Consider the following 288,358-nt stretch of genomic DNA (forward strand, 5'->3'; position numbering starts at 1 on the left):
ACATGTGAGTTAGATCTATGGGGCAGGAGATGGTGTGGGGCAGATTTGGGTCAGATGTATGGGTCAGGAGCTGCTGTGTTGCTGATGAGGGTCAGATCTATGGGGCATGGGCTGCTGTGGTTCAGATCTACGGGACTGGAGCTGCAGTGGAGCACATGTGGGTCAGATCTATGGGGTAGAAGCTGTTGTGGGGCTGATGGTGGTTAAATCTATAAGACAGGAGCTGCTGTGGGGCTGACTTGGGTCAGATCTATGGGGCAGGAGTTGCTTTGGGGCTGATGGTTGTTAGATCTATATGGCAGGAGCTGCTGTGGGGCACATGTGGGTCAGACCTATGGGGCAGCAGCTGCAGAGGGGATGATGTAGGTCAGATCTATGGGGCAGGAGTTGCTGTGGGGAATATGAGGGACATATCTATGGTGCAAAATCTGCTGTTGGACTGATGTGAGTCAGATCTATGAGTTTGGAGCTGCTGTGGGGCACATGTGGGTCAGATCTATGGGGCAGGAGATGCTGTGGGGCTGATTTGGGTCAGATCTATGTGGCAGGAGATGCTGTGGGTCAGATCTATGGGGCAGGAGCTGCTGTGGGGAACATGTGGGTCAGGTCTATGGGGCAGGAGCTGCTGTGGGCACATGTGGGTCAGATCTATGAGGCAGGAGTTGCTGTTGGGCAGATGTGGGGCGTAACTATGGGGTAAAATCTGCTGTGGGGCTGATGTGGGTAAGATCTATGAGACAGGAGCTGCTGTGGTTCAGATCTATGGGGCAGGAGCAGCTCTGGGGCACATGTGGGTCAGATCTATGTGTTAGGAGCTGCTGTGGGGCACATGTGGGTCAGATCTATGGGGCAGGAGCTGCTGTCGAGATGATGTGGGTCAGATCTTTGGGTAGGAGCTGCTGTGGGGCAGATCTGGGTAAGATGTATGGGGCAGGAGCTGCTGTGGGTCAGATGTGGGTCAGATCTATGGGGCAGGAGCTGCTGTGGGGCAGATGTGGGTCAGATCTATGGGGCAGGAGCTGCTGTCGAGATGAAGTGGGTCAGATTTATGGGGCAAAGGCTGCTGTGTGGCAGATGTGTGTCAGATCTATGGGGCAGGAGCTTCTGTGGGTCAGATGTGGGTCAGATCTATAGGTCAGGAGCTGCTGTGGCTGATGTGGGCCAGTTCTATTGGGCAGGAGGTGTTGTGAGTCAGATGTATGAGGCAGGAGCTGCTGTGGGGCAGATGGGGGTCAGATCTATGGTGCAGGAGATGCTGTGGGGCTGATGTGGGTCAGATCTATGAAGCAGGAGCTGCTGTGGGGCTGATGTTGGTCAGATCCTTGGGGCAGCATCTGCTGTTTAGCAGATCTGGGTAAGATCTATGTCGCAGGAGCTGCTGTGGGGCAGACGTGGCACATATCTATGGGGCAAAATCTGCTGTGGGGCTGATGTGGGTCAGATCTATGGGGCAGGATCTCCTGTGGGGCTGATGTGGGTCAAATCAATGGGGCAGAGCTACTCTGGGGCACATGTGGGTCAGATCTATGGAGCAGGAGCTGCTGTGGGGCAGATTTGAATCAGATCTATAGGGCAGGAGCTGCTGTGGGTCAGATCTATGGGCAGGAGGTGCTGTGGGGCACATGTGAGTTAGATCTATGGGGCAGGAGATGGTGTGGGGCAGATTTGGGTCAGATGTATGGGTCAGGAGCTGCTGTGTTGCTGATGAGGGTCAGATCTATGGGGCATGGGCTGCTGTGGTTCAGATCTACGGGACTGGAGCTGCAGTGGAGCACATGTGGGTCAGATCTATGGGGTAGAAGCTGTTGTGGGGCTGATGGGGGTTAGATCTATAAGACAGGAGCTGCTGTGGGGCTGACTTGGGTCAGATCTATGGGGCAGGAGCTGCTTTGGGGCTGATGTTGGTTAGATCTATATGGCAGGAGCTGCTGTGGGGCACATGTGGGTCAGACCTATGGGGCAGGAGCTGCAGAGGGGATGATGTAGGTCAGATCTATGGGGCAGGAGTTGCTGTGGGGAATATGAGGGACATATCTATGGTGCAAAATCTGCTGTTGGACTGATGTGAGTCAGATCTATGAGTTTGGAGCTGCTGTGGAGCACATGTGGGTCAGATCTATGGGGCAGGAGATGCTGTGGGGCTGATTTGGGTCAGATCTATGTGGCAGGAGATGCTGTGGGTCAGATCTATGGGGCAGGAGCTGCTGTGGCTGATGTGGGCCAGTTCTATGGGGCAGGAGATGCTGTGAGTCAGATGTATGAGGCAGGAGATGCTGTGGAGCAGATGTGGGTCAGATCTATGGGGCAGGAGCAGCTGTGAGGCACATGTGGGTCAGATCTATGGTTTAGGTGCTGCTTTGGGGAAAATGTGGGTAAGATCTATGTGGCAGGAGATGCTCTGGGTCTGATGTGGGTCAGATCTATGGGGCAGGAGATGCTGTGAGTCAGATCTATGAGGCAGGAGCTGCTGTGGGGCTGATGTGTGTCAGGTCTATGGGGCAGGACCTGCCGTGTGGCTGATGCGGGTCAGATCTATGGGCAGGAGCTGCAGTGGAGATGATGTAGGTCAGATCTGTGGTGTAGGAGCAGCAGTGGGGCAGATGTGTGTCAGATCTTTGGGGAGGATCTGCTGTGGGTCTGATGTGGGTCAGATCTATGGGGCAGGAGCTGTTGTGGCGCAGATGTGGGTCAGATCTATGTTGCAGGAGCTGATGTGGGGCAGATGTGGGTTAGATCTATGGGCAGGAGCTGCTGTGCTGCACATGTTGGTAGGGTCTATGGGGCAGGAGCTGCTGTGGGGCAGATGTGGGTCAGATCTATGGGGCAGGAGCTGCTGTGGGGCAGATGTGGGTCAGATCTATAGGTCAGGAGCTGCTGTGGCTGATGTGGGCCAGTTCTATGGGGCAGGAGCTGCTGTGGGGCAGATGTGGGTCAGATCTATGGGGCAGGAGATGCTGTGGAGCAGATGTGGGTCAGATCTATGGGGCAGGAGATGCTGTGGGGCAGATGTGGGTTAGATCTATGAGAAAGGAGCTGCTGTGGTTCAGATCTATGGGGCAGGAGCAGCTCTGGGGCACATGTGGGTCAGATCTATGTGTTAGGAGCTGCTGTGGGGCACATGTGGGTCAGATCTATGGGGCAGGAGCTGCTGTGGGGCAGATGGGGGTCAGATCTATGGGGCAGGAGATGCTGTGGAGCAGATGTGGGTCAGATCTATGGGGCAGGAGTTGCTGTGGGGCAGATGTGGGTTAGATCTATGAGACAGGAGCTGCTGTGGTTCAGATCTATGGGGCAGGAGCAGCTCTGGGGCACATGTGGGTCAGATCTATGTGTTAGGAGCTGCTGTGGGGCACATGTGGGTCAGATCTATGGGGCAGGAGCTGCTGTGGGGCAGATGTGGGTTAGATCTACGAGACAGGAGCTGCTGTGGTTCAGATCTATGGGCAGGAGCTGCTGTGGTGCACATGTGGGTCGGATATATGGGGCAGGAGATGCTGTGGGGCAGATGTGGGTCGGATCTATGGGGCAGGAGCTGCTGTGGGGCTGATGTGGGTCAGATCTATGGGGTAGGAGCTGCTGTGGGGCTGATGTGGGTCAGATCTATGGGGCAGGAGATGCTGTGGGGCAAATGTGGGTCAGATCTATTGGGGCAAAGGCTGCTGTGTGGCAGATGTGGGTCAGATCTATGGGGCAGTAGCTGCTGTGGGTCAGTTGTGGGTCAGATCTATGGGGCAGGAGATGCTGTGGAGCAGATGTGGGTCAGATGTATGAGGCAGGAGCTGCTGTGGGGCAGATGTGGGTGAGATCTATGGGGCAGGAGCTGCTGTGGGGCTGATGTTGGTCAGATCTTTGGGGCAGGAGCTGCTGTGGAGCAGATCTGGGTAAGATCTATGTCGCAGGAGCAGCTGTGGGGCAGACGCGGCACATATCTATGGGGCAAAATCTGCTGTGGGGCTGATGTGGGTCAGATCTATAGGTCAGGAGCTGCTGTGGCTGATGTGGGCCAGTTCTATGGGGCAGGAGATGCTGTGAGTCAGATGTATGAGGCAGGAGCTGCTGTGGGGCTGATGTGGGCCAGTTCTATGGGGCAGGAGATGCTGTGAGTCAGATGTATGAGGCAGGAGCTGCTGTGGGGCAGATGTGGGTCAGATCTATGGGGCAGGAGCTGCTGTGGGGCACATGTGGGTTAGATCTATGGGCAGGAGCTGCTGTGCTGCACATGTTGGTAGGGTCAATGGGGCAGGATCTGCTGTGGGGCAGATGTGGGTCAGATCTATGGGGCAGGAGCTGCTGTGGGTCTGATGTTGGTTAGATCTATGGGGTAGGAGCTGCTGTGGGGCTGATGTGGGTCAGATCTATGCGCAGGAGCTGCTGTGGGGAAGTTTTGGGTCTGATCTATGGGGCAGGAACTGCTGTGGTTCAGATCTATGGGGCAGGAGCAGCTGTGAGGCACATGTGGGTCAGATCTATGTGTTATGAGCTCCTGTGGGGCACATGTGGGTCAGATCTATGGGGCAGGAGCTGCTGTGGCTGATGTGGGCCAGTTCAATGGGGCAGGAGATGCTGTGAGTCAGATGTATGAGGCAGGAGCTGCTGTGGGGCAGGTGGGGTCAGATCTATGGGGCAGGAGATGCTGTGGAGCAGATGTGGGACAGATCTATGGGGCAGGAGCTGCTGTGGGGCAGATGTGGGTCAGATCTATGGGGCAGGAGATGCTGTGGAGCAGATGTGGGTCAGATCTATGGGGCAGGAGATGCTGTGGGGCAGATGTGGGTTAGATCTATGAGAAAGGAGCTGCTGTGGTTCAGATCTATGGGGCAGGAGCAGCTCTGGGGCACATGTGGGTCAGATCTATGTGTTAGGAGCTGCTGTGGGGCACATGTGGGTCAGATCTATGGGGCAGGAGCTGCTGTGGGGCAGATGGGGGTCAGATCTATGGGGCAGGAGATGCTGTGGAGCAGATGTGGGTCAGATCTATGGGGCAGGAGCTGCTGTGGGGCAGATGTGGGTTAGATCTATGAGACAGGAGCTGCTGTGGTTCAGATCTATGGGGCAGGAGCAGCTCTGGGGCACATGTGGGTCAGATCTATGTGTTAGGAGCTGCTGTGGGGCACATGTGGGTCAGATCTATGGGGCAGGAGCTGCTGTGGGGCAGATGTGGGTTAGATCTACGAGACAGGAGCTGCTGTGGTTCAGATCTATGGGCAGGAGCTGCTGTGGTGCACATGTGGGTCGGATATATGGGGCAGGAGATGCTGTGGGGCAGATGTGGGTCGGATCTATGGGGCAGGAGCTGCTGTGGGGCTGATGTGGGTCAGATCTATGGGGTAGGATCTGCTGTGGGGCTGATGTGGGTCAGATCTATGGGGCAGGAGATGCTGTGGGGCAAATGTGGGTCAGATCTATTGGGGCAAAGGCTGCTGTGTGGCAGATGTGGGTCAGATCTATGGGGCAGTAGCTGCTGTGGGTCAGTTGTGGGTCAGATCTATGGGGCAGGAGATGCTGTGGAGCAGATGTGGGTCAGATGTATGAGGCAGGAGCTGCTGTGGGGCAGATGTGGGTGAGATCTATGGGGCAGGAGCTGCTGTGGGGCTGATGTTGGTCAGATCTTTGGGGCAGGAGCTGCTGTGGAGCAGATCTGGGTAAGATCTATGTCGCAGGAGCAGCTGTGGGGCAGACGCGGCACATATCTATGGGGCAAAATCTGCTGTGGGGCTGATGTGGGTCAGATCTATAGGTCAGGAGCTGCTGTGGCTGATGTGGGCCAGTTCTATGGGGCAGGAGATGCTGTGAGTCAGATGTATGAGGCAGGAGCTGCTGTGGGGCTGATGTGGGCCAGTTCTATGGGGCAGGAGATGCTGTGAGTCAGATGTATGAGGCAGGAGCTGCTGTGGGGCAGATGTGGGTCAGATCTATGGGGCAGGAGCTGCTGTGGGGCACATGTGGGTCAGATCTATGGGGCAGGAGCGGCTGTGGGGCAGATGTGGGTTAGATCTATGGGCAGGAGCTGCTGTGCTGCACATGTTGGTAGGGTCTATGGAGCAGTAGCTGCTTTGGGGCAGATGTCGGTCAGATCTATGGGGCAGGAGCTGCTGTGGGGCAGACGTGGCACATATCTATGGGGCAAAATCTGCTGTGGGGCTGATGTGGGTCAGATCTATAGGTCAGGAGCTGCTGTGGCTGATGTGGGCCAGTTCTATGGGGCAGGAGATGCTGTGAGTCTGATGTATGAGGCAGGAGCTGCTGTGGGGCAGATGGGGGTCAGATCTATGGGGCAGGAGATGCTGTGGAGCAGATGTGGGTCAGATCTATGGGGCAGGAGCTGCTGTGGGGCAGATGTGGGTTAGATCTATGAGACAGGAGCTGCTGTGGTTCAGATCTATGGGGCAGGAGCAGCTCTGGGGCACATGTGGGTCAGATCTATTTGTTAGGAGCTGCTGTGGGGCACATGTGGGTCAGACCTTTGGGTAGGAGCTGCTGTGGGGCAGATCTGGGTAAGACGTATGGGGCAGGAGCTGCAGTGGGTCAGATGTTGGTCAGATCTATGGGGCAGGAGCTGCTGTGGGGCAGATGTGGGTTAGATCTATGGGCAGGAGCTGCTGTGCTGCACATGTTGGTAGGGTCTATGGGGCAGGAGCTGCTGTGGGGCAGATGTGGGTCAGATCTATGGGGCAGGAGCTGCTGTGGGGCAGATGTGGGTCAGATCTATAGGTCAGGAGCTGCTGTGGCTGATGTGGGCCAGTTCTATGGGGCAGGAGATGCTGTGGGGCAGATGTGGGTCAGATCTATGGGGCAGGAGCTGCTGTGGGGCTGATGTTGGTCAGATCTATGGGGCAAAATCTGCTGTGGGGCTGATATGGGTGAGATCTATGGGGCAGGATCTCCTGTGGGGCTGATGTGGGTCAGATCTATGGGGCAAAAGCTGCTGTGGGGCTGATGTGGGTCAGATCTATAGGTCAGAAGCTGCTGTGGCTGATGTGGGCCAGTTCTATGGGGCAGGAGATGCTGTGAGTCAGATGTATGAGGCAGGAGCTGCTGTGGGGCTGATGTGGGCCAGTTCTATGGGGCAGGAGATGCTGTGAGTCAGATGTATGAGGCAGGAGCTGCTGTGGGGCAGATGTGGGTCAGATCTATGGGGCAGGAGCTGCTGTGGGGCACATGTGGGTTAGATCTATGGGCAGGAGCTGCTGTGCTGCACATGTTGGTAGGGTCAATGGGGCAGGATCTGCTGTGGGGCAGATGTGGGTCAGATCTATGGGGCAGGAGCTGCTGTGGGTCTGATGTTGGTTAGATCTATGGGGTAGGAGCTGCTGTGGGGCTGATGTGGGTCAGATCTATGCGCAGGAGCTGCTGTGGGGAAGTTTTGGGTCTGATCTATGGGGCAGGAACTGCTGTGGTTCAGATCTATGGGGCAGGAGCAGCTGTGAGGCACATGTGGGTCAGATCTATGTGTTATGAGCTCCTGTGGGGCACATGTGGGTCAGATCTATGGGGCAGGAGCTGCTGTGGCTGATGTGGGCCAGTTCAATGGGGCAGGAGATGCTGTGAGTCAGATGTATGAGGCAGGAGCTGCTGTGGGGCAGGTGGGGTCAGATCTATGGGGCAGGAGATGCTGTGGAGCAGATGTGGGTCAGATCTATGGGGCAGGAGCTGCTGTGGGGCAGATGTGGGTCAGATCTATGGGGCAGGAGATGCTGTGGAGCAGATGTGGGTTAGATCTATGAGAAAGGAGCTGCTGTGGTTCAGATCTATGGGGCAGGAGCAGCTCTGGGGCACATGTGGGTCAGATCTATGTGTTAGGAGCTGCTGTGGGGCACATGTGGGTCAGATCTATGGGGCAGGAGCTGCTGTGGGGCAGATGGGGGTCAGATCTATGGGGCAGGAGATGCTGTGGAGCAGATGTGGGTCAGATCTATGGGGCAGGAGTTGCTGTGGGGCAGATGTGGGTTAGATCTATGAGACAGGAGCTGCTGTGGTTCAGATCTATGGGGCAGGAGCAGCTCTGGGGCACATGTGGGTCAGATCTATGTGTTAGGAGCTGCTGTGGGGCACATGTGGGTCAGATCTATGGGGCAGGAGCTGCTGTGGGGCAGATGTGGGTTAGATCTACGAGACAGGAGCTGCTGTGGTTCAGATCTATGGGCAGGAGCTGCTGTGGTGCACATGTGGGTCGGATATATGGGGCAGGAGATGCTGTGGGGCAGATGTGGGTCGGATCTATGGGGCAGGAGCTGCTGTGGGGCTGATGTGGGTCAGATCTATGGGGTAGGAGCTGCTGTGGGGCTGATGTGGGTCAGATCTATGGGGCAGGAGATGCTGTGGGGCAAATGTGGGTCAGATCTATTGGGGCAAAGGCTGCTGTGTGGCAGATGTGGGTCAGATCTATGGGGCAGTAGCTGCTGTGGGTCAGTTGTGGGTCAGATCTATGGGGCAGGAGATGCTGTGGAGCAGATGTGGGTCAGATGTATGAGGCAGGAGCTGCTGTGGGGCAGATGTGGGTGAGATCTATGGGGCAGGAGCTGCTGTGGGGCTGATGTTGGTCAGATCTTTGGGGCAGGAGCTGCTGTGGAGCAGATCTGGGTAAGATCTATGTCGCAGGAGCAGCTGTGGGGCAGACGCGGCACATATCTATGGGGCAAAATCTGCTGTGGGGCTGATGTGGGTCAGATCTATAGGTCAGGAGCTGCTGTGGCTGATGTGGGCCAGTTCTATGGGGCAGGAGATGCTGTGAGTCAGATGTATGAGGCAGGAGCTGCTGTGGGGCTGATGTGGGCCAGTTCTATGGGGCAGGAGATGCTGTGAGTCAGATGTATGAGGCAGGAGCTGCTGTGGGGCAGATGTGGGTCAGATCTATGGGGCAGGAGCTGCTGTGGGGCACATGTGGGTTAGATCTATGGGCAGGAGCTGCTGTGCTGCACATGTTGGTAGGGTCAATGGGGCAGGATCTGCTGTGGGGCAGATGTGGGTCAGATCTATGGGGCAGGAGCTGCTGTGGGTCTGATGTTGGTTAGATCTTTGGGGTAGGAGCTGCTGTGGGGCTGATGTGGGTCAGATCTATGCGCAGGAGCTGCTGTGGGGAAGTTTTGGGTCTGATCTATGGGGCAGGAACTGCTGTGGTTCAGATCTATGGGGCAGGAGCAGCTGTGAGGCACATGTGGGTCAGATCTATGTGTTATGAGCTCCTGTGGGGCACATGTGGGTCAGATCTATAGGGCAGGAGATGCTGTGGAGCAGATGTGGGTCAGATCTATGGGGCAGGAGCTGCTGTGGGGCAGATGTGGGTCAGATCTATGGGGCAGGAGATTCTGTGGAGCAGATGTGGGTCAGATCTATGGGGCAGGAGATGCTGTGGGGCAGATGTGGGTTAGATCTATGAGAAAGGAGCTGCTGTGGTTCAGATCTATGGGGCAGGAGCAGCTCTGGGGCACATGTGGGTCAGATCTATGTGTTAGGAGCTGCTGTGGGGCACATGTGGGTCAGATCTATGGGGCAGGAGCTGCTGTGGGGCAGATGGGGGTCAGATCTATGGGGCAGGAGATGCTGTGGAGCAGATGTGGGTCAGATCTATGGGGCAGGAGTTGCTGTGGGGCAGATGTGGGTTAGATCTATGAGACAGGAGCTGCTGTGGTTCAGATCTATGGGGCAGGAGCAGCTCTGGGGCACATGTGGGTCAGATCTATGTGTTAGGAGCTGCTGTGGGGCACATGTGGGTCAGATCTATGGGGCAGGAGCTGCTGTGGGGCAGATGTGGGTTAGATCTACGAGACAGGAGCTGCTGTGGTTCAGATCTATGGGCAGGAGCTGCTGTGGTGCACATGTGGGTCGGATATATGGGGCAGGAGATGCTGTGGGGCAGATGTGGGTCGGATCTATGGGGCAGGAGCTGCTGTGGGGCTGATGTGGGTCAGATCTATGGGGTAGGAGCTGCTGTGGGGCTGATGTGGGTCAGATCTATGGGGCAGGAGATGCTGTGGGGCAAATGTGGGTCAGATCTATTGGGGCAAAGGCTGCTGTGTGGCAGATGTGGGTCAGATCTATGGGGCAGTAGCTGCTGTGGGTCAGTTGTGGGTCAGATCTATGGGGCAGGAGATGCTGTGGAGCAGATGTGGGTCAGATGTATGAGGCAGGAGCTGCTGTGGGGCAGATGTGGGTGAGATCTATGGGGCAGGAGCTGCTGTGGGGCTGATGTTGGTCAGATCTTTGGGGCAGGAGCTGCTGTGGAGCAGATCTGGGTAAGATCTATGTCGCAGGAGCAGCTGTGGGGCAGACGCGGCACATATCTATGGGGCAAAATCTGCTGTGGGGCTGATGTGGGTCAGATCTATAGGTCAGGAGCTGCTGTGGCTGATGTGGGCCAGTTCTATGGGGCAGGAGATGCTGTGAGTCAGATGTATGAGGCAGGAGCTGCTGTGGGGCTGATGTGGGCCAGTTCTATGGGGCAGGAGATGCTGTGAGTCAGATGTATGAGGCAGGAGCTGCTGTGGGGCAGATGTGGGTCAGATCTATGGGGCAGGAGCTGCTGTGGGGCACATGTGGGTTAGATCTATGGGCAGGAGCTGCTGTGCTGCACATGTTGGTAGGGTCAATGGGGCAGGATCTGCTGTGGGGCAGATGTGGGTCAGATCTATGGGGCAGGAGCTGCTGTGGGTCTGATGTTGGTTAGATCTATGGGGTAGGAGCTGCTGTGGGGCTGATGTGGGTCAGATCTATGCGCAGGAGCTGCTGTGGGGAAGTTTTGGGTCTGATCTATGGGGCAGGAACTGCTGTGGTTCAGATCTATGGGGCAGGAGCAGCTGTGAGGCACATGTGGGTCAGATCTATGTGTTATGAGCTCCTGTGGGGCACATGTGGGTCAGATCTATGGGGCAGGAGCTGCTGTGGCTGATGTGGGCCAGTTCAATGGGGCAGGAGATGCTGTGAGTCAGATGTATGAGGCAGGAGCTGCTGTGGGGCAGGTGGGGTCAGATCTATGGGGCAGGAGATGCTGTGGAGCAGATGTGGGTCAGATCTATGGGGCAGGAGCTGCTGTGGGGCAGATGTGGGTCAGATCTATGGGGCAGGAGATGCTGTGGAGCAGATGTGGGTCAGATCTATGGGGCAGGAGATGCTGTGGGGCAGATGTGGGTTAGATCTATGAGAAAGGAGCTGCTGTGGTTCAGATCTATGGGGCAGGAGCAGCTCTGGGGCACATGTGGGTCAGATCTATGTGTTAGGAGCTGCTGTGGGGCACATGTGGGTCAGATCTATGGGGCAGGAGCTGCTGTGGGGCAGATGGGGGTCAGATCTATGGGGCAGGAGATGCTGTGGAGCAGATGTGGGTCAGATCTATGGGGCAGGAGCTGCTGTGGGGCAGATGTGGGTTAGATCTATGAGACAGGAGCTGCTGTGGTTCAGATCTATGGGGCAGGAGCAGCTCTGGGGCACATGTGGGTCAGATCTATGTGTTAGGAGCTGCTGTGGGGCACATGTGGGTCAGATCTATGGGGCAGGAGCTGCTGTGGGGCAGATGTGGGTTAGATCTACGAGACAGGAGCTGCTGTGGTTCAGATCTATGGGCAGGAGCTGCTGTGGTGCACATGTGGGTCGGATATATGGGGCAGGAGATGCTGTGGGGCAGATGTGGGTCGGATCTATGGGGCTGGAGCTGCTGTGGGGCTGATGTGGGTCAGATCTATGGGGTAGGAGCTGCTGTGGGGCTGATGTGGGTCAGATCTATGGGGCAGGAGATGCTGTGGGGCAAATGTGGGTCAGATCTATTGGGGCAAAGGCTGCTGTGTGGCAGATGTGGGTCAGATCTATGGGGCAGTAGCTGCTGTGGGTCAGTTGTGGGTCAGATCTATGGGGCAGGAGATGCTGTGGAGCAGATGTGGGTCAGATGTATGAGGCAGGAGCTGCTGTGGGGCAGATGTGGGTGAGATCTATGGGGCAGGAGCTGCTGTGGGGCTGATGTTGGTCAGATCTTTGGGGCAGGAGCTGCTGTGGAGCAGATCTGGGTAAGATCTATGTCGCAGGAGCAGCTGTGGGGCAGACGCGGCACATATCTATGGGGCAAAATCTGCTGTGGGGCTGATGTGGGTCAGATCTATAGGTCAGGAGCTGCTGTGGCTGATGTGGGCCAGTTCTATGGGGCAGGAGATGCTGTGAGTCAGATGTATGAGGCAGGAGCTGCTGTGGGGCAGGTGGGGTCAGATCTATGGGCAGGAGATGCTGTGGAGCAGATGTGGGTCAGATCTATGGGGCAGGAGCTGCTGTGGGGCAGATGTGGGTTAGATTTATGAGACTGGAGCTGCTGTGGTTCAGATCTATGGGGCAGGAGCAGCTCTGGGGCACATGTGGGACAGATCTATGTGTTAGGAGCTGCTGTGGGGCACATGTGGGTCAGATCTATGGGGCAGGAGCTGCTGTTGAGATGATGTGGGTCAGATCTTTGGGTAGGAGCTGCTGTGGGGCAGATCTTGGTAAGATGTATTGGGAAGGAGCTGCTGTGGGGCAGATGTGGGTCAGATCTATGGGGCAAAGGCTTCTGTGTGGCAGATGTGGTTCAGATCTATGGGGCAGGAGATGCTGTGGAGAAGGTGTGGGTCAGATCTATAGGTCAGGAGCTGCTGTGGCTGATGTATGATGATGTGTCAGATATGAGGCAGGAGCTGCTGTGGGGCAGATGGGGGTCAGATCTATGGGGCAGGAGATGCTGTGGGGCAGATGTGGGTCAGATCTATGGGCAGGAGCTGCTGTGCTGCACATGTTGGTAGGGTCTATGGGGCAGTAGCTGCTTTGGGGCAGATGTGGGTCAGATCTATGGGGCAGGAGCTGCTGTGGGGCAGACGTGGCACATATCTATGGGGCAAAATCTGCTGTGGGGCTGATGTGGGTCAGATCTATAGGTCAGGAGCTGCTGTGGCTGATGTGGGCCAGTTCTATGGGGCAGGAGATGCTGTGAGTCAGATGTATGAGGCAGGAGCTGCTGTGGGGCAGATGGGGGTCAGATCTATGGGGCAGGAGCTGCTGTGGGGCTGATGTGGGTCAGATCTATGGGGCAGGAGATGCTGTGGGGCAAATGTGGGTTAGATCTATGAGAAAGGAGCTGCTGTGGTTCAGATCTATGGGGCAGGAGCAGCTCTGGGGCACATGTGGGTCAGATCTATGTGTTAGGAGCTGCTGTGGGGCACATGTGGGTCAGATCTATGGGGCAGGAGATGCTGTGGAGCAGATGTGGGTCAGATCTATGGGGCAGGAGCTGCTGTGGGGCAGATGTGGGTCAGATCTATGGGGCAGGAGATGCTGTGGAGCAGATGTGGGTCAGATCTATGGGGCAGGAGATGCTGTGGGGCAGATGTGGGTTAGATCTATGAGAAAGGAGCTGCTGTGGTTCAGATCTATGGGGCAGGAGCAGCTCTGGGGCACATGTGGGTCAGATCTATGTGTTAGGAGCTGCTGTGGGGCACATGTGGGTCAGATCTATGGGGCAGGAGCTGCTGTGGGGCAGATGGGGGTCAGATCTATGGGGCAGGAGATGCTGTGGAGCAGATGTGGGTCAGATCTATGGGGCAGGAGCTGCTGTGGGGCAGATGTGGGTTAGATCTATGAGACAGGAGCTGCTGTGGTTCAGATCTATGGGGCAGGAGCAGCTCTGGGGCACATGTGGGTCAGATCTATGTGTTAGGAGCTGCTGTGGGGCACATGTGGGTCAGATCTATGGGGCAGGAGCTGCTGTGGGGCAGATGTGGGTTAGATCTACGAGACAGGAGCTGCTGTGGTTCAGATCTATGGGCAGGAGCTGCTGTGGTGCACATGTGGGTCGGATATATGGGGCAGGAGATGCTGTGGGGCAGATGTGGGTCGGATCTATGGGGCTGGAGCTGCTGTGGGGCTGATGTGGGTCAGATCTATGGGGTAGGAGCTGCTGTGGGGCTGATGTGGGTCAGATCTATGGGGCAGGAGATGCTGTGGGGCAAATGTGGGTCAGATCTATTGGGGCAAAGGCTGCTGTGTGGCAGATGTGGGTCAGATCTATGGGGCAGTAGCTGCTGTGGGTCAGTTGTGGGTCAGATCTATGGGGCAGGAGATGCTGTGGAGCAGATGTGGGTCAGATGTATGAGGCAGGAGCTGCTGTGGGGCAGATGTGGGTGAGATCTATGGGGCAGGAGCTGCTGTGGGGCTGATGTTGGTCAGATCTTTGGGGCAGGAGCTGCTGTGGAGCAGATCTGGGTAAGATCTATGTCGCAGGAGCAGCTGTGGGGCAGACGCGGCACATATCTATGGGGCAAAATCTGCTGTGGGGCTGATGTGGGTCAGATCTATAGGTCAGGAGCTGCTGTGGCTGATGTGGGCCAGTTCTATGGGGCAGGAGATGCTGTGAGTCAGATGTATGAGGCAGGAGCTGCTGTGGGGCAGGTGGGGTCAGATCTATGGGCAGGAGATGCTGTGGAGCAGATGTGGGTCAGATCTATGGGGCAGGAGCTGCTGTGGGGCAGATGTGGGTTAGATCTATGAGACTGGAGCTGCTGTGGTTCAGATCTATGGGGCAGGAGCAGCTCTGGGGCACATGTGGGACAGATCTATGTGTTAGGAGCTGCTGTGGGGCACATGTGGGTCAGATCTATGGGGCAGGAGCTGCTGTTGAGATGATGTGGGTCAGATCTTTGGGTAGGAGCTGCTGTGGGGCAGATCTTGGTAAGATGTATTGGGAAGGAGCTGCTGTGGGGCAGATGTGGGTCAGATCTATGGGGCAAAGGCTTCTGTGTGGCAGATGTGGTTCAGATCTATGGGGCAGGAGATGCTGTGGAGAAGGTGTGGGTCAGATCTATAGGTCAGGAGCTGCTGTGGCTGATGTATGATGATGTGTCAGATATGAGGCAGGAGCTGCTGTGGGGCAGATGGGGGTCAGATCTATGGGGCAGGAGCTGCTGTGGGTCTGATGTTGGTTAGATCTATGGGGTAGGAGCTGCTGTGGGGCTGATGTGGGTCAGATCTATGCGCAGGAGCTGCTGTGGGGAAGTTTTGGGTCTGATCTATGGGGCAGGAACTGCTGTGGTTCAGATCTATGGGGCAGGAGCAGCTGTGAGGCACATGTGGGTCAGATCTATGTGTTATGAGCTCCTGTGGGGCACATGTGGGTCAGATCTATGGGGCAGGAGATGCTGTGGAGCAGATGTGGGTCAGATCTATGGGGCAGGAGCTGCTGTGGGGCAGATGTGGGTCAGATCTATGGGGCAGGAGATTCTGTGGAGCAGATGTGGGTCAGATCTATGGGGCAGGAGATGCTGTGGGGCAGATGTGGGTTAGATCTATGAGAAAGGAGCTGCTGTGGTTCAGATCTATGGGGCAGGAGCAGCTCTGGGGCACATGTGGGTCAGATCTATGTGTTAGGAGCTGCTGTGGGGCACATGTGGGTCAGATCTATGGGGCAGGAGCTGCTGTGGGGCAGATGGGGGTCAGATCTATGGGGCAGGAGATGCTGTGGAGCAGATGTGGGTCAGATCTATGGGGCAGGAGTTGCTGTGGGGCAGATGTGGGTTAGATCTATGAGACAGGAGCTGCTGTGGTTCAGATCTATGGGGCAGGAGCAGCTCTGGGGCACATGTGGGTCAGATCTATGTGTTAGGAGCTGCTGTGGGGCACATGTGGGTCAGATCTATGGGGCAGGAGCTGCTGTGGGGCAGATGTGGGTTAGATCTACGAGACAGGAGCTGCTGTGGTTCAGATCTATGGGCAGGAGCTGCTGTGGTGCACATGTGGGTCGGATATATGGGGCAGGAGATGCTGTGGGGCAGATGTGGGTCGGATCTATGGGGCAGGAGCTGCTGTGGGGCTGATGGGGGTCAGATCTATGGGGCAGGAGCTGCTGTGGGGCTGATGTGGGTCAGATCTATGGGGCAGGAGATGCTGTGGGGCAAATGTGGGTCAGATCTATTGGGGCAAAGGCTGCTGTGTGGCAGATGTGGGTCAGATCTATGGGGCAGTAGCTGCTGTGGGTAAGTTGTGGGTCAGATCTATGGGGCAGGAGATGCTGTGGAGCAGATGTGGGTCAGATGTATGAGGCAGGAGCTGCTGTGGGGCAGATGTGGGTGAGATCTATGGGGCAGGAGCTGCTGTGGGGCTGATGTTGGTCAGATCTTTGGGGCAGGAGCTGCTGTGGAGCAGATCTGGGTAAGATCTATGTCGCAGGAGCAGCTGTGGGGCAGACGCGGCACATATCTATGGGGCAAAATCTGCTGTGGGGCTGATGTGGGTCAGATCTATAGGTCAGGAGCTGCTGTGGCTGATGTGGGCCAGTTCTATGGGGCAGGAGATGCTGTGAGTCAGATGTATGAGGCAGGAGCTGCTGTGGGGCTGATGTGGGCCAGTTCTATGGGGCAGGAGATGCTGTGAGTCAGATGTATGAGGCAGGAGCTGCTGTGGGGCAGATGTGGGTCAGATCTATGGGGCAGGAGCTGCTGTGGGGCACATGTGGGTTAGATCTATGGGCAGGAGCTGCTGTGCTGCACATGTTGGTAGGGTCAATGGGGCAGGATCTGCTGTGGGGCAGATGTGGGTCAGATCTATGGGGCAGGAGCTGCTGTGGGTCTGATGTTGGTTAGATCTATGGGGTAGGAGCTGCTGTGGGGCTGATGTGGGTCAGATCTATGCGCAGGAGCTGCTGTGGGGAAGTTTTGGGTCTGATCTATGGTGCAGGAACTGCTGTGGTTCAGATCTATGGGGCAGGAGCAGCTGTGAGGCACATGTGGGTCAGATCTATGTGTTATGAGCTCCTGTGGGGCACATGTGGGTCAGATCTATGGGGCAGGAGCTGCTGTGGCTGATGTGGGCCAGTTCAATGGGGCAGGAGATGCTGTGAGTCAGATGTATGAGGCAGGAGCTGCTGTGGGGCAGGTGGGGTCAGATCTATGGGGCAGGAGATGCTGTGGAGCAGATGTGGGTCAGATCTATGGGGCAGGAGCTGCTGTGGGGCAGATGTGGGTCAGATCTATGGGGCAGGAGATGCTGTGGAGCAGATGTGGGTCAGATCTATGGGGCAGGAGATGCTGTGGGGCAGATGTGGGTTAGATCTATGAGAAAGGAGCTGCTGTGGTTCAGATCTATGAGGCAGGAGCAGCTCTGGGGCACATGTGGGTCAGATCTATGTGTTAGGAGCTGCTGTGGGGCACATGTGGGTCAGATCTATGGAGCAGGAGCTGCTGTGGGGCAGATGTGGGTTAGATCTACGAGACAGGAGCTGCTGTGGTTCAGATCTATGGGCAGGAGCTGCTGTGGTGCACATGTGGGTCGGATATATGGGGCAGGAGATGCTGTGGGGCAGATGTGGGTCGGATCTATGGGGCAGGATCTCCTGTGGGGCTAATGTGGGTCAGATCTATGGGGTAGGAGCTGCTGTGGGGCTGATGTGGGTCAGATCTATGGGGCAGGAGATGCTGTGGGGCAAATGTGGGTCAGATCTATTGGGGCAAAGGCTGCTGTGTGGCAGATGTGGGTCAGATCTATGGGGCAGTAGCTGCTGTGGGTCAGTTGTGGGTCAGATCTATGGGGCAGGAGATGCTGTGGAGCAGATGTGGGTCAGATGTATGAGGCAGGAGCTGCTGTGGGGCAGATGTGGGTGAGATCTATGGGGCAGGAGCTGCTGTGGGGCTGATGTTGGTCAGATCTTTGGGGCAGGAGCTGCTGTGGAGCAGATCTGGGTAAGATCTATGTCGCAGGAGCAGCTGTGGGGCAGACGCGGCACATATCTATGGGGCAAAATCTGCTGTGGGGCTGATGTGGGTCAGATCTATAGGTCAGGAGCTGCTGTGGCTGATGTGGGCCAGTTCTATGGGGCAGGAGATGCTGTGAGTCAGATGTATGAGGCAGGAGCTGCTGTGGGGCAGGTGGGGTCAGATCTATGGGCAGGAGATGCTGTGGAGCAGATGTGGGTCAGATCTATGGGGCAGGAGCTGCTGTGGGGCAGATGTGGGTTAGATCTATGAGACTGGAGCTGCTGTGGTTCAGATCTATGGGGCAGGAGCAGCTCTGGGGCACATGTGGGACAGATCTATGTGTTAGGAGCTGCTGTGGGGCACATGTGGGTCAGATCTATGGGGCAGGAGCTGCTGTTGAGATGATGTGGGTCAGATCTTTGGGTAGGAGCTGCTGTGGGGCAGATCTTGGTAAGATGTATTGGGAAGGAGCTGCTGTGGGGCAGATGTGGGTCAGATCTATGGGGCAAAGGCTTCTGTGTGGCAGATGTGGTTCAGATCTATGGGGCAGGAGATGCTGTGGAGAAGGTGTGGGTCAGATCTATAGGTCAGGAGCTGCTGTGGCTGATGTATGATGATGTGTCAGATATGAGGCAGGAGCTGCTGTGGGGCAGATGGGGGTCAGATCTATGGGGCAGGAGATGCTGTGGGGCAGATGTGGGTCAGATCTATGGGCAGGAGCTGCTGTGCTGCACATGTTGGTAGGGTCTATGGGGCAGTAGCTGCTTTGGGGCAGATGTGGGTCAGATCTATGGGGCAGGAGCTGCTGTGGGGCAGACGTGGCACATATCTATGGGGCAAAATCTGCTGTGGGGCTGATGTGGGTCAGATCTATAGGTCAGGAGCTGCTGTGGCTGATGTGGGCCAGTTCTATGGGGCAGGAGATGCTGTGAGTCAGATGTATGAGGCAGGAGCTGCTGTGGGGCAGATGGGGGTCAGATCTATGGGGCAGGAGCTGCTGTGGAGCAGATGTGGGTCAGATCTATAGGTCAGGAGCTGCTGTGGCTGATGTGGGCCAGTTCTATGGGGCAGGAGATGCTGTGAGTCAGATGTATGAGGTAGGAGCTGCTGTGGGGCAGATGGGGGTCAGATCTATGGGGCAGGAGCTGCTGTGGGGCAGATGTGGGTTAGATCTATGAGACAGGAGCTGCTGTGGTTCAGATCTATGGGGCAGGAGCAGCTCTGGGGCACATGTGGGTCAGATCTATGTGTTAGGAGCTGCTGTGGGGCACATGTGGGTCAGATCTATGGGGCAGTAGATGCTGTGGGGCAGATGTGGGTCAGATCTATGGGGCAGGAGCTGCTGTGGGGCAGATGTGGGTCAGATCTATGGGGCAGGAGCTGCTGTGGGTCAGATGTGGGTCATATCTATGGGGCAGAAGATGCTGTGGGGCAGATGTGGGTCAGATCTATGGGGCAGGAGATGCTGTGGGGCAGATGTGGGTCAGATCTATGGGGCAAAGGCTGCTGTGTGGCAGATGTGGGTCAGATCTATGGGGCAGGAGCTGCTGTGGCTGATGTGGGCCAGTTCTATGGGGCAGGAGATGCTGTGAGTCAGGTGTATGAGGCAGGAGTTTCTGTGGAGCAGATGTGGGTCAGATCTATGGGGCAGGAGCAGCTGTGAGGCACATGTGGGTCAGATCTATGGTTTAGGTGCTGCTTTGGGGAAAATGTGGGTAAGATCTATGTGGCAGGAGATGCTCTGGGTCTGATGTGGGTCAGATCTATGGGGCAGGAGATGCTGTGAGTCAGATCAATGAGGCAGGAGCTGCTGTGGGGTTGATGTGTGTCAGGTCTATGGGGCAGGACCTGCCGTGTGGCTGATGCGGGTCAGATCTATGGGCAGGAGCTGCAGTGGAGATGATGCAGGTCACATCTGTGGTGTAGGAGCAGCAGTGGGGCAGATGTGTGTCAGATCTTTGGGGAGGAGCTGCTGTGGGTCTGATGTGGGTCAGATCTATGGGGCAGGAGTTTTTGTGGCGCAGATGTGGGTCAGATCTATGTTGCAGGAGCTGATGTGGGGCAGATGTAGGGCATATCTATGGGGAGGAGCTGCTGTGGTGCAGATGTGGGTCACATCTATGGGGCGGGAGATGCTGTGTGGCTGCTGTGGGTCAAATCTATGGGGCAGGAGCTGCTGTTGGGCAGATGTGGGACATAACTATGGGGCAAAATCTGCTGTGGGGCTGATGTGGGTAAGATCTATGAGACAGGAGCTGCTGTGGTTCAGATCTATGGGGCAGGAGCAGCTCTGGGGCATATGTGGATCAGATCTATGTGTTAGGAGCTGCTGTGGGGCACATGTGGGTCAGATCTATGGGGCAGGAGCTGCTGTTGAGATGATGTGGGTCTGATCTTTGGGTAGGAGCTGCTGTGGAGCAGATCTGGGTAAGATCTATGTCGCAGGAGCTGCTGTGGGGCAGACGCGACACATATCTATGGGGCAAAATCTGCTGTGGGGCTGATGTGGGTCAGATCTATAGGTCAGGAGCTGCTGTGGCTGATGTGGGCCAGTTCTATGGGGCAGGAGATGCTGTGAGTCAGATGTATGAGGCAGGAGCTGCTGTGGGGCAGATGGGGGTCAGATCTATGGGGCAGGAGATGCTGTGGAGCCGATGTGGGTCAGATCTATGGGGCAGGAGATGTTGTGGGGCAGATGTGGGTTAGATCTATGAGACAGGAGCTGCTGTGGTTCAGATCTATGGGGCAGGAGCAGCTCTGGGGCACATGTGGGTCAGATCTATGTGTTAGGAGCTGCTGTGGGGCACATGTGGGTCAGATCTATGGGGCAGGAGCTGCTGTGGGGCAGATGGGGGTCAGATCTATGGGGCAGGAGATGCTGTGGAGCAGATGTGGGTCAGATCTATGGGGCAGGAGCTGCTGTGGGGCAGATGTGGGTTAGATCTATGAGACAGGAGCTGCTGTGGTTCAGATCTATGGGGCAGGAGCAGCTCTGGGGCACATGTGGGTCAGATCTATGTGTTAGGAGCTGCTGTGGGGCACATGTGGTTCAGACCTTTGGGTAGGAGCTGCTGTGGGGCAGATCTGGGTAGGATGTATGGGGCAGGAGCTGCAGTGGGTCAGATGTGGGTCAGATCTATGGGGCAGGAGCTGCTGTGGGGCAGATGTGGGTTAGATCTATGGGCAGGAGCTGCTGTGCTGCACATGTTGGTGGGGTCTATGGGGCAGGAGCTGCTGTGGGGCAGATGTTGGTCAGATCTATGGGGCAGGAGCTGCTGTGGGGCAGATGTGGGTCAGATCTATAGGTCAGGAGCTGCTGTGGCTGATGTGGGCCAGTTCTATGGGGCAGGAGATGCTGTGGGGCAGATGTGGGTCAGATCTATGGGGCAGGAGCTGCTATGGGGCTGATGTTGGTCAGATCTATGGGGCAAAATCTGCTGTGGGGTTGATGTGGGTGAGATCTATGGGGCAGGATCTCCTGTGGGGCTGATGTGGGTCAGATCTATGGGGCAAAATCTGCTGTGGGGCTGATGTGGGTCAGATCTATAGGTCAGAAGCTGCTGTGGCTGATGTGGGCCAGTTCTATGGGGCAGGAGATGCTGTGAGTCAGATGTATGAGGCAGGAGCTGCTGTGGGGCTGATGTGGGCCAGTTCTATGGGGCAGGAGATGCTGTGAGTCAGATGTATGAGGCAGGAGCTGCTGTGGGGCAGATGTGGGTCAGATCTATGGGGCAGGAGCTGCTGTGGGGCACATGTGGGTTAGATCTATGGGGTAGGAGCTGCTGTGGGGCTGATGTGGGTCAGATATATGCGCAGGAGCTGCTGTGGGGAAGTTTTGGGTCTGATCTATGGGGCAGGAACTGCTGTGGTTCAGATCTATGGGGCAGGAGCAGCTGTGAGGCACATGTTGGTCAGATCTATGTGTTATGAGCTCCAGTGGGGCACATGTGGGTCAGATCTATGGGGCAGGAGCTGCTGTGGCTGATGTGGGCCAGTTCTATGGGGCAGGAGATGCTGTGAGTCAGATGTATGAGGCAGGAGCTGCTGTGGGGCTGATGTGGGCCAGTTCAATGGGGCAGGAGATGCTGTGAGTCAGATGTATGAGGCAGGAGCTGGTGTGGGGCACATGTGGGTCAGATCTATGGGGCAGGAGCTGCTGTGGGGCTGATGTGGGTCAGATCTATGGGGTAGGAGCTGCTGTGGGGCTGATGTGGGTCAGATCTATGGGGCAGGAGATGCTGTGGGGCAAATGTGGGTCAGATCTATTGGGGCAAAAGCTGCTGTGTGGCAGATGTGGGTCAGATCTATGGGGCAGTAGCTGCTGTGGGTCAGATGTGGGTCAGATCTATGGGGCAGGAGATGCTGTGAAGCAGATGTGGGTCAGATGTATGAGGCAGGAGCTGCTGTGGGGCAGATGTGGGTGAGATCTATGGGGCAGGAGCTGCTGTGGGGCTGATGTTGGTGAGATCTTTGGGGCAGGAGCTGCTGTGGAGCAGATCTGGGTAAGATCTATGTCGCAGGAGCAGCTGTGGGGCAGACGCGGCACATAACTATGGGGCAAAATCTGCTGTGGTGCTGATGTGGGTCAGATCTATAGGTCAGGAGCTGCTGTGGCTTATGTGGGCCAGTTCTATGGGGCAGGAGATGCTGTGAGTCAGATGTATGAGGCAGGAGCTGCTGTGGGGCAGGTGGGGTCAGATCTATGGGCAGGAGATGCTGTGGAGCAGATGTGGGTCAGATCTATGGGGCAGGAGCTGCTGTGGTTCAGATCTATGGGGCAGGAGCAGCTCTGGGGCACATGTGGGTCAGATCTATGTGTTAGGAGCTGCTGTGGGGCACATGTGGGTCAGATCTATGGGGCAGGAGCTGCTGTTGAGATGATGTGGGTCAGATCTTTGGGTACGAGCTGCTGTGGGGCAGATCTTGGTAAGATGTATTGGGAAGGAGCTGCTGTGGGGCAGATGTGGGTCAGATCTATGGGGCAAAGGCTGCTGTGTGGCAGATGTGGTTCAGATCTATGGGGCAGGAGATGCTGTGGAGAAGATGTGGGTCAGATCAATAGGTCAGGAGCTGCTGTGGCTGATGTATGATGATGTGTCAGATATGAGGCAGGAGCTGCTGTGGGGCAGATGGGGGTCAGATCTATGGGGCAGGAGCTGCTGTGGGGCAGATGTGGGTCAGATCTATGGGCAGGAGCTGCTGTGCTGCACATTTTGGTAGGGTCTATGGGGCAGTAGCTGCTTTGGGGCAGATGTGGGTCAGATCTATGGGGCAGGAGCTGCTGTGGGGCAGACGTGGCACATATCTATGGGGCAAAATCTGCTGTGGGGCTGATGTGGGTCAGATCTATAGGTCAGGAGCTGCTGTAGCTGATGTGGGCCAGTTCTATAGGTCAGGAGCTGCTGTGGCTGATGTGGGCCAATTCTATGGGGCAGGAGATGCTGTGACTCAGATGTATGAGGTAGGAGCTGCTGTGGGGCAGATGGGGGTAAGATCTATGGGGCAGGAGATGCTGTGGAGCCGATGTGGGTCAGATCTATGGGGCAGCAGCAGCTTTGGGGCACATGTGGGTCAGATCTATGTGTTAGGAGCTGCTGTGGGGCACATGTGGGTCAGATCTATGGGGCAGGAGATGCTGTGGGGCAGATGTGGGTCAGATCTATGGGGCAGGAGCTGCTGTGGGACAGATGTGGGTCAGATCTATGGGGCAGGAGCTGCTTTTGGGCAGATGTTGGTTAGATCTATGGGCAGGAGCTGCTGTGCCTTCTAGGACTTGTGCTTTCAGCGGGAAAAGAAGTTGAATACAAAAGTACTCCTTTCCGGGCTACAGAGAGAAACCTCCCTCAGCGGAAGAAAGCAGCCGGCTAAAGTCGCTCTTTTTCGTCTACCGTTTTGTCCGCAACCGCTCTTTTCTCTCACAAGCGGCAGTCTCTGGGAACCGTGATTCCAACATCTCCGTTGCATTCGGGAGTGTGTCTTTAGCCGGCTTATTTCTTCAGAGGAAAAAAATTATCCCTGCAGACCAGAAAGGAGCGATGGGGACATCAAGTCGATTTTATTTCGACGGCGTATATCCCAGAGCTACTCAGCTTGCTAGTCAGACATGTAAGAAGGAGATATTCGTTTCTTTCCTCTGTCGACAGATAAACTAAAAGTGAAGTACCGAAAAATAATGAAAGAAACGAAATCTTTCGCCATTTGAAAGGTAACACCTCGAAACAGTTCTAGGACTTGTGCTTTCAGCGGGAAAAGAAGTTGAGCACAAAAGTACTCCTTTCCGGGCTACAGAGAGAAACCCCCCTCAGCGGAAGAAAGCAGCCGGCTAAAGTCGCTCTTTTTCGTCTACCGTTTTGTCCGCAACCGTTATTTTCTCTCACAAGCGGCAGTCGCTGGGAACCGTGATTCCAACATCTCCGTTGCATTCGGGGAGTGCGTCTTTAGCCGGCTTCTTTCTTCAGAGGATAAAGCTTATCCCTGCAGCCCAGAAAGGTGCGATGGGGACATCAAGTCGATTTCTCTCCGACGGCGTATATCCCAGAGCTACTCAGCTAGCTAGTCAGATATGTAAGAACGAGATATTCTTATCTTTGTCGACAGAGAAACTAGAAGTGTAGTACCAAAAATATGAAAGAAACGAAATCTTTCCCCATTTGAAAGGTAACACCTCGAAACAGTTCTAGGACTTGTGCTTTCAGCGAGAAAAGAAGTTGAGCACAAAATTGCTTTTTTCCGGACTACAGAGAGAAACCCCCCTCAGCGGAAGAAAGCAGCCGGCTAATGTCGCTCTTTTTCGTCTACCGTTTTGTCCGCAACCGCTCTTTTCTCTCACAAGCGGCAGTCGCTGGGAACCGTGATTCCAACATCTCCGTTGCATTAGGGGAGTGCGTTTTTAGCCGGCTTATTTCTTCAGAGGAAAAAGTTTATCCCTTCATCCCAGAAAAAAGCGATGGGGACATCAAGTCGATTTCTCTCCGACGTCGTATATCCCAGAGATACTCAGCTAGCTAGTCAGATATGTAAGAAGGAGATATTCGTTTCTTTCCTCTGTCGACAGAGAAACTAAAAGTGAAGTACCGAAAAATAATGAAAGAAACGAAATCTTTCGCCATTTGAAAGGTAACACCTCGAAACAGTTCTAGGACTTGTGCTTTCAGCGAGAAAAGAAGTTGAGCACAAAATTGCTTTTTTCCGGGCTACAGAGAGAAACCCCCCTCAGCGGAAGAAAGCAGCCGGCTAAAGTCGCTCTTTTTCGTATACCGTTTTGTCCGCAACCGCTCTTTTCTCTCACAAGCGGCAGTCGCTGGATACCGTGATTCCAACATCTCCGTTGCATTCGGGAGTGTGTCTTCAGCCGGCTTATTTCTTCAGAGGAAAAAAATTATCTCTGCAGCTCAGAAAGGAGCGATGGGGAAATCAAGTCGATTTCTCTCCGACGGCGTATATCCCAGAGCTACTCAGCTAGCTAGTCAGATATGTAAGAAGGAGATATTCTTATCTTTACTCTGTCGACAGAGAAACTAGAAGTGTAGTACCAAAAATATGAAAGAAACGAAATCTTTCCCCATTTGAAAGGTAACCCCTCGAAACAGTTCTAGGACTTGTGCTCTCAGCGAGAAAAGAAGTTGAATACAAAATTGCTTTTTTCCGGGCTACAGAGAGAAACCCCCCTCAGCGGAAGAAAGCAGCCGGCTAATGTCGCTCTTTTTCGTCTACCGTTTTGTCCGCAACCGCTCTTTTCTCTCACAAGCGGCAGTCGCTGGGAACCGTGATTCCAACATCTCCGTTGCATTAGGGGAGTGCGTTTTTAGCCGGCTTATTTCTTCAGAGGAAAAAGTTTATCCCTTCATCCCAGAAAAAAGCGATGGGGACATCAAGTCGATTTCTCTCCGACGTCGTATATCCCAGAGCTACTCAGCTAGCTAGTCAGATATGTAAGAAGGAGATATTCGTTTCTTTCCTCTGTCGACAGAGAAACTAAAAGTGAAGTACCGAAAAATAATGAAAGAAACGAAATCTTTCGCCATTTGAAAGGTAACCCCTCGAAACAGTTCTAGGACTTGTGCTCTCAGCGAGAAAAGAAGTTGAATACAAGATTTTCTTTTTCCGGGCTAGAGAGAGAAACCCCCCTCAGCGGAAGAAAGCAGCCGGCTAATGTCGCTCTTTTTCGTCTACCGTTTTGTCCGCAACCGCTCTTTTCTCTCACAAGCGGCAGTCGCTGGGAACCGTGATTCCAACATCTCCGTTGCATTCGGGAGTGTGTCTTTAGCCGGCTTATTTCTTCAGAGGAAAAAAATTATCCCTTCATCCCAGAAAAAAGCGATGGGGACATCAAGTCGATTTCAATCCGACGGCGTATATCCCAGAGCTACTCAGCTAGCTAGTCAGATATGTAAGAAGGAGATATTCTTATCTTTACTCTGTCGACAGAGAAACTAGAAGTGTAGTACCAAAAATATGAAAGAAACGAAATCTTTCCCCATTTGAAAGGTAACCCCTCGAAACAGTTCTAGGACTTGTGCTCTCAGCGAGAAAAGAAGTTGAGCACAAGATTGCGTCTTTCCGGGTTACAGAGAGAAACCCCCCTCAGCGGAAGGAAGCAGCCGACTAATGTCGCTCTTTTTCGTCTACCGATTTGTCTGCAACCGCTCTTTTCTCTCACAAGCGGCAGTCGCTGGGAACCGTGATTTCAACATCTCCGTTGCATTCGGGAATGCGTTTTTAGCCGGCTTCTTTCTTCAGAGGAAAAAGTTTATCCCTTCAGCCCAGAAAAAAGCGATGGGGACATCAAGTCGATTTCAATCCGACGGCGTATATCCCAGAGCTACTCAGCTAGCTAGTCAGATATGTAAGAAGGAGATATTCGTTTCTTTCCTCTGTCGACAGATAAACTAAAAGTGAAGTACCGAAAAATAATGAAAGAAACGAAATCTTTCGCCATTTGAAAGGTAACACCTCGAAACAGTTCTAGGACTTGTGCTTTCAGCGAGAAAAGAAGTTGAATACAAGATTTTCTTTTTCCGGGCTAGAGAGAGAAACCCCCCTCAGCGGAAGAAAGCAGCCGGCTAATGTCGCTCTTTTTCGTCTACCGTTTTGTCCGCAACCGCTCTTTTCTCTCACAAGCGGCAGTCGCTGGGAACCGTGATTCCAACATCTCCGTTGCATTCGGGAGTGTGTCTTTAGCCGGCTTATTTCTTCAGAGGAAAAAAATTATCCCTTCATCCCAGAAAAAAGCGATGGGGACATCAAGTCGATTTCAATCCGACGGCGTATATCCCAGAGCTACTCAGCTAGCTAGTCAGATATGTAAGAAGGAGATATTCGTTTCTTTCCTCTGTCGACAGATAAACTAAAAGTGAAGTACCGAAAAATAATGAAAGAAACGAAATCTTTCGCCATTTGAAAGGTAACACCTCGAAACAGTTCTAGGACTTGTGCTTTCAGCGAGAAAAGAAGTTGAATACAAGATTTTCTTTTTCCGGGCTAGAGAGAGAAACCCCCCTCAGCGGAAGAAAGCAGCCGGCTAATGTCGCTCTTTTTCGTCTACCGTTTTGTCCGCAACCGCTCTTTTCTCTCACAAGCGGCAGTCGCTGGATACCGTGATTCCAACATCTCCGTTGCATTCGGGAGTGTGTCTTTAGCCGGCTTCTTTCTTCAGAGGAAAAAGCTTATCCCTGCAGACCAGAAAAAAGCGATGGGGACATCAAGTCGATTTCAATCCGACGGCGTATATCCCAGAGCTACTCAGCTAGCTAGTCAGATATGTAAGAAGGAGATATTCGTTTCTTTCCTCTGTCGACAGATAAACTAAAAGTGAAGTACCGAAAAATAATGAAAGAAACGAAATCTTTCGCCATTTGAAAGGTAACACCTCGAAACAGTTCTAGGACTTGTGCTTTCAGCGAGAAAAGAAGTTGAGCACAAAATTGCTTTTTTCCGGGCTACAGAGAGAAACCCCCCTCAGCGGAAGAAAGCAGCCGGCTAATGTCGCTCTTTTTCGTCTACCGTTTTGTCCGCAACCGCTCTTTTCTCTCACAAGCGGCAGTCGCTGGGAACCGTGATTCCAACATCTCCGTTGCATTAGGGGAGTGCGTTTTTAGCCGGCTTCTTTCTTCAGAGGAAAAAGCTTATCCCTGCAGACCAGAAAGGAGCGATGGGGACATCAAGTCGATTTCAATCCGACGGCGTATATCCCAGAGCTACTCAGCTAGCTAGTCAGATATGTAAGAAGGAGATATTCGTTTCTTTCCTCTGTCGACAGATAAACTAAAAGTGAAGTACCGAAAAATAATGAAAGAAACGAAATCTTTCGCCATTTGAAAGGTAACACCTCGAAACACTTCTAGGACTTGTGCTCTCAGCGAGAAAAGAAGTTGAGCACAAAAGTACTCCTTTCCGGGCTACAGAGAGAAACCTCCCTCAGCGGAAGACAGCAGCCGGCTAAAGTCGCTCTTTTTCGTCTACCCTTTTGTCCGCAACCGCTCTTTTCTCTCACAAGCGGCAGTCGCTGGGAACCGTGATTCCAACATCTCCGTTGCATTCGGGGATTGCGCTTTTAGCCGGCTTCTTTCTTCCGAGGAAAAAGCTTATCCCTGCAGCTCAGAAAGGAGCGATGGGGAAATCAAGTCGATTTCTCTCCGACGGCGTATATTCCAGAGCTACTCAGCTAGCTAGTCAGATATGTAAGAAGGAGATATTCTTATCTTTACTCTGTCGACAGAGAAACTAAAGGTGAAGTACCGAAAAATATGAAAGAAACGAAATCTTTCCCCATTTGAAAGGTAACCCCTCGAAACAGTTCTAGGACTTGTGCTCTCAGCGAGAAAAGAAGTTGAGCACAAAATTGCTTTTTTCCGGGCTACAGAGAGAAACCCCCCTCAGCGGAAGAAAGCAGCCGGCTAATGTCGCTCTTTTTCGTCTACCGTTTTGTCCGCAACCGCTCTTTTCTCTCACAAGCGGCAGTCGCTGGGAACCGTGATTCCAACATCTCCGTTGCATTCGGGAGTGTGTCTTTAGCCGGCTTATTTCTTCAGAGGAAAAAAATTATCCCTTCATCCCAGAAAAAAGCGATGGGGACATCAAGTCGATTTCAATCCGACGGCGTATATCCCAGAGCTACTCAGCTAGCTAGTCAGATATGTAAGAAGGAGATATTCGTTTCTTTCCTCTGTCGACAGATAAACTAAAAGTGAAGTACCGAAAAATAATGAAAGAAACGAAATCTTTCGCCATTTGAAAGGTAACACCTCGAAACAGTTCTAGGACTTGTGCTCTCAGCGAGAAAAGAAGTTGAATACAAGATTTTCTTTTTCCGGGCTAGAGAGAGAAACCCCCCTCAGCGGAAGAAAGCAGCCGGCTAATGTCGCTCTTTTTCGTCTACCGTTTTGTCCGCAACCGCTCTTTTCTCTCACAAGCGGCAGTCGCTGGGAACCGTGATTCCAACATCTCCGTTGCATTAGGGGAGTGCGTTTTTAGCCGGCTTCTTTCTTCAGAGGAAAAAGCTTATCCCTGCAGACCAGAAAGGAGCGATGGGGACATCAAGTCGATTTCAATCCGACGGCGTATATCCCAGAGCTACTCAGCTAGCTAGTCAGATATGTAAGAAGGAGATATTCGTTTCTTTCCTCTGTCGACAGATAAACTAAAAGTGAAGTACCGAAAAATAATGAAAGAAACGAAATCTTTCGCCATTTGAAAGGTAACACCTCGAAACACTTCTAGGACTTGTGCTTTCAGCGGGAAAAGAAGTTGAATACAAGATTTTCTTTTTCCGGGCTAGAGAGAGAAACCCCCCTCAGCGGAAGAAAGCAGCCGGCTAATGTCGCTCTTTTTCGTCTACCGATTTGTCCGCAACCGCTCTTTTCTCTCACAAGCGGCAGTCGCTGGGAACCGTGATTCCAACATCTCCGTTGCATTCGGGAGTGTGTCTTTAGCCGGCTTATTTCTTCAGAGGAAAAAAATTATCCCTTCATCCCAGAAAAAAGCGATGGGGACATCAAGTCGATTTCAATCCGACGGCGTATATCCCAGAGCTACTCAGCTAGCTAGTCAGATATGTAAGAAGGAGATATTCGTTTCTTTCCTCTGTCGACAGATAAACTAAAAGTGAAGTACCGAAAAATAATGAAAGAAACGAAATCTTTCGCCATTTGAAAGGTAACACCTCGAAACAGTTCTAGGACTTGTGCTCTCAGCGAGAAAAGAAGTTGAATACAAGATTTTCTTTTTCCGGGCTAGAGAGAGAAACCCCCCTCAGCGGAAGAAAGCAGCCGGCTAATGTCGCTCTTTTTCGTCTACCGTTTTGTCCGCAACCGCTCTTTTCTCTCACAAGCGGCAGTCGCTGGGAACCGTGATTCCAACATCTCCGTTGCATTAGGGGAGTGCGTTTTTAGCCGGCTTCTTTCTTCAGAGGAAAAAGCTTATCCCTGCAGACCAGAAAGGAGCGATGGGGACATCAAGTCGATTTCAATCCGACGGCGTATATCCCAGAGCTACTCAGCTAGCTAGTCAGATATGTAAGAAGGAGATATTCGTTTCTTTCCTCTGTCGACAGATAAACTAAAAGTGAAGTACCGAAAAATAATGAAAGAAACGAAATCTTTCGCCATTTGAAAGGTAACACCTCGAAACACTTCTAGGACTTGTGCTTTCAGCGGGAAAAGAAGTTGAATACAAGATTTTCTTTTTCCGGGCTAGAGAGAGAAACCCCCCTCAGCGGAAGAAAGCAGCCGGCTAATGTCGCTCTTTTTCGTCTACCGATTTGTTCGCAACCGCTCTTTTCTCTCACAAGCGGCAGTCGCTGGATACCATGATTCCAACATCTCCGTTGCATTCGGGAGTGTGTCTTTAGCCGGCTTATTTCTTCAGAGGAAAAAAATTATCCCTGCAGACCAGAAAGGAGCGATGGGGACATCAAGTCGATTTCAATCCGACGGCGTATATCCCAGAGCTACTCAGCTAGCTAGTCAGATATGTAAGAAGGAGATATTCGTTTCTTTCCTCTGTCGACAGATAAACTAAAAGTGAAGTACCGAAAAATAATGAAAGAAACGAAATCTTTCGCCATTTGAAAGGTAACACCTCGAAACACTTCTAGGACTTGTGCTTTCAGCGGGAAAAGAAGTTGAATACAAGATTTTCTTTTTCCGGGCTAGAGAGAGAAACCCCCCTCAGCGGAAGAAAGCAGCCGGCTAATGTCGCTCTTTTTCGTCTACCGATTTGTCCGCAACCGCTCTTTTCTCTCACAAGCGGCAGTCGCTGGATACCATGATTCCAACATCTCCGTTGCATTCGGGAGTGTGTCTTTAGCCGGCTTATTTCTTCAGAGGAAAAAAATTATCCCTGCAGACCAGAAAGGAGCGATGGGGACATCAAGTCGATTTCAATCCGACGGCGTATATCCCAGAGCTACTCAGCTAGCTAGTCAGATATGTAAGAAGGAGATATTCGTTTCTTTCCTCTGTCGACAGATAAACTAAAAGTGAAGTACCGAAAAATAATGAAAGAAACGAAATCTTTCGCCATTTGAAAGGTAACACCTCGAAACACTTCTAGGACTTGTGCTTTCAGCGGGAAAAGAAGTTGAATACAAGATTTTCTTTTTCCGGGCTAGAGAGAGAAACCCCCCTCAGCGGAAGAAAGCAGCCGGCTAATGTCGCTCTTTTTCGTCTACCGATTTGTCCGCAACCGCTCTTTTCTCTCACAAGCGGCAGTCGCTGGATACCATGATTCCAACATCTCCGTTGCATTCGGGAGTGTGTCTTTAGCCGGCTTATTTCTTCAGAGGAAAAAAATTATCCCTTCATCCCAGAAAAAAGCGATGGGGACATCAAGTCGATTTCAATCCGACGGCGTATATCCCAGAGCTACTCAGCTAGCTAGTCAGATATGTAAGAAGGAGATATTCGTTTCTTTCCTCTGTCGACAGATAAACTAAAAGTGAAGTACCGAAAAATAATGAAAGAAACGAAATCTTTCGCCATTTGAAAGGTAACACCTCGAAACAGTTCTAGGACTTGTGCTCTCAGCGAGAAAAGAAGTTGAATACAAGATTTTCTTTTTCCGGGCTAGAGAGAGAAACCCCCTCAGCGGAAGAAAGCAGCCGGCTAATGTCGCTCTTTTTCGTCTACCGTTTTGTCCGCAACCGCTCTTTTCTCTCACAAGCGGCAGTCGCTGGGAACCGTGATTCCAACATCTCCGTTGCATTAGGGGAGTGCGTTTTTAGCCGGCTTCTTTCTTCAGAGGAAAAAGCTTATCCCTGCAGACCAGAAAGGAGCGATGGGGACATCAAGTCGATTTCAATCCGACGGCGTATATCCCAGAGCTACTCAGCTAGCTAGTCAGATATGTAAGAAGGACATATTCGTTTCTTTCCTCTGTCGACAGATAAACTAAAAGTGAAGTACCGAAAAATAATGAAAGAAACGAAATCTTTCGCCATTTGAAAGGTAACACCTCGAAACACTTCTAGGACTTGTGCTTTCAGCGGGAAAAGAAGTTGAATACAAGATTTTCTTTTTCCGGGCTACAGAGAGAAACCCCCCTCAGCGGAAGAAAGCAGCCGGCTAAAGTCGCTCTTTTTCGTCTACCGTTTTGTCCGCAACCGCTCTTTTCTCTCACAAGCGGCAGTCGCTGGATACCATGATTCCAACATCTCCGTTGCATTCGGGAGTGTGTCTTTAGCCGGCTTATTTCTTCAGAGGAAAAAAATTATCCCTGCAGACCAGAAAGGAGCGATGGGGACATCAAGTCGATTTCAATCCGACGGCGTATATCCCAGAGCTACTCAGCTAGCTAGTCAGATATGTAAGAAGGAGATATTCGTTTCTTTCCTCTGTCGACAGATAAACTAAAAGTGAAGTACCGAAAAATAATGAAAGAAACGAAATCTTTCGCCATTTGAAAGGTAACACCTCGAAACAGTTCTAGGACTTGTGCTTTTAGCGAGAAAAGAAGTTGAGCACAAAAGTACTCCTTTCCGGGCTACAGAGAGAAACCTCCTTCAGCGGAAGAAAGCAGCCGGCTAAAGTCGCTCTTTTTCGTCTACCGTTTTGTCCGCAACCGCTATTTTCTCTCACAAGCGGCAGTCGCTGGGAACCGTGATTCCAACATCTCCGCTGCATTCGGGAGTGCGTTTTTAGCCGGCTTCTTTCTTCAGAGGAAAAAGCTTATCCCTTCATCCCAGAAGAAAGCGATGGGGACATCAAGTCGATTTCTCTCCGACGTCGTATATCCCAGAGCTACTCAGCTAGCTAGTCAGATATGTAAGAAGGAGATTTTCGTTTCTTTCCTCTGTCGACAGAGAAACTAAAAGTGAAGTACCGAAAAATAATGAAAGAAACGAAATCTTTCGCCATTTGAAAGGTAACCCCTCGAAAAAGTACTAGGACTTGTGCTTTCAGCGCGAAAAGAAGTTGAGCACAAAATTGCTTTTTTCCGGGCTACAGTGACAAACCCCCCTCAGCGGAAGAAAGCAGCCGGCTAAAGTCGCTCTTTTTCGTCTACCGTTTTGTCCGCAACCGCTCTTTTCTCTCACAAGCGGCAGTCGCTGGATACCGTGATTCCAACATCTCCGTTGCATTCGGGAGTGTGTCTTTAGCCGGCTTATTTCTTCAGAGGAAAAAAATTATCCCTGCAGACCAGAAAGGAGCGATGGGGACATCAAGTCGATTTCAATCCGACGGCGTATATCCCAGAGCTACTCAGCTAGCTAGTCAGATATGTAAGAAGGATATATTCGTTTCTTTCCTCTGTCGACAGATAAACTAAAAGTGAAGTACCGAAAAATAATGAAAGAAACGAAATCTTTCGCCATTTGAAAGGTAACACCTCGAAACACTTCTAGGACTTGTGCTCTCAGCGAGAAAAGAAGTTGAGCACAAAATTGCTTTTTTCCGGGCTACAGAGAGAAACCTCCCTCAGCGGAAGAAAGCAGCCGGCTAAAGTCGCTCTTTTTCGTCTACCGTTTTGTCCGCAGCCGCTATTTTCTCTCACAAGCGGCAGTCGCTGGGAACCGTGATTCCAACATCTCCGTTGCATTCGGGAGTGCGTTTTAAGCCGGCTTCTTTCTTCAGAGGATAAAGCTTATCCCTGCAGACCAGAAAGGAGCGATGGGGACATCAAGTCGATTTCAATCCGACGGCGTATATCCCAGAGTTACTCAGCTAGCTAGTCAGATATGTAAGAAGGAGATATTCTTATCTTTACTCTGTCGACAGAGAAACTAAAAGTGAAGTACCGAAAAATAATGAAAGAAACGAAATCTTTCGCCATTTGAAAGGTAACACCTCGAAACAGTTCTAGGACTTGTGCTTTTAGCGAGAAAAGAAGTTGAGCACAAAAGTGCTCCTTTCCGGGCTACAGAGAGAAACCTCCTTCAGCGGAAGAAAGCAGCCGGCTAAAGTCGCTCTTTTTCGTCTACCGTTTTGTCCGCAACCGCTATTTTCTCTCACAAGCGGCAGTCGCTGGGAACCGTGATTCCAACATCTCCGTTGCATTCGGGAGTGCGTTTTTAGCCGGCTTCTTTCTTCAGAGGAAAAAGCTTATCCCTTCAGCCCAGAAGAAAGCGATGGGGACATCAAGTCGATTTCTCTCCGACGTCGTATATCCCAGAGCTACTCAGCTAGCTAGTCAGATATGTAAGAAGGAGATTTTCGTTTCTTTCCTCTGTCGACAGAGAAACTAAAAGTGAAGTACCGAAAAATAATGAAAGAAACGAAATCTTTCGCCATTTGAAAGGTAACCCCTCGAAAAAGTACTAGGACTTGTGCTTTCAGCGCGAAAAGAAGTTGAGCACAAAATTGCTTTTTTCCGGGCTACAGAGACAAACCCCCCTCAGCGGAAGAAAGCAGCCGGCTAAAGTCGCTCTTTTTCGTCTACCGTTTTGTCCGCAACCGCTCTTTTCTCTCACAAGCAGTCGCTGGGAACAGTGATTCCAACATCTCCATTGTATTCGGGAATACCTCTTCAGCCTTCTAAAGGACTCCTTATATTTTAGAGACGGGGGCCGGCTGAAGAGGCTCTTAAAAGAAGGGGAGGTGTGTGTCACTGTGTATTATCAGATGGGAAGCCCGCTGCTTTATGCCATTTCTTATCAAATGTACAGACTGAAAGCAAATACAACAGTGGGCATTGTTGCCCCAGAAGTAAATGTTATGGAGGAAATACAGTAATGTAAATCTGATTCATATTAGAATTGGCTAACAAGTTTCCAACATGGATTTATGCATAAAAGCAGTTTTTAAGGTCTTTGAGAGGTTTGTGAGACTTAGGAGTTTCTGCCTTGCCAAATCTGAGCTGAAGCTGTGTGTCTGGGAGAGTGCAGGGACAACAGTTAAGTTGTCTGGTGGCTCATCTAACTTGATCAAGAAAAACCCCACAGCTGAAAGGGAGCCGTTATGGTAGAATTGCTTGGAGAAGGAGAAAGAATGTGATTAGCTGTCATTGCAGGATGTATTGGTGGTAACCATACAGGTTAACAAGAATGGTAACTACAAGGATGATAGTAGAAGTACAGAAGGTATAAGGAAAAAAGGGAAACTCACCAGTGATGACACCAAGACCTGATGAAATCAAGAAAATCTAGGTTAGAGCGGATGAAAACCAAATAAAGCGGGGTTAGATCGGGGGAAAACCAAGAAAAGCGGAGTTAGAGCGGATGAAAACCAAGAAATTCGAAGTTAGAGCAGAGGAAAACCAAGAAAGGCGAAGTTAGAGAGGAGGAAAACCAAGAAAAGCGGGGCTAGAGCAGAGGAAAATCAAGAAAAGCGAAGTTAGAGCGGAGGAAAACCAAGAAAAGCGGGGTTAAAGTGGCGGAAAACCCAGAATAGCGGGGTTAGAGATGTTTTTCTATTGGTAAGAAAATGAATTTTTTGCAAGATTCAAGAGTGATAACTAAGAGAGAACACATTTTTTTTCTGGTGTAAGTCTTGATATTAGTGTGAAATACATCGGAAAATTGTCTGAAATGGATAATTCTTATGTTAATGTCATTATTTTGTAGGGGAAGACAGATATTCTGGAATCAATGAGTCATAATTTGTTACAAAGCAACATTTTAAAGAAAATGTGTCTTCTTTTCGAGATGAAACCCAATAATTTAGGGGCACATAGGGACCACATTGAAACCCATAGATACCCATAGGAAGACATTTGAGCACAGAGATACGCATAAGAGACCCCATAGAAACCCTATAGAGGCACATAGCATCCCATAGGCGGGACATTGGGAAACTCAGAGACACACAGAGACCCATAGGTAGACACTGGGACCCACAGCGGAACAATGGGACACATAGGGACCCCATGGATTACAGTGGGGGACATTGAGACCCATAGAGACACACAGGGACCCCGCTGAGACCCATAAGAGACCCCATAGAGTCCCCAAAGAGGCACATAGCAATCCATACGGGGGACACTGGGACAAATAGGGACACATACTGACTCATAGGGAGACACAGGGAACCATAGGGACAATGGGACAAATAGGGACCCCATGGATTACAAGGGGGACAGTGAGACCCATAGAGACACATAGGGACCTTGCTGAGACCCATTAAAGACCTCATAGAGGCGCATAGGGACAACACTGAAACCCATAGATACCCATAGGAAGACATTTGGACCAAGAGATACCCATAAGATACCCCATAGAGACCCCATAGAGGCAAATAGCAACCCATAGGGGGGACATTGGGAAACATAGGGACACATAGTGACCCATAGGGAGACACTGGGACCCATAGGGAGACATTGGCACACATAGGGACCACATGGATTACAAGGGGGACAGTGAAACACCTAGAGACACATAGGGCCCCCGTTGAGACCCATAAGAGACCCCATAGAGGCACATACGGACGACACTGAAACCCATAGATACACAGAGGGAGAATTTTCGGCCCAGAGATACGCATAAGAGACCCCATAGAGACCCTATAGAGGCACATAGCAACCCATAGCGGGGACATTGGGACACATAGGGACACATAGTGACCCATAGGGATACACTGGGACCTATAGGGAGACACTGGGACCCATAGTGACCCCATGGATTACAAGGGGGACAGTGAAACCCATAGAGACACATAGGGACCCTGTTGAGACCAATTAAAGACCTCATAGAGGCGCATAGGGACCACACTGAAACCCATAGATACCCATAGGAAAATATTTGGGCCCAGAGATACCCATAGGAGACCCTATAGAGACCCCATAGAGGCACATAGCAACCCATAGTGGGGACATTGGGAAACATAGGGACACATAGTGACTCATAGGGAGACACTGGGACCCATGGGCGGACAATGGGACACATAGGGACCCCACGGATTACAGTGGGGGACAGTGAGACCCATGGAGACACATAGGGACCCCGCTGAATGTCATGAGAGCCCATAGAGACACATAGGGACCACACTGAATCCCACAAATCCCCATAGGAAGACATTTGGGCCCAGAGATACCCATAAGAGACCCCATAGAGACCCCATAGAGACACATAGCAACCCACAGGGGGGACACTGGGACCCATAGGGACGCATAGTGATCCATAGGGAGACACTGGGACACATAGGGGGACATTGGGAAACATAGGGACCCCATGGATTACAGTGGGGGACAGTGAGACCCATAGAGACACATAGGGACCCCGCTGTGACCCATAAGAGACCCCATAGAGGCACATAGGGACCACACTGAAACCCATAGATAACCATAGGAAGAAATTTGGGCCCAGAGATACCCATGAGAGACCACATAGAGACACATAGCAACCCACAGGGGGGACATTGGGACACATAGGGACACATAGTGACCCATAGGGAGACACTGGGACCCATAGGGACCCCATGGATTACAGTGGGGGACAGTGAGACCCATAGAGACACATAGGGACCCCGCTGAGACCCATAAGAGACCCCATAGAGGCACATACGGAGACACTGGGACCCATGGGGGGACATAGACATCCATAGGAGGACATTGGGACACATTGGAACCCCATAGAGTGACATAGAGACACATAGGGACACATTTAGAAGGTTTCTATGGGGTCTCTTATGGGCATCTCTGGACCCAAGTGTATTCCTATGGGTATCTATGGGTTTCAATGTGGTCCCTATGTGACTCTATGGGTTTCAATGTGGTCCCTATGTGACTCTATGGGTTCTTTTATGGGTCTCAGCAGAATCCCTCTGTGTCTCTATTGGTCTCACTGTCCCCCAGTGTAATGCATGGTGTCCATATGTGTCCCAGTGTCCCCCTATGGGTCTCAGTGTCTCCCTATGGGTCACTATCTGCCCCTATATGTCCCAATGTCCCACCTATGAGTTTCTTGTGCCTCTCTGTAGTCTTTATTGGGTCTCTTATGGGTATCTCTGGGCCCAAATGTCTTCCTATGGGTATCTATGGGTTTCAGTGCGGTTCCTATGTGTCTGTATGGGTCTCACCGTCCCCCACTGTAATCCATAGGGTCCCTATTTGTCCCAATGTCCACCTATTGGTCCCAATGTCTCCCTATGGGTCACTATATGTCTCTATATGTCCCAATGTCACCCCTGTGGGTTGCTATGTGCCTCTATGGGTTCTCTATGGGGTCTCTTATGGGTATCTCTGGGCCCGAATATCTTCCTATTGGTCTCTATGTGTTTCAAAGTTGTCCTATGTGTCCCTATTGGTCTTAATGGCTCCTAATGTGTTCCTATGAGTTTATATGGGGTCTCTATAGGTCCCAAATGTGTCTCTTTGTGTTCCTATGTGTCTATATGGAGTCTCTATGTGGTTTCTATGGGTCCCAACTTCTCTCAATGTGTCACTATGTGCCTCTATGGGTTCTCCATGGGTTTCTATGGGGTGTCTCTATGGGTCCCAGTGTCACCCTATGTGTCCCAATGTCTCCCTATGGGTGTCTATGTGCGTCTATGGGGTCTCTATGGGGTGTCTATGGGGTGCTATGTGTCTTTATGGGTCCCTATGTGTTTCTATGGGATGCTATGTGTGTCTATGGTGCTCTATGGGGTAGTATGGGGTGCTGTGGACTGGCTATGGGGCACTGTAGGGTGCCTATGGGGCTCTATGGAGTAGTATAGGGTGTCTATGGGGCTCTATGAGATATGTATGGGGTTCAATCGGGCACTGTGTGTCGATGTGGGGCACTATGGGGGTCTATGTGATGTCTGTGGAGCACTATGGGGTGGCTATTGGGTGCCTATTGGGCTCTGTGGTGTTCTGTGGGTAGCTCTTGGGCTCTATGGGGTGCCTATGGAGCTCTATGGGGTTCTATAGGGCGTTCTGAGGTTTCTATGGGGAACGCTATGGTGTATGTTTCTATGGAACGCTATGGTGTGTCTATGTGGCAAAATGAGTTTCTATGTGTGGCTATGGGAGCTCTATGGGGCACAATGGGTTGCCTACGGGGCTGTATGGGATGTCTATGGGGCTCTATGGCGCGGCTATATGTCCTTATGTGGTGTCTATGTGGCACTATGTTGTGCTATGGTGTGCTGTGAGGCACTATGGGGTGCTATGGGGCTCTACGGAGCAGTATAGGGTGTCTATGGGTCCCTATGGGGTGCAATGGGGCGCTGTGGGGCACAAGGGAGTGTCTATGAGGCTCCATGGGCTGCTATGGGGCACTGTGGAGTAGCTATGGGATGATTTGGGGTCTCTTTGGGCCCCTATGGGGCGCTATGGGTCACTATGTGGTGTCTATGGGGCTCTATGGGGTGGCTATGCGGTGCTGTAGGGTGGCTATGGGGTGCTTTGGGGTATCCTTGGGTTCCTATGGGGCACTATGGGTGACTATGGGGTGCTATGGTTTGCTATGGGGCTCTATGCAGAAGAATGGGGTCTCTATGGGGCGCTATGGGGTCCCTATGGGGCTCTATGGGGAGTCTATGGGGTGTCTTTGGGGATCAATGGGTTGTCTGTGGGGCTCTATGGGGTCTGCATGGGGTCTGTATGGGGTTCAGTGGGTTTCTATGGGGCTCTATGGGGTGTCTACAGGCACTATGGGGCGATATGGGGTGTCTATTTGGTTCAATTGGGCTCTATGGTGTGGCTGTAGGGCCTTATGTGGTGTCTATGGGGCACTGTGGGCTGCTATGGGGTGCTGTGGGGAACTATGGGGTGTCTATGGGGCTCTATGGAGCAGTATGCTGTGTCTATGGGTCCCTATGGGGTGCAATGGGGTGCTGTGGGGCACTATGGAGTGTCTATGAGGCTCCATGGGCTGCTATGGGGCACTATGGAGTAGCTATGGGGTGCTATGGGGTCTCTTTGGGCCCCTATGGGTCACTATGGGGTGTCTATGGGGCTCTATGGGGTATCTTTGTGTTCCTATGGGGCGCTATGGGTGACTATGGGGTCGCTATGGGTTTCTTTGAGGCACTATGGGTCTCAATGGGGTCTCTATGGGTCTCAATTTCTCCTTATGGCTCCCAATGACTGTCTATGGGTCTCTATGTGTCCCTATGGGTCCCAGTGTCTCTCTATGGGTCCCAATGTCTTCCTCTGGATCTCTATGGGTCCCTATGGGTCCCAGTGTCTCTCTATGTCCCCCTGTCTAGGTGGTAACTATACAGATGGTAACAAAGATGGAAACAAATGTACAGAGGTTCTAAGCGAGAGAGAAACTCACCAGTGGTGATGCCTTTGCTGAGGAAGCTGGGGCGGTCTTCACTGCAGAGCGATGTCCAAGAGATGCTGCCTCACAGAATCACAGAATTCTCAAGGTTGGAAAAGGGCTGCCAGCTTTTGTAGGAGAATAGCATGGGAGACAGTTGTGAAGGCTTTGCTGAAGTCCAAGTAGAGCACATCAACAGCCTTTCTTTCCTTCATCCATCAGATGGGTCACAGGATCGTAGAAGGAGATCAGATTGGTCAAGCAGGAGCTGCCCTTCACGAACCCATGCTGGCTAGGTCTGATCTCCTGCTCATCCCACACCTGCCGCATCTGTCATCTCCCTCAAGACAATTCGTTCCATTCCCTTCCCTGGCACCGAGGTCAGGCTAACAGGCCTGGAGTTGCCCGGATCCTCCTGACAACCTTGCTTGGAAATGGGAGCCACGTTGGCAAGCCTCCAGTCTTCTGGGACCTCACCCGGTAACAGGGAGCTCGGAAAGATAATGGAAAGCGGCTCGAGTGAGGGTCAGCCCTTAAATGAGGTCTCAGAGGAGGTGGAGTCGAGCTCCAGCCCTCCCGGGAGCACAGCTCCATTACTCTCACCTGTGCTCCCGCAGCTGACCCCACACTTGACTCAGCTGATTAATCAGAGGTTCAGGCTGTGATTACCAATCTCCCACACAGCCCCTGTGCGTCCCAATGTTTCCCTATGGATCTCTGGGTGTCCCTATAGGACTCTATGGGGTTATTATGCCTCTAAATGTCTCTCTATGGGGTCCCTATGTGTCCCAGTGTCCCCACTATGGTTTGCTATGTGCCTCTATGGGGTCTCTATGGGGTCTTTTATGGGTAACTATCGTCCCAAATGTATTCCTAAGGGTATCTATGGGTTTCAATGTGGTCCCTATGTGCCTCTATGGGGTCTCTTATGGGTCTCAACGAAGTCCCTATGTGTCTCTATGGGTCTCACTGTCCACCACTGTAATCCATGTGGTCCCTATGTGTCCCAATATCCCCATATGGGTCCCAGTGTCTCCCTATGGGTCACTATGTGTCCCTATGTGTCCCAATGTCCCCCCTATGGGTTGCTATGTGCCTCAATGGGCTCTCTTATGGATAGCTCTGTGCCCAAATGTCTCCCTGTGGGTATCTATGGGTTACATTAGGTCCCTATGTGCCTCTATGGGGTCTCTTATGGGTCTCAGCGGGTTCCCTATGTGTCTCTATGGGTCTCACTGTCCACCACTGTAATCCATGTGGTCCCTATGTGTCCCAATATCCCCATATGGGTCCCAGTGTCTCCCTATGGGTCACTATGTGTCCCTATGTGTCCCAATGTCCCCCCTATGGGTTGCTATGTGCCTCAATGGGCTCTCTTATGGATAGCTCTGTGCCGAAATGTCTCCCTGTGGGTATCTATGGGTTACATTAGGTCCCTATGTGCCTCTATGGGGTCTCTTATGGGTCTCAGCGGGTTCCCTATGTGTCTCTATGGGTCTCACTGTCCCCCACTGTAATCCATGGGGTCCTTATGTGTCCCATTGTCCCCCTATGGGATCCAGTGTCTCCTCATGGGTCACGGTGTGTCCCTATGTGTCCCTATGTCCCCCCTATGGGTTGCTATGTTCCTCTATGGGGTCTCTTATGGGTCTCAGCAGGGTCCCTATGTGTCTCGATGGATCTGACTGTCCCCCACTTTAATCCATGGGGTCACTATGTGTCCCAATGTCCCCCTATGGGTCCCAGTGTCTCCCTATGTGTACCTATGTGTCCCAATGTCCCCCTATGGGTCACTATGTGTCCCAATGTCCCCCCTATGGGTTGCTATGTGCTTGTATGTGGTTTCTTATGGGTATCTCTCGGCCCAAATATCTTCCTATAGCTATCTATGGGTTTCAATGTGGTCCCTATGTGCCTCTATGGGGTCTCTTATGGGTCTCAGCGGGGTTTCTATGTGTCTCTATGGGTCTGGCTGTCCCCCACTGTAGTCCAAGGGGTCCCTATGTGTCCCAATGTCCCCATATGGGTCCCAGTGTCTCCCTATGGGTCAGAATGTTTCCCTACGTGTCCCAATGCCCCCCCTATGGGTTGCTATGTGCCTCTATGGGGTCTCTGTGGGGTCTCTTATGGATATCTCTGGGCCCAAATGTCTTCCTACAAGTATCTATGAGTTTCAATGTGGTCCCTAGGTGCCTCTATGGGGTCTCTTATGGGTCTCAGCGGGGTCCTTATGTATCTCTATGGGTCTCACTGTCCCCCACTGTAATTCATTGGGTCCCTATGTGTCCCAATGTCCCCCCTATGGGTTGCTATGTGCCCCTATGGGGTCTCTATGGGGTCTCTTATGGTTATCTCTGGGCCCAAATGTCTTCCTTTGGGTATCTATAAGTTTCAAAGTCGTCCTATGTGTCCCTATGGGTCTTAATGGCTCCTAATGTGTCCCTATGAGTCTATATGTGGTCTCACTGTCCCAGTGGGTCTCTATGTGTTCCTATGTGTCTATATGGAGTCTCTATCTGGTTTCTATGGGTCTTGGTGTCCCTCTATGTGTCACTTTGTGCCTCTATGGGGTCTCCATCGGTTTCTATGGGGTCTCTATGTCTCTCTTTGGGTCCCTATTGGTCCCAATAGGTCCCTATGAGTCTCTATGATGTCTCCCTTTGTCCCCATATGGGTCCCAGTGTGACCCACATGTGCCCACAGCAGCTCCTGCCCCATAGACCTGACACACATGTTCCCCACAGCAGCTCCTGCCCCATAGATCTGACCCACAGCATCTCCTGCCCCATAGATCTGACCCACATCTGCCCCACAGCAGCTCCTGCCCCATAGATCTGACCCACATGTGCCCCACAGCAGCTCCTAACACATAGATCTGACCCACATGTGCCCCAGAGCTGCTCCTGACCCATAGATCTGAACCACAGCAGCTCCTCTCTCATAGATCTTACCCACATCAGCCCCACAGCAGATTTTGCCCCATAGTTATGTCCCACATCTGCCCAACAGCAACTCCTGCCCCATAGATCTGACCCACATGCACCCCACAGCAGCTCCTGCCCCATAGGTCTGACCCACATGCGCCTCACAGCAGCTCCTGCCCCATAGATCTAACCACCATCAGCCCCAAAGCAGCTCCTGCCCCATAGATTTGACCCACATCAGCCACACAGCATCTCCCGCCCCATAGATGTGACCCACATCTGCACCACAGCAGCTCCTCCCCATAGATCTAACACCCATCAGCCTCACAGCAGCACCTGCCCCATAGGTATGCCCTACATCTGCCCCACATCAGCTCCTGCAACATAGATCTGACCCACATCTGCAATACAGCAGCTCCTGCTCCATAAATCTGACCAACATCAGGCCCACATTTGTTCCTGCCCCATAGATCTGACCCACAGCAGCCCCTGCCTCATAGATCTGACCCACAAGTGCCCCACAGCAGCTCCAGCCCAATAGACCTGACCCACATCTGCCCCAAAGCATCTCCTGCCCCATAGATCTTTCCTACATCAGCCCCACAGCACCTCCGGCCCAATAGATCTGACCCACATGTGCCCCACAGCAGCTCCTGCCCCATAGATCTGACCCACATCAACCATGTTGATAAACATGAAAACATACAACATGGGTTGTATCAACCATGTAATCCATGGTGTCCCTATGTGTCCCAATGTCACCCTATGGGTCCCAGTGTCTCCCTATGGGTCACTATGTGTCCCTATGTGTCCCAATGTCCCCCCTATGGGTGGCTATGTGCCTCTATGGGTTCTCTATGGGGCTCTATGGGGTGCCTATGGAGCGTTCTGAGGTTTCTATGGGGTGTCTATGGAACGCTATAGTGTGTCTATTTGGTAAATTAGTTTCTATGGGTGGCTATGGGAGCTCTATGGGGCACAATGGGTTGCCTACGGGGCTCTATGGGATGTCTGTGGGGCTCTATGGCGCGGCTATATGTCCTTATGTGGTGTCTATGTGGCACTATGTTGTGCTATGGGGTGCTGTGAGGCACTATGGGGTGCTATGGGGCTCTATGGAGCAGTATAGGGTGTCTATGGGTCTCTATGGGGTGCAATGGGGCGCTGTGGGGCACAAGAGAGTGTCTATGAGGCTCCATGGGCTGCTATGGGGCACTATGGAGTAGCTATGGGGTGCTATGGGGTCTCTTTGGGCCCCTATGGGTCACTATGGGTCACTATGTGGTGTCTATGGGGCTCTATGGGGTGGCTATGCGGTGCTGTAGGGTGGCTATGGGGTGCTTTGGGGTATCCTTGGGTTCCTATGGGGCGCTATGGGTGACTATGGGGTGCTATGGTTTGCTATGGGGCTCTATGCGGAAGAATGGGGTTTCTATGGGGCGCTATGAGGTCCCTATGGGGCTCTATGGGGAGTCTATGGGGTGTCTTTGGGGATCTATGGGTTGTCTGTGGGGCTCTATGGGGTCTGCATGGGGTCTGTATGGGGTTCAGTGAGTTTCTATGGGGCTCTATGGGGTGTCTACAGGCACTATGGGGCGATATGGGGTGTCTATTTGGTTCAATTGGGCTCTATGGTGTGGCTGTAGGGCCTTATGTGGTGTCTATGGGGCACTGTGGGCTGCTATGGGGTGCTGTGGGGAACTATGGGGTGTCTATGGGGCTCTATGGAGCAGTATGCTGTGTCTATGGGTCCCTATGGGGTGCAATGGGGTGCTCTGGGGCACAATGGAGTGTCTATGAGGCTCCATGGGCTGCTATGGGGCACTATGGAGTAGCTATGGGGTGCTATGGGGTCTCTTTGGGCCCTATGGGTCACTATGGGGCTCTATGGGGTATCTTTGTGTTCCTATGGGGCGCTATGGGTGACTATGGGGTCGCTATGGGTTTCTTTGAGGCACTGTGGGTCTCAATGGGGTCTCTATGGGTCTCAATTTCTCCTTATGGCTCCCAATGACTGTCTATGGGTCTCTATGTGTCCCTATGGGTCCCAGTGTCTCTCTATGTGTCCCTATGGGTCCCAGTGTCTCTCTATGGGTCCCAATGTCTTCCTCTGGATCTCTATGGGTCCCTAGGGGTCCCAGTGTCTCTCTATGTCCCCCTGTCTAGGTGGTAACTATACAGATGGTAACTAAGATGGTAACAAATGTACAGAGGTTCTAAGCGAGAGAGAAACTCACCAGTGGTGATGCCTTCGCTGAGGAAGCTGGGGCGGTCTTCACTGCAGAGCGATGTCCAAGAGATGCTGCCTCACAGAATCACAGAATTCTCAAGGTTGGAAAAGGGCTGCCAGCTTTTGTAGGAGAATAGCATGGGAGACAGTTGTGAAGGCTTTGCTGAAGTCCAAGTAGGGCACATCAACAGCCTTTCTTTCTTTCCTTCATCCATCAGATGGGTCACAGGATCGTAGAAGGAGATCAGATTGGTCAAGCAGGAGCTGCCCTTCACGAACCCATGCTGGCTAGGTCTGATCTCCTGCTCATCCCACACCTGCCGCATCTGTCATCTCCCTCAAGACAATTCGTTCCATTCCCTTCCCTGGCACCGAGGTCAGGCTAACAGGCCTGGAGTTGCCCGGATCCTCCTGACAACCTTGCTTGGAAATGGGAGTCACGTTGGCAAGCCTCCAGTCTTCTGGGACCTCACCCGGTAACAGGGAGCTTGGAAAGATAATGGAAAGCGGCTCGAGTGAGGGTCAGCCCTTAAATGAGGTCTCAGAGGAGGTGGAGTCGAGCTCCAGCCCTCCCGGGAGCACAGCTCCATTACTCTCACCTGTGCTCCCGCAGCTGACCCCACACTTGACTCAGCTGATTAATCAGAGGTTCAGGCTGTGATTACCAATCTCCCATACAGCCCCTGTGGGTCCCAATGTTTCCCTATGGATCTCTGGGTGTCCCTATAGGACTCTATGGGGTTATTATGCCTCTAAATGGGTCCCTATATGTCTCTATGTCTCTCTATGGGGTCCCTATGTGTCCCAATGTCCCCACTATGGTTTGCTATGTGCCTCTATGGGGTCTCTATGGGGTCTTTTATGGGTAACTATCGTCCCAAATGTATTCCTAAGGGTATCTATGGGTTTCAATGTGGTCCCTATGTGCCTCTATGGGGTCTCTTATGGGTCTCAACGAAGTCCCTATGTGTCTCTATGGGTCTCACTGTCCACCACTGTAATCCATGTGGTCCCTATGTGTCCCAATATCCCCATATGGGTCCCAGTGTCTCCCTATGGGTCACTATGTGTCCCTATGTGTCCCAATGTCCCCCCTATGGGTTGCTATGTGCCTCAAAGGGCTCTCTTATGGATAGCTCTGTGCCCAAATGTCTCCCTGTGGGTATCTATGGGTTACATTAGGTCCCTATGTGCCTCTATGGGGTCTCTTATGGGTCTCAGCGGGTTCCCTATGTGTCTCTATGGGTCTCACTGTTCCCCACTGTAATCCATGGGGTCCTTATGTGTCCCATTGTCCCCCTATGGGATCCAGTGTCTCCTCATGGGTCACGGTGTGTCCCTATGTGTCCCTATGTCCCCCCTATGGGTTGCTATGTTCCTCTATGGGGTCTCTTATGGGTCTCAGCAGGGTCCCTATGTGTCTCGATGGATCTGACTGTCCCCCACTTTAATCCATGGGGTCACTATGTGTCCCAATGTCCCCCTATGGGTCCCAGTTTCTCCCTATGTGTACCTATGTGTCCCAATGTCCCCCTATGGGTCACTATGTGTCCCAATGTCCCCCCTATGGGTTGCTATGTGCTTGTATGTGGATTCTTATGGGTATCTCTGGGCCCAAATATCTTCCTATAGCTATCTATGGGTTTCAATGTGGTCCCTATGTGCCTCTATGTGGTCTCTTATGGGTCTCAGCGGGGTTTCTATGTGTCTCTATGGGTCTGGCTGTCCCCCACTTTAATCCATGGGGTCACTATGTGTCCCAATGTCCCCCTATGGGTCCCAGTGTCTCCCTATGTGTACCTATGTGTCCCAATGTCCCCCTATGGGTCACTATGTGTCCCAATGTCCCCCCTATGGGTTGCTATGTGCTTGTATGTGGTTTCTTATGGGTATCTCTGGGCCCAAATATCTTCCTATAGCTATCTATGGGTTTCAATGTGGTCCCTATGTGCCTCTATGTGGTCTCTTATGGGTCTCAGCGGGGTTTCTATGTGTCTCTATGGGTCTGGCTGTCCCCCACTGTAGTCCAAGGGGTCCCTATGTGTCCCAATGTCCCCATATGGGTCCCAGTGTCTCCCTATGGGTCAGAATGTTTCCCTACGTGTCCCAATGCCCCCCCTATGGGTTGCTATGTGCCTCTATGGGGTCTCTGTGGGGTCTCTTATGGATATCTCTGGGCCCAAATGTCTTCCTACAAGTATCTATGAGTTTCAATGTGGTCCCTAGGTGCCTCTATGGGGTCTCTTATGGGTCTCAGCGGGGTCCTTATGTATCTCTATGGGTCTCACTGTCCCCCACTGTAATTCATTGGGTCCCTATGTGTCCCAATGTCCCCCCTATGGGTTGCTATGTGCCCCTATGGGGTCTCTATGGGGTCTCTTATGGTTATCTCTGGGCCCAAATGTCTTCCTTTGGGTATCTATAAGTTTCAAAGTCGTCCTATGTGTCCCTATGGGTCTTAATGGCTCCTAATGTGTCCCTATGAGTCTATATGTGGTCTCACTGTCCCAGTGGGTCTCTATGTGTTCCTATGTGTCTATATGGAGTCTCTATCTGGTTTCTATGGGTCTTGGTGTCCCTCTATGTGTCACTTTGTGCCTCTATGGGGTCTCCATCGGTTTCTATGGGGTCTCTATGTCTCTCTTTAAGTCCCTATTGGTCCCAATAGGTCCCTATGAGTCTCTATGATGTCTCCCTTTGTCCCCATATGGGTCCCAGTGTGACCCACATGTGCCCACAGCAGCTCCTGCCCCATAGATCTGACCCAAATCAGCCCCACAGCAGCTCCTGCCCCATAGATCTGACCCACAGCATCTCCTGCCACATAGATCTGACCCAAATCAGCCCCACAGCATCTCCTGCCCCATAGATCTGACCCACATCTGCCCCACAGCAGCTCCAAACTCATAGATCTGACTCACATCAGTCCAACAGCAGATTTTGCACCATAGATATGTCCCTCATATTCCCCACAGCAACTCCTGCCCCATAGATCTGACCTACATCATACCCTCTGCAGCTCCTGCCCCATAGGTCTGACCCACATGTGCCCCACAGCAGCTCCTGCCATATAGATCTAACCACCATCAGCCCCAAAGCAGCTCCTGCCCCATAGATCTGACCCAAGTCAGCCCCACAGCAGCTCCTGCCTTATAGATCTAACCACCATCAGCCCCACAACAGCTTCTACCCCATAGATCTGACCCACATGTGCTCCACTGCAGCTCCAGTCCCGTAGATCTGAACCACAGCAGCCCATGCCCCATAGATCTGACCCTCATCAGCAACACAGCAGCTCCTGACCCATACATCTGACCCAAATCTGCCCCACACCATCTCCTGCCCCATAGATCTAACTCACATGTGCCCTACAGCAGCTCCTGCCCATAGATCTGACCCACAGCAGCTCCTGCCCTATAGATCTGATTCAAATCTGCCCCACAGCAGCTCCTGTTCTATAGATCTGACCCACATGTGCCCCAGAGCAGCTCTGCCCCATTGATTTGACCCACATCAGCCCCACAGGAGATCCTGCCCCATAGATCTGACCCACATCAGCCCCACAGCAGATTTTGCCCCATAGATATGTGCCACGTCTGTCCCACAGCAGCTCCTGCGACATAGATCTTACCCAGATCTGCTCCACAGCAGCTGCTGCCCCAAAGATCTGACCAACATCGCCCCACAGCAGCTCCTGCCCCATAGATCTGACCCACATCTGCCCCACAGCAGCTCCTGCCCCATAGACCCTACCAACATGTGCAGCACAGCAGCTCCTGCCCATAGATCTGACACACATCTGCCCCACAGCAGCTCCTGCCCAATAGATCTGACCCACATCTGCTCCACAGCATCTCCTGCCCCATAGATCTGACCCCCATCTGCCCCACAGCAGCTCCTGCCTCATACATCTGACTCACAGCATCTCTTGCCCCATAGAACTGGCCCACATCAGCCACAGCAGCTCCTGACGTATAGATCTGACCCACATCTGACCCACAGCAGCTCCTGCCCCATAGATCTGACCCACATCTGCCACACAGCAGCCTTTGCCCCATAGATCTGACACACATATGCCCCACAGCATCTCCTGCCCCATAGATCTGACCCACATGTGCCCCACAGCAGCTCCTAACACATAGATCTGACCCACATGTGCCCCAGAGCTGCTCCTGCCCCATAGATCTAAACCACAGCAGCTCCTGTCTCATAGATCTTACCCACATCAGCCCCACAGCAGATTTTGCCCCATAGTTATGCCCCACATCTGCCCAACAGCAACTCCTGCCCCATAGATCTGACCCACATGTGCCCTCAGCAGCTCCTGCCCCATAGACCTGACACACATGTTCCCCACAGCAGCTCCTGCCCCATAGATCTGACCCACAGCATCTCCTGCCACATAGATCTGACCAAAATCAGCCCCACAGCATCTCCTGCCCCATAGATCTGACCCACATGTGCCCCACAGCAGCTCCAAACTCATAGATCTGACTCACATCAGTCCAACAGCAGATTTTGCACCATAGATATGTCCCTCATATTCCCCACAGCAACTCCTGCCCCATAGATCTGACATACATCATCCCCTCTGCAGCTCCTGCCCCATAGGTCTGACCCACATGTGCCCCACAGCAGCTCCTGCCATATAGATCTAACCACCATCAGCCCCAAAGCAGCTCCTGCCCCATAGATCTGACCCAAGTCAGCCCCACAGCAGCTCCTGCCTTATAGATCTAACCACCATCAGCCCCACAACAGCTTCTACCCCATAGATCTGACCCACATGTGCTCCACTGCAGCTCCAGTCCCGTAGATCTGAACCACAGCAGCCCATGCCCCATAGATCTGACCCTCATCAGCAACACAGCAGCTCCTGACCCATAGATCTAACCCAAATCTGCCCCACACCATCTCCTGCCCCATAGATCTAACTCACATGTGCCCCGCAGCAGCTCCTGCCCATAGATCTGACCCACAGCAGCTCCTGCCCTATAGATCTGTTTCAAATCTGCCCCACAGCAGCTCCTGCGACATAGATCGTACCCAGATCTGCTCCACAGCAGCTGCTGCCCCATAGATCTGACCCACATCAGCCCCACAGCAGCTCCTGCCCCATAGATCTGACCCACATCTGCCCCACAGCAGCTCCTGCCCCATAGACCCTACCAACATGTGCAGCACAGCAGCTCCTGCCCATAGATCTAACCCACATCTGCCCAACAGCAGCTCCTGCCCCATAGATCTGACCCACATCTGCCACACAGCAGCCTATGCCCCATAGATCTGACCCACATCTGCCCCACAGCATCTCCTGCCCCATAGATCTGACCCACATCTGCCCCACAGCAGCTCCTGCCCCATAGATCTGACCCACATCTGACCCACAGCAGCTCCTGCCCCATACATCTTACCCAGATCTGCCCCACAGCAGCTCCTACCCAAAGATCTGACCCACATCATCTCGACAGCAGCTCCTGCCCCATAGATCTGACCCACATGTGCCCCACAGCAGCTCCTAACACATAGATCTGACCCACATGTGCCCCAGAGCTGCTCCTGACCCATAGATCTGAACCACAGCAGCTCCTGTCTCATAGATCTTACCCACATCAGCCCCACAGCAGATTTTGCCCCATAGTTATGTCCCACATCTGCCCAACAGCAACTCCTGCCCCATAGATCTGGCCCACATGCGCCCCACAGCAGCTCCTGCCCCATAGGTCTGACCCACATGCGCCTCACAGCAGCTCCTACCCCATAGATCTAACCACCATCAGCCCCAAAGCAGCTCCTGCCCCATAGATTTGACCCACATCAGCCACACAGCATCTCCCGCCCCATAGATGTGACCCACATCTGCACCACAGCAGCTCCTCCCCATAGATCTAACACCCATCAGCCTCACAGCAGCTCCTGCCCCATAGATATGCCCTACATCTGCCCCACATCAGCTCCTGCAACATAGATCTGACCCACATCTGCAACACAGCAGCTCCTGCTCCATAAATCTGACCAACATCAGGCCCACATTTGTTCCTGCCCCATAGATCTGACCCACAGCAGCCCCTGCCTCATAGATCTGACCCACAAGTGCCCCACAGCAGCTCCAGCCCAATAGACCTGACCCACATCTGCCCCAAAGCATCTCCTGCCCCATAGATCTTTCCTACATCAGCCCCACAGCACCTCCGGCCCAATAGATCTGACCCACATGTGCCCCACAGCAGCTCCTGCCCCATAGATCTGACCCACATCAACCATGTTGATAAACATGAAAACATACAACATGGGTTGTATCAACCATGTAATCCATGGTGTCCCTATGTGTCCCAATGTCACTATATGGGTCCCAGTGTCTCCCTATGGGTCACTATGTGGTGTCTATGTGTCCCAATGTCCCCCCTATGGGTTGCTATGTGCCTCTATGGGTTCTCTATGGGGCTCTATGGGGTGCCTATGGAGCTCTATGGGGCGTTCTGAGGTTTCTATGGGGTGTCTATGGAACGCTATGGTGTGTCTATTTGGTAAATTAGTTTCTATGCGTGGCTATGGGAGCTCTATGGGGCACAATGGGTTGCCTACGGGGCTCTATGGGATGTCTGTGGGGCTCTATGGCGCGGCTGTATGTCCTTATGTGGTGTCTATGTGGCACTATGTTGTGCTATGGGGTGCTGTGAGGCACTATGGGGTGCTATGGGGCTCTATGGAGCAGTATAGGGTGTCTATGGGTCTCTATGGGGTGCAATGGGGCGCTGTGGGGCACAAGAGAGTGTCTATGAGGCTCCATGGGCTGCTATGGGGCACTGTGGAGTAGCTATGGGATGATTTGGGGTCTCTTTGTACCCCTATGGGTCACTATGGGTCACTATGTGGTGTCTATGGGGCTCTATGGGGTGGCTATGCGGTGCTGTAGGGTGGCTATGGGGTGCTTTGGGGTATCCTTGTGTTCCTATGGGGCGCTATGGGTGACTATGGGGTGCGATGGTTTGCTATGGGGCTCTATGCGGAAGAATGGGGTTTCTATGGGGCGCTATGAGGTCCCTATGGGGCTCTATGGGGAGTCTATGGGGTGTCTTTGGGGATCTATGGGTTGTCTGTGTGGCTCTATGGGGTCTGCATGGGGTTCAGTGGGTCTCTATGGGGCTCTATGGGGTGTCTACAGGCACTATGGGGCGATATGGGGTGTCTATTTGGTTCAATTGGGCTCTATGGTGTGGCTGTAGGGCCTTATGTGGTGTCTATGGGGCACTGTGGGCTGCTATGGGGTGCTGTGGGGAACTATGGGGTGTCTATGGGGCTCTATGGAGCAGTATGCTGTGTCTATGGGTCCCTATGGGGTGCAATGGGGTGCTCTGGGGCACAATGGAGTGTCTATGAGGCTCCATGGGCTGCTATGGGGCACTATGGAGTAGCTATGGGGTGCTATGGGGTCTCTTTGGGCCCCTATGGGTCACTATGGGGCTCTATGGGGTATCTTTGTGTTCCTATGGGGCGCTATGGGTGACTATGGGGTCGCTATGGGTTTCTTTGAGGCACTATGGGTCTCAATGGGGTCTCTATGGGTCTCAATTTATCCTTATGGCTCCCAATGACTGTCTATGGGTCTCTATGTGTCCCTATGGGTCCCAGTGTCTCTCTATGTGTCCCTATGGGTCCCAGTGTCTCTCTATGGGTCCCAATGTCTTCCTCCGGATCTCTACGGGTCCCTATGGGTCCCAGTGTCTCTCTATGTCCCCCTGTCTAGGTGGTAACTATACAGATGGTAACAAAGATGGTAACAAATGTACAGAGGTTCTAAGCGAGAGAGAAACTCACCAGTGGTGATGCCTTCGCTGAGGAAGCTGGGGCGGTCTTCACTGCAGAGCGATGTCCAAGAGATGCTGCCTCACAGAATCACAGAATTCTCAAGGTTGGAAAAGGGCTGCCAGCTTTTGTAGGAGAATAGCATGGGAGACAGTTGTGAAGGCTTTGCTGAAGTCCAAGTAGAGCACATCAACAGCCTTTCTTACTTTCCTTCATCCATCAGATGGGTCACAGGATCGTAGAAGGAGATCAGATTGGTCAAGCAGGAGCTGCCCTTCACGAACCCATGCTGGCTAGGTCTGATCTCCTGCTCATCCCACACCTGCCGCATCTGTCATCTCCCTCAAGACAATTCGTTCCATTCCCTTCCCTGGCACCGAGGTCAGGCTAACAGGCCTGGAGTTGCCCGGATCCTCCTGACAACCTTGCTTGGAAATGGGAGTCACGTTGGCAAGCCTCCAGTCTTCTGGGACCTCACCCGGTAACAGGGAGCTCGGAAAGATAATGGAAAGCGGCTCGAGTGAGGGTCAGCCCTTAAATGAGGTCTCAGAGGAGGTGGAGTCGAGCTCCAGCCCTCCCGGGAGCACAGCTCCATTACTCTCACCTGTGCTCCCGCAGCTGACCCCACACTTGCCTCAGCTGATTAATCAGAGGTTCAGGCTGTGATTACCAATCTCCCACACAGCCCCTGTGGGTCCCAATGTTTCCCTATGGATCTCTGGGTGTCCCTATAGGACTCTATGGGGTTATTATGCCTCTAAATGTCTCTCTATGGGGTCTCTATGTGTCCCAATGTCCCCACTATGGTTTGCCATGTGCCTCTATGGGGTCTCTATGGGGTCTTTTATGGGTAACTATCATCCCAAATGTATTCCTAAGGGTATCTATGGGTTTCAATGTGGTCCCTATGTGCCTCTATGGGGTCTCTTATGGGTCTCAACGAAGTCCCTATGTGTCTCTATGGGTCTCACTGTCCACCACTGTAATCCATGTGGTCCCTATGTGTCCCAATATCCCCATATGGGTCCCAGTGTCTCCCTATGGGTCACTATGTGTCCCTATGTGTCCCAATGTCCCCCCTATGGGTTGCTATGTGCCTCAATGGGCTCTCTTATGGATAGCTCTGGGCCCAAATGTCTCCCTGTGGGTATCTATGGGTTACATTAGGTCCCTATGTGCCTCTATGGGGTCTCTTATGGGTCTCAGCGGGTTCCCTATGTATCTCTATGGGTCTCACTGTCCCCCACTGTAATCCATGGGGTCCTTATGTGTCCCATTGTCCCCCTATGGGATCCAGTGTCTCCTCATGGGTCACGGTGTGTCCCTATGTGTCCCAATGTCCCCCTATGGGTCCCAGTGTCTCCCTATGTGTACCTATGTGTCCCAATGTCCCCCCATGGGTCACTATGTGTCCCAATGTCCCCCCTATGGGTTGCTATGTGCTTGTATGTGGTTTCTTATGGGTATCTCTGGGCCCAAATATCTTCCTATAGCTATCTATGGGTTTCAATGTGGTCCCTATGTGCCTCTATGGGGTCTCTTATGGGTCTCAGCGGGGTTTCTATGTGTCTCTATGGGTCTGGCTGTCCCCCACTGTAGTCCAAGGGGTCCCTATATGTCCCAATGTCCCCATATGGGTCCCAGTGTCTCCCTATGGGTCAGAATGTTTCCCTACGTGTCCCAATGTCCCCCCTATGGGTTGCTATGTGCCTCTATGGGGTCTCTGTGGGGTCTCTTATGGATATCTCTGGGCCCAAATGTCTTCCTACAAGTATCTATGAGTTTCAATGTGGTCCCTAGGTGCCTCTATGGGGTCTCTTATGGGTCTCAGCGGGGTCCTTATGTATCTCTATGGGTCTCACTGTCCCCCACTGTAATTCATTGGGTCCCTATGTGTCCCAATGTCCCCCTATGGGTCCCAGTGTCTTCCTACGGGTCACAATGTGTACCTATGTGTCCCAATGTCCCCCCTATGGGTTGCTATGTGCCCCTAAGGGGTCTCTATGGGGTCTCTTATGGTTATCTCTGGGTCCAAATGTCTTCCTTTGGGTATCTATAAGTTTCAAAGTCGTCCTATGTGTCCCTATGGGTCTTAATGGCTCCTAATGTGTCCCTATGAGTCTATATGTGGTCTCACTGTCCCAGTGGGTCTCTATGTGTTCCTATGTGTCTATACGGAGTCTCTATCTGGTTTCTATGGGTCTTGGTGTCCCTCTATGTGTCACTTTGTGCCTCTATGGGGTCTCCATGGGTTTCTATGGGGTCTCTATGTCTCTCTTTGGGTCCCTATTGGTCCCAATAGGTCCTTATGAGTCTCTATGATGTCTCCCATTGTCCCCATATGGGTCCCAGTGTGACCCACATGTGCCCACAGCAGCTCCTGCCCCATAGATCTGACCCACAGCATCTCCTGCCACATAGATCTCACCCACATCAGCCCCACAGCAGCTCCTGCCCCATAGATCTGACCCAAATCAGCCCCACAGCATCTCCTGCCCCATAGATCTGACCCACATCTGCCCCACAGCAGCTCCAAACTCATAGATCTGACTCACATCAGTCCAACAGCAGATTTTGCACCATAGATATGTCCCTCATATTCCCCACAGCAACTCCTGCCCCATAGATCTGACCTACATCATCCCCTCTGCAGCTCCTGCCCGATAGGTCTGACCCACATGTGCCCCACAGCAGCTCCTGCCATATAGATCTAACCACCATCAGCCCCACAACAGCTTCTACCCCATAGATCTGACCCACATGTGCTCCACTGCAGCTCCAGTCCCGAAGATCTGAACCACAGCAGCCCATGCCCCATAGATCTGACCCTCATCAGCAACACAGCAGCTCCTGACCCATACATCTGACCCAAATCTGCCCCACACCATCTCCTGCCCCATAGATCTAACTCACATGTGCCCCACAGCAGCTCCTGCCTAGAGATCTGACCCAGAGCAGCTCTGCCCCATTGATTTGACCCACATCAGCCCCACAGGAGATTTTGCCCCATAGATATGTGCCACGTCTGCCCCACAGCAGCTCCTGCGACATAGATCTTACCCAGATATTCTCCACAGCAGCTGCTGCCCCAAAGATCTGACCAACATCAGCCCCACAGCAGCTCCTGCCCCATAGACCCTACCAACATGTGCAGCACAGCAGCTCCTGCCCATAGATCTGACCCACATCTGCCCCACAGCAGCTCCTGCACCATAGATCTGACCCACATCTGCCCCACAGCATCTCCTGCCCCATAGATCTGACCCCCATCTGCCTCACAGCAGCTCCTGCCTCATACATCTGACTCACAGCATCTCCTGCCCCATAGAACTGGCCCACATCAGCCACAGCAGCTCCTGACCTATAGATCTGACCCACATCAGCCCCACAGCAGATTTTGCCCCATAGATCTGACCCACATCTGCCACACAGCAGCTCCTGCGACATAGATCTTACCCAGAACTACTCCACAGCAGCTGCTGCCCCAAAGATCTGACCAACATCAGCCCCACAGCATCTCCTGCCCCATAGATCTGACCCACATCTGACCCACAGCAGCTCCTGCCCCATACATCTTACCCAGATCTGCCCCACAGCAGCTCCTACCCAAAGATCTGACCCACATCATCTCGACAGCAGCTCCTGCCCCATAGGTCTGACCCACATGTGCCCCACAGCAGCTCCTAACACATAGATCTGACCCACATGTTCCCCAGAGCTGCTCCTGCCCCATAGATCTGAACCACAGCAGCTCCTGTCTCATAGATCTTACCCACATCAGCCCCACAGCAGATTTTGCCCCATAGTTATGTCCCACATCTGCCCAACAGCAACTCCTGCCCCATAGATCTGACCCACATGCGCCCCACAGCAGCTCCTGCCCCATAGGTCTGACCCACATGCGCCTCACAGCAGCTCCTGCCCCATAGATCTAACCACCATCAGCCCCAAAGCAGCTCCTGCCCCATAGATTTGACCCACATCAGCCACACAGCATCTCCCACCCCATAGATGTGACCCACATCTGCACCACAGCAGCTCCTCCCCATAGATCTAACACCCATCAGCCTCACAGCAGCTCCTGCCCCATAGATATGCCCTACATCTGCCCCACATCAGCTCCTGCAACATAGATCTGACCCACATCTGCAATACAGCAGCTCCTGCTCCATAAATCTGACCAACATCAGGCCCACATTTGTTCCTGCCCCATAGATCTGACCCACATCAACCATGTTGATAAACATGAAAACATACAACATGGGTTGTATCAACCATGTAATCCATGGTGTCCCTATGTGTCCCAATGTCACCCTATGGGTCCCAGTGTCTCCCTATGGGTCACTATGTGTCCCAATGTCCCCCCTATGGGTTGCTATGTGCCTCTATGGGTTCTCTATGGGGCTCTATGGGGTGCCTATGGAGCTCTATGGGGCGTTCTGAGGTTTCTATGGGGTGTCTATGGAACGCTATAGTGTGTCTATTTGGTAAATTAGTTTCTATGGGTGGCTATGGGAGCTCTATGGGGCACAATGGGTTGCCTACGGGGCTCTATGGGATGTCTGTGGGGCTCTATGGCGCGGCTATATGTCCTTATGTGGTGTCTATGTGGCACTATGTTGTGCTATGGGGTGCTGTGAGGCACTATGGGGTGCTATGGGGCTCTATGGAGCAGTATAGGGTGTCTATGGGTCTCTATGGGGTGCAATGGGGCGCTGTGGGGCACAAGAGAGTGTCTATGAGGCTCCATGGGCTGCTATGGGGCACTATGGAGTAGCTATGGGGTGCTATGGGGTCTCTTTGGGCCCCTATGGGTCACTATGGGTCACTATGTGGTGTCTATGGGGCTCTATGGGGTGGCTATGCGGTGCTGTAGGGTGGCTATGGGGTGCTTTGCGGTATCCTTGGGCTCCTATGGGGCGCTATGGGCGACTATGGGGTGCGATGGTTTGCTATGGGGCTCTATGCGGAAGAATGGGGTTTCTATGGGGCGCTATGAGGTCCCTATGGGGCTCTATGGGGTGTCTACAGGCACTATGGGGCGATATGGGGTGTCTATTTGGTTCAATTGGGCTCTATGGTGTGGCTGTAGGGCCTTATGTGGTGTCTATGGGGCACTGTGGGCTGCTATGGGGTGCTGTGGGGAACTATGGGGTGTCTATGGGGCTCTATGGAGCAGTATGCTGTGTCTATGGGTCCCTATGGGGTGCAATGGGGTGCTGTGGGGCACAATGGAGTGTCTATGAGGCTCCATGGGCTGCTATGGGGCACTATGGAGTAGCTATGGGGTGCTATGGGGTCTCTTTGGGTCCCTATGGGTCACTATGGGGCTCTATGGGGTATCTTTGTGTTCCTATGGGGCGCTATGGGTGACTATGGGGTCGCTATGGGTTTCTTTGAGGCACTATGGGTCTCAATGGGGTCTCTATGGGTCTCAATTTCTCCTTATGGCTCCCAATGACTGTCTATGGGTCTCTATGTGTCCCTATGGGTCCCAGTGTCTCTCTATGTGTCCCTATGGGTCCCAGTGTCTCTCTATGGGTCCCAATGTCTTCCTCTGGATCTCTATGGGTCCCTAGGGGTCCCAGCGTCTCTCTATGTCCCCCTGTCTAGGTGGTAACTATACAGATGGTAACAAAGATGGTAACAAATGTACAGAGGTTCTAAGCGAGAGAGAAACTCACCAGTGGTGATGCCTTCGCTGAGGAAGCTGGGGCGGTCTTCACTGCAGAGCGATGTCCAAGAGATGCTGCCTCACAGAATCACAGAATTCTCAAGGTTGGAAAAGGGCTGCCAGCTTTTGTAGGAGAATAGCATGGGAGACAGTTGTGAAGGCTTTGCTGAAGTCCAAGTAGAGCACATCAACAGCCTTTCTTTCTTTCCTTCATCCATCAGATGGGTCACAGGATCGTAGAAGGAGATCAGATTGGTCAAGCAGGAGCTGCCCTTCACGAACCCATGCTGGCTAGGTCTGATCTCCTGCTCATCCCACACCTGCCGCATCTGTCATCTCCCTCAAGACAATTCGTTCCATTCCCTTCCCTGGCACCGAGGTCAGGCTAACAGGCCTGGAGTTGCCCGGATCCTCCTGACAACCTCGCTTGGAAATGGGAGTCACGTTGGCAAGCCTCCAGTCTTCTGGGACCTCACCCGGTAACAGGGAGCTCGGAAATATAATGGAAAGCGGCTCGAGTGAGGGTCAGCCCTTAAATGAGGTCTCAGAGGAGGTGGAGTCGAGCTCCAGCCCTCCCGGGAGCACAGCTCCATTACTCTCACCTGTGCTCCCGCAGCTGACCCCACACTTGACTCAGCTGATTAATCAGAGGTTCAGGCTGTGATTACCAATCTCCCACACAGCCCCTGTGGGTCCCAATGTTTCCCTATGGATCTCTGGGTGTCCCTATAGGACTCTATGGGGTTATTATGCCTCTAAATGTCTCTCTATGGGGTCTCTATGTGTCCCAATGTCCCCACTATGGTTTGCCATGTGCCTCTATGGGGTCTCTATGGGGTCTTTTATGGGTAACTATCGTCCCAAATGTATTCCTAAGGGTATCTATGGGTTTCAATGTGGTCCCTATGTGCCTCTATGGGGTCTCTTATTGGTCTCAACGAAGTCCCTATGTGTCTCTATGGGTCTCACTGTCCACCACTGTAATCCATGTGGTCCCTATGTGTCCCAATATCCCCATATGGGTCCCAGTGTCTCCCTATGGGTCACTATGTGTCCCTATGTGTCCCAATGTCCCCCCTATGGGTTGCTATGTGCCTCAATGGGCTCTCTTATGGATAGCTCTGGGCCCAAATGTCTCCCTGTGGGTATCTATGGGTTACATTAGGTCCCTATGTGCCTCTATGGGGTCTCTTATGGGTCTCAGCGGGTTCCCTATGTATCTCTATGGGTCTCACTGTCCCCCACTGTAATCCATGGGGTCCTTATGTGTCCCATTGTCCCCCTATGGGATCCAGTGTCTCCTCATGGGTCACGGTGTGTCCCTATGTGTCCCAATGTCCCCCTATGGGTCCCAGTGTCTCCCTATGTGTACCTATGTGTCCCAATGTCCCCCCATGGGTCACTATGTGTCCCAATGTCCCCCCTATGGGTTGCTATGTGCTTGTATGTGGTTTCTTATGGGTATCTCTGGGCCCAAATATCTTCCTATAGCTATCTATGGGTTTCAATGTGGTCCCTATGTGCCTCTATGTGGTCTCTTATGGGTCTCAGCGGGGTTTCTATGTGTCTCTATGGGTCTGGCTGTCCCCCACTGTAGTCCAAGGGGTCCCTATATGTCCCAATGTCCCCATATGGGTCCCAGTGTCTCCCTATGGGTCAGAATGTTTCCCTACGTGTCCCAATGTCCCCCCTATGGGTTGCTATGTGCCTCTATGGGGTCTCTGTGGGGTCTCTTATGGATATCTCTGGGCCCAAATGTCTTCCTACAAGTATCTATGAGTTTCAATGTGGTCCCTAGGTGCCTCTATGGGGTCTCTTATGGGTCTCAGCGGGGTCCTTATGTATCTCTATGGGTCTCACTGTCCCCCACTGTAATTCATTGGGTCCCTATGTGTCCCAATGTCCCCCTATGGGTCCCAGTGTCTTCCTACGGGTCACAATGTGTACCTATGTGTCCCAATGTCCCCCCTATGGGTTGCTATGTGCCCCTAAGGGGTCTCTATGGGGTCTCTTATGGTTATCTCTGGGTCCAAATGTCTTCCTTTGGGTATCTATAAGTTTCAAAGTCGTCCTATGTGTCCCTATGGGTCTTAATGGCTCCTAATGTGTCCCTATGAGTCTATATGTGGTCTCACTGTCCCAGTGGGTCTCTATGTGTTCCTATGTGTCTATACGGAGTCTCTATCTGGTTTCTATGGGTCTTGGTGTCCCTCTATGTGTCACTTTGTGCCTCTATGGGGTCTCCATGGGTTTCTATGGGGTCTCTATGTCTCTCTTTGGGTCCCTATTGGTCCCAATAGGTCCTTATGAGTCTCTATGATGTCTCCCATTGTCCCCATATGGGTCCCAGTGTGACCCACATGTGCCCACAGCAGCTCCTGCCCCATAGATCTGACCCACAGCATCTCCTGCCACATAGATCTCACCCACATCAGCCCCACAGCAGCTCCTGCCCCATAGATCTGACCCAAATCAGCCCCACAGCATCTCCTGCCCCATAGATCTGACCCACATCTGCCCCACAGCAGCTCCAAACTCATAGATCTGACTCACATCAGTCCAACAGCAGATTTTGCACCATAGATATGTCCCTCATATTCCCCACAGCAACTCCTGCCCCATAGATCTGACCTACATCATCCCCTCTGCAGCTCCTGCCCGATAGGTCTGACCCACATGTGCCCCACAGCAGCTCCTGCCATATAGATCTAACCACCATCAGCCCCACAACAGCTTCTACCCCATAGATCTGACCCACATGTGCTCCACTGCAGCTCCAGTCCCGAAGATCTGAACCACAGCAGCCCATGCCCCATAGATCTGACCCTCATCAGCAACACAGCAGCTCCTGACCCATACATCTGACCCAAATCTGCCCCACACCATCTCCTGCCCCATAGATCTAACTCACATGTGCCCCACAGCAGCTCCTGCCTAGAGATCTGACCCAGAGCAGCTCTGCCCCATTGATTTGACCCACATCAGCCCCACAGGAGATTTTGCCCCATAGATATGTGCCACGTCTGCCCCACAGCAGCTCCTGCGACATAGATCTTACCCAGATATTCTCCACAGCAGCTGCTGCCCCAAAGATCTGACCAACATCAGCCCCACAGCAGCTCCTGCCCCATAGACCCTACCAACATGTGCAGCACAGCAGCTCCTGCCCATAGATCTGACCCACATCTGCCCCACAGCAGCTCCTGCACCATAGATCTGACCCACATCTGCCCCACAGCATCTCCTGCCCCATAGATCTGACCCCCATCTGCCTCACAGCAGCTCCTGCCTCATACATCTGACTCACAGCATCTCCTGCCCCATAGAACTGGCCCACATCAGCCACAGCAGCTCCTGACGTATAGATCTGACCCACATCAGCCCCACAGCAGATTTTGCCCCATAGATCTGACCCACATCTGCCACACAGCAGCTCCTGCGACATAGATCTTACCCAGATCTGCTCCACAGCAGCTGCTGCCCCAAAGATCTGACCAACATCAGCCCCACAGCATCTCCTGCCCCATAGATCTGACCCACATCTGACCCACAGCAGCTCCTGCCCCATACATCTTACCCAGATCTGCCCCACAGCAGCTCCTACCCAAAGATCTGACCCACATCATCTCGACAGCAGCTCCTGCCCCATAGGTCTGACCCACATGTGCCCCACAGCAGCTCCTAACACATAGATCTGACCCACATGTTCCCCAGAGCTGCTCCTGCCCCATAGATCTGAACCACAGCAGCTCCTGTCTCATAGATCTTACCCACATCAGCCCCACAGCAGATTTTGCCCCATAGTTATGTCCCACATCTGCCCAACAGCAACTCCTGCCCCATAGATCTGACCCACATGCGCCCCACAGCAGCTCCTGCCCCATAGGTCTGACCCACATGCGCCTCACAGCAGCTCCTGCCCCATAGATCTAACCACCATCAGCCCCAAAGCAGCTCCTGCCCCATAGATTTGACCCACATCAGCCACACAGCATCTCCCACCCCATAGATGTGACCCACATCTGCACCACAGCAGCTCCTCCCCATAGATCTAACACCCATCAGCCTCACAGCAGCTCCTGCCCCATAGATATGCCCTACATCTGCCCCACATCAGCTCCTGCAACATAGATCTGACCCACATCTGCAATACAGCAGCTCCTGCTCCATAAATCTGACCAACATCAGGCCCACATTTGTTCCTGCCCCATAGATCTGACCCACATCAACCATGTTGATAAACATGAAAACATACAACATGGGTTGTATCAACCATGTAATCCATGGTGTCCCTATGTGTCCCAATGTCACCCTATGGGTCCCAGTGTCTCCCTATGGGTCACTATGTGTCCCAATGTCCCCCCTATGGGTTGCTATGTGCCTCTATGGGTTCTCTATGGGGCTCTATGGGGTGCCTATGGAGCTCTATGGGGCGTTCTGAGGTTTCTATGGGGTGTCTATGGAACGCTATAGTGTGTCTATTTGGTAAATTAGTTTCTATGGGTGGCTATGGGAGCTCTATGGGGCACAATGGGTTGCCTACGGGGCTCTATGGGATGTCTGTGGGGCTCTATGGCGCGGCTATATGTCCTTATGTGGTGTCTATGTGGCACTATGTTGTGCTATGGGGTGCTGTGAGGCACTATGGGGTGCTATGGGGCTCTATGGAGCAGTATAGGGTGTCTATGGGTCTCTATGGGGTGCAATGGGGCGCTGTGGGGCACAAGAGAGTGTCTATGAGGCTCCATGGGCTGCTATGGGGCACTATGGAGTAGCTATGGGGTGCTATGGGGTCTCTTTGGGCCCCTATGGGTCACTATGGGTCACTATGTGGTGTCTATGGGGCTCTATGGGGTGGCTATGCGGTGCTGTAGGGTGGCTATGGGGTGCTTTGCGGTATCCTTGGGCTCCTATGGGGCGCTATGGGCGACTATGGGGTGCGATGGTTTGCTATGGGGCTCTATGCGGAAGAATGGGGTTTCTATGGGGCGCTATGAGGTCCCTATGGGGCTCTATGGGGTGTCTACAGGCACTATGGGGCGATATGGGGTGTCTATTTGGTTCAATTGGGCTCTATGGTGTGGCTGTAGGGCCTTATGTGGTGTCTATGGGGCACTGTGGGCTGCTATGGGGTGCTGTGGGGAACTATGGGGTGTCTATGGGGCTCTATGGAGCAGTATGCTGTGTCTATGGGTCCCTATGGGGTGCAATGGGGTGCTGTGGGGCACAATGGAGTGTCTATGAGGCTCCATGGGCTGCTATGGGGCACTATGGAGTAGCTATGGGGTGCTATGGGGTCTCTTTGGGTCCCTATGGGTCACTATGGGGCTCTATGGGGTATCTTTGTGTTCCTATGGGGCGCTATGGGTGACTATGGGGTCGCTATGGGTTTCTTTGAGGCACTATGGGTCTCAATGGGGTCTCTATGGGTCTCAATTTCTCCTTATGGCTCCCAATGACTGTCTATGGGTCTCTATGTGTCCCTATGGGTCCCAGTGTCTCTCTATGTGTCCCTATGGGTCCCAGTGTCTCTCTATGGGTCCCAATGTCTTCCTCTGGATCTCTATGGGTCCCTAGGGGTCCCAGCGTCTCTCTATGTCCCCCTGTCTAGGTGGTAACTATACAGATGGTAACAAAGATGGTAACAAATGTACAGAGGTTCTAAGCGAGAGAGAAACTCACCAGTGGTGATGCCTTCGCTGAGGAAGCTGGGGCGGTCTTCACTGCAGAGCGATGTCCAAGAGATGCTGCCTCACAGAATCACAGAATTCTCAAGGTTGGAAAAGGGCTGCCAGCTTTTGTAGGAGAATAGCATGGGAGACAGTTGTGAAGGCTTTGCTGAAGTCCAAGTAGAGCACATCAACAGCCTTTCTTTCTTTCCTTCATCCATCAGATGGGTCACAGGATCGTAGAAGGAGATCAGATTGGTCAAGCAGGAGCTGCCCTTCACGAACCCATGCTGGCTAGGTCTGATCTCCTGCTCATCCCACACCTGCCGCATCTGTCATCTCCCTCAAGACAATTCGTTCCATTCCCTTCCCTGGCACCGAGGTCAGGCTAACAGGCCTGGAGTTGCCCGGATCCTCCTGACAACCTCGCTTGGAAATGGGAGTCACGTTGGCAAGCCTCCAGTCTTCTGGGACCTCACCCGGTAACAGGGAGCTCGGAAATATAATGGAAAGCGGCTCGAGTGAGGGTCAGCCCTTAAATGAGGTCTCAGAGGAGGTGGAGTCGAGCTCCAGCCCTCCCGGGAGCACAGCTCCATTACTCTCACCTGTGCTCCCGCAGCTGACCCCACACTTGACTCAGCTGATTAATCAGAGGTTCAGGCTGTGATTACCAATCTCCCACACAGCCCCTGTGGGTCCCAATGTTTCCCTATGGATCTCTGGGTGTCCCTATAGGACTCTATGGGGTTATTATGCCTCTAAATGTCTCTCTATGGGGTCTCTATGTGTCCCAATGTCCCCACTATGGTTTGCCATGTGCCTCTATGGGGTCTCTATGGGGTCTTTTATGGGTAACTATCGTCCCAAATGTATTCCTAAGGGTATCTATGGGTTTCAATGTGGTCCCTATGTGCCTCTATGGGGTCTCTTATTGGTCTCAACGAAGTCCCTATGTGTCTCTATGGGTCTCACTGTCCACCACTGTAATCCATGTGGTCCCTATGTGTCCCAATATCCCCATATGGGTCCCAGTGTCTCCCTATGGGTCACTATGTGTCCCTATGTGTCCCAATGTCCCCCCTATGGGTTGCTATGTGCCTCAATGGGCTCTCTTATGGATAGCTCTGGGCCCAAATGTCTCCCTGTGGGTATCTATGGGTTACATTAGGTCCCTATGTGCCTCTATGGGGTCTCTTATGGGTCTCAGCGGGTTCCCTATGTATCTCTATGGGTCTCACTGTCCCCCACTGTAATCCATGGGGTCCTTATGTGTCCCATTGTCCCCCTATGGGATCCAGTGTCTCCTCATGGGTCACGGTGTGTCCCTATGTGTCCCAATGTCCCCCTATGGGTCCCAGTGTCTCCCTATGTGTACCTATGTGTCCCAATGTCCCCCCATGGGTCACTATGTGTCCCAATGTCCCCCCTATGGGTTGCTATGTGCTTGTATGTGGTTTCTTATGGGTATCTCTGGGCCCAAATATCTTCCTATAGCTATCTATGGGTTTCAATGTGGTCCCTATGTGCCTCTATGTGGTCTCTTATGGGTCTCAGCGGGGTTTCTATGTGTCTCTATGGGTCTGGCTGTCCCCCACTGTAGTCCAAGGGGTCCCTATATGTCCCAATGTCCCCATATGGGTCCCAGTGTCTCCCTATGGGTCAGAATGTTTCCCTACGTGTCCCAATGTCCCCCCTATGGGTTGCTATGTGCCTCTATGGGGTCTCTGTGGGGTCTCTTATGGATATCTCTGGGCCCAAATGTCTTCCTACAAGTATCTATGAGTTTCAATGTGGTCCCTAGGTGCCTCTATGGGGTCTCTTATGGGTCTCAGCGGGGTCCTTATGTATCTCTATGGGTCTCACTGTCCCCCACTGTAATTCATTGGGTCCCTATGTGTCCCAATGTCCCCCTATGGGTCCCAGTGTCTTCCTACGGGTCACAATGTGTACCTATGTGTCCCAATGTCCCCCCTATGGGTTGCTATGTGCCCCTAAGGGGTCTCTATGGGGTCTCTTATGGTTATCTCTGGGCCCAAATGTCTTCCTTTGGGTATCTATAAGTTTCAAAGTCGTCCTATGTGTCCCTATGGGTCTTAATGGCTCCTAATGTGTCCCTATGAGTCTATATGTGGTCTCAGTGTACCAGTGGGTCTCTATGTGTTCCTATGTGTCTATACGGAGTCTCTATCTGGTTTCTATGGGTCTTGGTGTCCCTCTATGTGTCACTTTGTGCCTCTATGGGGTCTCCATGGGTTTCTATGGGGTCTCTATGTCTCTCTTTGGGTCCCTATTGGTCCCAATAGGTCCTTATGAGTCTCTATGATGTCTCCCATTGTCCCCATATGGGTCCCAGTGTGACCCACATGTGCCCACAGCAGCTCCTGCCCCATAGATCTGACCCACAGCATCTCCTGCCACATAGATCTCACCCACATCAGCCCCACAGCAGCTCCTGCCCCATAGATCTGACCCAAATCAGCCCCACAGCATCTCCTGCCCCATAGATCTGACCCACATCTGCCCCACAGCAGCTCCAAACTCATAGATCTGACTCACATCAGTCCAACAGCAGATTTTGCACCATAGATATGTCCCTCATATTCCCCACAGCAACTCCTGCCCCATAGATCTGACCTACATCATCCCCTCTGCAGCTCCTGCCCGATAGGTCTGACCCACATGTGCCCCACAGCAGCTCCTGCCATATAGATCTAACCACCATCAGCCCCACAACAGCTTCTACCCCATAGATCTGACCCACATGTGCTCCACTGCAGCTCCAGTCCCGAAGATCTGAACCACAGCAGCCCATGCCCCATAGATCTGACCCTCATCAGCAACACAGCAGCTCCTGACCCATACATCTGACCCAAATCTGCCCCACACCATCTCCTGCCCCATAGATCTAACTCACATGTGCCCCACAGCAGCTCCTGCCTAGAGATCTGACCCAGAGCAGCTCTGCCCCATTGATTTGACCCACATCAGCACCACAGGAGATTTTGCCCCATAGATATGTGCCACGTCTGCCCCACAGCAGCTCCTGCGACATAGATCTTACCCAGATATTCTCCACAGCAGCTGCTGCCCCAAAGATCTGACCAACATCAGCCCCACAGCAGCTCCTGCCCCATAGACCCTACCAACATGTGCAGCACAGCAGCTCCTGCCCATAGATCTGACCCACATCTGCCCCACAGCAGCTCCTGCACCATAGATCTGACCCACATCTGCCCCACAGCATCTCCTGCCCCATAGATCTGACCCCCATCTGCCTCACAGCAGCTCCTGCCTCATACATCTGACTCACAGCATCTCCTGCCCCATAGAACTGGCCCACATCAGCCACAGCAGCTCCTGACCTATAGATCTGACCCACATCAGCCCCACAGCAGATTTTGCCCCATAGATCTGACCCACATCTGCCACACAGCAGCTCCTGCGACATAGATCTTACCCAGATCTGCTCCACAGCAGCTGCTGCCCCAAAGATCTGACCAACATCAGCCCCACAGCATCTCCTGCCCCATAGATCTGACCCACATCTGACCCACAGCAGCTCCTGCCCCATACATCTTACCCAGATCTGCCCCACAGCAGCTCCTACCCAAAGATCTGACCCACATCATCTCGACAGCAGCTCCTGCCCCATAGGTCTGACCCACATGTGCCCCACAGCAGCTCCTAACACATAGATCTGACCCACATGTTCCCCAGAGCTGCTCCTGCCCCATAGATCTGAACCACAGCAGCTCCTGTCTCATAGATCTTACCCACATCAGCCCCACAGCAGATTTTGCCCCATAGTTATGTCCCACATCTGCCCAACAGCAACTCCTGCCCCATAGATCTGACCCACATGCGCCCCACAGCAGCTCCTGCCCCATAGGTCTGACCCACATGCGCCTCACAGCAGCTCCTGCCCCATAGATCTAACCACCATCAGCCCCAAAGCAGCTCCTGCCCCATAGATTTGACCCACATCAGCCACACAGCATCTCCCACCCCATAGATGTGACCCACATCTGCACCACAGCAGCTCCTCCCCATAGATCTAACACCCATCAGCCTCACAGCAGCTCCTGCCCCATAGATATGCCCTACATCTGCCCCACATCAGCTCCTGCAACATAGATCTGACCCACATCTGCAATACAGCAGCTCCTGCTCCATAAATCTGACCAACATCAGGCCCACATTTGTTCCTGCCCCATAGATCTGACCCACATCAACCATGTTGATAAACATGAAAACATACAACATGGGTTGTATCAACCATGTAATCCATGGTGTCCCTATGTGTCCCAATGTCACCCTATGGGTCCCAGTGTCTCCCTATGGGTCACTATGTGTCCCAATGTCCCCCCTATGGGTTGCTATGTGCCTCTATGGGTTCTCTATGGGGCTCTATGGGGTGCCTATGGAGCTCTATGGGGCGTTCTGAGGTTTCTATGGGGTGTCTATGGAACGCTATAGTGTGTCTATTTGGTAAATTAGTTTCTATGGGTGGCTATGGGAGCTCTATGGGGCACAATGGGTTGCCTACGGGGCTCTATGGGATGTCTGTGGGGCTCTATGGCGCGGCTATATGTCCTTATGTGGTGTCTATGTGGCACTATGTTGTGCTATGGGGTGCTGTGAGGCACTATGGGGTGCTATGGGGCTCTATGGAGCAGTATAGGGTGTCTATGGGTCTCTATGGGGTGCAATGGGGCGCTGTGGGGCACAAGAGAGTGTCTATGAGGCTCCATGGGCTGCTATGGGGCACTATGGAGTAGCTATGGGGTGCTATGGGGTCTCTTTGGGCCCCTATGGGTCACTATGGGTCACTATGTGGTGTCTATGGGGCTCTATGGGGTGGCTATGCGGTGCTGTAGGGTGGCTATGGGGTGCTTTGCGGTATCCTTGGGCTCCTATGGGGCGCTATGGGCGACTATGGGGTGCGATGGTTTGCTATGGGGCTCTATGCGGAAGAATGGGGTTTCTATGGGGCGCTATGAGGTCCCTATGGGGCTCTATGGGGTGTCTACAGGCACTATGGGGCGATATGGGGTGTCTATTTGGTTCAATTGGGCTCTATGGTGTGGCTGTAGGGCCTTATGTGGTGTCTATGGGGCACTGTGGGCTGCTATGGGGTGCTGTGGGGAACTATGGGGTGTCTATGGGGCTCTATGGAGCAGTATGCTGTGTCTATGGGTCCCTATGGGGTGCAATGGGGTGCTGTGGGGCACAATGGAGTGTCTATGAGGCTCCATGGGCTGCTATGGGGCACTATGGAGTAGCTATGGGGTGCTATGGGGTCTCTTTGGGTCCCTATGGGTCACTATGGGGCTCTATGGGGTATCTTTGTGTTCCTATGGGGCGCTATGGGTGACTATGGGGTCGCTATGGGTTTCTTTGAGGCACTATGGGTCTCAATGGGGTCTCTATGGGTCTCAATTTCTCCTTATGGCTCCCAATGACTGTCTATGGGTCTCTATGTGTCCCTATGGGTCCCAGTGTCTCTCTATGTGTCCCTATGGGTCCCAGTGTCTCTCTATGGGTCCCAATGTCTTCCTCTGGATCTCTATGGGTCCCTAGGGGTCCCAGCGTCTCTCTATGTCCCCCTGTCTAGGTGGTAACTATACAGATGGTAACAAAGATGGTAACAAATGTACAGAGGTTCTAAGCGAGAGAGAAACTCACCAGTGGTGATGCCTTCGCTGAGGAAGCTGGGGCGGTCTTCACTGCAGAGCGATGTCCAAGAGATGCTGCCTCACAGAATCACAGAATTCTCAAGGTTGGAAAAGGGCTGCCAGCTTTTGTAGGAGAATAGCATGGGAGACAGTTGTGAAGGCTTTGCTGAAGTCCAAGTAGAGCACATCAACAGCCTTTCTTTCTTTCCTTCATCCATCAGATGGGTCACAGGATCGTAGAAGGAGATCAGATTGGTCAAGCAGGAGCTGCCCTTCACGAACCCATGCTGGCTAGGTCTGATCTCCTGCTCATCCCACACCTGCCGCATCTGTCATCTCCCTCAAGACAATTCGTTCCATTCCCTTCCCTGGCACCGAGGTCAGGCTAACAGGCCTGGAGTTGCCCGGATCCTCCTGACAACCTCGCTTGGAAATGGGAGTCACGTTGGCAAGCCTCCAGTCTTCTGGGACCTCACCCGGTAACAGGGAGCTCGGAAATATAATGGAAAGCGGCTCGAGTGAGGGTCAGCCCTTAAATGAGGTCTCAGAGGAGGTGGAGTCGAGCTCCAGCCCTCCCGGGAGCACAGCTCCATTACTCTCACCTGTGCTCCCGCAGCTGACCCCACACTTGACTCAGCTGATTAATCAGAGGTTCAGGCTGTGATTACCAATCTCCCACACAGCCCCTGTGGGTCCCAATGTTTCCCTATGGATCTCTGGGTGTCCCTATAGGACTCTATGGGGTTATTATGCCTCTAAATGTCTCTCTATGGGGTCTCTATGTGTCCCAATGTCCCCACTATGGTTTGCTATGTGCCTCTATGGGGTCTCTATGGGGTCTTTTATGGGTAACTATCGTCCCAAATGTATTCCTAAGGGTATCTATGGGTTTCAATGTGGTCCCTATGTGCCTCTATGGGGTCTCTTATGGGTCTCAACGAAGTCCCTATGTGTCTCTATGGGTCTCACTGTCCACCACTGTAATCCATGTGGTCCCTATGTGTCCCAATATCCCCATATGGGTCCCAGTGTCTCCCTATGGGTCACTATGTGTCCCTATGTGTCTCAATGTCCCCCCTATGGGTTGCTATGTGCCTCAATGGGCTCTCTTATGGATAGCTCTGGGCCCAAATGTCTCCCTGTGGGTATCTATGGGTTACATTAGGTCCCTATGTGCCTCTATGGGGTCTCTTATGGGTCTCAGCGGGTTCCCTATGTGTCTCTATGGGTCTCACTGTCCCCCACTGTAATCCATGGGGTCCTTATGTGTCCCATTGTCCCCCTATGGGATCCAGTGTCTCCTCATGGGTCACGGTGTGTCCCTATGTGTCCCAATGTCCCCCTATGGGTCCCAGTGTCTCCCTATGTGTACCTATGTGTCCCAATGTCCCCCCATGGGTCACTATGTGTCCCAATGTCCCCCCTATGGGTTGCTATGTGCTTGTATGTGGTTTCTTATGGGTATCTCTGGGCCCAAATATCTTCCTATAGCTATCTATGGGTTTCAATGTGGTCCCTATGTGCCTCTATGGGGTCTCTTATGGGTCTCAGCGGGGTTTCTATGTGTCTCTATGGGTCTGGCTGTCCCCCACTGTAGTCCAAGGGGTCCCTATGTGTCCCAATGTCCCCATATGGGTCCTAGTGTCTCCCTATGGGTCAGAATGTTTCCCTACGTGTCCCAATGTCCCCCCTATGGGTTGCTATGTGCCTCTATGGGGTCTCTGTGGGGTCTCTTATGGATATCTCTGGGCCCAAATGTCTTCCTACAAGTATCTATGAGTTTCAATGTGGTCCCTAGGTGCCTCTATGGGGTCTCTTATGGGTCTCAGCGGGGTCCTTATGTATCTCTATGGGTCTCACTGTCCCCCACTGTAATTCATTGGGTCCCTATGTGTCCCAATGTCCCCCTATGGGTCCCAGTGTCTTCCTACGGGTCACAATGTGTACCTATGTGTCCCAATGTCCCCCCTATGGGTTGCTATGTACCCCTATGGGGTCTCTATGGGGTCTCTTATGGTTATCTCTGGGCCCAAATGTCTTCCTTTGGGTATCTATAAGTTTCAAAGTCGTCCTATGTGTCCCTATGGGTCTTAATGGCTCCTAATGTGTCCCTATGAGTCTATATGTGGTCTCACTGTCCCAGTGGGTCTCTATGTGTTCCTATGTGTCTATATGGAGTCTCTATCTGGTTTCTATGGGTCTTGGTGTCCCTCTATGTGACACTTTGTGCCTCTATGGGGTCTCCATGGGTTTCTATGGGGTCTCTATGTCTCTCTTTGGGTCCCTATTGGTCCCAATAGGTCCCTATGAGTCTCTATGATGTCTCCCTTTGTCCCCATATGGGTCCCAGTGTGACCCACATGTGCCCACAGCAGCTCCTGCCCCATAGACCTGACCCACATGTTCCCCACAGCAGCTCCTGCCCCATAGACCTGACCCACATGTTCCCCACAGCAGCTCCTGCCCCATAGACCTGACCCACATGTTCCCCACAGCAGCTCCTGCCCCATAGATCAGCCCCACAGCATCTCCTGCCCCATAGATCTGACCCACATGTGCCCCACAGCAGCTCCAAACTCATAGATCTGACTCACATCAGTCCAACAGCAGATTTTGCACCATAGATATGTCCCTCATATTCCCCACAGCAACTCATGCCCCATAGATCTGACCTACATCATCCCCTCTGCAGCTCCTGCCCCATAGGTCTGACCCACATGTGCCCCACAGCAGCTCCTGCCATATAGATCTAACCACCATCAGCTCCAAAGCAGCTCCTGCCCCATAGATCTGACCCACATCAGCCCCACAGCAGCTCCTGCCCATAGATCTGACCCACATCAGACCCACAGCAGCTCCTACCCCATATATCTGACCCACATCAGCCCCACAGCCGATTTTGCCCCATAGATATGTGCCACGTCTGCCCCACAGTATCTCCTGCGACATAGATCTTACCCACATCTGCTCCACAGCAGCTGCTGCCCCAAAGATCTGACCAACATCAGCCCCACAGCAGCTCCTGCCCCATAGATCTGACCCACATCTGCCCCACAGCAGCTCCTGCCCCATAGACCCTACCAACATGTGCAGCACAGCAGCTCCTGCCCATAGATCTAACCCACATCTGCCCCACAGCAGCTCCTGCCCCATAGATCTGACCCACATCTGCTCCACAGCATCTCCTGCCCCATAGATCTGACCCCCATCTGCCCCATAGCAGCTCCTGCCTCATACATCTGACTCACAGCATCTCCTGCCCCATAGAACTGGCCCACATCAGCCACAGCAGCTCCTGCCCCATAGATCTGACCCACATCAGCCCCACAGCAGATTTTGCCCCATAGATATGTGCCACGTCTGCCCAACAGCAGCTCCAGCGAGATAGATCTTACCCAGATCTGCTCCACAGCAGCTGCTGCCCCAAAGATCTGACCAACATCAGCCTCACAGCAGCTCCTGCCCCATAGATCTGACCCACATCTGCCCCACAGCAGCTCCTGCCCCATAGATCTGACCCACATTAGCCCCACAGCAGCTCCTGCCCCATAGACCCTACCAACATGTGCAGCACAGCAGCTCCTGCCCATAGATTTAACCCACATATGCCCCACAGCTGCTCCTGCCCCATAGATCTGACCCACATCAACCCCACAGAAGCTTCTGACCCACATGTGCCCCACAGCAGCTCCTGCCCCATAGATCTGACCCACATCAACCCCACAGAAGCTCCTGCCTTATAGATCTTAACCACATCTGCACCACAGCAGCTCCTGCCCCGTAGATCTGACCCCCATCAGACCCACAGCAGCTCCTGCCCGAAAGATCTGACACACATCATATGCAAAACAGCTGCTGCCCAATAGATCTGACCCACAGCAGCTACTGCCCCATATATCTGACCCACAAATGCCCCACAGAAGCTCCTGCCCCATAAATCCGACCACATCTGCCCCACAGCAGCTCCTGCCCCATAGATTGGACCCAAATCTGCCCCACTGCTGCTCCTGCCGCAAAGATCTGACCCACATCTGACCCACAGCACCTCCTGCCCCATAGATCTGACCCACATCTGCCACACAGCAGCCTTTGTCCCATAGATCTGACCCACATCTGCCCCACAGCAGCTCCTGCCCCATAGATCTGACCCACATCTGCCCCACAGCAGCTCCTGCCCCTTACATCTTACACAGATCTGTGCCACAGCAGCTCTGACCCAAAGATCTGACCCACATCATCTCGACAGCAGCTCCTGCCCCTTAGATCTGACCCACATGTGCCCCACAGCAGCTTCTAACACATAGATCTGACCCACATGTGCCCCAGAGCTTCTCCTGCCCCATAGATCTGAACCACAGCAGCTCCTGTCTCATAGATCTTACACACATCAGCCCCACAGCAGATTTTGCCCTATAGTTATGTCCCACATCTGCCCAACAGCAGCTCCTGCCCCATAGATTTGACCCACATCAGCCACACAGCATCTCCCGCCCCATAGATGTGACCCACATCGGCACCACAGCAGGTCCTCCCCATAGATATGCCCTACATCTGCCCCACATCAGCTCCTGCCACATAGATCTGACCCACATCTGCGCCACAACAGCTCCTGCCCCATAGATCTGACCCACATCAGACCCACAGCAGATCCTCCCCAAAGATCTGACACACATCTGCCCCACTGCTGCTCCTACACCACAGATCTGACCTACATCATCTCCACTGCAGCTCCTGCCCATAGATCTGACCCGCATCAGCCACACAGCAGGTCCTGCCCCATAGACCTGACACACATCAGCCCCACAGCAGCTCCTGCCTCATAGATCTGACTCACAGCATCTCCTGCCCCATAGATCTGACCCACATCAGACCCAGAGCATCTCCTGCCACATAGATCTGACCCACATTTTCCCCAAAGCAGCACCTAAACAGTAGATCTGACCCACATGTGCCTCACAGCTGATCCTGCCCCATTGATCTGAACCTCAGCAGTTCCTGCCCCATAGATCAGACCCAAATCTTCCCTACATCAGCTCCTGCCCATAGATCTGACCCACATCAGCCCCACAGCAGCTCCTGCCCATAGATCTGACCCACATCAGCCCCTCAGCAGCTCCTACCACATAGATCTGACCCACATCTGCCCCACAGCAGCTCCTGCCCCATAGACCCTACCAACATGTGCAGCACAGCAGCTCCTGCCCATAGATCTAACCCACATCTGCCCCACAGCATCTCCTGCCCCATAGATCTGACCCACATCTGCTCCACAGCATCTCCTGCCCCATAGAACTGACTCACAGCATCTCCTGCCCCATAGAAATAGCCCACATCAGCCACAGCAGCTCCTGACCTATAGATCTGACCCACATCAGCCCCACAGCAGATTTTGCCCCATAGATATGTGCCACATCTGCCCCACAGCAGCTCCTGCGACATAGATCTTACCCAGATCTGCTCCACAGCAGCTGCTGCCCCAAAGATCTGACCAACATCAGCCCCACAGCAGCTCCTGCCCCATAGATCTGACCCACATCTGCCCCACAGCTGATCCTGCCCCATAGATCTGACCCACATCTGCCCCACAGCACCTGCCCCATAGATCTGACCCACATCTGCCCTACAGCAGCTCCTGCCTCATACATCTGACTCACAGCATCTCCTGCCCCATAGGACTGGCCCACATCAGCCACAGCAGCTCCTGCCCCATAGATCTGACCCACATCTGCTCCACAGCATCTCCTGCCCCATAGATCTGACCTCCATCTGCCCCACAGCAGCTCCTGCCTCATACATCTGACTCACAGCATCTCCTGCCCCATAGAACTGGCCCACATCAGACACAGCAGCTCCTGACCTATAGATCTGACCCACATCTGACCCACAGCAGCTCCTGCCCCATAGATCTGACCCACATCTGCCACACAGCAGCTCCTGCCCCATAGATCTGACCCACATCTGCCCCACAGCATCTCCTGCCCCATAGATCTGCCCCACATCTGCCCCACAGCAGCTCCTGCCCCATAGATCTGACCCACATCTGACCCACAGCAGCTCCTGCCCCATACAGCTTACCCAGATCTGCGCCACAGCAGCTCTGACCCAAAGATCTGACCCACATCATCTCGACAGCAGCTCCTGTCCCATAGATCTGACCCACATGTGCCCCACAGCAGCTCCTAACACATAGATCTGACCCACATGTGCCCCAGAGCTGCTCCTGCCCCATAGATCTGAACAACAGCAGCTCCTGTCTCATAGATCTAACCCACATCTTGTCCACAGCAGCTCCTGCCCCATCGATCTGACCCCCATCTGCCCCACAGCAGCTCCTGCCTCATACATCTGACTCACAGCATCTCCTGCCCCATAGAACTGGCCCACATCAGCCACAGCAGCTCCTGACCTATAGATCTGACCCACATCTGCTCCACAGCATCTCCTGCTCCATAGATCTGACCCCCATCGGCCCCACAGCAGCTCCTGCCTCATACATCTGACTCACAGCATCTCCTGCCCCATAGAAATAGCCCACATCAGCCACAGCATCTCCTGACCTATAGATCTGACCCACATCTGACCCACAGCAGCTCCTGCCCCATAGATCTGACCCACATCTGCCACACAGCAGCCTTTGCCCCATAGATCTGACCCACATCTGCCCCACAGCATCTCCTGCCCCATAGATCTGACCCCCATCTGCCCCACAGCAGCTCCTGCCTCATACATCTGACTCACAGCATCTCCTGCCCCATAGAAATAGCCCACATCAGCCACAGCAGCTCCTGACCTATAGATCTGACCCACATCAGCCCCACAGCAGATTTTGCCCCATAGATATGTGCCACGTCTGCCCCACAGCAGCTCCTGCCCCATAGATCTGACCCAAATCTACCCCACAGCAGCTCCTGCTCCATAGATCTGACCCACATGTGCCCCAGAGCAGCTCTGCCCCATTGATTTGACCCACATCAGCCCCACTGCAGCTCCTGCCCTATAGATCTGACCAACATCAGCCCCACAGCAGCTCCTGCCCCATAGATCTGACCCACAGCATCTCCTGCCCCATAGATCTGACCCAAATCAGCCCCACAGCATCTCCTGCACCATAGATCTGACCCACATGTGCCCCACAGCAGCTCCAAACTCATAGATCTGACCCACATCAGTCCAACAGCAGATTTTGCACCATAGATATGTCACTCATCTGCCCCACAGCAACTCCTGCCCCATAGATCTGACCTACATCATCCCCTCTGCAGCTCCTGCCCCATAGGTCTGACCCACATGTGCCCCACAGCAGCTCCTGCCATATAGATCTAACCACCATCAGCCCCAAAGCAGCTCCTGCCCCATAGATCTGACCCACATCAGCCACACAGCAGCTCCTGACTCATAAATCTGACCCACATCAGCCCCACAGCAGCTCCTGCCTTATAGATCTGACCCAAGTCAGCCCCACAGCAGCTTCTACCCCATAGATCTGACCCACATGTGCTCCACTGCAGCTCCAGTCCCGTAGATCTGACCCACAGCAGCCCATGCCCCATAGATCTGACCAACATCAGCCACACAGCAGCTCCTGACCCATACATCTGACCCAAATCTGCCAAACACCATCTCCTGCCCCATAGATCTAACTCACATGTGCCCCACAGCAGCTCCTGCCCATAGATCTGACCCACAGCAGCTCCTGCCCTATAGATCTGATTCAAATCTGCCCCACAGCAGCTCCTGCTCCATAGATCTGACCCACATGTGCCCCAGAGCAGCTCTGCCCCATTGATTTGACCCACATCAGCCCCACTGCAGCTCCTGCCCTATAGATCTGACCCACATCAGCCCCACAGCATCTCCTGCCCCATAGAACTGACCCACAGCAGCCACAGCAGCTCCTGACCTATAGATCTGACCCACATCTGCCCCACAGCAGCCCCTGCCCCATTGATCTGACCGACATCAACCCCACAGAAGCTCCTGCCCCATAGTTCTGAACCACATCTGCCCCACAGCAGATTTTACCCCACAGATCTGACCCACATCAGCCCCACAGCAGCTCCTGCCTTATAGATATGACCCCCATCAGCCCCACAGCAGCTTCTACCCCATAGATCTGACCCACATGTGCCCCAGAGCAGCTCTGCCCCATTGATTTGACCCACATCAGCCCCACTGCAGCTCCTGCCCTATAGATCTGACCCACATCAGCCCCACTGCAGCTCCTGCCCCATAGATCTAACTCACATGTGCCCCACAGCAGCTCCTGCCCCATACATCTGACCCACAGCAGCTCCTGCCCTATAGATCTGAACCACATCTGCCCCACAGCAGATTTTACCCCACAGATCTGACCCACATCAGCCCCCAGGAGATCCTGCCCCATAGATCTGACCCACATCTGCCCCACACCATCTCCTGCCCCATAGATCTAACTCACATGTGCCCCACAGCAGCTCCTGCTCCATAGATCTGACCCACAGCAGCTCCTGCCCTATAGATCTGATTCAAATCTGCCCCACAGCAGCTCCTGCTCCATAGATCTGACCCACATGTGCCCCAGAGCAGCTCTGCCCCATTGATTTGACCCACATCAGCCCCACAGCATCTCCTGCCCCATAGAACTGACCCACAGCAGCCACAGCAGCTCCTTACCTATAGATCTGACCCACATCTGACCCACAGCAGCTCCTGCCCCATAGATCTGACCCACATCTGCTCCACAGCAGCCCCTGCCCCATAGATCTGACCCACATCTGCCCCACAGCAGCTCCTGCCCCATAGAACTGACCCACATCTGCCCCACAGCAGCTCCTGACCCATAGATCTGACCCACATCAACCCCACAGAAGCTCCTGCCCCATAGATCTGAACCACATCTGCCCCACAGCAGATTTTACCCCACAGATCTGACCCACATCAGCCCCACATCAGCTCCTGCCCCATAGATCTGACCCACATCTGCCCCACACCATCTCCTGCCCCATAGATCTAACTCACATGTGCCCCACAGCAGCTCCTGCTCCATAGATCTGACCCACATGTGCCCCAGAGCAGCTCTGCCCCATTGATTTGACCCACATCAGCCCCACTGCAGCTCCTGCCCTATAGATCTGACCCACATCTGCCCCACTGCAGCTCTTGCCCTATAGATCTGACCAACATCAGCCCCACATCAGCTCCTTCCCCATACATCTGACCCAAATCTGCCCCACACCATCTCCTGCCCCATAGATCTAACTCACATGTGCCCCACAGCAGCTCCTGCTCCATAGATCTGACCCACAGCAGCTCCTGCCCTATAGATCTGAACCACATCTGCCCCACAGCAGATTTTACCCCACAGATCTGACCCACATCAGCCCCCAGGAGATCCTGCCCCATAGATCTGACCCACATCTGCACCACACCATCTCCTGCCCCATAGATCTAACTCACATGTGCCCCACAGCAGCTCCTGCTCCATAGATCTGACCCACAGCAGCTCCTGCCCTATAGATCTGAACCACATCTGCCCCACAGCAGCTCCTGCTCCATAGATCTGACCCACATGTGCCCCAGAGCAGCTCTGCCCCATAGATTTGACCCACATCAGTCCCACTGCAGCTCCTGCCCCATAGATCTGACCAACATCAGCCCCACTGCAGCTCCTGCCCCATAGATCTGACCCAACTCTGCCCCACAGCAGCTCTTGCCTCATAGATCTGACCCACGTCAGCCCCACAGCAGCTCCTGCCTTATAGATATGACCCCCATCAGCCCCACAGCAGCTTCTACCCCATAGATCTGACCCACATGTGCTCCACTGCAGCTCCAGTCCCGTAGATCTGACCCACAGCAGCCCATGCCCCAGAGATCTGACCCTCATCAGCCACACAGCAGCTCCTGACCCATACATCTGACCCAAATCTGCCCCACACCATCTCCTGCCCCATAGATCTAACTCACATGTGCCCCACAGCAGCTCCTGCCCATAGATCTGACCCACAGCAGCTCCTGCCCTATAGATCTGATTCAAATCTGCCCCACAGCAGCTCCTGCTCCATAGATCTGACCCACATGTGCCCCAGGGCAGCTCTGCCCCATTGATTTGACCCACATCAGCCCCACAGCAGCCCCTGCCCCATTGATCTGACCGACATCAACACCACAGAAGCTCCTGCCCCATAGTTCTGAACCACATCTGCCCCACAGCAGATTTTACCCCACAGATCTGACCCACATCAGCCCCACAGCAGCTCCTGCCTTATAGATATGACCCCCATCAGCCCCACAGCAGCTTCTACCCCATAGATCTGACCCACATGTGCCCCAGAGCAGCTCTGCCCCATTGATTTGACCCACATCAGCCCCACTGCAGCTCCTGCCCTATAGATCTGACCCACATCAGCCCCACTGCATCTCCTGCCCCATAGATCTGACCAACATCAGCCCCACATCAGCTCCTGCCCCATACATCTGACCCAAATCTGCCTCACACCATCTCCTGCCCCATAGATTTAACTCACATGTGCCTCACAGCAGCTCCTGCTCCATTGATCTGACCCACAGCAGCTCCTGCCCTATAGATCTGATTCAAATCTGCCCCACAGCAGCTCCTGCTCCATAGATCTGACCCACACGTGCCCCAGAGCAGCTCTGCCCCATTGATTTGACCCACATCAGCCCCACAGCATCTCCTGCCCAATAGAACTGACCCACAGCAGCCACAGCAGCTCCTGACCTACAGATATGACCCACATCTGACCAACAGCAGCTCCTGCTCCATAGATCTGACCCACAGCAGCTCCTGCCCTATAGATCTGATTCAAATCTGCCCCACAGCAGCTCCTGCTCCATAGATCTGACCCACATGTGCCCCAGAGCAGCTCTGCCCCATTGATTTGACCAACATCAGCCCCACAGCAACTCCTGCCCCATAGAACTGACCCACAGCAGCCACAGCAGCTCCTGACCTATAGATCTGACCCACATCTGACCCACAGCAGCACCTGCCCCATAGATCTGACCCACATCTGCCCCACAGCAGCTCCTGCCCCATAGATCTGACCTACATTTGCCCCAAAGCAGCTCCTGCCCCATAGAACTGACCCACATCTGCCCCACAGCAGCTCCTGACCCATAGATCTGACCCACATCAGCCCCCAGGAGATCCTGCCCCATAGATCTGACCCACATAAGCCCCACACCATCTCCTGCCCCATAGATCTAACTCACATGTGCCCCACAGCAGCTCCTGCTCCATAGATCTGACCCACATGTGCCCCAGAGCAGCTCTGCCCCATTGATTTGACCCACATCAGCCCCACTGCAGCTCCTGCCCTATAGATCTGACCCACATCAGCCCCACTGCAGCTCCTGCCCTATAGATCTGACCAACATCAGCCCCACATCAGCTCCTGCCCCATACATCTGACCCAAATCTGCCCCACACCATCTCCTGCCCCATAGATCTAACTCACATGTGCCCCACAGCAGCTCCTGCTCCATAGATCTGACCCACAGCAGCTCCTGCCCTATAGATCTGAACCACATCTGCCCCACAGCAGATTTTACCCCACAGATCTGACCCACATCAGCCCCCAGGAGATCCTGCCCCATAGATCTGACCCACATCTGCCCCACACCATCTCCTGCCCCATAGATCTAACTCACATGTGCCCCACAGCAGCTCCTGCTCCATTGATCTGACCCACAGCAGCTCCTGCCCTATAGATCTGATTCAAATCTGCCCCACAGCAGCTCCTGCTCCATAGATCTGACCCACATGTGCCCCAGAGCAGCTCTGCCCCATTGATTTGACCCACATCAGCCCCACAGCATCTCCTGCCCCATAGAACTGACCCACAGCAGCCACAGCAGCTCCTGACCTATAGATCTGACCCACATCTGACCCACAGCAGCTCCTGCCCCATAGATCTGACCCACATCTGCCCCACAGCAGCCCCTGCCCCATAGATCTGACCCACATCTGCCCCACAGCAGCTCCTGCCCCATAGAACTGACCCACATCTGCCCCACAGCAGCTCCTGACCCATAGATCTGACCCACATCAACCCCACAGAAGCTCCTGCCCCATAGATCTGAACCACATCTGCCCCACAGCAGATTTTACCCCACAGATCTGACCCACATCAGCCCCCAGGAGATCCTGCCCCATAGATCTGACCCACATCTGCCCCACACCATCTCCTGCCCCATAGATCTAACTCACTTGTGCCCCACAGCAGCTCCTGCTCCATAGATCTGACCCACATGTGCCCCAGAGCAGCTCTGCCCCATTGATTTGACCCACATCAGCCCCACTGCAGCTCCTGCCCTATAGATCTGACCCACATCTGCCCCACTGCAGCTCTTGCCCTATAGATCTGACCAACATCAGCCCCACATCAGCTCCTTCCCCATACATCTGACCCAAATCTGCCACACACCATCTCCTGCCCCATAGATCTAACTCACATGTGCCCCACAGCAGCTCCTGCTCCATAGATCTGACCCACAGCAGCTCCTGCCCTATAGATCTGAACCACATCTGCCCCACAGCAGATTTTACCCCACAGATCTGACCCACATCAGCCCCCAGGAGATCCTGCCCCATAGATCTGACCCACATCTGCACCACACCATCTCCTGCCCCATAGATCTAACTCACATGTGCCCCACAGCAGCTTCTGCTCCATAGATCTGACCCACAGCAGCTCCTGCCCTATAGATCTGAACCACATCTGCCCCACAGCAGCTCCTGCTCCATAGATCTGACCCACATGTGCCCCAGAGCAGCTCTGCCCCATAGATTTGACCCACATCAGTCCCACTGCAGCTCCTGCCCCATAGATCTGACCAACATCAGCCCCACTGCAGCTCCTGCCCCATAGATCTGACCCAACTCTGCCCCACAGCAGCTCTTGCCTCATAGATCTGACCCACGTCAGCCCCACAGCAGCTCCTGCCTTATAGATATGACCCCCATCAGCCCCACAGCAGCTTCTACCCCATAGATCTGACCCACATGTGCTCCACTGCAGCTCCAGTCCCGTAGATCTGACCCACAGCAGCCCATGCCCCAGAGATCTGACCCTCATCAGCCACACAGCAGCTCCTGACCCATACATCTGACCCAAATCTACCCCACACCATCTCCTGCCCCATAGATCTAACTCACATGTGCCCCACAGCAGCTCCTGCCCATAGATCTGACCCACAGCAGCTCCTGCCCTATAGATCTGATTCAAATCTGCCCCACAGCAGCTCCTGCTCCATAGATCTGACCCACATGTGCCCCAGAGCAGCTCTGCCCCATTGATTTGACCCACATCAGCCCCACTGCAGCTCCTGCCCTATAGATCTGACCCACATCAGCCCCACAGCAGCTCCTGCCCTATAGATCTGACCAACATCAGCCCCACATCAGCTCCTGCCCCATACATCTGACACACATCTGCCCCACAACATCTCCTGCCCCATAGATCTAACTCACATGTGCCCCACAGCAGCTCCTGCTCCATAGATCTGACCCACAGCAGCTCCTGCCCTATAGATCTGATTCAAATCTGCCCCACAGCAGCTCCTGCTCCATAGATCTGACCCACATGTGCCCCAGAGCAGCTCTGCTCCATTGATTTGACCCACATCAGCCCCACAGGAGATCCTGCCCCATAGATCTGACCCACATCTGCCCCACACCATCTCCTGCCCCATAGATCTAACTCACATGTGCCCCACAGCAGCTCCAGCTCAATAGATCTGACCCACAGCAGCTCCTGCCCTATAGATCTGATTCAAATCTGCCCCACAGCAGCTCCTGCTCCATAGATCTGACCCACAGCAGCCACAGCAGCTCCTGACCTATAGATCTGACCCACATCTGACCCACAGCAGCTCCTGCTCCATAGATCTGACCCACAGCAGCTCCTGCCCTAAAGATCTGATTCAAATCTGCCCCACAGCAGCTCCTGCTCCATAGATCTGACCCACATGTGCCCCAGAGCAGCTCTGCCCCATTGATTTGACCCACATCAGCCCCACAGCATCTCCTGCCCCATAGAACTGACCCACAGCAGCCACAGCAGCTCCTAACCTATAGATCTGACCCCCATCAGCCCCACAGCAGCTCCTGCTCCATAGATCTGACCCACATCTGCCCCACACCATCTCCTGCCCCATAGATCTAACTCACATGTGCCCCACAGCAGCTCCTGCTCCATAGATCTGACCCACATGTGCCCCAGAGCAGCTCTGCCCCATTGATTTGACCCACATCAGCCCCACTGCAGCTCCTGCCCTATAGATCTGACCCACATCAGCCCCACTGCAGCTCCTGCCCTATAGATCTGACCAACACCAGCCCCACATCAGCTCCTGCCCCATACATCTGACACACATAAGCCCCACACCATCTCCTGCCCCATAGATCTAACTCACATGTGCCCCACAGCATCTCCTGCTCCATAGATCTGACCCACAGCAGCTCCTGCCCTATAGATCTGATTCAAATCTGCCCCACAGCAGCTCCTGCTCCATAGATCTGACCCACATCAGCCCCACAGAGCAGCTCTGCCCCATTGATTTGACCCACATCAGCCCCACAGCATCTCCTGCCCCATAGAACTGACCCACAGCAGCCACAGCAGCTCCTTACCTATAGATCTGACCCACATCTGACCCACATCATCCCCACAGCAGCTCCTGAACCATAGATCTGACGCACATCTGCACCACAGCAGCTCTTGCCCCATAGAACTGACCCACATCTGCCCCACAGCAGCTCCTGACCCATAGATCTGACCCACATCAGCCCCACAGAAGCTCCTGCCCCATAGATCTGAACCACATCTGCTCCACAGCAGATTTTACCCCACAGATCTGACCCACATCAGCCCCCAGGAGATCCTACCCCATAGATCTGACCCACATCTGCACCACACCATCTCCTGCCCCATAGATCTAACTCACATGTGCCCCATAGCAGCTCCTGCTCCATAGATCTGACCCACAGCAGTTCCTGCCCTATAGATCTGATTCAAATCTGCCCCACAGCAGCTCCTGCTCCATAGATCTGACCCACATGTGCCCCAGAGCAGCTCTGCTCCATTGATTTGACCCACATCAGCCCCACAGGAGATCCTGCCCCATAGATCTGACCCACATCTGCCCCACACCATCTCCTGCCCCATAGATCTAACTCACATGTGCCCCACAGCAGCTCCTGCTCCATAGATCTGACCCACATGTGCCCCAGAGCAGCTCTGCCCCATTGATTTGACCCACATCAGCCCCACTGCAGCTCCTGCCCTATAGATCTGACCCACATCAGCCCCACTGCAGCTCCTGCCCTATAGATCTGACAGACATCAGCCCCACATCAGCTCCTGCCCCATACATCTGAACCAAATCTGCCCCACACCATCTCCTGCCCCATAGATCTAACTCACATGTGCCCCACAGCAGCTCCTGCTCCATAGATCTGACCCACAGCAGCTCCTGCCCTATAGATCTGATTCAAATCTGCCCCACAGCAGCTCCTGCTCCATAGATCTGACCCACATGTGCCCCAGAGCAGCTCTGCCCCATTGATTGGACCCTGATCAGCCCCACTGCAGCTCCTGCCCTATAGATCTGACCCACATCAGCCCCACTGCAGCTCCTGCCCTATAGATCTGACCAACACCAGCCCCACATCAGCTCCTGCCCCATACATCTGACCCAAATCTGCCCCACACCATCTCCTGCCCCATAGATCTAACTCACATGTGCCCCACAGCAGCTCCTGCTCCATAGATCTGACCCACAGCAGCTCCTGCCCTATAGATCTGATTCAAATCTGCCCCACAGCAGCTCCTGCTCCATAGATCTGACCCACATGTGCCCCAGAGCAGCTCTGCCCCATTGATTTGACCCACATCAGCCCCACAGCATCTCCTGCCCCATAGAACTGACCCACAGCAGCCACAGCAGCTCCTGACCTATAGATCTGACCCACATCTGACCCACGGCAGCTCCTGCCCCATAGATCTGACCCACATCTGCCCCACAGCAGCCCCTGCCCCATAGATCTGACCCAGATCTGCCCCACAGCAGCCCCTGCCCCATAGATCTGACCCACATTAGCCCCACAGCAGCTCCTGCCCCATAGAACTGACCCACATCTGCCCCACAGCAGCTCCTGACCCATAGATCTGACCCACATCAGCCCCCAGGAGATCCTGCCCCATAGATCTGACCCACATCTGCCCCACACCATCTCCTGCCCCATAGATCTAACTCACATGTGCCCCACAGCAGCTCCTGCTCCATAGATCTGACCCACATGTGCCCCAGAGCAGCTCTGCCCCATTGATTTGACCCACATCAGCCCCACTGCAGCTCCTGCCCTATAGATCTGACCAACATCAGCCCCACATCAGCTCCTGCCCCATACATCTGACCCCCATAAGCCCCACACCATCTCCTGCCCCATAGATCTAACTCACATGTGCCCCACAGCAGCTCCTGCCCCATACATCTGACCCACAGCAGCTCCTGCCCTATAGATCTGATTCAAATCTGCCCCACAGCAGCTCCTGCTCCATAGATCTGACACACATGTGCCCCAGAGCAGCTCTGCCTTATTGATTTGACCCACATCAGCCCCACAGCATCTCCTGCCCCATAGAACTGACCCACAGCAGCCACAGCAGCTCCTGACCTATAGATCTGACCCACATCTGACCCACATCAGCCCCACAGCAGCTCCTGCCCCATACATCTGTCCCACATCTGCACCACAGCAGCTCTTGCCCCATAGAACTGACCCACATCTGCCCCACAGCAGCTCCTGACCCATAGATCTGACCCACATCAGCCCCACAGAAGCTCCTGCCCCATAGATCTGAACCACATCTGCCCCACAGCACCTCCTGCCTCATAGATCTGACCCACATCAGCCCCCAGGAGATCCTGCCCCATAGATCTGACCCACATCTGCACCACACCATATCCTGCCCCATAGATCTAACTCACATGTGCCCCACAGCAGCTCCTGCTCCATAGATCTGACCCACAGCAGCTCCTGCCCTATAGATCTGATTCAAATCTGCCCCACAGCAGCTCCTGCTCTATTGATCTGACCCACATGTGCCCCAGAGCAGCTCTGCCCCATTGATTTGAACCACATCAGCCCCACAGGAGATCCTGCCCCATAGATCTGACCCACATCAGCCCCACTGCAGCTCCTGCCCTATAGATCTGACCAACATCAGCCCCACATCAGCTCCTGCCCCATACATCTGACCCAAATCTGCCCAACACCATCTCCTGCCTCATAGATCTAACTCACATGTGCCCCACAGCAGCTCCTGCTCCATAGATCTGACCCACAGCAGCTCCTGCCCTATAGATCTGATTCAAATCTGCCCCACAGCAGCTCCTGCTCCATAGATCTGACCCACATGTGCCCCAGAGCTGCTCTGCCCCATTGACTTGACCCACATCAGCCCCACAGCATCTCCTGCCCCATAGAACTGACCCACAGCAGCCACAGCAGCTCCTGACCTATGGATCTGACCCACATCTGCCCCACAGCAGCTCCTGCTCCATAGATCTGACCCACATCTGCCCCACAGCAGCCCCTGCCCCATAGATCTGACCCACATTAGCCCCACAGCAGCTCCTGCCCCATAGAACTGACCCACATCTGCCCCACAGCAGCTCCTGACCCATAGATCTGACCCACATCAGCCCCCAGTAGATCCTGCCCCATACATCTGACCCACATCTGCCCCACACCATCTCCTGCCCCATAGATCTAACTCACATGTGCCCCACAGCAGCTCCTGCTCCATCGATCTGACCCACAGCAGCTCCTGCCCTAGAGATCTGAACCACATCTGCCCCACAGCAGATTTTACCCCACAGATCTGACCCACATCAGCCCCCAGGAGATCCTGCCCCATAGATCTGACCCACATCTGCCCCACACCATCTCCTGCCCCATAGATCTAACTCACATGTGCCCCACAGCAGCTCCTGCTCCATAGATCTGACCCACAGCAGCTCCTGCCCTATAGATCTGACCCACGTCAGCCCCACAGCAGCTCCTGCCTTATAGATCTGACCCACATCAGCCCCACTGCAGCTCCTGCCCTATAGATCTGACCCACATCAGCCCCCAGGAGATCCTGCCCCATAGATCTGACCCACATCTGCCCCACACCATCTCCTGCCCCATAGATCTAACTCACATGTGCCCCACAGCAGCTCCTGCTCCATAGATCTGACCCACATGTGCCCCAGAGCAGCTCTGCCCCATTGATTTGACCCACATCAGCCCCACTGCAGCTCCTGCCCTATAGATCTGACCCACATCAGCCCCACTGCAGCTCCTGCCCTATAGATCTGACCAACATCAGCCCCACATCAGCTCCTGCCCCATACATCTGACCCACATAAGCCCCACACCATCTCCTGCCCCATAGATCTAACTCACATGTGCCCCACAGCAGCTCCTGATCCATAGATCTGACCCACAGCAGCTCCTGCCCTATAGATCTGAACCACATCTGCCCCACAGCAGATTTTACCCCACAGATCTGACACACATCAGCCCCCAGGAGATCCTGCCCCATAGATCTGACCCACATCTGCCCCACACCATCTCCTGCCCCATAGATCTAACTCACATGTGCCCCACAGCACCTCCTGCTCCATAGATTTGACCCACAGCAGCTCCTGCCCTATAGATCTGATTCAAATCTGCCCCACAGCAGCTCCTGCTCCATAAATCTGACCCACATGTGCCCCAGAGCAGCTCTGCCCCATTGATTTGACCCACATCAGCCCCACAGCATCTCCTGCCCCATAGAACTGACCCACAGCAGCCACAGCAGCTCCTTACCTATAGATCTGACCCACATCTGACCCACATCAGCCCCACAGCAGCTCCTGCCCCATAGATCTGACCCACATCTGCACCACAGCAGCTCTTGCCCCATAGAACTGACCCACATCTGCCCCACAGCAGCTCCTGACCCATAGATCTGACCCACATCAGCCCCACAGAAGCTCCTGCCCCATAGATCTGAACCACATCTGCCCCACAGCAGCTCCTGCCTCATAGAACTGACCCACATCAGCCCCCAGGAGATCCTGCCCCATAGATCTGACCCACATCTGCACCACACCATCTCCTGCCCCATAGATCTAACTCACATGTGCCCCACAGCAGCTCCTGCTCCATAGATCTGACCCACAGCAGCTCCTGCCCTATAGATCTGATTCAAATCTGCCCCACAGCAGCTCCTGCTCCATAGATCTGACCCACATGTGCCCCAGAGCAGCTCTGCCCCATTGATTTGACCCACATCAGCCCCACAGCATCTCCTGCCCCATAGAACTGACCCACATCAGCCCCACTGCAGCTCCTGCCCTATAGATCTGACCAACATCAGCCCCACATCAGCTCCTGCCCCATACATCTGACCCAAATCTGCCCCACACCATCTCCTGCCCCATAGATCTAACTCACATGTGCCCCACAGCAGCTCCAGATCCATAGATCGGACCCACAGCAGCTCCTGCCCTATAGATCTGAACCACATCTGCCCCACAGCAGATTTTACCCCACAAATCTGACCCACATCAGCCCCCAGGAGATCCTGCCCCATAGATCTGACCCACATCTGCCCCACACCATCTCCTGCCCCATAGATCTAACTCACATGTGCCCCACAGCAGCTTCTGCTCCATTGACCTGACCCACAGCAGCTCCTGCCCTATAGATATGATTCAAATCTGCCCCACAGCAGCTCCTGCTCCATAGATCTGACCCACATGTGCCCCAGAGCAGCTCTGCCCCATAGATTTGACCCACATCAGCCCCACTGCAGCTCCTGCCCCAGAGATCTGATTCACATCAGCCCCACTGCAGCTCCTGCCCTATTGATCTGACCAACATCAGCCCCACATCAGCTCCTGCCCCATAGATCTGACCCACATCAGCCCCACAGCAGCTCCTGCCCCATAGATCTGACCCAACTCTGACCCACAGCAGCTCTTGCCTCATAGATCTGACCCACGTCAGCCCCACAGCAGCTCCTGCCTTATAGATAGGACCCCCATCAGCCCCACAGCAGCTTCTACCCCATAGATCTGACCCACATGTGCTCCACTGCAGCTCCAGTCCCGTAGATCTGACCCACAGCAGCCCATGCCCCATAGATCTGACCCTCATCAGCCACACAGCAGCTCCTGACCCATACATCTGACCCAAATCTGCCCCACACCATCTCCTGCCCCATAGATCTAACTCACATGTGCCCCACAGCAGCTCCTGCCCATAGATCTGACCCACAGCAGCTCCTGCCCTATAGATCTGATTCAAATCTGCCCCACAGCAGCTCCTGCTCCATAGATCTGACCCACATGTGCCCCAGTGCAGCTCTGCCCCATTGATTTGACCCACATCAGCCCCACTGCAGCTCCTGCCCATAGATCTGACCCACATCAGCCCCACTGCAGCTCCTGCCCTATAGATATGACCCCCATCAGCCCCACAGCAGCTTCTACCCCATAGATCTGACCCACATGTGCTCCACTGCAGCTCCAGTCCCGTAGATCTGACCCACAGCAGCCCATGCCCCAGAGATCTGACCCTCATCAGCCACACAGCAGCTCCTGACCCATACATCTGACCCAAATCTGCCCCACACCATCTCCTGCCCCATAGATCTAAATCACATGTGCCCCACAGCAGCTCCTGCCCATAGATCTGACCCACAGCAGCTCCTGCCCTATAGATCTGATTCAAATCTGCCCCACAGCAGCTCCTGCTCCATAGATCTGACCCACATGTGCCCCAGAGCAGCTCTGCCCCATTGATTTGACCCACATCAGCCCCACTGCAGCTCCTGCCCTATAGATCTGACCCACATCAGCCCCACTGCAGCTCCTGCCCTATAGATCTGACCAACATCAGCCCCACATCAGCTCCTGCCCCATACATCTGACCCAAATCTGCCCCACACCATCTCCTGCCCCATAGATCTAACTCACATGTGCCCCACAGCAGCTCCCGTTCCATAGATCTGACCCACAGCAGCTCCTGCCCTATAGATCTGATTCAAATCTGCCCCACAGCAGCTCCTGCTCCATAGATCTGACCCACATGTGCCCCAGAGCAGCTCTGCCCCATTGATTTGACCCACATCAGCCCAACAGCATCTCCTGCCCCATAAAACTGATCTACAGCATCCACAGCAGCTCCTGACCTATAGATCTGACCCACATCTGACCCACAGCAGCTCCTGCCCCATAGATCTGACCCACATCTGCCCCACAGCAGCCCCTGCCCCATAGATCTGACCCACATTAGCCCCACAGCAGCTCCTGCCCCATAGAACTGACCCACATCTGCCCCACAGCAGCTCCTGACCCATAGATCTGACCCACATCAGCCCCCAGGAGATCCTGCCCCATAGAACTGACCCACATCTGCCCCACACCATCTCCTGCCTCATAGATCTAACTCACATGTGCCCCACAGCAGCTCCTGCTCCTTAGATCTGACCCACATGTGCCCCAGAGCAGCTCTGCCCCATTGATTTGACCCACATCAGCCCCACTGCAGCTCCTGCCCTATAGATCTTACCCACATCAGCCCCACTGCAGCTCTTGCCATATAGATCTGACCAACATCAGCCCCACATCAGCTCCTGCCCCATAGATCTGACCCACATAAGCCCCACACCATCTCCTGCCCCATAGATCTAACTCACATGTGCCCCACAGCAGCTCCTGGTTTATAGATCTGAGCCACATGTGCCCCAGAGCAGCTCTGCCCCATTGATTTTACCCACATCAGCCCCACAGGAGATTATGCCCCAAAGATCTGACCCACATCAGCCCCACTGCAGCTCCTGCGCTATAGATCTGACCAACATCAGCCCCACATCAGCTCCTGCCCCATACATCTGACCCAAATCTGCCCCACACCATCTCCTGCCCCATAGATCTAACTCACATGTGCCCCACAGCAGCTCCTGATCCATAGATCTGACACACAGCAGCTCCTGCCCTATAGATCTGAACCACATCTGCCCCACAGCAGATTTTACCCCACAGATCTGACCCACATCAGCCCCCAGGAGATCCTGCCCCATAGATCTGACCCACATCTGCCCCTCACCATCTCCTGCCCCATAGATCTAACTCACATGTGCCCCACAGCAGCTCCTGCTCCATAGATCTGACCCACAGCAGCTCCTGCCCTAGAGATCTGATTCAAATCTGCCCCACAGCAGCTCCTGCTCCATAGATCTGATCCACATGTGCCCCAGAGCAGCTCTGCCTTATTGATTTGACTCACATCAGCCCCACAGCATCTCCTGCCCTATAGAACTGACCCACAGCAGCCACAGCAGCTCCTTACCTATAGATCTGACCCACATCTGACCCACATCAGCCCCACCAGCAGCTCCTGCCCCATAGATCTGACCCACATCTGCACCACAGCAGCTCTTGCCCCATAGATCTGACCCACATCTGCCCCACAGCAGCTCCTGACCCATAGATCTGACCTACATCAGCCCCACAGAAGCTCGTGCCCCATAGATCTGAACCACATCTGCCCCACAGCAGCTCCTGCCTCATAGATCTGACCCACATTAACCCTCCAGGAGATCCTGCCCCATAGATCTGACCCACATCTGCATTACACCATCTCCTGCCCCATAGATCTAACTCACATGTGCCCCACAGCAGCTCCTGCTCCATAGATCTGACCCACAGCAGCTCCTGCCCTATAGATCTGATTTAAATCTGCCCCACAGCAGCTCCTGCTCCATAGATCTGACCCACATGTGCCCCAGAGCAGCTCTGCCCCATTGATTTGACCCACATCAGCCCCACTGCAGATCCTGCCCTATAGATCTGACCCACATCAGCCCCACTGCAGCTCCTGCCCTATAGATCTGACCAACACCAGCCCCACATCAGCTCCTGCCCCATACATCTGACCCAAATCTGCCCCACACCATCTCCTGCCCCATAGATCTAACTCACATGTGCCCCACAGCAGCTCCTGCTCCATAGATCTGACCCACAGCAGCTCCTGCCCTATAGATCTGATTCAAATCTGCCCCACAGCAGCTCCTGCTCCATAGATCTGACCCACATGTGCCCCAGAGCAGCTCTGCCCCATTGATTTGACCCACATCAGCCCCACATCAGCTCCTGCCCCGTAGATCTGACCCACATCAGCCCCACAGCAGCTCCTGCCCCATAGATCTGACCCAACTCTGCCCCACAGCAGCTCTTGCCTCATAGATCTGACCCACGTCAGCCCCACAGCAGCTCCTGCCTTATAGATATGACCCCCATCAGCCCCACAGCAGCTTCTACCCCATAGATCTGACCCACATGTTCTCCACTGCAGCTCCAGTCCCGTAGATCTGACCCACAGCAGCCCATGCCCCATAGATCTGACCCTCATCAGCCACACAGCAGCTCCTGACCCATACATCTGACCCAAATCTGCCCCACACCATCTCCTGCCCCATAGATCTAACTCACATGTGCCCCAGAGCAGCTCTGCCCCATTGATTTGACCCACATCAGCCCCACTGCAGCTCCTGCCCTATAGATCTGACCCACATCAGCCCCACTGCAGCTCCTGCCCTATAGATCTGACCAACATCAGCCCCACATCAGCTCCTGCCCATACATCTGACCCACATAAGCCCCACACCATCTCCTGCCCCATAGATCTAACTCACATGTGCCCCACAGCAGCTCCTGCTCCATAGATCTGACCCACATGTGCCCCAGAGCAGCTCTGCCCCATTGATTTGACCCACATCAGCCCCACTGCAGCTCCTGCCCTATAGATCTGACCCACATCAGCCCCACTGCAGCTCCTGCCCTATAGATCTGACCAACATCAGCCCCACATCAGCTCCTGCCCCATACATCTGACCCACATAAGCCCCACACCATCTCCTGCCCCATAGATCTGACCCACATCTGCCCCACAGCAGCTCCTGATCCATAGATCTGACCCACAGCAGCTCCTGCCCTATAGATCTGAACCACATCTGCCCCACAGCAGATTTTACCCCACAGATCTGACCCACATCAGCCCCCAGGAGATCCTGCCCCATAGATCTGACCCACATCTGCCCCACACCATCTACTGCCCCATAGATCTAACTCACATGTGCCCCACAGCAGCTCCTGCCCATAGATCTGACCCACAGCAGCTCCTGCCCTATAGATCTGATTCAAATCTGCCCCACAGCATCTCCTGCCCCATAGAATTGACCCACAGCAGCCACAGCAGCTCCTTACCTATAGATCTGACCCACATCTGACCCACATCAGCCCCACAGCAGCTCCTGCCCCATAGATCTGACCCACATCTGCACCACAGCAGCTCTTGCCCCATAGAACTGACCCACATCTGCCCCACAGCAGCTCCTGACCCATAGATCTGACCCACATCAGCCCCACAGAAGCTCGTGCCCCATAAATCTGAACCACATCTGCCCCACAGCAGCTCCTGCCTCATAGATCTGACCCACATTAACCCTCCAGGAGATCCTGCCCCATAGATCTGACCCACATCTGCATTACACCATCTCCTGCCCCATAGATCTAACTCACATGTGCCCCACAGCAGCTCCTGCTCCATAGATCTGACCCACAGCAGCTCCTGCCCTATAGATCTGATTTAAATCTGCCCCACAGCAGCTCCTGCTCCATAGATCTGACCCACATGTGCCCCAGAGCAGCTCTGCCCCATTGATTTGACCCACATCAGCCCCACTGCAGATCCTGCCCTATAGATCTGACCCACATCAGCCCCACTGCAGCTCCTGCCCTATAGATCTGACCAACACCAGCCCCACATCAGCTCCTGCCCCATACATCTGACCCAAATCTGCCCCACACCATCTCCTGCCCCATAGATCTAACTCACATGTGCCCCACAGCAGCTCCTGCTCCATAGATCTGACCCACAGCAGCTCCTGCCCTATAGATCTGATTCAAATCTGCCCCACAGCAGCTCCTGCTCCATAGATCTGACCCACATGTGCCCCAGAGCAGCTCTGCCCCATTGATTTGACCCACATCAGCCCCACATCAGCTCCTGCCCCGTAGATCTGACCCACATCAGCCCCACAGCAGCTCCTGCCCCATAGATCTGACCCAACTCTGCCCCACAGCAGCTCTTGCCTCATAGATCTGACCCACGTCAGCCCCACAGCAGCTCCTGCCTTATAGATATGACCCCCATCAGCCCCACAGCAGCTTCTACCCCATAGATCTGACCCACATGTTCTCCACTGCAGCTCCAGTCCCGTAGATCTGACCCACAGCAGCCCATGCCCCATAGATCTGACCCTCATCAGCCACACAGCAGCTCCTGACCCATACATCTGACCCAAATCTGCCCCACACCATCTCCTGCCCCATAGATCTAACTCACATGTGCCCCAGAGCAGCTCTGCCCCATTGATTTGACCCACATCAGCCCCACTGCAGCTCCTGCCCTATAGATCTGACCCACATCAGCCCCACTGCAGCTCCTGCCCTATAGATCTGACCAACATCAGCCCCACATCAGCTCCTGCCCATACATCTGACCCACATAAGCCCCACACCATCTCCTGCCCCATAGATCTAACTCACATGTGCCCCACAGCAGCTCCTGCTCCATAGATCTGACCCACATGTGCCCCAGAGCAGCTCTGCCCCATTGATTTGACCCACATCAGCCCCACTGCAGCTCCTGCCCTATAGATCTGACCCACATCAGCCCCACTGCAGCTCCTGCCCTATAGATCTGACCAACATCAGCCCCACATCAGCTCCTGCCCCATACATCTGACCCACATAAGCCCCACACCATCTCCTGCCCCATAGATCTGACCCACATCTGCCCCACAGCAGCTCCTGATCCATAGATCTGACCCACAGCAGCTCCTGCCCTATAGATCTGAACCACATCTGCCCCACAGCAGATTTTACCCCACAGATCTGACCCACATCAGCCCCCAGGAGATCCTGCCCCATAGATCTGACCCACATCTGCCCCACACCATCTACTGCCCCATAGATCTAACTCACATGTGCCCCACAGCAGCTCCTGCCCATAGATCTGACCCACAGCAGCTCCTGCCCTATAGATCTGATTCAAATCTGCCCCACAGCATCTCCTGCCCCATAGAATTGACCCACAGCAGCCACAGCAGCTCCTTACCTATAGATCTGACCCACATCTGACCCACATCAGCCCCACAGCAGCTCCTGCCCCATAGATCTGACCCACATCTGCACCACAGCAGCTCTTGCCCCATAGAACTGACCCACATCTGCCCCACAGCAGCTCCTGACCCATAGATCTGACCCACATCAGCCCCACAGAAGCTCGTGCCCCATAAATCTGAACCACATCTGCCCCACAGCAGCTCCTGCCTCATAGATCTGACCCACATTAACCCTCCAGGAGATCCTGCCCCATAGATCTGACCCACATCTGCATTACACCATCTCCTGCCCCATAGATCTAACTCACATGTGCCCCACAGCAGCTCCTGCTCCATAGATCTGACCCACAGGAGCTCCTGCCCTATAGATCTGATTCAAATCTGCCCCACAGCAGCTCCTGCTCCATAGATCTGACCCACATGTGCCCCAGAGCAGCTCTGCCTCATTGATTTGACCCACATCAGCCCCACAGCATCTCCTGCCCATAGAACTGACCCACAGCAGCCACAGCAGCTCCTTACCTATAGATCTGACCCACATCTGACCCACAGCAGCCCCACAGCAGCTCCTGCCCCATAGATCTGACACAAATCTACCCCGCAGCAGTTCCTGGCCCATAGATCTGACCCATATGTGCCCCACAGCAGCTCCAAACTCATAGATCTGACCCACATCAGTCCAACAGCAGATTTTGCACCATAGATATGTCCCTCATCTGCCCCACAGCAACTCCTGCCCCGCTAGATCTGACCTACATCATCCCCTCTGCAGCTCCTGCCATATAGATCTGACCCACATGTGCCCCACAGCAGCTCCTGCTCCATAGATCTGACCCACAGTAGCTCCAGCCCTATAGATCTGAACCACATCTGCCCCACAGCAGATTTTACCCCACAGATCTGACCCACATCAGCCCCCAGGAGATCCGGCCCCATAGATCTGACCCACATCTGCCCCACACCATCTCCTGCCCCATAGATCTAACTCACATGTGCCCCACAGCAGCTCCTGCTCCATAGATCTGACCCACAGCAGCTCTTGCCCTATAGATCTGATTCAAATCTGCCCCACAGCAGCTCCTGCTCCATTGATCTGACCCACATGTGCCCCAGAGCAGCTCCTGCTCCATAGATCTGACCCACATGTGCCCCAGAGCAGCTCTGCCCCATTGATTTGACCCACATCAGCCCCACTGCAGCTCCTGCCCCATAGATCTGACCCACATCAGCCCCACTGCAGCTCCTGCCCTATAGATCTGACAAACATCAGCCCCACATCAGCTCCTGCCCCATACATCTGACCCACGTCAGCCCCACAGCAGCTCCTGCCCCATAGATCTAATTTACATGTGCCCCACAGCAGCTCCTGCCCATAGATCTGACCCACAGCAGCTCCTGCCCTATAGATCTGATTCAAATCTGCCCCACAGCAGCTCCTGCTCCATAGATCTGACCCACATGTGCCCCAGAGCAGCTCTGCCCCATTGATTTGACCCACATCAGCCCCACATCAGCTCCTGCCCCGTAGATCTGACCCACATCAGCCCCACAGCAGCTCCTGCCCCATAGATCTGACCCAACTCTGCCCCACAGCAGCTCTTGCCTCATAGATCTGACCCACGTCAGCCCCACAGCAGCTCCTGCCTTATAGATATGACCCCCATCAGCCCCACAGCAGCTTCTACCCCATAGATCTGACCCACATGTGCTCCACTGCAGCTCCAGTCCCGTAGATCTGACCCACAGCAGCCCATGCCCCATAGATCTGACCCAACTCTGCCCCACTGCAGCTCCTGACCCATACATCTGACCCAAATCTGCCCCACACCATCTCCTGCCCCATAGATCTAACTCACATGTGCCCCACAGCAGCTCTGCCCCATTGATTTGACCCACATCAGCCCCACTGCAGCTCCTGCCCTATAGATCTGACCCACATCAGCCCCACTGCAGCTCCTGCCCTATAGATCTGACCAACATCAGCCCCACATCAGCTCCTGCCCCATACATCTGACCCACATAAGCCCCACACCATCTCCTGCCCCATAGATCTAACTCACATGTGCCCCACAGCAGCTCCTGCTCCATAGATCTGACCCACATGTGCCCCAGAGCAGCTCTGCCCCATAGATTTGACCCACATCAGCCCCACTGCAGCTCCTGCCCTATAGATCTGACCCACATCAGCCCCACTGCAGCTCCTGCCCTATAGATCTGACCAACATCAGCCCCACATCAGCTCCTGCCCCATACATCTGACCCACATAAGCCCCACACCATCTCCTGCCCCATAGATCTGACCCACATCTGCCCCACAGCAGCTCCTGATCCATAGATCTGACCCACAGCAGCTCCTGCCCTATAGATCTGAACCACATCTGCCCCACAGCAGATTTTACCCCACAGATCTGACCCACATCAGCCCCCAGGAGATCCTGCCCCATAGATCTGACCCACATCTGCCCCACACCATCTCCTGCCCCATAGATCTAACTCACATGTGCCCCACAGCAGCTCCTGCCCATAGATCTGACCCACAGCAGCTCCTGCCCTATAGATCTGATTCAAATCTGCCCCACACCATCTCCTGCCCCATAGAACTGACCCACAGCAGCCACAGCAGCTCCTTACCTATAGATCTGACCCACATCTGACCCACAGCAGCTCCTGCCCCATAGATCTGACCTACATCATCCCCTCTGCAGCTCCTGCCATATAGATCTGACCCACGTGTGCCCCACAGCAGCTCCTGCTCCATAGATCTGACCCACAGCAGCTCCTGCCCTATAGATCTGATTCAAATCTGCACCACAGCAGCTCCTGCTCCATAGATCTGACCCACATGTGCCCCAGAGCAGCTCTGCCCCATTGATTTGACCCACATCAGCCCCACTGCAGCTCCTGCCCTATAGATCTGACCCACATCAGCCCCACTGCAGCTCCTGCCCTATAGATCTGACCAACATCAGCCCCACATCAGCTCCTGCCCCATACATCTGACCCACATAAGCCCCACACCATCTCCTGCCCCATTGATCTGACCCACATCTGCCCCACAGCAGCTCCTGATCCATAGATCTGACCCACAGCAGCTCCTGCCCTATAGATCTGAACCACATCTGCCCCACAGCAGATTTTACCCCACAGATCTGACCCACATCAGCCCCCAGGAGATCCTGCCCCATAGATCTGACCCACATCTGCCCCACACCATCTCCTGCCCCATAGATCTAACTCACATGTGCCCCACAGCAGCTCCTGCCCATAGATCTGACCCACAGCAGCTCCTGCCCTATAGATCTGATTCAAATCTGCCCCACAGCAGCTCCTGCTCCATAGATCTGACCCACATGTGCCCCAGGGCAGCTCTGCCCCATTGATTTGACCCACATCAGCCCCACAGCAGCCCCTGCCCCATTGATCTGACCGACATCAACACCACAGAAGCTCCTGCCCCATAGTTCTGAACCACATCTGCCCCACAGCAGATTTTACCCCACAGATCTGACCCACATCAGCCCCACAGCAGCTCCTGCCTTATAGATATGACCCCCATCAGCCCCACAGCAGCTTCTACCCCATAGATCTGACCCACATGTGCTCCACTGCAGCTCCAGTCCCGTAGATCTGACCCACAGCAGCCCATGCCCCAGAGATCTGACCCTCATCAGCCACACAGCAGCTCCTGACCCATACATCTGACCCAAATCTGCCCCACAGCATCTCCTGCCCCATAGAACTGACCCACAGCAGCCACAGCAGCTCCTTACCTATAGATCTGACCCACATCTGACCCACAGCAGCTCCTGCCCCATAGATCTGACCTACATCATCCCCTCTGCAGCTCCTGCCATATAGATCTGACCCACATGTGCCCCACAGCAGCTCCTGCTCCATAGATCTGACCCACATGTGCCCCAGAGCAGCTCTGCCCCATTGATTTGACCCACATCAGCCCCACTGCAGCTCCTGCCCTATAGATCTGACCAACATCAGCCCCACATCAGCTCCTGCCCCATACATCTGACCCAAATCTGCCCCACACCATCTCGTGCCCCATAGATCTAACTCACATGTGCCCCACAGCAGCTCCTGATCCATAGATCTTACCCACAGCAGCTCCTGCCCTATAGATCTGAACCACATCTGCCCCACAGCAGATTTTACCCCACAGATCTGACCCACATCAGCTCCCAGGAGATCCTGCCCCATAGATCTGACCCACATCTGCCCCACACCATCTCTTGCCCCATAGATCTAACTCACATGTGCCCCACAGCAGCTTCTGCTCCATTGATCTGCCCCACAGCAGCTCCTGCTCCATAGATCTGACCCACATGTGCCCCAGAGCAGCTCTGCCCCATAGATTTGACCCACATCAGCCCCACTGCAGCTCCTGCCCCATAGATCTGACCCACATCAGCCCCACTGCAGCTCCTGCCCTATAGATCTGACCAACATCAGCCCCACATCAGCTCCTGCCCCATAGATCTGACCCACATCAGCCCCACAGCAGCTCCTGCCCCATAGATCTGACCCAACTCTGCCCCACAGCAGCTCTTGCCTCATAGATCTGACCCACGTCAGCCCCACAGCAGCTCCTGCCTTATAGATATGACCCCCATCAGCCCCACAGCAGCTTCTAACCCATAGATCTGACCCACATGTGCTCCACTGCAGCTCCAGTCCCGTAGATCTGACCCACAGCAGCCCATGCCCCATAGATCTGACCCTCATCAGCCACACAGCAGCTCCTGACCCATACATCTGACCCAAATCTGCCCCACACCATCTCCTGCCCCATAGATCTAATTCACATGTGCCCCACAGCAATTCCTGCCCATAGATCTGACCCACAGCAGCTCCTGCCCTATAGATCTGATTCAAATCTGCCCCACAGCAGCTCCTGCTCCATAGATCTGACCCACATGTGCCCCAGAGCAGCTCTGCCCCATTGATTTGACCCACATCAGCCTCACATCAGCTCCTGCCCCATAGATCTGACCCACATCAGCCCCACAGCAGCTCCTGCCCCATAGATCTGACCCAACTCTGCCCCACAGCAGCTCTTGCCTCATAGATCTGACCCACGTCAGCCCCACAGCAGCTCCTGCCTTATAGATATGATCCCCATCAGCCCCACAGCAGCTTCTACCCCATAGATCTGACCCACATGTGCTCCACTGCAGCTCCTGTCCCGTAGATCTGACCCACAGCAGCCCATGCCCCATAGATCTGACCCTCATCAGCCACACAGCAGCTCCTGACCCATACATCTGACCCAAATCTGCCCCACACCATCTCCTGCCCCATAGATCTAACTCACATGTGCCCCACAGCAGCTCCTGCTCCATAGATCTGACCCACAGCAGCTCCTGCCCTATAGATCTGATTCAAATCTGCCCCACAGCAGCTCCTGCTCCATAGATCTGACCCACATGTGCCCCAGAGCAGCTCTGCCCCATTGATTTGACCCACATCAGCCCCACAGCATCTCCTGCCCATAGAACTGACCCACAGCAGCCACAGCAGCTCCTTACCTATAGATCTGACCCACATCTGACCCACATCAGCCCCACAGCAGCTCCTGCCCCATAGATCTGACACAAATCTGCCCCGCAGCAGTTCCTGGCCCATAGATCTGACCCATATGTGCCCCACAGCAGCTCCAAACTCATAGATCTGACCCACATCAGTCCAACAGCAGATTTTGCACCATAGATATGTCCCTCATCTGCCCCACAGCAACTCCTGCCCCATAGATCTGACCTACATCATCCCCTCTGCAGCTCCTGCCATATAGATCTGACCCACATGTGCCCCACAGAAGCTCCTGCTCCATAGATCTGACCCACAGCAGCTCCTGCCCTATAGATCTGACTCAAATCTGCCCCACAGCAGCTCCTGCTCCATAGATCTGACCCACATGTGCCCCAGAGCAGCTCTGCCCCATTGATTTGACCCACATCAGCCCCACTGCAGCTCCTGCCCTATAGATCTGACCAACATCAGCCCCACATCAGCTCCTGCCCCATACATCTGACCCAAATCTGCCCCACACCATCTCGTGCCCCATAGATCTAACTCAGATGTGCCCCACAGCAGCTCCTGATCCATAGATCTTACCCACAGCAGCTCCTGCCCTAGAGATCTGAACCACATCTGCCCCACAGCAGATTTTACCCCACAGATCTGACCCACATCAGCCCCCAGGAGATCCTGCCCCATATATCTGACCCACATCTGCCCCACACCATCTCCTGCCCCATAGATCTAACTCACATGTGCCCCACAGCAGCTTCTGCTCCATTGATCTGCCCCACAGCAGCTCCTGCCCTATAGATCTGACCAACATCAGCCCCACATCAGCTCCTGCCCCATAGATCTGACCCACATCAGCCCCACAGCAGCTCCTGCCCCATAGATCTGACCCAACTCTGCCCCACAGCAGCTCTTGCCTCATAGATCTGACCCACGTCAGCCCCACAGCAGCTCCAGCCTTATAGATATGACCCCCATCAGCCCCACAGCAGCTTCTAACTCATAGATCTGACCCACATGTGCTCCACTGCAGCTCCAGTCCCGTAGATCTGACCCACAGCAGCCCATGCCCCATAGATCTGACCCTCATCAGCCACACAGCAGCTCCTGACCCATACATCTGACCCAAATCTGCCCCACACCATCTCCTGCCCCATAGATCTAATTCACATGTGCCCCACAGCAGTTCCTGCCCATAGATCTGACCCACAGCAGCTCCTGCCCTATAGATCTGATTCAAATCTGCCCCACAGCAGCTCCTGCTCCATTGATCTGACCCACATGTGCCCCAGAGCAGCTCTGCCCCATTGATTTGACCCACATCAGCCCCACATCAGCTCCTGCCCCATAGATCTGACCCACATCAGCCCCACAGCAGCTCCTGCCCCATAGATCTGACCCAACTCTGCCCCACAGCAGCTCTTGCCTCATAGATCTGACCCACGTCAGCCCCACAGCAGCTCCTGCCTTATAGATATGATCCCCATCAGCCCCACAGCAGCTTCTACCCCAGAGATCTGACCCACATGTGCTCCACTGCAGCCCCTGTCCCGTAGATCTGACCCACAGCAGCCCATGCCCCATAGATCTGACCCTCATCAGCCCCACATCAGCTCCTGCCCCATACATCCGACCCAAATCTGCCCCACACCATCTCCTGCCCCATAGATCTGACTCACAGCAGCTCCTGCCCTATAGATCTGATTCAAATCTGCCCCACAGCAGCTCCTGCTCCATAGATCTGACTCACAGCAGCTCCTGCCCTATAGATCTGATTCAAATCTGCCCCACAGCAGCTCCTGCTCCATAGATCTGACCCACATGTGCCCCAGAGCAGCTCTGCCCCATTGATTTGACCCACATCAGCCCCACAGCATCTCCTGCCCCATAGAACTGACCCACAGCAGCCACAGCAGCTCCTGACCTATAGATCTGACCCACATCTGACCCACAGCAGCTCCTGCCCCATAGATCTGACCCACATCTGCCCCACAGCAGCCCCTGCCCCATAGATCTGACCCACATCTGCCCCACAGCATCTCCTGCCCTATAGATCTGACCCACATAAGCCCCACTGCAGCTCCTGCCCTATAGATCTGACCAACATCAGCCCCACATCAGCTCCTGCCCCATACATCTGACCCACATAAGCCCCACACCATCTCCTGCCCCATAGATCTAACTCACATGTGCCCCACAGCAGCTCCTGCTCCATAGATCTGACCCACATGTGCCCCAGAGCAGCTCTGCCCCATTGATTTGACCCACATCAGCCCCACTGCAGCTCCTGCCCTATAGATCTGACCAACATCAGCCCCACATCAGCTCCTGCCCCATACATCTGACCCACATAAGCCCCACACCATCTCCTGCCCCATAGATCTGACCCACATCTGCCCCACAGCAGCTCCTGATCCATAGATCTGACCCACAGCAGCTCCTGCCCTATAGATCTGAACCACATCTGCCCCACAACAGATTTTACCCCACAGATCTGACCCACATCAGCCCCCAGGAGATCCTGCCCCATAGATCTGACCCACATCTGCCCCACACCATCTCCTGCCCCATAGATCTAACTCACATGTGCCCCACAGCAGCTCCTGCCCATAGATCTGACCCACAGCAGCTCCTGCCCTATAGATCTGATTCAAATCTGCCCCACAGCATCTCCTGCCCCATAGAACTGACCCACAGCAGCCACAGCAGCTCCTTACCTATAGATCTGACCCACATCTGACCCACATCAGCCCCACAGCAGCTCCTGCCCCATTGATTTGACCCACATCTGCACCACAGCAGCTCTTGCCCCATAGAACTGACCCACATCTGCCCCACAGCAGCTCCTGACCCATAGATCTGACCCACATCAGCCCCACAGAAGCTCCTGCCTCATAGATCTGAACCACATCTGCCCCACAGCAGCTCCTGCCTCATAGATCTGACCCACAATAACCCTCCAGGAGATCCTGCCCCATAGATCTGACCCACATCTGCACCACACCATCTCCTGCCCCATAGATCTAACTCACATGTGCCCCACAGCAGCTCCTGCTCCATAGATCTGACCCACAGCAGCTCCTGCCCTATAGATCTGATTCAAATCTGCCCCACAGCAGCTCCTGCTCCATAGATCTGACCCACATGTGCCCCAGAGCAGCTCTGCCCCATTGATTTGACCCACATCAGCCCCACAGCATCTCCTGCCCCATAGAACTGACCCACAGCAGCCACAGCAGCTCCTGACCTATAGATCTGACCCACATCTGACCCACATCAGCCCCACAGCAGCTCCTGCCCCATAGATCTGACACAAATCTGCCCCGCAGCAGTTCCTGGCCCATAGATCTGACCCACATGTGCCCCACAGCAGCTCCAAACTCATAGATCTGACCCACATCAGTCCAACAGCAGATTTTGCACCATAGATATGTCCCTCATCTGCCCCACAGAAACTCCTGCCCCGCTAGATCTGACCTACATCATCCCCTCTGCAGCTCCTGCCATATAGATCTGACCCACATGTGCCCCACAGCAGCTCCTGCTCCATAGATCTGACCCACAGCAGCTCCTGCCCAATAGATCTGATTCAAATCTGCCCCACAGCAGCTCCTGCTCCATAGATCTGACCCACATGTGCCCCAGAGCAGCTCTGCCCCATTGATTTGACCCACATCAGCCCCACTGCAGCTCCTGCCCTATAGATCTGACCAACATCAGCCCCACATCAGCTCCTGCCCCATACATCTGACCCAAATCTGCCCCACACCATCTCGTGCCCCATAGATCTAACTCACATGTGCCCCACAGCAGCTCCTGATCCATAGATCTTACCCACAGCAGCTCCTGCCCTATAGATCTGAACCACATCTGCCCCACAGCAGATTTTACCCCACAGATCTGACCCAAATCAGCCCCCAGGAGATCCTGCCCCATAGATCTGACCCACATCTGCCCCACACCATCTCCTGCCCCATAGATCTAACGCACATGTGCCCCACAGCAGCTTCTGCTCCATTGATCTGCCCCACAGCAGCTCCTGCTCCATAGATCTGACCCACATGTGCCCCAGAGCAGCTCTGCCCCATAGATTTGACCCACATCAGCCCCACTGCAGCTCCTGCCCCATAGATCTGACCCACATCAGCACCACTGCAGCTCCTGCCCTATAGATCTGACCAACATCAGCCCCACATCAGCTCCTGCCCCATAGATCTGACCCACATCAGCCCCACAGCAGCTCCTGCCCCATAGATCTGACCCAACTCTGCCCCACAGCAGCTCTTGCCTCATAGATCTGACCCACGTCAGCCCCACAGCAGCTCCTGCCTTATAGATATGACCCCCATCAGCCCCACAGCAGCTTCTACCCCATAGATCTGACCCACATGTGCTCCACTGCAGCTCCAGTCCCGTAGATCTGACCCACAGCAGCCCATGCCCCATAGATCTGACCCTCATCAGCCACACAGCAGCTCCTGACCCATACATCTGACCCAAATCTGCCCCACACCATCTCCTGCCCCATAGATCTAACTCACATGTGCCCCACAGCAGCTCCTGCCCATAGATCTGACCCACAGCAGCTCCTGCCCTATAGATCTGATTCAAATCTGCCCCACAGCAGCTCCTGCTCCATAGATCTGACCCACATGTGCCCCAGAGCAGCTCTGCCCCATTGATTTGACCCACATCAGCCCCACATCAGCTCCTGCCCCATAGATCTGACCCACATCAGCCCCACAGCAGCACCTGCCCCATAGATCTGACCCAACTCTGCCCCACAGCTGCTCTTGCCTCATAGATCTGACCTACTTCAGCCCCACAGCAGCTCCTGCCTTATAGATATGATTCAAATCTGCCCCACTGCAGCTCCTGCTCCATAGATCTTACCCACATGTGCCCCAGAGCAGCTCTGCCCCATTGATTTGACCCACATCAGCCCCACTGCAGCTCCTGCCCTATAGATCTGACCCACATCAGCCACACTGCAGCTCCTGCCCTATAGATCTGACCAACACCAGCCCCACATCAGCTCCTGCCCCATAAATCTGACCCAAATCTGCCCCACACCATCTCCTGCCTGATAGATCTAACTCACATGTGCCCCACAGCAGCTCCTGCTCCATAGATCTGACCCACATGTGCCCCAGAGCAGCTCTGCCCCATTGATTTGACCCACATCAGCCCCACAGCATCTCCTGCCCCATAGAACTGACCCACAGCAGCCACAGCAGCTCCTGCCCCATAGATCTGAACCACATCTGCCCCACAGCAGATTTTACCCCACAGATCTGACCCACATCAGCCCCCAGGAGATCCTGCCCCATAGATCTGACCCACATCTGCCCCACACCATCTCCTGCCCCTTAGATCTAAATCACATGTGCCCCACAGCAGCTCCTGCTCCATAGATCTGACCCACATGTGCCCCAGAGCAGCTCTGCCCCATTGATTTGACCCACATCAGCCCCACTGCAGCTCCTGCCCTATATATCTGACCAACATCAGCCCCACATCAGCTCCTGCCCCATACATCTGACCCAAATCTGCCCCACACCATCTCCTGCCCCATAGATCTAACTCACATGTGCCCCACAGCAGCTCCTGCTCCATAGATCTGACCCACAGCAGCTCCTGCCCTATAGATCTGAACCACATCTGCCCGACAGCAGATTTTACCCCACAGATCCGACCCACATCAGCCCCCAGGAGATCCTGCCCCATAGATCTGACCCACATCTGCACCACACCATCTCCTGCCCCATAGATCTAACTCACATGTGCTCCACAGCAGCTTCTGCTCCACTGATCTGACCCACAGCAGCTCCTGCCCTATAGATCTGATTCAAATCTGCCCTACAGCAGCTCCTGCTCCATAGATCTTACCCACATGTGCCCCAGAGCAGCTCTGCCCCATAGATTTGACCCACATCAGCCCCACTGCAGCTCCTGCCCCATAGATCTGACCCACATCAGCCCCACTGCAGCTCCTGCCCTATAGATCTGACCAACATCAGCCCCACATCAGCTCCTGCCGCATAGATCTGACCCACATCAGCCCCACAGCAGCTCCTGCCCCATAGATCTGACCCAACTCTGCCCCACAGCAGCTCTTGCCTCATAGATCTGACCCAGGTCAGCCCCACAGCAGCTCCTGCCTTATAGATATGACCCCCATCAGCCCCACAGCAGCTTCTGCCCCATATATCTGACCCACATGTGCTCCACTGCAGCTCCAGTCCCGTAGATCTGACCCACAGCAGCCCATGCCCCATAGATCTGACCCTCATCAGCCACACAGCAGCTCCTGACCCATACATCTGACCCAAATCTGCCCCAAACCATCTCCTGCCCCATAGATCTAACTCACATGTGCCCCACAGCAGCTCCTGCTCCATAGATCTGACCCACAGCAGCTCCTGCCCTATAGATCTGATTCAAATCTGCCCCACAGCAGCTCCTGCTCCATAGATCTGACCCACATGTGCCCCAGAGCAGCTCTGCCCCATTGATTTGACCCACATCAGCCTCACAGCATCTCCTGCTCCATAGAACTGACCCACAGCAGCCACAGCAGCTCCTGACCTATAGATCTGACCCACATCTGACCCACAGCAGCTCCTGCCCCATAGATCTGACCCACATCTGCCCCACAGCAGCCCCTGCCCCATAGATCTGACCCACATTAGCCCCACAGCAGCTCCTGCCCCATAGAACTGACCCACATCTGCCCCACAGCAGCTCCTGACCCGTAGATCTGACCCACATCAGCCCCCAGGAGATCCTGCCCCATAGATCTGACCCACATCTGCCCCACTGCAGCTCCTGCCCCATAGATCTAACTCACATGTGCCCCACAGCAGCTCCTGCTCCATAGATCTGACCCACATGTGCCCCAGAGCAGCTCTGCCCCATTGATTTGACCCACATCAGCCCCACTGCAGCTCCTGCCCTATAGATCTGACCCACATCAGCCCCACTGCAGCTCCTGCCCTATAGATCTGACCAACATCAGCCCCACATCAGCTCCTGCCCCATACATCTGATACACATAAGCCCCACACCATCTCCTGCCCCATAGATCTAACTCACATGCGCCCCACAGCAGCTCCTGATCCATAGATCTGACCCACAGCAGCTCCTGCCCTATAGATCTGAACCACATCTGCCCCACAGCAGATTTTACCCCACAGATCTGACCCACATCAGCCCCCAGGAGATCCTGTCCCATAGATCTGACCCACATCTGCCCCACACCATCTCCTGCCCCATAGATCTAACTCACATGTGCCCCACAGCAGCTCCTGCTCCATAGATCTGACCCACAGCAGCTCCTGCCCTATAGATCTGATTCAAATCTTCCCCACAGCAGCTCCTGCTCCCTAGATCTGACCCACATGTGCCCCAGAGCAGCTCTGCCCCATTGATTTGACCCACATCAGCCCCACTGCAGCTCCTGCCCTATAGATCTGACCAACATCAGCCCCACATCAGCTCCTGCCCCATACATCTGACCCAAATCTGCCCCACACCATCTCCTGCCCCATAGATCTAACTCACATGTGCCCCACAGCAGCTCCTGATCCATAGATCTGACCCACAGCAGCTCCTGCCCTATAGATCTGAACCACATCTGCCCCACAGCAGATTTTACCCCACAGATCCGACCCACATCAGCCCCCAGGAGATCCTGCCCCATAGATCTGACCCACATCTGCACCACACCATCTCCTGCCCCATAGATCTAACTCACATGTGCCCCACAGCAGCTTCTGCTCCACTGATCTGACCCACAGCAGCTCCTGCCCTATAGATCTGATTCAAATCTGCCCCACAGCAGCTCCTGCTCCATAGATCTGACCCACATGTGCCCCAGAGCAGCTCTGCCCCATAGATTTGACCCACATCAGCCCCACTGCAGCTCCTGCCCCATAGATCTGACCCACATCAGCCCCACTGCAGCTCCTGCCCTATAGATCTGACCAACATCAGCCCCACATCAGCTCCTGCCCCATAGATCTGACCCACATCAGCCCCACAGCAGATCCTGCCCCATAGATCTGACCCAACTCTGCCCCACAGCAGCTCTTGCCTCATAGATCTGACCCACGTCAGCCCCACAGCAGCTCCTGCCTTATAGATATGACCCCCATCAGCCCCACAGCAGCTTCTACCCCATAGATCTGACCCACATGTGCTCCACTGCAGCTCCAGTCCCGTAGATCTGACCCACAGCAGCCCATGCCCCATAGATCTGACCCTCATCAGCCACACAGCAGCTCCTGACCCATACATCTGACCCAAATCTGCCCCACACCATCTCCTGCCCCATAGATCTAACTCACATGTGCCCCACAGCAGCTCCTGCTCCATAGATCTGACCCACAGCAGCTCCTGCCCTATAGATCTGATTCAAATCTGCCCCACAGCAGCTCCTGCTCCATAGATCTGACCCACATGTGCCCCAGAGCAGCTTTGCCCCATTGATTTGACCCACATCAGCCTCACAGCATCTCCTGCTCCATAGAACTGACCCACAGCAGCCACAGCAGCTCCTGACCTATAGATCTGACCCACATCTGACCCACAGCAGCTCCTGCCCCATAGATCTGACCCACATCTGCCCCACAGCAGCCCCTGCCCCATAGATCTGACCCACATTAGCCCCACAGCAGCTCCTGCCCCATAGAACTGACCCACATCTGCCCCACAGCAGCTCCTGACCCATAGATCTGACCCACATCAGCCCCACAGCAGCTCCTGCCCCATAGATCTGACCCAACTCTGCCCCACAGCAGCTCTTGCCTCATAGATCTGACCCACGTCAGCCCCACAGCAGCTCCTGCCTTATAGATATGACCCCCATCAGCCCCACAGCAGCTTCTACCCCATAGATCTGACCCACATGTTCTCCACTGCAGCTCCAGTCCCGTAGATCTGACCCACAGCAGCCCATGCCCCATAGATCTGACCCACATGTGCCCCACACCATCTCCTGCCCCATAGATCTAACTCACATGTGCCCCACAGCAGCTTCTGCTCCATTGATCTGCCCCACAGCAGCTCCTGCTCCATAGATCTGACCCACATGTGCCCCAGAGCAGCTCTGCCCCATAGATTTGACCCACATCAGCCCCACTGCAGCTCCTGCCCCATAGATCTGACCCTCATCAGCCACACAGCAGCTCCTGACCCATACATCTGACCCACATCTGCCCCACACCGTCTCCTGCCCCATAGATCTAATTCACATGTGCCCCACAGCAGCTCCTGCCCATAGATCTGACCCACAGCAGCTCCTGCCCTATAGATCTGATTCAAATCTGCCCCACAGCAGCTCCTGCTCCATAGATCTGACCCACATGTGCCCCAGAGCAGCTCTGCCCCATTGATTTGACCCACATCAGCCCCACATCAGCTCCTGCCCCATAGATCTGACCCACATCAGCCCCACAGCAGCTCCTGCCCCATAGATCTGACCCAACTCTGCCCCACAGCAGCTCTTGCCTCATAGATCTGACCCACGTCAGCCCCACAGCAGCTCCTGCCTTATATATATGATCCCCATCAGCCCCACAGCAGCTTCTACCAGATAGATCTGACCCACATGTGCTCCACTGCAGCTCCTGTCCCGTAGATCTGACCCACAGCAGCCCATGCCCCATAGATCTGACCCTCATCAGCCACACAGCAGCTCCTGACCCATACATCTGACCCAAATCTGCCCCACACCATCTCCTGCCCCATAGATCTAACTCACATGTGCCCCACAGCAGCTCCTGCCCTATAGATCTGATTCAAATCTGCCCCACAGCAGCTCCTGCTCCATAGATCTGACCCACATGTGCCCCAGAGCAGCTCTGCCCCATTGATTTGACCCACATCAGCCCCACAGCATCTCCTGCCCCATAGAACTGACCCACAGCAGCCACAGCAGCTCCTGACCTATAGATCTGACCCACATCTGACCCACAGCAGCTCCTGTCCCATAGATCTGACCCACATCTGCCCCACAGCAGCCCCTGCCCCATAGATCTGACCCACATTAGCCCCACAGCAGCTCCTGCCCCATAGAAGTGACCCACATCTGCCCCACAGCAGCTCCTGACCCATAGATCTGACCCACATCAGCCCCAATGCAGCTCCTGCCCTATAGATCTGACCAACATCAGCCCCACATCAGCTCCTGCCCCATACATCTGACCCACATAAGCCCCACACCATCTCCTGCCCCATAGATCTAACTCACATGTGCCCCACAGCAGCTCCTGCTCCATAGATCTGACCCACATGTGCCCCAGAGCAGCTCCTGCCCTATAGATCTGACCCACATCAGCCCCACTGCAGCTCTTGCCCTATAGATCTGACCAACATCAGCCCCACATCAGCTCCTGCCCCATACATCTGACCCACATAAGCCCCACACCATCTCCTGCCCCATAGATCTAACTCACATGTGCCCCACAGCAGCTCCTGATCCATAGATCTGACCCACAGCAGCTCCTGCCCTATAGATCTGAACCACATCTGCCCGACAGCAGATTTTACTCCACAGATCTGACCCACATCAGCCCCCAGGAGATCCTCCCCATAGATCTGACCCACATCTGCCCCACACCATCTCCTGCCCCATAGATCTAACTCACATGTGCCCCACAGCAGCTCCTGCTCCATAGATCTGACCCACAGCAGCTCCTGCCCTATAGATCTGATTCAAATCTGCCCCACAGCAGCTCCTGCTCCATAGATCTGACCCACATGTGCCCCAGAGCAGCTCTGCCTTATTGATTAGACCCACATCAGCCCCACAGCATCTCCTGCCCAATAGAACTGACCCACAGCAGCCACAGCAGCTCCTGCCCCATAGATCTGACCCACATCTGACCCACATCAGCCCCACAGCAGCTCCTGCCCCATAGATCTAACTCACATGTGCCCCAGAGCAGCTCTGCCCCATTGATTTGACCCACATCAGCCCCACTGCAGCTCCTGCCCTATAGATCTGACCCACATCCGCCCCACTGCAGCTCCTGCCCTATAGATCTGACCAACATCAGCCCCACATCATCTCCTGCCCCATAGATCTGACCCACATCTGCACCCCACCATCTCCTGCCCCATAGATCTAACTCACATGTGCCCCACAGCAGCTCCTGCTCCATAGATCTGACCCACAGCAGCTCCTGCCCTATAGATCTGATTCAAATCTGCCCCACAGCAGCTCCTGCTCCATAGATCTGACCCACATGTGCCCCAGAGCAGCTCTGCCCCATTGATTTGACCCACATCAGCCCCACTGCAGCTCCTGCCCCATAGATCTGACCCACATCAGCCCCACTGCAGCTCCTGCCCTATAGATCTGACCAACACCAGCCCCACATCAGCTCCTGCCCCATACATCTGACCCAAATCTGCCCCACACCATCTCCTGCCCCATAGATCTAACTCACATGTGCCCCACAGCAGCTCCTGCTGCATAGATCTGACTCACAGCAGCTCCTGCCCTATAGATCTGATTCAAATCTGCCCCACAGCAGCTCCTGCTCCATAGATCTGACCCACATGTGCCCCAGAGCAGCTCTGCCCCATTGATTTGACCCACATCAGCCCCACAGCATCTCCTGCCTTATAGAACTGACCCACAGCAGCCACAGCAGCTCCTGACCTATAGATCTGACCCACATCTGACCCACAGCAGCTCCTGCCCCATAGATCTGACCCACATCTGCCCCACACCATCTCCTGCCCCTTAGATCTAACTCACATGTGCCCCACAGCAGCTCCTGCTCCATAGATCTGACCCACATGTGCCCCAGAGCAGCTCTGCCCCATTGATTTGACCCACATCAGCCCCACTGCAGCTCCTGCCCTATATATCTGACCAACATCAGCCCCACATCAGCTCCTGCCCCATACATCTGACCCAAATCTGCCCCACACCATCTCCTGCCCCATAGATCTAACTCACATGTGCCCCACAGCAGCTCCTGCTCCATAGATCTGACCCACAGCAGCTCCTGCCCTATAGATCTGAACCACATCTGCCCGACAGCAGATTTTACCCCACAGATCCGACCCACATCAGCCCCCAGGAGATCCTGCCCCATAGATCTGACCCACATCTGCACCACACCATCTCCTGCCCCATAGATCTAACTCACATGTGCTCCACAGCAGCTTCTGCTCCACTGATCTGACCCACAGCAGCTCCTGCCCTATAGATCTGATTCAAATCTGCCCTACAGCAGCTCCTGCTCCATAGATCTTACCCACATGTGCCCCAGAGCAGCTCTGCCCCATAGATTTGACCCACATCAGCCCCACTGCAGCTCCTGCCCCATAGATCTGACCCACATCAGCCCCACTGCAGCTCCTGCCCTATAGATCTGACCAACATCAGCCCCACATCAGCTCCTGCCGCATAGATCTGACCCACATCAGCCCCACAGCAGCTCCTGCCCCATAGATCTGACCCAACTCTGCCCCACAGCAGCTCTTGCCTCATAGATCTGACCCAGGTCAGCCCCACAGCAGCTCCTGCCTTATAGATATGACCCCCATCAGCCCCACAGCAGCTTCTGCCCCATATATCTGACCCACATGTGCTCCACTGCAGCTCCAGTCCCGTAGATCTGACCCACAGCAGCCCATGCCCCATAGATCTGACCCTCATCAGCCACACAGCAGCTCCTGACCCATACATCTGACCCAAATCTGCCCCAAACCATCTCCTGCCCCATAGATCTAACTCACATGTGCCCCACAGCAGCTCCTGCTCCATAGATCTGACCCACAGCAGCTCCTGCCCTATAGATCTGATTCAAATCTGCCCCACAGCAGCTCCTGCTCCATAGATCTGACCCACATGTGCCCCAGAGCAGCTCTGCCCCATTGATTTGACCCACATCAGCCTCACAGCATCTCCTGCTCCATAGAACTGACCCACAGCAGCCACAGCAGCTCCTGACCTATAGATCTGACCCACATCTGACCCACAGCAGCTCCTGCCCCATAGATCTGACCCACATCTGCCCCACAGCAGCCCCTGCCCCATAGATCTGACCCACATTAGCCCCACAGCAGCTCCTGCCCCATAGAACTGACCCACATCTGCCCCACAGCAGCTCCTGACCCGTAGATCTGACCCACATCAGCCCCCAGGAGATCCTGCCCCATAGATCTGACCCACATCTGCCCCACTGCAGCTCCTGCCCCATAGATCTAACTCACATGTGCCCCACAGCAGCTCCTGCTCCATAGATCTGACCCACATGTGCCCCAGAGCAGCTCTGCCCCATTGATTTGACCCACATCAGCCCCAATGCAGCTCCTGCCCTATAGATCTGACCCACATCAGCCCCACTGCAGCTCCTGCCCTATAGATCTGACCAACATCAGCCCCACATCAGCTCCTGCCCCATACATCTGATACACATAAGCCCCACACCATCTCCTGCCCCATAGATCTAACTCACATGCGCCCCACAGCAGCTCCTGATCCATAGATCTGACCCACAGCAGCTCCTGCCCTATAGATCTGAACCACATCTGCCCCACAGCAGATTTTACCCCACAGATCTGACCCACATCAGCCCCCAGGAGATCCTGTCCCATAGATCTGACCCACATCTGCCCCACACCATCTCCTGCCCCATAGATCTAACTCACATGTGCCCCACAGCAGCTCCTGCTCCATAGATCTGACCCACAGCAGCTCCTGCCCTATAGATCTGATTCAAATCTTCCCCACAGCAGCTCCTGCTCCCTAGATCTGACCCACATGTGCCCCAGAGCAGCTCTGCCCCATTGATTTGACCCACATCAGCCCCACTGCAGCTCCTGCCCTATAGATCTGACCAACATCAGCCCCACATCAGCTCCTGCCCCATACATCTGACCCAAATCTGCCCCACACCATCTCCTGCCCCATAGATCTAACTCACATGTGCCCCACAGCAGCTCCTGATCCATAGATCTGACCCACAGCAGCTCCTGCCCTATAGATCTGAACCACATCTGCCCCACAGCAGATTTTACCCCACAGATCCGACCCACATCAGCCCCCAGGAGATCCTGCCCCATAGATCTGACCCACATCTGCACCACACCATCTCCTGCCCCATAGATCTAACTCACATGTGCCCCACAGCAGCTTCTGCTCCACTGATCTGACCCACAGCAGCTCCTGCCCTATAGATCTGATTCAAATCTGCCCCACAGCAGCTCCTGCTCCATAGATCTGACCCACATGTGCCCCAGAGCAGCTCTGCCCCATAGATTTGACCCACATCAGCCCCACTGCAGCTCCTGCCCCATAGATCTGACCCACATCAGCCCCACTGCAGCTCCTGCCCTATAGATCTGACCAACATCAGCCCCACATCAGCTCCTGCCCCATAGATCTGACCCACATCAGCCCCACAGCAGATCCTGCCCCATAGATCTGACCCAACTCTGCCCCACAGCAGCTCTTGCCTCATAGATCTGACCCACGTCAGCCCCACAGCAGCTCCTGCCTTATAGATATGACCCCCATCAGCCCCACAGCAGCTTCTACCCCATAGATCTGACCCACATGTGCTCCACTGCAGCTCCAGTCCCGTAGATCTGACCCACAGCAGCCCATGCCCCATAGATCTGACCCTCATCAGCCACACAGCAGCTCCTGACCCATACATCTGACCCAAATCTGCCCCACACCATCTCCTGCCCCATAGATCTAACTCACATGTGCCCCACAGCAGCTCCTGCTCCATAGATCTGACCCACAGCAGCTCCTGCCCTATAGATCTGATTCAAATCTGCCCCACAGCAGCTCCTGCTCCATAGATCTGACCCACATGTGCCCCAGAGCAGCTCTGCCCCATTGATTTGACCCACATCAGCCTCACAGCATCTCCTGCTCCATAGAACTGACCCACAGCAGCCACAGCAGCTCCTGACCTATAGATCTGACCCACATCTGACCCACAGCAGCTCCTGCCCCATAGATCTGACCCACATCTGCCCCACAGCAGCCCCTGCCCCATAGATCTGACCCACATTAGCCCCACAGCAGCTCCTGCCCCATAGAACTGACCCACATCTGCCCCACAGCAGCTCCTGACCCATAGATCTGACCCACATCAGCCCCACAGCAGCTCCTGCCCCATAGATCTGACCCAACTCTGCCCCACAGCAGCTCTTGCCTCATAGATCTGACCCACGTCAGCCCCACAGCAGCTCCTGCCTTATAGATATGACCCCCATCAGCCCCACAGCAGCTTCTACCCCATAGATCTGACCCACATGTTCTCCACTGCAGCTCCAGTCCCGTAGATCTGACCCACAGCAGCCCATGCCCCATAGATCTGACCCACATGTGCCCCACACCATCTCCTGCCCCATAGATCTAACTCACATGTGCCCCACAGCAGCTTCTGCTCCATTGATCTGCCCCACAGCAGCTCCTGCTCCATAGATCTGACCCACATGTGCCCCAGAGCAGCTCTGCCCCATAGATTTGACCCACATCAGCCCCACTGCAGCTCCTGCCCCATAGATCTGACCCTCATCAGCCACACAGCAGCTCCTGACCCATACATCTGACCCACATCTGCCCCACACCGTCTCCTGCCCCATAGATCTAATTCACATGTGCCCCACAGCAGCTCCTGCCCATAGATCTGACCCACAGCAGCTCCTGCCCTATAGATCTGATTCAAATCTGCCCCACAGCAGCTCCTGCTCCATAGATCTGACCCACATGTGCCCCAGAGCAGCTCTGCCCCATTGATTTGACCCACATCAGCCCCACATCAGCTCCTGCCCCATAGATCTGACCCACATCAGCCCCACAGCAGCTCCTGCCCCATAGATCTGACCCAACTCTGCCCCACAGCAGCTCTTGCCTCATAGATCTGACCCACGTCAGCCCCACAGCAGCTCCTGCCTTATAGATATGACCCCCATCAGCCCCACAGCAGCTTCTACCCCATAGATCTGACCCACATGTGCTCCACTGCAGCTCCAGTCCCGTAGATCTGACCCACAGCAGCCCATGCCCCATAGATCTGACCCTCATCAGCCACACAGCAGCTCCTGACCCATACATCTGACCCAAATCTGCCCCACACCATCTCCTGCCCCATAGATCTAACTCACATGTGCCCCACAGCAGCTCCTGCCCTATAGATCTGATTCAAATCTGCCCCACAGCAGCTCCTGCTCCATAGATCTGACCCACATGTGCCCCAGAGCAGCTCTGCCCCATTGATTTGACCCACATCAGCCCCACAGCATCTCCTGCCCCATAGAACTGACCCACAGCAGCCACAGCAGCTCCTGACCTATAGATCTGACCCACATCTGACCCACAGCAGCTCCTGTCCCATAGATCTGACCCACATCTGCCCCACAGCAGCCCCTGCCCCATAGATCTGACCCACATTAGCCCCACAGCAGCTCCTGCCCCATAGAACTGACCCACATCTGCCCCACAGCAGCTCCTGACCCATAGATCTGACCCACATCAGCCCCAATGCAGCTCCTGCCCTATAGATCTGACCAACATCAGCCCCACATCAGCTCCTGCCCCATACATCTGACCCACATAAGCCCCACACCATCTCCTGCCCCATAGATCTAACTCACATGTGCCCCACAGCAGCTCCTGCTCCATAGATCTGACCCACATGTGCCCCAGAGCAGCTCCTGCCCTATAGATCTGACCCACATCAGCCCCACTGCAGCTCTTGCCCTATAGATCTGACCAACATCAGCCCCACATCAGCTCCTGCCCCATACATCTGACCCACATAAGCCCCACACCATCTCCTGCCCCATAGATCTAACTCACATGTGCCCCACAGCAGCTCCTGATCCATAGATCTGACCCACAGCAGCTCCTGCCCTATAGATCTGAACCACATCTGCCCGACAGCAGATTTTACTCCACAGATCTGACCCACATCAGCCCCCAGGAGATCCTCCCCATAGATCTGACCCACATCTGCCCCACACCATCTCCTGCCCCATAGATCTAACTCACATGTGCCCCACAGCAGCTCCTGCTCCATAGATCTGACCCACAGCAGCTCCTGCCCTATAGATCTGATTCAAATCTGCCCCACAGCAGCTCCTGCTCCATAGATCTGACCCACATGTGCCCCAGAGCAGCTCTGCCTTATTGATTAGACCCACATCAGCCCCACAGCATCTCCTGCCCAATAGAACTGACCCACAGCAGCCACAGCAGCTCCTGCCCCATAGATCTGACCCACATCTGACCCACATCAGCCCCACAGCAGCTCCTGCCCCATAGATCTAACTCACATGTGCCCCAGAGCAGCTCTGCCCCATTGATTTGACCCACATCAGCCCCACTGCAGCTCCTGCCCTATAGATCTGACCCACATCCGCCCCACTGCAGCTCCTGCCCTATAGATCTGACCAACATCAGCCCCACATCATCTCCTGCCCCATAGATCTGACCCACATCTGCACCCCACCATCTCCTGCCCCATAGATCTAACTCACATGTGCCCCACAGCAGCTCCTGCTCCATAGATCTGACCCACAGCAGCTCCTGCCCTATAGATCTGATTCAAATCTGCCCCACAGCAGCTCCTGCTCCATAGATCTGACCCACATGTGCCCCAGAGCAGCTCTGCCCCATTGATTTGACCCACATCAGCCCCACTGCAGCTCCTGCCCCATAGATCTGACCCACATCAGCCCCACTGCAGCTCCTGCCCTATAGATCTGACCAACACCAGCCCCACATCAGCTCCTGCCCCATACATCTGACCCAAATCTGCCCCACACCATCTCCTGCCCCATAGATCTAACTCACATGTGCCCCACAGCAGCTCCTGCTGCATAGATCTGACTCACAGCAGCTCCTGCCCTATAGATCTGATTCAAATCTGCCCCACAGCAGCTCCTGCTCCATAGATCTGACCCACATGTGACCCAGAGCAGCTCTGCCCCATTGATTTGACCCACATCAGCCCCACAGCATCTCCTGCCCCATAGAACTGACCCACAGCAGCCACAGCAGCTCCTGACCTATAGATCTGACCCACATCTGACCCACAGCAGCTCCTGCCCCATAGATCTGACCCACATCTGCCCCACAGCAGCCCCTGCCCCATAGATCTGACCCACATCTGCCCCACAGCAGCTCCTGCCCTATAGATCTGACCCACATAAGCCCCACTGCAGCTCCTGCCCTATAGATCTGACCAACATCAGCCCCACATCAGCTCCTGCCCCATACATCTGACCCACATAAGCCCCACACCATCTCCTGCCCCATAGATCTAACTCACATGTGCCCCACAGCAGCTCCTGCTCCATAGATCTGACCCACATGTGCCCCAGAGCAGCTCTGCCCCATTGATTTGACCCACATCAGCCCCACTGCAGCTCCTGCCCTATAGATCTGACCAACATCAGCCCCACATCAGCTCCTGCCCCATACATCTGACCCACATAAGCCCCACACCATCTCCTGCCCCATAGATCTGACCCACATCTGCCCCACAGCAGCTCCTGATCCATAGATCTGACCCACAGCAGCTCCTGCCCTATAGATCTGAACCACATCTGCCCCACAGCAGATTTTACCCCACAGATCTGACCCACATCAGCCCCCAGGAGATCCTGCCCCATAGATCTGACCCACATCTGCCCCACACCATCTCCTGCCCCATAGATCTAACTCACATGTGCCCCACAGCAGCTCCTGCCCATAGATCTGACCCACAGCAGCTCCTGCCCTATAGATCTGATTCAAATCTGCCCCACAGCATCTCCTGCCCCATAGAACTGACCCACAGCAGCCACAGCAGCTCCTTACCTATAGATCTGACCCACATCTGACCCACATCAGCCCCACAGCAGCTCCTGCCCCATTGATTTGACCCACATCTGCACCACAGCAGCTCTTGCCCCATAGATCTGACCCACATCTGCCCCACAGCAGCTCCTGACCCATAGATCTGACCCACATCAGCCCCACAGAAGCTCCTGCCTCATAGATCTGAACCACATCTGCCCCACAGCAGCTCCTGCCTCATAGATCTGACCCACATTAACCCTCCAGGAGATCCTGCCCCATAGATCTGACCCACATCTGCACCACACCATCTCCTGCCCCATAGATCTAACTCACATGTGCCCCACAGCAGCTCCTGCTCCATAGATCTGACCCACAGCAGCTCCTGCCCTATAGATCTGATTCAAATCTGCCCCACAGCAGCTCCTGCTCCATAGATCTGACCCACATGTGCCCCAGAGCAGCTCTGCCCCATTGATTTGACCCACATCAGCCCCACAGCATCTCCTGCCCCATAGAACTGACCCACAGCAGCCACAGCAGCTCCTGACCTATAGATCTGACCCACATCTGACCCACATCAGCCCCACAGCAGCTCCTGCCCCATAGATCTGACACAAATCTGCCCCGCAGCAGTTCCTGGCCCATAGATCTGACCCACATGTGCCCCACAGCAGCTCCAAACTCATAGATCTGACCCACATCAGTCCAACAGCAGATTTTGCACCATAGATATGTCCCTCATCTGCCCCACAGAAACTCCTGCCCTGCTAGATCTGACCTACATCATCCCCTCTGCAGCTCCTGCCATATAGATCTGACCCACATGTGCCCCACAGCAGCTCCTGCTCCATAGATCTGACCCACAGCAGCTCCTGCCCTATAGATCTGATTCAAATCTGCCCCACAGCAGCTCCTGCTCCATAGATCTGACCCACATGTGCCCCAGAGCAGCTCTGCCCCATTGATTTGACCCACATCAGCCCCACTGCAGCTCCTGCCCTATAGATCTGACCAACATCAGCCCCACATCAGCTCCTGCCCCATACATCTGACCCAAATCTGCCCCACACCATCTCGTGCCCCATAGATCTAACTCACATGTGCCCCACAGCAGCTCCTGCCCTATAGATCTGAACCACATCTGCCCCACAGCAGATTTTACCCCACAGATCTGACCCAAATCAGCCCCCAGGAGATCCTGCCCCATAGATCTGACCCACATCTGCCCCACACCATCTCCTGCCCCATAGATCTAACGCACATGTGCCCCACAGCAGCTTCTGCTCCATTGATCTGCCCCACAGCAGCTCCTGCTCCATAGATCTGACCCACATGTGCCCCAGAGCAGCTCTGCCCCATAGATTTGACCCACATCAGCCCCACTGCAGCTCCTGCCCCATAGATCTGACCCACATCAGCACCACTGCAGCTCCTGCCCTATAGATCTGACCAACATCAGCCCCACATGAGCTCCTGCCCCATAGATCTGACCCACATCAGCCCCACAGCAGCTCCTGCCCCATAGATCTGACCCAACTCTGCCCCACAGCAGCTCTTGCCTCATAGATCTGACCCACGTCAGCCCCACACCAGCTCCTGCCTTATAGATATGACCCCCATCAGCCCCACAGCAGCTTCTACCCCATAGATCTGACCCACATGTGCTCCACTGCAGCTCCAGTCCCGTAGATCTGACCCACAGCAGCCCATGCCCCATAGATCTGACCCTCATCAGCCACACAGCAGCTCCTGACCCATACATCTGACCCAAATCTGCCCCACACCATCTCCTGCCCCATAGATCTAACTCACATGTGCCCCACAGCAGCTCCTGCCCATAGATCTGACCCACAGCAGCTCCTGCCCTATAGATCTGATTCAAATCTGCCCCACAGCAGCTCCTGCTCCATAGATCTGACCCACATGTGCCCCAGAGCAGCTCTGCCCCATTGATTTGACCCACATCAGCCCCACATCAGCTCCTGCCCCATAGATCTGACCCACATCAGCCCCACAGCAGCACCTGCCCCATAGATCTGACCCACATCAGCCCCACAGCTGCTCTTGCCTCATAGATCTGACCTACTTCAGCCCCACAGCAGCTCCTGCCTTATAGATATGATTCAAATCTGCCCCACAGCAGCTCCTGCTCCATAGATCTTACCCACATGTGCCCCAGAGCAGCTCTGCCCCATTGATTTGACCCACATCAGCCCCACTGCAGCTCCTGCCCTATAGATCTGACCCACATCAGCCCCACTGCAGCTCCTGCCCTATAGATCTGACCAACACCAGCCCCACATCAGCTCCTGCCCCATAAATCTGACCCAAATCTGCCCCACACCATCTCCTGCCTGATAGATCTAACTCACATGTGCCCCACAGCAGCTCCTGCTCCATAGATCTGACCCACATGTGCCCCAGAGCAGCTCTGCCCCATTGATTTGACCCACATCAGCCCCACAGCATCTCCTGCCCCATAGAACTGACCCACAGCAGCCACAGCAGCTCCTGACCTATAGATCTGACCCACATCTGACCCACAGCAGCTCCTTCCCCATAGATCTGACCCACATCTGCCCCACAGCAGCCCCTGCCCCATAGATCTGACCCACATCTGCCCCCCAGCAGCTCCTGCCCCATAGAACTGACCCACATCTGCCCCACAGCAGCTCCTGACCCATAGATCTGACCCACATCAACCCCACACCATCTCCTGCCACATAGATCTAACTCACATGTGCCCCACAGCAGCTCCTGCCCCATAGATCTGAACCACATCTGCCCCACAGCAGATTTTACCCCACAGATCTGACCCACATCAGCCCCCAGGAGATCCTGCCCCATAGATCTGACCCACATCTGCCCCACACCATCTCCTGCCCCATAGATCTAACTCACATGTGCCCCACAGCAGCTCCTGCCCCATAGATCTGAACCACATCTGCCCCACAGCAGATTTTACCCCACTGATCTGACCCACATCAGCCCCCAGGAGATCCTGCCCCATAGATCTGACCCACATCTGCCCCACACCATCTCCTGCCCCATAGATCTAACTCACATGTGCCCCACAGCAGCTCCTGCTCCATAGATCTGACCCACAGCAGCTCCTGCCCTATAGATCTGAACCACATCTGCCCCACAGCAGATTTTACCCCACAGATCTGACCCACATCAGCCCCCAGGAGATCCTGCCCGATAGATCTGACCCACATCTGCCCCACACCATCTCCTGCCCCTTAGATCTAAATCACATGTGCCCCACAGCAGCTCCTGCTCCATAGATCTGACCCACATGTGCCCCAGAGCAGCTCTGCCCCATTGATTTGACCCACATCAGCCCCACTGCAGCTCCTGCCCTATATATCTGACCAACATCAGCCCCACATCAGCTCCTGCCCCATACATCTGACCCAAATCTGCCCCACACCATCTCCTGCCCCATAGATCTAACTCACATGTGCCCCACAGCAGCTCCTGCTCCATAGATCTGACCCACAGCAGCTCCTGCCCTATAGATCTGAACCACATCTGCCCCACAGCAGATTTTACCCCACAGATCCGACCCACATCAGCCCCCAGGAGATCCTGCCCCATAGATCTGACCCACATCTGCACCACACCATCTCCTGCCCCATAGATCTAACTCACATGTGCCCCACAGCAGCTTCTGCTCCACTGATCTGACCCACAGCAGCTCCTGCCCTATAGATCTGATTCAAATCTGCCCTACAGCAGCTCCTGCTCCATAGATCTTACCCACATGTGCCCCAGAGCAGCTCTGCCCCATAGATTTGACCCACATCAGCCCCACTGCAGCTCCTGCCCCATAGATCTGACCCACATCAGCCCCACTGCAGCTCCTGCCCTATAGATTTGACCAACATCAGCCCCACATCAGCTCCTGCCGCATAGATCTGACCCACATCAGCCCCACAGCAGCTCCTGCCCCATAGATCTGACCCAACTCTGCCCCACAGCAGCTCTTGCCTCATAGATCTGACCCAGGTCAGCCCCACAGCAGCTCCTGCCTTATAGATATGACCCCCATCAGCCCCACAGCAGCTTCTGCCCCATATATCTGACCCACATGTGCTCCACTGCAGCTCCAGTCCCGTAGATCTGACCCACAGCAGCCCATGCCCCATAGATCTGACCCTCATCAGCCACACAGCAGCTCCTGACCCATACATCTGACCCAAATCTGCCCCACACCATCTCCTGCCCCATAGATCTAACTCACATGTGCCCCACAGCAGCTCCTGCTCCATAGATCTGACCCACAGCAGCTCCTGCCCTATAGATCTGATTCAAATCTGCCCCACAGCAGCTCCTGCTCCATAGATCTGACCCACATGTGCCCCAGAGCAGCTCTGCCCCATTGATTTGACTCACATCAGCCTCACAGCATCTCCTGCTCCATAGAACTGACCCACAGCAGCCACAGCAGCTCCTGACCTATAGATCTGACCCACATCTGACCCACAGCAGCTCCTGCCCCATAGATCTGACCCACATCTGCCCCACAGCAGCCCCTGCCCCATAGATCTGACCCACATTAGCCCCACAGCAGCTCCTGCCCCATAGAACTGACCCACATCTGCCCCACAGCAGCTCCTGACCCATAGATCTGACCCACATCAGCCTCCAGGAGATCCTGCCCCATAGATCTGACCCACATCTGCCCCACTGCAGCTCCTGCCCCATAGATCTAACTCACATGTGCCCCACAGCAGCTCCTGCTCCATAGATCTGACCCACATGTGCCCCAGAGCAGCTCTGCCCCATTGATTTGACCCACATCAGCCCCAATGCAGCTCCTGCCCTATAGATCTGACCCACATCAGCCCCACTGCAGCTCCTGCCCTATAGATCTGACCAACATCAGCCCCACATCAGCTCCTGCCCCATACATCTGATACACATAAGCCCCACACCATCTCCTGCCCCATAGATCTAACTCACATGTGCCCCACAGCAGCTCCTGATCCATAGATCTGACCCACAGCAGCTCCTGCCCTATAGATCTGAACCACATCTGCCCCACAGCAGATTTTACCCCACAGATCTGACCCACATCAGCCCCCAGGAGACCCTGTCCCATAGATCTGACCCACATCTGCCCCACACCATCTCCTGCCCCATAGATCTAACTCACATGTGCCCCACAGCAGCTCCTGCTCCATAGATCTGACCCACAGCAGCTCCTGCCCTATAGATCTGATTCAAATCTTCCCCACAGCAGCTCCTGCTCCCTAGATCTGACCCACATGTGCCCCAGAGCAGCTCTGCCCCATTGATTTGACCCACATCAGCCCCACTGCAGCTCCTGCCCTATAGATCTGACCAACATCAGCCCCACATCAGCTCCTGCCCCATACATCTGACCCAAATCTGCCCCACACCATCTCCTGCCCCATAGATCTAACTCACATGTGCCCCACAGCAGCTCCTGATCCATAGATCTGACCCACAGCAGCTCCTGCCCTATAGATCTGAACCACATCTGCCCCACAGCAGATTTTACCCCACAGATCCGACCCACATCAGCCCCCAGGAGATCCTGCCCCATAGATCTGACCCACATCTGCACCACACCATCTCCTGCCCCATAGATCTAACTCACATGTGCCCCACAGCAGCTTCTGCTCCACTGATCTGACCCACAGCAGCTCCTGCCCTATAGATCTGATTCAAATCTGCCCCACAGCAGCTCCTGCTCCATAGATCTGACCCACATGTGCCCCAGAGCAGCTCTGCCCCATAGATTTGACCCACATCAGCCCCACTGCAGCTCCTGCCCCATAGATCTGACCCACATCAGCCCCACTGCAGCTCCTGCCCTATAGATCTGACCAACATCAGCCCCACATCAGCTCCTGCCCCATAGATCTGACCCACATCAGCCCCACAGCAGCTCCTGCCCCATAGATCTGACCCAACTCTGCCCCACAGCAGCTCTTGCCTCATAGATCTGACCCACGTCAGCCCCACAGCAGCTCCTGCCTTATAGATATGACCCCCATCAGCCCCACAGCAGCTTCTACCCCATAGATCTGACCCACATGTGCTCCACTGCAGCTCCAGTCCCGTAGATCTGACCCACAGCAGCCCATGCCCCATAGATCTGACCCTCATCAGCCACACAGCAGCTCCTGACCCATACATCTGACCCAAATCTGCCCCACACCATCTCCTGCCCCATAGATCTAACTCACATGTGCCCCACAGCAGCTCCTGCTCCATAGATCTGACCCACAGCAGCTCCTGCCCTATAGATCTGATTCAAATCTGCCCCACAGCAGCTCCTGCTCCATAGATCTGACCCACATGTGCCCCAGAGCAGCTCTGCCCCATTGATTTGACCCACATCAGCCTCACAGCATCTCCTGCTCCATAGAACTGACCCACAGCAGCCACAGCAGCTCCTGACCTATAGATCTGACCCACATCTGACCCACAGCAGCTCCTGCCCCATAGATCTGACCCACATCTGCCCCACAGCAGCCCCTGCCCCATAGATCTGACCCACATTAGCCCCACAGCAGCTCCTGCCCCATAGAACTGACCCACATCTGCCCCACAGCAGCTCCTGACCCATAGATCTGACCCACATCAGCCCCACAGCAGCTCCTGCCCCATAGATCTGACCCAACTCTGCCCCACAGCAGCTCTTGCCTCATAGATCTGACCCACGTCAGCCCCACAGCAGCTACTGCCTTATAGATATGACCCCCATCAGCCCCACAGCAGCTTCTACCCCATAGATCTGACCCACATGTGCTCCACTGCAGCTCCAGTCCCGTAGATCTGACCCACAGCAGCCCATGCCCCACAGATCTGACCCTCATCAGCCACACAGCAGCTCCTGACCCATACATCTGACCCAAATCTGCCCCACACCATCTCCTGCCCCATAGATCTAACTCACATGTGCCCATGAGCAGCTCTGCCCCATTGATTTGACCCACATCAGCCCCACTGCAGCTCCTGCCCTATAGATCTGACCCACATCCGCCCCACTGCAGCTCCTGCCCTATAGATCTGACCAACATCAGCCCCACATCATCTCCTGCCCCATACATCTGACCCAAATCTGCCCCACACCATCACCTGCCCCATAGATCTAACTCACATGTGCCCCACAGCAGCTCCTGCTCCATAGATCTGAACCACAGCAGCTCCTGCCCTATAGATCTGATTCAAATCTGCCCCACAGCAGCTCCTGCTCCATAGATCTGACCCACATGTGCCCCAGAGCAGCTCTGCCCCATTGATTTGACCCACATCAGCCCCACAGCATCTCCTGCCCCATAGAACTGACCCACAGCAGCCACAGCAGCTCCTGACCTATAGATCTGACCCACATCTGACCCACAGCAGCTCCTGCCCCATAGATCTGACCCACATCTACCCCACAGAAGCCCCTGCCCCATAGATCTGACCCACATTAGACCCACAGCAGCTCCTGCCCCATAGAACTGACCCACATCTGCCCCACATCAGCTCCTGCCCCATACATCTGACCCACATAAGCCCCACACCATCTCCTGCCCCATAGATCTAACTCACATGTGCCCCACAGCAGCTCCTGCTCCATAGATCTGACCCACATGTGCCCCAGAGCAGCTCTGCCCCATTGATTTGACCCACATCAGCCCCACTGCAGCTCCTGCCCTATAGATCTGACCAACATCAGCCCCACATCAGCTCCTGCCCCATTGATCTGACCCACATCTGCCCCACACCATCTCCTGCCCCATAGATCTAACTCACATGTGCCCCACAGCAGCTCCTGCTCCATAGATCTGACCCACAGCAGCTCCTGCCCTATAGATCTGATTCAAATCTGCCCCACAGCATCTCCTGCCCCATAGAACTGACCCACAGCAGCCACAGCAGCTCCTGACCTATAGATCTGACCCACATCTGACCCACATCAGCCCCACAGCAGCTCCTGCCCCATACATCTGACCCACATCTGCACCACAGCAGCTCTTGCCCCATAGAACTGACCCACATCTGCCCCACAGCAGCTCCTGACCCATAGATCTGACCCACATCAGCCCCACAGAAGCTCCTGCCCCATAGATCTTAACCACATCTGCACCACACCATCTCCTGCCCCATAGATCTAACTCACATGTGCCCCACAGCAGCTCCTGCTCCATAGATCTGACCCACAGCAGCTCCTGCCCTATAGATCTGATTCAAATCTGCCCCACAGCAGCTCCTGCTCCATAGATCTGACCCACATGTGCCCCAGAGCAGCTCTGCCCCATTGATTTGACCCACATCAGCCCCACTGCAGCTCCTGCCCTATAGATCTGACCCACATCAGCCCCACTGCAGCTCCTGCCCTATAGATCTGACCAACACCAGCCCCACATCAGCTCCTGCCCCATAGATCTGACCCAAATCTGCCCCACACCATCTCCTGCCCCATAGATCTAACTCACATGTGCCCCACAGCAGCTCCTGCTCCATAGATCTGACCCACAGCAGCTCCTGCCCTATAGATCTGATTCAAATCTGCCCCACAGCAGCTCCTGCTCCATAGATCTGACCCACATGTGCCCCAGAGCAGCTCTGCCCCATTGATTTGACCCACATCAGCCCCACAGCATCTCCTGCCCCATAGAACTGACCCACAGCAGCCACAGCAGCTCCTGACCTATACATCTGACCCACATCTGACCCACATCAGCCCCACAGCATCTCCTGCCCCATAGATCTGACACAAATCTGCCCCGCAGCAGTTCCTGGCCCATAGATCTGACCCACATGTGCCCCACAGCAGCTCCAAACTCATAGATCTGACCCACATCAGTAAAACAGCAGATTTTGCACCATAGATATGTCTCTCATCTGCCCCACAGCAACTCCTACCCCGCTAGATCTGACCTAAATCATCCCCTCTGCAGCTCCTGCCATATAGATCTGACCCACATGTGCCCCACAGAAGCTCCTGCTCCATAGATCTGACCCACAGCAGCTCCTGCCCTATAGATCTGAACCACATCTGCCCCACAGCAGATTTTACCCCACAGATCTGACCCACATCAGCCCCCAGAAGATCCTGCCCCATAGATCTGACCCACATCTGCCCCACACCATCTCCTGCCCCATAGATCTAACTCACATGTGCCCCACACAGCAGCTCCTGCTCCATAGATCTGACCCACAGCAGCTCCTGCCCTATAGATCTGATTCAAATCTGCCCCACAGCAGCTCCTGCTCCATAGATCTGACCCACATGTGCCCCAGAGCAGCTCTGCCCCATTGATTTGACCCACATCAGCCCCACTGCAGCTCCTGCCCTATAGATCTGACCAACATCTGCCCCACATTAGCTCCTGCCCCATACATCTGACCCAAATCTGCCCCACACCATCTCCTGCCCCATAGATCTAACTCACATGTGCCCCACAGCAGCTCCTGATCCATAGATCTGACCCACAGCAGCTCCTGCCCTATAGATCTGAACCACATCTGCCCCACAGCAGATTTTACCCCACAGATCTGACCCACATCAGCCCCCAGGAGATCTTGCCCCATAGATCTGACCCACATCTGCACCACACCATCTCCTGCACCATAGATCTAACTCACATGTGCCCCACAGCAGCTTCTGCTCCATTGATCTGACCCACAGCAGCTCCTGCCCTATAGATTTGATTCAAATCTGCCCCACAGCAGCTCCTGCTCCATAGATCTGACCCACATGTGCCCCACAGCAGCTCTGCCCCATAGATTTGACCCACATCAGCCCCACTGCAGCTCCTGCCCCATAGATCTGACCCACATCAGCCCCACTGCAGCTCCTGCCCTATAGATCTGACCAACATCAGCCCCACATGAGCTCCTGCCCCATAGATCTGACCCACATCAGCCCCACAGCAGCTCCTGCCCCATAGATCTGACCCAACTCTGCCCCACAGCAGCTCTTGCCTCATAAATCTGACCCACGTCAGCCCCACAGCAGCTCCTGCCTTATAGATATGACCCCCATCAGCCCCACAGCAGCTTCTACCCCATAGATCTGACACAAATCTGCCCCGCAGCAGTTCCTGGCCCATAGATCTGACCCACATGTGCCCCACAGCAGCTCCAAACTCATAGATCTGACCCACATCAGTAAAACAGCAGATTTTGCACCATAGATATGTCTCTCATCTGCCCCACAGCAACTCCTACCCCGCTAGATCTGACCTAAATCATCCCCTCTGCAGCTCCTGCCATATAGATCTGACCCACATGTGCCCCACAGAAGCTCCTGCTCCATAGATCTGACCCACAGCAGCTCCTGCCCTATAGATCTGAACCACATCTGCCCCACAGCAGATTTTACCCCACAGATCTGACCCACATCAGCCCCCAGAAGATCCTGCCCCATAGATCTGACCCACATCTGCCCCACACCATCTCCTGCCCCATAGATCTAACTCACATGTGCCCCACACAGCAGCTCCTGCTCCATAGATCTGACCCACAGCAGCTCCTGCCCTATAGATCTGATTCAAATCTGCCCCACAGCAGCTCCTGCTCCATAGATCTGACCCACATGTGCCCCAGAGCAGCTCTGCCCCATTGATTTGACCCACATCAGCCCCACTGCAGCTCCTGCCCTATAGATCTGACCAACATCTGCCCCACATTAGCTCCTGCCCCATACATCTGACCCAAATCTGCCCCACACCATCTCCTGCCCCATAGATCTAACTCACATGTGCCCCACAGCAGCTCCTGATCCATAGATCTGACCCACAGCAGCTCCTGCCCTATAGATCTGAACCACATCTGCCCCACAGCAGATTTTACCCCACAGATCTGACCCACATCAGCCCCCAGGAGATCTTGCCCCATAGATCTGACCCACATCTGCACCACACCATCTCCTGCACCATAGATCTAACTCACATGTGCCCCACAGCAGCTTCTGCTCCATTGATCTGACCCACAGCAGCTCCTGCCCTATAGATTTGATTCAAATCTGCCCCACAGCAGCTCCTGCTCCATAGATCTGACCCACATGTGCCCCACAGCAGCTCTGCCCCATAGATTTGACCCACATCAGCCCCACTGCAGCTCCTGCCCCATAGATCTGACCCACATCAGCCCCACTGCAGCTCCTGCCCTATAGATCTGACCAACATCAGCCCCACATGAGCTCCTGCCCCATAGATCTGACCCACATCAGCCCCACAGCAGCTCCTGCCCCATAGATCTGACCCAACTCTGCCCCACAGCAGCTCTTGCCTCATAAATCTGACCCACGTCAGCCCCACAGCAGCTCCTGCCTTATAGATATGACCCCCATCAGCCCCACAGCAGCTTCTACCCCATAGATCTGACCCACATGTGCTCCACTGCAGCTCCAGTCCCGTAGATCTGACCCACAGAAGCCCATGCCCCATAGATCTGACCCTTATCAGCCACACAGCAGCTCCTGACCCATACATCTGACCCAAATCTGCCCCACACCATCTCCTGCCCCATAGATCTAACTCACATGTGCCCCACAGCAGCTCCTGCCCATAGATCTGACCCACAGCATCTCCTGCCCTATAGATCTGATTCAAATCTGCCCCACAGCAGATTTTACCCCACAGATCTGACCCACATGTGCCCCAGAGCAGCTCTGCCTTATTGATTTGACCCACATCAGCCCCACATCAGCTCCTGCCCCATAGATCTGGCCCACATCAGCCCCACAGCAGCTCCTGCCCCATAGATCTGACCCAACTCTGCCCCACAGCAGCTCTTGCCTCATAGATCTGACCCACGTCAGCCCCACAGCAGCTCCTGCCTTATAGATATGACCCCCATCAGCCCCACAGCAGCTTCTACCCCATAGATCTGACCCACATGTGCTCCACTGCAGCTCCAGTCCCGTAGATCTGACCCACAGCAGCCCATGCCCCATAGATCTGACCCTCATCAGCCACACATCAGCTCCTGACCCATACATCTGACCCAAATCTGCCCCACACCATCTCCTGCCCCATAGATCTAACTCACATGTGCCCCACAGCAGCTCCTGCTCCATAGATCTGACCCACAGCAGCTCCTGCCCTATAGATCTGATTCAAATCTGCCCCACAGCAGCTCCTGCTCCATAGATCTGACCCACATGTGCCCCAGAGCAGCTCTGCCCCATTGATTTGACCCACATCAGCCTCACAGCATCTCCTGCTCCATAGAACTGACCCACAGCAGCCACAGCAGCTCCTGACCTATAGATCTGACCCACATCTGACCCACAGCAGCTCCTGCCCCATAGATCTGACCCACATCTGCCCCACAGCAGCCCCTGCCCCATAGATCTGACCCACATTAGCCCCACAGCAGCTCCTGCCCCATAGAACTGACCCACATCTGCCCCACAGCAGCTCCTGACCCATAGATCTGACCCACATCAGCCCCACAGCAGCTCCTGCCCCATAGATCTGACCCAACTCTGCCCCACAGCAGCTCTTGCCTCATAGATCTGACCCACGTCAGCCCCACAGCAGCTACTGCCTTATAGATATGACCCCCATCAGCCCCACAGCAGCTTCTACCCCATAGATCTGACCCACATGTGCTCCACTGCAGCTCCAGTCCCGTAGATCTGACCCACAGCAGCCCATGCCCCACAGATCTGACCCTCATCAGCCACACAGCAGCTCCTGACCCATACATCTGACCCAAATCTGCCCCACACCATCTCCTGCCCCATAGATCTAACTCACATGTGCCCCAGAGCAGCTCTGCCCCATTGATTTGACCCACATCAGCCCCACTGCAGCTCCTGCCCTATAGATCTGACCCACATCCGCCCCACTGCAGCTCCTGCCCTATAGATCTGACCAACATCAGCCCCACATCATCTCCTGCCCCATACATCTGACCCAAATCTGCCCCACACCATCACCTGCCCCATAGATCTAACTCACATGTGCCCCACAGCAGCTCCTGCTCCATAGATCTGATTCACAGCAGCTCCTGCCCTATAGATCTGATTCAAATCTGCCCCACAGCAGCTCCTGCTCCATAGATCTGACCCACATGTGCCCCAGAGCAGCTCTGCCCCATTGATTTGACCCACATCAGCCCCACAGCATCTCCTGCCCCATAGAACTGACCCACAGCAGCCACAGCAGCTCCTGACCTATAGATCTGACCCACATCTGACCCACAGCAGCTCCTGCCCCATAGATCTGACCCACATCTGCCCCACAGAAGCCCCTGCCCCATAGATCTGACCCACATTAGACCCACAGCAGCTCCTGCCCCATAGAACTGACCCACATCTGCCCCACATCAGCTCCTGCCCCATACATCTGACCCACATAAGCCCCACACCATCTCCTGCCCCATAGATCTAACTCACATGTGCCCCACAGCAGCTCCTGCTCCATAGATCTGACCCACATGTGCCCCAGAGCAGCTCTGCCCCATTGATTTGACCCACATCAGCCCCACTGCAGCTCCTGCCCTATAGATCTGACCAACATCAGCCCCACATCAGCTCCTGCCCCATAGATCTGACCCACATCTGCCCCACACCATCTCCTGCCCCATAGATCTAACTCACATGTGCCCCACAGCAGCTCCTGCTCCATAGATCTGACCCACAGCAGCTCCTGCCCTATAGATCTGATTCAAATCTGCCCCACAGCATCTCCTGCCCCATAGAACTGACCCACAGCAGCCACAGCAGCTCCTGACCTATAGATCTGACCCACATCTGACCCACATCAGCCCCACAGCATCTCCTGCCCCATACATCTGACCCACATCTGCACCACAGCAGCTCTTGCCCCATAGAACTGACCCACATCTGCCCCACAGCAGCTCCTGACCCATAGATCTGACCCACATCAGCCCCACAGAAGCTCCTGCCCCATAGATCTTAACCACATCTGCACCACACCATCTCCTGCCCCATAGATCTAACTCACATGTGCCCCACAGCAGCTCCTGCTCCATAGATCTGACCCACAGCAGCTCCTGCCCTATAGATCTGATTCAAATCTGCCCCACAGCAGCTCCTGCTCCATAGATCTGACCCACATGTGCCCCAGAGCAGCTCTGCCCCATTGATTTGACCCACATCAGCCCCACTGCAGCTCCTGCCCTATAGATCTGACCCACATCAGCCCCACTGCAGCTCCTGCCCTATAGATCTGACCAACACCAGCCCCACATCAGCTCCTGCCCCATAGATCTGACCCAAATCTGCCCCACACCATCTCCTGCCCCATAGATCTAACTCACATGTGCCCCACAGCAGCTCCTGCTCCATAGATCTGACCCACAGCAGCTCCTGCCCTATAGATCTGATTCAAATCTGCCCCACAGCAGCTCCTGCTCCATAGATCTGACCCACATGTGCCCCAGAGCAGCTCTGCCCCATTGATTTGACCCACATCAGCCCCACAGCATCTCCTGCCCCATAGAACTGACCCACAGCAGCCACAGCAGCTCCTGACCTATACATCTGACCCACATCTGACCCACATCAGCCCCACAGCATCTCCTGCCCCATAGATCTGACACAAATCTGCCCCGCAGCAGTTCCTGGCCCATAGATCTGACCCACATGTGCCCCACAGCAGCTCCAAACTCATAGATCTGACCCACATCAGTCAAACAGCAGATTTTGCACCATAGATATGTCTCTCATCTGCCCCACAGCAACTCCTACCCCGCTAGATCTGACCTAAATCATCCCCTCTGCAGCTCCTGCCATATAGATCTGACCCACATGTGCCCCACAGAAGCTCCTGCTCCATAGATCTGACCCACAGCAGCTCCTGCCCTATAGATCTGAACCACATCTGCCCCACAGCAGATTTTACCCCACAGATCTGACCCACATCAGTCCCCAGAAGATCCTGCCCCATAGATCTGACCCACATCTGCCCCACACCATCTCCTGCCCCATAGATCTAACTCACATGTGCCCCACACAGCAGCTCCTGCTCCATAGATCTGACCCACAGCAGCTCCTGCCCTATAGATCTGATTAAAATCTGCCCCACAGCAGCTCCTGCTCCATAGATCTGACCCACATGTGCCCCAGAGCAGCTCTGCCCCATTGATTTGACCCACATCAGCCCCACTGCAGCTCCTGCCCTATAGATCTGACCAACATCTGCCCCACATTAGCTCCTGCCCCATACATCTGACCCAAATCTGCCCCACACCATCTCCTGCCCCATAGATCTAACTCACATGTGCCCCACAGCAGCTCCTGATCCATAGATCTGACCCACAGCAGCTCCTGCCCTATAGATCTGAACCACATCTGCCCCACAGCAGATTTTACCCCACAGATCTGACCCACATCAGCCCCCAGGAGATCCTGCCCCATAGATCTGACCCACATCTGCACCACACCATCTCCTGCCCCATAGATCTAACTCACATGTGCCCCACAGCAGCTTCTGCTCCATTGATCTGACCCACAGCAGCTCCTGCCCTATAGATCTGATTCAAATCTGCCCCACAGCAGCTCCTGCTCCATAGATCTGACCCACATGTGCCCCACAGCAGCTCTGCCCCATAGATTTGACCCACATCAGCCCCACTGCAGCTCCTGCCCCATAGATCTGACCCACATCAGCCCCACTGCAGCTCCTGCCCTGTAGATCTGACCAACATCAGCCCCACATGAGCTCCTGCCCCATAGATCTGACCCACATCAGCCCCACAGCAGCTCCTGCCCCATAGATCTGACCCAACTCTGCCCCACAGCAGCTCTTGCCTCATAAATCTGACCCACGTCAGCCCCACAGCAGCTCCTGCCTTATAGATATGACCCCCATCAGCCCCACAGCAGCTTCTACCCCATAGATCTGACCCACATGTGCTCCACTGCAGCTCCAGTCCCGTAGATCTGACCCACAGAAGCCCATGCCCCATAGATCTGACCCTTATCAGCCACACAGCAGCTCCTGACCCATACATCTGACCCAAATCTGCCCCACACCATCTCCTGCCCCATAGATCTAACTCACATGTGCCCCACAGCAGCTCCTGCCCATAGATCTGACCCACAGCATCTCCTGCCCTATAGATCTGATTCAAATCTGCCCCACAGCAGATTTTACCCCACAGATCTGACCCACATGTGCCCCAGAGCAGCTCTGCCTTATTGATTTGACCCACATCAGCCCCACATCAGCTCCTGCCCCATAGATCAGACCCACATCAGCCCCACAGCAGCTCCTGCCCCATAGATCTGACCCACGTCAGCCCCACAGCATTTCCTGCCTTATAGATATGACCCCCATCAGCCCCACAGCAGCTTCTACCCCATAGATCTGACCCACATGTTCTCCACTGCAGCTCCAGTCCCGTAGATCTGACCCACAGCAGCCCATGCCCCATAGATCTGACCCTCATCAGCCACACAGCAGCTCCTGACCCATACATCTGACCCAAATCTGCCCCACACCATCTCCTGCCCCATAGATCTAACTCACATGTGCCCCAGAGCAGCTCTGCCCCATTGATTTGACCCACATCAGCCCCACTGCAGCTCCTGCCCTATAGATCTGACCCACATCAGCCCCACTGCAGCTCCTGCCCTATAGATCTGACCAACATCAGCCCCACATCAGCTCCTGCCCCATACATCTGACCCACATAAGCCCCACACCATCTCCTGCCCCATAGATCTAACTCACATGTGCCCCACAGCAGCTCCTGCTCCATAGATCTGACCCACATGTGCCCCAGAGCAGCTCTGCCCCATAGATTTGACCCACATCAGCCCCACTGCAGCTCCTGCCCTATAGATCTGACCCACATCAGCCCCACTGCAGCTCCTGCCCTATAGATCTGACCAACATCAGCCCCACATCAGCTCCTGCCCCATACATCTGACCCACATAAGCCCCACACCATCTCCTGCCCCATAGATCTGACCCACATCTGCCCCACAGCATCTCCTGCCCCATAGAACTTACCCACAGCAGCCACCGCAGCTCCTTACCTATAGATCTGACCCACATCTGACCCACATCAGCCTCACAGCAGCTCCTGCCCCATAGATCTGACCCACATCTGCACCACAGCAGCTCTTGCCCCATAGAACTGACCAACATCTGCCCCACAGCAGCTCCTGACCCATAGATCTGACCCACATCAGCCACACAGAAGCTCCTGCCCCATAGATCTGATCCACATCTGCCCCACAGCAGCTCCTGCCTCATAGATCTGACCCACATTAACCCTCCAGGAGATCCTGCCCCATAGATCTGACCCACATCTGCACCACACCATCTCCTGCCCCATAGATCTAACTCACATGTGCCCCACAGCAGCTCCTGCTCCATAGATCTGACCCACAGCAGCTCCTGCCCTATAGATCTGATTCAAATCTGCCCCACAGCAGCTCCTGCTCCATAGATCTGACCCACATGTGCCCAAGAGCAGCTCTGCCCCATTGATTTGACCCACATCAGCCCCACAGCATCTCCTGCCCCATAGAACTGACCCACAGCAGCCACAGCAGCTCCTGACCTATAGATCTGACCCACATCTGTCCCACATCAGCCCCACAGCAGCTCCTGCCCCATAGATCCGACACAAATCTGCCCCGCAGCAGTTCCTGGCCCATAGATCTGACCCACATGTGCCCCACAGCAGCTCCAAACTCATAGATCTGACCCACATCAGTCCAACAGCAGATTTTGCACCATAGATATGTCCCTCATCTGCCCCACAGCAACTCCTGCCCCGCTAGATCTGACCTACATCATCCCCTCTGAAGCTCCTGCCATATAGATCTGACCCACATGTGCCCCACAGCAGCTCCTGCTCCATAGATCTGACCCACAGCAGCTCCTGCCCTATAGATCTGAACCACATCTGCCCCACAGCAGATTTTACCCCACAGATCTGACCCACATCAGCCCCCAGGAGATCCTGCCCCATAGATCTGACCCACATCTGCACCACACCATCTCCTGCCCCATAGATCTAACTCACATGTGCCCCACAGCAGCTCCTGCTCCATAGATCTTACCCACAGCAGTTCCTGCCCTATAGATCTGATTCAAATCTGCCCAACAGCAGCTCCTGCTCCATAGATCTGACCCACAAGTGCCGCAGAGCAGCTCTGCCCCATAGATTTGACCCACATCAGTCCCACTGCAGCTCCTGCCCCATAGATCTGACCCACATCAGCCCCACTGCAGCTCCTGCCCTATAGATCTGACCCACATCAGCCCCACAGCAGCTCCTGCCCCATAGATCTGACCCAACTCTGCCCCACAGCAGCTCTTGCCTCATAGATCTGACCCAACTCTGCCCCACAGCAGCTCCTGCCTTATAGATATGAACCCCATCAGCCCCACAGCAGCTTCTACCCCATAGATCTGACCCACATGTGCTCCACTGCAGCTCCAGTCCCGTAGATCTGACCCACAGCAGCCCATGCCCCATAGATCTGACCCTCATCAGCCACACAGCAGCTCCTGACCCATACATCTGACCCAAATCTGCCCCACACCATCTCCTGCCCCATAGATCTAACTCACATGTGCCCCACAGCAGCTCCTGCCCATAGATCTGACCCACAGCAGCTCCTGCCCTATAGATCTGATTCAAATCTGCCCCACAGCAGCTCCTGCTCCATAGATCTGACCCACATGTGCCCCAGAGCAGCTCTGCCCCATTGATTTGACCCACATCAGCCCCACTGCAGCTCCTGCCCTATAGATCTGACCCACATCAGCCCCACTGCAGCTCCTGCCCTATAGATCTGACCAACATCAGCCCCACATCAGCTCCTGCCCCATACATCTGACCCACATAAGCCCCACACCATCTCCTGCCCCATAGATCTAACTCACATGTGCCCCACAGCAGCTCCTGCTCCATAGATCTGACCCACATGTGCCCCAGAGCAGCTCTGCCCCATAGATTTGACCCACATCAGCCCCACTGCAGCTCCTGCCCTATAGATCTGACCCACATCAGCCCCACTGCAGCTCCTGCCCTATAGATCTGACCAACATCAGCCCCACATCAGCTCCTGCCCCATACATCTGACCCACATAAGCCCCACACCATCTCCTGCCCCATAGATCTGACCCACATCTGCCCCACAGCATCTCCTGCCCCATAGAACTTACCCACAGCAGCCACCGCAGCTCCTTACCTATAGATCTGACCCACATCTGACCCACATCAGCCCCACAGCAGCTCCTGCCCCATAGATCTGACCCACATCTGCACCACAGCAGCTCTTGCCCCATAGAACTGACCAACATCTGCCCCACAGCAGCTCCTGACCCATAGATCTGACCCACATCAGCCACACAGAAGCTCCTGCCCCATAGATCTGATCCACATCTGCCCCACAGCAGCTCCTGCCTCATAGATCTGACCCACATTAACCCTCCAGGAGATCCTGCCCCATAGATCTGACCCACATCTGCACCACACCATCTCCTGCCCCATAGATCTAACTCACATGTGCCCCACAGCAGCTCCTGCTCCATAGATCTGACCCACAGCAGCTCCTGCCCTATAGATCTGATTCAAATCTGCCCCACAGCAGCTCCTGCTCCATAGATCTGACCCACATGTGCCCAAGAGCAGCTCTGCCCCATTGATTTGACCCACATCAGCCCCACAGCATCTCCTGCCCCATAGAACTGACCCACAGCAGCCACAGCAGCTCCTGACCTATAGATCTGACCCACATCTGTCCCACATCAGCCCCACAGCAGCTCCTGCCCCATAGATCCGACACAAATCTGCCCCGCAGCAGTTCCTGGCCCATAGATCTGACCCACATGTGCCCCACAGCAGCTCCAAACTCATAGATCTGACCCACATCAGTCCAACAGCAGATTTTGCACCATAGATATGTCCCTCATCTGCCCCACAGCAACTCCTGCCCCGCTAGATCTGACCTACATCATCCCCTCTGAAGCTCCTGCCATATAGATCTGACCCACATGTGCCCCACAGCAGCTCCTGCTCCATAGATCTGACCCACAGCAGTTCCTGCCCTATAGATCTGATTCAAATCTGCCCAACAGCAGCTCCTGCTCCATAGATCTGACCCACAAGTGCCGCAGAGCAGCTCTGCCCCATAGATTTGACCCACATCAGTCCCACTGCAGCTCCTGCCCCATAGATCTGACCCACATCAGCCCCACTGCAGCTCCTGCCCTATAGATCTGACCCACATCAGCCCCACAGCAGCTCCTGCCCCATAGATCTGACCCAACTCTGCCCCACAGCAGCTCTTGCCTCATAGATCTGACCCAACTCTGCCCCACAGCAGCTCCTGCCTTATAGATATGAACCCCATCAGCCCCACAGCAGCTTCTACCCCATAGATCTGACCCACATGTGCTCCACTGCAGCTCCAGTCCCGTAGATCTGACCCACAGCAGCCCATGCCCCATAGATCTGACCCTCATCAGCCACACAGCAGCTCCTGACCCATACATCTGACCCAAATCTGCCCCACACCATCTCCTGCCCCATAGATCTAACTCACATGTGCCCCACAGCAGCTCCTGCCCATAGATCTGACCCACAGCAGCTCCTGCCCTATAGATCTGATTCAAATCTGCCCCACAGCAGCTCCTGCTCCATAGATCTGACCCACATGTGCCCCAGAGCAGCTCTGCTCCATTGATTTGACCCACATCAGCCCCACAGGAGATCCTGCCCCATAGATCTGACCCACATCTGCCCCACACCATCTCCTGCCCCATAGATCTAACTCACATGTGCCCCACAGCAGCTCTTGCTCCATAGATCTGACCCACATGTGCTCCACTGCAGCTCCAGTCCCGTAGATCTGACCCAGAGCAGCCCATGCCCCAGAGATCTGACCCTCATCAGCAACACAGCAGCTCCTGACCCATACATCTGACCCAAATCTGCCCCACACCATCTCCTGCCCCATAGATCTAACTCACATGTGCCCCACAGCAGCTCCTGCCCATAGATCTGACACACAGCAGCTCCTGCCCTATAGATCTGATTCAAATCTGCCCCACAGCAGCTCCTGCTCCATAGATCTGACCCACATGTGCCCCAGAGCAGCTCTGCCCCATTGATTTGACCCACATCAGCCCCACTGCAGCTCCTGCCCTATAGATCTGACCCACATCAGCCCCACTGCAGCTCCTGCCCCATAGAACTGACCCACAGCAGCCACAGCAGCTCCTGACCTATAGATCTGACCCACATCTGACCCACATCAGCCCCACAGCAGCTCCTGCCCCATAGATCTGACACAAATCTGCCCCGCAGCAGTTCCTGGCCCATAGATCTGACCCACATGTGCCCCACAGCAGCTCCAAACCCATAGATCTGACCCACATCAGTACAACAGCAGATTTTGCACCATAGATATGTTCCTCATCTGCCCCACAGCAACTCCTGCCCCATAGATCTGACCAACATCATCCCCTCTGCAGCTCCTGCCATATAGATCTGACCCACATGTGCCCCACAGCAGCTCCTGCTCCATAGATCTGACCCACAGCAGCTCCTGCCCTATAGATCTGAACCACATCTGCCCCACAGCAGATTTTACCCCACAGATCTGACCCACATCAGCCCCCAGGAGATCCTGCCCCATAGATCTGACCCACATCTGCCCCACACCATCTCCTGCCCCATAGATCTAACTCACATGTGCCCCACAGCAGCTTCTGCTCCATTGATCTGACCCACAGCAGCTCCTGCCCTATAGATCTGATTCAAATCTGCCCCACAGCAGCTCCTGCTCCATAGATCTGACCCACAGCAGCTCCTGCCCTATAGATCTGATTCAAATCTGCCCCAGAGCAGCTCTGCCCCATAGATTTGACCCACATCAGCCCCACTGCAGCTCCTGCCCCATAGATCTGACCCACATCAGCCCCACTTCAGCTCCTGCCCTATAGATCTGACCAACATCAGCCCCACATCAGTTCCTGCCCCATACATCTGACCCAAATCTGCCCCACACCAGCTCCTGCCCCATAGATCTAACTCACATGTGCCCCACAGCAGCTCCTGATCCATAGATCTGACCCACAGCAGCTCCTGCCCTATAGATCTGAACCACATCTGCCCCACAGAAGATTTAACCCCACAGATCTGACCCACATTAGCCCCCAGGTGATCCTGCCCCATAGATCTGACCCACATCTGCCCCACACCATCTCCTGCCCCATAGATCTAACTCACATGTGCCCCACAGCAGCTCCTGCCCATAGATCTGCCCCACAGCAGCTCCTGCTCCATAGATCTGACCCACATGTGCCCCAGAGCAGCTCTGCCCCATTGATTTGACCCACATCAGCCCCACATCAGCTCCTGCCCCATAGATCTGAACCACATCTGCCCCACAGCAGCTCCTGCCTCATAGATCTGACCCACATTAACCCTCCAGGAGATCCTGCCCCATAGATCTGACCCACATCTGCACCACACCATCTCCTGCCCCATAGATCTAACTCACATGTGCCCCACAGCAGCTCCTGCTCCATAGATCTGACCCACAGCAGCTCCTGCCCTATAGATCTGATTCAAATCTGCCCCACAGCAGCTCCTGCTCCATAGATCTGACCCACATGTGCCCCAGAGCTGCTCTGCCCCATTGATTTGACCCACATCAGCCCCACTACAGTTCCTGCCCTATAGATCTGACCCACATCAGCCCCACTGCAGCTCCTGCCCTATAGATCTGACCAATACCAGCCCCACATCAGCTCCTGCCCCATACATCTGACCCAAATCTGCCCCACACCATCTCCTGCCCCATAGATCTAACTCACATGTGCCCCACAGCAGCTCCTGCTCCATAGATCTGACCCACAGCAGCTCCTGCCCTATAGATCTGATTCAAATCTGCCCCACAGCAGCTCCTGCTCCATAGATCTGACCCACATGTGCCCCAGAGCAGCTCTGCCCCACTGATTTGACCCACATCAGTCCCACAGCATCTCCTGCCCCATAGAACTGACCCACAGCAGCCACAGAAGCTCCTGACCTATAGATCTGACCCACATGTGACCCACAGCAGCTCCTGCCCCATAGATCTGACCCACATCTGCCCCACAGCAGCCCCTGCCCCATAGATCTGACCCACATTAGCCCCACAGCAGCTCCTGCCCCATAGAACTGACCCACATCTGCCCCACAGCAGCTCCTGACCCATAGATCTGACCCACATCAGCCCCACATCAGCTCCTGCCCCATAAATCTGACCCACATAAGGCCCACACCATCTCCAGCCCCATAGATCTAACTCACATGTGCCCCACAGCAGCTCCTGCTCCATAGATCTGACCCACATGTGCCCCAGAGCTACTCTGCCCCATTGATTTGACCCACATCAGCCCCACATCATCTCCTGCCCCATAGATCTGACCCACATCTGCCCCACACCATCTCCTGCCCCATAGATCTAACTCACATGTGCCCCACAGCAGCTCCTGCTCCATAGATCTGACCCACAGCAGCTCCTGCCCTATAGATCTGATTCAAATCTGCCCCACAGCATCTCCTGCTCCATTGAACTGACCCACAGCAGCCACAGCAGCTCCTTACCTATAGATCTGACCCACATCTGACCCACATCAGCCCCACAGCAGCTCCTGCCCCATAGATCTGACCCACATCTACACCACAGCAGCTCTTGCCCCATAGAACTGACCCACATCTGCCCCACAGCAGCTCCTGACCCATAGATCTGACCCACATCAGCCCCACTGAAGCTCCTGCCCCATAGATCTGAACCAAATCTGCCCCACAGCAGCTCCTGCCTCATAGATCTGACCCACATTAACCCTCTAGGAGATCCTGCCCCATAGATCTGACCCACATCTGCACCACACCATCTCCTGCCCCATAGATCTAACTCACATGTGCCCCACAGCAGCTCCTGCCCCATAGATCTGACCCACAGCAGCTCCTGCCCTATAGATCTGATTCAAATCTGCCCCACAGCAGCTCCTGCTCCATAGATCTGACCCACATGTGCCCCAGAGAAGCACTGCCCCATTGATTTGACACACATCAGCCCCACTGCAGCTCCTGCCCCATAGATCTGACCCACATCAGCCCCACTGCAGCTCCTGCCCTATAGATCTGACCAACACCAGCCCCACATCAGCTCCTGCCCCATACATCTGACCCAAATCTACCCACACCATCTCCTGCCCCATAGATCTAACTCACATGTGCCCCACAGCAGCTCCTGCTCCATTGATCTGACCCACAGCAGCTCCTGCCCTATAGATCTGATTCAAATCTGCCCCACAGCAGCTCCTGCTCCATAGATCTGACCCACATGTGCCCCAGAGCAGCTCTGCCCCATTGATTTGACCCACATCAGCCCCACAGCATCTCCTGCCCCATAGAACTGACCCACAGCAGCCACAGCAGCTCCTGACCTATAGATCTGACCCACATCTGACCCACATGTGCCCCACAGCAGCTCCTGCTCCATAGATCTGACCCACAGCAGCTCCTGCCCTATAGATCTGAACCACATCTGCCCCACAGCAGATTTTACCCCAGAGATCTGACCCACATCAGCCCCCAGGAGATCCTGCCCCATAGATCTGACCCACATCTGCCCTACACCATCTCCTGCCCCATAGATCTAACTCACATGTGCCCCACACAGCAGCTCCTGCTCCATAGATCTGACCCACAGCAGCTCCTGCCCTATAGATCTGATTCAAATCTGCCCCACAGCAGCTCCTGCTCCATAGATCTGACCCACATGTGCCCCAGAGCAGCTCTGCCCCATTGATTTGACCCACATCAGCCCCACTGCAGCTCCTGCCCTATAGATCTGACACACATCTGCCCCACTGCATCTCTTGCCCTATAGATCTGACCCACATCTGACCCACATCAGCTCCTTCCCCATACATCTGACCCAAATCTGCCCCACACCATCTCCTGCCCCATAGATCTAACTCACATGTGCCCCACAGCGGCTCCTGCTCCATAGATCTGACCCACAGCAGCTCCTGCCCTATAGATCTGATTCAAATCTGTCCCACAGCAGCTCCTGCTCCATAGATCTGACCCACATGTGCCCCACAGCAGCTCTGCCCCATAGATTTGACCCACATCAGCCCCACTGCAGCTCCTGCCCCATAGATCTGACCCACATCAGCCCCACTGCAGCTCCTGCCCTATAGATCTGACCAACATCAGCCCCACATCAGCTCCTGCCCCATAGATCTGACCCACATCAGCCCCACAGCAGCTCCTGCCCCATAGATCTGACCCAACTCTGCCCCACAGCAGCTCTTGCCTCATAGATCTGACCCACGTCAGCCCCACAGCAGCTCCTGCCTTATAGATATGACCCCCATAAGCCCCACAGCAACTTCTACCCCATAGATCTGACCCACATGTGCCCCAGAGCAGCTCCTGCCCCATAGATCTAACTCACATGTGCCCCAGAGCAGCTCTGCCCCATTGATTTGACCCACATTAGCCCCACTGCAGCTCCTGCCCTATAGATCTGACCCACATCAGCCCCACTGCAGCTCTTGCCCTATAGATCTGACCAACATCAGACCCACATCAGCTCCTGCCCCATACATCTGACCCACATAAGCCCCACACCATCTCCTGCCCCATAGATCTAACTCACATGTGCCCCACAGCAGCTCCTGATCCATAGATCTGACCCACAGCAGCTCCTGCCCTATAGATATGAACCGCATCTTCCCCACAGCAGATTTTACCCCACAGATCTGACCCACATCAGCCCCCAGGAGATCCTGCCCCATAGATCTGACCCACATCTGCCCCACACCATCTCCTGCCCCATAGATCTAACTCACATGTGCCCCACACAGCAGCTCCTGCTCCATAGATCTGACCCACAGCAGCTCCTGCCCCATAGATCTGACACAAATCTGCCCCGCAGCAGTTCCTGGCCCATAGATCTGACCCACATGTGCCCCACAGCAGCTCCAAACTCATAGATCTGACCCACATCAGTCCAACAGCAGATTTTGCACCATAGATATGTCCCTCATCTGCCCCACAGCAACTCCTGCCCCGCTAGATCTGACCTACATCATCCCCTCTGAAGCTCCTGCCATATAGATCTGACCCACATGTGCCCCACAGCAGCTCCTGCTCCATAGATCTGACCCACAGCAGCTCCTGCCCTATAGATCTGAACCACATCTGCCCCACAGCAGATTTTACCCCACAGATCTGACCCACATCAGCCCCCAGGAGATCCTGCCCCATAGATCTGACCCACATCTGCACCACACCATCTCCTGCCCCATAGATCTAACTCACATGTGCCCCACAGCAGCTTCTGCTCCATAGATCTTACCCACAGCAGTTCCTGCCCTATAGATCTGATTCAAATCTGCCCAACAGCAGCTCCTGCTCCATAGATCTGACCCACAAGTGCCGCAGAGCAGCTCTGCCCCATAGATTTGACCCACATCAGTCCCACTGCAGCTCCTGCCCCATAGATCTGACCCACATCAGCCCCACTGCAGCTCCTGCCCTATAGATCTGACCCACATCAGCCCCACAGCAGCTCCTGCCCCATAGATCTGACCCAACTCTGCCCCACAGCAGCTCTTGCCTCATAGATCTGACCCAACTCTGCCCCACAGCAGCTCCTGCCTTATAGATATGAACCCCATCAGCCCCACAGCAGCTTCTACCCCATAGATCTGACCCACATGTGCTCCACTGCAGCTCCAGTCCCGTAGATCTGACCCACAGCAGCCCATGCCCCATAGATCTGACCCTCATCAGCCACACAGCAGCTCCTGACCCATACATCTGACCCAAATCTGCCCCACACCATCTCCTGCCCCATAGATCTAACTCACATGTGCCCCACAGCAGCTCCTGCCCATAGATCTGACCCACAGCAGCTCCTGCCCTATAGATCTGATTCAAATCTGCCCCACAGCAGCTCCTGCTCCATAGATCTGACCCACATGTGCCCCAGAGCAGCTCTGCCCCATTGATTTGACCCACATCAGCCCCACTGCAGCTCCTGCCCTATAGATCTGACCCACATCAGCCCCACTGCAGCTCCTGCCCTATAGATCTGACCAACATCAGCCCCACATCAGCTCCTGCCCCATACATCTGACCCACATAAGCCCCACACCATCTCCTGCCCCATAGATCTAACTCACATGTGCCCCACAGCAGCTCCTGCTCCATAGATCTGACCCACATGTGCCCCAGAGCAGCTCTGCCCCATAGATTTGACCCACATCAGCCCCACTGCAGCTCCTGCCCTATAGATCTGACCCACATCAGCCCCACTGCAGCTCCTGCCCTATAGATCTGACCAACATCAGCCCCACATCAGCTCCTGCCCCATACATCTGACCCACATAAGCCCCACACCATCTCCTGCCCCATAGATCTGACCCACATCTGCCCCACAGCATCTCCTGCCCCATAGAACTTACCCACAGCAGCCACCGCAGCTCCTTACCTATAGATCTGACCCACATCTGACCCACATCAGCCCCACAGCAGCTCCTGCCCCATAGATCTGACCCACATCTGCACCACAGCAGCTCTTGCCCCATAGAACTGACCAACATCTGCCCCACAGCAGCTCCTGACCCATAGATCTGACCCACATCAGCCACACAGAAGCTCCTGCCCCATAGATCTGATCCACATCTGCCCCACAGCAGCTCCTGCCTCATAGATCTGACCCACATTAACCCTCCAGGAGATCCTGCCCCATAGATCTGACCCACATCTGCATCACACCATCTCCTGCCCCATAGATCTAACTCACATGTGCCCCACAGCAGCTCCTGCTCCATAGATCTGACCCACAGCAGCTCCTGCCCTATAGATCTGATTCAAATCTGCCCCACAGCAGCTCCTGCTCCATAGATCTGACCCACATGTGCCCAAGAGCAGCTCTGCCCCATTGATTTGACCCACATCAGCCCCACAGCATCTCCTGCCCCATAGAACTGACCCACAGCAGCCACAGCAGCTCCTGACCTATAGATCTGACCCACATCTGTCCCACATCAGCCCCACAGCAGCTCCTGCCCCATAGATCCGACACAAATCTGCCCCGCAGCAGTTCCTGGCCCATAGATCTGACCCACATGTGCCCCACAGCAGGTCCAAACTCATAGATCTGACCCACATCAGTCCAACAGCAGATTTTGCACCATAGATATGTCCCTCATCTGCCCCACAGCAACTCCTGCCCCGCTAGATCTGACCTACATCATCCCCTCTGAAGCTCCTGCCATATAGATCTGACCCACATGTGCCCCACAGCAGCTCCTGCTCCATAGATCTGACCCACAGCAGCTCCTGCCCTATAGATCTGAACCACATCTGCCCCACAGCAGATTTTACCCCACAGATCTGACCCACATCAGCCCCCAGGAGATCCTGCCCCATAGATCTGACCCACATCTGCACCACACCATCTCCTGCCCCATAGATCTAACTCACATGTGCCCCACAGCAGCTTCTGCTCCATAGATCTTACCCACAGCAGTTCCTGCCCTATAGATCTGATTCAAATCTGCCCAACAGCAGCTCCTGCTCCATAGATCTGACCCACAAGTGCCGCAGAGCAGCTCTGCCCCATAGATTTGACCCACATCAGTCCCACTGCAGCTCCTGCCCCATAGATCTGACCCACATCAGCCCCACTGCAGCTCCTGCCCTATAGATCTGACCCACATCAGCCCCACAGCAGCTCCTGCCCCATAGATCTGACCCAACTCTGCCCCACAGCAGCTCTTGCCTCATAGATCTGACCCAACTCTGCCCCACAGCAGCTCCTGCCTTATAGATATGAACCCCATCAGCCCCACAGCAGCTTCTACCCCATAGATCTGACCCACATGTGCTCCACTGCAGCTCCAGTCCCGTAGATCTGACCCACAGCAGCCCATGCCCCATAGATCTGACCCTCATCAGCCACACAGCAGCTCCTGACCCATACATCTGACCCAAATCTGCCCCACACCATCTCCTGCCCCATAGATCTAACTCACATGTGCCCCACAGCAGCTCCTGCCCATAGATCTGACCCACAGCAGCTCCTGCCCTATAGATCTGATTCAAATCTGCCCCACAGCAGCTCCTGCTCCATAGATCTGACCCACATGTGCCCCAGAGCAGCTCTGCTCCATTGATTTGACCCACATCAGCCCCACAGGAGATCCTGCCCCATAGATCTGACCCACATCTGCCCCACACCATCTCCTGCCCCATAGATCTAACTCACATGTGCCCCACAGCAGCTCTTGCTCCATAGATCTGACCCACATGTGCTCCACTGCAGCTCCAGTCCCGTAGATCTGACCCAGAGCAGCCCATGCCCCAGAGATCTGACCCTCATCAGCAACACAGCAGCTCCTGACCCATACATCTGACCCAAATCTGCCCCACACCATCTCCTGCCCCATAGATCTAACTCACATGTGCCCCACAGCAGCTCCTGCCCATAGATCTGACACACAGCAGCTCCTGCCCTATAGATCTGATTCAAATCTGCCCCACAGCAGCTCCTGCTCCATAGATCTGACCCACATGTGCCCCAGAGCAGCTCTGCCCCATTGATTTGACCCACATCAGCCCCACTGCAGCTCCTGCCCTATAGATCTGACCCACATCAGCCCCACTGCAGCTCCTGCCCCATAGAACTGACCCACAGCAGCCACAGCAGCTCCTGACCTATAGATCTGACCCACATCTGACCCACATCAGCCCCACAGCAGCTCCTGCCCCATAGATCTGACACAAATCTGCCCCGCAGCAGTTCCTGGCCCATAGATCTGACCCACATGTGCCCCACAGCAGCTCCAAACCCATAGATCTGACCCACATCAGTACAACAGCAGATTTTGCACCATAGATATGTTCCTCATCTGCCCCACAGCAACTCCTGCCCCATAGATCTGACCAACATCATCCCCTCTGCAGCTCCTGCCATATAGATCTGACCCACATGTGCCCCACAGCAGCTCCTGCTCCATAGATCTGACCCACAGCAGCTCCTGCCCTATAGATCTGAACCACATCTGCCCCACAGCAGATTTTACCCCACAGATCTGACCCACATCAGCCCCCAGGAGATCCTGCCCCATAGATCTGACCCACATCTGCCCCACACCATCTCCTGCCCCATAGATCTAACTCACATGTGCCCCACAGCAGCTTCTGCTCCATTGATCTGACCCACAGCAGCTCCTGCCCTATAGATCTGATTCAAATCTGCCCCACAGCAGCTCCTGCTCCATAGATCTGACCCACAGCAGCTCCTGCCCTATAGATCTGATTCAAATCTGCCCCAGAGCAGCTCTGCCCCATAGATTTGACCCACATCAGCCCCACTGCAGCTCCTGCCCCATAGATCTGACCCACATCAGCCCCACTTCAGCTCCTGCCCTATAGATCTGACCAACATCAGCCCCACATCAGTTCCTGCCCCATACATCTGACCCAAATCTGCCCCACACCAGCTCCTGCCCCATAGATCTAACTCACATGTGCCCCACAGCAGCTCCTGATCCATAGATCTGACCCACAGCAGCTCCTGCCCTATAGATCTGAACCACATCTGCCCCACAGCAGATTTAACCCCACAGATCTGACCCACATTAGCCCCCAGGTGATCCTGCCCCATAGATCTGACCCACATCTGCCCCACACCATCTCCTGCCCCATAGATCTAACTCACATGTGCCCCACAGCAGCTCCTGCCCATAGATCTGCCCCACAGCAGCTCCTGCTCCATAGATCTGACCCACATGTGCCCCAGAGCAGCTCTGCCCCATTGATTTGACCCACATCAGCCCCACATCAGCTCCTGCCCCATAGATCTGAACCACATCTGCCCCACAGCAGCTCCTGCCTCATAGATCTGACCCACATTAACCCTCCAGGAGATCCTGCCCCATAGATCTGACCCACATCTGCACCACACCATCTCCTGCCCCATAGATCTAACTCACATGTGCCCCACAGCAGCTCCTGCTCCATAGATCTGACCCACAGCAGCTCCTGCCCTATAGATCTGATTCAAATCTGCCCCACAGCAGCTCCTGCTCCATAGATCTGACCCACATGTGCCCCAGAGCTGCTCTGCCCCATTGATTTGACCCACATCAGCCCCACTGCAGCTCCTGCCCTATAGATCTGACCCACATCAGCCCCACTGCAGCTCCTGCCCTATAGATCTGACCAATACCAGCCCCACATCAGCTCCTGCCCCATACATCTGACCCAAATCTGCCCCACACCATCTCCTGCCCCATAGATCTAACTCACATGTGCCCCACAGCAGCTCCTGCTCCATAGATCTGACCCACAGCAGCTCCTGCCCTATAGATCTGATTCAAATCTGCCCCACAGCAGCTCCTGCTCCATAGATCTGACCCACATGTGCCCCAGAGCAGCTCTGCCCCACTGATTTGACCCACATCAGTCCCACAGCATCTCCTGCCCCATAGAACTGACCCACAGCAGCCACAGAAGCTCCTGACCTATAGATCTGACCCACATGTGACCCACAGCAGCTCCTGCCCCATAGATCTGACCCACATCTGCCCCACAGCAGCCCCTGCCCCATAGATCTGACCCACATTAGCCCCACAGCAGCTCCTGCCCCATAGAACTGACCCACATCTGCCCCACAGCAGCTCCTGACCCATAGATCTGACCCACATCAGCCCCACATCAGCTCCTGCCCCTTAAATCTGACCCACATAAGGCCCACACCATCTCCTGCCCCATAGATCTAACTCACATGTGCCCCACAGCAGCTCCTGCTCCATAGATCTGACCCACATGTGCCCCAGAGCTACTCTGCCCCATTGATTTGACCCACATCAGCCCCACATCATCTCCTGCCCCATAGATCTGACCCACATCTGCCCCACACCATCTCCTGCCCCATAGATCTAACTCACATGTGCCCCACAGCAGCTCCTGCTCCATAGATCTGACCCACAGCAGCTCCTGCCCTATAGATCTGATTCAAATCTGCCCCACAGCATCTCCTGCTCCATTGTACTGACCCACAGCAGCCACAGCAGCTCCTTACCTATAGATCTGACCCACATCTGACCCACATCAGCCCCACAGCAGCTCCTGCCCCATAGATCTGACCCACATCTACACCACAGCAGCTCTTGCCCCATAGAACTGACCCACATCTGCCCCACAGCAGCTCCTGACCCATAGATCTGACCCACATCAGCTCCTGCCCCATAGATCTGAACCAAATCTGCCCCACAGCAGCTCCTGCCTCATAGATCTGACCCACATTAACCCTCTAGGAGATCCTGCCCCATAGATCTGACCCACATCTGCACCACACCATCTCCTGCCCCATAGATCTAACTCACATGTGCCCCACAGCAGCTCCTGCCCCATAGATCTGACCCACAGCAGCTCCTGCCCTATAGATCTGATTCAAATCTGCCCCACAGCAGCTCCTGCTCCATAGATCTGACCCACATGTGCCCCAGAGCAGCACTGCCCCATTGATTTGACACACATCAGCCCCACTGCAGCTCCTGCCCCATAGATCTGACCCACATCAGCCCCACTGCAGCTCCTGCCCTATAGATCTGACCAACACCAGCCCCACATCAGCTCCTGCCCCATACATCTGACCCAAATCTACCCACACCATCTCCTGCCCCATAGATCTAACTCACATGTGCCCCACAGCAGCTCCTGCTCCATTGATCTGACCCACAGCAGCTCCTGCCCTATAGATCTGATTCAAATCTGCCCCACAGCAGCTCCTGCTCCATAGATCTGACCCACATGTGCCCCAGAGCAGCTCTGCCCCATTGATTTGACCCACATCAGCCCCACAGCATCTCCTGCCCCATAGAACTGACCCACAGCAGCCACAGCAGCTCCTGACCTATAGATCTGACCCACATCTGACCCACATGTGCCCCACAGCAGCTCCTGCTCCATAGATCTGACCCACAGCAGCTCCTGCCCTATAGATCTGAACCACATCTGCCCCACAGCAGATTTTACCCCAGAGATCTGACCCACATCAGCCCCCAGGAGATCCTGCCCCATAGATCTGACCCACATCTGCCCTACACCATCTCCTGCCCCATAGATCTAACTCACATGTGCCCCACACAGCAGCTCCTGCTCCATAGATCTGACCCACAGCAGCTCCTGCCCTATAGATCTGATTCAAATCTGCCCCACAGCAGCTCCTGCTCCATAGATCTGACCCACATGTGCCCCAGAGCAGCTCTGCCCCATTGATTTGACCCACATCAGCCCCACTGCAGCTCCTGCCCTATAGATCTGACACACATCTGCCCCACTGCAGCTCTTGCCCTATAGATCTGACCCACATCTGACCCACATCAGCTCCTTCCCCATACATCTGACCCAAATCTGCCCCACACCATCTCCTGCCCCATAGATCTAACTCACATGTGCCCCACAGCGGCTCCTGCTCCATAGATCTGACCCACAGCAGCTCCTGCCCTATAGATCTGATTCAAATCTGCCCCACAGCAGCTCCTGCTCCATAGATCTGACCCACATGTGCCCCACAGCAGCTCTGCCCCATAGATTTGACCCACATCAGCCCCACTGCAGCTCCTGCCCCATAGATCTGACCCACATCAGCCCCACTGCAGCTCCTGCCCTATAGATCTGACCAACATCAGCCCCACATCAGCTCCTGCCCCATAGATCAGACCCACATCAGCCCCACAGCAGCTCCTGCCCCATAGATCTGACCCAACTCTGCCCCACAGCAGCTCTTGCCTCATAGATCTGACCCACGTCAGCCCCACAGCAGCTCCTGCCTTATAGATATGACCCCCATAAGCCCCACAGCAACTTCTACCCCATAGATCTGACCCACATGTGCCCCAGAGCAGCTCCTGCCCCATAGATCTAACTCACATGTGCCCCAGAGCAGCTCTGCCCCATTGATTTGACCCACATTAGCCCCACTGCAGCTCCTGCCCTATAGATCTGACCCACATCAGCCCCACTGCAGCTCTTGCCCTATAGATCTGACCAACATCAGACCCACATCAGCTCCTGCCCCATACATCTGACCCACATAAGCCCCACACCATCTCCTGCCCCATAGATCTAACTCACATGTGCCCCACAGCAGCTCCTGATCCATAGATCTGACCCACAGCAGCTCCTGCCCTATAGATATGAACCGCATCTTCCCCACAGCAGATTTTACCCCACAGATCTGACCCACATCAGCCCCCAGGAGATCCTGCCCCATAGATCTGACCCACATCTGCCCCACACCATCTCCTGCCCCATAGATCTAACTCACATGTGCCCCACACAGCAGCTCCTGCTCCATAGATCTGACCCACAGCAGCTCCTGCCCCATAGATCTGACCCACATCAGCCCCACTGCAGCTCCTGCCCTATAGATCTGACCAACACCAGCCCCACATCAGCTCCTGCCCTATAGATCTGACCCAAATCTGCCCCACACCATCTCCTGCCCCATAGAACTGACCCACTGCAGCCACAGCAGCTCCTGCTCCATTGATCTGACCCACAGCAGCTCCTGCCCTATAGATCTGATTCAAATCTGCCCCACAGCAGCTCCTGCTCCATAGATCTGACCCACATGTGCCCCAGAGCAGCTCTGCCCCATTGATTTGACCCACATCAGCCCCACAGCATCTCCTGCCCCATAGAACTGACCCACAGCAGCCACAGCATCTCCTGCCCCATAGATCTGACCCACATCTGACCCACAGCAGCTCCTGCCCCATAGATCTGACACACATCTGCCCCACAGCAGCCCCTGCCCCATAGATCTGACCCACATTAGCCCCACAGCAGCTCCTGCCCCATAGAACTGACCCTCATCTGCTCCACAGCAGCTCCTGACACATAGATCTGACCCACATCAGCCCCACATCAGCTCCTGCCCCATACATCTGACCCACATAAGCCCCACACCATCTCCTGCCCCATAGATCTAACTCACATGTGCCCCACAGCAGCTCCTGATCCATAGATCTGACCCACTGCAGCTCCTGCCCTATAGATCTGACCCACATCAGCCCCACTGCAGCTCCTGCCCTATAGATCTGACCAACATCAGCCCCACATCAGATCCTGCCCCATACATCTGACCCACATAAGCCCCACATCATCTCCTGCCCCATAGATCTGACCCACATCTGCCCCACAGCTGCTCCTGATCCAGAGATCTGACCCACAGCAGCTCCTGCCCTAAAGATTTGAACCACATCTGCCCCACAGCAGATTTTACCCCACAGATCTGACCCACATCAGCCCCCAGGAGATCCTGCCCCATAGATCTGACCCACATCTGCCCCACACCATCTCCTGCCCCATAGATCTAACTCACATGTGCCCCACAGCAGCTCCTGCCCATAGATCTGACCCACAGCAGCTCCTGCCCTATAGATCTGATTCAAATCTGCCCCACAGCATCTCCTGCCCCATAGAACTTACCCACAGCAGCCACAGCAGCTCCTTACCTATAGATCTGACCCACATCTGACCCACATCAGCCCCACAGCAGCTCCTGCCCCATAGATCTGACCCACATCTGCACCACAGCAGCTCTTGCCCCATAGAACAGACCCACATCTGCCCCACAGCTGCTCCTGACCCATAGATCTGACCCACATCAGCCCCACAGAAGCTCATGCCCCATAGATCTGAACCACATCTGCCCCACAGCAGCTCCTGCCTCAAAGATCTGACCCACATTAACCCTCCAGGAGATCCTGCCCCATAGATCTGACCCACATCTGCACCACACCATCTCCTGCCCCATAGATCTAACTCACATGTGCCCCACAGCAGCTCCTGCTCCATAGATCTGACCCACAGCAGCTCCTGCCCTATAGATCTGATTCAAATCTGCCCCACAGCAGCTCCTGCTCCATAGATCTGACCCACATGTGCCCCAGAGCAGCTCTGCCCCATTGATTTGACCCACATCAGCCCCACAGCATCTCCTGCCCCATAGAACTGACCCACAGCAGCCACAGCAGCTCCTGACCTATAGATCTGACCCTCATCTGACCCACATCAGCCCCACAGCAGCTCCTGCCCCATAGATCTGACACAAATCTGCCCCGCAGCAGTTCCTGGCCCATAGATCTGACCCACATGAGCCCCACAGCAGCTCCAAACTCATAGATCTGACCCACATCAGTCCAACAGCAGATTTTGCACCATAGATATGTCCCTCATCTGCCCCACAGCAACTCCTGCCCCACTAGATCTGACCTACATCATCCCCTCTGCAGCTCCTGCCCCATAGATCTGACCCACATGTGCCCCACAGCAGCTCCTGCTCCACAGATCTGACCCACATCAGCCCCCAGGAGATCCTGCCCCATAGATCTGACCCACATCTGCCCCACACCATCTCCTGCCCCATAGATCTAACTCACATGTGCCCCACAGCAGCTCCTGCTCCATAGATCTGACCCACAGCAGCTCCTGCCCTATAGATCTGATTCAAATCTGCCCCACAGCAGCTCCTGCTCCATAGATCTGACCCACATGTGCCCCAGAGCAGCTCCTGCTCCATAGATCTGACCCACATGTGCCCCAGAGCAGCTCTGCCCCATTGATTTGACCCACATCAGCCCCACTGCAGCTCCTGCCCTATAGATCTGACCAACATCAGCCCCACATCAGCTCCTGCCCCATACATCTGACCCAAATCTGACCCACACCATCTCGTGCCCCATAGATCTAACTCACATGTGCCCCACAGCAGCTCCTGATCCATAGATCTGACCCACAGCAGCTCCTGCCCTATAGATCTGAACCACATCTGCCCCACAGCAGATTTTACCCCACAGATCTGACCCACATCAGCCCCCAGGAGATCCTGCCCCATAGATCTGACCCACATCTGCACCACACCATCTCCTGCCCCATAGATCTAACTCACATGTGCCCCACAGCAGCTTCTGCTCCATTGATCTGACCCACAGCAGCTCCTGCCCTATAGATCTGATTCAAATCTGCCCCACAGCAGCTCCTGCTCCATAGATCTGACCCACATGTGCCCCACAGCAGCTCTGCCCCATAGATTTGACCCACATCAGCCCCACTGCAGCTCCTGCCCCATAGATCTGACCCACATCAGCCCCACTGCAGCTCCTGCCCTATAGATCTGACCAACATCAGCCCCACATGAGCTCCTGCCCCATAGATCTGACCCACATCAGCCCCACAGCAGCTCCTGCCCCATAGATCTGACCCAACTCTGCCCCACAGCAGCTCTTGCCTCATAGATCTGACCCACGTCAGCCCCACAGCAGCTCCTGCCTTATAGATATGACCCCCATCAGCCCCACAGCAGCTTCTACCCCATAGATCTGACCCACATGTGCTCCACTGCAGCTCCAGTCCCGTAGATCTGACCCACAGCAGCCCATGCCCCATAGATCTGACCCTCATCAGCCACACAGCAGATCCTGACCCATACATCTGACCCAAATCTGCCCCACACCATCTCCTGCCCCATAGATCTAACTCACATGTGCCCCACAGCAGCTCCTGCTCCATAGATCTGACCCACAGCAGCTCCTGCCCTATAGATCTGATTTAAATCTGCCCCACAGCAGCTCCTGCTCCATAGATCTGACCCACAGCAGCCACAGCAGCTCCTGACCTATAGATCTGACCCACATGTGCCCCAGAGCAGCTCTGCCCCATTGATTTGACCCACATCAGCCCCACAGCATCTCCTGCCCCATAGAACTGACCCACAGCAGCCACAGCAGCTCCTGACCTATAGATCTGACCCACATCTGACCCACAGCAGCTCCTGCCCCATAGATCTGACCCACATCTGCCCCACAGCAGCCCCTGCCCCATAGATCTGACCCACATTAGCCCCACAGCAGCTCCTGCCCCATAGAACTGACCCACATCTGCCCCACAGCAGCTCCTGACCCATAGATCTGACCCACATCAGCCCCCAGGAGATCCTGCCCCATAGATCTGACCCACATCTGCCCCACACCATTTCCTGCCCCATAGATCTAACTCACATGTGCCCCACAGCAGCTCCTGCTCCATAGATCTGACCCACATGTGCCCCAGAGCAGCTCTGCCCCATTGATTTGACCCACATCAGCCCCACTGCAGCTCCTGCCCTATAGATCTGACCCACATCAGCCCCACTGCAGCTCCTGCCCTATAGATCTGACCAACACCAGCCCCACATCAGCTCCTGCCCCATACATCTGACCCACATAAGCCCCACACCATCTCCTGCCCCATAGATCTAACTCACATGTGCCCCACAGCAGCTCCTGATCCATAGATCTGACCCACAGCAGCTCCTGCCCTATCGATCTGAACCACATCTGCCCCACAGCAGATTTTACCCCACAGATCTGACCCACATCAGCCCCCTGGAGATCCTGCCCCATAGATCTGACTCACATCTGCCCCACACCATCTCCTGCCCCATAGATCTAACTCACATGTGCCCCACACAGCAGCTCCTGCTCCATAGATCTGACCCACAGCAGCTCCTGCCCTATAGATCTGACCCACATCAGCCCCACTGCAGCTCCTGCCCTATAGATCTGACCAACACCAGCCCCACATCAGCTCCTGCCCCATACATCTGACCCACATCTGCCCCACACCATCTCCTGCCCCATAGATCTAACTCACATGTGCCCCACAGCAGCTCCTGCTCCATTGATCTGACCCACTGCAGCTCCTGCCCTATAGATCTGATTCAAATCTGCCCCACAGCAGCTCCTGCTCCATAGATCTGACCCACATGTGCCCCAGAGCAGCTCTGCCCCATTGATTTGACCCACATCAGCCCCACAGCATCTCCTGCCCCATAGAACTGACCCACATCTGCTCCACAGCAGCTCCTGACCCATACATCTGACCCACATAAGCCCCACACCATCTCCTGCCCCATAGATCTAACTCACATGAGCACCACAGCAGCTTTTGCTCTATTGATCTGACCCACATGTGCCCCAGAGCAGCTCTGCCCCATTGATTTGACCCACATCAGCCCCACTGCAGCTCCTGCCCTATAGATCTGACCCACATCAGCCCCACTGCAGCTCCTGCCCTATAGATCTGACCAACATCAGCCCCACAGCAGCTCCTGCCCCATACATCTGACCCACATCTGCCCCACACCATCTCCTGCCCCATAGATCTAACTCACATGTGCCCCACAGCAGCTCCTGCTCCATTGATCTGACCCACAGCAGCTCCTGCCCTATAGATCTGATTCAAATCTGCCCCACAGCAGCTCCTGCTCCATAGATCTGACCCACATGTGCCCCAGAGCAGCTCTGCCCCATAGATTTGACCCACATCAGCCCCACTGCAGCTCCTGCCCCATAGAACTGATCCACATCAGCCCCACTGCAGCTCCTGCCCTATAGATCTGACCAACACCAGCACCACATCAGCTCCTGCCCCATACATCTGACACAAATCTGCACCACACCATCTCCTGCCCCATAGATCTAACTCACATGTGCCCCACAGCAGCTCCTGCTCCATAGATCTTACCCACATGTGCCCCAGAGCAGCTCTGCCCCATAGATTTGACCCACATCAGCCCCACTGCAGCTCCTGCCCCATAGATCTGACCCACATCAGCCCCACTGCAGCTCCTGCCCTATAGATCTGACCAACATCAGCCCCACATCAGCTCCTGCCCCATAGATCTGACCCACATCAGCCCCACTGCAGCTCCTGCCCTATAGATCTGACCAACATAAGCCCCACATCAGCTCCTGCCCTATAGATCTGACCCACGTCAGCCCCACAGCAGCTCCTGCCTTATAGATATGACCCCCATCAGCCCCACAGCAGCTTCTACCCCATAGATCTGACCCACATGTGCTCCACTGCAGCTCCAGTCCCGTAGATCTGACCCACAGCAGCCCATGCCCCATAGATCTGACCCTCATCAGCCACACAGCAGCTCCTGACCCATACATCTGACCCAAATCTGCCCCACACCATCTCCTGCCCCATAGATCTAACTCACATGTGCCCCACAGCAGCTCCTGCCCATAGATCTGACCCACAGCAGCTCCTGCCCTATAGATCTGATTCAAATCTGCCCCACAGCAGCTCCTGCTCCATAGATCTGACCCACATGTGCCCCACAGCAGCTCCTGCCCCATAGATCTGACCCACATCTGCCCCACACCATCTCCTGCCCCATAGATCTAACTCACATGTGCCCCACAGCAGCTCCTGCTCCATAGATCTGACCCACATGTGCCCCAGAGCAGCTCTGCCCCATTGATTTGACCCACATCTGCCCCACTGCAGCTCCTGCCCTATAGATCTGACCCACATCAGCCCCATTGCAGCTCTTGCCCTATAGATCTGACCAACATCAGCCCCACATCAGCTCCTGCCCCATACATCTGACCCACATAAGCCCCACACCATCTCCTGCCCCATAGATCTAACTCACATGTGCCCCACAGCAGCTCCTGATCCATAGATCTGACCCACAGCAGCTCCTGCCCTATAGATCTGAACCACATCTGCCCCACAGCAGATTTTACCCCACAGATCTGACCCACATCAGCCCCCAGGAGATCCTGCCCCATAGATCTGACCCACATCTGCCCCACACCATCTCCTGCCCCATAGATCTAACTCACATGTGCCCCACAGCAGCTCCTGCTCCATTGATCTGACCCACAGCAGCTCCTGCCCTATAGATCTGATTCAAATCTGCCCCACAGCATCTCCTGCTCCATAGATCTGACCTACAAGTGCCCCAGAGCAGCTCTGCCCCATTGATTTGACCCACATCAGCCCCACAGCATCTCCTGCCCCATAGAACTGACCCACATCTGCTCCACAGCAGCTCCCGACCCATGGATCTGACCCACATCAGCCCACATCAGCTCCTGCCCCATACATCTGACCCACATAAGGCCCACACCATCTCCTGCCCCATAGATCTAACTCACATGTGCCCCACAGCAGCTCCTGCTCCATTGATCTGACCCACAGCAGCTCCTGTCCTATAGATCTGATTCAAATCTGCCCCACAGCAGCTCCTGCTCCATAGATCTGACCCACATGTGCCCCAGAGCAGCTCTGCCCCATAGATTTGACCAACATCAGCCCCACTGCAGATCCTGCCCCATAGATCTGACCCACATCAGCCCCACTGCAGCTCCTGCCCTATAGATCTGACCAACACCAGCCCCACATCAGCTCCTGCCCCATACATCTGACCCAAATCTGCCCCACACCATCTCCTGCCCCATAGATCTAACTCACATGTGCCCCACAGCAGCTCCTGCTCCATTGATCTGACCCACAGCAGCTCCTGCCCTATAGATCTGATTCAAATCTGACCCACAGCAGCTCCTGCTCCATAGATCTGACCCACATGTGCCCCAGAGCAGCTCTGCCCCATTGATTTGACCCACATCAGCCCCACTGCAGCTCCTGCCCCATAGAACTGACCGACATCTGCTCCACAGCAGCTCCTGCCCCATAGAACTGACCCACATCAGCCCCACATCAGCTCCTGCCCCATAGATCTGACCCACATCAGCCCCTGCCCCATAGATCTGACCCAACTCTGCCCCACAGCAGCTCTTGCCTCATAGATCTGACCCACGTCAGCCCCACAGCAGCTCCTGCCTTATAGATATGACCCCCATCAGCCCCACAGCAGCTTCTACCCCATAGATCTGACCTACATGTGCTCCACTGCAGCTCCAGTCCCGTAGATCTGACCCACAGCAGCCCATGCCCCATAGATCTGAACCTCATCAGCCACACAGCAGCTCCTGACCCATACATCTGACCCAAATCTGCCCCACACCATCTCCTGCCCCATAGATCTAACTCACATGTGCCCGACAGCAGCTCCTGCTCCATAGATCTGACCCACAGCAGCTCCTGCCCTATAGATCTGATTCAAATCTGCCCCACAGCAGCTCCTGCTCCATAGATCTGACCCACATGTGCCCCAGAGCAGCTCTGCCCCATTGATTTGACCCACATCAGCCCCACAGCATTTCCTGCCCCATAGAACTGACCCACAGCAGCCACAGCAGCTCCTGACCTATAGATCTGACCCACATCTGACCCACAGCAGCTCCTGCCCCATAGATCTGACCCACATCTGCCCCACAGCAGCCCCTGCACCATAGATCTGACCCACATTAGCCCCACAGCAGCTCCTGCCTCATAGATCTGACCCACATCTGCCCCACAGCAGCTCCTGACCCATAGATCTGACCCACATCTGCCCCACACCATCTCCTGCCCCATAGATCTAACTCACATGTGCCCCACAGCAGCTCCTGCTCCATAGATATGACCAACATGTGCCCCAGAGCAGCTCTGCCCCATTGATTTGACCCACATCAGCCCCACTGCAGCTCCTGCCCTATAGATCTGACCCACATCAGCCCCACTGCAGCTCTTGCCCTATAGATCTGACCAACATCAGCCCCACATCAGCTCCTGCCCCATACATCTGACCCACATAAGCCCCACACCATCTCCTGCCCCATAGATCTAACTCACATGTGCCCCACAGCAGCTCCTGATCCATAGATCAGACCCACAGCAGCTCCTGCCCTATAGATCTGAACCACATCTGCCCCACAGCAGATTTTACCCCACAGATCTTACCCACATCAGCCCCCAGGAGATCCTGCCCCATAGATCTGACCCACATCTGCCCCACACCATCTCCTGCCCCATAGATCTAACTCACATGTGCCCCACAGCAGCTCCTGCTCCATAGATCTGACCCACATGTGCCCCAGAGCAGCTCTGCCCCATTGATTTGACCCACATCAGACCCACTGCAGCTCCTGCCCTATAGATCTGACCCACATCAGCCCCACTGCAGCTCCTGCCCTATAGATCTGACCAACATCAGCCCCACATCAGCTCCTGCCCCATACATCTGACCCACATAAGCCCCACACCATCTCCTGCCCCATAGATCTAACTCACATGTGCCCCACACAGCAGCTCCTGCTCCATAGATCTGACCCACAGCAGCTCCTGCCCTATAGATCTGACCCACATCAGCCCCACTGCAGCTCCTGCCCCATAGATCTGACCAACACCAGCCCCTCATCAGCTCCTGCCCCATTCATCTGACCCAAATCTGCCCCACACCATCTCCTGCCCCATAGATCTAACTCACATGTGCCCCACAGCAGCTCCTGCTCCATAGATCTGACCCACATGTGCCCCAGAGCAGCTCTGCCCCATTGATTTGACCCACATCAGCCCCACAGCATCTCCTGCCCCATAGAACTGACCCACAGCAGCCACAGCAGCTCCTGACCTATAGATCTGACCCACATCTGACCCACTGCAGCTCCTGCCCCATAGATCTGACCCACATCTGCTCCACAGCAGCTCCTGACCCATAGATCTGACCCACATCACCCCACATCAGCTCCTGCCCCATACATCTGACCCACATAAGCCCCACACCATCTCCTGCCCCATAGATCTAACTCACATGTGCCCCACACAGCAGCTCCTGCTCCATAGATCTGACCCACAGCAGCTCCTGCCCTATAGATCTGACCCACATCAGCCCCACTGCAGCTCCTGCCCTATAGATCTGACCAACACCAGCCCCACATCAGCTCCTGCCCCATACATCTGACCCAAATCTGCCCCACACCATCTCCTGCCCCATAGATCTAACTCACATGTGCCCCACAGCAGCTCCTGCTCCATTGATCTGACCCACAGCAGCTCCTGCCCTATAGATCTGATTCAAATCTGCCCCACAGCAGCTCCTGCTCCATAGATCTGACCCACATGTGCCCCAGAGCAGCTCTGCCCCATTGATTTGACCCACATCAGCCCCACTGCAGCTCCTGCCCCATAGAACTGACCGACATCTGCTCCACAGCAGCTCCTGCCCCATAGAACTGACCCACATCAGCCCCACATCAGCTCCTGCCCCATAGATCTGACCCACATCAGCCCCACAGCAGCTCCTGCCCCATAGATCTGACCCAACTCTGCCCCACAGCAGCTCTTGCCTCATAGATCTGACCCACGTCAGCCCCACAGCAGCTCCTGCCTTATAGATATGACCCCCATCAGCCCCACAGCAGCTTCTACCCCATAGATCTGACCCACATGTGCTCCACTGCAGCTCCAGTCCCGTAGATCTGACCCACAGCAGCCCATGCCCCATAGATCTGACCCTCATCAGCCACACAGCAGCTCCTGACCCATACATCTGACCCAAATCTGCCCCACACCATCTCCTGCCCCATAGATCTAACTCACATGTGCCCCACAGCAGCTCCTGCCCCATAGATCTGACCCACATGTGCCCCACAGCAGCTCCTGCCCCAGAGATCTGACCCACATCTGCCCCACAGCAGCTCCTGCCCCATAGATCTGACCCACATCAGCCCCACAGCAGCTCCTGCCCCATAGATCTGACCCACATCTGACCCACAGCAGCTCCTGCCCCATACATCTTACCCAGATTTGCCCCACAGCAGCTCCTACCCAAAGATCTGACCCACATCATCTCGACTGCAGCTCCTGCCCCATAGGTCGGACCCACATGCGCCTCACAGCAGCTCCTGCCCCATAGAGCTAACCACCATCAGCCCCAAAGCAGCTCCTGCCCCATAGATTTGACCCACATCAGCCACACAGCATCTCCCGCCCAAAGATGTGACCCACATCTGCACCACAGCAGCTCCTGCCCATAGATCTAACACCCATCAGCCACACAGCAGGTCCTGCCCCATAGATATGCCCTACATCTGCTCCACATCAGCTCCTGCAACATAGATCTGACCCACATCTGAAACACAGGAGCTCCTGCTCCATAAATCTGACCAACATCAGGCCCACATTTGTTCCTGCCCCATATATCTGACCCACAGCAGCCCCTGCCTCATAGATCTGACCCACAAGTGCCCCACAGCAGCTCCAGCCCAATAGACCTGACCCACATCTTCCCCAAAGCATCTCCTGCCCCATAGATCTTTCCTACATCAGCCCCACAGCACCTCCGGCCCAATAGATCTGACCCACATGTGCCCCACAGCAGCTCCTGCCCCAGAGATCTGACCCACATCAACCCCACAGAAGTTCCTGCCCCATAGATCTTAACCACATCTGCACCACAGCAGCTCCTGCCCCATAGATCTGACCCCCATCAGACACACAGCAGCTCCTGCCCGAAAGATCTGACACACATCATATGCAAAACTGCTGCTGCCCAATAGATCTGATCCACAGCAGCACCTGCCCCATATATCTGACCCACAAATGCCCCACAGAAGCTCCTGCCCCCTAGATCAGACCCAAATCTGCCCCACTGCTGCTCCTGCCGCAAAGATCTGAGCCACATCTGCGCCACAACAGCTCCTGCCCCATAGATCTGACCCACATCAGACCCACAGCAGCTCCTGCCTCATAGATCTGACTCACAGCATCTCCTGCCCCATACAACTGGCCCACATCAGACCCAGAGCATCTCCTGCCACATAGATCTGACCCACATTTTCCCCAAAGCAGCACCTAAACCATAGATCTGACCCACATGTGCCTCACAGCTGCTCCTGCCCCATAGATCTGAACCACAGCAGTTCCTGCCCCATAGATCAGACTCAAATCTTCCCTACATCAGCTCCTGCCCATAGATCTGACCCACATCAGCCCCACAGCAGCTCCTACCCCATAGATCTGACCCACATCAGCCCCACAGCAGATTTTGCCCCATAGATATGTGCCACGTCTGCCCCACAGCAGCTCCTGCGACATAGATCTTACCCAGATCTGCTCCACAGCAGCTGCTGCCCCAAAGATCTGACCAACATCAGCCCCACAGCAGCTCCTGCCCCATAGATCTGACCCAAATCTGCCCCACAGCAGCTCCTGCCCCATAGACCCTACCAAGATGTGCAGCACAGCCGCTCCTGCCCATAGATCTAACCCACATCTGCCCCACAGCAGCTTTTGCCCCATAGATCTGACCCACATCTGCTCCACAGCATCTCCTGCCCCATATATCTGACCCACATCTGCCCCACAGCAGCTCCTGCCTCATAGATCTGACTCACAGCATCTCCTGCCCCATACAACTGGCCCACATCAGCCACAGCAGCTCCTGACCTATAGATCTGACCCACATCTGACCCACAGCAGCTCCTGCCCCATAGATCTGACCCACATCTGCCCCACAGCAGCTCCTGCCTCATACATCTGACTCACAGCATCTCCTGCCCCATAGAACAGGCTCACATCAGCCACAGCAGCTCCTGACCTATAGATCTGACCCACATCTGACCCACAGCAGCTCCTACCCAAAGATCTGACCCACATCATCTCGACAGCAGCTCCTGCCCCATAGATCTGACCCACATGTGCCCCACAGCAGCTCCTAACACATAGATCTGACCCACATGTGCCCCAGAGCTGCTCCTGCCCCATAGATCTGACCCACATCTGCTCCACAGCATCTCCTGCCCCATAGATCTGACCCCCATCTGCCCCACAGCAGCTCCTGCCTCATACATCTAACTCACAGCATCTCCTGCCCCATAGAACAGGCCCACATCAGCCACAGCAGCTCCTGACCTATAGATCTGACCCACATCAGTCCCACAGCAGATTTTGCCCCATAGATATGTGCCACGTCTGCCCCACAGCAGCTCCTGCGACATAGATCTTACCCAGATCTGCTCCACAGCAGCTGCTGCCCCAAAGATCTGACCAACATCAGCCCCACAGCAGCTCCTGCCCCATAGATCTGACCCACATCTGCCCCACAGCAGCTCCTGCCCCATAGACCCTACCAACATGTGCAGCACAGCAGCTCCTGCCCATAGATCTGACCCACATCTGCCCCACAGCAGCTCCTGCCCCATAGATCTGACCCACATCTTCTCCACAGCATCACCTGCCCCATAGATCTGACCCCCATCTGCCCCACAGCAGCTCCTGCCTCATACATCTGACTCACAGCATCTCCTGCCCCATAGAACTGGCCCACATCAGCCACAGCAGCTCCTGACCTATAGATCTGACCCACATCTGACCCACAGCATCTCCTGCCCCATAGATCTGACCCACATCTGCCACACAGCAGCCTTTGCCCCATAGATCTTACCCACATCTGCCCCACAGCATCTCCTGCCCCATAGATCTGACCCACATCAGCCCCACAGCAGCTCCTGCCCCATAGATCTGACCCACATCTGACCCACAGCAGCTCCTGCCCCATACATCTTACCCAGATCTGCCCCACAGCAGCTCCTACCCAAAGATCTGACCCACATCATCTCGACAACAGCGTTTGCCCCATAGATCTGACCCACATGTGCCCCACAGCAGCTCCTAACACATAGATCTGACCCACATGTGCCCCAGAGCTGCTCCTGCCCCATAGATCTGAACCACAGCAGCTCCTGTCTCATAGATCTAACCCACACCTACCCCACAGCAGCTCCTGCCCCATAGATCTGACCCACATCTGCTCCACAGCATCTCCTGCCCCATAGATCTGACCCCCATCTGCCCCACAGCAGCTCCTGCCTCATACATCTGACTCACAGCATCTCCTGCCCCATAGAACTGGCCCACATCAGCCACAGCAGCTCCTGACCTATAGATCTGACCCACATCAGCCCCACAGCAGATTTTGCCCCATAGATATGTGCCACGTCTGCCCCACAGCAGCTCCTGCGACATTTTTCTTACCCAGATCTGCTCCACAGCAGCTCCTGCCCCATAGACCCTACCAACATGTGCAGCACAGCAGCTCCTGCCCATAGATCTGACCCACATCTGCCCCACAGCAGCTCCTGCCCCATAGATCTGACCCACATCTGCTCCACAGCATCTCCTGCCCCATAGATCTGACCCCCATCTGCCCCACAGCAGCTCCTGCCTCATACGTCTGACTCACAGCATCTCCTGCCCCATAGAACTGGCCCACATCAGCCACAGCAGCTCCTGACGTATAGATCTGACCCACAGCATCTCCTGCCCCATAGATCTGACCCACATCTGCCCCACAGCAGCTCCTGCCCCATAGATCTGACCCACATCTGACCCACAGCAGCTCCTGCCTCATACATCTTACCCAGATCTGCCCCACAGCAGCCCCAACCCAAAGATCTGACCCACATCATCTCGACAGCAGCTCCTGCCCCATAGATCTGACCCACATGTGCCCCACAGCAGCTCCTATCACATAGATCTGACCCACATGTGCCCCAGAGCTGCTCCTGCCCCATAGATCTGAACCACAGCAGCTCCTGTCTCATAGATCTAACCCACATCTGCTCCACAGCATCTCCTGCCCCATAGATCTGACCCCCATCTGCCCCACAGCAGCACCTGCCGCATACATCTGACTCACAGCATCTCCTGCCCCATAGAACTGGCCCACATCAGCCACAGCAGCTCCTGACATATAGATCTGACCCACATCTGACCCACAGCATCTCCTGCCGCATAGATCTGACCCACATCTGCCCCACAGCAGATTTTGCCCCATAGATATGTGCCACGTCTGCCCCACAGCAGCTCCTGCGACATAGATCTTACCCAGATCTGCTCCACGGCAGCTGCTGCCCCAAAGATCTTACCAACATCAGCCCCACAGCAGCTCCTGCCCCATAGATCTGACCCACATCTGCCCCACAGCATCTCCTGCCCCATAGACCCTACCAACATGTGCAGCACAGCAGCTCCTGCCCATAGATCTGACCCACATCTGCTCCACAGCATCTTCTGCCCCATAGATCTGACCCCCATCTGCCCCACAGCAGCTCCTGCCTCATACATCTGACTCACAGCATCTCCTGCCCCATAGAACTGGCCCACATCAGCCACAGCAGCTCCTGCCCCATAGGTCTGACCCACATCAGACCCACAGCAGCTCCTGCCCCATACATCTTACCCACATCTGCCACACAGTAGCCTTTGCCCCATAGATCTGACCCACATCTGCCCCACAGCATCTCCTGCCCCATAGATCTGACCCACATCTGCCACACAGCAGCTCCTAACACATAGATCTGACCCACATGTGCCCCAGAGCTGCTCCTGCCCCATAGATCTGAACCACAGCAGCTCCTGTCTCATACATCTTACCCACATCAGCTCCACAGCAGATTTTGCCCCATAGTTATGTCCCACATCTGCTCAACAGCAACTCCTGCCCCATAGATTTGACCCACATCAGCCACTCAGCATCTCCCGCCCCATAGATGTGACCCACATCTGCACCACAGCAGCTCCTCCCCATAGATCTAACACCCATCAGCCTCACAGCAGCTCCTGCCCCATAGATATGCCCTACATCTGCCCCACAGCAGCTCCTGCACCATAGATCTGACCCACATCTGCAATACAGCAGCTCCTGCTCCATAAATCTGACCAACATCAGGCCCACATTTGTTCCTACCCCATAGATCTGACCCACAGCAGCCCCTGCCTCATAGATCTGACCCACAAGTGCCCCACAGCAGCTCCAGCCCAATAGACCTGACCCACATCTGCCCCAAAGCATCTCCTGCCCCATAGATCTTTCCTACATCAGCCCCACAGCACCTCCGGCCCAATAGATCTGACCCACATGTGCCCCACAGCAGCTCCTGCCCCATAGATCTGACCCACATCAACCATGTTGATAAACATGAAAACATACAACATGGGTTGTATCAACCATGTAATCCATGGTGTCCCTATGTGTCCCAATGTCACCCTATGGGTCCCAGTGTCTCCCTATGGGTCACTATGTGTCCCTATGTGTCCCAATGTCCCCCCTATGGGTGGCTATGTACCTCTATGGGTTCTCTATGGGGCTCTATGGGATGCCTATGGAGCTCTATGGGGCGTTCTGAGGTTTCTATGGGGTGTCTATGGAACGCTATGGTGTGTCTATTTGGTAAATTAGTTTCTATGCATGGCTATGGGAGCTCTATGGGGCACAATGGGTTGCCTACGGGGCTCTATGGGATGTCTGTGGGGCTCTATGGCGCGGCTATATGTCCTTATGTGGTGTCTATGTGGCACTATGTTGTGCTATGGGGTGCTGTGAGGCACTATGGGGTGCTATGGGGCTCTATGGAGCAGTATAGGGTGTCTATGGGTCTCTATGGGGTGCAATGGGGCGCTGTGGGGCACAAGAGAGTGTCTATGAGGCTCCATGGGCTGCTATGGGGCACTGTGGAGTAGCTATGGGATGATTTGGGGTCTCTTTGTACCCCTATGGGTCACTATGGGTCACTATGTGGTGTCTATGGGGCTCTATGGGGTGGCTATGCGGTGCTGTAGGGTGGCTATGGGGTGCTTTGGGGTATCCTTGGGTTCCTATGGGGCGCTATGGGTGACTATGGGGTGCTATGGTTTGCTATGGGGCTCTATGCGGAAGAATGGGGTCTCTATGGGGCGCTATGAGGTCCCTATGGGGCTCTATGGGGAGTCTATGGGGATCTATGGGTTGTCTGTGGGGCTCTATGGGGTCTGCATGGGGTCTGTATGGGGTTCAGTGAGTTTCTATGGGGCTCTATGGGGTGTCTACAGGCACTATGGGGCGATATGGGGTGTCTATTTGGTTCAATTGGGCTCTATGGTGTGGCTGTAGGGCCTTATGTGGTGTCTATGGGGCACTGTGGGCTGCTATGGGGAACTATGGGGTGTCTATGGGGCTCTATGGAGCAGTATGCTGTGTCTATGGGTCCCTATGGGGTGCAATGGGGTGCTGTGGGGCACAATGGAGTGTCTATGAGGCTCCATGGGCTGCTATGGGGCACTATGGAGTAGCTATGGGGTGCTATGGGGTCTCTTTGGGCCCCTATGGGTCACTATGGGGTGTCTATGGGGCTCTATGGGGTATCTTTGTGTTCCTATGGGGCGTTATGGGTGACTATGGGGTCGCTATGGGTTTCTTTGAGGCACTATGGGTCTCAATGGGGTCTCTATGGGTCGCAATTTATCCTTATGGCTCCCAATGACTGTCTATGGGTCTCTATGTGTCCCTAGGGGTCCCAGTGTCTCTCTATGTCCCCCTGTCTAGGTGGTAACTATACAGATGGTAACAAAGATGGTAACAAATGTACAGAGGCTCTAAGCGAGAGAGAAACTCACCAGTGGTGATGCCTTCGCTGAGGAAGCTGGGGCGGTCTTCACTGCAGAGCGATGTCCAAGAGATGCTGCCTCACAGAATCACAGAATTCTCAAGGTTGGAAAAGGGCTGCCAGCTTTTGTAGGAGAATAGCATGGGAGACAGTTGTGAAGGCTTTGCTGAAGTCCAAGTAGAGCACATCAACAGCCTTTCTTTCTTTCCTTCATCCATCAGATGGGTCACAGGATCGTAGAAGGAGATCAGATTGGTCAAGCAGGAGCTGCCCTTCACGAACCCATGCTGGCTAGGTCTGATCTCCTGCTCATCCCACACCTGCCGCATCTGTCATCTCCCTCAAGACAATTCGTTCCATTCCCTTCCCTGGCACCGAGGTCAGGCTAACAGGCCTGGAGTTGCCCGGATCCTCCTGACAACCTTGCTTGGAAATGGGAGTCACGTTGGCAAGCCTCCAGTCTTCTGGGACCTCACCCGGTAACAGGGAGCTCGGAAAGATAATGGAAAGCAGCTCGAGTGAGGGTCAGCCCTTAAATGAGGTCTCAGAGGAGGTGGAGTCGAGCTCCAGCCCTCCCGGGAGCACAGCTCCATTACTCTCACCTGTGCTCCCGCAGCTGACCCCACACTTGCCTCAGCTGATTAATCAGAGGTTCAGGCTGTGATTACCAATCTCCCACACAGCCCCTGTGGGTCCCAATGTTTCCCTATGGATCTCTGGGTGTCCCTATAGGACTCTATGGGGTTATTATGCCTCTAAATGGGTCCCTATATGTCTCTATGTCTCTCTATGGGGTCCCTATGTGTCCCAATGTCCCCATATGGGTCCCAGTGTCTCCCTATGGGTCAGAATGTTTCCCTACGTGTCCCAATGTCCCCCCTATGGGTTGCTATGTGCCTCTATGGGGTCTCTGTGGGGTCTCTTATGGATATCTCTGGGCCCAAATGTCTTCCTACAAGTATCTATGAGTTTCAATGTGGTCCCTAGGTGCCTCTATGGGGTCTCTTATGGGTCTCAGCGGGGTCCTTATGTATCTCTATGGGTCTCACTGTCCCCCACTGTAATTCATTGGGTCCCTATGTGTCCCAATGTCCCCCTATGTGTCCCAGTGTCTTCCTACGGGTCACAATGTGTACCTATGTGTCCCAATGTCCCCCCTATGGGTTGCTATGTGCCCCTATGGGGTCTCTATGGGGTCTCTTATGGTTATCTCTGGGCCCAAATGTCTTCCTTTGGGTATCTATAAGTTTCAAAGTCGTCCTATGTGTCCCTATGGGTCTTAATGGCTCCTAATGTGTCCCTATGAGTCTATATGTGGTCTCACTGTCCCAGTGGGTCTCTATGTGTTCCTATGTGTCTATATGGAGTCTCTATCTGGTTTCTATGGGTCTTGGTGTCCCTCTATGTGTCACTTTGTGCCTCTATGGGGTCTCCATGGGTTTCTATGGGGTCTCTATGTCTCTCTTTGGGTCCCTATTGGTCCCAATAGGTCCCTATGAGTCTTTATGATGTCTCCCTTTGTCCCCATATGGGTCCCAGTGTGACCCACATGTGCCCACAGCAGCTCCTGCCCCATAGACCTGACCCACATGTTCCCCACAGCAGCTCCTGCCCCATAGATCTGACCCACAGCATCTCCTGCCACATAGATCTGACCCAAATCAGCCCCACAGCATCTCCTGCTCCATAGATCTGACCCACATGTGCCCCACAGCAGCTCCAAACTCATAGATCTGACTCACATCAGTCCAACAGCAGATTTTGCACCATAGATATGTCCCTCATATTCCCCACAGCAACTCCTGCCCCATAGATCTGACCTACATCATCCCCTCTGCAGCTCCTGCCCCATAGGTCTGACCCACATGTGCCCCACAGCAGCTCCTGCCATATAGATCTAACCACCATCAGCTCCAAAGCAGCTCCTGCCCCATAGATCTGACCCACATCAGCCCCACAGCAGCTCCTGCCCATAGATCTGACCCCCATCAGACCCACAGCAGCTCCTACCCCATATATCTGACCCACATCAGCCCCACAGCAGATTTTGCCCCATAGATATGTGCCACGTCTGCCCCACAGTAGGTCCTGCGACATAGATCTTACCCAGATCTGCTCCACAGCAGCTGCTGCCCCAAAGATCTGACCAACATCAGCCCCACAGCAGCTCCTGCCCCATAGATCTGACCCACATCTACCCCACAGCAGCTCCTGCCCCATAGACCCTACCAACATGTGCAGCACAGCAGCTCCTGCCCATAGATCTAACCCACATCTGCCCCACAGCAGCTCCTGCTCCATAGATCTGACCCACATCTGCTCCACAGCATCTCCTGCCCCATAGATCTGACCCCCATCTGCCCCACAGCAGCTCCTGCCTCATACATCTGACTCACAGCATCTCCTGCCCCATAGAACTGGCCCACATCAGCCACAGCAGCTCCTGCCCCATAGATCTGACCCACATCAGCCCCACAGCAGATTTTGCCCCATAGATATGTGCCACGTCTGCCCAACAGCAGCTCCAGCGACATAGATCTTACCCAGATCTGCTCCACAGCAGCTGCTGCCCCAAAGATCTGACCAACATCAGCCCCACATCAGCTCCTGCCCCATAGATCTGACCCACATCTGCCCCACAGCAGCTCCTGCCCCATAGACCCTACCAACATGTGCAGCACAGCAGCTCCTGCCCATAGATTTAACCCACATATGCCCCACAGCTGCTCCTGCCCCATAGATCTGACCCACATCAACCCCACAAAAGCTTCTGACCCACATGTGCCCCACAGCAGCTCCTGCCCCATAGATCTGACCCACATCAACCCCACAGAAGCTCCTGCCTTATAGATCTTAACCACATCTGCACCACAGCAGCTCCTGCCCCATAGATCTGACCCCCATCAGACCCACAGCAGCTCCTGCCCGAAAGATCTGACACACATCATATGCAAAACAGCTGCTGCCCAATAGATCTGACCCACAGCAGCTACTGCCCCATATATCTGACCCACAAATGCCCCACAGAAGCTCCTGCCCCATAAATCCGACCACATCTGCCCCACAGCAGCTCCTGCCCCATAGATCGGACCCAAATCTGCCCCACTGCTGCTCCTGCCGCAAAGATCTGACCCACATCTGACCCACAGCACCTCCTGCCCCATAGGTCTGACCCACATCTGCCACACAGCAGCCTTTGCCCCATAGATCTGACCCACATCTGCCCCACAGCAGCTCCTGCCCCTTACATCTTACACAGATCTGCACCACAGCAGCTCCTACCCAAAGATCTGACCCACATCATCTCGACAGCAGCTCCTGCCCCTTAGATCTGACCCACATGTGCCCCACAGCAGCTCCTAACACATAGATCTGACCCACATGTGCCCCAGAGGTGCTCCTGCCCCATAGATCTGAACCACAGCAGCTCCTGTCTCATAGATCTTACCCACATCAGCCCCACAGCAGATTTTGCCCCATAGTTATGTCCCACATCTGCCCAACAGCAGCTCCTGCCCCATAGATTTGACCCACATCAGCCACACAGCATCTCCCGCCCCATAGATGTGACCCACATCTGCACCACAGCAGCTCCTCCCCATAGATATGCCCTACATCTGCCCCACATCAGCTCCTGCAACATAGATCTGACCCACATCTGCGCCACAACAGCTCCTGCCCAATAGATCTGACCCACATCAGACCCACAGCAGATCCTCCCCAAAGATCTGACACACATCTGCCCCACTGCTGCTCCTACACCACAGATCTGACCTACATCATCTCCACTGCAGCTCCTGCCCATAGATCTGACCCGCATCAGCCACACAACAGGTCCTGCCCCATAGACCTGACACACATCAGCCCCACAGCAGCTCCTGCCTCATAGATCTGACTCACAGCATCTCCTGCCCCATAGATCTGACCCACATCAGACCCAGAGCATCTCCTGCCACATAGATCTGACCCACATTTTCCCCAAAGCAGCACCTAAACAGTAGATCTGACCCACATGTGCCTCACAGCTGCTCCTGCCCCATAGATCTGAACCACAGCAGTTCCTGCCCCATAGATCAGACCCAAATCTTCAATACATCAGCTCCTGCCCATAGATCTGACCCACATCAGCCCCACAGCAGCTCCTGCCCATAGATGTGACCCACATCAGCCCCTCAGCAGCTCCTACCCCATAGATCTGACCCACATCAGCCCCACAGCAGATTTTGCCCCATAGATATGTGCCACGTCTGCCCCACAGCAGCTCCTGCGACATAGATCTTACCCAGATCTGCTACACAGTAGCTGCTGCCCCAAAGATCTGACCAACATCAGCCCCACAGCAGCTCCTGCCCCATAGATCTGACCCACATCTGCCCCACAGCAGCCCCTGCCCCATTGATCTGACCGACATCAACCCCACAGAAGCCCATGCCCCATAGTTCTGAACCACATCTGCCCCACAGCAGCTCCTGCCTTATAGATATGACCCCCATCAGCCCCAGACCATCTCCTGCCCCATAGATCTAACTCACATGTGCCCCACAGCAGCTCCTGCTCCATAGATCTGACCCACAGCAGCTCCTGCCCTAGAGATCTGATTCAAATCTGCCCCACAGCAGCTCCTGCTCCATAGATCTGACCCACATGTGCCCCAGAGCAGCTCTGCCCCATTGATTTGACCCACATCAGCCCCACTGCAGCTCCTGCCCTATAGATCTGACCCACATCAGCCCCACTGCAGCTCCTGCCCTTTAGATCTGACCAACATCAGCCCCACATCAGCTCCTGCCTTATACATCTGACCCAAATCTGCCCCACACCATCTCCTGCCCCATAGATCTAACTCACATGTGCCCCACAGCAGCTCCTGCTCCATAGATCTGACCCACAGCAGCTCCTGCCCTATAGATCTGAACCACATCTGCCCCACAGCAGATTTTACCCCACAGATCTGACCCACAACAGCCCCCAGGAGATCCTGCCCCATAGATCTGACCCACATCTGCCCCACACCATCTCCTGCCCCATAGATCTAACTCACATGTGCCCCACACAGCAGCTCCTGCTCCATAGATCTGACCCACAGCAGCTCCTGCCCTATAGATCTGATTCAAATCTGCCCCACAGCAGCTCCTGCTCCATAGATCTGACCCACATGTGCCCCAGAGCAGCTCTGCCCCATTGATTTGACCCACATCAGCCCCACTGCAGCTCCTGCCCTATAGATCTGACCCACATCAGCCCCACTGCAGCTCCTGCCCTATAGATCTGACCCACATCAGCCCCACTGCAGCTCCTGCCCTATAGATCTGAACCACATCTGCCCCACAGCAGATTTTACCCCACAGATCTGACCCACATCAGCCCCCAGGAGATCCTGCCCCATAGATCTGACCCACATCTGCCCCACACCATCTCCTGCCTCATAGATCTAACTCACATGTGCCCCACAACAGCTCCTGCTCCATAGATCTGACCCACATGTGCCCCAGAGCAGCTCTGCCCCATTGATTTGACCCACATCAGCCCCACAGCAGCTCCTGCCCTATAGATCTGACCCACATCTGCCCCACTGCAGCTCTTGCCCTATAGATCTGACCCACATCTGACCCACATCAGCTCCTTCCCCATACATCTGACCCAAATCTGCCCCACACCATCTCCTGCCCCATAGATCTAACTCACATGTGCCCCACAGCAGCTCCTGCTCCATAGATCTGACCCACAGCAGCTCCTGCCCTATAGATCTGAACCACATCTGCCCCACAGCAGATTTTACCCCACAGATCTGACCCACAACAGCCCCCAGGAGATCCTGCCCCATAGATCTGACCCACATCTGCCCCACACCATCTCCTGCCCCATAGATCTAACTCACATGTGCCCCACAGCAGCTCCTGCTCCATAGATCTGACCCACAGCAGCTCCTGCCCTAGAGATCTGATTCAAATCTGCCCCACAGCAGCTCCTGCTCCATAGATCTGACCCACATGTGCCCCAGAGCAGCTCTGCCCCATTGATTTGACCCACATCAGCCCCACAGCAGCTCCTGCCCTATTGATCTGACCCACATCAGCCCCACTGCAGCTCTTGCCCCACAGATCTGACCCACATCAGCCCCCAGGAGATCCTGCCCCATAGATCTGACCCACATCTGCCCCACACCATCTCCTGCCCCATAGATATAACTCACATGTGCCCCACACAGCAGCTCCTGCTCCATAGATCTGACCCACAGCAGCTCCTGCCCTATTGATCTGATTCAAATCTGCCCCACAGCATCTCCTGCCCCATAGAACTGACCCACAGCAGCCACAGCAGCTCCTTACCAATAGATCTGACCCACATCTGACCCACATCAGCCCCACAGCAGCTCTTGCCCCATAGAACTGACCCACATCTGCCCCACAGCAGCTCCTGACCCATAGATCTGACCCACATCAGCCCCACAGAAGCTCCTGCCCCATAGATCTGAACCACATCTGCCCCACAGCAGCTCCTGCCCCATAGATCTGACCCACATGTGCCCCACAGCAGCTCCTGCTCCATAGATCTGACCCACATGTGCCCCAGAGCAGCTCTGCCCCATTGATTTGACCCACATCAGCCCCACAGCATCTCCTGCCCCATAGAACTGACCCACAGCAGCCACAGCAGCTCCTGACCTATAGATCTGACCCACATCTGACCCAAAGCAGCTCCTGCCCCATAGATCTGACCCACATCTGCCCCACAGCAGCCCCTGCCCCATAGATCTGACCCACATTAGCCCCACAGCAGCTCCTGCCCCATAGAACTGACCCACATCTGCTCCACAGCAGCTCCTGACCCATAGATCTGACCCACATCAGCCCCACATCAGCTCCTGCCCCATACATCTGACCCACATAAGCCCCACACCATCTCCTGCCCCATAGATCTAACTCACATGTGCCCCACAGCAGCTCCTGCTCCATAGATCTGACCCACAGCAGCTCCTGCCCTATAGATCCGATTCAAATCTGCCCCACAGCAGCTCCTGCTCCATAGATCTGACCCACATGTGCCCCAGAGCAGCTCTGCCCCATAGATTTAACCCACATCAGCCCCACTGCAGCTCCTGCCCCATAGAACTGACCCACATCAGCCCCACATCAGCTCCTGCCCCATAGATCTGACCCACATCAGCCCCACAGCAGCTCCTGCCTCATAGATCTGACCCAACTCTGCCCCACAGCAGCTCTTGCCTCATAGATCTGACCCACGTCAGCCCCACAGCAGCTCCTGCCTTATAGATATGACCCCCATCAGCCCCACAGCAGCTTCTACCCCATAGATCTGACCCACATGTGCTCCACTGCAGCTCCAGTCCCGTAGATCTGACCCACAGCAGCCCATGCCCAATAGATCTGACCCTCATCAGCCACACAGCAGCTCCTGACCCATACATCTGACCCAAATCTGCCCCACACCATCTCCTGCCCCATAGATCTAACTCACATGTGCCCCACAGCAGCTCCTGCTCCATAGATCTGACCCACAGCAGCTCCTGCCCTATAGATCTGATTCAAATCTGCCCCACAGAAGCTCCTGCTCCATAGATCTGACCCACATGTGCCCCAGAGCAGCTCTGCCCCATTGATTTGACCCACATCAGCCCCACAGCAGCTCCTGCCCTATAGATCTGACCCACATCAGCCCCACTGCAGCTCTTGTCCCACAGATCTGACCCACATCAGCCCCCAGGAGATCCTGCCCCATAGATCTGACCCACATCTGCCCCACACCATCTCCTGCTCCATAGATCTAACTCACATGTGCCCCACACAGCAGCTCCTGCTCCATAGATCTGACCCACAGCAGCTCCTGCCCTATTGATCTGATTCAAATCTGCCCCACAGCAGCTCCTGCTCCATAGATCTGACCCACATGTGCCCCAGAGCAGCTCTGCCCCACTGATTTGACCCACATCAGCCACACAGCATCTCCTGCCCCATAGAACTGACCCACAGCAGCCACAGCAGCTCCTGACCTATAGATCTGACCCACATGACTTGCGGAATCAAACTCTATAATCCAGAGATGGGTTATAAAGCAGGTATGTTTATTCCAGCGTTGCGCAGCGCCGGGTGCAAGGGGGATAGCTCCTCCAAACTTGCACACCGTAAAGAGAAAAGTGTGTTACAGATATAGGTTAAGCTAATACATAATCAATAGTCTCCTCCTCAGTTTGATTACATATTCATTACATTCCCTATGGCCCCGTTCCCCGCAACCCCATTCCCTCATTCCCCCTGACCCCATTCCCCGCGACCCTTGCCGATGTTTTGGGGTGAAATTCTTCTTCTGTTTTCTTCTTGGTGTTATCTGCTGGTACCATTCTCCCACGTAAGCATCGTCTTGCCCGGGGATATCTAATCCTTCTTCTTGTCAGAGGTCTCTGGACAGTTTCTTCTTATCTTTATTGCCCTCTTCTCTGGTTTTCTTTTGACTAAGTGTCTGTAATTCCCCTTTTCCCTGCCCTTTTAAATGTAAACTATCTACAGTTACCCTTTGTCTTGGTTTCTGTGAAGTTCCCCTTTCCCTTTCTATAGCAAAGTGTTACCTTACCACCATTTTGAGGCTTTGCTCACTCTTCAATTCCCCCCTTTTCTTTAATCTAGCAGGCTTTTACCTGCTAGATTCTTAATGGGTCTCAAAATAGGCTCCGCTCTCTACCTTTTGTCTCAGCTCATGTCTCTTCCAAACCTCATATTCCCTTCCGGTACCTTGGTACAAGCACATAGAGCACTTTACTATTATACAGGTAAAACTTATTAACAGCACCAAGATGGCTATAATGATTCCGACCAAAAAGAGCTGCTTTACCCATCCTAAATTTGGTAACCAGCTAGTGAGTGTATCCCACAATCCTTTTTCCCAACCTATGTTATCCTGACTTGCCTTGTGCAACACCTTTGTTTGTTCCCAAATTTTCCTCAAGTCGGTTTCAATTCTTAGATCTTTGTTTAGGTACACACAGCAGCTCTGATTTATTATTGTGCATACCCCCCCTTCTTTGGCTGTTAATATATCCAGTGCCATCCTGTTTTGAATCACCACCTTGGATAAGGAGGATACCTCTTCTTGGATTGCTCGCAATGCATCTGTTGTGGCATTTTCTACTATTTCTAAAGTAGCTGAGATATTCACAATTGCCTGTTCTAGTTGTGTCACCCCTAGAGATGGAATGAGAATTCTTAAGAAGCTATGAAAGCCTGTGCTGTGCACTAAGGGATTGTATGTGCGCCTAGTTCGAATCCAGGGAGTTCTTAAAAGTCCTCGTGGGGTGTCTTCATGTACTGTAGTTTGAGGTACCAAATATCCTACAGTACATGTCCCTGTCCAATTTATAGGTAATGCTTTTCGAGCATGCCCATCCCCACACAGCCACCAATACCCATTTGGTAATTTACATGGCTTGGGCATCTTTTCTTGATAGGCAAATGATGTAGCCATCCTTGCAATTCCGAGAATATTCTTATCTGAGACCCAGTATGATGCCTCATCTGTTCTAGGGTCGCATCCCGTGCCTTGTGCCCATTTCCCAATTCTAACAATCCCTGTTACTATTCCTGAATTCCCATATTCCCAACTACACCCTATGCCCGTTAAGTTTCGCCATCCCACCCCCACCCCCTTATCAAATTTTCTATCTACAAAGATTGACCTAGTAGAATCTAAGATTAGCAACTCAAACCTAGGACCTTTCTGTGGTTTGTCTTGTTTGTCTTCTAGACCAAACTTACATTTCCCATATTCCACCCAGCTTGGAATTGTCCAGTTTAGTGTTGCCACCCCATACATAGGCACTCTTCCCTCTCCTCTAGGGAGGGCCGTGCATATCCAGCAAGATTTATTGAAAGCCTGGCCAATTTTCTCAGTCATTTTCAGGTAGCTGTTCCCATGCCAGGCTACGACTGTTGTCACGGTCATGCTAAAAATTACCAAGCTGTTATACATGTTTTTGGATTTTGATCTTCAGTGGTCCTTCCTCTTTCACCGTCCACTGTTGTCTGGGAGCTTTCTTCAGGCGGGTGTGGTGTATCCAAGGCGTCAGTCCTTTCACCTTTGCTGCCGTGTGGGTGGTCAGGAGCACTTGGTAGGGCCCACTCCACTTTGGTTCCAGAGGTGAATCTGAGAGGGATTTAACATAAACATAGTCGCCTGGTAGTATATTATGCACTGGGCTATCTAGGCCCCGTGCCCTGGCCCCAAGTACTGTTTTTTCAATTTTCTTTAGTTGCTTTGTCAGATTTACCATGTATTCATTCAATACTTCTTCCCCAGTTTGCATAGAGATTCCCTTTTGTACAGGGTAAGGCCTCCCATAAAGGATTTCGAATGGGCTCAGTCCTTCCTTGGTTCGGGGTTTGGTACGAACTCGTAAAAGTGCCAGTGGTAATGCCTGAGGCCAGGGTATCCCAGCCTCTTGGCCCAATTTCACTATCTGTAATTTGATTAGGTGATTCATTTTTTCCACCTGACCGCTGGACTGCGGCCTGTATGGTGTATGTAGCTGCCAATCAATTCCCAATAGTGAACTTACTTGTTGGACCACTTTAGCATTAAGGCCACGATCTGATGAAATTGCTGCAGGGACCCCAAACCTCGGAATAATCTCATGTAACAGAGCCTTTGTTACCTCTCGAGCCTTGTTAGTCCTACAGGGGTACGCTTCTGGCCATCCCGAAAAGGTGTCTGTTAATACCAATAAATATCTGAACCCCCCTTTTCTTGGGAGTTCTGAGAAATCAATTTGCCACTGTTGTCCCGGGTAATTCCCTTTCCCTATCTGCCCTAGAGTGACTTTATGACCTGACTTGGGGTTATTCTGTAAACATATCTCGCATTGTTGTGTCACCTGCCTAATTGTGGAATACAAGTTCCGGGCAATTATTCTTTGGGCTAAATATTTATGCAGTGCCTCCACTCCCCAATGAGTTTTTCTGTGTTCAGCCATTATCACTGCCCACAGTATAGCCGTGGGAATAATGATTTTACCTTGTGGGGTAGTGGCCCATCCTCCCTCTCCCACTTGCCCTCCTAGATCTTCTATGAGAATTTTATCTTCCTTTGAGTATCTGGGTTCACTATCAATTTGGATTTTACCGTCTGGAATTAAAGAATGCATTTCCACCGGGTCTTCCCTTGCTGCTCGTTTTGCCTCTCGATCTGCAAAAGCATTTCCTACTTCTTCCGGCATCTTTCCTTTCTGGTGTGCTCTGCAATGCATAATAGCCACCTTTCTTGGTCGATGAACTGCTTCCAGGAGCTTTAAAATTTCCTCGGCATGCTTAATGCCCTTTCCTTGTGTTGATAATAGTCCTCTCTCCTTCCATATTGCTCCATGGGCATGTATCACACTAAAAGCATACTTTGAATCTGTCCATATGTTGATTCTCTTTCCCTCTGCCAGCTCTAATGCTCGAGTTAGAGCTATGATTTCTGCCTTTTGTGCAGAGGTATTTGGGGTCAAGGCTTTTGATTCTATTACCTTGTTTGTAGTTGTCACAGCATAGCCTGCTTTGCGTACCCCCTGCAGCACAAAGCTGCTACCGTCAGTATACCAAGAGTCCTCAGCATCTTCTAGTGGTTCTTCTTTCAGGTCTGGTCGGCTGGAACACACCGCATCAATGGTTTCCAGGCAATCATGCAGTACTGGTTCTCCCGAGGTCCCACTAAGGAAGGATGCTGGGTTAACAATATTAGTTACTTTTATTTCCACATCATCTTGTTCCATCAGGATAGCTTGATACTTAAGGAGTCTCTGCGGTGAGAGCCAGTGCCCACCCTTCACTTCTAACACAGTTGAAACAGTGTGAGATGTCAAGACTGTGATTTTCTGCCCTAAAGTAAATTTACGTGCTTCCTGAACGTTTAATACCAGTGCAGCTATTGCTCTCAAGCAGCTCGGCCACCCCCTGCTTACTTCATCCAGTTGTTTAGAAAAGTATGCTACTGCTCTTCGATAAGGCCCCAAGTTCTGAGCCAGGACTCCCAAGGCTATTCCTTGTTTTTCATATGAGAATAGCCAGAATGGTTTTGTTGTGTCTGGCAACCCTAAGGCAGGAGCCTGCATGAGCTCACGCTTTAACTGTTTAAAGGCTCTTCTGCTTTCCCCATCCCAAGTGAGAGTATTGGGGTTAGTTTTTAAAAGTGCAAAGAGTGGTTTTACCAGAAGTCCATAGTTATGGATCCAGAGTCGACACCAGCCTGTCATTCCCAGGAATGTGCGCAGCTCCTTTGCAGTCCGGGGCTCGGGGGTCTGACAAATGGCTTCCTTCCTCGCTGTTCCCAGCATCCTTAGTCCTGCTGTGATTTCGTAGCCCAAATAGACTACTTGTCGTTTTGCCACCTGGGCCTTCTGTGGGGAGACTCGATACCCATTAAGCCCCAGAAAATTCAGTAGACTGATAGTCCATGTTACACACTCTTCTTCCGTTTCAGTAGCTATTAATAGATCATCTACATACTGTAACAGAACTCCTTTCTCAGAGGGGCGTTCCCATTGTTCCAAATCCTTGGCTAGCTGATTCCCAAAAATAGTTGGGCTATTCTTGAACCCTTGGGGAAGCACTGTCCATGTCAGTTGTGTTTTTCTGCCGGATTTAGGGTTCTCCCACTCAAATGCAAATAATAGCTGACTCTCTGGACTTAGGGGTAAGCAGAAGAATGCATCCTTTAGATCCAGTACGGTGAACCAAGCCAATTCACTAGATAGTTTTGTAAGCAGTGTATATGGGTTTGCTACCAGGGGATATAAATCTTCTACTATTTTATTGATTGCTCTCAGATCCTGTACTATACGGTAGTTCCCGTCTGGTTTCCTAATTGGGAGTATCGGGGTATTGTATTTAGATTCACATTCCACTAATAACCCGTGTCTCATGAATTTATCAATTAATGGTTGTGCTCCCTCTCTATCTTCTATCCTTAGGGGGTATTGTTTAATTCGTGGGGGTTGAGCTCCTTGCTTTATATTAATTACCACAGGAGGGGCGTTTTTTGCACGCCCTGGGGTTTCCGTTGCCCATACCCCTGGATAGACCTGATTACTGATTTCTTCGGGCATCCCTGTGTTTTCGGGAGTTGAATTTGTTGTGATCAATGCTAGGCTCAGTACCTCAATTAAAGAATCATCCCTTACTTTAAACCGCATCTTTCCTGCCTCAAATTTTATTTCTGCCCCTAATAATTCTAAGAGATCCCGTCCTAAGAGGTGATGTGGTGAGTCAGGTAGGTATAAAAATCGATGTATCCCTACCTGCTTCCCCAATTTATATTTCAGAGGTTTAAGGAAGTAAGCCTTTTCGGGTTGACCAGTGGCCCCTTTTACAGTCATAAATTCTTTACTTAATGGAGTTAATTCTTCATTTAGTACTGAACAAGCCGCACCAGTATCTATTAAAAATTCTACACTCTTCTGTTTCTTCCCTAGCTTTATCTTAACCAGTGAATCCGCCAGGGTAGACTCGCCCGGTTCCAGTCAATCCTCCTTTACGGGGGCTTGGAACTTAGTCCATGCCCCCCTTTTCTGTTTTCTCAGTGGGCATTCATTTTTCCAGTGTCCTTTTTTCCGGCAGATGGCACATTGGTCCTTTTCCAGGGGCTTTCTTGTTCTGCACATTTCACCCCTCCCTGTCCCTTGCAAAGCTGCAATCAGTATCTGTCTGTCCTTTTTCCTATCTTCCTCCTCCCGATTGCTAAACACTCTCCAAGCTACTTCTAGCAAACTTTCCAAATTTCTATTGGCCGGTGCTGGTAATTTTTGTAGCTTCTTTCTTATATCCCCTGCAGACTGCCCTGTGAATAGTGACACCAACTGATGAATACCTTCCTCTGAATTTGGATCTAGGGAGGTATGTTTTCTCATTACATTCCTCAGCCTTTCAAGGAATTCCGAGGGAGTCTCCTGGGGACCCTGTTTCACTTCAAATAATTTAGACCAGTTCACTGTTCTAGGGATAGCTCTTTCTACTCCCTTTATTACCCATTCTCGGTATCTCTCCAAAAGCTCCCTCCCATGATCTGTATTTGGGTCCCAGCGAGGGTTTTGTAATGGGAAATAGTCTTTAATATCTTCATCTGTTCCTCGCAAATTATCCTCAAGCAGGGTTTGTGCTGTTCTTAGAACCAGTTGTTTTTCTGTTTCGGTCAGTTGATCCAACAGCAACTGAATATCATTCCAGTCTGGTTCAAATTGTCTAACTAAAAACTGCATTTGTCTTGCTACCTTTGATGGGTCATCTCGGTAGTTTTTACAAACCTCCTTCCAAGATTCTAAGTCAAATGAAGAGAACGGAACTTTAACTAACATTGTACCCCCCTCTGGACGTACCACTTCCCTCAACGGAGCTATTGTTAACGGCTGCTGGCTTCGGGTACGTGAGGCTACTGGGGAGGCAGGAGGCTCAGGGGGAGAAGGGAGGGCTGGGGGTGAAGGGGGTGAAGGAGGATTAGAATCCTCAAGAGAAGGCATTTCTGGATCTAGTGGGATTTCCTCATTTCTCACCCTTATTGCCCTCTGAACCTGGAGATATTCCGACAATTCTTCAGGCTCCCTAACCTTGCCTGTCTTTGTGCACTGCTGTCCGATACTACAGGATGAGCAGCAGCGTTTTATTTTACTTTCTTTTGCCTCCCGCCGTACTTTTTCTATAGTTAGTACAAAAGGATCTTGTGGCGGTCCCATTCCACACTCTTTCTGCCATTCCGGGTGGTTGCGGAGGGTGAAGAACATATCTGCATATGCTACCTCCTCCCACTTATTTTCTCTCCTCAGAAACAACATAAGCTGCAAGATTGTATTATATTTTACTGTTCCATTTAGAGGCCATTTCTCCCCTTCCTCCAGCTTATACACCAACCACCATTGATTACAATATTTAATCAAGTTTTTCCGACTCAGGGTTCCTCTTGATTTCCCAGCAATATCTCGCCAGTGTGCCAGTATACAACCCAGGGGTGTGCGCTCAGGGACCTCTTTGCTCTGTGATTTCCCCATCGTAACTTAATATAAACAATCGTATTCTTTTATAAGTAAAACCACTTCTGACACAACAGTATCGTTATGACTTATGACCACGTACTTTACAACAACCGGTAACTAATAATACAAAATAAACACGTATTAAAACAAAGATAAACAAGTATTGGAGACAACTTTCGCTTCGTCCGTCCCCGGCCGTTTCCCTCGCGGGAGGACGGAACCGCGGGTCGGGACTCCGCACTCGCCCCGCAGCTGTGCTGCGTCTCACTCACACCACACTCACACGACAATTCAAACAGAATTACAATATATCATTTGTTAAGCTTAACCAAAGATGTTAAGAACACCGGTGCTAGTTGTTGACTTAGGCCACCTATATAGACAGCGCTGTACGATACCAATTATCCCAGGATTACACAAATCACCCTGTACCAGAGAAAGCAGACAAGCTCTGCCCAATTAGCAATCACCTGAATGTGAGCAATAGCTCTTTTACCATGCGTACGACTTACTGGCCCCTTTGAAGGCACTCCCTAGGGAGTCCTAACCCAGCCGGCAACCTAACCTAACCCGTGAGCTCACGTCCCTAGGGGGGGAGCACGCCGACTCCACTGTGCCCTGCGTAGGACGTCTCCTCACGACTTACGGGACCCCCGTTTCCCAGTTTCACATACCTTTCCGCCGACAGATGGTTCTTGTCTGCTCCTGCAGTGATCAGATGAGGGAGGGGAGTCCTTCCGAGAAATCTCGGGGCGCGCCAAAGGCGTCCCCCTTCTCAGCTGGTCCCGCAGCCAAACAGAGGTAGTCCCATCTGGGGTGCCAAATTGACTTGCGGAATCAAACTCTATAATCCAGAGATGGGTTATAAAGCAGGTATGTTTATTCCAGCGTTGCGCAGCGCCGGGTGCAAGGGGGATAGCTCCTCCAAACTTGCACACCGTAAAGAGAAAAGTGTGTTACAGATATAGGTTAAGCTAATACATAATCAATAGTCTCCTCCTCAGTTTGATTACATATTCATTACATTCCCTATGGCCCCGTTCCCCGCAACCCCATTCCCTCATTCCCCCTGACCCCATTCCCCGCGACCCTTGCCGATGTTTTGGGGTGAAATTCTTCTTCTGTTTTCTTCTTGGTGTTATCTGCTGGTACCATTCTCCCACGTAAGCATCGTCTTGCCCGGGGATATCTAATCCTTCTTCTTGTCAGAGGTCTCTGGACAGTTTCTTCTTATCTTTATTGCCCTCTTCTCTGGTTTTCTTTTGACTAAGTGTCTGTAATTCCCCTTTTCCCTGCCCTTTTAAATGTAAACTATCTACAGTTACCCTTTGTCTTGGTTTCTGTGAAGTTCCCCTTTCCCTTTCTATAGCAAAGTGTTACCTTACCACCATTTTGAGGCTTTGCTCACTCTTCACACATCTGACCCACAGCAGCTCCTGCCCCATAGATCTGACCCACATCTGCCCCACAGCAGCCCCTGCCCCATAGATCTGACCCACATTAGCCCCACAGCAGCTCCTGCCCCATAGAACTGACCCACATCTGCCCCACAGCAGCTCCTGACCCATAGATCTGACCCACATCAGCCCCACATCAGCTCCTGCCCCATACATCTGACCCACATAAGCCCCACACCATCTCCTGCCCCATAGATCTAACTCACATGTGCCCCACAGCAGCTCCTGCTCCATAGATCTGACCCACATGTGCCCCAGAGCAGCTCTGCCCCATTGATTTGACCCACATCAGCCCCACTGCAGCTCCTGCCCTATAGATCTGACCCACATCAGCCCCACTGCAGCTCCTGCCCTATAGATCTGACCAACATCAGCCCCACATCAGCTCCTGCCCCATACATCTGACCCACATAAGCCCCACACCATCTCCTGCCCCATAGATCTAACTCACATGTGCCCCACAGCAGCTCCTGATCCATAGATCTGACCCACAGCAGCTCCTGCCCTATAGATCTGACCCACATCAGCCCCACTGCAGCTCCTGCCCTATAGATCTGACCCACAGCAGCTCCTGCCATATAGATCTGAACCACATCTGCCCCACAGCAGATTTTACCCCACAGATCTGACCCACATCAGCCCCCAGGAGATCCTGCCCCATAGATCTGACCCACATCTGCCCCACACCATCTCCTGCCCCATAGATCTAACTGACATGTGCCTCACAGCAGCTCCTGCTCCAAAGATCTGACCCACAGCAGCTCCTGCCCTAGAGATCTGATTCAAATCTGCCCCACAGCAGCTCCTGCTCCATAGATCTGACCCACATGTGCCCCAGAGCAGCTCTGCCCCATTGATTTGACCCACATCAGCCCCACATCAGCTCTGCCCCATTGATCTGACCCACATCAGCCCCACAGCAGCTCCTGCCTTATAGATATGACCCCCATCAGCCCCACAGCAGCTTCTACCCCATAGATCTGACCCACATGTGACCCAGAGCAGCTCTGCCCCATTGATTTGACCCACAACAGCCCCACTGCAGCTCCTGCCCTATAGATCTGACCCACATCAGGCCCACTGCAGCTCCTGCCCTATAGATCTGACCAACACCAGCCCCACAGCAGCTCCTGACGCATACATCTGACCCAAATCTGCCCCACACCATCTCCTGCCCCATAGATCTAACTCACATGTGCCCCACAGCAGCTCCTGCTCCATTGATCTGACCCACAGCAGCTCCTGCCCTATAGATCTGATTCAAATCTGCCCCACAGCAGCTCCTGCTCCATAGATCTGACCCACATGTGCCCCAGAGCAGCTCTGCCCCATAGATTTGACCCACATCAGCCCCACTGCAGCTCCTGCCCCATAGATCTGACCCACATCAGCCCCACTGCAGCTCCTGCCCTATAGATCTGACCAACATCAGCCCCACATCAGCTCCTGCCCCATAGATCTGACCCACATCAGCCCCACAGCAGCTCCTGCCTCATAGATCTGACCCAACTCTGCCCCACAGCAGCTCTTGCCTCATAGATCTGACCCACGTCAGCCCCACAGCAGCTCCTGCCTTATAGATATGACCCCCATCAGCCCCACAGCAGCTTCTACCCCATAGATCTGACCCACATGTGCTCCACTGCAGCTCCAGTCCCGTAGATCTGACCCACAGCAGCCCATGCCCAATAGATCTGACCCTCATCAGAAACACAGCAGCTCCTGACCCATACATCTGACCCAAATCTGCCCCACACCATCTCCTGCCCCATAGATCTAACTCACATGTGCCCCACAGCAGCTCCTGCTCCATAGATCTGACCCACAGCAGCTCCTGCCCTATAGATCTGATTCAAATCTGCCCCACAGAAGCTCCTGCTCCATAGATCTGACCCACATGTGCCCCAGAGCAGCTCTGCCCCATTGATTTGACCCACATCAGCCCCACAGAATCTCCTGCCCCATAGAACTGACCCACAGACGCCACAGCAGCTCCTGACCTATAGATCTGACCCACATCAGCCCCACAGCAGCTCCTGCCCCATAGATCTGACCCAACTCTGCCCCACAGCAGCTCTTGCCTCATAGATCTGACCCACGTCAGCCCCACAGCATTTCCTGCCTTATAGATATGACCCCCATCAGCCCCACAGCAGCTTCTACCCCATAGATCTGACCCACATGTGCTCCACTGCAGCTCCAGTCCCGTAGATCTGACCCACAGCAGCCCATGCCCCATAGATCTGACACTCATCAGCCACACAGCAGCTCCTGACCCATACATCTGACCCAAATCTGCCCCACACCATCTCCTGCCCCATAGATCTAACTCACATGTGCCCCACAGCAGCTCCTGCTCCATAGATCTGACCCACAGCAGCTCCTGCCCTATAGATCTGATTCAAATCTGCCCCACAGCAGCTCCTGCTCCATAGATCTGACCCACATGTGCCCCAGAGCAGCTCTGCCCCATTGATTTGACGCACATCAGCCCCACAGCATCTCCTGCCCAATAGAACTGACCCACAGCAGCTCCTGACCTATAGATCTGACCCACATCTGACCCTCAGCAGCTCCTGCCCCATAGATCTGACCCACATCTGCCCCACAGCAGCCCCTGCCCCATAGATCTGACCCACATTAGCCCCACAGCAGCTCCTGCCCCATAGAACTGACCCACATCTGCCCCACAGCAGCTCCTGACCCATAGATCTGACCCACATCAGCCCCCAGGAGATCCTGCCCCATAGATCTGACCCACATCTGCCCCACACCATCTCCTGCCCCATAGATCTAACTCACATGTGCCCCACAGCAGCTTCTGATCCATAGATCTGACCCACATGTGCCCCAGAGCAGCTCTGCCCCATTGATTTGACCCACATCAGCCCCACTGCAGCTCCTGCCCCATACATCTGACCCAAATCTGCACCACACCATCTCCTGCCCCATAGATCTAACTCACATGTGCCCCACAGCAGCTCCTGCTCCATAGATCTGACCCACAGCAGCTCCTGCCCTATAGATCTGATTCAAATCTGCCCCACAGCAGCTCCTGCTCCATAGATCTGACCCACATGTGCCCCAGAGCAGCTCTGCCCCATAGATTTGACCCACATCAGCCCCACTGCAGCTCTGCCCCATTGATTTGACCCACATCAGCCCCACATCAGCACCTGCCCCATAGATCTGACCCACATCAGCCCTCAAGCAGCTCCTGCCCCATAGATCTGACCCAACTCTGCCCCACAGCAGCTCTTGCCTCATAGATCTGACCCACGTCAGCCCCACAGCAGCTCCTGCCTTATAGATATGACCCCCATCAGCCCCACAGCAGCTTCTACCCCATAGATCTGACCCACATGTGCTCCACTGCAGCTCCAGTCCCGTAGATCTGACCCACAGCAGCCCATGCCCCATAGATCTGACCCTCATCAGCCACACAGCAGCTCCTGACCCATACATCTGACCCAAATCTGCCCCACACCATCTCCTGCCCCATAGATCTAACTCACATGTGCCCCACAGCAGCTCCTGCGCCATAGATCTGACCCACAGCAGCTCCTGCCCTATAGATCTGATTCAAATCTGCCCCACAGCAGCTCCTGCTCCATAGATCTGACCCACATGTGCCCCAGAGCAGCTCTGCCCCATTGATTTGACCCACATCAGCCCCACAGCATCTCCTGCCCCATAGAACTGACCCACAGCAGCCACAGCAGCTCCTGACCTATAGATCTGACCCACATCTGACCCACAGCAGCTCCTGCCCCATAGATCTGACCCACATCTGCCCCACAGCAGCCCCTGCCCCATAGATCTGACCCACATAAGCCCCACAGCAGCTCCTGCCCCATAGAACTGACCCACATCTGCCCCACAGCAGCTCCTGACCCATAGATCTGACCCACATCAGCCCCCAAAAGATCCTGCCCCATAGATCTGACCCACATCTGCCCCACACCATCTCCTGCCCCATAGATCTAACTCACATGTGCCCCACAGCAGCTCCTGCTCCATAGATCTGACCCACATGTGCCCCAGAGCAGCTCTGCCCCATTGATTTGACCCACATCAGCCCCACAGCATCTCCTGCCCCATAGAACTGACCCACAGCAGCCACAGCAGCTCCTGACCTATAGATCTGACCCACATCTGACCCACAGCAGCTCCTGCCCCATAGATCTGACCCACATCTGCCCCACAGCAGCCCCTGCCCCATAGATCTGACCCACATTTGCCCCACACCATCTCCTGCCCATAGATCTAACTCACATGTGCCCCACTGCAGCTCCTGCCCTATAGATCTGACCCACATCAGTCCCACTGCAGCTCCTGCCCTATAGATCTGACCCACATCAGCCCCACTGCAGCTCCTGCCCTATAGATCTGACCAACATCAGCCCCACATCAGCTCCTGCCCCATAGATCTGACCCACATCAGCCCCACAGCAGCTCCTGCCCCATAGATCTGACCCAACTCTGCCCCACAGCAGCTCTTGCCTCATAGATCTGACCCACGTCAGCCCCACAGCAGCTCTTGCCTTATAGATATGACCCCCATCAGCCCCACAGCAGCTTCTACCCCATAGATCTGACCCACATGTGCTCCACTGCAGCTCCAGTCCCGTAGATCTGACCCACAGCAGCCCATGCCTCATAGATCTGACCCTCATCAGCCACACAGCAGCTCCTGACCCATACATCTGACCCAAATCTGCCCCACACCATCTCCTGCCCCATAGATCTAACTCACATGTGCCCCACAGCAGCTCCTGCCCATAGATCTGACCCACAGCAGCTCCTGCCCTATAGATCTGACCCACATCTGACCCACAGCAGCTCCTGCTCCATAGATCTGACCCACATGTGCACCAGAGCAGCTCTGCCCCATTGATTTGACCCACATCAGCCCCACATCAGCTCCTGCCCCATAGATCTGACCCACATCAGCCCCACAGCAGCTCCTGCGCCATAGATCTGACCCAACTCTGCCCCACAGCAGCTCTTGCCTCATAGATCTGACCCACGTCAGCCCCACAGCAGCTCCTGCCTTATAGATATGACCCCCATCAGCCCCACAGCAGCTTCTACCCCATAGATCTGACCCACATGTGCTCCACTGCAGCTCCAGTCCCGTAGATCTGACCCACAGCAGCCCATGCCCCATAGATCTGACCCTCATCAGCCACACAGCAGCTCCTGACCCATACATCTGACCCAAATCTGCCCCACACCATCTCCTGCCCCATAGATCTAACTCACATGTGCCCCACAGCAGCTCCTGCCCCATAGATCTGACCCAGAGCAGCTCTGCCCCATTGATTTGACCCACATCAGCCCCACTGCAGCTCCTGCCCTATAGATCTGACCCACATCAGCCCCTCTGCAGCTCTTGCCCTATAGATCTGACCAACATCAGCCCCACACCATCTCCTGCTCCATAGATCTAACTCACATGTGCCCCACAGCAGCTCCTGATCCATAGATCTGACCCACAGCAGCTCCTGCCCTATAGATCTGAACCACATCTGCCCCACAGCAGATTTTACCCCACAGATCTGACCCACATCAGCCCCCAGGAGATCCTGCCCCATAGATCTGACCCACATCTGCCCCACACCATCTCCTGCCCCATAGATCTAACTCACATGTGCCACACACAGCAGCTCCTGCTCCATAGATCTGACCCACAGCAGCTCCTGCCCTATAGATCTGACCCACATCAGCCCCACTGCAGCTCCTGCCCTATAGATCTGACCAACACCAGCCCCACATCAGCTCCTGCCCCATACATCTGACCCAAATCTGCCCCACACCATCTCCTGCCCTATAGATCTAACTCACATGTGCCCCACAGCAGCTCCTGCTCCATTGATCTGACCCACAGCAGCTCCTGCCCTATAGATCTGATTCAAATCTGCCCCACAGCAGCTCCTGCTCCATAGATCTGACCCACATGTGCCCCAGAGCAGCTCTGCCCCATTGATTTGACCCACATCAGCCCCACAGCATCTCCTGCCCCATAGAACTGACCCACAGCAGCCACAGCAGCTCCTGACCTATAGATCTGACCCACATCTGACCCACAGCAGCTCCTGCCCCATAGATCTGACCCACATCTTCCCCACAGCAGCCCCTGCCCCATAGATCTGACCCACATTAGCCCCACAGCAGCTCCTGCCCCATAGAACTGACCCACATCTGCTCCACAGCAGCTCCTGACCCATAGATCTGACCCACATCAGCCCCACATCAGCTCCGGCCCCATACATCTGACCCACATAAGCCCCACACCATCTCCTGCCCCATAGATCTAACTCACATGTGCCCCACAGCAGCTCCTGCTCCATAGATCTGACCCACATGTGCCCCAGAGCAGCTCTGCCCCATTGATTTGACCCACATCAGCCCCACTGCAGCTCCTGCCCTATAGATCTGACCCACATCAGCCCCACTGCAGCTCCTGCCCTATAGATCTGACCAACATCAGCCCCACATCAGCTCCTGCCCCATACATCTGACCCACATAAGCCCCACACCATCTCCTGCCCCATAGATCTAACTCACATGTGCCCCACACAGCAGCTCCTGCTCCATAGATCTGACCCACAGCAGCTCCTGCCCTATAGATCTAACCCACATCAGCCCCACTGCAGCTCCTGCCCTATAGATCTGACCAACACCAGCCCCACATCAGCTCCTGCCCCATACATCTGACCCAAATCTGCCCCACACCATCTCCTGCCCCATAGATCTAACTCACATGTGCCCCACAGCAGCTCCTGCTCCATTGATCTGACCCACAGCAGCTCCTGCCCTATAGATCTGATTCAAATCTGCCCCACAGCAGCTCCTGCTCCATAGATCTGACCCACATGTGCCCCAGAGCAGCTCTGCCCCATTGATTTGACCCACATCAGCCCCACAGCATCTCCTGCCTCATAGAACTGACCCACATCTGCTCCACAGCAGCTCCTGACCTATAGATCTGACCCACATCAGCTCCACATCAGCTCCTGCCCCATACATCTGACCCACATAAGCCCCACACCATCTCCTGCCCCATAGATCTAACTCATATGTGCCCCACAGCAGCTCCTGATCCATAGATCTGACCCACAGCAGCTCCTGCCCTATAGATATGAACCACATCTGCCCCACAGCAGATTTTACCCCACAGTTCTGACCCACATCAGCCCCCAGGAGATCCTGCCCCATAGATCTGACCCACATCTGCCCCACACCATCTCCTGCCCCATAGATCTAACTCACATGTGCCCCACACAGCAGCTCCTGCTCCATAGATCTGACCCACAGCAGCTCCTGCCCTATAGATCTGACCCACATCAGCCCCACTGCAGCTCCTGCCCTATAGATCTGACCAACACCAGCCCCACATCAGCTCCTGCCCCATACATCTGACCCAAATCTGCCCCACACCATCTCCTGCCCCATAGATCTAACTCACATGTGCCCCACAGCAGCTCCTGCCCCATAGATCTGACCCACATCTGCCCCACAGCAGCCCCTGCTCCATAGATCTGACCCACATTAGCCCCACAGCAGCTCCTGCCCCATAGAACTGACCCACATCTGCTCCACAGCAGCTACTGACGCATAGATCTGACCCACATCAGCCCCACATCAGCTCCTGCCCCATACATCTGACCCACATAATCCCCACACCATCTCCTGCCCCATAGATCTAACTCACATGTGCCCCACACAGCAGCTCCTGCTCCATAGATCTGACCCACAGCAGCTCCTGCCATCTAGATCTGACCCACATCAGCCCCACTGCAGCTCCTGCCCTATAGATCTGACCAAAACCAGCCCCACATCAGCTCCTGCCCCATACATCTGACCCAAATCTCCCCACACCATCTCCTGCCCCATAGATCTAACTCACATGTGCCCCACAGCAGCTCCTGCTCCATTGATCTGACCCACAGCAGCTCCTGCCCTATAGATCTGATTCAAATCTGCCCCACAGCAGCTCCTGCTCCACAGATCTGACCCACATGTGCCCCAGAGCAGCTCTTCCCCATTGATTTGACCCACATCAGCCCCACAGCATCTCCTGCCCCATAGAACTGACCCACATCTGCTCCACAGCAGCTCCTGACCCATAGAACTGACCCACATCAGCCCCACATCAGCTCCTGCCCCATACATCTGACCCACATAAGCCCCACACCATCTCCTGCCCCATAGATCTAACTCACATGTGCCCCACAGCAGCTCCTGCCCATAGATCTGACCCACAGGAGCTCCTGCCCTATAGATCTGACCCACATCTGACCCACTGCAGCTCCTGCTCCATAGATCTGACACACATGTGCCCCAGAGCAGCTCTGCCCCATTGATTTGACCCACATCAGCCCCACATCAGCTCCTGCCCCATAGATCTGACCCACATCAGCCCCACAGCAGCTCCAGCCCCATAGATCTGACCCAACTCTGCCCCACAGCAGCTCTTGCCTCATAGATCTGACCCACGTCAGCCCCACAGCAGCTCCTGCCTTATAGATATGACCCCCATCAGCCCCACAGCAGCTTCTACCCCATAGATCTGACCCACATGTGCTCCACTGCAGCTCCAGTCCCGTAGATCTGACCCACAGCAGCCCATGCCCCATAGATCTGACCCTCATCAGCAACACAGCAGCTCCTGACACATACATCTGACCCAAATCTGCCACACACCATCTCCTGCCCCATAGATCTAACTCACATGTGCCCCACAGCAGCTCCTGCCCCATAGATCTGACCCACAGCAGCTCCTGCCCTATAGATCTGATTCAAATCTGCCCCACAGCAGCTCCTGCTCCATAGATCTGACCCACATGTGCCCCAGAGCAGCTCTGCCCCATTGATTTGACCCACATCAGCCCCACAGCATCTCCTGCCCCATAGAACTGACCCACAGCAGCCACAGCAGCTCCTGACCTATAGATCTGACCCACATCTGACCCACAGCAGCTCCTGCCCCATAGATCTGACCCACATCTGCCCCACAGCAGCCCCTGCCCCATAGATCTGACCCACATTAGCCCCACAGCAGCTCCTGCCCCATAGAACTGACCCACATCTGCCCCACAGCAGCTCCTGACCCATAGATCTGACCCACATCAGCCCCTAGGAGATCCTGCCCCATAGATCTGACCCACATCTGCCCCACACCATCTCCTGCCCCATAGATCTAACTCACATGTGCCCCACAGCAGCTCCTGCTCCATAGATCTGACCCACATGTGCCCCACAGCAGCTCCTGCTCCATAGATCTGACCCACATGTGCCCCAGAGCAGCTCTGCCCCATTGATTTGACCCACATCAGCCCCACTGCAGCTCCTGCCCTATAGATCTGACCCACATCAGCCCCACTGCAGCTCTTGCCCTATAGATCTGACCAACATCAGCCCCACATCAGCTCCTGCCCCATACATCTGACCCAAATCTGCCCCACACCATCTCCTGCCCCATAGATCTAACTCAAATGTGCCCCACAGCAGCTCCTGCTCCATTGATCTGACCCACAGCAGCTCCTGCCCTATAGATCTGATTCAAATCTGCCCCACAGAAGCTCCTGCTCCATAGATCTGACCCACATGTGCCCCAGAGCAGCTCTGCCCCATTGATTTGACCCACATCAGCCCCACAGCATCTCCTGCCCCATAGAACTGACCCACAGCAGCCACAGCAGCTCCTGACCTATAGATCTGACCCACATCTGACCCACAGCAGCTCCTGCCCCATAGATCTGACCCACATCTGCCCCACAGCAGCCCCTGCCCCATAGATCTGACCCACATTAGCCCCACAGCAGCTCCTGCCCCATAGAACTGACCCACATCTGCTCCACAGCAGCTCCTGACCCATAGATCTGACCCACATCAGCCCCACATCAGATCCTGCCCCATACATCTGACCCACATAAGCACCACACCATCTCCTGCCCCATAGATCTAACTCACATGTGCCCCACAGCAGCTCCTGCTCCATAGATCTGACCCACATGTGCCCCAGAGCAGCTCTGCCCCATTGATTTGACCCACATCAGCCCCACTGCAGCTCCTGCCCTATAGATCTGACCCACATCAGCCCCACTGCAGCTCCTGCCCTATAGATCTGACCAACATCAGCCCCACATCAGCTCCTGCCCCATACATCTGACCCACATAAGCCCCACACCATCTCCTGCCCCATAGATCTAACTCACATGTGCCCCACACAGCAGCTCCTGCTCCATAGATCTGACCCACAGCAGCTCCTGCCCTATAGATCTGACCCACATCAGCCCCACTGCAGCTCCTGCCCTATAGATCTGACCAACACCAGCCCCACATCAGCTCCTGCCCCATACATCTGACCCAAATCTGCCCCACACCATCTCCTGCCCCATAGATCTAACTCACATGTGCCCCACAGCAGCTCCTGCTCCATTGATCTGAACCACAGCAGCTCCTGCCCTATAGATCTGATTCAAATCTGCCCCACAGCAGCTCCTGCTACATAGATCTGACCCACATGTGCCCCAGAGCAGCTCTGCCCCATTGATTTGACCCACATCAGCCCCACAGCATCTCCTGCCCCATAGAACTGACCCACATCTGCTCCACAGCAGCTCCTGACCCATAGATCTGACCCACATCAGCCCCACATCAGCTCCTGCCCCATACATCTGACCCACATAAGCCCCACACCATCTCCTGCCCCATAGATCTAACTCACATGTGCCCCACAGCAGCTCCTGATCCATAGATCTGACCCACAGCAGCTGCTGCCCTATAGATCTGAACCACATCTGCCCCACAGCAGATTTTACCCCACAGATCTGACCCACATCAGCCCCCAGGAGATCCTGCCCCATAGATCTGACCCACATCTGCCCCACACCATCTCCTGCCCCATAGATCTAACTCACATGTGCCCCACACAGCAGCTCCTGCTCCATAGATCTGACCCACAGCAGCTCCTGCCCTATAGATCTGACCCACATCAGCCCCACTGCAGCTCCTGCCCTATAGATCTGACCAACACCAGCCCCACATCGGCTCCTGCCCCATACATCTGACCCAAATCTGCCCCACACCATCTCCTGCCCCATAGATCTAACTCACATGTGCCCCACAGCAGCTCCTGCCCCATAGATCTGACCCACATCTGCCCCACAGCAGCCCCTGCCCCATAGATCTGACCAACATTAGCCCCACAGCAGCTCCTGCCCCATAGAACTGACCCACATCTGCTCCACAGCAGCTCCTGACCCATAGATCTGACCCACATCAGCCCCACATCAGCTCCTGCCCCATACATCTGACCCACATAAGCCCCACACCATCTCCTGCCCCATAGATCTAACTCACATGTGCCCCACAGCAGCTCCTGCTCCATAGATCTTACCCACATGTGCCCCAGAGCAGCTCTGCCCCATTGATTTGACCCACATCAGCCCCACTGCAGCTACTACCATATAGATCTGACCCACATGTGCCCCAGAGCAGCTCTGCCCCAATGATTTGACCCACATCAGCCCCACTGCAGCTCCTGCCCTATAGATCTGACCCACATAAGCCCCACACCATCTCCTGCCCCATAGATCTAACTCACATGTGCCCCACACAGCAGCTCCTGCTCCATAGATCTGACCCACAGCAGCTCCTGCCCTATAGATCTGACCCACATCAGCCCCACTGCAGCTCCTGCCCTATAGATCTGACCAACACCAGCCCCACATCAGCTCCTGCCCCATACATCTGACCCAAATCTCCCCACACCATCTCCTGCCCCATAGATCTAACTCACATGTGCCCCACAGCAGCTCCTGCTCCATTGATCTGACCCACAGCAGCTCCTGCCCTATAGATCTGATTCAAATCTGCCCCACAGCAGCTCCTGCTCCATAGATCTGACCCACATGTGCCCCAGAGCAGCTCTTCCCCATTGATTTGACCCACATCAGCCCCACAGCAGCTCCTGCCCCATAGAACTGACCCACATCTGCTCCACAGCAGCTCCTGACCCATAGATCTGACCCACATCAGCCCCACATCAGCTCCTGCCCCATACATCTGACCCAAATAAGCCCCACACCATCTCCTGCCCCATAGATCTAACTCACATGTGCCCCACAGCAGCTCCTGCTCCATTGATCTGACCCACAGAAGCTCCTGCCCTATAGATCTGATTCAAATCTGCCCCACAGCAGCTCCTGCTCCATAGATCTGACCCACATGTGCCCCAGAGCAGCTCTGCCCCATTGATTTGACCCACATCAGCCCCACTGCAGCTCCTGTCCTATAGATCTGACCCACATCAGCCCCACTGCAGCTCCTGCCCTATAGATCTGACCAACATCAGCCCCACATCAGCTCCTGCCCCATACATCTGACCCACATCTGCCCCACACCATCTCCTGCCCCATAGATCTAACTCACATGTGCCCCACAGCAGCTCCTGCTCCATTGATCTGACCCACAGAAGCTCCTGCCCTATAGATCTGATTCAAATCTGCCCCACAGCAGCTCCTGCTCCATAGATCTGACCCACATGTGCCCCAGAGCAGCTCTGCCCCATAGATTTGACCCACATCAGCCCCACAGCAGCTCCTGCCCCATAGATCTGACCCACATCAGCCCCACTGCAGCTCCTGCCCTATAGATCTGACCAACACCAGCCCCACATCAGCTCCTGCCCCATACATCTGCCCCACATCTGCCCCACACCATCTCCTGCCCCATAGATCTAACTTACATGTGCCCCACAGCAGCTCCTGCTCCATAGATCTGACCCACAGCAGCTCCTGCCCTATAGATCTGATTCAAATCTGCCCCACAGCAGCTCCTGCTCCATAGTTCTGACCCACATGTGCCCCAGAGCAGCTCTGCCCCATAGATTTGACCCACATCAGCCCCACTGCAGCTCCTGCCCCATAGATCTGACCCACATCAGCCCCACTGCAGCTCCTGCCCTATAGATCTGACCAACATCAGCCCCACATCAGCTCCTGCCCCATAGATCTGACCCACATCATCCCCACAGCAGCTCCTGCCCCATAGATCTGACCCAACTCTGCCCCACAGCAGCTCTTGCCTCATAGATCTGACCCACGTCAGCCCCACAGCAGCTCCTGCCTTATAGATATGACCCCCATCAGCCCCACAGCAGCTTCTACCCCATAGATCTGACCCACATGTGCTCAGCTGCAGCTCCAGTCCCGTAGATCTGACCCACAGCAGCCCATGCCCCATAGATCTGACCCTCATCAGCCACACAGCAGCTCCTGACCCATACATCTGACCCAAATCTGCCCCACACCATCTCCTGCCCCATAGATCTAACTCACATGTGCCCCACAGCAGCTCCTGCTCCATTGATCTGACCCACAGCAGCTCCTGCCCTATAGATCTGATTCAAATCTGCCCCACAGCAGCTCCTGCTCCATAGATCTGACCCACATGTGCCCCAGAGCAGCTCTGCCCCATTGATTTGACCCACATCAGCCCCACAGCATCTCCTGCCCCATAGAACTGACCCACATCTGCTCCACAGGAGCTCCTGACCCATAGATCTGACCCACATCAGCCCCACATCAGCTCCTGCCCCATACATCTGACCCACATCAGCCCCACACCATCTCCTGCCCCATAGAACTGACCCACAGCAGCCACAGCAGCTCCTGACCTATAGATCTGACCCACATCTGACCCACAGCAGCTCCTGCCCCATAGATCTGACCCACATCTGCCCCACAGCAGCCCCTGCCCCATAGATCTGACCCACATTAGCCCCACAGCAGCTCCTGCCCCATAGAACTGACCCACATCTGCTCCACAGCAGCTCCTGACCCATAGATCTGACCCACATCAGCCCCACATCAGCTCCGGCCCCATACATCTGACCCACATAAGCCCCACACCATCTCCTGCCCCATAGATCTAACTCACATGTGCCCCACAGCAGCTCCTGCTCCATAGATCTGACCCACATGTGCCCCAGAGCAGCTCTGCCCCATTGATTTGACCCACATCAGCCCCACTGCAGCTCCTGCCCTATAGATCTGACCCACATCAGCCCCACTGCAGCTCCTGCCCTATAGATCTGACCAACATCAGCCCCACATCAGCTCCTGCCCCATACATCTGACCCACATAAGCCCCACACCATCTCCTGCCCCATAGATCTAACTCACATGTGCCCCACACAGCAGCTCCTGCTCCATAGATCTGACCCACAGCAGCTCCTGCCCTATAGATCTGACCCACATCAGCCCCACTGCAGCTCCTGCCCTATAGATCTGACCAAAACCAGCCCCACATCAGCTCCTGCCCCATACATCTGACCCAAATCTCCCCACACCATCTCCTGCCCCATAGATCTAACTCACATGTGCCCCACAGCAGCTCCTGCTCCATTGATCTGACCCACAGCAGCTCCTGCCCTATAGATCTGATTCAAATCTGCCCCACAGCAGCTCCTGCTCCATAGATCTGACCCACATGTGCCCCAGAGCAGCTCTTCCCCATTGATTTGACCCACATCAGCCCCACAGCATCTCCTGCCCCATAGAACTGACCCACATCTGCTCCACAGCAGCTCCTGACCCATAGATCTGACCCACATCAGCCCCACATCAGCTCCTGCCCCATACATCTGACCCACATAAGCCCCACACCATCTCCTGCCCCATAGATCTAACTCACATGTGCCCCACAGCAGCTCCTGCTCCATAGATCTGACCCACATGTGCCCCAGAGCAGCTCTGCCCCATTGATTTGACCCACATCAGCCCCACTGCAGCTCCTGCCCTATAGATCTGACCCACATCAGCCCCACTGCAGCTCCTGCCCTATAGATCTGACCAACATCAGCCCCACATCAGCTCCTGCCCCATACATCTGACCCACATAAGCCCCACACCATCTCCTGCCCCATAGATCTAACACACATGTGCCCCACAGCAGCTCCTGCTCCATTGATCTGACACACAGCAGCTCCTGCCCTATAGATCTGATTCAAATCTGCCCCACAGCAGCTCCTGCTCCATAGATCTGACCCACATGTGCCCCAGAGCAGCTCTGCCCCATTGATTCGACCCACATCAGCCCCACAGCATCTCCTGCCCCATAGAACTGACCAACATCTGCTCCACAGCAGCTCCTGACCTATAGATCTGACCCACATCTGACCCACAGCAGCTCCTGCCCCATAGATCTGACCCACATCTGCTCCACAGCAGCTCCTGACCCATACATCTGACCCACATAAGCCCCACACCATCTCCTGCCCCATAGATCTAACTCACATGTGCCCCACAGCAGCTCCTGCTCCATAGATCTGACCCACATGTGCCCCAGAGCAGCTCTGCCCCATTGATTTGACCCACATCAGCCCCACAGCATCTCCTGCCCCATAGAACTGACCCACAGCAGCCACAGCAGCTCCTGACCTATAGATCTGACCCACATCTGACCCACAGCAGCTCCTGCCCCATAGATCTGACCCACATCTGCCCCACAGCAGCCCCTGCCCCATAGATCTGACCCACATTAGCCCCACAGCAGCTCCTGCCCCATAGAACTGACCCACATCTGCTCCTCAGCAGCTCCTGACCCATAGATCTGACCCACATCAGCCCCACATCAGCTCCTGCCCCATACATCTGACCCACATAAGCCCCACACCATCTCCTGCCCCATAGATCTAACTCACATGTGCCCCACAGCAGCTCCTGCTCCATAGATCTGACCCACATGTGCCCCAGAGCAGCTCTGCCCCATTGATTTGACCCACATCAGCCCCACTGCAGCTCCTGCTCTATAGATCTGACCCACATCAGTCCCACAGCAGCTCCTGCCCTATAGATCTGACCCACATCAGCCCCACTGCATCTCCTGCCCCATAGATCTGACCAACATCAGCCCCACATCAGCTCCTGCCCCATAGATCTGACCCACATCAGCCCCACAGCAGCTCCTGCCCCATAGATCTGACCCAACTCTGCCCCACAGCAGCTCTTGCCTCATAGATCTGACCCACGTCAGCCCCACAGCAGCTCCTGCCTTATAGATATGACCCCCATCAGCCCCACAGCAGCTTCTACCCCATAGATCTGACCCACATGTGCTCCACTGCAGCCCCAGTCCCGTAGATCTGACCCACAGCAGCCCATGCCCCATAGATCTGACCCTCATCAGCCACACAACAGCTCCTGACCCATACATCTGACCCAAATCTGCCCCACACCATCTCCTGCCCCATAGATCTAACTCACATGTGCCCCACAGCAGCTCCTGCCCATAGATCTGACCCACAGGAGCTCCTGCCCTATAGATCTGACCCACATCTGACCCACTGCAGCTCCTGCTCCATAGATCTGACCCACATGTGCCCCAGAGCAGCTCTGCCCCATTGATTTGACCCACATCAGCCCCACATCAGCTCCTGCCCCATAGATCTGACCCACATCAGCCCCACAGCAGCTCCAGCCCCATAGATCTGACCCAACTCTGCCCCACAGCAGCTCTTGCCTCATAGATCTGACCCACGTCAGCCCCACAGCAGCTCCTGCCTTATAGATATGACCCCCATCAGCCCCACAGCAGCTTCTACCCCATAGATCTGACCCACATGTGCTCCACTGCAGCTCCAGTCCCGTAGATCTGACCCACAGCAGCCCATGCCCCATAGATCTGACCCTCATCAGCCACACAGCAGCTCCTGACCCATACATCTGACCCAAATCTGCCCCACACCATCTCCTGCCCCATAGATCTAACTCACATGTGCCCCACAGCAGCTCCTGCCCCATAGATCTGACCCACAGCAGCTCCTGCCCTATAGATCTGATTCAAATCTGCCCCACAGCAGCTCCTGCTCCATAGATCTGACCCACATGTGCCCCAGAGCAGCTCTGCCCCATTGATTTGACCCACATCAGCCCCACAGCATCTCCTGCCCCATAGAACTGACCCACAGCAGCCACAGCAGCTCCTGACCTATAGATCTGACCCACATCTGACCCACAGCAGCTCCTGCCCCATAGATCTGACCCACATCTGCCCCACAGCAGCCCCTGCCCCATAGATCTGACCCACATTAGCCCCACAGCAGCTCCTGCCCCATAGAACTGACCCACATCTGCCCCACAGCAGCTCCTGACCCATAGATCTGACCCACATCAGCCCCCAGGAGATCCTGCCCCATAGATCTGACCCACATCTGCCCCACACCATCTCCTGCCCCATAGATCTAACTCACATGTGCCCCACAGCAGCTCCTGCTCCATAGATCTGACCCACATGTGCCCCAGAGCAGCTCTGCCCCATTGATTTGACCCACATCAGCCCCACTGCAGCTCCTGCCCTATAGATCTGACCCACATCAGCCCCACTGCAGCTCTTGCCCTATAGATCTGACCAACATCAGCCCCACATCAGCTCCTGCCCCATACATCTGACCCAAATCTGCCCCACACCATCTCCTGCCCCATAGATCTAACTCAAATGTGCCCCACAGCAGCTCCTGCTCCATTGATCTGACCCACAGCAGCTCCTGCCCTATAGATCTGATTCAAATCTGCCCCACAGAAGCTCCTGCTCCATAGATCTGACCCACATGTGCCCCAGAGCAGCTCTGCCCCATTGATTTGACCCACATCAGCCCCACAGCATCTCCTGCCCCATAGAACTGACCCACAGCAGCCACAGCAGCTCCTGACCTATAGATCTGACCCACATCTGACCCACAGCAGCTCCTGCCCCATAGATCTGACCCACATCTGCCCCACAGCAGCCCCTGCCCCATAGATCTGACCCACATTAGCCCCACAGCAGCTCCTGCCCCATAGAACTGACCCACATCAGCTCCACAGCAGCTCCTGACCCATAGATCTGACCCACATCAGCCCCACATCAGATCCTGCCCCATACATCTGACCCACATAAGCACCACACCATCTCCTGCCCCATAGATCTAACTCACATGTGCCCCACAGCAGCTCCTGCTCCATAGATCTGACCCACATGTGCCCCAGAGCAGCTCTGCCCCATTGATTTGACCCACATCAGCCCCACTGCAGCTCCTGCCCTATAGATCTGACCCACATCAGCCCCACTGCAGCTCCTGCCCTATAGATCTGACCAACATCAGCCCCACATCAGCTCCTGCCCCATACATCTGACCCACATAAGCCCCACACCATCTCCTGCCCCATAGATCTAACTCACATGTGCCCCACACAGCAGCTCCTGCTCCATAGATCTGACCCACAGCAGCTCCTGCCCTATAGATCTGACCCACATCAGCCCCACTGCAGCTCCTGCCCTATAGATCTGACCAACACCAGCCCCACATCAGCTCCTGCCCCATACATCTGACCCAAATCTGCCCCACACCATCTCCTGCCCCATAGATCTAACTCACATGTGCCCCACAGCAGCTCCTGCTCCATTGATCTGAACCACAGCAGCTCCTGCCCTATAGATCTGATTCAAATCTGCCCCACAGCAGCTCCTGCTACATAGATCTGACCCACATGTGCCCCAGAGCAGCTCTGCCCCATTGATTTGACCCACATCAGCCCCACAGCATCTCCTGCCCCATAGAACTGACCCACATCTGCTCCACAGCAGCTCCTGACCCATAGATCTGACCCACATCAGCCCCACATCAGCTCCTGCCCCATACATCTGACCCACATAAGCCCCACACCATCTCCTGCCCCATAGATCTAACTCACATGTGCCCCACAGCAGCTCCTGATCCATAGATCTGACCCACAGCAGCTGCTGCCCTATAGATCTGAACCACATCTGCCCCACAGCAGATTTTACCCCACAGATCTGACCCACATCAGCCCCCAGGAGATCCTGCCCCATAGATCTGACCCACATCTGCCCCACACCATCTCCTGCCCCATAGATCTAACTCACATGTGCCCCACACAGCAGCTCCTGCTCCATAGATCTGACCCACAGCAGCTCCTGCCCTATAGATCTGACCCACATCAGCCCCACTGCAGCTCCTGCCCTATAGATCTGACCAACACCAGCCCCACATCAGCTCCTGCCCCATACATCTGACCCAAATCTGCCCCACACCATCTCCTGCCCCATAGATCTAACTCACATGTGCCCCACAGCAGCTCCTGCCCCATAGATCTGACCCACATCTGCCCCACAGCAGCCCCTGCCCCATAGATCTGACCAACATTAGCCCCACAGCAGCTCCTGCCCCATAGAACTGACGCACATCTGCTCCACAGCAGCTCCTGACCCATAGATCTGACCCACATCAGCCCCACATCAGCTCCTGCCCCATACATCTGACCCACATAAGCCCCACACCATCTCCTGCCCCATATATCTAACTCACATGTGCCCCACAGCAGCTCCTGCTCCATAGATCTTACCCACATGTGCCCCAGAGCAGCTCTGCCCCATTGATTTGACCCACATCAGCCCCACTGCAGCTCCTGCCCTATAGATCTGACCCACATCAGCCCCACTGCAGCTCCTGCCCTATAGATCTGACCAACATCAGCCCCACATCAGCTCCTGCCCCATACATCTGACCCACATAAGCCCCACACCATCTCCTGCCCCATAGATCTAACTCACATGTGCCCCACACAGCAGCTCCTGCTCCATAGATCTGACCCACAGCAGCTCCTGCCCTATAGATCTGACCCACATCAGCCCCACTGCAGCTCCTGCCCTATAGATCTGACCAACACCAGCCCCACATCAGCTCCTGCCCCATACATCTGACCCAAATCTCCCCACACCATCTCCTGCCCCATAGATCTAACTCACATGTGCTTCACAGCAGCTCCTGCTCCATTGATCTGACCCACAGCAGCTCCTGCCCTATAGATCTGATTCAAATCTGCCCCACAGCAGCTCCTGCTCCATAGATCTGACCCACATGTGCCCCAGAGCAGCTCTTCCCCATTGATTTGACCCACATCAGCCCCACAGCATCTCCTGCCCCATAGAACTGACCCACATCTGCTCCAAAGCAGCTCCTGACCCATAGATCTGACCCACATCAGCCCCACATCAGCTCCTGCCCCATACATCTGACCCAAAGAAGCCCCACACCATCTCCTGCCCCATAGATCTAACTCACATGTGCCCCACAGCAGCTCCTGCTCCATTGATCTGACCCACATGTGCCCCAGAGCAGCTCTGCCCCATTGATTTGACCCACATCAGCCCCACTGCAGCTCCTGTCCTATAGATCTGACCCACATCAGCCCCACTGCAGATCCTGCCCTATAGATCTGACCAACATCAGCCCCACATCAGCTCCTGCCCCATACATCTGACCCACATCTGCCCCACACCATCTCCTGCCCCATAGATCTAACTCACATGTGCCCCACAGCAGCTCCTGCTCCATAGATCTGACCCACAGAAGCTCCTGCCCTATAGATCTGATTCAAATCTGCCCCACAGAAGCTCCTGCTCCATAGATCTGACCCACATGTGCCCCAGAGCAGCTCTGCCCCATAGATTTGACCCACATCAGCCCCACAGCAGCTCCTGCCCCATAGATCTGACCCACATCAGCCCCACTGCAGCTCCTGCCCTATAGATCTGACCAACACCAGCCCCACATCAGCTCCTGCCCCATACATCTGCCCCACATCTGCCCCACACCATCTCCTGCCCCATAGATCTAACTCACATGTGCCCCACAGCAGCTCCTGCTCCATAGATCTGACCCACAGCAGCTCCTGCCCTATAGATCTTATTCAAATCTGCCCCACAGCAGCTCCTGCTCCATAGTTCTGACCCACATGTGCCCCAGAGCAGCTCTGCCCCATAGATTTGACCCACATCAGCCCCACTGCAGCTCCTGCCCCATAGATCTGACCCACATCAGCCCCACTGCAGCTCCTGCCCTATAGATCTGACCAACATCAGCCCCACATCAGCTCCTGCCCCATAGATCTGACCCACATCAGCCCCACAGCAGCTCCTGCCCCATAGATCTGACCCAACTCTGCCCCACAGCAGCTCTTGCCTCATAGATCTGACCCACGTCAGCCCCACAGCAGCTCCTGCCTTATAGATATGACCCCCATCAGCCCCACAGCAGCTTCTACCCCATAGATCTGACCCACATGTGCTCCACTGCAGCTCCAGTCCCGTAGATCTGACCCACAGCAGCCCATGCCCCATAGATCTGACCCTCATCAGCCACACAGCAGCTCCTGACCCATACATCTGACCCAAATCTGCCCCACACCATCTCCTGCCCCATAGATCTAACTCACATGTGCCCCACAGCAGCTCCTGCTCCATTGATCTGACCCACAGCAGCTCCTGCCCTATAGATCTGATTCAAATCTGCCCCACAGCAGCTCCTGCTCCATAGATCTGACCCACATGTGCCCCAGAGCAGCTCTGCCCCATTGATTTGACCCACATCAGCCCCACAGCATCTCCTGCCCCATAGAACTGACCCACATCTGCTCCACAGGAGCTCCTGACCCATAGATCTGACCCACATCAGCCCCACATCAGCTCCTGCCCCATACATCTGACCCACATAAGCCCCACACCATCTCCTGCCCCATAGATCTAACTCACATGTGCCCCACAGCAGCTCCTGCTCCATTGATCTGACCCACATGTGCCCCAGAGCAGCTCTGCCCCATTGATTTGACCCACATCAGCCCCACTGCAGCTCCTGTCCTATAGATCTGACCCACATCAGCCCCACTGCAGATCCTGCCCTATAGATCTGACCAACATCAGCCCCACATCAGCTCCTGCCCCATACATCTGACCCACATCTGCCCCACACCATCTCCTGCCCCATAGATCTAACTCACATGTGCCCCACAGCAGCTCCTGCTCCATTGATCTGACCCACAGAAGCTCCTGCCCTATAGATCTGATTCAAATCTGCCCCACAGAAGCTCCTGCTCCATAGATCTGACCCACATGTGCCCCAGAGCAGCTCTGCCCCATAGATTTGACCCACATCAGCCCCACAGCAGCTCCTGCCCCATAGATCTGACCCACATCAGCCCCACTGCAGCTCCTGCCCTATAGATCTGACCAACACCAGCCCCACATCAGCTCCTGCCCCATACATCTGCCCCACATCTGCCCCACACCATCTCCTGCCCCATAGATCTAACTCACATGTGCCCCACAGCAGCTCCTGCTCCATAGATCTGACCCACAGCAGCTCCTGCCCTATAGATCTGATTCAAATCTGCCCCACAGCAGCTCCTGCTCCATAGTTCTGACCCACATGTGCCCCAGAGCAGCTCTGCCCCATAGATTTGACCCACATCAGCCCCACTGCAGCACCTGCCCCATAGATCTGACCCACATCAGCCCCACTGCAGCTCCTGCCCTATAGATCTGACCAACATCAGCCCCACATCAGCTCCTGCCCCATAGATCTGACCCACATCAGCCCCACAGCAGCTCCTGCCCCATAGATCTGACCCAACTCTGCCCCACAGCAGCTCTTGCCTCATAGATCTGACCCACGTCAGCCCCACAGCAGCTCCTGCCTTATAGATATGACCCCCATCAGCCCCACAGCAGCTTCTACCCCATAGATCTGACCCACATGTGCTCCACTGCAGCTCCAGTCCCGTAGATCTGACCCACAGCAGCCCATGCCCCATAGATCTGACCCTCATCAGCCACACAGCAGCTCCTGACCCATACATCTGACCCAAATCTGCCCCACACCATCTCCTGCCCCATAGATCTAACTCACATGTGCCCCACAGCAGCTCCTGCTCCATTGATCTGACCCACAGCAGCTCCTGCCCTATAGATCTGATTCAAATCTGCCCCACAGCAGCTCCTGCTCCATAGATCTGACCCACATGTGCCCCAGAGCAGCTCTGCCCCATTGATTTGACCCACATCAGCCCCACAGCATCTCCTGCCCCATAGAACTGACCCACATCTGCTCCACAGGAGCTCCTGACCCATAGATCTGACCCACATCAGCCCCACATCAGCTCCTGCCCCATACATCTGACCCACATAAGCCCCACACCATCTCCTGCCCCATAGATCTAACTCACATGTGCCCCAGAGCAGCTCCTGCTCCATTGATCTGACCCACATGTGCCCCAGAGCAGCTCTGCCCCATTGATTTGACCCACATCAGCCCCACTGCAGCTCCTGCCCTATAGATCTGACCCACATCAGCCCCACTGCAGCTCCTGCCCTATAGATCTGACCAACATCAGCCCCACATCAGCTCCTGCCCCATACATCTGACCCACATCTGCCCCACACCATCTCCTGCCCCATAGATCTAACTCACATGTGCCCCACAGCAGCTCCGGCTCCATTGATCTGACCCACAGCAGCTCCTGCCCTATAGATCTGATTCAAATCTGCCCCACAGCAGCTCCTGCTCCATAGATCTGACCCACATGTGCCCCAGAGCAGCTCTTCCCCATTGATTTGACCCACATCAGCCCCACAGCATCTCCTGCCCCATAGAACTGACCCACATCTGCTCCAAAGCAGCTCCTGACCCATAGATCTGACCCACATCAGCCCCACATCAGCTCCTGCCCCATACATCTGACCCAAAGAAGCCCCACACCATCTCCTGCCCCATAGATCTAACTCACATGTGCCCCACAGCAGCTCCTGCTCCATTGATCTGACCCACATGTGCCCCAGAGCAGCTCTGCCCCATTGATTTGACCCACATCAGCCCCACTGCAGCTCCTGTCCTATAGATCTGACCCACATCAGCCCCACTGCAGATCCTGCCCTATAGATCTGACCAACATCAGCCCCACATCAGCTCCTGCCCCATACATCTGACCCACATCTGCCCCACACCATCTCCTGCCCCATAGATCTAACTCACATGTGCCCCACAGCAGCTCCTGCTCCATAGATCTGACCCACAGAAGCTCCTGCCCTATAGATCTGATTCAAATCTGCCCCACAGAAGCTCCTGCTCCATAGATCTGACCCACATGTGCCCCAGAGCAGCTCTGCCCCATAGATTTGACCCACATCAGCCCCACAGCAGCTCCTGCCCCATAGATCTGACCCACATCAGCCCCACTGCAGCTCCTGCCCTATAGATCTGACCAACACCAGCCCCACATCAGCTCCTGCCCCATACATCTGCCCCACATCTGCCCCACACCATCTCCTGCCCCATAGATCTAACTCACATGTGCCCCACAGCAGCTCCTGCTCCATAGATCTGACCCACAGCAGCTCCTGCCCTATAGATCTTATTCAAATCTGCCCCACAGCAGCTCCTGCTCCATAGTTCTGACCCACATGTGCCCCAGAGCAGCTCTGCCCCATAGATTTGACCCACATCAGCCCCACTGCAGCTCCTGCCCCATAGATCTGACCCACATCAGCCCCACTGCAGCTCCTGCCCTATAGATCTGACCAACATCAGCCCCACATCAGCTCCTGCCCCATAGATCTGACCCACATCAGCCCCACAGCAGCTCCTGCCCCATAGATCTGACCCAACTCTGCCCCACAGCAGCTCTTGCCTCATAGATCTGACCCACGTCAGCCCCACAGCAGCTCCTGCCTTATAGATATGACCCCCATCAGCCCCACAGCAGCTTCTACCCCATAGATCTGACCCACATGTGCTCCACTGCAGCTCCAGTCCCGTAGATCTGACCCACAGCAGCCCATGCCCCATAGATCTGACCCTCATCAGCCACACAGCAGCTCCTGACCCATACATCTGACCCAAATCTGCCCCACACCATCTCCTGCCCCATAGATCTAACTCACATGTGCCCCACAGCAGCTCCTGCTCCATTGATCTGACCCACAGCAGCTCCTGCCCTATAGATCTGATTCAAATCTGCCCCACAGCAGCTCCTGCTCCATAGATCTGACCCACATGTGCCCCAGAGCAGCTCTGCCCCATTGATTTGACCCACATCAGCCCCACAGCATCTCCTGCCCCATAGAACTGACCCACATCTGCTCCACAGGAGCTCCTGACCCATAGATCTGACCCACATCAGCCCCACATCAGCTCCTGCCCCATACATCTGACCCACATAAGCCCCACACCATCTCCTGCCCCATAGATCTAACTCACATGTGCCCCACAGCAGCTCCTGCTCCATTGATCTGACCCACATGTGCCCCAGAGCAGCTCTGCCCCATTGATTTGACCCACATCAGCCCCACTGCAGCTCCTGTCCTATAGATCTGACCCACATCAGCCCCACTGCAGATCCTGCCCTATAGATCTGACCAACATCAGCCCCACATCAGCTCCTGCCCCATACATCTGACCCACATCTGCCCCACACCATCTCCTGCCCCATAGATCTAACTCACATGTGCCCCACAGCAGCTCCTGCTCCATTGATCTGACCCACAGAAGCTCCTGCCCTATAGATCTGATTCAAATCTGCCCCACAGAAGCTCCTGCTCCATAGATCTGACCCACATGTGCCCCAGAGCAGCTCTGCCCCATAGATTTGACCCACATCAGCCCCACAGCAGCTCCTGCCCCATAGATCTGACCCACATCAGCCCCACTGCAGCTCCTGCCCTATAGATCTGACCAACACCAGCCCCACATCAGCTCCTGCCCCATACATCTGCCCCACATCTGCCCCACACCATCTCCTGCCCCATAGATCTAACTCACATGTGCCCCACAGCAGCTCCTGCTCCATAGATCTGACCCACAGCAGCTCCTGCCCTATAGATCTGATTCAAATCTGCCCCACAGCAGCTCCTGCTCCATAGTTCTGACCCACATGTGCCCCAGAGCAGCTCTGCCCCATAGATTTGACCCACATCAGCCCCACTGCAGCACCTGCCCCATAGATCTGACCCACATCAGCCCCACTGCAGCTCCTGCCCTATAGATCTGACCAACATCAGCCCCACATCAGCTCCTGCCCCATAGATCTGACCCACATCAGCCCCACAGCAGCTCCTGCCCCATAGATCTGACCCAACTCTGCCCCACAGCAGCTCTTGCCTCATAGATCTGACCCACGTCAGCCCCACAGCAGCTCCTGCCTTATAGATATGACCCCCATCAGCCCCACAGCAGCTTCTACCCCATAGATCTGACCCACATGTGCTCCACTGCAGCTCCAGTCCCGTAGATCTGACCCACAGCAGCCCATGCCCCATAGATCTGACCCTCATCAGCCACACAGCAGCTCCTGACCCATACATCTGACCCAAATCTGCCCCACACCATCTCCTGCCCCATAGATCTAACTCACATGTGCCCCACAGCAGCTCCTGCTCCATTGATCTGACCCACAGCAGCTCCTGCCCTATAGATCTGATTCAAATCTGCCCCACAGCAGCTCCTGCTCCATAGATCTGACCCACATGTGCCCCAGAGCAGCTCTGCCCCATTGATTTGACCCACATCAGCCCCACAGCATCTCCTGCCCCATAGAACTGACCCACATCTGCTCCACAGGAGCTCCTGACCCATAGATCTGACCCACATCAGCCCCACATCAGCTCCTGCCCCATACATCTGACCCACATAAGCCCCACACCATCTCCTGCCCCATAGATCTAACTCACATGTGCCCCAGAGCAGCTCCTGCTCCATTGATCTGACCCACATGTGCCCCAGAGCAGCTCTGCCCCATTGATTTGACCCACATCAGCCCCACTGCAGCTCCTGCCCTATAGATCTGACCCACATCAGCCCCACTGCAGCTCCTGCCCTATAGATCTGACCAACATCAGCCCCACATCAGCTCCTGCCCCATACATCTGACCCACATCTGCCCCACACCATCTCCTGCCCCATAGATCTAACTCACATGTGCCCCACAGCAGCTCCGGCTCCATTGATCTGACCCACAGCAGCTCCTGCCCTATAGATCTGATTCAAATCTGCCCCACAGCAGCTCCTGCTCCATAGATCTGACCCACATGTGCCCCAGAGCAGCTCTGCCCCATAGATTTGACCCACATCAGCCCCACTGCAGCTCCTGCCCCATAGATCTGACCCACATCAGCCCCACTGCAGCTCCTGCCCTATAGATCTTACCAACACCAGCCCCACATCGGCTCCTGCCCCATACATCTGACCCAAATCTGCCCCACACCATCTCCTGCCCCATAGATCTAACTCACATGTGCCCCACAGCAGCTCCTGCTCCATAGATCTGACCCACAGCAGCTCCTGCCCTATAGATCTGATTCAAATCTGCCCCACAGCAGCTCCTGCTCCATAGATCTGACCCACATGTGCCCCAGAGCAGCTCTGCCCCATAGATTTGACCCACATCAGCCCCACTGCAGCTCCTGCCCCATAGATCTGACCCACATCAGCCCCACTGCAGCTCCTGCCCTATAGATCTGACCAACATCAGCCCCACAGCAGCTCCTGCCCCATAGATCTGACCCAACTCTGCCCCACAGCAACTCTTGCCTCATAGATCTGACCCACGTCAGCCCCACAGCAGCTCCTGCCTTATAGATATGACCCCCATCAGCCCCACAGCAGCTTCTACCCCATAGATCTGACCCACATGTGCTCCACTGCAGCTCCAGTCCCGTAGATCTGACCCACAGTAGCCCATGCCCCATAGATCTGACCCTCATCAGCCCTACATCAGCTCCTGCCCCATACATCTGACCCAAATCTGCCCCACACCATCTCCTGCCCCATAGATCTAACTCACATGTGCCCCACAGCAGCTCCTGCTCCATTGATCTGACCCACAGCAGCTCCTGCCCTATAGATCTGATTCAAATCTGCCCCACAGCAGCTCCTGCTCCATAGATCTGACCCACATGTGCCCCAGAGCAGCTCTGCCCCATTGATTTGACCCACATCAGCCCCACAGCATCTCCTGCCCCATAGAACTGACCCACAGCAGCCACAGCAGCTCCTGACCTATAGATCTGACCCACATCTGACCCACAGCAGCTCCTGCCCCATAGATCTGACCCACATCTGCCCCACAGCAGCCCCTGCCCCATAGATCTGACCCACATTAGCCCCACAGCAGCTCCTGCCCCATAGAACTGACCCACATCTGCCCCACAGCAGCTCCTGACCCATAGATCTGACCCACATCAGCCCCCAGGAGATCCTGCCCCATAGATCTGACCCACATCTGCCCCACACCATCTCCTGCCCCATAGATCTAACTCACATGTGCCCCACAGCAGCTCCTGCTCCATAGATCTGACCCACATGTGCCCCAGAGCAGCTCTGCCCCATTGATTTGACCCACATCAGCCCCACTGCAGCTCCTGCCCTATAGATCTGACCCACATCAGCCCCACTGCAGCTCTTGCCCTATAGATCTGACCAACATCAGCCCCACATCAGCTCCTGCCCCATACATCTGACCCACATAAGCCCCACACCATCTCCTGCCCCATAGATCTAACTCACATGTGCCCCACAGCAGCTCCTGATCCATAGATCTGACCCACAGCAGCTCCTGCCCTATAGATCTGAACCACATCTGCCCCACAGCAGATTTTACCCCACAGATCTGACCCACATCAGCCCCCAGGAGATGCTGCCCCATAGATCTGACCCACATCTGCCCCACACCATCTCCTGCCCCATAGATCTAACTTACATGTGCCCCACACAGCAGCTCCTGCTCCATAGATCTGACCCACAGCAGCTCCTGCCCTATAGATCTGACCCACATCAGCCCCACTGCAGCTCCTGCCCTATAGATCTGACCAACACCAGCCCCACATCGGCTCCTGCCCCATACATCTGACCCAAATCTGCCCCACACCATCTCCTGCCCCATAGATCTGACCCACAGTAGCCCCACAGCAGCTCCTGCCCCATAGAACTGACCCACATCTGCCCCACAGCAGCTCCTGACCCATAGATCTGACCCACATCAGCCCCCAGGAGATCCTGCCCCATAGATCTGACCCACATCTGCCCCACACCATCTCCTGCCCCATAGATCTAACTCACATGTGCCCCACAGCAGCTCCTGCTCCATAGATCTGACCCACATGTGCCCCAGAGCAGCTCTGCCCCATTGATTTGACCCACATCAGCCCCACTGCAGCTCCTGCCCTATAGATCTGACCCACATCAGCCCCACTGCAGCTCTTGCCCTATAGATCTGACCAACATCAGCCCCACATCAGCTCCTGCCCCATACATCTGACCCAAATCTGCCCCACACCATCTCCTGCCCCATAGATCTAACTCAAATGTGCCCCACAGCAGCTCCTGCTCCATTGATCTGACCCACAGCAGCTCCTGCCCTATAGATCTGATTCAAATCTGCCCCACAGAAGCTCCTGCTCCATAGATCTGACCCACATGTGCCCCAGAGCAGCTCTGCCCCATTGATTTGACCCACATCAGCCCCACAGCATCTCCTGCCCCATAGAACTGACCCACAGCAGCCACAGCAGCTCCTGACCTATAGATCTGACCCACATCTGACCCACAGCAGCTCCTGCCCCATAGATCTGACCCACATCTGCCCCACAGCAGCCCCTGCCCCATAGATCTGACCCACATTAGCCCCACAGCAGCTCCTGCCCCATAGAACTGACCCACATCAGCTCCACAGCAGCTCCTGACCCATAGATCTGACCCACATCAGCCCCACATCAGATCCTGCCCCATACATCTGACCCACATAAGCACCACACCATCTCCTGCCCCATAGATCTAACTCACATGTGCCCCACAGCAGCTCCTGCTCCATAGATCTGACCCACATGTGCCCCAGAGCAGCTCTGCCCCATTGATTTGACCCACATCAGCCCCACTGCAGCTCCTGCCCTATAGATCTGACCCACATCAGCCGCACTGCAGCTCCTGCCCTATAGATCTGACCAACATCAGCCCCACATCAGCTCCTGCCCCATACATCTGACCCACATAAGCCCCACACCATCTCCTGCCCCATAGATCTAACTCACATGTGCCCCACACAGCAGCTCCTGCTCCATAGATCTGACCCACAGCAGCTCCTGCCCTATAGATCTGACCCACATCAGCCCCACTGCAGCTCCTGCCCTATAGATCTGACCAACACCAGCCCCACATCAGCTCCTGCCCCATACATCTGACCCAAATCTGCCCCACACCATCTCCTGCCCCATAGATCTAACTCACATGTGCCCCACAGCAGCTCCTGCTCCATTGATCTGAACCACAGCAGCTCCTGCCCTATAGATCTGATTCAAATCTGCCCCACAGCAGCTCCTGCTACATAGATCTGACCCACATGTGCCCCAGAGCAGCTCTGCCCCATTGATTTGACCCACATCAGCCCCACAGCATCTCCTGCCCCATAGAACTGACCCACATCTGCTCCACAGCAGCTCCTGACCCATAGATCTGACCCACATCAGCCCCACATCAGCTCCTGCCCCATACATCTGACCCACATAAGCCCCACACCATCTCCTGCCCCATAGATCTAACTCACATGTGCCCCACAGCAGCTCCTGATCCATAGATCTGACCCACAGCAGCTGCTGCCCTATAGATCTGAACCACATCTGCCCCACAGCAGATTTTACCCCACAGATCTGACCCACATCAGCCCCCAGGAGATCCTGCCCCATAGATCTGACCCACATCTGCCCCACACCATCTCCTGCCCCATAGATCTAACTCACATGTGCCCCACACAGCAGCTCCTGCTCCATAGATCTGACCCACAGCAGCTCCTGCCCTATAGATCTGACCCACATCAGCCCCACTGCAGCTCCTGCCCTATAGATCTGACCAACACCAGCCCCACATCAGCTCCTGCCCCATACATCTGACCCAAATCTGCCCCACACCATCTCCTGCCCCATAGATCTAACTCACATGTGCCCCACAGCAGCTCCTGCCCCAAAGATCTGACCCACATCTGCCCCACAGCAGCCCCTGCCCCATAGATCTGACCAACATTAGCCCCACAGCAGCTCCTGCCCCATAGAACTGACGCACATCTGCTCCACAGCAGCTCCTGACCCATAGATCTGACCCACATCAGCCCCACATCAGCTCCTGCCCCATACATCTGACCCACATAAGCCCCACACCATCTCCTGCCCTATAGATCTAACTCACATGTGCCCCACAGCAGCTCCTGCTCCATAGATCTTACCCACATGTGCCCCAGAGCAGCTCTGCCCCATTGATTTGACCCACATCAGCCCCACTGCAGCTCCTGCCCTATAGATCTGACCCACATCAGCCCCACTGCAGCTCCTGCCCTATAGATCTGACCAACATCAGCCCCACATCAGCTCCTGCCCCATACATCTGACCCACATAAGCCCCACACCATCTCCTGCCCCATAGATCTAACTCACATGTGCCCCACACAGCAGCTCCTGCTCCATAGATCTGACCCACAGCAGCTCCTGCCCTATAGATCTGACCCACATCAGCCCCACTGCAGCTCCTGCCCTATAGATCTGACCAACACCAGCCCCACATCAGCTCCTGCCCCATACATCTGACCCAAATCTCCCCACACCATCTCCTGCCCCATAGATCTAACTCACATGTGCCCCACAGCAGCTCCTGCTCCATTGATCTGACCCACAGCAGCTCCTGCCCTATAGATCTGATTCAAATCTGCCCCACAGCAGCTCCTGCTCCATAGATCTGACCCACATGTGCCCCAGAGCAGCTCTTCCCCATTGATTTGACCCACATCAGCCCCACAGCATCTCCTGCCCCATAGAACTGACCCACATCTGCTCCAAAGCAGCTCCTGACCCATAGATCTGACCCACATCAGCCCCACATCAGCTCCTGCCCCATACATCTGACCCAAATAAGCCCCACACCATCTCCTGCCCCATAGATCTAACTCACATGTGCCCCACAGCAGCTCCTGCTCCATAGATCTGACCCACATGTGCCCCAGAGCAGCTCTGCCCCATTGATTTGACCCACATCAGCCCCACTGCAGCTCCTGTCCTATAGATCTGACCCACATCAGCCCCACTGCAGATCCTGCCCTATAGATCTGACCAACATCAGCCCCACATCAGCTCCTGCCCCATACATCTGACCCACATAAGCCCCACACCATCTCCTGCCCCATAGATCTAACTCACATGTGCCCCACAGCAGCTCCTGATCCATAGATCTGACCCACAGCAGCTGCTGCCCTATAGATCTGAACCACATCTGCCCCACAGCAGATTTTACCCCACAGATCTGACCCACATCAGCCCCCAGGAGATCCTGCCCCATAGATCTGACCCACATCTGCCCCACACCATCTCCTGCCCCATAGATCTAACTCACATGTGCCCCACACAGCAGCTCCTGCTCCATAGATCTGACCCACAGCAGCTCCTGCCCTATAGATCTGACCCACATCAGCCCCACTGCAGCTCCTGCCCTATAGATCTGACCAACACCAGCCCCACATCAGCTCCTGCCCCATACATCTGACCCAAATCTGCCCCACACCATCTCCTGCCCCATAGATCTAACTCACATGTGCCCCACAGCAGCTCCTGCCCCAAAGATCTGACCCACATCTGCCCCACAGCAGCCCCTGCCCCATAGATCTGACCAACATTAGCCCCACAGCAGCTCCTGACCCATAGATCTGACCCACATCAGCCCCACATCAGCTCCTGCCCCATACATCTGACCCACATAAGCCCCACACCATCTCCTGCCCCATAGATCTAACTCACATGTGCCCCACAGCAGCTCCTGCTCCATAGATCTTACCCACATGTGCCCCAGAGCAGCTCTGCCCCATTGATTTGACCCACATCAGCCCCACTGCAGCTCCTGCCCTATAGATCTGACCCACATCAGCCCCACTGCAGCTCCTGCCCTATAGATCTGACCAACATCAGCCCCACATCAGCTCCTGCCCCATACATCTGACCCACATAAGCCCCACACCATCTCCTGCCCCATAGATCTAACTCACATGTGCCCCACACAGCAGCTCCTGCTCCATAGATCTGACCCACAGCAGCTCCTGCCCTATAGATCTGACCCACATCAGCCCCACTGCAGCTCCTGCCCTATAGATCTGACCAACACCAGCCCCACATCAGCTCCTGCCCCATACATCTGACCCAAATCTCCCCACACCATCTCCTGCCCCATAGATCTAACTCACATGTGCCCCACAGCAGCTCCTGCTCCATTGATCTGACCCACAGCAGCTCCTGCCCTATAGATCTGATTCAAATCTGCCCCACAGCAGCTCCTGCTCCATAGATCTGACCCACATGTGCCCCAGAGCAGCTCTTCCCCATTGATTTGACCCACATCAGCCCCACAGCATCTCCTGCCCCATAGAACTGACCCACATCTGCTCCAAAGCAGCTCCTGACCCATAGATCTGACCCACATCAGCCCCACATCAGCTCCTGCCCCATACATCTGACCCAAATAAGCCCCACACCATCTCCTGCCCCATAGATCTAACTCACATGTGCCCCACAGCAGCTCCTGCTCCATTGATCTGACCCACATGTGCCCCAGAGCAGCTCTGCCCCATTGATTTGACCCACATCAGCCCCACTGCAGCTCCTGTCCTATAGATCTGACCCACATCAGCCCCACTGCAGATCCTGCCCTATAGATCTGACCAACATCAGCCCCACATCAGCTCCTGCCCCATACATCTGACCCACATCTGCCCCACACCATCTCCTGCCCCATAGATCTAACTCACATGTGCCCCACAGCAGCTCCTGCTCCATTGATCTGACCCACAGAAGCTCCTGCCCTATAGATCTGATTCAAATCTGCCCCACAGCAGCTCCTGCTCCATAGATCTGACCCACATGTGCCCCAGAGCAGCTCTGCCCCATAGATTTGACCCACATCAGCCCCACAGCAGCTCCTGCCCCATAGATCTGACCCACATCAGCCCCACTGCAGCTCCTGCCCTATAGATCTGACCAACACCAGCCCCACATCAGCTCCTGCCCCATACATCTGACCCAAATCTGCCCCACACCATCTCCTGCCCCATAGATCTAACTCACATGTGCCCCACAGCAGCTCCTGCCCCAAAGATCTGCCCCACATCTGCCCCACAGCAGCCCCTGCCCCATAGATCTGACCAACATTAGCCCCACAGCAGCTCCTGCCCCATAGAACTGACGCACATCTGCTCCACAGCAGCTCCTGACCCATAGATCTGACCCACATCATCCCCACATCAGCTCCTGCCCCATACATCTGACCCACATAAGCCCCACACCATCTCCTGCCCCATAGATCTAACTCACATGTGCCCCACAGCAGCTCCTGCTCCATAGATCTTACCCACATGTGCCCCAGAGCAGCTCTGCCCCATTGATTTGACCCACATCAGCCCCACTGCAGCTCCTGCCCTATAGATCTGACCCACATCAGCCCCACTGCAGCTCCTGCCCTATAGATCTGACCAACACCAGCCCCACATCAGCTCCTGCCCCATACATCTGCCCCACATCTGCCCCACACCATCTCCTGCCCCATAGATCTAACTCACATGTGCCCCACAGCAGCTCCTGCTCCATAGATCTGACCCACAGCAGCTCCTGCCCTATAGATCTGATTCAAATCTGCCCCACAGCAGCTCCTGCTCCATAGTTCTGACCCACATGTGCCCCAGAGCAGCTCTGCCCCATAGATTTGACCCACATCAGCCCCACTGCAGCTCCTGCCCCATAGATCTGACCCACATCAGCCCCACATCAGCTCCTGCCCTATAGATCTGACCAACATCAGCCCCACATCAGCTCCTGCCCCATAGATCTGACCCACATCAGCCCCACAGCAGCTCCTGCCCCATAGATCTGACCCAACTCTGCCCCACAGCAGCTCTTGCCTCATAGATCTGACCCACGTCAGCCCCACAGCAGCTCCTGCCTTATAGATATGACCCCCATCAGCCCCACAGCAGCTTCTACCCCATAGATCTGACCCACATGTGCTCCACTGCAGCTCCAGTCCCGTAGATCTGACCCACAGCAGCCCATGCCCCATAGATCTGACCCTCATCAGCCACACAGCAGCTCCTGACCCATACATCTGACCCAAATCTGCCCCACACCATCTCCTGCCCCATAGATCTAACTCACATGTGCCCCACAGCAGCTCCTGCTCCATTGATCTGACCCACAGCAGCTCCTGCCCTATAGATCTGATTCAAATCTGCCCCACAGCAGCTCCTGCTCCATAGATCTGACCCACATGTGCCCCAGAGCAGCTCTGCCCCATTGATTTGACCCACATCAGCCCCACAGCATCTCCTGCCCCATAGAACTGACCCACATCTGCTCCACAGGAGCTCCTGACCCATAGATCTGACCCACATCAGCCCCACATCAGCTCCTGCCCCATACATCTGACCCACATAAGCCCCACACCATCTCCTGCCCCATAGATCTAACTCACATGTGCCCCAGAGCAGCTCCTGCTCCATTGATCTGACCCACATGTGCCCCAGAGCAGCTCTGCCCCATAGATTTGACCCACATCATCCCCACTGCAGCTCCTGCCCCATAGATCTGACCCACATCAGCCCCACTGCAGCTCCTGCCCTATAGATCTGACCAACACCAGCCCCACATCGGCTCCTGCCCCATACATCTGACCCAAATCTGCCCCACACCATCTCCTGCCCCATAGATCTAACTCACATGTGCCCCACAGCAGCTCCTGCTCCATAGATCTGACCCACAGCAGCTCCTGCCCTATAGATCTGATTCAAATCTGCCCCACAGCAGCTCCTGCTCCATAGATCTGACCCACATGTGCCCCAGAGCAGCTCTGCCCCATAGATTTGACCCACATCAGCCCCACTGCAGCTCCTGCCCCATAGATCTGACCCACATCAGCCCCACTGCAGCTCCTGCCCTATAGATCTGACCAACATCAGCCCCACAGCAGCTCCTGCCCCATAGATCTGACCCAACTCTGCCCCACAGCAACTCTTGCCTCATAGATCTGACCCACGTCAGCCCCACAGCAGCTCCTGCCTTATAGATATGACCCCCATCAGCCCCACAGCAGCTTCTACCCCATAGATCTGACCCACATGTGCTCCACTGCAGCTCCAGTCCCGTAGATCTGACCCACAGTAGCCCATGCCCCATAGATCTGACCCTCATCAGCCCTACATCAGCTCCTGCCCCATACATCTGACCCAAATCTGCCCCACACCATCTCCTGCCCCATAGATCTAACTCACATGTGCCCCACAGCAGCTCCTTCTCCATTGATCTGACCCACAGCAGCTCCTGCCCTATAGATCTGATTCAAATCTGCCCCACAGCAGCTCCTGCTCCATAGATCTGACCCACATGTGCCCCAGAGCAGCTCTGCCCCATTGATTTGACCCACATCAGCCCCACAGCATCTCCTGCCCCATAGAACTGACCCACAGCAGCCACAGCAGCTCCTGACCTATAGATCTGACCCACATCTGACCCACAGCAGCTCCTGCCCCATAGATCTGACCCACATCTGCCCCACAGCAGCCCCTGCCCCATAGATCTGACCCACATTAGCCCCACAGCAGCTCCTGCCCCATAGAACTGACCCACATCTGCCCCACAGCAGCTCCTGACCCATAGATCTGACCCACATCAGCCCCCAGGAGATCCTGCCCCATAGATCTGACCCACATCTGCCCCACACCATCTCCTGCCCCATAGATCTAACTCACATGTGCCCCACAGCAGCTCCTGCTCCATAGATCTGACCCACATGTGCCCCAGAGCAGCTCTGCCCCATTGATTTGACCCACATCAGCCCCACTGCAGCTCCTGCCCTATAGATCTGACCCACATCAGCCCCACTGCAGCTCTTGCCCTATAGATCTGACCAACATCAGCCCCACATCAGCTCCTGCCCCATACATCTGACCCACATAAGCCCCACACCATCTCCTGCCCCATAGATCTAACTCACATGTGCCCCACAGCAGCTCCTGATCCATAGATCTGACCCACAGCAGCTCCTGCCCTATAGATCTGAACCACATCTGCCCCACAGCAGATTTTACCCCACAGATCTGACCCACATCAGCCCCCAGGAGATGCTGCCCCATAGATCTGACCCACATCTGCCCCACACCATCTCCTGCCCCATAGATCTAACTTACATGTGCCCCACACAGCAGCTCCTGCTCCATAGATCTGACCCACAGCAGCTCCTGCCCTATAGATCTGACCCACATCAGCCCCACTGCAGCTCCTGCCCTATAGATCTGACCAACACCAGCCCCACATCGGCTCCTGCCCCATACATCTGACCCAAATCTGCCCCACACCATCTCCTGCCCCATAGATCTAACTCACATGTGCCCCACAGCAGCTCCTGCTCCGTAGATCTGACCCACAGCAGCTCCTGCCCTATAGATCTGATTCAAATCTGCCCCACAGCAGCTCCTGCTCCATAGATCTGACCCACATGTGCCCCAGAGCAGCTCTGCCCCATAGATTTGACCCACATCAGCCCCACTGCATCTCCTGCCCCATAGAACTGACCCACAGCAGCCACAGCAGCTCCTGACCTATAGATCTGACCCACATCTGCCCCACAGCAGCCCCTGCCCCATAGATCTGACCCACATTAGCCCCACAGCAGCTCCTGCCCCATAGAACTGACCCACATCTGCTCCACAGCAGCTCCTGACCCATAGATCTGACCCACATCAGCCCCACATCAGCTCCTGCCCCATACATCAGACCCACATAAGCCCCACACCATCTCCTGCCCCATAGATCTAACTCACATGTGCCCCACAGCAGCTCCTGCTCCATAGATCTGACCCACATGTGCCCCAGAGCAGCTCTGCCCCATTGATTTGACCCACATCAGCCCCACTGCAGCTCCTGCCCTATAGATCTGACCCACATCAGCCCCACTGCAGCTCCTGCCCTATAGATCTGACCAACATCAGCCCCACATCAGCTCCTGCCCCATACATCTGACCCACATAAGCCCCACACCATCTCCTGCCCCATAGATCTAACTCACATGTGCCCCACACAGCAGCTCCTGCTCCATAGATCTGACCCACAGCAGCTCCTGCCCTATAGATCTGACCCACATCAGCCCCACTGCAGCTCCTGCCCTATAGATCTGACCAACACCAGCCCCACATCAGCTCCTGCCCCATACATCTGACCCAAATATGCCCCACACCATCTCCTGCCCCATAGATCTAACTCACATGTGCCCCACAGCAGCTCCTGCTCCATTGATCTGACCCACAGCAGCTCCTGCCCTATAGATCTGATTCAAATCTGCCCCACAGCAGCTCCTGCTCCATAGATCTGACCCACATGTGCCCCAGAGCAGCTCTGCCCCATTGATTTGACCCACATCAGCCCCACAGCATCTCCTGCCCCATAGAACTGACCCACAGCAGCCACAGCAGCTCCTGACCTATAGATCTGACCCACATCTGACCCACAGCAGCTCCTGCCCCATAGATCTGACCCACATCTGCTCCACAGCAGCTCCTGACCCATAGATCTGACCCACATCAGCCCCACATCAGCTCCTGCCCCATATCTCTGACCCACATAAGCCCCACACCATCTCCTGCCCCATAGATCTAACTCACATGTGCCCCACAGCAGCTCCTGCTCCATAGATCTGACCCACATGTGCCCCAGAGCAGCTCCTGCCCTATAGATCTGACCAACACCAGCCCCACATCAGCTCCTGCCCCATACATCTGACCCAAATCTGCCCCACACCATCTCCTGCCCTATAGATCTAACTCACATGTGCCCCACAGCAGCTCCTGCTCCATAGATCTGACCCACATGTGCCCCAGAGCAGCTCTGCCCCATTGATTTGACCCACATCAGCCCCACTGCAGCTCCTGCACTATAGATCTGACCCACATCAGCCCCACTGCAGCTCCTGCCCTATAGATCTGACCAACATCAGCCCCACATCAGCTCCTGCCCCATACATCTGACCCACATAAGCCCCACACCATCTCCTGCCCCATAGATCTAACTCACATGTGCCCCACACAGCAGCTCCTGCTCCATAGATCTGACCCACAGCAGCTCCTGCCCTATAGATCTGACCCACATCAGCCCCACTGCAGCTCCTGCCCTATAGATCTGAACAACACCAGCCCCACATCAGCTCCTGCCCCATACATCTGACCCAAATCTGCCCCACACCATCTCCTGCCCCATAGATCTAACTCACATGTGCCCCACAGCAGCTCCTGCTCCATTGATCTGACCCACAGCAGCTCCTGCCCTATAGATCTGATTCAAATCTGCCCCACAGCAGCTCCTGCTCCATAGATCTGACCCACATGTGCCCCAGAGCAGCTCTGCCCCATTGATTTGACCCACATCAGCCCCACAGCATCTCCTGCCCCATAGAACTGACCCACAGCAGCCACAGCAGCTCCTGACCTATAGATCTGACCCACATCTGACCCACAGCAGCTCCTGCCCCATAGATCTGACCCACATCTGCCCCACAGCAGCCCCTGCCCCATAGATCTGACCCACATTAGCCCCACAGCAGCTCCTGCCCCATAGAACTGACCCACATCTGCTCCACAGCAGCTCCTGACCCATAGATCTGACCAACATCAGCCCCACATCAGCTCCTGCCCCATACATCTGACCCACATAAGCCCCACACCATCTCCTGCCCCATAGATCTAACTCACATGTGCCCCACAGCAGCTCCTGCTCCATAGATCTGACCCACATGTGCCCCAGGGCAGCTCTGCCCCATTGATTTGACCCACATCAGCCCCACTGCAGCTCCTGCCCTATAGATCTGACCCACATCAGCCCCACTGCAGCTCCTGCCCTATAGATCTGACCAACATCAGCCCCACATCAGCTCCTGCCCCATACATCTGACCCACATAAGCCCCACACCATCTCCTGCCCCATAGATCTAACTCACATGTGCCCCACACAGCAGCTCCTAATCCATAGATCTGACCCACAGCAGCTCCTGCCCTATAGATCTGACCCACATCAGCCCCACTGCAGCTCCTGCCCTATAGATCTGACCAACATCAGCCCCACATCAGCTCCTGCCCCATACATCTGACCCAAATCTGCCCCACACCATCTCCTGCCCCATAGATCTAACTCACATGTGCCCCACAGCAGCTCCTGCTCCATAGATCTGACCCACAGCAGCTCCTGCCCTATAGATCTGATTCAAATCTGCCCCACAGCAGCTCCTGCTCCATAGATCTGACCCACATGTGCCCCAGAGCAGCTCTGCCCCATTGATTTGACCCACATCAGCCCCACTGCAGCTCCTGCCCCATAGATCTGACCCACATCAGCCCCACTGCAGCTCCTGCCCTATAGATATGACCAACATCAGCCCCACATCAGCTCCTGCCCCATAGATCTGACCCACGTCAGCCCCACAGCAGCTCCTGCCTTATAGATATGACCCCCATCAGCCCCACAGCAGCTTCTACCCCATAGATCTGACCCACATGTGCTCCACTGCAGCTCCAGTCCCGTAGATCTGACCCACAGCAGCCCATGCCCCATAGATCTGACCCAACTCTGCCCCACTGCAGCTCCTGCCCCATACATCTGACCCAAATCTGCCCCACACCATCTCCTGCCCCATAGATCTAACTCACATGTGCCCCACAGCAGTTCCTGCCCATAGATCTGACCCACAGCAGCTCCTGCCCTATAGATCTGATTCAAATCTGCCCCACAGCAGCTCCTGCTCCATAGATCTGACCCACATGTGCCCCAGAGCAGCTCTGCCCCATTGATTTGACCCACATCAGCCCCACAGCATCTCCTGCCCCATAGAACTAACCCACAGCAGCCACAGCAGCTCCTGACCTATAGATCTGACCCACATCTGACCCACAGCAGCTCCTGCCCCATAGATCTGACCCACATCTGCCCCACAGCAGCCCCTGCCCCATAGATCTGACCCACATTAGCCCCACAGCAGCTCCTGCCCCATAGAACTGACCCACATCTGCTCCACAGCAGCTCCTGACCCATAGATCTGACCCACATCAGCCCCACATCAGCTCCTGCCCCATACATCTGACCCACATAAGCCCCACACCATCTCCTGCCCCATAGATCTAACTCACATGTGCCCCACAGCAGCTCCTGCTCCATAGATCTGACCCACATGTGCCCCAGAGCAGCTCTGCCCCATTGATTTGACCCACATCAGCCCCACTGCAGCTCCTGCCCTATAGATCTGACCCACATCAGCCCCACTGCAGCTCCTGCCCTATAGATCTGACCAACATCAGCCCCACATCAGCTCCTGCCCCATACATCTGACCCAAATCTGCCCCACACCATCTCCTGCCCCATAGATCTAACTCACATGTGCCCCACAGCAGCTCCTGCTCCATTGATCTGACCCACAGCAGCTCCTGCCCTATAGATCTGATTCAAATCTGCCCCACAGCAGCTCCTGCTCCATAGATCTGACCCACATGTGCCCCAGAGCAGCTCTGCCCCATTGATTTGACCCCCATCAGCCCCACAGCATCTCCTGACCCATAGAACTGACCCACAGCAGCCACAGCAGCTCCTGACCTATAGATCTGACCCACATCTGACCCACAGCAGCTCCTGCCCCATAGATCTGACCCACATCTGCCCCACAGCAGCCCCTGCCCCATAGATCTGACCCACATTAGCCTCACAGCAGCTCCTGCCCCATAGAACTGACCCACATCTGCTCCACAGCAGCTCCTGACCATAGATCTGACCCACATCAGCCCCACATCAGCTCCTGCCCCATACATCTGACCCACATAAGCCCCACACCATCTCCTGCCCCAAAGATCTAACTCACATGTGCCCCAGAGCAGCTCCTGCTCCATAGATCTGACCCACATGTGCCCCAGAGCAGCTCTGCCCCATTGATTTGACCCACATCAGCCCCACTGCAGCTCCTGCCCTATAGATCTGACCAACATCAGCCCCACTGCAGCTCCTGCCCTATAGATCTGACCAACATCAGCCCCACATCAGCTCCTGCCCCATACATCTGACCCACATAAGCCCCACACCATCTCCTTCCCCATAGATCTAACTCACATGTGCCCCACACAGCAGCTCCTGCTCCATAGATCTGACCCACAGCAGCTCCTGCCCTATAGATCTGACCCACATCAGCCCCACTGCAGCTCCTGCCCTATAGATCTGACCAACACCAGCCCCACATCAGCTTCTGCCCCATACATCTGACCCACATCTGCCCCACACCATCTCCTGCCCCATAGATCTAACTCACATGTGCCCCACAGCAGCTCCTGCTCCATTGATCTGACCCACAGCAGCTCCTGCCCTATAGATCTGATTCAAATCTGCCCCACAGCAGCTCCTGCTCCATAGATCTGACCCACATGTGCCCCAGAGCAGCTCTGCCCCATAGATTTGACCCACATCAGCCCCACTGCAGCTCCTGCCCCATAGATCTGACCCACATCAGCCCCACTGCAGCTCCTGCCCTATAGATCTGACCAACATCAGCCCCACATCAGCTCCTGCCCCATAGATCTGACCCACATCAGCCCCACAGCAGCTCCTGCCCCATAGATATGACCCAACTCTGCCCCACAGCAGCTCTTGCCTCATAGATCTGACCCACGTCAGCCCCACAGCAGCTCCTGCCTTATAGATATGACCCCCATCAGCACCACAGCAGCTTCTACCCCATAGATCTGACCCACATGTGCTCCACTGCAGCTCCAGTCCCGTAGATCTGACCCACAGCAGCCCATGCCCCATAGATCTGACCCAACTCTGCCCCACTGCAGCTCCTGACCCATACATCTGACCCAAATCTGCCCCACACCATCTCCTGCCCCATAGATCTAACTCACATGTGCCCCACAGCAGCTCCTGCCCATAGATCTGACCCACAGCAGCTCCTGCCCTATAGATCTGATTCAAATCTGCCCCACAGCAGCTCCTGCTCCATAGATCTGACCCACATGTGCCCCAGAGCAGCTCTGCCCCATTGATTTGACCCACATCAGCCCCACATCAGCTCCTGCCCCATAGAACTGACCCACATCAGCCCCACAGCAGCTTCTGCCCCATAGATCTGACCCAACTCTGCCCCACAGCAGCTATTGCCTCATAGATATGACCCCCATCAGCCCCACAGCAGCATCTACCCCATAGATCTGACCCACATGTGCTCCACTGCAGCTCCAGTCCCATAGATCTGACACACATCAGCCCCCAGGAGATCCTGCCCCATAGATCTGACCCACATCTGCCCCACACCATCTCCTGCCCCATAGATCTAACTCACATGTGCCCCACAGCAGCTCCTGCTCCATAGATCTGACCCACATGTGCCCCAGAGCAGCTCTGCCCCATTGATTTGACCCACATCAGCCCCACTGCAGCTCCTGCCCTATAGATCTGACCCACATCAGCCCCACTGCAGCTCTTGCCCTATAGATCTGACCAACATCAGCCCCACATCAGCTCCTGCCCCATACATCTGACCAACATAAGCCCCACACCATCTCCTGCCCCATAGATCTAACTCACATGTGCCCCACAGCAGCTCCTGATCCATAGATCTGACCCACAGCAGCTCCTGCCCTATAGATCTGAACCACATCTGCCCCACAGCAGATTTTACCCCACAGATCTGACCCACATCAGCCCCCAGGAGATCCTGCCCCATAGATCTGACCCACATCTTCCCCACACCATCTCCTGCCCCATAGATCTAACTCACATGTGCCCCACACAGCAGCTCCTGCTCCATAGATCTGACCCACAGCAGCTCCTGCCCTATAGATCTGACCCACATCAGCCCCACTGCAGCTCCTGCCCTATAGATCTGACCAACACCAGCCCCACATCAGCTCCTGCCCCATACATCTGACCCAAATCTGCCCCACACCATCTCCTGCCCCATAGATCTAACTCACATGTGCCCCACAGCAGCTCCTGCTCCATAGCTCTGACCCACAGCAGCTCCTGCCCTATAGATCTGATTCAAATCTGCCCCACAGCAGCTCCTGCTCCATAGATCTGACCCACATGTGCCCCAGAGCAGCTCTGCCCCATTGATTTGACCCACATCAGCCCCACAGCATCTCCTGCCCCATAGAACTGACCCACAGCAGCCACAGCAGCTCCTGACCTATAGATCTGACCCACATCAGCCCCACAGCATCTCCTGCCCCATAGAACTGACCCACATCAGCCCCCAGGAGATCCTGCCCCATAGATCTGACCCACATTAGCCCCACAGCAGCTCCTGCCCCATAGATCTGACCCACATCTGCTCCACAGCAGCTCCTGACCCATAGATCTGACCCACATCAGCCCCACATCAGCTCCTGCCCCATACATCTGACCCACATAAGCCCCACACCATCTCCTGCCCCATAGATCTAACTCACATGTGCCCCACAGCAGCTCCTGCTCCATAGATCTGACCCACATGTGCCCCAGAGCAGCTCTGCCCCATTGATTTGACCCACATCAGCCCCACTGCAGCTCCTGCCCTATAGATCTGACCCACATCAGCCCCACTGCAGCTCCTGCCTTATAGATCTGACCAATATCAGCCCCACATCAGCTCCTGCCCCATACATCTGACCCACATAAGCCCCACACCATCTCCTGCCCCATAGATCTAACTCACATGTGCCCCACACAGCAGCTCCTGCTCCATAGATCTGACCCACAGCACCTCCTGCCCTATAGATCTGACCCACATCAGCCCCACTGCAGCTCCTGCCCTATAGATCTGACCAACACCAGCCCCACATCAGCTCCTGCCCCATACATCTGACCCAAATCTGCCCCACACCATCTCCTGCCCCATAGATCTAACTCACATGTGCCCCACAGCAGCTCCTGCTCCATAGATCTGACACACAGCAGCTCCTGCCCTATAGATCTGATTCAAATCTGCCACACAGCAGCTCCTGCTCCATAGATCTGACCAACATGTGCCCCAGAGCAGCTCTGCCCCAAAGATTTGACCCACATCAGCCACACTGCAGCTCCTGCCCAAAAAATCTGACCCACATCAGCCCCACTGCAGCTCCTGCCCTATAGATCTGACCAACATCAGCCCCACATCAGCTCCTGCCCCATAGATCTGACCCACATCAGCCCCACAGCAGCTCCTGCCCCATAGATCTGACCCAACTCTGCCCCACAGCAGCTCTTGCCTCATAGATCTGACCCACGTCAGCCACACAGCAGCTCCTGCCTTATAGATATGACCCCCATCAGCCCCACAGCAGCTTCTACCCCATAGATCTGACCCACATGTGCTCCACTGCAGCTCCAGTCCCGTAGATCTGACCCACAGCAGCCCATGCCCCATAGATCTGACCCTCATCAGCCACACATCAGCTCCTGCCCCATACATCTGACCCAACTCTGCCCCACACCATCTCCTGCCCCATAGATCTAACTCACATGTGCCCCACAGCAGCTCCTGCTCCATAGATCTGACCCACATGTGCCCCAGAGCAGCTCTGCCCCATTGATTTGACCCACATCAGCCCCACTGCAGCTCCTGCCCTATAGATCTGACCCACATCAGCCCCACTGCAGCTCTTGCCCTATAGATCTGACCAAAATCAGCCCCACATCAGCTCCTGCCCCATACATCTGACCCACATAAGCCCCACACCATCACCTGCCCCATAGATCTAACTCACATGTGCCCCACACAGCAGCTCCTGCTCCATAGATCTGACCCACAGCAGCTCCTGCCCTATAGGTCTGACCCACATCAGCCCCACTGCACCTCCTGCCCTATAGATCTGACCAACACCAGCCCCACATCAGCTCCTGCCCCATACATCTGACCCAAATCTGCCCCACACCATCTCCTGCCCCATAGATCTAACTCACATGTGCCCCACAGCTGCTCTTGCTCCATAGATCTGACCCACAGCAGCTCCTGCCCTATAGATCTGATTCAAATCTGCCCCACAGCAGCTCCTGCTCCATAGATCTGACCCACATGGGCCCCAGAGCAGCTCTGCCCCATTGATTTGACCCACATCAGCCCCACAGCATCTCCTGCCCCATAGAACTGACCCACAGCAGCCACAGCAGCTCCTGACCTATAGATCTGACCCACATCTGACCCACAGCAGCTCCTGCCCCATAGATCTGACCCACATCTGCCCCACAGCAGCCCCTGCCCCATAGATCTGACCCACATTAGCCCCACAGCAGCTCCTGACCCATAGAACTGACCCACATCTGCTCCACAGCAGCTCCTGACCCATAGATCTGACCCACATCAGCCCCACATCAGCTCCTGCCCCATACATCTGACCCACATAAGCCCCACACCATCTCCTGCCCCATAGATCTAACTCACATGTGCCCCACAGCAGCTCCTGCTCCATAGATCTGACCCACATGTGCCCCAGAGCAGCTCTGCCCCATTGATTTGACCCACATCAGCCCCACTGCAGCTCCTGCCCTATAGATCTGACCCACATCAGCCCCACTGCAGCTCCTGCCCTATAGATCTGACCAACATCAGCCCCACATCAGCTCCTGCCCCATACATCTGACCCACATAAGCCCCACACCATCTCCTGCCCCATAGATCTAACTCACATGTGCCCCACACAGCAGCTCCTGCTCCATAGATCTGACCCACAGCAGCTCCTGCCCTATAGATCTGACCCACATCAGCCCCACTGCAGCTCCTGCCCTATAGATCTGACCAACACAAGCCCCACATCAGCTCCTGCCCCATAGATCTGACCCACATCTGCCCCACACCATCTCCTGCCCCATAGATCTAACTCACATGTGCCCCACAGCAGCTCCTGCTCCATAGATCTGACCCACAGCAGCTCCTGCCCTATAGATCTGATTCAAATCTGCCCCACAGCAGCTCCTGCTCCATAGATCTGACCCACATGTGCCCCAGAGCAGCTCTGCCCCATTGATTTGACCCACATCAGCCCCACAGCATCTCCTGCCCCATAGAACTGACCCTCAGCAGCCACAGCAGCTCCTGACCTATAGATCTGACCCACATCTGACACACAGCAGCTCCTGCCCCATAGATCTGACCCACATCTGCCCCACAGCAGCCCCTGCCCCATAGATCTGACCCACATTAGCCCCACAGCAGCTCCTGCCCCATAGAACTGACCCACATCTGCTCCACAGCAGCTCCTGACCCATAGATCTGACCCACATCAGCCAAACATCAGCTCCTGCCCCATACATCTGACCCACATAAGCCCCACACCATCTCCTGCCCCATAGATCTAACTCACATGTGCCCCACAGCAGCTCCTGCTCCATAGATCTGACCCACATGTGCCCCAGAGCAGCTCTGCCCCATTGATTTGACCAACATCAGCCCCACTGCAGCTCCTGCCCTATAGATCTGACCCACATCAGCCCCACTGCAGCTTCTGCCCTATAGATCTGACCAACATCAGCCCCACATCAGCTCCTGCCCCATACATCTGACCCACATAAGCCCCACACCATCTCCTGCCCCATAGATCTAACTCACATGTGCCCCACACAGCAGCTCCTGCGCCATAGATCTGACCAACAGCAGCTCCTGCCCTATAGATCTGACCCACATCAGCCCCACTGCAGCTCCTGCCCTATAGATCTGACCAACACCAGCCCCACATCAGCTCCTGCCCCATACATCTGACCCAAATCTGCCCCACACCATCTCCTGCCCCATAGATCTAACTCACATGTGCCCCACAGCAGCTCCTGCTCCATTGATCTGACCCACAGCAGCTCCTGCCCTATAGATCTGATTCAAATCTGCCCCACAGCAGCTCCTGCTCCATAGATCTGACCCACATGTGCCCCAGAGCAGCTCTGCCCCATTGATTTGACCCACATCAGCCCCACAGCATCTCCTGCCCCATAGAACTGACCCACAGCAGCCACAGCAGCTCCTGACCTATAGATCTGACCCACATCTGACCCACAGCAGCTCCTGCCCCATAGATCTGACACACATCTGCCCCACAGCAGCCCCTGCCCCATAGATCTGACCCACATTAGCCCCACAGCAGCTCCTGCTCCATAGAACTGACCCACATCTGCTCCACAGCAGCTCCTGACCCATAGATCTGACCCACATCAGCCCCACATCAGCTCCTGCCCCATACATCTGACCCACATAAGCCCCACACCATCTCCTGCCCCATAGATCTAACTCACATGTGCCCCACAGCAGCTCCTGCTCCATAGATCTGACCCACATGTGCCCCAGAGCAGCTCTGCCCCATTGATTTGACCCACATCAGCCCCACAGCATCTCCTGCCCCATAGAACTGACCCACAGCAGCCACAGCAGCTCCTGACCTATAGATCTGACCCACATCTGACCCACAGCAGCTCCTGCCCCATAGATCATACCCACATCTGCCCCACAGCAGCCCCTGCCCCATAGATCTGACCCACATTAGCCCCACAGCAGCTCCTGCTCCATAGAACTAACCCACATCTGCTCCACAGCTGCTCCTGCTCCATAGATCTGACCCACAGCAGCTCCTGCCCTATAGATCTGACCCACATCAGCCCCACTGCAGCTCCTGCCCTATAGATCTGACCAACATCAGCCCCACATAAGCTCCTGCCCCATACATCTGACCCAAATCTGCCCCACACCATCTCCTGCCCCATAGATCTTACTCACATGTGCCCCACAGCAGCTCCTGCTCCATTGATCTGACCCACAGCAGCTCCTGCCCTATAGATCTGATTCAAATCTGCCCCACAGCAGCTCCTGCTCCATAGATCTGACCCACATGTGCCCCAGAGCAGCTCTGCCCCATTGATTTGACCCACATCAGCCCCACTGCAGCTCCTGCCCTATAGATCTGACCCACATCAGCCCCACTGCAGCTCCTGCCCTATAGATCTGACCAACATCAGCCCCACATCAGCTCCTGCCCCATACATCTGACCCACATCTGCCCCACACCATCTCCTGCCCCATAGATCTAACTCACATGTGCCCCACAGCAGCTCCTGCTCCATTGATCCGACCCACAGCAGCTCCTGCCCTATAGATCTGATTCAAATCTGCCCCACAGCAGCTCCTGCTCCATAGATCTGACCCACATGTGCCCCAGAGCAGCTCTGCCCCATAGATTTGACCCACATCAGCCCCACTGCAGCTCCTGCCCCATAGATCTGACCCACATCAGCCCCACAGCATCTCCTGCCCCATAGAACTGACCCACAGCAGCCACAGCAGCTCCTGACCTATAGATCTGTCCCACATTAGCCCCACAGCAGCTCCTGCCCCATAGAACTGACCCACATCTGCTCCACAGCAGCTCCTGCTCCATAGATCTGACCCACATGTGCCCCAGAGCAGCTCTGCCCCATTGATTTGACCCACATCAGCCCCACAGCATCTCCTGCCCTATAGATCTGACCAACACCAGCCCCACATCAGCTCCTGCCCCATACATCTGACCCACATAAGCCCCACACCATCTCCTGCCCCATAGATCTAACTCACATGTGCCCCACAGCAGCTCCTGATCCATAGATCTGACCCACAGCAGCTCCTGCCCTATCGATCTGAACCACATCTGCCCCACAGCAGATTTTACCCCACAGATCTGACCCACATCAGCCCCCTGGAGATCCTGCCCCATAGATCTGACTCACATCTGCCCCACACCATCTCCTGCCCAATAGATCTAACTCACATGTGCCCCACACAGCAGCTCCTGCTCCATAGATCTGACCCACAGCAGCTCCTGCCCTATAGATCTGACCCACATCAGCCCCACTGCAGCTCCTGCCCTATAGATCTGACCAACACCAGCCCCACATCAGCTCCTGCCCCATACATCTGACCCAAATCTGCCCCACACCATCTCCTGCCCCATAGATCTAACTCACATGTGTCCCACAGCAGCTTCGGCTCCATTGATCTGACCCACAGCAGCTCCTGCCCTATAGATCTGATTCAAATCTGCCCCACAGCAGCTCCTGCTCCATAGATCTGACCCACATGTGCCCCACAGCAGCTCTGCCCCATAGATTTGACCCACATCAGCCCCACTGCAGCTCCTGCCCCATAGATCTGACCCACATCAGCCCCACTGCAGCTCCTGCCCTATAGATCTGACCAACATCAGCCCCACATGAGCTCCTGCCCCATAGATCTGACCCACATCAGCCCCACAGCAGCTCCTGCCCCATAGATCTGACCCAACTCTGCCCCACAGCAGCTCTTGCCTCATAGATCTGACCCACGTCAGCCCCACAGCAGCTCCTGCCTTATAGATATGACCCCCATCAGCCCCACAGCAGCTTCTACCCCATAGATCTGACCCACATGTGCTCCACTGCAGCTCCAGTCCCGTAGATCTGACCCACAGCAGCCCATGCCCCATAGATCTGACCCTCATCAGCCACACAGCAGCTCCTGACCCATACATCTGACCCAAATCTGCCCCACACCATCTCCTGCCCCATAGATCTAACTCACATGTGCCCCACAGCAGCTCCTGCTCCATAGATCTGACCCACAGCAGCTCCTGCCCTATAGATCTGATTTAAATCTGCCCCACAGCAGCTCCTGCTCCATAGATCTGACCCACATGTGCCCCAGAGCAGCTCTGCCCCATTGATTTGACCCACATCAGCCCCACAGCATCTCCTGCCCCATAGAACTGACCCACAGCAGCCACAGCAGCTCCTGACCTATAGATCTGACCCACATCTGACCCACAGCAGCTCCTGCCCCATAGATCTGACCCACATCTGCCCCACAGCAGCCCCTGCCCCATAGATCTGACCCACATTAGCCCCACAGCAGCTCCTGCCCCATAGAACTGACCCACATCTGCCCCACAGCAGCTCCTGACCCATAGATCTGACCCACATCAGCCCCCAGGAGATCCTGCCCCATAGATCTGACCCACATCTGCCCCACACCATTTCCTGCCCCATAGATCTAACTCACATGTGCCCCACAGCAGCTCCTGCTCCATAGATCTGACCCACATGTGCCCCAGAGCAGCTCTGCCCCATTGATTTGACCCACATCAGCCCCACTGCAGCTCCTGCCCTATAGATCTGACCCACATCAGCCCCACTGCAGCTCCTGCCCTATAGATCTGACCAACACCAGCCCCACATCAGCTCCTGCCCCATACATCTGACCCACATAAGCCCCACACCATCTCCTGCCCCATAGATCTAACTCACATGTGCCCCACAGCAGCTCCTGATCCATAGATCTGACCCACAGCAGCTCCTGCCCTATCGATCTGAACCACATCTGCCCCACAGCAGATTTTACCCCACAGATCTGACCCACATCAGCCCCCTGGAGATCCTGCCCCATAGATCTGACTCACATCTGCCCCACACCATCTCCTGCCCCATAGATCTAACTCACATGTGCCCCACACAGCAGCTCCTGCTCCATAGATCTGACCCACAGCAGCTCCTGCCCTATAGATCTGACCCACATCAGCCCCACTGCAGCTCCTGCCCTATAGATCTGACCAACACCAGCCCCACATCAGCTCCTGCCCCATACATCTGACCCAAATCTGCCCCACACCATCTCCTGCCCCATAGATCTAACTCACATGTGCCCCACAGCAGCTCCTGCTCCATTGATCTGACCCACAGCAGCTCCTGCCCTATAGATCTGATTCAAATCTGCCCCACAGCAGCTCCTGCTCCATAGATCTGACCCACATGTGCCCCAGAGCAGCTCTGCCCCATTGATTTGACCCACATCAGCCCCACAGCATCTCCTGCCCCATAGAACTGACCCACATCAGCCCCACTGCAGCTCCTGACCCATAGATCTGACCCACATCAGCCCCCAGGAGATCCTGCCCCATAGATCTGACCCACATGTGCCCCAGAGCAGCTCTGCCCCATTGATTTGACCCACATCAGCCCCACTGCAGCTCCTGCCCTATAGATCTGACCCACATAAGCCCCACTGCAGCTCCTGCCTTATAGATCTGACCAATATCAGCCCCACATCAGCTCCTGCCCCATACATCTGACCCACAGAAGCCCCACACCATCTCCTGCCCCATAGATCTAACTCACATGTGCCCCACACAGCAGCTCCTGCTCCATAGATCTGACCCACAGCAGCTCCTGCCCTATAGATCTGACCCACATCAGCCCCACTGCAGCTCCTGCCCTATAGATCTGACCAACACCAGCCCCACATCAGCTCCTGCCCCATACATCTGACCCAAATCTGCCCCCCACCATCTCCTGCCCCATAGATCTAACTCACATGTGCCCCACAGCAGCTCCTGCTCCATAGATCTGACACACAGCAGCTCCTGCCCTATAGATCTGATTCAAATCTGCCACACAGCAGCTCCTGCTCCATAGATCTGACCAACATGTGCCCCAGAGCAGCTCTGCCCCAAAGATTTGACCTACATCAGCCCCACTGCAGCTCCTGCCCCATAGATCTGACCCACATCAGCCCCACTGCAGCTCCTGCCCTATAGATCTGACCAACATCAGCCCCACATCAGCTCCTGCCCCATAGATCTGACCCACATCAGCCCCACAGCAGCTCCTGCCCCATAGATCTGACCCAACTCTGCCCCACAGCAGCTCTTGCCTCATAGATCTGACCCACGTCAGCCACACAGCAGCTCCTGCCTTATAGATATGACCCCCATCAGCCCCACAGCAGCTTCTACCCCATAGATCTGACCCACATGTGCTCCACTGCAGCTCCAGTCCCGTAGATCTGACCCACAGCAGCCCATGCCCCGTAGATCTGACCCAACTCTGCCCCACACCATCTCCTGCCCCATAGATCTAACTCACATGTGCCCCACAGCAGCTCCTGCTCCATAGATCTGACCCACATGTGCCCCAGAGCAGCTCTGCCCCATTGATTTGACCCACATCAGCCCCACTGCAGCTCCTGCCCTATAGATCTGACCCACATCAGCCCCACTGCAGCTCTTGCCCTGTAGATCTGACCAAAATCAGTCCCACATCAGCTCCTGCCCCATACATCTGACCCACATAAGCCCCACACCATCTCCTGCCCCATAGATCTAACTCACATGTGCCCCACACAGCAGCTCCTGCTCCATAGATCTGACCCACAGCAGCTCCTGCCCTATAGATCTGACCCACATCAGCCCCACTGCACCTCCTGCCCTATAGATCTGACCAACACCAGCCCCACATCAGCTCCTGCCCCATACATCTGACCCAAATCTGCCCCACACCATCTCCTGCCCCATAGATCTAACTCACATGTGCCCCACAGCAGCTCTTGCTCCATAGATCTGACCCACAGCAGCTCCTGCCCTATAGATCTGATTCAAATCTGCCCCACAGCAGCTCCTGCTCCATAGATCTGACCCACATGGGCCCCAGAGCAGCTCTGCCCCATTGATATGACCCACATCAGCCCCACAGCATCTCCTGCGCCATAGAACTGACCCACAGCAGCCACAGCAGCTCCTGACCTATAGATCTGACCCACATCTGACCCACAGCAGCTCCTGCCCCATAGATCTGACCCACATCTGCCCCACAGCAGCCCCTGCCCCATAGATCTGACCCACATTAGCCCCACAGCAGCTCCTGCCCCATAGAACTGACCCACATCTGCTCCACAGCAGCTCCTGACCCATAGATCTGACCCACATCAGCCCCACATCAGCTCCTGCCCCATACATCTGACCCACATAAGCCCCACACCATCTCCTGCCCCATAGATCTAACTCACATGTGCCCCACAGCAGCTCCTGCTCCATAGATCTGACCCACATGTGCCCCAGAGCAGCTCTGCCCCATTGATTTGACCCACATCAGCCCCACTGCAGCTCCTGCCCTATAGATCTGACCCACATCAGCCCCACTGCAGCTCCTGCCCTATAGATCTGACCAACATCAGCCCCACATCAGCTCCTGCCCCATACATCTGACCCACATAAGCCCCACACCATCTCCTGCCCCATAGATCTAACTCACATGTGCCCCACACAGCAGCTCCTGCTCCATAGATCTGACCCACAGCAGCTCCTGCCCTATAGATCTGACCCACATCAGCCCCACTGCAGCTCCTGCCCTATAGATCTGACCAACACAAGCCCCACATCAGCTCCTGCCCCATAGATCTGACCCACATCTGCCCCACACCATCTCCTGCCCCATAGATCTAACTCACATGTGCCCCACAGCAGCTCCTGCTCCATAGATCTGACCCACAGCAGCTCCTGCCCTATAGATCTGATTCAAATCTGCCCCACAGCAGCTCCTGCTCCATAGATCTGACCCACATGTGCCCCAGAGCAGCTCTGCCCCATTGATTTGACCCACATCAGCCCCACAGCATCTCCTGCCCCATAGAACTGACCCACAGCAGCCACAGCAGCTCCTGACCTATAGATCTGACCCACATCAGCCCCACAGCAGCTCCTGCCCCATAGAACTGACCCACATCTGCTCCACAGCAGCTCCTGACCCATAGATCTGACCCACATCAGCCAAACATCAGCTCCTGCCCCATACATCTGACCCACATAAGCCCCACACCATCTCCTGCCCCATAGATCTAACTCACATGTGCCCCACAGCAGCTCCTGCTCCATAGATCTGACCCACATGTGCCCCAGAGCAGCTCTGCCCCATTGATTTGACCCACATCAGCCCCACTGCAGCTCCTGCCCTATAGATCTGACCCACATCAGCCCCACTGCAGCTCCTGCCCTATAGATCTGACCAACATCAGCCCCACATCAGCTCCTGCCCCATACATCTGACCCACATAAGCCCCACACCATCTCCTGCCCCATAGATCTAACTCACATGTGCCCCACACAGCAGCTCCTGCTCCATAGATCTGACCAACAGCAGCTCCTGCCCTATAGATCTGACCCACATCAGCCCCACTGCAGCTCCTGCCCTATAGATCTGACCAACACCAGCCCCACATCAGCTCCTGCCCCATACATCTGACCCAAATCTGCCCCACACCATCTCCTGCCCCATAGATCTAACTCACATGTGCCCCACAGCAGCTCCTGCTCCATTGATCTGACCCACAGCAGCTCCTGCCCTATAGATCTGATTCAAATCTGCCCCACAGCAGCTCCTGCTCCATAGATCTGACCCACATGTGCCCCAGAGCAGCTCTGCCCCATTGATTTGACCCACATCAGCCCCACAGCATCTCCTGCCCCATAGAACTGACCCACAGCAGCCACAGCAGCTCCTGACCTATAGATCTGACCCACATCTGACCCACAGCAGCTCCTGCCCCATAGATCTGACACACATCTGCCCCACAGCAGCCCCTGCCCCATAGATCTGACCCACATTAGCCCCACAGCAGCTCCTGCTCCATAGAACTGACCCACATCTGCTCCACAGCAGCTCCTGACCCATAGATCTGACCCACATCAGCCCCACATCAGCTCCTGCCCCATACATCTGACCCACATAAGCCCCACACCATCTCCTGCCCCATAGATCTAACTCACATGTGCCCCACAGCAGCTCCTGCTCCATAGATCTGACCCACATGTGCCCCAGAGCAGCTCTGCCCCATTGATTTGACCCACATCAGCCCCACAGCATCTCCTGCCCCATAGAACTGACCCACAGCAGCCACAGCAGCTCCTGACCTATAGATCTGACCCACATCTGACCCACAGCAGCTCCTGCCCCATAGATCTGACCCACATCTGCCCCACAGCAGCTCCTGCTCCATAGAACTGACCCACATCTGCTCCACAGCTGCTCTACTCCATAGATCTGACCCACAGCAGCTCCTGCCCTATAGATCTGACCCACATCAGCCCCACTGCAGCTCCTGCCCTATAGATCTGACCAACATCAGCCCCACATCAGCTCCTGCCCCATACATCTGACCCAAATCTGCCCCACACCATCTCCTGCCCCATAGATCTTACTCACATGTGCCCCACAGCAGCTCCTGCTCCATTGATCTGACCCACAGCAGCTCCTGCCCTATAGATCTGATTCAAATCTGCCCCACAGCAGCTCCTGCTCCATAGATCTGACCCACATGTGCCCCAGAGCAGCTCTGCCCCATTGATTTGACCCACATCAGCCCCACTGCAGCTCCTGCCCTATAGATCTGACCCACATCAGCCCCACTGCAGCTCCTGCCCTATAGATCTGACCAACATCAGCCCCACATCAGCTCCTGCCCCATACATCTGACCCACATCTGCCCCACACCATCTCCTGCCCCATAGATCTAACTCACATGTGCCCCACAGCAGCTCCTGCTCCATTGATCTGACCCACAGCAGCTCCTGCCCTATAGATCTGATTCAAATCTGCCCCACAGCAGGTCCTGCTCCATAGATCTGACCCACATGTGCCCCAGAGCAGCTCTGCCCCATAGATTTGACCCACATCAGCCCCACTGCAGCTCCTGCCCCATAGATCTGACCCACATCAGCCCCACAGCATCTCCTGCCCCATAGAACTGACCCACAGCAGCCACAGCAGCTCCTGACCTATAGATCTGTCCCACATTAGCCCCACAGCAGCTCCTGCCCCATAGAACTGACCCACATCTGCTACACAGCAGCTCCTGCTCCATAGATCTGACCCACATGTGCCCCAGAGCAGCTCTGCCCCATTGATTTGACCCACATCAGCCCCACAGCATCTCCTGCCCCATAGAACTGACCCACAGCAGCCACAGCAGCTCCTGACCTATAGATCTGACCCACATCTGACCCACAGCAGCTCCTGCCCCATAGAACTGACCCACAGCAGCCACAGCAGCTCCTGACCTATAGATCTGACCCACATTAGCCCCACAGCAGCTCCTGCCCCATAGAACTGACCCACATCTGCTCCACAGCAGCTCCTGACCCATAGATCTGACCCACATCAGCCCCACATCAGCTCCTGCCCCATACATCTGACCCACATAAGCCCCACACCATCTCCTGCCCCATAGATCTAACTCACATGTGCCCCACAGCAGCTCCTGCTCCATAGATCTGACCCACATGTGGCCCAGAGCAGCTCTGCCCCATTGATTTGACCAACATCAGCCCCACATAAGCTCCTGCCCCATACATCTGACCCAAATCTGCCCCACACCATCTCCTGCCCCATAGATCTAACTCACATGTGCCCCACAGCAGCTCCGGCTCCATAGATCTGACCCACATGTGCCCCAGAGCAGCTCTGCCCCATTGATTTGACCCAAATCAGCCCCACAGCATCTCCTGCCCCATAGAACTGACCCACATCTGCTCCACAGCATCTCCTGCCCCATAGATCAGACCCACATCAGCCCCACAGCAGCTCCTGCCCCATAGATCTGACCCAACTCTGCCCCACAGCAGCTCTTGCCTCATAGATCTGACCCACGTCAGCCCCACAGCAGCTCCTGCCTTATAGATATGACCCCCATCAGCCCCACAGCAACTTCTACCCCATAGATCTGACCCACATGTGCTCCACTGCAGCTCCAGTCCCGTAAATCTGACCCACAGCAGCCCATGCCCCATAGATCTTACCCTCATCAGCCACACAGCAGCTCCTTACCCATACATCTGACCCAAATCTGCCCCACACCATCTCCTGCCCCATAGATCTAACTCACATGTGCCCCACAGCAGCTCCTGCTCCATAGATCTGACCCACAGCAGCTCCTGCCCTATAGATCTGATTCAAATCTGCCCCACAGCAGCTCCTGCTCCATAGATCTGACCCACATGTGCCCCAGAGCAGCTCTGCCCCATTGATTTGACCCACATCAGCCCCACAGCATCTCCTGCCCCATAGAACTGACCCACAGCAGCCACAGCAGCTCCTGACCTATAGATCTGACCCACATCTGACCCACAGCAGCTCCTGCCCCATAGATCTGACCCACATCTGCCCCACAGCAGCCCCTGCCCCATAGATCTGACCCACATTAGCCCCACAGCAGCTCCTGCCCCATAGAACTGACCCTCATCTGCCCCACAGCAGCTCCTGACCCATAGATCTGACCCACATCAGCCCCCAGGAGATCCTGCCCCATAGATCTGACCCACATCTGCCCCACACCATCTCCTGCCCCATAGATCTAACTCACATGTGCCCCACAGCAGCTCCTGCTCCATAGATCTGACCCACATGTGCCCCAGAGCAGCTCTGCCCCATTGATTTGACCCACATCAGCCCCACTGCAGCTCCTGCCCTATAGATCTGACCCACATCAGCCCCACTGCAGCTCTTGCCCTATAGATCTGACCAACATCAGCCCCACATCAGCTCCTGCCCCATACATCTGACCCACATAAGCCCCACACCATCTCCTGCCCCATAGATCTAACTCACATGTGCCCCACAGCAGCTCCTGATCCATAGATCTGACCCACAGCAGCTCCTGCCCTATAGATCTGAACCACATCTGCCCCACAGCAGATTTTACCCCACAGATCTGACCCACATCAGCCCCCAGGAGATCCTGCCCCATAGATCTGACCCACATCTGCCCCACACCATCTCCTGCCCCATAGATCTAACTCACATGTGCCCCACACAGCAGCTCCTGCTCCATTGATCTGACCCACAGCAGCTCCTGCCCTATAGATCTGACCCACATCAGCCCCACTGCAGCTCCTGCCCTATAGATCTGACCAACACCAGCCCCACATCAGCTCCTGCCCCATAGATCTAACTCACATGTGCCCCACAGCAGCTCCTGCTCCATAGATCTGACCCACATGTGCCCCAGAGCAGCTCTGCCCCATTGATTTGACCCACATCAGCCCCACTGCAGCTCCTGCCCTATAGATCTGACCCACATCAGCCCCACTGCAGCTCCTGCCCTATAGATCTGACCAACATCAGCCCCACATCAGCTCCTGCCCCATACATCTGACCCACATAAGCCCCACACCATCTCCTGCCCCATAGATCTAACTCACATGTGCCCCACACAGCAGCTCCTGCTCCATAGATCTGACCCACAGCAGCTCCTGCCCTATAGATCTGACCCACATCAGCCCCACTGCAGCTCCTGCCCTATAGATCTGACCAACACAAGCCCCACATCAGCTCCTGCCCCATAGATCTGACCCACATCTGCCCCACACCATCTCCTGCCCCATAGATCTAACTCACATGTGCCCCACAGCAGCTCCTGCTCCATAGATCTGACCCACAGCAGCTCCTGCCCTATAGATCTGATTCAAATCTGCCCCACAGCAGCTCCTGCTCCATAGATCTGACCCACATGTGCCCCAGAGCAGCTCTGCCCCATTGATTTGACCCACATCAGCCCCACAGCATCTCCTGCCCCATAGAACTGACCCACAGCAGCCACAGCAGCTCCTGACCTATAGATCTGACCCACATCTGACACACAGCAGCTCCTGCCCCATAGATCTGACCCACATCTGCCCCACAGCAGCCCCTGCCCCATAGATCTGACCCACATTAGCCCCACAGCAGCTCCTGCCCCATAGAACTGACCCACATCTGCTCCACAGCAGCTCCTGACCCATAGATCTGACCCACATCAGCCAAACATCAGCTCCTGCCCCATACATCTGACCCACATAAGCCCCACACCATCTCCTGCCCCATAGATCTAACTCACATGTGCCCCACAGCAGCTCCTGCTCCATAGATCTGACCCACATGTGCCCCAGAGCAGCTCTGCCCCATTGATTTGACCCACATCAGCCCCACTGCAGCTCCTGCCCTATAGATCTAACCCACATCAGCCCCACTGCAGCTCCTGCCCTATAGATCTGACCAACATCAGCCCCACATCAGCTCCTGCCCCATACATCTGACCCACATAAGCCCCACACCATCTCCTGCCCCATAGATCTAACTCACATGTGCCCCACACAGCAGCTCCTGCTCCATAGATCTGACCCACAGCAGCTCCTGCCCTATAGATCTGACCCACATCAGCCCCACTGCAGCTCCTGCCCTATAGATCTGACCAACACCAGCCCCACATCAGCTCCTGCCCCATACATCTGACCCAAATCTGCCCCACACCATCTCCTGCCCCATAGATCTAACTCACATGTGCCCCACAGCAGCTCCTGCTCCATTGATCTGACCCACAGCAGCTCCTGCCCTATAGATCTGATTCAAATCTGCTCCACAGCAGCTCCTGCTCCATAGATCTGACCCACATGTGCCCCAGAGCAGCTCTGCCCCATTGATTTGACCCACATCAGCCCCACAGCATCTCCTGCCCCATAGAACTGACCCACAGCAGCCACAGCAGCTCCTGACCTATAGATCTGACCCACATCTGACCCACAGCAGCTCCTGCCCCATAGATCTGACCCACATCTGCCCCACAGCAGCCCCTGCCCAATAGATCTGACCCACATTAGCCCCACAGCAGCTCCTGCTCCATAGAACTGACCCACATCTGCTCCACAGCAGCTCCTGACCCATAGATCTGACCCACATCAGCCCCACATCAGCTCCTGCCCCATACATCTGACCCACATAAGCCCCACACCATCTCCTGCCCCATAGATCTAACTCACATGTGCCCCACAGCAGCTCCTGCTCCATAGATCTGACCCACATGTGCCCCAGAGCAGCTCTGCCCCATTGATTTGACCCACATCAGCCCCACAGCATCTCCTGCCCCATAGAACTGACCCACAGCAGCCACAGCAGCTCCTGACCTATAGATCTGACCCACATCTGACCCACAGCAGCTCCTGCCCCTTAGATCATACCCACATCTGCCCCACAGCAGCCCCTGCCCCATAGATCTGACCCACATTAGCCCCACAGCAGCACCTGCTCCATAGATCTGACCCACAGCAGCTCCTGCCCTATAGATCTGACCCACATCAGCCCCACTGCAGCTCCTGCCCTATAGATCTGACCCACATCAGCCCCACTGCAGCTCCTGCCCTATAGATCTGACCAACATCAGCCCCACATCAGCTCCTGCCCCATACATCTGACCCAAATCTGCCCCACACCATCTCCTGCCCCATAGATCTTACTCACATGTGCCCCACAGCAGCTCCTGCTCCATAGATCTGACCCACAGCAGCTCCTGCCCTATAGATCTGATTCAAATCTGCCCCACAGCAACTCCTGCTCCATAGATCTGACCCACATGTGCCCCAGAGCAGCTCTGCCCCATTGATTTGACCCACATCAGCCCCACTGCAGCTCCTGCCCTATAGATCTGACCCACATCAGCCCCACTGCAGCTCCTGCCCTATAGATCTGACCAACATCAGCCCCACATCAGCTCCTGCCTTATACATCTGACCCACATCTGCCCCACACCATCTCCTGCCCCATAGATCTGACTCACATGTGCCCCACAGCAGCTCCTGCTCCATTGATCTGACCCACAGCAGCTCCTGCCCTATAGATCTGATTCAAATCTGCCCCACAGCAGCTCCTGCTCCATAGATCTGACCCACATGTGCCCCAGAGCAGCTCTGCCCCATAGATTTGACCCACATCAGCCCCACTGCAGCTCCTGCCCCATAGATCTGACCCACATCAGCCCCACAGCATCTCCTGCCCCATAGAACTGACCCACAGCAGCCACAGCAGCTCCTGACCTATAGATCTGTCCCACATTAGCCCCACAGCAGCTCCTGCCCCATAGAACTGACCCACATCTGCTCCACAGCAGCTCCTGCTCCATAGATCTGACCCACATGTTCCCCAGAGCAGCTCTGCCCCATTGATTTGACCCACATCAGCCCCACAGCATCTCCTGCCCCATAGAACTGACCCACAGCAGCCACAGCAGCTCCTGACCTATAGATCTGACCCACATCTGACCCACAGCAGCTCCTGCCCCATAGAACTGACCCACAGCAGCCACAGCAGCTCCTGACCTATAGATCTGACCCACATTAGCCCCACAGCAGCTCCTGCCCCATAGAACTGACCCACATCTGCTCCACAGCAGCTCCTGACCCATAGATCTGACCCACATCAGCCCCACATCAGCTCCTGCCCCATACATCTGACCCACATAAGCCCCACACCATCTCCTGCCCCATAGATCTAACTCACGTGTGCCCCACAGCAGCTCCTGCTCCATAGATCTGACCCACATGTGCCCCAGAGCAGCTCTGCCCCATTGATTTGACCCACATCAGCCCCACTGCAGCTCCTGCCCTATAGATCTGACCCACATCAGCCCCACTGCAGCTCCTGCCCTATAGATCTGACCAACATCAGCCCCACATCAGCTCCTGCCCCATACATCTGACCCAAATCTGCCCCACACCATCTCCTGCCCCATAGATCTAACTCACATGTGCCCCACAGCAGCTCCGGCTCCATAGATCTGACCCACATGTGCCCCAGAGCAGCTCTGCCCCATTGATTTGACCCAAATCAGCCCCACAGCATCTCCTGCCCCATAGAACTGACCCACATCTGCTCCACAGCATCTCCTGCCCCATAGATCAGCCCCACATCAGCCCCACAGCATCTCCTGCCCTATAGATATGACCAACATCAGCCCCACATCAGCTCCTGCCCCATAGATCTGACCCACATCAGCCCCACAGCAGCTCCTGCCCCATAGATCTGACCCAACTCTGCCCCACAGCAGCTCCTGCCTTATAGATATGACCCCCATCAGCCCCACAGCAACTTCTACCCCATAGATCTGACCCACATGTGCTCCACTGCAGCTCCAGTCCCGTAAATCTGACCCACAGCAGCTCCTGCCCTATAGATCTGACCAACACCAGCCCCACATCAGCTCCTGCCCCATACATCTGACCCAAATCTGCCCCACACCATCTCCTGCCCCATAGATCTAACTCACATGTGCCCCACAGCAGCTCCTGCTCCATTGATCTGACCCACAGCAGCTCCTGCCCTATAGATCTGATTCAAATCTGCCCCACAGCAGCTCCTGCTCCATAGATCTGACCCACATGTGCCCCAGAGCAGCTCTGCCCCATTGATTTGACCCACATCAGCCCCACAGCATCTCCTGCCCCATAGAACTGACCCACAGCAGCCACAGCAGCTCCTGACCTATAGATCTGACCCACATCTGACCCACAGCAGCTCCTGCCCCATAGATCTGACCCACATCTGCCCCACAGCAGCCCCTGCCCCATAGATCTGACCCACATTAGCCCCACAGCAGCTCCTGCCCCATAGAACTGACCCACATCTGCCCCACAGCAGCTCCTGACCCATAGATCTGACCCACATCAGCCCCCAGGAGATCCTGCCCCATAGATCTGACCCACATCTGCCCCACACCATCTCCTGCCCCATAGATCTAACTCACATGTGCCCCACAGCAGCTCCTGCTCCATAGATCTGACCCACATGTGCCCCAGAGCAGCTCTGCCCCATTGATTTGATCCACATCAGCCCCACTGCAGCTCCTGCCCTATAGATCTGACCCACATCAGCCCCACTGCAGCTCTTGCCCTATAGATCTGACCAACATCAGCCCCACATCAGCTCCTGCCCCATACATCTGACCCACATAAGCCCCACACCATCTCCTGCCCCATAGATCTAACTCACATGTGCCCCACAGCAGCTCCTGATCCATAGATCTGACCCACAGCAGCTCCTGCCCTATAGATCTGAACCACATCTGCCCCACAGCAGATTTTACCCCACAGATCTGACCCACATCAGACCCCAGGAGATCCTGCCCCATAGATCTGACCCACATCTGCCCCACACCATCTCCTGCCCCATAGATCTAACTCACATGTGCCCCACACAGCAGCTCCTGCTCCATAGATCTGACCCACAGCAGCTCCTGCCCTATAGATCTGACCCACATCAGCCCCACTGCAGCTCCTGCCCTATAGATCTGACCAACACCAGCCCCACATCAGCTCCTGCCCCATACATCTGACCCAAATCTGCCCCACACCATCTCCTGCCCCATAGATCTAACTCACATGTGCCCCACAGCAGCTCCTGCTCCATTGATCTGACCCACAGCAGCTCCTGCGCTATAGATCTGATTCAAATCTGCCCCACAGCAGCTCCTGCTCCATAGATCTGACCCACATGTGCCCCAGAGCAGCTCTGCCCCATTGATTTGACCCACATCAGCCCCACAGCATCTCCTGCCCCATAGAACTGACCCACAGCAGCCACAGCAGCTCCTCACCTATAGATCTGACCCACATCTGACCCACAGCAGCTCCTGCCCCATAGATCTGACCCACATCTGCCCCACAGCAGCCCCTGCCCCATAGATCTGACCCACATTAGCCCCACAGCAGCTCCTGCCCCATAGAACTGACCCACATCTGCTCCACAGCAGCTCCTGACCCATAGATCTGACCCACATCAGCCCCACATCAGCTCCTGCCCCATACATCTGACCCACATAAGCCCCACACCATCTCCTTCCCCATAGATCTAACTCACATGTGCCCCACAGCAGCTCCTGCTCCATAGATCTGACCCACATGTGCCCCAGAGCAGCTCTGCCCCATTGATTTGACCCACATCAGCCCCACTGCAGCTCCTGCCCTATAGATCTGACCCACATCAGCCCCACTGCAGCTCCTGCCCCATAGATCTGACCCACATTAGCCCCACATCAGCTCCTGCCCCATAGAACTGACCCACATCTGCCCCACAGCAGCTCCTGACCCATAGATCTGACCCACATCAGCCCCCAGGAGATCCTGCCCCATAGATCTGACCCACATCTGCCCCACACCATCTCCTGCCCCATAGATCTAACTCACATGTGCCCCACAGCAGCTCCTGCTCCATAGATCTGACCCACATGTGCCCCAGAGCAGCTCTGCCCCATTGATTTGACCCACATCAGCCCCACTGCAGCTCCTGCCCTATAGATCTGACCCACATCAGCCCCACTGCAGCTCTTGCCCTATAGATCTGACCAACATCAGCCCCACATCAGCTCCTGCCCCATACATCTGACCCACATAAGCCCCACACCATCTCCTGCCCCATAGATCTAACTCACATGTGCCCCACAGCAGCTCCTGATCCATAGATCTGACCCACAGCAGCTCCTGCCCTATAGATCTGAACCACATCTGCCCCACAGCAGATTTTACCCCACAGATCTGACCCACATCAGCCCCCAGGAGATCCTGCCCCATAGATCTGACCCACATCTGCCCAACACCATCTCCTGCCCCATAGATCTAACTCACATGTGCCCCACACAGCAGCTCCTGCTCCATAGATCTGACCCACAGCAGCTCCTGCCCTATAGATCTGACCCACATCAGCCCCACTGCAGCTCCTGCCCTATAGATCTGACCAACACCAGCCCCACATCAGCTCCTGCCCAATACATCTGACCCAAATCTGCCCCACACCATCTCCTGCCCCATAGATCTAACTCACATGTGCCCCACAGCAGCTCCTGCTCCATTGATCTGACCCACAGCAGCTCCTGCGCTATAGATCTGATTCAAATCTGCCCCACAGCAGCTCCTGCTCCATAGATCTGACCCACATGTGCCCCAGAGCAGCTCTGCCCCATTGATTTGACCCACATCAGCCCCACAGCATCTCCTGCCCCATAGAACTGACCCACAGCAGCCACAGCAGCTCCTGACCTATAGATCTGACCCACATCTTACCCACAGCAGCTCCTGCCCCATAGATCTGACCCACATCTGCCCCACAGCAGCCCCTGCCCCATAGATCTGACCCACATTAGCCCCACAGCAGCTCCTGCCCCATAGAACTGACCCACATCTGCTCCACAGCAGCTCCTGACCCATAGATCTGACCCACATCAGCCCCACATCAGCTCCTGCCCCATACATCTGACCCACATAAGCCCCACACCATCTCCTGCCCCATAGATCTAACTCACATGTGCCCCACAGCAGCTCCTGCTCCATAGATCTGACCCACATGTGCCCCAGAGCAGCTCTGCCCCATTGATTTGACCCACATCAGCCCCACTGCAGCTCCTGCCCTATAGATCTGACCCACATCAGCCCCACTGCAGCTCCTGCCCTATAGATCTGACCAACATCAGCCCCACATCAGCTCCTGCCCCATACATCTGACCCACATAAGCCCCACACCATCTCCTGCCCCATAGATCTAACTCACATGTGCCCCACACAGCAGCTCCTGCTCCATAGATCTGACCCACAGCAGCTCCTGCCCTATAGATCTGACCCACATCAGCCCCACTGCAGCTCCTGCCCTATAGATCTGACCAACACCAGCCCCACATCAGCTCCTGCCCCATACATCTGACCCAAATCTGCCCCACACCATCTCCTGCCCCATAGATCTAACTCACATGTGCCCCACAGCAGCTCCTGCTCCATAGATCTGACCCACAGCAGCTCCTGCCCTATAGATCTGATTCAAATCTGCCCCACAGCAGCTCCTGCTCCATAGAACTGACCCACATGTGCCCCAGAGCAGCTCTGCCCCATTGATTTGACCCACATCAGCCCCACAGCATCTCCTGCCCCATAGAACTGACCCACAGCAGCCACAGCAGCTCCTGACCTATAGATCTGACCCACATCTGACCCACAGCAGCACCTGCCCCATAGATCTGACCCACATCTGCCCCACAGCAGCCCCTGCCCCATAGATCTGACCCACATTAGCCCCACAGCAGCTCCTGCCCCATAGAACTGACCCACATCTGCTCCACAGCAGCTCCTGACCCATAGATCTGACCCACATCAGCCCCACATTAGCTCCTGCCCCATACATCTGACCCACATAAGCCCCACACCATCTCCTGCCCCATAGATCTAACTCACATGTGCCCCACAGCAGCTCCTGCTCCATAGATCTGACCCACATGTGCCCCAGAGCAGCTCTGCCCCATTGATTTGACCCACATCAGCCCCACTGCAGCTCCTGCCCTATAGATCTGACCCACATCAGCCCCACTGCAGCTCCTGCCCTATAGATCTTACCAACATCAGCCCCACATCAGCTCCTGCCCCATACATCTGACCCACATAAGCCCCACACCATCTCCTGCCCCATAGATCTAACTCACATGTGCCCCACACAGCAGCTCCTGCTCCATAGATCTGACCCACAGCAGCTCCTGCCCTATAGATCTGACCCACATCAGCCCCACTGCAGCTCCTGCCCTATAGATCTGACCAACACCAGCCCCACATCAGCTCCTGCCCCATACATCTGACCCAAATCTGCCCCACACCATCTCCTGCCCCATAGATCTAACTCACATGTGCCCCACAGCAGCTCCTGCTCCATAGATCTGACCCACAGCAGCTCCTGCCCTATAGATCTGATTCAAATCTGCCCCACAGCAGCTCCTGCTCCATAGATCTGACCCACATGTGCCCCAGAGCAGCTCTGCCCCATTGATTTGACCCACATCAGCCCCACAGCATCTCCTGCCCCATAGAACTGACCCACAGCAGCCACAGCAGCTCCTGACCTATAGATCTGACCCACATCTGACCCACAGCAGCTCCTGACCCATAGATCTGACCCACATCTGCCCCTCAGCAGCCCCTGCCCCATAGATCTGACCCACATTAGCCCCACAGCAGCTCCTGCCCCATAGAACTGACCCACATCTGCTCCACAGCAGCTCCTGACCCATAGATCTGACCCACATCAGCCCCACATCAGCTCCTGCCCCATACATCTGACCCACATAAGCCCCACACCATCTCCTGCCCCATAGATCTAACTCACATGTGCCCCACAGCAGCTCCTGCTCCATAGATCTGACCCACATGTGCCCCAGAGCAGCTCTGCCCCATTGATTTGACCCACATCAGCCCCACTGCAGCTCCTGCCCTATAGATCTGACCCACATCAGCCCCACTGCAGCTCCTGCCCTATAGATCTGACCCACATTAGCCCCACAGCAGCTCCTGCCCCATAGAACTGACCCACATCTGCTCCACAGCAGCTCCTGACCCATAGATCTGACCCACATCAGCCCCACATCAGCTCCTGCCCCATACATCTGACCCACATAAGCCCCACACCATCTCCTGCCCCATAGAACTGACCCACAGCAGCCACAGCAGCTCCTGACCTATAGATCTGACCCACATCTGACCCACAGCAGCTCCTGCCCCATAGATCTGACCCACATCTGCCCCACAGCAGCCCCTGCCCCATAGATCTGACCCACATTAGCCCCACAGCAGCTCCTGCCCCATAGAACTGACCCACATCTGCTCCACAGCAGCTCCTGACCCATAGATCTGACCCACATCAGCCCCACATCAGCTCCTGCCCCATACATCTGACCCACATAAGCCCCACACCATCTCCTGCCCCATAGATCTAACTCACATGTGCCCCACAGCAGCTCCTGCTCCATAGATCTGACCCACATGTGCCCCAGAGCAGCTCTGCCCCATTGATTTGACCCACATCAGCCCCACTGCAGCTCCTGCCCTATAGATCTGACCCACATCAGCCCCACTGCAGCTCCTGCCCTATAGATCTGACCAACATCAGCCCCACATCAGCTCCTGCCCCATACATCTGACCCACATAAGCCCCACACCATCTCCTGCCCCATAGATCTAACTCACATGTGCCCCACAGCAGCTCCTGCTCCATTGATCTGACCCACATGTGCCCCAGAGCAGCTCTGCCCCATTGATTTGACCCACATCAGCCCCACAGCATCTCCTGCCCCATAGAACTGACCCACAGCAGCCACAGCAGCTCCTGACCTATAGATCTGACCCACATCTGACCCACAGCAGCTCCTGCCCCATAGATCTGACCCACATCTGCCCCTCAGCAGCCCCTGCCCCATAGATCTGACCCACATTAGCCACACAGCAGCTCCTGCCCCATAGAACTGACCCACATCTGCTCCACAGCAGCTCCTGACCCATAGATCTGACCCACATCAGCCCCACATCAGCTCCTGCCCCATACATCTGACCCACATAAGCCCCACACCATCTCCTGCCCCATAGAACTGACCCACAGCAGCCACAGCAGCTCCTGACCTATAGATCTGACCCACATCTGACCCACAGCAGCTCCTGCCCCATAGATCTGACCCACATCTGCCCCACAGCAGCCCCTGCCCCATAGATCTGACCCACATTAGCCCCACAGCAGCTCCTGCCCCATAGAACTGACCCACATCTGCTCCACAGCAGCTCCTGACCCATAGATCTGACCCACATCAGCCCCACATCAGCTCCTGCCCCATACATCTGACCCACATAAGCCCCACACCATCTCCTGCCCCATAGATCTAACTCACATGTGCCCCACAGCAGCTCCTGCTCCATAGATCTGACCCACATGTGCCCCAGAGCAGCTCTGCCCCATTGATTTGACCCACATCAGCCCCACTGCAGCTCCTGCCCTATAGATCTGACCCACATCAGCCCCACTGCAGCTCCTGCCCTATAGATCTGACCAACATCAGCCCCACATCAGCTCCTGCCCCATACATCTGACCCACATAAGCCCCACACCATCTCCTGCCCCATAGATCTAACTCACATGTGCCCCACAGCAGCTCCTGCTCCATTGATCTGACCCACATGTGCCCCAGAGCAGCTCTGCCCCATTGATTTGACCCACATCAGCCCCACAGCATCTCCTGCCCCATAGAACTGACCCACAGCAGCCACAGCAGCTCCTGACCTATAGATCTGACCCACATCTGACCCACAGCAGCTCCTGCCCCATAGATCTGACCCACATCTGCCCCTCAGCAGCCCCTGCCCCATAGATCTGACCCACATTAGCCACACAGCAGCTCCTGCCCCATAGAACTGACCCACATCTGCTCCACAGCAGCTCCTGACCCATAGATCTGACCCACATCAGCCCCACATCAGCTCCTGCCCCATACATCTGACCCACATAAGCACCACACCATCTCCTGCCCCATAGATCTAACTCACATGTGCCCCACAGCAGCTCCTGCTCCATAGATCTGACCCACATGTGCCCCAGAGCAGCTCTGCCCCATTGATTTGACCCACATCAGCCCCACTGCAGCTCCTGCCCTATAGATCTGACCCACATCAGCCCCACTGCAGCTCCTGCCCTATAGATCTGACCAACACCAGCCCCACATCAGCTCCTGCCCCATACATCTGACCCACATAAGCCCCACATCATCTCCTGCCCCATAGATCTAAGTCATATGTGCCCCACACAGCAGCTCCTGCTCCATAGATCTGACCCACAGCAGCTCCTGCCCTGTAGATCTGACCCACATCAGCCCCACTGCAGCTCCTGCCCTATAGATCTGACCAACACCAGCCCCACATCAGCTCCTGCCCCATACATCTGACCCAAATCTGCCCCACACCATCTCCTGCCCCATAGATCTAACTCACATGTGCCCCACAGCAGCTCCTGCTCCATTGATCTGACCCACAGCAGCTCCTGCCCTATAGATCTGATTCAAATCTGCCCCACAGCAGCTCCTGCTCCATAGATCTGACCCACATGTGCCCCAGAGCAGCTCTGCCCCATTGATTTGACCCACATCAGCCCCACAGCATCTCCTGCCCCATAGAACTGACCCACATCTGCTCCACAGCAGCTCCTGACCCATAGATCTGACCCACATCAGCCCCACATCAGCTCCTGCCCCATACATCTGACCCACATAAGCCCCACACCATCTCCTGCCCCATAGATCTAACTCACATGTGCCCCACAGCAGCTCCTGCTCCATAGATCTGACCCACATGTGCCCCAGAGCAGCTCTGCCCCATTGATTTGACCCACATCAGCCCCACTGCAGCTCCTGCCCTATAGATCTGACCCACATCAGCCCCACTGCAGCTCCTGCCCTATAGATCTGACCAACATCAGCCCCACATCAGCTCCTGCCCCATACATCTGACCCACATAAGCCCCACACCATCTCCTGCCCCATAGATCTAACTCACATGTGCACCACACAGCAGCTCCTGCTCCATAGATCTGACCCACAGCAGCTCCTGCCCTATAGATCTGACCCACATCAGCCCCACTGCAGCTCCTGCCCTATAGATCTGACCAAAACCAGCCCCACATCAGCTCCTGCCCCATACATCTGACCCAAATCTGCACCACACCATCTCCTGCCCCATAGATCTAACTCACATGTGCCCCACAGCAGCTCCTGCTCCATTGATCTGACCCACATGTGCCCCAGAGCAGCTCTGCCCCATTGATTTGACCCACATCAGCCCCACAGCATCTCCTGCCCCATAGAACTGACCCACAGCAGCCACAGCAGCTCCTGACCTATAGATCTGACCCACATCTGACCCACAGCAGCTCCTGCCCCATAGATCTGACCCACATCTGCCCCTCAGCAGCCCCTGCCCCATAGATCTGACCCACATTAGCCACACAGCAGCTCCTGCCCCATAGAACTGACCCACATCTGCTCCACAGCAGCTCCTGACCCATAGATCTGACCCACATCAGCCCCACATCAGCTCCTGCCCCATACATCTGACCCACATAAGCACCACACCATCTCCTGCCCCATAGATCTAACTCACATGTGCCCCACAGCAGCTCCTGCTCCATAGATCTGACCCACATGTGCCCCAGAGCAGCTCTGCCCCATTGATTTGACCCACATCAGCCCCACTGCAGCTCCTGCCCTATAGATCTGACCCACATCAGCCCCACTGCAGCTCCTGCCCTATAGATCTGACCAACACCAGCCCCACATCAGCTCCTGCCCCATACATCTGACCCACATAAGCCCCACATCATCTCCTGCCCCATAGATCTAAGTCATATGTGCCCCACACAGCAGCTCCTGCTCCATAGATCTGACCCACAGCAGCTCCTGCCCTGTAGATCTGACCCACATCAGCCCCACTGCAGCTCCTGCCCTATAGATCTGACCAACACCAGCCCCACATCAGCTCCTGCCCCATACATCTGACCCAAATCTGCCCCACACCATCTCCTGCCCCATAGATCTAACTCACATGTGCCCCACAGCAGCTCCTGCTCCATTGATCTGACCCACAGCAGCTCCTGCCCTATAGATCTGATTCAAATCTGCCCCACAGCAGCTCCTGCTCCATAGATCTGACCCACATGTGCCCCAGAGCAGCTCTGCCCCATTGATTTGACCCACATCAGCCCCACAGCATCTCCTGCCCCATAGAACTGACCCACATCTGCTCCACAGCAGCTTCTGACCCATAGATCTGACCCACATCAGCCCCACATCAGCTCCTGCCCCATACATCTGACCCACATAAGCCCCACACCATCTCCTGCCCCATAGATCTAACTCACATGTGCCCCACAGCAGCTCCTGCTCCATTGATCTGACCAACATGTGCCCCAGAGCAGCTCTGCCCCATTGATTTGACCCACATCAGCCCCACTGCAGCTCCTGCCCTATAGATCTGACCAACATCAGCCCCACATCAGCTCCTGCCCCATACATCTGACCCACATCTGCCCCACACCATCTCCTGCCCCATAGATCTAACTCACATGTGCCCCACACAGCAGCTCCTGCTCCATAGATCTGACCCACAGCAGCTCCTGCCCTATAGATCTGACCCACATCAGCCCCACTGCAGCTCCTGCCCTATAGATCTGACCAACACCAGACCCACATCAGCTCCTGCCCCATACATCTGACCCAAATCTGCCCCACACCATCTCCTGCCCCATAGATCTAACTCACATGTGCCCCACAGCAGCTCCTGCTCCATTGATCTGACCCACAGCAGTTCCTGCCCTATAGATCTGATTCAAATCTGCCCCACAGCAGCTCCTGCTCCATAGATCTGACCCACATGTGCCCCAGAGCAGCTCTGCCCCATTGATTTGACCCACATCAGCCCCACAGCATCTCCTGCCCCATAGAACTGACCCACAGCAGCCACAGCAGCTCCTGACCTATAGATCTGACCCACATCTGACCCACAGCAGCTCCTGCCCCATAGATCTGACCCACATCTGCCCCACAGCAGCTCCTGCCCCATAGATCTGACCCACATTAGCCCCACAGCAGCTCCTGCCCCATAGAACTGACCCACATCTGCTCCACAGCAGCTCCTGACCCATAGATCTGACCCACATCAGCCCCACATCAGCTCCTGCCCCATACATCTGACCCACATAAGCCCCACACCATCTCCTGCCCCATAGATCTAACTCACATGTGCCCCACAGCAGCTCCTGCTCCATAGATCTGACCCACATGTGCCCCAGAGCAGCTCTGCCCCATTGATTTGACCCACATCAGCCCCACTGCAGCTCTGCCCTATAGATCTGACCCACATCAGCCCCACTGCAGCTCCTGCCCTATAGATCTGTCCAACATCAGCCCCACATCAGCTCCTGCCCCAAACATCTGACCCACATAAGCCCCACACCATCTCCTGCCCCATAGATCTAACTCACATGTGCCCCACACAGCAGCTCCTGCCCCATACATCTGACCCACATAAGCCCCACACCATCTCCTGCCCCATAGATTTAACTCACATGTGCCCCACAGCAGCTCCTGCTCCATAGATCTGACCCACATGTGCCCCAGAGCAGCTCTGCCCCATTGATTTGACCCACATCAGCCCCACTGCAGCTCCTGCCCTATAGATCTGACCCACATCAGCCCCACTGCAGCTCCTGCCCTATAGATCTGACCAACATCAGCCCCACATCAGCTCCTGCCCCATACATCTGACCCACATAAGCCCCACACCATCTCCTGCCCCATAGATCTAACTCACATGTGCCCCACACAGCAGCTCCTGCTCCATAGATCTGACCCACAGCAGCTCCTGCCCTATAGATCTGACCCACATCAGCCCCACTGCAGCTCCTGCCCTATAGATCTGACCAACACCAGCCCCACATCAGCTCCTGCCCCATACATCTGACCCAAATCTGCCCCACACCATCTCCTGCCCCATAGATCTAACTCACATGTGCCCCACAGCAGCTCCTGCTCAATTGATCTGACCCACAGCAGCTCCTGCCCTATAGATCTGATTCAAATGTGCCCCACAGCAGCTCCTGCTCCATAGATCTGACCCACATGTGCCCCAGAGCAGCTCTGCCCCATTGATTTGACCCACATCAGCCCCACAGCATCTCCTGCCCCATAGAACTGACCCACAGCAGCCACAGCAGCTCCTGACCTATAGATCTGACCCACATCTGACCCACAGCAGCTCCTGCCCCATAGATCTGACCCACATTAGCCCCACAGCATCTCCTGCCCAATAGAACTGACCCACATCTGCTCCACAGCAGCTCCTGACGCATAGATCTGACCCACATCAGCCCCACATCAGCTCCTGCCCCATACATCTGACCCACATAAGCCCCACACCATCTCCTGCCCAATAGATCTAACTCACATGTGCCCCAAAGGAGCTCCTGCTCCATTGATCTGACCCACATGTGCCCCAGAGCAGCTCTGCCCCATTGATTTGACCCACATCAGCCCCACTGCAGCTCCTGCCCTATAGATCTGACCCACATCAGCCCAACTGCAGCTCCTGCCCTATAGATCTGACCAACACCAGCCCCACATCAGCTCCTGCCCCAAACATCTGACCCAAATCTGACCCACACCATCTCTTGCCCCATAGATCTAACTCACATGTGCCCCACAGCAGCTCCTGCTCCATTGATCTGACCCACAGCAGCTCCTGCCCTATAGATCTGATTAAAATCTGCCCCACAGCAGCTCCTGCTCCATAGATCTGACCCACATGTGCCCCAGAGCAGCTCTGCCCCATTGATTTGATCCACATCAGCCCCACAGCATCTCCTGCCCCATAGAACTGACCCAAAGCAGCCACAGCAGCTCCTGACCTATAGATCTGATCCACATCTGACCCACAGCAGCTCCTGCCCCATAGATCTGACCCACATCTGCCCCACAGCAGCCCCTGCCCAAAAGATCTGACCCACATTAGCCCCACAGCAGCTCCTGCCCCATAGAACTGACCCACATCTGCTCCACAGCAGCTCCTGCCCCATAGATCTGACCCACATTAGCCCCACAGCAGCTCCTGCCCCATACATCTGACCCACATCAGCCCCACTGCAGCTCCTGCCCTATAGATCTGACCCACATCAGCCCCACTGCAGCTCCTGCCCTATAGATCTGACCCACATCAGCCCCACTGCAGCTCCTGCCCTATAGATCTGACCCACATCAGCCCCACATCAGCTCCTGCCCCATACATCTGACCCACATAAGCCCCACACCATCTCCTGCCCCATAGATCTAACTCACATGTGCCCCACACAGCAGCTCCTGGCCCATACATCTGACCCACATAAGCCCCACACCATCTCCTGCCCCATAGATCTAACTCACATGTGCCCCACAGCAGCTCCTGCTCCATAGATCTGACCCACATGTGCCCCAGAGCAGCTCTGCCCCATTGATTTGACCCACATCAGCCCCACATCAGCTCCTGCCCCATACATCTGACCCACATAAGCCCCACACCATCTCCTGCCCCATAGATCTAACTCACATGTGCCCCACAGCAGCTCCTGCTCCATAGATCTGACCCACAGCAGCTCCTGCCCTATATATCTGATTCAAATCTGCCCCACAGCAGCTCCTGCTCCATAGATCTGACCCACATGTGCCCCAGAGCAGCTCTGCCCCATTGATTTGACCCACATCAGCCCCACAGCATCTCCTGCCCCATAGAACTGACCCACAGCAGCCACAGCAGCTCCTGACCTATAGATCTGACCCACATCTGACCCACAGCAGCTCCTGCCCCATAGATCTGACCCACATCTGCCCCACAGCAGCCCCTGCCCCATAGATCTGACCCACATTAGCCCCACAGCAGCTCCTGCCCCATAGAACTGACCCACATCTGCTCCACAGCAGCTCCTGACCCATAGATCTGACCCACATCAGCCCCACATCAGCTCCTGCCCCATACATCTGACCCACATAAGCCCCACACCATCTCCTGCCCCATAGATCTAACTCACATGTGCCCCACAGCAGCTCCTGCTCCATAGATCTGACCCACATGTGCCCCAGAGCAGCTCTGCCCCATTGATTTGACCCACATCAGCCCCACTGCAGCTCCTGCCCTATAGATCGGACCCACATCAGCACCACTGCAGCTCCTGCCCTATAGATCTGACCAACATCAGCCCCACATCAGCTCCTGCCCCATACATCTGACCCACATAAGCCCCACACCATCTCCTGCCCCATAGATCTAACTCACATGTGCCCCACACAGCAGCTCCTGCTCCATAGATCTGACCCACAGCAGCTCCTGCCCTATAGATCTGAACCACATCAGCCCCACTGCAGCTCCTGCCCTATAGATCTGACCAACACCAGCCCCACATCAGCTCCTACCCCATACATCTGACCCACATAAGCCCCACACCATCTCCTGCCCCATAGATCTAACTCACATGTGCCCCACAGCAGCTCCTGCTCCATTGATCTGACCCACAGCAGCTCCTGCCCTATAGATCTGATTCAAATCTGCCCCACAGCAGCTCCTGCTCCATAGATCTGACCCACATGTGCCCCAGAGCAGCTCTGCCCCATTGATTTGACCCACATCAGCCCCACAGCATCTCCTGCCCCATAGAACTCACAAACAGCAGCCACAGCAGCTCCTGACCTATAGATCTGACCCACATTAGCCCCACAGCAGCTCCTGCCCCATAGAACTGACCCACATCTGCTCCACAGCAGCTCCTGACCCATAGATCTGACTCACATCAGCCCCACATCAGCTCCTGCCCCATAGATCTGACCCACGTCAGCCCCACACCATCTCCTGCCCCATAGATCTAACTCACATGTGCCCCACAGCAGCTCCTGCTCCATAGATCTGACCCACATGTGCCCCAGAGCAGCTCTGCCCCATTGATTTGACCCACATCAGCCCCACTGCAGCTCCTGCCCTATAGATCTGACCCACATCAGCCCCACTGCAGCTCCTGCCCTATAGATCTGACCAACATCAGCCCCACATCAGCTCCTGCCCCATACATCTGACCCACATAAGCCCCACACCATCTCCTGCCTCATAGATCTAACTCACTTGTGCCCCACACAGCAGCTCCTGCTCCATAGATCTGACCCACAGCAGCTCCTGCCCTATAGATCTGACCCACATAAGCCCCACTGCAGCTCCTGCCCTATAGATCTGACCAACACCAGCCCCACATCAGCTCCTGCCCCATACATCTGACCCAAATCTGCCCAACACCATCTCCTGCCCCATAGATCTAACTCACATGTGCCCCACAGCAGCTCCTGCTCCATTGATCTGACCCACAGCAGCTCCTGCCCTATAGATCTGATTCAAATCTGCCCCACAGCAGCTCCTGCTCCATAGATCTGACCCACATGTGCCCCAGAGACGCTCCTGCCTTATAGATATGACCCCCATCAGCCCCACAGCATCTCCTGCCCCATAGAACTGACCCACAGCAGCCACAGCAGTTCCTGACCTATAGATCTGACCCACATCTGACCCACAGCAGCTCCTGCCCCATAGATCTGACCCACATCTGCCCCACAGCAGCCCCTGCCCCATAGATCTGACCCACATTAGCCCCACAGCAGCTCCTGCCCCATAGAACTGACCCACATCTGCTCCACAGCAGCTCCTGACCCATAGATCTGACCCACATCAGCCCCACATCAGCTCCTGCCCCATACATCTGACCCACATAAGCCCCACACCATCTCCTGCCCCATAGATCTAACTCACATGTGCCCCACAGCAGCTCCTGCTCCATAGATCTGACCCACATGTGCCCCAGAGCAGCTCTGCCCCATTGATTTGACCCACATCAGCCCCACTGCAGCTCCTGCCCTATAGATCTGACCCACATCAGCCCCACTGCAGCTCCTGCCCTATAGATCTGACCAACATCAGCCCCACATCAGCTCCTGCCCCATACATCTGACCCACGTAAGCCCCACACCATCTCCTGCCACATAGATCTAACTCACATGTGCCCCACACAGCAGCTCCTGCTCCATAGATCTGACCCACAGCAGCTCCTGCCCTATAGATCTGACCCACATCAGCCCCACTGCAGCTCCTGCCCTATAGATCTGACAAACACCAGCCCCACATCAGCTCCTGCCCCATACATCTGACCCAAATCTGCCCCACACCATCTCCTGCCCCATAGATCTAACTCACATGTGCCCCACAGCAGCTCCTGCTCCATTGATCTGACCCACAGCAGCTCCTGCCCTATAGATCTGATTCAAATCTGCCCCACAGCAGCTCCTGCTCCATAGATCTGACCCACATGTGCCCCACAGCAGCTCCTGCCTTATAGATATGACCCCCATCAGCCCCACAGCATCTCCTGCCCCATAGAACTGACCCACAGCAGCCACAGCAGCTCCTGACCTATAGATCTGACCCACATCTGACCCACAGCAGCTCCTGCCCCATAGATCTGACCCACATCTGCCCCACAGCAGCCCCTGCCCCATAGATCTGACCCACATTAGCCCCACAGCAGCTCCTGCCCCATAGAACTGACCCACATCTGCTCCACAGCAGCTCCTGACCCATAGATCTGACCCACATCAGCCCCACATCAGCTCCTGCCCCATACATCTGACCCACATAAGCCCCACACCATCTCCTGCCCCATAGATCTAACTCACATGTGCCCCACAGCAGCTCCTGCTCCATAGATCTGACCCACATGTGCCCCAGAGCAGCTCTGCCCCATTGATTTGACCCACATCAGCTCCACTGCAGCTCCTGCCCTATAGATCTGACCCACATCAGCCCCACTGCAGCTCCTGCCCTATAGATCTGACCAACATCAGCCCCACATCAGCTCCTGCCCCATACATCTGACCCACATAAGCCCCACACCATCTCCTGCCCCATAGATCTAACTCACATGTGCCCCACACAGCAGCTCCTGCTCCATAGATCTGACCCACAGCAGCTCCTGCCCTATAGATCTGACCCACATCAGCCCCACTGCAGCTCCTGCCCTATAGATCTGACCAACACCAGCCCCACATCAGCTCCTGCCCCATACATCTGACCCAAATCTGCCCCACACCATCTCCTGCCCCATAGATCTAACTCACATGTGCCCCACAGCAGCTCCTGCTCCATTGATCTGACCCACAGCAGCTCCTGCCCTATAGATCTGATTCAAATCTGCCCCACAGCAGCTCCTGCTCCATAGATCTGACCCACAGCAGCTCCTGCCCTATAGATCTGATTCAAATCTGCCCCACAGCAGCTCCTGCTCCATAGATCTGACCCACATGTGCTCCAGAGCAGCTCTGCCCCATTGATTTGACCCACATCAGCCCCACAGCATCTCCTGCCCCATAGAACTGACCCACAGCAGCCACAGCAGCTCCTGACCTATAGATCTGACCCACATCTGACCCACAGCAGCTCCTGCCCCATAGATCTGACCCACATCTGCCCCACAGCAGCCCCTGCCCCATAGATCTGACCCACATTAGCCCCACAGCAGCTCCTGCCCCATAGAACTGACCCACATCTGCTCCACAGCAGCTCCTGACCCATAGATCTGACCCACATCAGCCCCACATCAGCTCCTGCCCCATACATCTGACCCACATAAGCCCCACACCATCTCCTGCCCCATAGATCTAACTCACATGTGCCCCACAGCAGCTCCTGCTCCATAGATCTGACCCACATGTGCCCCAGAGCAGCTCTGCCCCATTGATTTGACCCACATCAGCTCCACTGCAGCTCCTGCCCTATATATCTGACCCACATCAGCCCCACTGCAGCTCCTGCCCTATAGATCTGACCAACACCAGCCCCACATCAGCTCCTGCCCCATACATCTGACCCACATAAGCCCCACACCATCTCCTGCCCCATAGATCTAACTCACATGTGCCCCACAGCAGCTCCTGCTCCATTGATCTGACCCACAGCAGCTCCTGCCCTATAGATCTGATTCAAATCTGCCCCACAGCAGCTCCTGCTCCATAGATCTGACCCACATGTGCCCCAGAGCAGCTCTGCCCCATTGATTTGACCCACATCAGCCCCACAGCATCTCCTGCCCCATAGAACTGACCCACATCTGCTCCACAGCAGCTCCTGACATATAGATCTGACCCACATCTGACCCACAGCAGCTCCTGCCCCATAGATCTGACCCACATCTGCCCCACAGCAGCCCCTGCCCCATAGATCTGACCCACATTAGCCCCACAGCAGCTCCTGCCCCATAGAACTGACCCACATCTGCTCCACAGCAGCTCCTGACCCATAGATCTGACCCACATCAGCCCCACTGCAGCTCCTGCCCCATACATCTGACCCACATAAGCCCCACACCATCTCCTGCCCCATAGATCTAATTCACATGTGCCCCACACTGCAGCTCCTGCTCCATAGATCTGACCTACATGTGCCCCAGAGCAGCTCTGCCCCATTGATTTGACCCACATCAGCTCCACGGCAGCTCCTGCCCTATAGATCTGACCCACATCAGCCCCACTGCAGCTCCTGCCCTATAGATCTGACCAACATCAGCCCCACATCAGCTCCTGCCCCATACATCTGACCCACATAAGCCCCACACCATCTCCTGCCCCATAGATCTAACTCACATGTGCCCCACAGCAGCTCCTGCTCCATAGATCTGACCCACATGTGCCCCAGAGCAGCTCTGCCCCATTGATTTGACCCACATCAGCCCCACTGCAGCTCCTGCCCTATAGATCTGACCAACATCAGCCCCACATCAGCTCCCGCCCCATACATCTGACCCACATAAGCCCCACACCATCTCCTGCCCCATAGATCTAACTCACATGTGCCCCACACAGCAGCTCCTGCTCCATAGATCTGACCCACAGCAGCTCCTGCCCTATAGATCTGACCCACATCAGCCCCACTGCATCTCCTGCCCTATAGATCTGACCAACACCAGCCCCACATCAGCTCCTGCCCCATACATCTGACCCAAATCTGCCCCACACCATCTCCTGCCCCATAGATCTAACTCACATGTGCCCCACAGCAGCTCCTGCTCCATTGATCTGACCCACAGCAGCTCCTGCCCTATAGATCTGATTCAAATCTGCCCCACAGCAGCTCCTGCTCCATAGATCTGACCCACATGTGCCCCAGAGCAGCTCTGCCCCATTGATTTGACCCACATCAGCCCCACAGCATCTCCTGCCCCATAGAACTGACCCACAGCAGCCACAGCAGCTCCTGACCTATAGATCTGACCCACATTAGCCCCACAGCAGCTCCTGCCTTATAGATATGACCCCCATCAGCCCCACAGCATCTCCTGCCCCATAGAACTGACCCACAGCAGCCACAGCAGCTCCTGACCTATAGATCTGACCCACATCTGACCCACAGCAGCTCCTGCCCCATAGATCTGACCCACATCTGCCCCACAGCAGCCCCTGCCCCATAGATCTGACCCACATTAGCCCCACAGCAGCTCCTGCCCCATAGAACTGACCCACATCTGCTCCACAGCAGCTCCTGACCCATAGATCTGACCCACATCAGCCCCACATCAGCTCCTGCCCCATACATCTGACCCACATAAGCACCACACCATCTCCTGCCCCATAGATCTAACTCACATGTGCCCCACAGCAGCTCCTGCTCCATAGATCTGACCCACATGTGCCCCAGAGCAGCTCTGCCCCATTGATTTGACCCACATCAGCCCCACTGCAGCTCCTGCCCTATAGATCTGACCCACATCAGCCCCACTGCAGCTCCTGCCCTATAGATCTGACCAACATCAGCCCCACATCAGCTCCTGCCCCATACATCTGACCCACATAAGCCCCACACCATCTCCTGCCCCATAGATCTAACTCACATGTGCCCCACACAGCAGCTCCTGCTCCATAGATCTGACCCACAGCAGCTCCTGCCCTATAGATCTGACCCACATCAGCCCCACTGCAGCTCCTGCCCTATAGATCTGACCAACACCAGCCCCACATCAGCTCCTGCCCCATACATCTGACCCAAATCTGCCCCACACCATCTCCTGCCCCATAGATCTAACTCACATGTGCCCCACAGCAGCTCCTGCTCAATTGATCTGACCCACAGCAGCTCCTGCCCTATAGATCTGATTCAAATGTGCCCCACAGCAGCTCCTGCTCCATAGATCTGACCCACATGTGCCCCAGAGCAGCTCTGCCCCATTGATTTGACCCACATCAGCCCCACAGCATCTCCTGCCCCATAGAACTGACCCACAGCAGCCACAGCAGCTCCTGACCTATAGATCTGACCCACATCTGACCCACAGCAGCTCCTGCCCCATAGATCTGACCCACATCTGCCCCACAGCAGCCCCTGCCCCATAGATCTGACCCACATTAGCCCCACAGCATCTCCTGCCCAATAGAACTGACCCACATCTGCTCCACAGCAGCTCCTGACGCATAGATCTGACCCACATCAGCCCCACATCAGCTCCTGCCCCATACATCTGACCCACATAAGCCCCACACCATCTCCTGCCCAATAGATCTAACTCACATGTGCCCCACAGGAGCTCCTGCTCCATAGATCTGACCCACATGTGCCCCAGAGCAGCTCTGCCCCATTGATTTGACCCACATCAGCCCCACTGCAGCTCCTGCCCTATAGATCTGACCCACATCAGCCCAACTGCAGCTCCTGCCCTATAGATCTGACCAACACCAGCCCCACATCAGCTCCTGCCCCAAACATCTGACCCAAATCTGACCCACACCATCTCTTGCCCCATAGATCTAACTCACATGTGCCCCACAGCAGCTCCTGCTCCATTGATCTGACCCACAGCAGCTCCTGCCCTATAGATCTGATTAAAATCTGCCCCACAGCAGCTCCTGCTCCATAGATCTGACCCACATGTGCCCCAGAGCAGCTCTGCCCCATTGATTTGATCCACATCAGCCCCACAGCATCTCCTGCCCCATAGAACTGACCCAAAGCAGCCACAGCAGCTCCTGACCTATAGATCTGATCCACATCTGACCCACAGCAGCTCCTGCCCCATAGATCTGACCCACATCTGCCCCACAGCTGCCCCTGCCCAAAAGATCTGACCCACATTAGCCCCACAGCAGCTCCTGCCCCATAGAACTGACCCACATCTGCTCCACAGCAGCTCCTGCCCCATAGATCTGACCCACATTAGCCCCACAGCAGCTCCTGCCCCATACATCTGACCCACATCAGCCCCACTGCAGCTCCTGCCCTATAGATCTGACCCACATCAGCCCCACTGCAGCTCCTGCCCTATAGATCTGACCCACATCAGCCCCACTGCAGCTCCTGCCCTATAGATCTGACCCACATCAGCCCCACATCAGCTCCTGCCCCATACATCTGACCCACATAAGCCCCACACCATCTCCTGCCCCATAGATCTAACTCACATGTGCCCCACACAGCAGCTCCTGGCCCATACATCTGACCCACATAAGCCCCACACCATCTCCTGCCCCATAGATCTAACTCACATGTGCCCCACAGCAGCTCCTGCTCCATAGATCTGACCCACATGTGCCCCAGAGCAGCTCTGCCCCATTGATTTGACCCACATCAGCCCCACTGCAGCTCCTGCCCTATAGATCTGACCCACATCAGCCCCACTGCAGCTCCTGCCCTATAGATCTGACCAACATCAGCCCCACATCAGCTCCTGCCCCATACATCTGACCCACATCTGCCCCACACCATCTCCTGCCACATAGATCTAACTCACATGTGCCCCACACAGCAGCTCCTGCTCCATAGATCTGACCCACAGCAGCTCCTGCCCTATAGATCTGACCCACATCAGCCCCACTGCAGCTCCTGCCCTATAGATCTGACCAACACCAGCCCCACATCAGCTCCTGCCCCATACATCTGACCCAAATCTGCCCCACACCATCTCCTGCCCCATAGATCTAACTCACATGTGCCCCACAGCAGCTCCTGCTCCATTGATCTGACCCACAGCAGCTCCTGCCCTATAGATCTGATTCAAATCTGCCCCACAGCAGCTCCTGCTCCATAGATCTGACCCACATGTGCCCCACAGCAGCTCCTGCCTTATAGATATGACCCCCATCAGCCCCACAGCATCTCCTGCCCCATAGAACTGACCCACAGCAGCCACAGCAGCTCCTGACCTATAGATCTGACCCACATCTGACCCACAGCAGCTCCTGCCCCATAGATCTGACCCACATCTGCCCCACAGCAGCCCCTGCCCCATAGATCTGACCCACATTAGCCCCACAGCAGCTCCTGCCCCATAGAACTGACCCACATCTGCTCCACAGCAGCTCCTGACCCATAGATCTGACCCACATCAGCCCCACATCAGCTCCTGCCCCATACATCTGACCCACATAAGCCCCACACCATCTCCTGCCCCATAGATCTAACTCACATGTGCCCCACAGCAGCTCCTGCTCCATAGATCTGACCCACATGTGCCCCAGAGCAGCTCTGCCCCATTGATTTGACCCACATCAGCTCCACTGCAGCTCCTGCCCTATAGATCTGACCCACATCAGCCCCACTGCAGCTCCTGCCCTATAGATCTGACCAACATCAGCCCCACATCAGCTCCTGCCCCATACATCTGACCCACATAAGCCCCACACCATCTCCTGCCCCATAGATCTAACTCACATGTGCCCCACACAGCAGCTCCTGCTCCATAGATCTGACCCACAGCAGCTCCTGCCCTATAGATCTGACCCACATCAGCCCCACTGCAGCTCCTGCCCTATAGATCTGACCAACACCAGCCCCACATCAGCTCCTGCCCCATACATCTGACCCAAATCTGCCCCACACCATCTCCTGCCCCATAGATCTAACTCACATGTGCCCCACAGCAGCTCCTGCTCCATTGATCTGACCCACAGCAGCTCCTGCCCTATAGATCTGATTCAAATCTGCCCCACAGCAGCTCCTGCTCCATAGATCTGACCCACAGCAGCTCCTGCCCTATAGATCTGATTCAAATCTGCCCCACAGCAGCTCCTGCTCCATAGATCTGACCCACATGTGCTCCAGAGCAGCTCTGCCCCATTGATTTGACCCACATCAGCCCCACAGCATCTCCTGCCCCATAGAACTGACCCACAGCAGCCACAGCAGCTCCTGACCTATAGATCTGACCCACATCTGACCCACAGCAGCTCCTGCCCCATAGATCTGACCCACATCTGCCCCACAGCAGCCCCTGCCCCATAGATCTGACCCACATTAGCCCCACAGCAGCTCCTGCCCCATAGAACTGACCCACATCTGCTCCACAGCAGCTCCTGACCCATAGATCTGACCCACATCAGCCCCACATCAGCTCCTGCCCCATACATCTGACCCACATAAGCCCCACACCATCTCCTGCCCCATAGATCTAACTCACATGTGCCCCACAGCAGCTCCTGCTCCATAGATCTGACCCACATGTGCCCCAGAGCAGCTCTGCCCCATTGATTTGACCCACATCAGCTCCACTGCAGCTCCTGCCCTATATATCTGACCCACATCAGCCCCACTGCAGCTCCTGCCCTATAGATCTGACCAACACCAGCCCCACATCAGCTCCTGCCCCATACATCTGACCCACATAAGCCCCACACCATCTCCTGCCCCATAGATCTAACTCACATGTGCCCCACAGCAGCTCCTGCTCCATTGATCTGACCCACAGCAGCTCCTGCCCTATAGATCTGATTCAAATCTGCCCCACAGCAGCTCCTGCTCCATAGATCTGACCCACATGTGCCCCAGAGCAGCTCTGCCCCATTGATTTGACCCACATCAGCCCCACAGCATCTCCTGCCCCATAGAACTGACCCACATCTGCTCCACAGCAGCTCCTGACCTATAGATCTGACCCACATCTGACCCACAGCAGCTCCTGCCCCATAGATCTGACCCACATCTGCCCCACAGCAGCCCCTGCCCCATAGATCTGACCCACATTAGCCCCACAGCAGCTCCTGCCCCATAGAACTGACCCACATCTGCTCCACAGCAGCTCCTGACCCATAGATCTGACCCACATCAGCCCCACTGCAGCTCCTGCCCCATACATCTGACCCACATAAGCCCCACACCATCTCCTGCCCCATAGATCTAATTCACATGTGCCCCACACTGCAGCTCCTGCTCCATAGATCTGACCTACATGTGCCCCAGAGCAGCTCTGCCCCATTGATTTGACCCACATCAGCTCCACGGCAGCTCCTGCCCTATAGATCTGACCCACATCAGCCCCACTGCAGCTCCTGCCCTATAGATCTGACCAACATCAGCCCCACATCAGCTCCTGCCCCATACATCTGACCCACATAAGCCCCACACCATCTCCTGCCCCATAGATCTAACTCACATGTGCCCCACAGCAGCTCCTGCTCCATAGATCTGACCCACATGTGCCCCAGAGCAGCTCTGCCCCATTGATTTGACCCACATCAGCCCCACTGCAGCTCCTGCCCTATAGATCTGACCAACATCAGCCCCACATCAGCTCCCGCCCCATACATCTGACCCACATAAGCCCCACACCATCTCCTGCCCCATAGATCTAACTCACATGTGCCCCACACAGCAGCTCCTGCTCCATAGATCTGACCCACAGCAGCTCCTGCCCTATAGATCTGACCCACATCAGCCCCACTGCATCTCCTGCCCTATAGATCTGACCAACACCAGCCCCACATCAGCTCCTGCCCCATACATCTGACCCAAATCTGCCCCACACCATCTCCTGCCCCATAGATCTAACTCACATGTGCCCCACAGCAGCTCCTGCTCCATTGATCTGACCCACAGCAGCTCCTGCCCTATAGATCTGATTCAAATCTGCCCCACAGCAGCTCCTGCTCCATAGATCTGACCCACATGTGCCCCAGAGCAGCTCTGCCCCATTGATTTGACCCACATCAGCCCCACAGCATCTCCTGCCCCATAGAACTGACCCACAGCAGCCACAGCAGCTCCTGACCTATAGATCTGACCCACATTAGCCCCACAGCAGCTCCTGCCTTATAGATATGACCCCCATCAGCCCCACAGCATCTCCTGCCCCATAGAACTGACCCACAGCAGCCACAGCAGCTCCTGACCTATAGATCTGACCCACATCTGACCCACAGCAGCTCCTGCCCCATAGATCTGACCCACATCTGCCCCACAGCAGCCCCTGCCCCATAGATCTGACCCACATTAGCCCCACAGCAGCTCCTGCCCCATAGAACTGACCCACATCTGCTCCACAGCAGCTCCTGACCCATAGATCTGACCCACATCAGCCCCACATCAGCTCCTGCCCCATACATCTGACCCACATAAGCACCACACCATCTCCTGCCCCATAGATCTAACTCACATGTGCCCCACAGCAGCTCCTGCTCCATAGATCTGACCCACATGTGCCCCAGAGCAGCTCTGCCCCATTGATTTGACCCACATCAGCCCCACTGCAGCTCCTGCCCTATAGATCTGACCCACATCAGCCCCACTGCAGCTCCTGCCCTATAGATCTGACCAACATCAGCCCCACATCAGCTCCTGCCCCATACATCTGACCCACATAAGCCCCACACCATCTCCTGCCCCATAGATCTAACTCACATGTGCCCCACACAGCAGCTCCTGCTCCATAGATCTGACCCACAGCAGCTCCTGCCCTATAGATCTGACCCACATCAGCCCCACTGCAGCTCCTGCCCTATAGATCTGACCAACACCAGCCCCACATCAGCTCCTGCCCCATACATCTGACCCAAATCTGCCCCACACCATCTCCTGCCCCATAGATCTAACTCACATGTGCCCCACAGCAGCTCCTGCTCCATTGATCTGACCCACAGCAGCTCCTGCCCTATAGATCTGATTCAAATCTGCCCCACAGCAGCTCCTGCTCCATAGATCTGACCCACATGTGCCCCAGAGCAGCTCTGCCCCATTGATTTGACCCACATCAGCCCCACAGCATCTCCTGCCCCATAGAACTGACCCACAGCAGCCACAGCAGCTCCTGACCTATAGATCTGACCCACATCTGACCCACAGCAGCTCCTGCCCCATAGATCTGACCCACATCTGCCCCACAGCAGCCCCTGCCCCATAGATCTGACCCACATAAGCCCCACAGCAGCTCCTGCCCCATAGAACTGACCCACATCTGCTCCACAGCAGCTCCTGACCCATAGATCTGACCCACATCAGCCCCACATCAGCTCCTGCCCCATACATCTGACCCACATAAGCCCCACACCATCTCCTGCCCCATAGATCTAACTCACATGTGCCCCACAGCAGCTCCTGCTCCATAGATCTGACCCACATGTGCCCCAGAGCAGCTCTGCCCCATTGATTTGACCCACATCAGCTCCACTGCAGCTCCTGCCCTATAGATCTGACCCACATCAGCCCCACTGCAGCTCCTGCCCTATAGATCTGACCAACACCAGCCCCACATCAGCTCCTGCCCCATACATCTGACCCAAATCTGCCCCACACCATCTCCTGCCCCATAGATCTAACTCACATGTGCCCCACAGCAGCTCCTGCTCCATTGATCTGACCCACAGCAGCTCCTGCCCTATAGATCTGATTCAAATCTGCCCCACAGCAGCTCCTGCTCCATAGATCTGACCCACATGTGCCCCAGAGCAGCTCTGCCCCATTGATTTGACCCACATCAGCCCCACAGCATCTCCTGCCCCATAGAACTGACCCACATCTGCTCCACAGCAGCTCCTGACCTATAGATCTGACCCACATCTGACCCACAGCAGCTCCTGCCCCATAGATCTGACCCACATCTGCCCCACAGCAGCCCCTGCCCCATAGATCTGACCCACATTAGCCCCACAGCAGCTCCTGCCCCATAGAACTGACCCACATCTGCTCCACAGCAGCTCCTGACCCATAGATCTGACCCACATCAGCCCCACATCAGATCCTGCCCCATACATCTGACCCACATAAGCCCCACACCATCTCCTGCCCCATAGATCTAACTCACATGTGCCCCACACTGCAGCTCCTGCTCCATAGATCTGACCTACATGTGCCCCAGAGCAGCTCTGCCCCATTGATTTGACCCACATCAGCTCCACGGCAGCTCCTGCCCTATAGATCTGACCCACATCAGCCCCACTGCAGCTCCTGCCCTATAGATCTGACCAACATCAGCCCCACATCAGCTCCTGCCCCATACATCTGACCCACATAAGCCCCACACCATCTCCTGCCCCATAGATCTTACTCACATGTGCCCCACAGCAGCTCCTGCTCCATAGATCTGACCCACATGTGCCCCAGAGCAGCTCTGCCCCATTGATTTGACCCACATCAGCCCCACTGCAGCTCCTGCCCTATAGATCTGACCCCCATCAGCCCCACTGCAGCTCCTGCCCTATAGATCTGACCAACATCAGCCCCACATCAGCTCCCGCCCCATACATCTGACCCACATAAGCCCCACACCATCTCCTGCCCCATAGATCTAACTCACATGTGCCCCACACAGCAGCTCCTGCTCCATAGATCTGACCCACAGCAGCTCCTGCCCTATAGATCTGACCCACATCAGCCCCACTGCATCTCCTGCCCTATAGATCTGACCAACACCAGCCCCACATCAGCTCCTGCCCCATACATCTGACCCAAATCTGCCCCACACCATCTCCTGCCCCATAGATCTAACTCACATGTGCCCCACAGCAGCTCCTGCTCCATTGATCTGACCCACAGCAGCTCCTGCCCTATAGATCTGATTCAAATCTGCCCCACAGCAGCTCCTGCTCCATAGATCTGACCCACATGTGCCCCAGAGCAGCTCTGCCCCATTGATTTGACCCACATCAGCCCCACATCATCTCCTGCCCCATAGAACTGACCCACAGCAGCCACAGCAGCTCCTGACCTATAGATCTGACCCACATTAGCCCCACAGCAGCTCCTGCCTTATAGATATGACCCCCATCAGCCCCACAGCATCTCCTGCCCCATAGAACTGACCCACAGCAGCCACAGCAGCTCCTGACCTATAGATCTGACCCACATCTGACCCACAGCAGCTCCTGCCCCATAGATCTGACCCACATCTGCCCCACAGCAGCCCCTGCCCCATAGATCTGACCCACATTAGCCCCACAGCAGCTCCTGCCCCATAGAACTGACCCACATCTGCTCCACAGCAGCTCCTGACCCATAGATCTGACCCACATCAGCCCCACATCAGCTCCTGCCCCATACATCTGACCCACATAAGCACCACACCATCTCCTGCCCCATAGATCTAACTCACATGTGCCCCACAGCAGCTCCTGCTCCATAGATCTGACCCACATGTGCCCCAGAGCAGCTCTGCCCCATTGATTTGACCCACATCAGCCCCACTGCAGCTCCTGCCCTATAGATCTGACCCACATCAGCCCAACTGCAGCTCCTGCCCTATAGATCTGACCAACATCAGCCCCACATCAGCTCCTGCCCCATACATCTGACCCACATAAGCCCCACACCATCTCCTGCCCCATAGATCTAACTCACATGTGCCCCACACAGCAGCTCCTGCTCCATAGATCTGACCCACAGCAGCTCCTGCCCTATAGATCTGACCCACATCAGCCCCACTGCAGCTCCTGCCCTATAGATCTGACCAACACCAGCCCCACATCAGCTCCTGCCCCATACATCTGACCCAAATCTGCCCCACACCATCTCCTGCCCCATAGATCTAACTCACATGTGCCCCACAGCAGCTCCTGCTCCATTGATCTGACCCACAGCAGCTCCTGCCCTATAGATCTGATTCAAATCTGCCCCACAGCAGCTCCTGCTCCATAGATCTGACCCACATGTGCCCCAGAGCAGCTCTGCCCCATTGATTTGACCCACATCAGCCCCACAGCATCTCCTGCCCCATAGAACTGACCCACAGCAGCCACAGCAGCTCCTGACCTATAGATCTGACCCACATCTGACCCACAGCAGCTCCTGCCCCATAGATCTGACCCACATCTGCCCCACAGCAGCCCCTGCCCCATAGATCTGACCCACATTAGCCCCACAGCAGCTCCTGCCCCATAGAACTGACCCACATCTGCTCCACAGCAGCTCCTGACCCATAGATCTGACCCACATCAGCCCCACATCAGCTCCTGCCCCATACATCTGACCCACATAAGCCCCACACCATCTCCTGCCCCATAGATCTAACTCACATGTGCCCCACAGCAGCTCCTGCTCCATAGATCTGACCCACATGTGCCCCAGAGCAGCTCTGCCCCATTGATTTGACCCACATCAGCTCCACTGCAGCTCCTGCCCTATAGATCTGACCCACATCAGCCCCACTGCAGCTCCTGCCCTATAGATCTGACCAACACCAGCCCCACATCAGCTCCTGCCCCATACACCTGACCCAAATCTGCCCCACACCATCTCCTGCCCCATAGATCTAACTCACATGTGCCCCACAGCAGCTCCTGCTCCATTGATCTGACCCACAGCAGCTCCTGCCCTATAGATCTGATTCAAATCTGCCCCACAGCAGCTCCTGCTCCATAGATCTGACCCACATGTGCCCCAGAGCAGCTCTGCCCCATTGATTTGACCCACATCAGCCCCACAGCATCTCCTGCCCCATAGAACTGACCCACATCTGCTCCACAGCAGCTCCTGACCTATAGATCTGACCCACATCTGACCCACAGCAGCTCCTGCCCCATAGATCTGACCCACACCTGCCCCACAGCAGCCCCTGCCCCATAGATCTGACCCACATTAGCCCCACAGCAGCTCCTGCCCCATAGAACTGACCCACATCTGCTCCACAGCAGCTCCTGACCCATAGATCTGACCCACATCAGCCCCACATCAGCTCCTGCCCCATACATCTGACCCACATAAGCCCCACACCATCTCCTGCCCCATAGATCTAACTCACATGTGCCCCACACTGCAGCTCCTGCTCCATAGATCTGACCTACATGTGCCCCAGAGCAGCTCTGCCCCATTGATTTGACCCACATCAGCTCCACGGCAGCTCCTGCCCTATAGATCTGACCCACATCAGCCCCACTGCAGCTCCTGCCCTATAGATCTGACCAACATCAGCCCCACATCAGCTCCTGCCCCATACATCTGACCCACATAAGCCCCACACCATCTCCTGCCCCATAGATCTAACTCACATGTGCCCCACAGCAGCTCCTGCTCCATAGATCTGACCCACATGTGCCCCAGAGCAGCTCTGCCCCATTGATTTGACCCACATCAGCCCCACTGCAGCTCCTGCCCTATAGATCTGACCAACATCAGCCCCACATCAGCTCCCGCCCCATACATCTGACCCACATAAGCCCCACACCATCTCCTGCCCCATAGATCTAACTCACATGTGCCCCACACAGCAGCTCCTGCTCCATAGATCTGACCCACAGCAGCTCCTGCCCTATAGATCTGACCCACATCAGCCCCACTGCACCTCCTGCCCTATAGATCTGACCAACACCAGCCCCACATCAGCTCCTGCCCCATACATCTGACCCAAATCAGCCCCACACCATCTCCTGCCCCATAGATCTAACTCACATGTGCCCCACAGCAGCTCCTGCTCCATTGATCTGACCCACAGCAGCTCCTGCCCTATAGATCTGATTCAAATCTGCCCCACAGCAGCTCCTGCTCCATAGATCTGACCCACATGTGCCCCAGAGCAGCTCTGCCCCATTGATTTGACCCACATCAGCCCCACAGCATCTCCTGCCCCATAGAACTGACCCACAGCAGCCACAGCAGCTCCTGACCTATAGATCTGACCCACATTAGCCCCACAGCAGCTCCTGCCCCATAGAACTGACCCACATCTGCTCCACAGCAGCTCCTGCTCCATAGATCTGACCCACATGTACCCCAGAGCAGCTCTGCCCCATTGATTTGACCCACATCAGCCCCACAGCATCTCCTGCCCCATAGAACTGACCCACAGCAGCCACAGCAGCTCCTGACCTATAGATCTGACCCACATCTGACCCACAGCAGCTCCTGCCCCATAGAACTGACCCACAGCAGCCACAGCAGCTCCTGACCTATAGATCTGACCCACATTAGCCCCAAAGCAGCTCCTGCCCCATAGAACTGACCCACATCTGCTCCACAGCAGCTCCTGACCCATAGATCTGACCCACATCAGCCCCACAGCAGCTCCTGCCCCATACATCTGACCCACATAAGCCCCACACCATCTCCTGCCCCATAGATCTAACTCACATGTGCCCCACAGCAGCTCCTGCTCCATAGATCTGACCCACATGTGCCCCAGAGCAGCTCTGCCCCATTGATTTGACCCACATCAGCCCCACTGCAGCTCCTGCCCTATAGATCTGACCCACATCAGCCCCACTGCAGCTCCTGCCCTATAGATCTGACCAACATCAGCCCCACATCAGCTCCTGCCCCATACATCTGACCCACATAAGCCCCACACCATCTCCTGCCACATAGATCTAACTCACATGTGCCCCACACAGCAGCTCCTGCTCCATAGATCTGACCCACAGCAGCTCCTGCCCTATAGATCTGACCCACATCAGCCCCACTGCAGCTCCTGCGCTATAGATCTGACCAACACCAGCCCCACATCAGCTCCTGCCCCATACATCTGACCCAAATCTGCCCCACACCATCTCCTGCCCCATAGATCTAACTCACATGTGCCCCACAGCAGCTCCTGCTCCATTGATCTGACCCACAGCAGCTCCTGCCCTATTGATCTGATTCAAATCTGCCCCACAGCAGCTCCTGCTCCATAGATCTGACCCACATGTGCCCCAGAGCAGCTCCTGCCTTATAGATATGACCCCCATCAGCCCCACAGCATCTCCTGCCCCATAGAACTGACCCACAGCAGCCACAGCAGTTCCTGACCTATAGATCTGACCCACATCTGACCCACAGCAGCTCCTGCCCCATAGATCTGACCCACATCTGCCCCACAGCAGCCCCTGCCCCATAGATCTGACCCACATTAGCCCCACAGCAGCTCCTGCCCCATAGAACTGACCCACATCTGCTCCACAGCAGCTCCTGACCCATAGATCTGACCCACATCAGCCCCACATCAGCTCCTGCCCCATACATCTGACCCACATAAGCCCCACACCATCTCCTGCCCCATAGATCTAACTCACATGTGCCCCACAGCAGCTCCTGCTCCATAGATCTGACCCACATGTGCCCCAGAGCAGCTCTGCCCCATTGATTTGACCCACATCAGCCCCACTGCAGCTCCTGCCCTATAGATCTGACCCACATCAGCCCCACTGCAGCTCCTGCCCTATAGATCTGACCAACATCAGCCCCACATCAGCTCCTGCCCCATACATCTGACCCACATAAGCCCCACACCATCTCCTGCCCCATAGATCTAACTCACATGTGCCCCACACAGCAGCTCCTGCTCCATAGATCTGACCCACAGCAGCTCCTGCCCTATAGATCTGACCCACATCAGCCCCACTGCAGCTCCTGCCCTATAGATCTGACCAACACCAGCCCCACATCAGCTCCTGCCCCATACATCTGACCCAAATCTGCCCCACACCATCTCCTGCCCCATAGATCTAACTCACATGTGCCCCACAGCAGCTCCTGCTCCATTGATCTGACCCACAGCAGCTCCTGCCCTATAGATCTGATTCAAATCTGCCCCACAGCAGCTCCTGCTCCATAGATCTGACCCACATGTGCCCCAGAGCAGCTCTGCCCCATTGATTTGACCCACATCAGCCCCACTGCAGCTCCTGCCCTATAGATCTGACCCACATCAGCCCCACTGCAGCTCCTGCCCTATAGATCTGACCAACATCAGCCCCACATCAGCTCCTGCCCCATACATCTGACCCACGTAAGCCCCACACCATCTCCTGCCACATAGATCTAACTCACATGTGCCCCACACAGCAGCTCCTGCTCCATAGATCTGACCCACAGCAGCTCCTGCCCTATAGATCTGACCCACATCAGCCCCACTGCAGCTCCTGCCCTATAGATCTGACCAACACCAGCCCCACATCAGCTCCTGCCCCATACATCTGACCCAAATCTGCCCCACACCATCTCCTGCCCCATAGATCTAACTCACATGTGCCCCACAGCAGCTCCTGCTCCATTGATCTGACCCACAGCAGCTCCTGCCCTATAGATCTGATTCAAATCTGCCCCTCAGCAGCTCCTGCTCCATAGATCTGACCCACATGTGCCCCACAGCAGCTCCTGCCTTATAGATATGACCCCCATCAGCCCCACAGCATCTCCTGCCCCATAGAACTGACCCACAGCAGCCACAGCAGCTCCTGACCTATAGATCTGACCCACATCTGACCCACAGCAGCTCCTGCCCCATAGATCTGACCCACATCTGCCCCACAGCAGCCCCTGCCCCATAGATCTGACCCACATTAGCCCCACAGCAGCTCCTGCCCCATAGAACTGACCCACATCTGCTCCACAGCAGCTCCTGACCCATAGATCTGACCCACATCAGCCCCACATCAGCTCCTGCCCCATACATCTGACCCACATAAGCCCCACACCATCTCCTGCCCCATAGATCTAACTCACATGTGCCCCACAGCAGCTCCTGCTCCATAGATCTGACCCACATGTGCCCCAGAGCAGCTCTGCCCCATTGATTTGACCCACATCAGCCCCACTGCAGCTCCTGCCCTATAGATCTGACCCACATCAGCCCCACTGCAGCTCCTGCCCTATAGATCTGACCAACATCAGCCCCACATCAGCTCCTGCCCCATACATCTGACCCACATAAGCCCCACACCATCTCCTGCCCCATAGATCTAACTCACATGTGCCCCACACAGCAGCTCCTGCTCCATAGATCTGACCCACAGCAGCTCCTGCCCTATAGATCTGACCCACATCAGCCCCACTGCAGCTCCTGCCCTATAGATCTGACCAACACCAGCCCCACATCAGCTCCTGCCCCATACATCTGACCCAAATCTGCCCCACATCATCTCCTGCCCCATAGATCTAACTCACATGTGCCCCACAGCAGCTCCTGCTCCATTGATCTGACCCACAGCAGCTCCTGCCCTATAGATCTGATTCAAATCTGCCCCACAGCAGCTCCTGCTCCATAGATCTGACCCACAGCAGCTCCTGCCCTATAGATCTGATTCAAATCTGCCCCACAGCAGCTCCTGCTCCATAGATCTGACCCACATGTGCCCCAGAGCAGCTCTGCCCCATTGATTTGACCCACATCAGCCCCACAGCATCTCCTGCCCCATAGAACTGACCCACAGCAGCCACAGCAGCTCCTGACCTATAGATCTGACCCACATCTGACCCACAGCAGCTCCTGCCCCATAGATCTGACCCACATCTGCCCCACAGCAGCCCCTGCCCCATAGATCTGACCCACATTAGCCCCACAGCAGCTCCTGCCCCATAGAACTGACCCACATCTGCTCCACAGCAGCTCCTGACCCATAGATCTGACCCACATCAGCCCCACATCAGCTCCTGCCCCATACATCTGACCCACATAAGCCCCACACCATCTCCTGCCCCATAGATCTAACTCACATGTGCCCCACAGCAGCTCCTGCTCCATAGATCTGACCCACATGTGCCCCAGAGCAGCTCTGCCCCATTGATTTGACCCACATCAGCTCCACTGCAGCTCCTGCCCTATAGATCTGACCCACATCAGCCCCACTGCAGCTCCTGCCCTATAGATCTGACCAACACCAGCCCCACATCAGCTCCTGCCCCATACATCTGACCCAAATCTGCCCCACACCATCTCCTGCCCCATAGATCTAACTCACATGTGCCCCACAGCAGCTCCTGCTCCATTGATCTGACCCACAGCAGCTCCTGCCCTATAGATCTGATTCAAATCTGCCCCACAGCAGCTCCTGCTCCATAGATCTGACCCACATGTGCCCCAGAGCAGCTCTGCCCCATTGATTTGACCCACATCAGCCCCACAGCATCTCCTGCCCCATAGAACTGACCCACATCTGCTCCACAGCAGCTCCTGACCTATAGATCTGACCCACATCTGACCCACAGCAGCTCCTGCCCCATAGATCTGACCCACATCTGCCCCACAGCAGCCCCTGCCCCATAGATCTGACCCACATTAGCCCCACAGCAGCTCCTGCCCCATAGAACTGACCCACATCTGCTCCACAGCAGCTCCTGACCCATAGATCTGACCCACATCAGCCCCACATCAGCTCCTGCCCCATACATCTGACCCACATAAGCCCCACACCATCTCCTGCCCCATAGATCTAACTCACATGTGCCCCACACTGCAGCTCCTGCTCCATAGATCTGACCTACATGTGCCCCAGAGCAGCTCTGCCCCATTGATTTGACCCACATCAGCTCCACGGCAGCTCCTGCCCTATAGATCTGACCCACATCAGCCCCACTGCAGCTCCTGCCCTATAGATCTGACCAACATCAGCCCCACATCAGCTCCTGCCCCATACATCTGACCCACATAAGCCCTACACCATCTCCTGCCCCATAGATCTAACTCACATGTGCCCCACAGCAGCTCCTGCTCCATAGATCTGACCCACATGTGCCCCAGAGCAGCTCTGCCCCATTGATTTGACCCACATCAGCCCCACTGCAGCTCCTGCCCTATAGATCTGACCAACATCAGCCCCACATCAGCTCCCGCCCCATACATCTGACCCACATAAGCCCCACACCATCTCCTGCCCCATAGATCTAACTCACATGTGCCCCACACAGCAGCTCCTGCTCCATAGATATGACCCACAGCAGCTCCTGCCCTATAGATCTGACCCACATCAGCCCCACTGCATCTCCTGCCCTATAGATCTGACCAACACCAGCCCCACATCAGCTCCTGCCCCATACATCTGACCCAAATCTGCCCCACACCATCTCCTGCCCCATAGATCTAACTCACATGTGCCCCACAGCAGCTCCTGCTCCATTGATCTGACCCACAGCAGCTCCTGCCCTATAGATCTGATTCAAATCTGCCCCACAGCAGCTCCTGCTCCATAGATCTGACCCACATGTGCCCCAGAGCAGCTCTGCCCCATTGATTTGACCCACATCAGCCCCACAGCATCTCCTGCCCCATAGAACTGACCCACAGCAGCCACAGCAGCTCCTGACCTATAGATCTGACCCACATTAGCCCCACAGCAGCTCCTGCCTTATAGATATGACCCCCATCAGCCCCACAGCATCTCCTGCCCCATAGAACTGACCCACAGCAGCCACAGCAGCTCCTGACCTATAGATCTGACCCACATCTGACCCACAGCAGCTCCTGCCCCATAGATCTGACCCACATCTGCCCCACAGCAGCCCCTGCCCCATAGATCTGACCCACATTAGCCCCACAGCAGCTCCTGCCCCATAGAACTGACCCACATCTGCTCCACAGCAGCTCCTGACCCATAGATCTGACCCACATCAGCCCCACATCAGCTCCTGCCCCATACATCTGACCCACATAAGCACCACACCATCTCCTGCCCCATAGATCTAACTCACATGTGCCCCACAGCAGCTCCTGCTCCATAGATCTGACCCACATGTGCCCCAGAGCAGCTCTGCCCCATTGATTTGACCCACATCAGCCCCACTGCAGCTCCTGCCCTATAGATCTGACCCACATCAGCCCCACTGCAGCTCCTGCCCTATAGATCTGACCAACATCAGCCCCACATCAGCTCCTGCCCCATACATCTGACCCACATAAGCCCCACACCATCTCCTGCCCCATAGATCTAACTCACATGTGCCCCACACAGCAGCTCCTGCTCCATAGATCTGACCCACAGCAGCTCCTGCCCTATAGATCTGACCCACATCAGCCCCACTGCAGCTCCTGCCCTATAGATCTGACCAACACCAGCCCCACATCAGCTCCTGCCCCATACATCTGACCCAAATCTGCCCCACACCATCTCCTGCCCCATAGATCTAACTCACATGTGCCCCACAGCAGCTCCTGCCCCATAGAACTGACCCACATCTGCCCCACAGCAGCTCCTGACCCATAGATCTGACCCACATCAGCCCCACATCAGCTCCTGCCCCATACATCTGACCCACATCTGCCCCACACCATCTCCTGCCCCATAGATCTAACTCACATGTGCCCCACAGCAGCTCCTGCTCCATTGATCTGACCCACAGCAGCTCCTGCCCTATAGATCTGATTCAAATCTGCCCCACAGCAGCTCCTGCTCCATAGATCTGACCCACATGTGCCCCAGAGCAGCTCTGCCCCATTGATTTGACCCACATCAGCCCCACAGCATCTCCTGCCCCATAGAACTGACCCACAGCAGCCACAGCAGCTCCTGACCTATAGATCTGACCCACATCTGACCCACAGCAGCTCCTGCCCCATAGATCTGACCCACATCTGCCCCACAGCAGCCCCTGCCCCATAGATCTGACCCACATTAGCCCCACAGCAGCTCCTGCCCCATAGAACTGACCCACATCTGCTCCACAGCAGCTCCTGACCCATAGATCTGACCCACATCAGCCCCACATCAGCTCCTGCCCCATACATCTGACCCACATAAGCCCCACACCATCTCCTGCCCCATAGATCTAACTCACATGTGCCCCACAGCAGCTCCTGCTCCATAGATCTGACCCACATGTGCCCCAGAGCAGCTCTGCCCCATTGATTTGACCCACATCAGCTCCACTGCAGCTCCTGCCCTATAGATCTGACCCACATCAGCCCCACTGCAGCTCCTGCCCTATAGATCTGACCAACACCAGCCCCACATCAGCTCCTGCCCCATACATCTGACCCAAATCTGCCCCACACCATCTCCTGCCCCATAGATCTAACTCA

Source organism: Coturnix japonica, chromosome 16 (assembly GCF_054131305.1).
Source record: "Coturnix japonica strain WE chromosome 16, WE-NBRP24, whole genome shotgun sequence".
Taxonomy (NCBI): domain Eukaryota; kingdom Metazoa; phylum Chordata; class Aves; order Galliformes; family Phasianidae; genus Coturnix; species Coturnix japonica.